This window comes from Rhineura floridana, chromosome 4 (assembly GCF_030035675.1).
Source record: "Rhineura floridana isolate rRhiFlo1 chromosome 4, rRhiFlo1.hap2, whole genome shotgun sequence".
NCBI classification, from domain to species: Eukaryota; Metazoa; Chordata; class Lepidosauria; order Squamata; family Rhineuridae; genus Rhineura; species Rhineura floridana.
In genome coordinates, this window is record NC_084483.1 from 19,534,135 (window position 1) to 19,822,492 (window position 288,358).

Below are 288,358 nucleotides of genomic sequence, written 5' to 3' on the forward strand. Positions count from 1 at the left end.
TTGTAGCGTCCAAAATCATGGAAGCAGCTACCAACTGCAGCCACTAACCATGTGTGTTCATCTCATATGTTACTCCTGGGTATGAATGCATAGGACAACTTGCTTGACCTAGAAATGTTATGGTTGAATTTGGTGACATTATTTTATTTTATTTAAACTATTTATATACTGCCTATTATTCAAAAATAGTTTATAGCCAACTAAAATACAAGTACAATAAAATCAGCACATTAAATAATAATAATAGCAGCAGCATCCACAACTAATTAAAATGCAGCAAGCCATAATAACCAAAAAGCCCGAGTGAAGGAACAGGTTTTCAACAACTGCTGGAAACATATTATCTTCGGCACTCTATTTTCTGATTGTTCACAAGTCATGCTTTGCTGCCTTTGTTCCATTTGAAAACTGTTGTCAGAAGCATTATTTGGGAGGGTTTTTAAAAAATACAAACCAGAGCAATATTTTTCCGCTTGAATATTAGGCAGGCGCCATCTCTCTGCTATCTTTTCAGTGCCTTTTGAAGACTTTCCTCTTTCAACAAGTCTTTTAGGTTGAGACATATCCCAGTCTGCATGTGTTAGAATTGCTTGTTAATATATATTTTAATAATGTTTTTAACCCTTTAAAATGTTTTTAAAGCTTTTAAAAAAATGTTTTTAACGTTGTTTTGCTTTAATGTATTTTAAGGTCTGTTTTTATGATGTTTTAAAGTGTTTTTAGCGTTTCTGTTTGCCGCCCTGGGCTCCTGCTGGGAGGAAGGGAGGGATATAAATCAAATAATAAATAAATAATAATAAATAAATAATATTTTTGAGGGTTGTAGCCAGCTAAGTCATACTCAGAGTAAGCAATTCAAATCAATCAACAAGGTAGCCTTGACTAACAAGAAATTTCTTTTAATGGATCTACTTTTTGACTTAGTTGGAGACAATAAAAAAAATTGTGGGAAATACGTGTTTCCTGTTGTTGAACGTGATGATTGCATTTGAGCATTAAAAGGGCAGATCATGCAGACTGTAGGAGAAATTTTATGACATAGAAGTGGTAAGACATTCATGGTCAGGTGAATTATTTTTAACAGATTTTGCAAGGTTAACTGAAACCACATAAAACTTGGACATAATCCCTCACAAATAGTTAAAGCTATGTTAATCTCTTTCCAAGTAGTTCCTGATCTGCTTTCCCAAAGTTTTACTTTCACTAGGACACTTAAAATCAAACATTTCCTCCGTAACATATAAACCAATTAAACTATCGATGTTTTATTTTATGCATAAAATTATGTATATATTGTCCTCTGTCCAACAATCCCTAATTATTTTAACCCTAACTTTCTCCACAAACCCTTTACTTTGTATTTCACTACCAAGTTCAAACATATCTCAGACTATCATTTACCTCCCCACCATCTCCGTGTTCCCCCCCAAAAAAACTTCAACCTTCTAGTCTTAGGCCAGTATCCAGTTAACTTGCTCTGTCAGCGCAAGGATTTATGCTTGTGCAATGAACTTGCCCCCCTCAGTGAGCCCCACAAACTCCTCAGATCTGCTCCAAAGAATTGGAAAAATCCCCAGAACAGATTTAGGAACTGTGCGTGTGTGAAGGTAGAATTAAATCACCCTTCCTCTGTAATTACTAATTGCATTCCAAGGTAAATATTGATTCAAAATTGAGGGACAAATGAGACATGTTGTTAATTGCTTATTGGCCCAGTCATAGTGATTCTCCAGAGCAGAATCATGGTACAAGGAGAAGGGATTCTAAAAATCTTTGCTCCTACCACAGTTAACCCCTCTTCAGTGGCTATTTGCCCTTAGAGCAGCAGTAGGTAACCTCAACACGATAGGCCTAACTAGGCCCATCAGGCCTATGATTCTGGGCTGTGAGACCATTTGGGGTAAACCATACCCACCTGTCAGTCATCATTTGGGGTAAACCATACCCACCTGTCACGACATCAGGTGTGAAGATCTGTTATCTCTGATCTAAGCACTAATAAGGGATCTCATCTCTGATCTTAGCGCTAAACACCACAATGCTAAGATTTAAGAAAAGTTCCTTCCTGCTCTTTGACAATAGAAGGCAAGAGGCAGAGACTTATCTTTGATCTTAGTGCTGTGGTCTCACAGTACTACAATCAGAGATAAGAGAAATGCTGCCTTTTACTGTTAAAGAGCATGAGACATCTCTCTTAGCTCCATTCTTAGTGCTGTGGGACTGCAGTGCTAAGGCTGGAGGTAAGCTTCTGCTTCTGCCTTTTACTGTCAGAGAGTAGGCGGAGGCTTGTTTCCAGTCTTAGAGCTGTGGTTCCACTGTGCTAAGATTGAAGATAAGAGAAATGCTGTCTGCTCTTTGACATGCAGAATTCCCTCCCCCTCCCTCCAAATCTTCTTTTGCATCCCTGGATTGAATCCAAAATAAGAATTGGGAATGCAAAGAAAGAATCCTTCTTTGCAGCTGTAGCTTGAACTTTGAATCACCTGATGTCATGTTAGGTGATTGACAGATGGGCTGTCCTACCCACCTGTCAAAATGGTCCTGCCTTAGAGGAAAGCACTGTAGCCAGTGGCAGTTTTCCTCCCAGCTGCAGGCTACCCAGTCTGAATTGGTGTTAAAGCCCCCCCCCAGTCATGTAATTAATGTCACATAGAGTTTGCCCCTGAAAGAAACTAAATTGTCCAACTTAGACATTTTCTACCCATTTTAACCCTCTGTTGACTTCCCAACAGAACATATAGGGTATCTAGGTCAAAGCACATTGGCTGTTTCTTCTCGGGCAGGTATGGGGAACCTTTGTCCCTCCAGATGTTGCTAAACTACAACTCCCATCAGCCTCAGGAAGCACAGCTCATGGCCAGGGATGGTAGGAGTTGCAGTCCTGCAGCATCTGGTGGGCCATTGGCTCCCCACCCATGTTCTAGTATCTAATAAGGAAGTCTTCAATAAAAAAGTCTTTGTCCCTTCTATTTTAATGTGCATAGGAAGATGTTCAGTGAAATTATGAAAAAGTTTGGAGCAGGATGTCATTGTGTGTTGCTAAACTCCACTGGGATTTCATCCAACTTGTCTTCTGCATTGTTTTCAGCCCTGCAGTGTTCTTATACAGTTCTGTGCTTTGAACTCTAGATTGCAATGACAATTTAAGTTTGGATCTTGAAACCATCAGGTATATACAATAATAATCTGTAAAATCAATGCAAGTTTGGACAATCCTTAGAGCACATACAAAGGCTATAGAGAGATACATAGATTAAATCACAAAACACCTATCTTTTTAAGCTAGGTATAGCACAGTGGGGAGGAGAGCCTGGTTGGGAGTCCGGAGTCTGTGAGTTCAAATCCCTGCTCGTGTCTCCTAGGTGTCAAGGACCAGCTAAAGATTATCCCCACAGTGAGTGGCTCAGAGGTTACGTGCCCTGCCACCTGTGCAGCCGTGGGCAAGCTGCATAGTCCCAAGGAGCCCAATTGCCCCCCAGCTGGTAGTTGCACACAAGGAAGGGGCCGGCTTGTGCAGCTGTGGCAAGCTGAGGCCCTAGACAGCTGGGGAGGACTAGCCTCAGAGAGAGGCAATGGTAAACCCCCTCTGAATACTGCTTACCATGAAAACATAGGGTCACCATAAGTCGGGATCGACTTGAAGGCAGTCCATTTCATTTTTTTACCCTAAGAAGCTACAGCATTAAAGAGGGAGGGGAATGTGGTGATCACAACCTGACTCACCTGCCTAGTATGAACGTTGTAGTTATCATGAACTAATAGTGCAAGGGAGGAGTCAGTAATTGGAGTACATATTGGTATTAACAACATTGCAGGTTATCGTTATGGAGATCGTGGAAGCCATATTTAGGTTAGTAGGTAAAGGATTGAGTCATGATTTTAGAAATACCATTTGTTCTATGTACAGGGTGAGATAGACAGGCATAGCTGCTGGGTCTCAATGCATGGATGTACTGAAGGTATTGGGAAGGTTGTTAGGCATTGGAAAACATTCTAGGACAATCTAAGCCTAAACAAAAGAAATTACTGATGCTTATATCAAAAAGGTTACTCAAACTACTGGGGGAAGCCTCAAAGTCAAAATGTGGGAATTTAAGTGCCAGGTACTATAAGATAGCAAAAATGTTATTGTGACATATAAAAAATTTGGTAGAAGTCTAAGAATCAGCAGATACTACATCTGTACAAAGAAAAGGGCATAGCATGGGTGGTGTTGAAGTATATGTCAGAGGCAAGGGCTGTGCATAGTTCTCCTGTGATTTCAATTTGTAAATACAGGTAAGGCCTGACATGATCCAAACGTATATAGGGACATGATAGCCCCTATAGAGGGGATTAACCCTGCCAAATTTCAGGTGGATAGCTCCCAGGGATTTCATGATAGCCACTTTTAACGGAATACATTGGGAAAGGATAGAAAACAAAACACAAGCTGAACAAGTGCTACCCAACCCCCACCAAACACTTTCTAAGACACAGAACTTAAAGATTTCTGCATTTTAAGACCACCTCCTCCAAACGCTGTGACTGGAGAGTGCTGGGTGGAGTGATAGCGTTCTAGCCTTCTTCCCCCTTTCCCTATTCTGGCATTCTCCTTATATTAATTTGTAACTAATAAATTGCTACATTTCAGAGTCTGGCTTTATTAGAGGCTGTTTTGAGCTACAGACCGGTACAAATATTTACAAATTGATTTGGGACCAGCTGATCTGCTCTGTAGAGATTTGTGGCTACATCAACCAAATCCAGACAGGATACAAATTGACCCAAACTGGCCTGATTTGGTTTGTGATTTGGCTGAATCAGATGCACAGCCCTGGAGGGCATAGAGTTCAATAAACTATAAAACATAACAGAAACAACTGCCTTCACAGAAAACACTGTGGATAGAAATAAAGGCTCCAAAAGCAATATAGGAATATTGGATGAGAATAGGATGGGGCCATATCTCATCCCCTCATCTACAATTCTGTGATGGCATAAAGAAGCACATTTTGAACAAAATTCCAACTTCACATATACACTTATGGGATCTGTGCCATCTATGACCATCTGGAAAAAAAAACTTGAGGTTGTGATGGATAGCACCATTAGAAGTTTGATATTGCCCACTCGCAACAACAGTAAACAAGAAAGCCTTTTTTCTGAACTGCAGGCCCTAGCTTCCCAGGTTTCATAGACTGCATATGATGAATACTGACATCACCCAAACCATGTTCCCAGGCCCTTTGAATTTTTTGGCTGACAATCTCATACAGATGAAGGGGAAACCTACATTAAAGGAATTGGAACATAATTATGTTTAAAAGCCTACTTTGAGGAAAACCCAGACACAAGGTGAGAATTACAGATGAATACTAATTAGATGCTGTTAGGAGTTAAATGTCCATCCCTTGGTCCTCCTCCAACCACAAGCTGGAGACACCTTTAGCAGCTTAACCAAGTTAATTGCATTTTAATTATTTATATGAAATAAAAAATAAAGATTTTGAATAACAGCACAATCCTAATCATATGCACTCAGAATTCAATGGGGCTTACTGGCAGGAAGAGAGTTATGACTGAAGCCTAACTCAGTAGGATCAGAAGGCCATATTAATTTTGGAATATGTGGTTCAACTCGAACTGGTGGGTTGGGACTGCAAGGGGTTAAAAAGGGTAGCTAGAGACCTCCTGATTGCTAGGCTAATACCTATGCTTTGATCTCCTGCTGACTCTCCCTTCCTGCTAGACTGATATGCTTAGGATGTTGACCACATCTTCTGGTCTCCTTCCTCCTCCTCCTTTCTCTTGAGAGGGACAGCAGACATCTTCTCTTTGTCTCTCCCTCTCCTCTAAGCATGAGGGCAAAAACTAGGCTTAGTGTTTGCATCTCCAAGTTAGTTAGCTAAATGTAGAACTCTTTCCTATCAAGTATGTACTTCCAGAATAAAGTAGTTATTTCTTATTTTAAAGCGTAAAGTCTCTGTCTGACTAATTCACAGGGAAGGTGTAATCTTTAGCAAAGATTCAAATACACAAAGCTCACTCAGACGCTCAAACACCTAATTTTGCTACTCTGCAACAATTAAAACAGTATTCCAAGCACATTCCAATACAAAATAATGAAATGAAAGTGTTTACAAATGAAACAAGTTATGAGGAGATATGAAAAAAATGCAGTAACATAGATCTAGTACAATTCCACAGGCATGCCTTTTTACTGTTGGAATAAAAGCACTGTGAATGCTGCATTTTTCTTCATCTTTGTTAATACATGAGTTAATTAAATGTTTAAAAGCCATTATATTCACTGTTTCAGTAACCACACAGAGTCTAGGTTCATGTACATTTTACCACCAGATCCTCAGCAAATTATAAAATCAGATTTGTTAAACAAGGGTGAAATCTATTCTTATGCCAATAGTCCAACTAAATTTCCATGGTAAAGTGATAAGAAAACCTCAAACTACAGTAGTAAAAACAGCCATGGGGATTACAAAAGATTTAATATATTACATTGTATTTTCTTTGCTGGAACACTTCATTCCCACACCATTGGCCTCTTTATTTTGCCAATAACAGGAGCAGCTGTATGACACTCAAACTTTGCAGTTTCATTGCATTAACAGATACAGTGAAAAGTGTAATGTTATGTAAATAATGTGTGTGTATACACACCTTCCCTCCCTCCCCAAATCTTTTTTTCAGTTAAATTCATTATAGTAAATAACTTACATGCACACATGAAGTTGCCTTATACAGAGTCAGATTATTTACTGGTCCATGTAGCTCAGTATACAATTGTCTATTCTGATTCCCAGTGGCTATCCAAGGCCACAGGCAGAGATCCCTTACCTAGCTCAGCTACCTGACATCGTTTAACTCAAAATGTCAGGAATGCGTCCTGCGCCCATTACTTTCTACATACAAAACATATGTTCAGCCAGCGAACAACGGCTCCTCCTCATATATAGTTTAACTCAATATATTTTTGTCAGCCCAATCCAGCTGGAGGCTATATGAACATGGGAAACAGGCATCCACGTGTGCAACTAGCTGGATGGGTGCCACATGCAGTTCTCCTCCCTGATCCAGGCGCTGCATAGGTGTGGTCCTTTTTTAAAAAGCCAAAATCTCACTAATCAGAGGATTTTGAGCATGTGTGTACATGCATGTAAACCACAGAAGACATAGTTAAAGCTTAGTCCCTAATAATACAGTAATACAAACTTAGTCCCTAATACTACAAATTATGCAGGTCAATTACTGAGAGCTATTTTTAAAAGTTTAGTGAAGCACAGCATTAGATTCAGAAACATCTGGTCTAACACAAGGTGATGACAAAAACAGATGTATTCTTGCATTGCCAGCTCACATTTCCTTTGTGTGCACAGAGAAGTAAAGCTGAGAAAAGGTATGTGTGTGTGTGCACATGCGAGACAATTAATGTGGGGTGAAGTGTGTATATGTTAAGAGGAATGCAAGTTGAGCAGTTAATATACATAATAATTGGCCATTGTGAACATTCCTTAGACCTCATGGACATTGTGCACATAAGTCTTCCATGCAGAGGGAATTGTGCACATTTCTTGGTCAATACATAATCCCCACAGCCAGGGCCGACAAGGGGGAGGGAGCCAGTACAAATTATTGGTGCCTGGCGGTCCAGATGGGGCCCCGGGGCCCAACTATGTTGCATATGTTTTTGTCTTTCTTGGTAGTATCATTATTTGTTGATTGTTTTTGACATCCATTGTAAAATTGGTGAATTTCAAAGAAAACAATAATATGAAAGATTAAAGTATTAGTTGGTCCACCTTTGCTGGGGGGGGATTTTTTTTTCTCACTAGGGCCCGAATCCAATCTCAGCAGCCCTGCCCACAGGCTTTGGAGAATGTGCATATCTTGGCTGAATTTAGTACATTCTCTGGCCAATCTAAGCTATGGCTGTGAGTCTTCCTCTTGCCTCTATTACTTACATTTAATCTTCAGGCTGATAAAATGCTTGGGGAAATTCTTGGAAAAATTTACAATTTAGACTCCCATACGCATAGTGAATGAAGAACTCTTAAGGTCAAAATACATTGTGTGTGTATTTTTTATGGAGTCACTGTTTCTTTGAGGGAGGGAGGGTGCTGGCTTCTTTGCAGTAGGTAATAATTAGGAACATTTACCGAATTTTTCTCTGCCAAATTTCTTCTGGGACTTTGGGATTCTCAATAAGTAGAATGTTGGCGTATGGTACACACATGTTGCCTTTCTCCAGGAGTGAACTAATGCTCCAACACACACTTTTAAATTCACAAACGCATCTAGATTACTGCTTTATTCTGACATTTTTTGTAGCTTCCTCCTAAAGGAAAAGGTTACCCTGGAAACGAACAGAGACAGCCCAATTTCCTTCTGAACAGAGCTCCTATTATTAACATTAAAGCAATTATGGAATAAAAAGTATATGAACATCGTACATACAGAATTCCTGCCTTTTGCAACAATAAAACCAAGATTAACTTCTGAAATATAAACCCTATAGATATTGCGTAATGCTAAAAAATCTTTAACACTCTGTTTTGATGAAATGGAGAATCCTTCTTGTGCTCTAAGACAGAGTGTGCTCCGAATGAGTTTAACAGTACCTTGAAAGTTAGTTACAATCAGTGATTTTGCTTTTTAAAATCTTTATTATGTACAGAATATGTACATGCCTCCATTGTAGGTCACCATTTTTTTTCAGTTTGTACTTCTACAAAATGGATACTGCTGCTTCTATACATGTGCAATTCTAACAAGCCCTGAGTAAATTTTAAAGCATGTTGAAATATTTTAAATTCTCATTTTTGCAACTAAGGATCAGTTAATTAAATAGGGCTATACCTTTATGGAAAAAAATAGTTTAGAAAGTGAGATTCCATGCTGCACTTCTTTAATGCTTAGCCATGAGCACTATATAATACATAATGTACAGTTACAATCCATATAATTAGAAAATGTGAAAAGAAGCTGACTTCACTTTTTTCAATAGCTGTTGCTTCCTTTTCTTTTTAATTAATGGTAAATGATTCACTCTACATCAGTATAATCAGGTGCAGAAGACTTAAAATAACAAGTCCTCTGCAGAATATATTCTGTAAACATTCAAATTTAAGGTAATATGCGGAAGAAAATGACATGATCAAATAGATAAAGTGCAGTTCTGAAGATACACAAGGCATTAATTCAGTCTTTAAAAAATGGAACATAATAGGAAACCTACTTAAGAATAGCTTGTCTGCCTGCTAAAAGTGTAATCAAAGCAACTTGGAAGCTGTAATGGAAGGCTGTATCAAACTGCCATCGAGTGGTTCCAAGCATTGAGTGGTTCCAATGGTGTGCATCATTTCTCAAAGCAACACAAAGTAGCAAACTTCTGTGCCAGAAAATGAATCGGGAACTAGACAGAACAACAGTTAAAAATGTTGTTTTCAACCACCAATGGTTCTGGTGGAAATTTTCCAGGGATGCAAACCACCTTTTTGCTGAGTTCATGGATCAGAAAGGAAGACAAGATAAAGTGTATTCTTTAGATGGGGCTCCCAATGTTTAACCAGTGCCATGACTGCTGTAGTCAAACACACCTTTCTTGAAGAATGATGAGAATTCACAGACAGCATATTTTGACAAGGTCAGGCCCTCTTTATTTACACACAGTGGCGATGATGGAGAGTTGAGCATTGCATCAAAGAAATTTCTGAGGTATTTCTGGGGAAGGAAAGAAATCCAGAAGTATAACAGTTACATTGTGAATAGATTGCTTTGCTTACAGAAGCGTTAAAAATAAGGAATACTTTATAAAACACTTTAAAATTATGAACCTTAGAAACTGAAATACAAAAGCATTTATATCTGTTCATCTAAAGGCATAAACATTGATTGAAAGCTTCAGCAAACAATGTAACACCTGTTTTCCCTCAAAAATGATTCCAGTCTTCTAGTAACATATTAATTATGGGCTATATCCAACTAAAATAGTCAGAGTAGACCCACTGAAATCAATGGACTTAAGATACTCATATATGACTTGGTTGGATTCGGCCTTACATAACTGTCTTCTGCTCACTGTTTTATTTGAAATATAGTAATACAATAAAAGTACTGCACCTGCTTAAAATATATTTCCATCCTAGAGTCCCAACCTCTAGATGCCCAAATCACACACTTAACTAAATTAACAGATAGATAAGACCAAATTAACAAATATATAAACAGAGTAGAATGAAAGAAAGAACAGGGGCAGGGGAAAAGGAGGGATATTTCCTGAGAGTCTTTTAACGACCTCTTTGGGGATTGAGAAGGTGTGTGGAACTTCTGATTACCTAGGGTGAGGAAGCCATGCCAGACCTTTCTAACTTATCAGGATTATAAGCCACTTTCTCATTGGCTGCAAGACTCCAGAGGTCATGAGACCAGTGATCTTTATTTGGTACCATTTGAGCCCTCCATTTTTGAAAGATCAGCGTCTCGGCGTCCTTCACTGGCTTTTGAAACCAGGCTTCTTGATTCTTGCTTAGTCCCCTTATCTCCTCTTCTACTTGGTCAACCAGATAAATCTCTCAACAGAATATTAGTAAATCCCCTCCCCTTAAATATTAGACAGGCACCATCTCGGTTATCTTTTTGGTGCCTACTGAAGACCTTCCTCTTTCAACAAGCCTTCTGAGACCTTATCCCAATCTGCATCTGTGTCGGAATTGCTTTATAGATGTTTTTAAAGCTTTTTTAAAAGATGTTTTAAAGATGTGTTTTAACATATTTTAAAGTATTTTGTTTTAAAGATGTTTCAGAGCGCTTTTAGAATTTTTGTTTGTCGCCCTGGGCTCCTTGTAGGAAGAAGGACAGGATATAAATTTAATAAATAAATTAGTAAATATTTATCCCCCCCCCATATATACATTTATATGACTTTTATTCTTTAGAAAACCTTTGTAATAATCATTGGGCATAATATGGTTTAATATTTGGAATGCCTAACCTGCCTCTTTTCTTAGGTTTGCATGCAACCTTTTGATTTGACTCTGTGGTTTTTTTCTTTTCCCAAAATAAAACACAAAAGAAGTGTCTGCAACTTTGTCAAAACAAAATTCTGAGACATAAAATAGGATATTTTGAAACAGGCAATTAAACTTAGATGAAACAGACATCTTAATGGAATTTATTTTCTCAGATGAAGAGAAGCAGAGATTAGACAATACTTATATTGCTCCCTATTTTTTTTAGAAGCTGATGAATCCAAAACTTTAATTTTGTATCTTTAACATACATTACAAATACTTGTGCACACTTAAGAGGGAATTTATAATGCTAAACAAAAAGCGCTGAATAATAAGCCAATGCATTTGCATGTGTTCACATGCCCACATACAAAAAAATATATCATCAAGCTTGATTAAGTGCAGAGCTTTAAAACTAGTTAATAATTGAAACAACTGTGTTTAAACAATGGCAAAGTTGAGAGAATGCAGCTGTTTTAGTTCTGCACTCTGTATTTACTACATCTTTTTGTTAGGGGTATTTTTGTATAAGTGCTTCAAGTCAGATCCAATTTGATACCTAAACAACATGTGGCTTTACTGTCCCACTCTGATTTAAACAATCAATTCTCAATGGAGATGTTCATTTATTTTTTATACACACCCAAAAGACAACCAACAGTTTAGCTTTATGGATGTACATGGTTGTATCCAGTGCTGCACAAATGGACTTCTTTGCAATGGGACATCACCTTCCTCTCCCCTCCCCTATAGCCCCCCATAATCTGTTCTGGATCCCCCCAACCCTCTAGAGCAGATTTTGAAGGTGACAAGGGGCTACAGGCGAAAGGAGAGGAAGGGGAAGTTGCAGTGCATCCTGTTTGTGCAATGGCAGTGTTGGATACAATCCTCAATTTATATGCAAATAATTGTCAATATGAAATCATCAATGGACTGAGTTTGCTTGCAGAGTATTGAATATTTGTTCAATACAGATAATGTCATCCATATACAAATTTATATTTTTGTTCAAGTACCGACACCCTGAATCTGTACATTTTGTCTGAAGACTATTACAAGTGTCTAAGGCAAACAGTAGAGTGACAGGGGAAAGCTTTGTCTAGTACAGCAAACCAGGACATCAGACATCAACAGACACTTGGCATGGTGACGCCTATTTGTTCCCACTCAGCACTGCTGCCAGCACCACTGCATCCCATCAGATTCCCCAGGAGGTAAACTGATGCCTAGGTGACATGGATGGCCACCTGCATCTTCGATTGCTAGAACGGAATTCCTGACATAAATGCCCAATACTGTATTTTGTGCATTCTAAGATGATAGCTGGCCACTACATATCAAAGCAGAACATCAGCTTGGTTTCTGTTCCAAAGCCCAGTTGCCTCATCCAATCAGGGATACATTTCGGAGGTGAGTGACTGGCAACAGTAGTACAAGCCACAACGGCAGAGCCCTGAGAGCCCAATGGGGACACTAGGTCTGGTAGCAGCAACACCAGGCAGGAATCCTGGTGAGAAAGGAAGAAGTAGTGGATTGGTCCTTCTGAGCCTGACCATGATGACCCCTGATGTTGGCTCTGCAATAAACTTTTAAGAAGGTGTATTGTTGATAATCAAAAAGCACTTGGAAAATAAAACATTCTTAATTTGTTCCTCTCCCAAAAAAATGTTTTTTAAGCACTAGGGGTTGCCGCCCCTGCTCATTTCACTTGCCAACCCCGCCTACTGTTGCCAGAGCTCCCCTCTTACTCCCCGAGTTGCCAGATCTCCACTCTCCCCCCACAGGTTGCCAGAGTCTGCCCAGCCTCCCACCCAGCAACTGAGCTGCTGCCGCTCCTGCTGGCCTCCCAACCCAGTTTGGCTGGTGGGGTCAAACTGCAACTGCTGCTGCCATCACCACCACCACCGGCTTCCCACCTGGGCTGCAGATAATGCCACTGCCCACTCCCACTGCTGCTGCGTAGCCTGCCTGCTTGCCAGGTAACTAGTCTTTGTTGCCCTGTCCTGCCCCACCCCGATGTCATACTGTGTAATGACCAGGGTTTGAATCCCCACATAACCATGAAGCTCACTGGGTGTCCTTGGGCCAGTCACTGCCTCTCAGCCTCATGAAAACCCTGTTAATAGGATCGCCATAAGTCGGAATTGACTTGAAGGCAGTATATTTACATATTTTTAATTATACAGGAAGAAATATCATTCCAGTATGTCAAATACAGTTTGGGCATAAAAAACCCTGAAGATACTGTACCTTACCTTTCTTAATATATTTGGTTATATTTGAAGACTTACATATGCTAGATGTGTATGAAACTGGCTAATCCAGGAATTTTCCTTGTCAAATGTATTTCATTTATTTCATCTGTGAGGTCGAGTGAGCACATCTGTAAACATCTTGGAACATTCAGTGCAAAATCAGTCTATACATGAAGCGGTTTTAAAAAATATTTTAATTATTTGTATAGCTTCATCTATATTAATTTTACTGTGTTTTTATCTTCTGAGGTAAATATGTCTTGAAGTAGAAGAAAATATCTAAAAGTCACCATGCTTGAGTTTTGTGATGTACATATTATTTATTTATTTATTTATTTTTAAAAACTTATATACCGCCCGACTAGCAATAGCTCTCTGGGCGGTGAACATAGATACAATAAAATACAATATAATACAAAAACATCAGTCTAAAATCAAATTTCACAATCTAAAAACAGCAAAGGCTAAAATCAAATTACAAATATTACAATCATTAACAAAAAATTAAAATGCCTCGGAGTAGAGAAAGGTTTTAACCTGGCGCCGAAAGGATGATAGTGTCGGCGCCAGGCGAACCTCCTCGGGGAGACTATTCCATAGTTCGGGGGCCACCACTGAGAAGGCCCTTGATCTTGTCACTGCCCTCCGGGCCTCCCTATGAGTCGGGACCCGGAGGAGGGCCTTCGTAACAGACCGTAGTGTACGAGCCGGTTCATAGCGGGAGAGGCGTTCCGACAGATATTGAGGTCCCGCGCTGTATAAGGCTTTATGGGTTAATACCAACACTTTGAATTTGGCCTGGAAGCGTATTGGAAGCCAGTGCAAGCGGGCCAAAACAGGTGTTATATGGTCAGACCGCTTCGTTCTTGTTAGCAGTCTGGCCGCCGCATTTTGCACCAGCTGTAGCTTCCGAACCAGGAATATTCACAGTATTTAACAATGTGAGGTACATAAAGTTATTTTAAAAACCATCTCGTCAATCTATCAGCTACCTCTGTTCTACCTTTACCATATTTTAGATAGTGTTTGGTGAACAACATACTTCTGTGGATTTTATAGTCTTATAAATTGTCTGCTTTCTTATGGTGTTCCTACAACTGTTGTTTAACCTCCCCACATACAGTTTGGCTCTACAATAATGTCCTCCAGTGCTTCAAACACTGTTTAGTTTACCTGAATTTAGAAAACATCAGTGAGATGACAGGAGACTCCAGGATTGCAGCTGGTACAATATCCAGATCCGTTCTTCTCAATTCTCCTGACTAAATTTATAAGAGCTTCAGGATTTTTTTTAATTCTCTCATTATTATTATGTACCTTATTTTCCCTTGCTATGGGTGACTCTGTGCACTGCATGGAAGCAGAAGCTTTTCATACTTCTGCTTTAACATCTGAAGAGGGAATTTATACATCTGTCCAGCAGAAAGACGCACAAACTCTAGATATGGGGCAGCTTGCACATTTTATCTTAGGGGGATGCATTACTCCCCCCCCTTTAGAAGTTGTACAAGAACTACAGATGAGCTAGTCTCTTGTGTACTCTCTTCCCGACACTTCTTGTAGGGTCTGCAAGTACCACTGTGAATATTCACTATACGCTAATGAAGAAAAATAAAATTCTCAGTTCTAAACAGGTAATCATCTCCAAATATTTGGGAAATTATACTCATTTACAAAAGTCAATTGTGTAAGAAACTGCAAGTGACAAACTGTCATGGCATGAAGACAATTTACACAAAACATGAATCAAACACTTGGTGAAAACAATAACGATATTTGAGTGGAAAATAAAAACACATGAAATGCCCAAATGCACCCAAAAGCAATAAAACATATGCAGGGGATGACATATGATGCAGAATAAATCAAAAGAAGACAGGAAATTAAAGCAGCTGTAACTGAAAGCTTATGTACAGTAAAAGGATCAAGGCTCGCTTAGTTACAGACTGGATATCAACAGCCTAGCGGTATCCCAGTGACATTACACACTGTAATAATCTATTTACTACAATATCTTTTGAAAAATGTACAGTTTAGAGAGCTACATGGAGCATCACATTTATTTTGAGCAGCTTTTCCCAAAAAAGTAACACTTTCATTTTTAGGTGGAATTTTCCACATAAACATTATTGGCATGTCTGGTTACTGGTAAAGTTCTTAGAAGTTAGTTTGTGCAAATACTTCAAAATGCTAAACAAAACACAGCTGTTTTCTTGGTGTTTTTATTGATGACTCCCTCAGGTTGTATTAAAATATAAACAAAACATTGTTTTAAGATGCACAATGAAATTCCTTTAAAATGAATGCCAACAGACAAGGAAGCCATTTAAATCAGGGAACAGTATGAGTAATAATGAGTTCACAAAGCAAGATCCCTCTTTCACACTCATTCATTCTAAAGACAAGCAAAATAAATACTGGGTGCAATAATGAAGCTGTGGGCATAGGGAAGTATTGGTACCCACCATTGCAAAGGGCACTGTAAAGCTACAGCTGGGCACAGTATAACATTCAGAACCTTTGGAGATTTTGTAACAATCACAGCAGGTTAAAATTTTTTACTACAGACTATCTTTGCAATATAATAAAAACCATTCTGGAGAGGAAAAAAGTGAACCCCTGTGAACACTTTTTCCCCAGCAGTAGTACTGGATGGCTTGGCTTCACTTGCAAAAATCTGAGGCACGAATTATCCAAAGTTTTATATCTATCTATCTATCTATCTATCTATCTATCTATCTATCTATCTATCTATCTATCTATCTATCTATCTATCTATCTATCTATCTATCTATATGTGTATATATATATATGTATATAAGTATGTATGTATGTGTGTGTGTGTGTGTGTGTATGCGTGTGTAAAAAATCTTTTATTTCATTGGGAGAGATTTAAGCATATGCTTAATGTTCCCATTTATGGGACTGTTTGCTGCATTTACAGCAGAGCTTAAAGATTGGGCATGCTAGATTCAGATTTAGTGAAAAACAGAATTTGAAATTGTACGTGTCCCCCACCTTCCATCTGTACACAAATGTGCACGTGTTTACAAGCATACATAGGCAAAAAAGGTCTTGGGACAGATTTTCCAAATGCTACTGAATATTAAATACAACCTTTACAAACTGCTTATCATAACAGTTTGTGGAAAATAATATCTTAACTTTTTTTTTTTTTAAAAAAGTGATGTGTTAAATTTTACAGCCACGAGAGTGGTTGTATCCTATGGTCAGTATGGATTTTTTGCATTCTGCAATGTTAAATTGAAAACACCCCACCTGCCATTCTGATCCTTCCCATAAGCTCATTTCAAAACCTTACAGAACTTATAGTCCTGATCTCAGAAACGCTTAACAACCCTCTAAATTTTCATGGCGATACACGAAACAGTCAGAGAGAATCGAGAGTTCAAAGTGTAAAAAGAGAGAAAAACCAGAGCCCTTTTGGACTTTTTTCTGTCAGAGTTCTCATAATCTGTTGAAATTCATTAAAAATTAGCCATGGTCACAGAGTACCTATAACTCTGTTACTGACCTTGCCCCATACTCTGACCTTTAATTGATTTAAGAAATTTTGGCTTGAACTCAATGATAATGTCGGGCATGCTCAATAAGAACCAACTGTCAGTGTTCTAAAAGCCAGACTCTCAGCTGCTGGGTTTACATAATCAGGGGGCCACACCCACACCAGACTTTGATTTTATGCAAGACAGTCATGGCTTCCCCCAAAGAATCCTGGCAAGTATAATTTGTGAAAGGTGCTGAGAGGAGACTCCTATTCCACTAACAGAGCTCCAGTGGCCAGACTGGTTTAACAGTCAGCCATTCTGATTGAAGCTTTGTGAGGGGAACAGGGCATCTCCAAGCAGCTCTCAGTACCCTTCACTAACTACACTTCCCAGGATTCTTTGGGAGAAGCCAGAACTGCCTAAAGTGCAATAACAGTCTGGTGCGGATGTGGCCAGGGACAGCTTTGATTTAAATTTGGGTGGGAGACTACATATGCCTGCTGTAGAATAAAAAGGTGGGGAAAACCCTGAAAAGCAATCATATTGTTCACAATGTTTTCCTTTTGGAAAAGAAAGGGGCTTCCCCTCTGTCCAATGCCCACCCACTCAATTTCATCCCCTCCCCTTCTTGCCCTCTTCCTCCCCCCGCCCCTCCCCCAGGTCACTTTCACCTATCCTAAGCATGATTGCACAGGGGTGCAAAAACTCAAAAAGCATGCAAATGATCAAACCTCACCTGCCCTCCTCCTCCCTCCTACCCCCTCCCTCTTGCTCCTGCCCTCCCCCTTCCTTCACCTCCCCATCCCCTTCCAATCCCCTCCCCTCCCCTCCCTCCCCTCTCGGTAAGGTTTACCTATCCTAGGACTATGACCTGGGAGACCAGGGTTCAAATCCCCACACAGCCATGAAGCTCACTGGGTGATCTTGGGCCAGTCACTGCCTCTCAGCCTCAGAGGAAGGCAATGGTAAACCACCTCGGAATACCGATTACCATGAAAATCCTATTTATAGGGTCGCCATAAGTCGGAATCAACTTGAAGGCAGTCCATTTCATTTTCAAGCATGACTGCATGGGAGTAAATACAAAAACTCAAAAAGCATGCAAATGGTCAAACCTCCCTCCCCTCCTCCTCCCTCCTATCCCCTCCCTTTTGCCCCTCCCCTCCCCTTCCAATCCCCTCCTTCTGCTACCCTCTTCCTCTTCTCCCCTCTCCTCTCCCCTCCCTCTCCTCCATGGTTAGTTTTACCTATTCTAGCCATGATTGCACAGGAGTAAATCCCACTGAACTCAATAAGCATGCAAATGATCAGACCTGCCTTTCCCCTCCCCTCTTCCTTCCTCCTCCCCTGCCCACTCCAGGCTTCCCTCCCCATGGTCAGTTTTATCTATCCATTTCTTACCTCCTGGACTAAAAAGCAGGAAATAGGCAAAAAACCTTGTGGTTTAAGAATGTACCGATAGCCAACAGATATTTGCTATTTCCACCCGCCAATATAGATTGTCAGTCCAAGACAGACAAATCTCCTCTCTTGTTTTCATTACACGTTACCAAATTATTCCAATCTACACAGGAAGTGGATTGGACTGTGAAAGACCAATCCAAATTGTGTTTACATATTTACACATTTGTAGGGCAGTCCAATATCTCAAAGAGGAGGTCAGGTCTCCTGCTCCCCCTGGTGCATTCACTATAGTTGCCCAATTTCCCTGCTTTTTAAAGTTTGATAGAAATATCTGTTGGCTATAGGTCCATTCTTTGGTTTTTTTGCCTATTAGTGAATTATTGTAAAACTGCTAAATAAAATATTTATCTCTACTATAACTTCACTGCATTTCAATGTTGTTAATATAGAATTATCAGCATACATGGCACTTCACAGTATAATGAAAACAAGATAAATACTTCTCTGTCTTGGACTGACAATCTATATTGGAGGGTGGAAACAGCAAAGGGGCGTGGGACAGAGAGGCAAGTGTAGCAAAGGGTGACTATGCTAGCAAATGTACATGTAGTAATGCTTCAATTGGAGAGAAGCACCAGAGAGTTAAGGCAAAGGCTTTATGCATGCAGATTTATTTCTTTTATTTGTATCCTGCCCTTTCTTCCAGAAGGAGTCCAGCCTGACAGCAGCATCTCTACTAAACGATACTTCATTATACCACCTTGGTGTTATCACTAAAATTCATAAAACAAATCCTTGGCACAGGCTTCAGGGTGGGGGCAGTTCCCCACTACCATGAACCATAATTTTCAGATTACTAAATTCCATTAAAAAAAGTTTTCTAGCCTTTGCAGAACCTGAGATGTGAGGCAAAGTGTACAGAGAAAATTCTCATTTTTTTCACGAGAACCTGCCCTGCCCCCCAGATTCACACTGGCTGGGGATGATAGGAGTTTTAGTCTTGTATTTGCAAAAGATGTTGTGCAACCCCTGTATTATAATAATAATAATAATAATAATAATAATAATTCTTCACTGGTCAACACTAATTTTATTGCCAATGATGTTTGATCAATTTTAGGGTAACTTTGTGTCGCTGATTCCGAATATGGCATCGGTTTTTCTAGATTGGCTAGAATTTTTGAGATAATGGATGCCCCCATTGAAAAACATAACAAATTCAAAAAATTTAATGGTCAGGCATAGCCTACCCACAAATGACATGGAAACTGTCTCAAATCATACAAAAGTAAATACATGAAATACCTAATGGCGTTGTATTCAGTACAATAACATTAAAACAAAGTAAGCTGATTCAGATAATCACAATTAATGCATAGAAAAATGCTGTGTGTATGATTTTCTTTTATGTGGGGCATCAGGACAATCACGTTGGAGGCTCCAGCGGTAGTCTGCAATCATGTGTCTGTCCCATCTGCCTTGATACCTTTATATCCTGATGGAACCTCTCCCCGTGTTCCTCACTAAAATCACCAAGATTATCCAGAAATCTGTCTAAGTGGCTATGGAGATAGTGTACCTTTATGCTCATATTAGTACCCAAATGTTTAAAGTCAGCGAGCATGTTTTGCACCAATTCTTCATAATTGTCTGCTTTGTGGTTACCCAAGAAGTTCTTGACAACTGAGACATAACTGCACCAGGCAGAAGCTTCAACATCATTCATAAATTTAGTGAAATTCAAATCATTGATGAGTTTACGAATTTTAGGACCATCAAATATTCCTGCTTTTAGTTTTTCCATAGTCAGTCCAAGGAACGATCTACAAATGTATTTGAAGCAATCACCATCTTTGTCCAAGGCCTTAACAAATTGCTTCATCAGTCCAAGCTTGATATGAGTAGTGGGAGAATGATTTTTTCTTTGTCAACCAATGGCTTGTTAATGATGTTCGCTGCACCTACAGTCATGTGTTCCCTTGAAGGCCATGTCACTTTTTTCCAATGATCTCACTTTGCCCTACTATCCCACAAGCAGATGAAACAAGGGTACTTTGTGTATCCACTTTGCTGTCCAAGCAAGAAGTTCAGAATGCTGAAGTATTTTATAGAAAACTGGTTTTATTGCGAGATTCCCCCCCCCCAAAAAAAGCCCGAACTGGTTTTATTGCAGAATATTTTTCAAAGAAGCCCAACGCATTTCAGCCTGTAATCACAGGCCTTCATCAGGGGATAATGAACTTTTACAATGGTTAATCCTTATTGCAGTGCAATACAGGACCAAAATTGTTCGGTTAACCATTGTAAAAGTTCATTATCCCCTGATGAAGGCCTGTGATTACAGGCTGAAATGCGTTGGGCTTCTTTGAAAAATATTCTGCAATAAAACCAGTTCGGGCTTTTTTGGGGAAAAAAAAAATCTCGCAATAAAACCAGTTTTCTATAAAATACTTCAGCAATCTGGTCTTTGACCCCCTTTTTCTACATATCGAATTGGATGCTCACCACTCTTTATCTGCAAGCAAGAAGTTCACCATCTTTAGATCAACACAAATAGACCACTGGTGCTCATGATAGCAGAGCTTCTGCAAGACCATTTCATTCATTCATTAGATTTATTACGGTCAATTGACCAGCCAGGCAAGACCATTTTGATATTTTCATATTCTTCTTTAAGTTTTGTGGAGTGAGCAATTGGAAGAGATGCATAGCGGTTACCATTGTGCAATAAAACACATTTCAAGCTTCTGGTGGAGCTGTCTATAAAAAGCCGCCAATCTTCTGCTCAATATTCCGGTAGTCCCATTTGAAGAAGTCCAGGAATGTTACTGCAGTATACAAGTTCTTCATCTTGGCTGAAGTAAGGAAGAAGTCCTCCTCTCTTGTCCGATAAGCTGTTACGTTAGCTTCCGGCTGTAGACAGTTCTTTTCCATTAGCCTGGATGCTAAAAGTTCAGATGCTTGCTTTGACAGACTGAGGTCTCGTATCAGATCATTGAGTTCTTTTTGGGAGAACTGCTCAGGTGTTGAAAAGCTTCTTCATATCCACTTCCAGGGCTACCACCTGTGCTACACCACGTCCAGCATTTCTTCAACATCTGACAATGGAAGGTCAGGCACTGAGGTAAACACTGGTATGGGAACGTCTTCGCTGTGTGGCACAGGTCGCCTTGCTGAGTCCAAATCAGGATACTCCCACTTACGTTTCTTGTAGCGATTGAAGCCTTTCACATTCACAACACAAAAATAACAATCATCGTGATGGTTTTGCGGCTCTCTCCACACCATAGGCACACCAAAGTTTAAACGTTTCCTTTCTCCATTTTTCCACTGTCGTAGGCACTCTACACAGGTTTTGCAAACCTTATGGGGAGCCCAAGACTTATCTTAATCTCCAAGCTTCACTCCAAAATAAGCAAGATATGCTTGTTTTACAAAGTCAGTGATGTTTTTTCTTTGTTTTTGCAGAGTGTATTCGCCACAAATGTAGCAGAATGCATTAGGATTGTTTAAGCAGCCTCTTCGTGACGAACTCATATTCCTCTTCAAAAAAATAAATAAAAATAAACAATATGATATTATATGCAATGGATAAACTTGCAAAACAATGTTCAATAGTAAAAAGACAGACCAAACCCTGCTGCATATGTCAGCAGCTACAGGTCGTATTGGGGTACAATAGTCATTTGAGGGGTATCCATTATCTCAAAAACTAGAGCCAATTCGGCAAAACTAATGTCATTTTTGGATTTAGCACCCCTAAAATACTCTAAAGTCATTCAAACATCCTTGGCAACGAAAAAAAAATTTTTTGGGGGGGCTGTGAATTATTATTCAGCAATAGTTAAGCTTATAAATTAGCACTTGCACTACAACAGAAACTCTCAAAACATCCTGTGTGTTGGATCTCACCCACTGTAAACAAATATTAGGAAGTTTCTATACTTTGCATTGGGCTGATTTATAAAACACTTCCCCAGCCTCTAACATGACACCCACTTTTAAGCTTTTAGTGTATATATCCAACTCCTTCTCAGACAGCTAGGCTGAGCAGATAAAAATGAGAGAAATCCTGTACTTTATTAGTTGTACAGAAGGAGGAATTTTGGAAGGGGCAACTTTTAATACAGGAATATAACTATCAAAGGTAAAAATCCCTTCCTCCTTTGAATATGGTCAGCATTTATCTATTTTGTTTCTCCTTTTCTTCTTCTTTTTTAAGTTAGGGTGGCACTACTGCTGTGACCCATCTAAGGTCAGGGAGCAGCCTAATTCTGGGTCCCAACCCATCAATTGAACCAATGTCTTACTTAAGACGATAGGTTTACAACACCAACATTTTAAATTATTACAAACAGACTTTTAAGATTTGTCTTGATATCTTTGGATATATGATACTTTACATATCTTAATTTTTAAAAAAGCCTACGTTTTGTAGTAGTTTTGATGGATACACATCACCTTGCAATGTGCAGGGATTTATCAGGTTTGTGAATAAATAACTGAATTAGATCAGATTGGATTTTCATCAATACGTTGGGCATGCATGTTCATCTTTGCAGGTTCTTCCTCAATGGCGCAGTGCTGCCCTTTTGCTTTGCTGCATCTTTTTTCTTTTTTAAAGCATTCTACCAGCACACAATTACCCAGATTACTGACAGTCTGCAAAGAGGTTTTCGCACTGAACGTGTACTTGCTTCAAACTTTTATTCAAAGTTCAAAGCTACTACCACACAGAACAGCTCTGACCCAAGAACTGAAAAGGTGACAGCAGAACTGCCCTTTTGGTTTGTCCTACATAATTATGCCCTTTAGACAGCCTAACTAGATCTATATCGTGTGAACTATGGTTAGTTCAAAGATTTAACCTTCCATTTGAAACACCCCTGAGAGGAAGAAGAGAAGTGTGAGGAAGCCTACTAAGACTCAGATCTCTTTCTTTATTGACTGGGCTGAGCAAATTTGCTCAAGCTTTAATGAGGGCAACAGTGAAATGGGAGCCATTTAAAATCTTATTGGAAATTATTTTAATAGAATTGTTCTCTTTTAACTCTGGCTTAATGTTCACATGACACGCAACATATCAGCAAAGAGATGTCATTCTAATGTTTTTGGCACCATCTCACATAGTAGGAGCTCAGGTTTTCATGGCATGCAACATAAATCTTAGCTTCATTTAAAGTTATTAAAAATTATAAAAATTTAATGGCTTTTGGAAATTCAAGAGGAGCTGTAATTGCTCATCTGGTTGCGACATATTAACAGGGAACGCAACTCACACTGTTCTCATAATCTATGGTGACAATCTTTGAAGCAAATCAGCAGAGCTTAATTTCAAAGCTTTCTTTTTATCTTGATTACGAATACCTGCACTAAAGCTTATGGCTTGTAAACTACTCTGAAGAAAAGGAGAAGAGGATTTGCAGTCATTCTAGCCTGCAAAAGCAACTTTCTGAGGTCATAATTCTCTCTCTACAGTTTACAGAAAGTTCAATAAACTCCAGTCTTGTCTGAAAGACTATGGTCATCACTCCTTCAGCAGTCTGGCTTTTAGAGAGTTTTCAAAAGCAGTACACATTTTATCAAACACTGGGAAGCTGCCAAAAATAGTTACCCTATGTTGAGTTTCTCCCATTCCACAATTCATTACATTCTCAGCCTTTCCTAGCTGGGGCTTCAGGTTCCCAGGCTAGACTGAGTGGGAATTGTGACAGTTACTAGAAGGGTCAAGTCTGATAGAGCAGTCAAGACAGGCCATCCAGGATCACACAACAGTCAAAGCATAGTCTGTCAGGACCCCATGTCGCTATGGAAAATGCTGGCTTAAATTCACCCAAGAGGAGCTGTTGTCTCAGCAGCATGCCAGGGTCTTCCGAGAGCTGACTAGTCTGGGTTGGCTGTTAACCACCATCCCCGCCAAAACTGTTTGTGTTTCTTAAAGAGACAATGCCCAATTCGGCAGCCACTGGCTCCTATGGTCTGGGGGAGGGGATGACTACACGGTGGGGCTGCCCTCCAAATATGAATCAGGTAAAGGCATGTTCTCTGGCCTGGAAAGTCCTTGAGTGGGGGATAATGTCTTTTTGCTGTCACGCGAGAGTGGTAAAAATATGTCTGAAACTTGTCCTGCTTTAATAAATAAGCCAGTAAAAAGATCAGAGATGCAGGCATGGATTAATCAGACACCCCCTCCAGGAACTATTGTGATTCTCCCTGATACAAATCCTAGATTTGGAATATCTTGAAGATATGTAGCAGGAGCATATCAGACCTCGGGCATGACCTTTAACTGAACCAGACTGTCATCTCCTCCCCCTGCCCGAAGGGTTGATGTGTTAAGAAATATAAAAAACAGCTTCAGAAACTCCAGATCTAACAGGAAATAATGTGGTCCGGCTTGCGGTAGCAACTTTTTAGAAAAGCAGGAAACAGCTGGTGTTTAGTATGAGACTAGCTTTATGCAGGAACCGCAAGATGAACTTTGAATGACAGCAACCACCTGACCACACTCTAAGAAATAGAACTTTTTTAAACTTAGCGGTTTGATGGCTTACTAGGTAGAGAAACCAATGTCTTATTATAGGAATATTATTAGCATTATGTAATGACAAGTTATTATGTTCAGGTGGCTTTTAGACAGAGTAGAAGAGTATATAAGGAGCTTTTTAGATTATAAGAGCGCTCGCTCTCTAACTTGGCTGCAAGATCGAGACCCAGGCTTGGTAAAGTATATTTTTATATTGTAAGACCTGATCAATGCGCTTTTAATCATTCTTAGGGAAAGTATTTTCTATATTAGGGATAGATAAATAAAATAGAGTTGTATTATTCATGGTTGTTCTTGCTGGCTCTTCTTCAAAATAAGTTGGCTTTCCTATAATACTAAGAAAGGTATTGGATGCTCTTTTATAAGGCCTTGCTTACTCACAAAGGGAACCATTGTTCTTGGGAACAGTCAGTGACGTCACTAGCCGGGTGCGGGGAGTGCGGACCGCACCAGGGTGACACCATGAGAGGGGGGGTATCACCCAGAGTAGGGTTGCCATATTGTCCAGTTAGCCGGGTTTTACCCAGATTCTGTGCATGCCACCCGGCGCCCGTTTAGCCCCTTAGCTGGCCCAGATTCTCAGCTTTCATTTAAAAAAAAAAAGTTTCTAGGTGGTCCAGTTCTCGAGATCTGTTAAGGTTCCATTAGACTTGTCTTGATCCCGGTTCTCGAGATATACATAAAAACGCCAGCCCCCCGTTAAATCTTTTTTTAAACTACTGTATAGCACTTTGTAGCTTTAACCCCGTCTGTTCAGGATTGCAGCCAATCAGTGAAGTGTTTGGTTGACCTGTGGCAGTGTCTAGTAAACCTCATTGCAAGGCCAGAAAATGGTGGTTTCCCCCCATTTATCTGAAAATCTCATAAATTGAGTAAGTATACACATTTCAGTTTTTTCCCCTCTTGTGTGTAGGAGTCAGATTCTGGGCAGTGTTTTGAAAACCTTCTCAATACTTGCTTTTGTGGGGGTAAAAGCACTGCTAATCCCATATGTCCAGAGTAAATCCCATTGAATTCAATAGGATTTACTTTTGAGTAGACATGGTTATGAATGTGCTGAAAATCAATGGGACTTTGGCGTGAATGTAAAATAGAATTGTGTTTGTGTTCTCTTTCTGTCCCCCCCCGTTCTATTTTAAAGCAAGTAGGCAGGGTATTACAGTTTTTATTCTGTAGGAAACTAATACTGATTTTTTAAAAAACTAATACTGATTTTTCTACAATGATCAACTGGTTTGACAATAAACTATTATATGGGCTGTATGTATTTATACATCTGCAGAGTGTGTGTGTGTAGTCTTTCCAACAACCCTGTGTGATAGGGTTGGAAACCAAGGCAGCCCACAACAAGAAATAAAGCCATTTAAAATCCAATAACCATAAAAACAAGTATAAACAGTTGCAAAACAGCGTAAAGTGGCATGATTCAGAATTTTGGGTTGTGTGAATGAAGTTGCTTAATCACCTGAGGTTGCAGTTCTGTCCCTGTTTGAGTAAGTTCCACTGAATACACTGGGACTTGCTTCTGAATAAATAAACCTAGGATTGCACTATAAATATCTTTACAGTTTGTGTAAATAATATATTTCATAGTCATGGTTATATAAATATTTCTTCATTTATCATATTTTTGGTTTTTGGTTAGGAATCCTGACTGGTTGTGAGATGCTTAGTTTTCTGCCTTACTCAATCTTGTTGTGGTTGGTATGGTATTACATTTAGGAAAGTGTTACTGCCTTCTGTTTTTTTTTTCCTATTTGCATTTCACTTATCTTTAACCTCACTCCATTACAGCTATAGAAGCAACAGCAGCATACGCAAGGTAATTAACTCCCATTAGTGGTAAGAGCAAGAACTTATAATTAGTATTTTAATTAAAACAAAAGGCTTATGAGTACTTTGAAGAGGACCAGATATTTATTTTCTTTCTGAGCCCAGGACTGGGTCTTCCATGATGCCCGGTGGGGGGGGGAGCAGGAGAGTAGTCGATAAGACAGACATCCTGGGATTGGTAATCTAATTAGCAAGGTATGTGTGGGGTTGTTGCACACTTCTAGGCCCAGTTTCATTTTGCATATGGAGGTGGAAACTGTGTAGATGTGGTTGATCAAAGGGAGAAGAAATTTTGAGTTAAGCAAAGCTCTACTTTTATAAAACCTAAGAAACATACAGATACTTTGAATGTCTGAGTGCCTGCAGCAGTGGAATACTGGAGGAACTTGTAAAACTTGCTGCTACAGTATTTAGAACTGCGCATGTGGTGTGAAAGACTCCTTTTCCTAACATTTTGGCTTGTTTTTCTCCACCCACCACATCTCTGAAATATATCATATATGTAATGGTTAACCGTACTGCTACCCTGACTTACTTTATGTTTGTTGCTATTTTGTGTTTTTATTATGTTTTTATATTGATTGTGAATTTTTATTGTTTTTATTATATTTGTAAGCTGTGCTGAGCTCTGTTTTTAACAGCAGAAGGGCAGGATATAAATTCTCTTAATCAATCAATCAACATTCCATAGTGTTGGAAACTAGAGTCTAGGCATTTAAGGCTGAAAATGTTAAGTTTTTTAAAAAAAAGATTTCTCACATCTTTCCCCAGTTTTTGGTGGTAACTCCTAGGCACAAAAACAAAACAACTGGACAATCCAAATATTAATATGCAATAATTTGCACAATATGCAAATAATTTGCACAATATGCAAATTAGCCTGCCGGATTTGTGGAACTGCAATATGGCAACCCTAACCCAGAGCTGCCCCGCCCCGCCCCTAGGCACCCTAGGTCTGGTACAGGAGGAGGTCCATGGGGGTGACACCATGAGTTACCGCACCGGGTGACACCAACCCTAGTTACTGGGAACAGTAACACAATTTGGGGTACAAGTGCCTGAAGAAGAAGTTACCACGACATTGCCCTCTGAATCTTACTATGAGATGGAGGAGGGATTAAGGACAGAGAATAAGACAGTCCTGATGTCATCATGCTGTGTGTATCCCTGCCTCTGCTCTACACCATTTGTGAAAATAATATAACAGACACGAGGTAAGTTACACTACACATTACAAAAGAGGGTAACTCAATACAGGGCTGCCGTTTTTGGATGTGAAACTGTCAGGCCCAGGATGTGACTCAGGGACCAGACCAACGGCTGTAGTTAATTCGTGTTTTATTAGGGTAATGTCCAAACAAAGACTGCGTTTTCTCATGAAGCAATACAGGGATACAGGTCCTGCGGCACTGGGAGAAAGTTGATAGAGCAAGGGACTTCTTCCCGCCTGTTCTTTAAGAAGGGGCCAAACGGGCGCGCAATCTTTCGCTCCTCCTTAACTGCCCCTCAGGTACTGCCCGCCTTCCCCCCTTCTCTCCTGTCTTTTCAGCTGTCTGCGTGTGCGCGGTGAGGGGGGAAGCATCACCCCCTCCTCTTCTGAAGTTTCCGATTCCAGGATGGGGGATAGGGGAGGGGCTGATGGTAAACTGCCTCCCCGCTTTTCGGCTGTGAGCAGCCCTCCCTCTTTCCCCTCTTGCTCTGAGCCTGAAAGAGGGGGAGGCGTGAGAGGGTCCAGGGAGGGCTCAGGCTCCCCGTTGCTAAGCGACCTTATCACTGGCAGTTCCTCTGTTTCGTCTTCGCTCCAAAGGGGGGAAGTTCCTCCCCCTTCCCTCTGCCATCCATCCGAATACTCTTCTCCCAACTCTCCGGGATCCAGCTCCCCGGGATTGGGACCCCAGCTCTGCCTTCCGACACCATCCCCCCTCCCAGGTTGTGCCCCCCTCCCCTTGTCTGGCTTGGGACGGTGGGGAAAACGTTGATGGAAAAGTTTTACCAATTCTGGAGCATGCACATCAGCTGCATCTTCCCATGATCTGTCAGCCACCCCATAGCCTTTCCAGTGAATCAAGTACTGCAGCTTGTGGCGTCTGATCCTGGAATCTAAGATCTCAACTTCAAACTCAAGCTGCTCATTTACCAGGAGTGGAGCTCTGGGAGGTTCCTCCGGCCGTAACTCACTGGGAGGGGCGGCTTTCGTTAAGAGGGATCGATGGAACACAGGATGTATTTTAAACGTGTCAGGCAGCTTCAGTCGGTACGCCACGGGATTGATTTGAGTTTCTATTTCGAAAGGACCCACCCTCTTGTCTTGTAATTTTCTACATTTGCCCGGCATCTGGAGGAAGCGGGTGGACAGCCATACCTGGTCTCCCGGTTGAAGGTGGGGGGCTCCTTCCTGTGCAGGTCAGCAACTGGCTTGTACTCCGTTTTGGCTTTGTTTAACTGCTGTTTCAGTGTCTGTTGCGCCGCTTGCAATTCCTTAAGGAAGTTCTCAGCTGCCGGTACCAGCATTCCTTCTGAGCTGCTTGGAAAGACTTTAGGATGGAATCCATAATTAGCGAAGAACGGGGTTTGTTGAGTGCTGGAGTGCAGAGAATTGTTGTAGGCGAACTCTGCAAAATGCAAATATGATACCCAGTCAGTCTGTTGATAGGACACATAACTTCGTAAATATCTTTCCAAAACGGCGTTCAAGCGTTCCGTCTGCCCATCTGTCTGGGGGTGATGGGCGGAGGAGAGTTTTAATTCCGTCTGCAACTGTTTCCACATTGCTCTCCAAAATTTGGCTGTGAACTGAGTTCCTCGGTTTGAGACTACGCTGTTTGGCAATCCATGCAGCCGGTAGACTTCTTTTATGAATAACTTGGCCGTTTCTTTAGCCTCTAAGGCCCCTGCACAAGGAAGAAAGTGTGCCATTTTGGTAAGTAGATCCACCACTACTAAGATGGCTGTCATTCCTTGGGACTTGGGTAGATCAGTTATAAAATCCATGGAGACGTCCTTCCAGGGTTCGTGTGGGACAGGCAACGGTTGTAACAGTCCTGCTGGTGTCCCTGTTTGTGTTTTTGTCCGCAGACAGACAGAGCAGGACTTTACATAACTCTCAATATCCCGACGTATTTTAGGTCACCAGAAGTCCTTGGCCACGTTCTGAATGGTCTTGTAAATCCCAAAGTGTCCCGCTGTGATGGAATCATGACACTGGCGTAGGATTCTGAGCCTTAATTCCCCTTCTGGCACATATCTGGCGGTTTTGAACCATAACAGTCCATTTCTCCAGTGAAAGGTTACTTCTGAGTCTTGACCTTGTCCCGTCTCCTGCTGATATTTTAGCATGTCTGCATCTTCTTGTTGTGCCTTTTTGAGTTCCTCTTCCCATGAAGGCTGGCATACTCCCAACGTTAATTTCTCTGGCGGGATTACGTACTGAGGCTGGTCCTCGGATTCGCTTTCTTTGTATTGTGGCTGTCTGGATAAGGCATCCGCTCTCTGGTTTTTGGCTTGGGCATGGTAAGTAATCTGGAAGTTAAACCTAGTGAAGAACTGGGACCATCTTATCTGTCTCTGGTTCAGCTTTCTGGCGGTTTGGAGGCTTTCAAGATTCTTGTGGTCGGAGCGCACTTCAATTCGATGAGAGGTCCCCTCTAGGTATTGTCTCCAGTTTTCAAAAGAGTCCTTGATGGCCAGCAGCTCCTTCTCCCAAACTGTGTAGTTCTTCTCTGCAGGCTTTAACTTCCGAGAGAAGTACGCACAGGGGTGCAGCTCCTTCCCTTCTTGGTCTAATTGTAGCAGGACCCCCCCGATGGCAAAATCTGAAGCATCTGCTTCCACTACGAAAGGGCGGTTCGGATCAGCAAAGCGCAGAATGGGCTCGGTAGCAAACCTTCTCTTCAGCTCCTCAAAGGCCTCGGTGGCGTTCTCTGTCCATTGAAACTTCTTCTTCCCCCTTAAACAGTCAGTCAGAGGAGCTGTTAATTTGGAAAACCCTGGAATGAACTTTCTGTAATAATTGGCAAACCCCAAAAACCGTTGTACATCCTTTTTGGTGACAGGTTGGCCCCAGTCCAATATGCAGCTTACTTTCCCTGGGTCCATCTCCACGCCTTCCGCTGAGATTCGATATCCAAGGAAGTCTAGAGACTTGAGGTCAAATCCACATTTCTCTAATTTAGCATACAGGTGATTTTCTCTCAGTCTCTTCAACACCGTCTTCACATGCTGGTCGTGGTCTTCCTGGTTCTCTGAGAACACCAGGATATCATCTAAGTAACAGATTACATATGTGTCCAACAAGTCTCTAAACACGTCGTTCATGAATTTTTGAAAAATTTCTGGCCTTCCACAAAGCCCGAACGGCATGACCAGGTATTCATACTGTCCGTAAGCGGTCAAGAATCCTGTTTTCCATTCATCTCCCTCCTTCATTCTGATCAGATTGTACGCTCCTCTCAAATCCAACTTTGTGAAGATTTTTGCAGAGCGCAGTCGGTCCAGCAACTCTGAGATCAGGGGCAGCGGGTAGCTGTTGGGGATGGTGATCTGGTTCAATGCGCGATAGTCGTTACAGGGTCTGAGTTCCCCCCCTTCTTTTTCACAAACAATAGTGGTGCTCCAGCAGGGGATTGTGAGGGGCGTATGAATCCTCGCCTCAGGTTTTTATCCAGGAATTCCTTCAGGGCCTCCCTCTCATTCTCTGTGAGAGAGTAGATTCTCCCTGATGGGATGCTGGCTCCTGGCACTAGGTCAATCGCACAGTCGTAAGGGCGGTGGGGGGGTAAAGTCTCTGCCTCTTTTTCATCAAACACATCTTTGAATTCTTCATACTTTGGCGGCAGGGTCACTTGCTCGATCTCTTGCACTGCCCCCGCTAGGGTGTTCTTGATTCCTTCAGGTTGACAGTTCTCCTGGCAATACTGTGAGGTGAACCACACCACCGCCTCCTTCCAACTTATTGTGGGTTCATGCTTTGCTAGCCAGGGCATTCCCAGAATCACCTCAAAGTTCGAGAGATCTGACACGTATAGCGAAATGAACTCTTCGTGCCCAGGGATTTGAAGTTTCACTTCCTCTGTGGCTTGTGTCACCCCTCCTGACTTCAGGGGTCTCCCATCGATAGTCTCCACAGCTAGGGGAGCGTCCAGTTTCCACCGGGAAATTCCATGACGCTTGACTAACTTTGCATCAATAAAATTTGTGGAGGCTCCACTGTCAATTAAGGCAGTGGAATTAAACACCACTCCTCTGGAAGTTGTAATCCGAATAGGCAAGACCAACACCCCCTTTGAGGGAGGTTGGATCATTGGGGGGCCTTTATACAACGCTGCCCCCAGTCCACTGGCCTGCACGTGGACTGGGTGTTCTAGTTTCCCGATGGCTCGGCTTTCCCCCCTTTCAGTCCACAGTCTCTGGCCACATGGCCCGGCTTTGAACAATAAAAGCATAAACGTTCCCGGCGTCGTCTTTCCTTTTCTTCTTCCAACAGTCTTGGCCTAGCCCCTCCCTGTCCCTCAGTTGCATTACCTGCCATCCCTGCAGTGGGAAGGGTCTTGTTGCGGGATGCTGAGGCTGAGTATCTCGGGACCTCCTGCTTCCTTTCCAGGCGCCTTCCTTCCATCCGGTGATCTATCTGTAGGCATAGCCGGATGAGCCCTGGTAGGTCAGCGGGGGGGGAGGTCCTGGCCAACTCATCCAGGATTTCAGCATTTAATCCACTCCGGTACATAAACATCAGGGCGGCGTCATTGTAACCAGTTTCCTGGGACAGAATTTTAAAAGCGTTAGTGTACTCGGAAACAGTCCCTTTAGCTTGCTTCAGAGCGCCTAGTTGCCGCGCTACTGTTTCAGCCCTTTGCGGGTCTTGAAACATCTCGGTCATCTCCTGTATAAATCCTCTGTACCTTCCTAAGACAGTATCCTTTCTCACGAGATACGGAGTCACCCATTTTGCAGCTTCTCCCTCCAGGAGGCTAATCACGAAAGCTACTTTAGCCCCATCGTCTGGAAATTCTGTGTGCCTGACATCCAGATATAACTCACATTGAGCCACGAAGGTTGCCAACTGATCACTTTGTCCCGTGTATTTGGGGGGCAATCCAATGGGAACCTTTACTACAGCAGCTGGAGGGGCTGTTCGCATCTGGTCTATCGTGGCCTTCAAGGTTTGATTATCCGTCTTCAGCGCCTTGACTGCTGCTAGCAGGGCTTGAACATCCGTCTGCAAATCTTAGTCCTCAAGAGTTCCACTTCTTCCGTCTCAGAAGTGGGGTTCGTCCCCCCCGCTGCTCCCTTTGACATCTTGTCCCAGTCAAGTGAAGAGAGCGTTGAGGGTGATTTAGGTGGCTCTGTCAAGCTGTCAGGCCCAGGATGTGACTCAGGAACCAGACCAACGGCTGTAGTTAATTCGTGTTTTATTAGGGTAATGTCCAAACAAAGACTGCGTTTTCTCATGAAGCAATACAGGGATACAGGTCCTGCAGCATTGGGAGAAAGTTGACAGAGCAAGGGACTTCTTCCCGCCTGTTCTTTAAGAAGGGGCCAAACGGGCGCGCAATCTTTCGCTCCTCCTTAACTGCCCCTCAGGTACTGCCCGCCTTCCCCCCCTTCTCTCCTGTCTTTTCAGCTGTCTGCGTGTGCGCGGTGAGGGGGGAAGCATCACCCCCTCCTCTTCTGAAGTTTCCGATTCCAGGATGGGGGACAGGGTAGGGGCTGATGGTAAACTGCCTCCCCGCTTTTCGGCTGTGAGCAGCCCTCCCTCTTTCCCCTCTTGCTCTGAGCCTGAAAGAGGGGGGGGCGTGAGAATGTCCAGGGAGGGCTCAGGCTCCCCATTGCTAAGTGACCTTATCACTGGCAGTTCCTCTGTTTCGTCTTCGCTCCAAAGGGGGGAAGTTCCTCCCCCTTCCCTCTGCCAGCCATCCGAATACTCTTCTCCCAACTCTCCGGGATCCAGCTCCCCGGGATTGGGACCCCAGCTCTGTCTTCCGACAGAAACAGTGTACCTTGTAACATGTAGTTATAACATGTTAGTTGTTCCCCATGTTATAGAGGCCCAACTGGCCTCCACTAGAAGTCAGGCATTTAGTGTCGCTGCTGGTTCTACGCTATGAAACACACTCCTAGCAGAAATATAGTAGGCATCCTCGCTTCTGACTTTCAGACACCTCTTGAAGACCTTTTTATGCTGACATAAAAGAAATAAATCCCATTGAACTCAAAAAGTATGCAAATAATCAAACCCACCCTCCTATCCCCTCCCTCTTGCCCACCCCTCCCCCTTCCTTTGCCCCTCCCTACCCATCCCCATCCCCTTCCAATCCCCTCCTTCCCCTTCCCCCTCCTCCCCCTCCCCTTCCTCCTCCCCATGGTTAGTTTTATTTATCTTAAGCATGATTGCACGGGAATAAATACCATTGAACTCTATAAAGCATGCAAATTATCAAACCTGCCCTCCCCTCCCCCTTCCTTTGCCCCCTCCAATCCACTCCTTCCCCTTCCTGCTCCCCTCCCCTCCCCTCCTCCTCGGTCAGTTTTACCCATCCTAATCATGACTGCATAGGAGTAAATCCCATTGAACTCAATAAGTATGAAATGATCAGACCTGTCTTCCCCTCCTTCCCCTCTCCTCTCCCTTCCTCCTCTCCTCCCCTCTTCCTCCTCCCCTTAGAAATAAATAAATAATAGTTGCCATCTAGGGAAATATGAGAGGTAAGGAGAAAGCAAGACTGAAATCAGCAACTCTTTAATGCGCTTTGTGAAGTGATTTTGGAATTAAGAGATGAAACTAATGATCATTATGCATCTGCTCGTGGGATATACCATTTCAGACTGGATGCAGAGAACTGAATGTCTGAATGCTTCCTCATATAAAATACTCCAATCAGAACTGAACATCTTATCCCATAATCATCAGTTTCTGAGGACAAGGGATTTGTCAGAAATATTTGAAACGTCCATGTGTATAAATGCCTATCTATTGCAGCTTGTGGTAAACTGAACTGAAATTTGCTACCCCATTCATAGGTGGTGAATTGAAGGCGACTGTTTCGATGCCATTCTGGGAGGTGAAGAGGGGGCTTAAATAGCAACAGTGGGAGCTTTTAACCACCTGGTAAAAGTTGCTGGCCCTGCTGGCATTGAAGTGACAGAGCTCTGGTTGCTGCTACTTCCAAGAGTTTGTCTGGGAAGAAAGAGGATAGTGGCCAGAGCTTGGCTGCTACTTCAATGGCAGTTTTTACAAATAAAGAACAAAGCTAAGAACCCTTCCTGTTGCTGTTTAAGTCCCCTCTTCTCCCCTGAAATAGCATGAAGCAATTTGCATTACCCTTCTTCCCCCCATTTTGGGCTTTGTCCAAAGAATCTGCCCTCCTCCCCAGTGAATCCCAAAACTGGGAGAGAAATAACAGTTCTACCTGTAGCTGGATATGAGATGATGGTGAGACGTGTTTGCAACATGAGCTGTATGTTGGAAAGTCCCAGATTAAACTCAAGGCATAAGCAAATCAGAGTCTGTTTAAACATTCTCCTGGTATGCAAGTCCCCCAATAAGAAGAATCAGTATAATAAAAAATATTTCCACAGATCTTTTAACATTTGCATTTTTTTTTAGCCAGGATTATGTAAAAGAAATTGCTCTGAACTGAGGAGAAGCCATTGCCTGTAACTGGATAGGTAAGAGTTTGCTATTTTCTCACTCAAGTAATCAAAACACACCTGTAGTGTCTATTGCACTGGTCTCTGTTATATAGAATTTTCCAATGCACCTCTGTTGGCATGAGCATATTATACTGAATTACACTGAGCTTCATCAATCAACTTAACTGTCCAAGCTGGTCAAGTTCAACCTGCAATAATTATCTGCAATAATGCTTCCTATTGCTCTCTAATAAATGAAATTCATTTAGAATCCACAGGACGTAATATTCCTTATAACATCTACACATTAAAGCTTATGAACAATGGTTAGACTGTTGTGTGTGCAGGAGAGAAATCATAAGTTCTCTCTGAGTTACAGTTTTTGTAGCTTGGTGTATCTGCTTTTTGGATGCATAAGACCATATTTTAAAAAGATCAAAATAGGCCTGGCTAGTGAAGGAAATCAATATTTTCTCTTGAGCACTAGTTAAAACAAGCCTTGTCAAAATATATTCACAGACAACAACAAAGGAATTGAATTTACTACGCATCTCTGGGTCAGCAGTAACAGGATGTCATTTGCTGGAGTGGCCCTGGCAAACAGCTAACCCAAGTGCTTGACATGCATCATCCTCAACTTCCTTTGGTGCAATCAAAAACTGAGGGATGATTGATAAGGTTGCTTTGAAAAGGGACAAAACAGAAGTGCATCTCGCATCCTTGCTTGAGTGGTCCCTTTACTGATACACTCAAGCTCTGAATAGTTGAAAATCACAGTTTGAAAGCTGTAGAGGTACACACCCAGCCCCTGACTAGACAGGCAAGAACAGTTCTGATATGACAGCAAAGGAGAGTGAATTATGTTAAGGAGGAAAACAATGTATTTAAAAAATATACCAATATTAGTTATTTCTTCCATCTTTTCCACTAAAATGAAACCATCTGTGGCCATACTATGCCGCTTGGGGAAAAAAGTTAAAATGCAATAATGTAGCAATTTAGTAATCTCCTACAAAATCAGACTGGATGAGTCAAAAAGCAAAAATAAAACAAAAGAGATATGCTAACACAGGCCTACACTAAAACTTGGAGGACCAAGATAAATAAGAAGTTGCCTTGCAAAGCTTCAGAACTGTAATCACAAACCATTTTCTTAATAATTCTTTTTCCACTGACATCTCACTAGCACTTTTGACAGCTCTTCCTAACTGAGAAAGTTGCATAAAATCCTACCAGAAAAACCTAAATGTTTCACTGGTGACTGTTTTGAGAAGGCTTCCCACTCTCCTCAACTTGACTTGACTTTTTCTCAATTTTTCTATATATAAAGTGAAATAGGGAAAGTCATATGAGCGATTACAATGATTAACATCTTGCCCAGAGATTGTATTTAAGTAAGAACTATGGCAACAGTTTGTTCCTTCAAATTCCGTATGCCCTTAAGTGCTTCAAATAGGGGGCTACTTTGCTTTGATCTGCTGCAGGAAATACTGGGTCCCCTTTGGACGTGGTTTTCTGAAGCTTTGGATGTCTCCCTATTGGATGCCTCAGAAGGTGCAATATGGGAACAACTGTCAAAGGGGGAAAAACAATGCTGTCCCATTGATTTTCATGGGGAAGAAAAATAAAGGCTCTGCAGGTGAATATTTTGGAGCAACTGTCAAAGCCCCAATGCCTGTGCCAACAGAAGGAGCAGCAGGATCTTTGAAGGCACGTATTGGGCCTTTGGCAGCCGGTATGATATCTGAAGCTTCAAGGCCAGCCCATTTTATCTGAAGTAAATGCACACTCCAAGAAGCAACCCTCAAGGTACTACACTGGAGGTAAATGCAGAAGGGCCAAATCAAGAGGCTTAAAGAAATGCAAATGATTCAGATGGGAGCACTGATTATAAATGCTGAACTATATTATTTTCAGAGCTGATTTTTTGTAGACAGAAGTGGACTTAATCCAAAAAAGATGAAGAAATCTGGACAAAAACAGTATTGCCATTTGTTTTTCCCTCCAATAAAATAATTTGATAATACAATTTGGTTTATTCTCATGACATTTCACAGAACTGAATTCTGATAAAATTTCGCTCATTTGTGCAAGCAAACCACATTATATCATCTTCCTCTACCATTATCTACTGCCAGGTATCAATGAGATACTGTTTAGAATAATGTGACTCTTCAGTATGATAAAACTAGTAGCATATGCCCCTTCAATGCCTGCACCCTGATGTACTGTAACATTCCTGGCATTTGTTTATTCCTTTATCTTGATGGGTAGGTAGCAAATAAAAGCCAGTATAGAGATTCAGTAAGTCTAGTGTTTCAAAGGTCAGGATTTTTGCTAGTTTTATTTTTATACCTCAGGGACAATTCCAGGAGCTGCCATTCTTTTTTTAACCTCGTAAGAGTCTGCATGCAAACCCAACAAATCTTGTGTTTGTTAAGCAAGTAATGACCATAAGCTGAATCTATTTTACAGGTGCTAGTCGCACATGCAACTCCACAATAAAATAACTTATCAGAAAAACCTCTTATGACAAGGTAGCAGTTGTATTAATTGGCACTGAATATAACTGGATAAAAGGAAATGGGAAAGTCATTAAGACAAAAAAGTATAGTATAAGACTCATTAACCATTTTTCATGAAGTTTTTGCTAACAACCAACCTAGTGTGAATGGAATAAACCCTCACTCTGCAAACATTTCTCCTGCACCCCTTTCAAAAAATGCAGTAATGCACCACACCACAGCAGTGGAGTTTAACAAATTCTGTTGAAAACAACAGAATGAAATTTAACAGGGATACGTGCAAACTTCTACACCTAGGAAAAAGAAACCAAAGGTACAGTTATAAGCTGGGGGATATCTGGCTCAGCAATGCTATATGAGAGTCAGATCTTGGAATTGTTGTTGATCACAAGCTGAATATGAGCAAAAAGTGTGATGTAACAGAAGTATAGTTTCCAAAGTACTAGTTCCCTTCTCTTTGGCACCGGTTAGTTCTCATCTTGAGTAATGCATCCAGTTCTGTACACCGCACTTTAAGAAGGATGCAGGCAAACTGGAACAGGTTCAGAGGAGGAAAAACAAAGATGATCAGGGGACTGGAAACAAAGCCCTATGAATTGGGAATGTTTAGCTTTGAGACTGAGGGGAGATAGAATAGTATTATTCAAGTACTTGAAAGGCTGTCACACAGAGGCGGGTCAGGATCTCTTCTCGATCATCCCGGAGTGCAGGACACAGAAGAATGGGCTCTAGTTACAGGAAGCCAGATTTCAGCCGAACATCAGGAAAAACTTCCTAACTGTTAGAGCAGTACAACAATGAAATCAATTCCCTCGGGAGGTGGTGGACTCTCTAACACTGGAGGCATTCAAGAGGTAGCTGGACAGCCACTGTCAGGTATGTTTTAATTTGGATTACTGCATTGAGCAGTAGGTTGGACATGATGGCCTTGTAGGTCTCTACTATTCTACGATTCTATGAAATGCCAATAAAGTTTGTGAATTTGAAAATCAACTCAACTCAAATTCCAGAGAATATTAGTTGTATTCAATTCCTGCCAAAATTTTGGATACAACTGTCACAACTAATTAAAGTCCTACTAATTTCTACATATATATAAAGAACATCAGGAACAGAAGAGAAGGGATTTTACATTTTTAGAATGAAATCCAATCGGTGCTCCTAGTGCTGTTGCTCCAGCTGGAGGAGTCCACTAAGGGAGGAGGATGGGAGGTAATTTTTGCCAATACTCTCCCACCCCCAAAAACCTTCAGCGTCTTCTGAAAATAATTTTGGGGATGGTGGAGTGGTGGTGGTATTGCTTCCACTTTACATTTAATATCCCAGGCCAGGGGATAAATGTTTTTTCCTTTCAGAAGAAATAAAGGTGGCCCATTGAGAAAATGTTTTGGGGCGTATAGATTTCCTGTTGCATATACCATACATAGTATATACATAGATGACATTTGATATCTTATGTCTCAGTTCATTTCCTTTGGTATCATCTTATCTTTGGAACTATTTGCCACCAGAGATTCATATAATTCAAACACTTCTCACTTTCAAGACATTTCTTACTTTTCCAGGTCTTCTCTAATTTGCTGAGATTTACTGGCTCCAAAAATGTGGGGACCATATACAAGTCACCCTCAATTGAATATTGTGCTCCCAGATGTCTGACTTCACACTCTGGAGCTAGATAAGCCAGCCAATCTCCCTGGAAGACAGTAATTTTGCTATGTCAATCAATAAACTGACTCACAAGCATCTTAATTAAAACAGATGTATTTTCTGAAAATATAGAAGACCATACTAATGAACAGCTATGCTTATAAGTACTTATATAACATTACTGGGCACAAAGAGTGCTGCACCAATGCAATATCACACCTTCTAGCATTATGGTGGCAATACAAACAGATCCAGGATGAACAGTGGGTATCAGCAGCATAGACAGAAGTCACTATTATTACCAACATGTGCAATGAAACAATAAGCCAGCATCACATGACTAAAAAAAATACTGGAGAGGAGTTATAGCAAGGGCAGATAAAATAATCACATGGTATACCAATGCATTTTTATTGACAAGTTATGCAAAAAAAAGGTGTGAAATACATTTGCAAAACCCTGCACATGTCATACAATATAAGATGTAGTAAGATGTTATGTTAGCAGCCTATGCAGATGGATGTGTTCTGTATGTCTCATATAGGACGCTGTAGCCATTTGCTGCCACCTGTAGAGACAGCAGCTGCATCTTCATAGCCATTTCCCAAATACATAGTTGGTCAATGCTAATTTCGTGATGGCCAAAAAACATCTCTTCTTGATAAAAGTTTAGTGTGAGTGCCCAATGTCTGCTAAATTGCCAGAGGAAAGCAGATTTCACAAAAATGCCATATATGTCACAAAAAATCCAAATGAAAAGATAAAGACATTCCCATACTTAGCAAGTAATTCTTTACTTTTCAAGGGGAGCAATTTTAATATTGAATTTTGGAATCTTTTGTTTTTTTCTTTGAATACATGCACACTGCCAGGATTTTAAAAACAGACAAATAATGACAGCATTTCCCTATTTATAGTTATCAAATGGCATGGATGGATAAACAACATTAACTTCTATTCATTAACTATACTCAACAAATTCTTGGCTGTGTCAGTCAAGACAGATTTAATTAAGCAAGTCTGGCTCTAAAGTTAAATTGCAGTACTTAAACTGCTGAACAATTAATTGAGAGCTTTACTATGCAACAGGCCCTTATAGACCACTAAATTAAAAGTTGATAAAATAAGCCAAAGAGCTTTAGTTCTGAGACCTCAAGCTGGCAAACCCGTGTCTAAGAGCCATTACTTCAAACTGCAGGTGGGGGCACACATGACTGACTGTACTTTTTTACCAAATAAATAAACAAGCAAACAAATAATCCATGCACATAGAAAACTAGGATGTCAAGGAATAGGCTAGGCAAGGACCCTTCTCCCAACATCTACGTACAGGGATTTTTTTGGGAAAGAGGAGCATTCGATACCATGAGTCTGTATCTTCAATCTGGACTGGCGTACCGACTTCCGGGAAGGGTTGCTTTGCCTGTGCTGCCTCTGAGACGAGCTCTTGTCTCAGAAGAAGCTTTTTCAGCTTTAAAATCAGTCACAACGCTCTTTTTGACTGATAAAGATTTTCTCCCGGTCAGGGAGAAACGCAGAGATCAACCACAAAGCCTGTTTTTGTGGGGAGGACTGGGTTTCATTTATTCATGAGAGAAGGTTCAAACTGCAATGCCGGACGGACTTTCATCAAGCTCTTGCTGATTACAGCCACACGTTTATATTTTCTTTAAAGAAAAACGGACTTCAACAGGCAGATAAGCATCCTTCTTTCTATTTTCTTTTTTTACTTGGTTTAAATTGGCGTAGCAAAAAAGAGATTTGTCAATGAATCAGCTGTGAAGAACTTCTAGGTGAGTTTATGGCTTTTCTCTTTCACTAACGAAATTAAGGAGGAAAGAAATCGAAAAAGCTTATCTTTGTTTTTATCGCAAAAAGCTGTCCTGGAGGTGCATTCTAAAGATACCAACGGAAGAGGGATTTCTATTTCGAGGAGGGGGGAACAAAAACTTTTTTTTGGTCTATTTCATTTTGACGAATCTGCTTATTCACGACGCCACTAATTGTTTTGATGTTGGGAACTAAGTTTGTTTTTGTATTCCTGAATACATAGAGATAAGGCAGGCTGTCTTGTCTACACTGATATAAGCAAGCCTGGAACATTAACCCAATTGTGGCTGAAATAATTTTTGTTTCTGTGGTTTTAAGAAAGACAACCAGGAAAGTGATTGAGACCATGGAAGAAATTATGTTTCAGAAAATAATGGCTGAGATTGAGATAACGAAACAAACCCTGAGACAGGGTAGACAGGAGATGAAAATTGAATTTAACAAAATGACGCAGGAGCTTAAAGAAACAATGGATTTTGTGAGAGAGGAGTTTGATGGGATAGGGAAGCTACAAGCCCTGGAGATTGGAACAAATGTGAAATTGGAAAAAGATTTGGAGTTTATGGATGTTAGAAATAAAGTTTACTGTTTGGAATTCAACGTTGTCTCTGAAGAAATTAATGAAGATTTTGGTTGTAAAGTTATCAATGTCTTGGATAATTTTCTGGACTGGAATGATGTGATGGAGCTTGACATAGAAAAAATCTATGGAGTTGGCTACAGATATGTGACAGTGGAGAAACTCTTAAGAAATGAGCCAGTGCATTTTGTAAAAAAGAAGAACAGAGATATGACTTTGCAGCAATATTTCAGCAACATATTCAGAATTCTTGACTGGAATGATGTGATGGGGCTTGACATAGAAAAAAGTTATGGAATTAACTACAAATATGTGACAGAGCAGAGATGCACCCAGAGTAGAGATGTGACTTTACAACAATATTTCAACAACATATTCAGAATTAATGGCAAGGACATATTTGTGATGGGGGAAATTCCCATCAGACTCTTGTTATATGACTATGGCTATGACAGCAAGATCATCATGGGATACTAATGGATGAATGGATACTGAAACCACTGGATTTAACAGGACTATTGAAGATGGAAGATGGAATTAATATTGATAATGGAAGAATGGTTATGGAAATTATTGGACTTAACAGATTTGACGAGATGGATTAATTGATATGTTTACTTGGACTATGGCTATGACAACAAGATTATTATGGGATACTGATAACGGAAGAATGGCTACTGAAATTACTGGACTTAACAGGATTATTGAAGATGGAAGATGGAATTAATATAGATAATGGAAGAATGGCTATTGAAATTATTGGGCCTAACAGATTTGAATTAGATGGATTAAGCGATATGTTTATTTGGAGAAAAATTGAAAGATATCTCTCTCAAGGAATTGAAACCTCTCTTGGACTTTTTGTGGAAAGAATAAAATAATGTTTATGAGATTTGATGATTAATTAAGATAACTACTGGAGGAAAGTGATTTTATAATATAATTTTAGAGATAGGATTGTTATATATTGTAGACGTATAACTGATCTGCGACAAATCGGAAGTCAACATTTTATTTTATTGTTTGGTTGTTTTTGTTTTGTTTTGTTTCTTGTCTTTGAAAATTTGAATAAAAATTAATGATAAAAAAAATCTGGACTGGCGTACCACAGCTACTGACAGAGAATTAGCAAGGACTTTTTATAACTTCCCCTTTAAGATCTTGTCTGACTACTGTGGACAGTAGCAGCCATAGAACTCATTACTTCGTTACTATTTTCTGATAGAAAACGTCTTAATCTTTGGGGAATTATACTGTTTTTATTTTATTTGAATTTCCAACTGGAAAACTTCAGCTCCCATATGGAAAAAATCCTTTCACAGTTCTTCACAGTCTGATGCAAGAGATTTCACAGATTGCTAAAATGATGTAATAGGTAAGGAACCATGAGTGATTTCTGAATCCACAAATCTCAAATAACTATAAAACCACAATTCAGAGAGGTACAACACCCTCCATGTGGTTGTGGAGGAAAGTTATTTGTGCACAGGTATCTGCAAAGACTACCACATGGGAATGGATATAGTTACATATGCATTACATGAGTGGAAGCAGTTTGTTGTTTCATGTGCTGCAGCAGCAGCCCACACATCAGTACAATAGCCCCTACACAGAAACTTGTTTCTACTCATGAATTACATTTGCTAGACTGAGGTGCCTGTTTACAAACAACCAGGAGAGTTCAAACAATACTACTATGCTACTGACTAGGTGAGAAGATTCCTTCATTGAAGCAATAAACATTTAATGACAGGGATGTCATTTTCTGCTTCTCAGCTGCATGTGGATACTGTATCTACAGCTAATTTTCAGAGGTAAGCAAACCTTGCTTCTTGACCATGGAGCAGTGACCAAATTTCACAGCTAGCCACCTGATGCTAATGTCCTTTTGCACTATCCCTCTAGGTGACAAGTAGAAACAGAGTCTCAGCTGCTGCCAGCTGATTTGACAAAGAAAATCTTGTATTGGCCTATTGACCTCAGACTGATGCGGCAGTCAGCTTGTGGAATGAAATGTCCTTATACATGAAATAAAGGGACTGACTGGGCTGCTTGAAATTCAATTCATCTGGTTGGCTTCAAGAAGCACTTGGAACCATCTATCAGTCATGAGGACAGAAATGCTTATTTTACAGGCTTATCTGACCTGCAAAAAGCAACACAGATCTACTATACATTGATAGTGAAATGTTTAATTAACTGACTCACAATGTTGATATACATGTAACATCAAACGACTATCTTTTGGGGAGCTGGGGGCCACTGTGGCCCATATCCAACCCTCCAGGGATCTCATGGCAGAGATGACAAATAGGCACAGGCAGTACCTTTTTAATACCAAATTCACTGTTTTCCCTTCTTGTGATCCCTTTCCTTCTTTTTTGTTTCTTCTTCCATCCTAAGTAGTTTGACTTCATGCTTTTGTTTATCTTTCTCCATATTATGAGTCCTTCATTAGTTCCAGTTATGCTCTTTCTCCCCCTCAAAAATCCCCCAAAGTAAAGTTTTATTTATTTCACTTTTACTTTATTTTCATGCATGCATCTAATAGACTGATTGTGTTTTGCTGACTTCTGTAAGTTGATTCGCTAGAGCTGGGATGCATTCAGAAGGACTCGACAATGCTGACCTAATTATGCTGATTGCTGTGCTATCATCTCTTGCTGTGATGCCTTAAGCAGCAATCAACTATGATAGCTTCCGATCAGTTCTCGGAAGGGGCAAAATGCACTCAGGAAGGACATGCTTTGGGGTGTACTTAGAAGCCCCAGTTCAGAAAAAAAAATGCTGAAAACTACCTGAGGCCACTTGGGGAAGCCCAATGAAGAAAGGAAGCCATTGAAAAAAAGAATTGGGGGATTAAAGATGCTGCTGATTTGCTGGGGGTCCCCATGCCTCCCCAAACTCTTGGTGGGCCATATACAATCTCCCTTCAGACCTCCCTGCTGAATGTGAGAAGGACGGGTGGGGCTGACACATGTGGTCTACTACAGTTAGAAATTTGTAATGTCTTAAGAATAAGAGAATGATGTATTTTCTACTTTATGGGAGACAGTAGTTAACATACAATATTTTGGATAAATATAGTGCCTTTTCAAGCAGGAGTAATATATTAAGACCCATGAATTAAATGTTTATAGTTATATTATTGAATTTTCCTATAGCTTTATATAAACTGTAAGCACAAGAATCATGCAAAGACAGAACAGTTTGCTACAGTACAGAGTATTACATCTGCTGCTATTCAATGTATATTCAAAACCATGCACTAAATTACCATTGGATACATGAAGTATGGAATGTAATTCAGATACTGAGAATGGAATATAAATCCACAACACGAAAAAAATGAATTCTCCATAAGAGCATGAAAAATAATATAATTAGCAGTAGCAGTTTCACCTCTTGTAAGATTCTAGCTAAATGGAGGAAATATTTAAATGGCTGGAGGAAATGTAGCAATTTTATTTTTCAGTTTCTACCGAACTTAACAAAAAAAAGTTCTTTCATGATAAGCTATACAATTGTAGATGGGGTATATGCCACTATTAGGGCTAAACTGAAAGTACTTTTATTATTTATTTATTATTATCCTTTCTTCAACATTTTTTATGTCTGCTTTAAAAGTGGTCACCTATTCAAGAATTATTTTCCTTACTCCTAATTGGCTTTGGTTGCTCCTAGTGACATTGTCATGTAAACCCTCCTGCTTACTCCTCTCCATCAACTGAACCCATCCCAATCTCAGCATGTTGGATTGAAGATGAAAATGAGAATTCAAGATCAGTAATCTCTATGCACACTGCTATATGGACATGAAACCACATTCTCACCTTTGGCGTCTATGCATGGACATCAGGGATGGGGCCAGCTGGTGTGCTCTATACATGGAGCCAAATGTGAGAAGGTGTACAGAGCCACAATTAATTGGTTATATGATGCCTCAATGTCATTCTGTTCAATAGACTATCCCGTCAGCTAGGATTGCCCATGCGACAAATCCAGGTAGAAGGGGAAAAAATGGCACAGGAGCAGCAGTAGAATATAGGTTTTAAAAGACAAGCACTGTATAATTATGTCCTCCCCACTCCCCGGAAATATTTCTGCCTCTTGCTGAAAAGTACTACTTTCAAGCTCAAAATTAAAACATTCGGTGCATCCGACTGCTACGAGTCTCTGAATCTTATCATTTTTAGCTCCTCATATTAACTTAATAATGTGTCATAAAATCTAAGAGTTTCTAGTCACACATTACAAATGAATATTGCTGACAATTGACACTACCTACTATAGGAAAAGAAGAATGTAAGTATATAAAAAAACTCCATGCTCTCAATTTTTGGTCAGATTAACCAGATGGATCTAAAATCAGCTTATTAAAAAGACAGTGCATCACTATAGGGCATAAATAAACCCCAATGAATCTGACTGAAGGAATGGCATAGTAACAGAAAATGGGAGATACATTTTACTAGGGGAGATGTTGAAGTGATCTCCACAAGGTAACAACTGACTTTTGGGGAGAGGACATCTCTCAGCAGATAAGCACATGCTATGGTTGCAGAAGGTCCCAGACTAAATCTCTGGCACCTCCAGCCAAAAGGATTTCAAGAAGCAGGACACTGACCTGAGACTTTTGAGAATCCGCTGCCCATCAAGAGTAGACAATACTAGATGGACTAATGGCTGACTCTGTGTCAAGCAGCTTTGTATGTTTTCAGAAAACAAATGACATGTAAAAATTGACGGTTTCTTCATACTTACATTGCAGCAATGAAACACGAAAAACTAAGGCAAAAATTAGATCAACCAAAATAAAAAAATTGTGTGCAACCTTTTATTCTTGCAGAACTTTTAATCAGGCTAAAAAAATTGTAAACAAAGCTCTGTGTGTATTGGGGGGTGGGGAACACTGATGCTGAAGCCATGGGACCTGCATCTGGTCATAGTCTTAAGAGTTCTGCGGAACTTGAAAGCTTACACACTATTTGTGATATTTTGTTGGGCTAATACAAATTGTGTTTTTTTCCCCTTATGGACCTATATAGCTAACTTTACTTTTTGTGTGACCCAAAATTAGGTAGTTAATAAATGAATTCAGAATAGTAATGTTGTTTATCTTGCATTTCTCTGTTCTAAATACACAACTCATGTATAAGCCCTCTAATGAACATACTCCCTATGCAAAGATGCTTCCTTACAAGACCGTAAGAATATTTCTGATGCATATACCTCATTACTTTATTATCTACTGCTGCCATCTCTTATGTTAAATAAAGCAGTAGTGATTGTGCACTTGCCAATTTCATTTCTACCACATGGAAATGGTTCCTATTGGTCAAGCAGACAGAACCATGTAAATGTATCTATCTACAGAAAGCTATTTAAAAAAAAATGTATTACCTCTAAGTGATTCCGACGTTCTGCAATGACACGGTCATCCTTGTTTCCAAAGAGCTTCTTGGGAGGAAATTCTAACATAGCCAGCTGCAAGAGACAACAGAGAATGAATAAACTGAGAAATGTTCTTAAAAGTTACAGAGGGAAAAGGATGAACATTGATAAGTTATTCATACAGTATTAATAGCAACAGCATTAGAATTCTTCTGCTCATTTTAATATAATCCTGGTTGGCGGGATGCTAAACGTGTTACCCAAACTATCACAGAATCTTGTAAAAGTAGGTATAACTACCTCAATAAAAGTGAAGAAGCAACTCTAATCTGCTTCTGCTTCTCTACTTGTAATCAAGGAGAAGCCTGATCTGTTCAGGCCTTATGTAAAACATATGTAGTGCAATCCCATGCATTTTTACTCAGAAGTCAGTCATACCTTGTTCAGTGGGGCTTACACTTAAGTAAATGAGCATAGCACTATAGTCTTAAAATATAACATACAATCCTTAATTAAGATTAATTTTTAAAATTTATTTATATAAAACATTTATAGACCAGTTTTTCAAAGATGCAAAGCAACTTCCAAGCAAGCAAAACAATATTTAAGATAATAGTAAAAATAATCTTAAAAACAAAAACAGCATTTCCTAATTCAGATTTTGATCCTAACACCCAGCCAGCCACACCAAATCAACTAAAATAGGTGTTCCTTGCAACCTTTTCTGGAGGTAGCTACAAAGCTCAATTTTAGATTTCCATAGGAAGTATTCCACAGCCTTTGACAATCATGATAATGCAAATAGGTTTCGCATTACTTGTACTTTATGAAAGATAAAGCAGGGCCTGATTTGAGGAACAGAATTATAATAGGAGCTAATAGAGGAAGGGGTGGTTTCTTTGATGTGTGGGTTTCAGGCCTTGCTTTTAAACCCAGCACCTTGAACTCTTAACTGAAAGTACCCTGTCAGCCAGTGCAGCGGATGTAACAAATGCTGAATATGTTAATAATTCCTAGTTAGGAGGCAGGTAGCCACATTTTGGAGTAGCTCAAGTTTCCATGTCATCTTGAAGAGCAGCGCCACATAGGAATGCATTACAATAGTTAAGTCTGGAGTTACAAATGCATGGATCAATACAGCAATATCCTCTGTCAAAGAAGGAGCAGATGCTACAAAACAAACAGTAAGAAGCCCTGGTAACCATAACTACCTTTCTTATCACAGAAGGTGCAGGGCAAACTTGAAGGCACATGAAACCACCATTTTGCTAAAGCTAAGCTGGTGTGGATCTGTGGCTGGATGCGTGACCACCTGGGAACCACATGTATATCACCTTAGGTACCACGATGGAAGAGAGGTAGATTATACATGTAATATACATCATTATCATCATCATCAAGCAATGCAAGTTTTTGTTTCATTTTCAATGTAGGGCAAAGTCTAGGTTTTATGCTGATGATACAAATTGGAGAGGGTGGTTTAAAGAAAAGAGAAGCAGAGTATGAGTATGAGTAATTTTGAATATTTTAGATTTTTGTGCATTAGTCTTTCACATCTATAGAGAAAAATATTAAAATAATGTCATTTTAAGCATTCTTGAAGTCACAACATTCCAAGGCATATATTTTCTCAATTTTTCAAGGGATATGTCTGACTTTTGATCCTTTGTCCTGGTTTTCTATGTCTGATACAAGAAAAATCAGAAGTGGTCTCTTTTTGCAGATACAGGGGCTGCCTTGCTTACTTTTGAGCTTATTATGAAAAGAAAGAATATGTTCTAGTTTAAAGTTTTTGAAGTTTAAACAATGTAACTCAAGTCTCATCTTCTAGAGAAGTCCTGAAACTCCTCGAGTAAAAAAAACTGGACAAAAAAACGGTTAAGTTGGACGTAGCAGTATATATTAGGAAATTTGATAATTCTTATCTCTCTTGCCTTGAAAGATTTCTCCAGTAACTTATCTGAGGATAAAACAACCTTTGCCTGCATTTCTACACAGCTTTCAAAAGGCAAGGTAAGGCAAGAAGGCAAAACTTGGTGAATGTTGGAAATGCTACTTGTAGCAAGCAGCTCTAGAAACAGAGGTCAAAAGACAAAATATAATTTGAACAAATATTTAATTAAAAAAGCAAAATAAAGCCTCTTTCAAACTTTATACAAGGGAGAAAAGTATTGTTGTTGTCAAGATTTGTTAGTTGCTTGCTGCCCAAAGATCTCCAAGTGTGTAGCTTATTTGCAGGTCAAGTCATATTTCTGAAACATACAAGTCAATCAAATCATGGATTCCCCTCTCCATTTGCTGTCCTTGCCTCTCTTTGAAGAACACAGAATCTTACAGCTTAAGCCTTTGAACTCCTTTTACTGTATTGGCAGGACATAATGCTGGGCACAGTGCTTCCCAATGGTGCCTCTGCCGTTTAAGGCAGCTTGTTCACAACTGGGCATGATAGGGAATAAAGGTTGTAGGGTGGCCACTTACACAATGCCAAAAAAAGAAGAAAATGCATCACCAAAAAAAAGGACATGGATATGCATAACATTTATAAATGCTGTATGAAAATTTAAAAATAACTGCTATAATTTAAATAGAATTACATATCACTGTAGAGGTGAAGATTGTGACTAGATAGCAGACTTAGCAGGCACACAAGTTAACTTTTGATGGGCAACTTCAAGGCCCCAATATCTCTTCTTATGCCTTTTTATCTTTGACCCAGATCAGGCAGCCCTTCAAATAGAGGGCTGTTTTCTATAAAGTAGGACACACAGACATCCTGGGAGCTTATCTACTCTCCCTTAACATGCTACTTTGGCAGTGCAAATATTAAAGCTAAGTCTACCCACCCCGCACCCCAACAACACCAACTTGTATACCTAAGTTTCCAAAAGTGTACAGCATGCTTTCAACATGCAAAATAAACAACAGAGTACTCAGGACTATAGTCTACCTCTCACTGAGGTGATCAACCTGTGTCTGGGCTGTACCACTTTAGGTGGCAGACTGGTGCTCACATGACTGTATGCTCCTCAATATAAATAAAAACAAAAAAGCCTGAACAGAGAACTTTGCAGTTTTTTTTTAACAGAGGAGCATTCAGTTATATGAACTTTTATCCAGGTGGGCTTTCTAAACTCAGACACAGGTTGGCCACTTCAGTGAAAACTAGACCTGATATGATCTTGGCTGTCCCTCCTCCCCACCGCCCAAACTTCCTTTTCAGCTCTATGTAGAACATTTTATATTTTAAAATGGAAAGTGGACACATGATTGAACAAGTTGGCACCAGCATTATTAAAATGTTGCTGTTTGTGATTTTGTCCTTACTTCCATTAGTGTGCAACAGTGTTGACCAGAACCCCACTCAGGCATCTCACTATCTCTCTTCATTCTCAGCCTGTAGATTTTCACAAGTTAAAGAGGATGATGTGTTTTCAGTTGCCTAAAAGGTTAAATTTGCCTAGCAACTACAACACTCACATTACTCCCTTTCAGTTGACCTGACAGAATGGTTAGACTGAAAATAAAAGCAGGCAGTTCTGCACCCAGATAGAGGTAAAAGCATTCTGCCTCCAGGTGGCTTCTCGGGGCCAGAGCCTGGAAAAGGCTCTTTTTCCTGTTGCCAATCCTAGGAGTAGAACTGCTCTTCTATAGGGAATTGCTCTCTTTAATTCCTTTTTCCCTGATGACATCAGGCTTAATATTTGGTCTATTAATAATGGTGCAACACTTGCCTCACAGGCTATGTGGCCATCTCCTAATTCAGTGATTCTCAAATGGTATGCCCTAAGAGGTGGCTAGGTGTGCCTCAAATATTATGAAAGTATATTTTAAAAATGAGAAGAAACCATTTGTATAGGGTAATAGTTTTCTACAGTTGTTTTTATGCATAGTTTAAAATATATTAATATATTTTTAATTTTGTACACGAAGTACTGTATATGTTTTACAGTACGCCGCAAACCAAAAAAGTTTGAGAACCACTGTCTTAATTAAACAAAAAAGACACCATGGCTAATTACTGCAGCATGAAAAATTGACTGGAATTCCACCCAGTTTCACATAGTCATTTAGGGGAGATCTAGACACTAAGGTTTATTGCATTTATTTTAACATCAGCCTGTCTAATGTTATTAAGGAAACAAATTAAATTCAGCAGAAAAAGTTTATCTTGGTTAGGGGACATCTTTCATTCCCAAAAGCAATTTTTGGACCTAGCTGGATATAGCAGTAAACACATAGTATCAGGCATGATAGGTAACATAATATGATAAATTACTTTGCCATTGTGTTCATTTTAAGTAGTATGTGGTAGCATTCACATGCAGAATGCTAATAAAAAGTGAGTGCAGCGCAATTTAGAAGTTCATGCAAACCTTTTATAGTGCTGTAAACACTATGTAGCCTTAACTGGATTTTAAATTGCTTAAAAAAATATATCAGGACTAGTAAAGCCACAGGCTACTTAAAAATATAAATTTACCTAAGAACTATGTTTATTCCCCTGTGCCATACCAGTTCTATCCATATGTCAACCAAGAAAAAGTGCAGTTATTATATAAACAGTACTTTCAAGAAATGTGTTGATTGTCCCTGCCCTTTTTTTTACTGCACTTCAAGATATGTTCAGCATATCCACTGGATCTCAAGATGTACCATGCCCCACTCCTACTGCACATTAGCTGCATTCCAGTTTATGTGAGAGTCAAACAGGGGTAAAGAATGTCCTTGAGCCCACAGATCCTGACAGGATAAGCCACAAGGAGCCATAAGAACCCTGCAGGATCAGACCCACGGCCCATCTATTCCAGCATCCTCTTCTCAGTGGCCAACCAGATGCCTTAGGGAAGTCCACAGGCAGGACATGAATGCAATAGGCCTCTCGCACTCGTGATCCCCAGCAACTGGTATTCAGGCATACTGCCTCCAATACTGTCTGGAGATAATATAACCACCATGACTTGTTGAAACTGTGTGTTGTTTATTTAAGGAGAATGGTTTGGGACTGACAGAGGGAGAGGCCTAAAGTGATTTTATTTTGTGTAACTCCTATTGAGTATTATGGTAAGTGAAATCAACAGGGATTTCCCTGCTCCTTTTTTCCTTTTATTTACAATTAGTTATAAGCAAAGTTTGACTTCTGTGTTAAAGAAGTCAAGTTTCCAAGAACCATCATTCCTGTTAAGATGACCTTGGCTGCTGCAATATTAGTAGTCACTGATGGCCTTATCCTCCGAGAACCCTTTTAAAAGCTGTCCAAGTTGGTGGCCATCAGTATAATTTATGGCAATGAATTTCATAGTTTAACTATGCACTGCATGGAATAATACTTCCTTTTGTCTATCCTGAATAGTGGATATTTGGTTCCATTATTCTCCAAAACTAAATATAATTTTTCCATACATGACAAATTTTAAAAGTCTTTCCTAGATAATGATAGAAAGAGTATCTAGCATTTGAACAAATGAGACATTTGGTCTTACTGTGAAATGGCCTTCACTGTGCATGTCAAAGAAGGCATCAGGTGGGTAGCTAGCCACATCTAGCTGTTGCAGGCAGAAAGAGTGCTGTTCAATTTTGCAGGGACTCCCTGCTCTCCATAGCTTCTTGCCACAGTTCTTGATGAACAAGCCAATAGTACAAGTAGATGACAGCAACCACATAAAAATGAAGAAAAATGAACAGCACTCAAGCACTCTCTGCTAACGGCCTACGCTGCAACAACAATGGCAGCCCAGCCCTCCTAGGGAGTGGTCCTGAGGTCATCTTTGACATGCTCAGAGAAGACCGTTTCACAGTAAGACCAAATGTCTCTTCTCCTATGCATGGAAAGATGACCTCAGGTGGGACATACCAAAGCTGACCCATGTAAGGTGGGAATAATGCTGGGCTGAAACTTTATTGGTCTGAGAGAACGTGCTATAGCACTCTCCTCCCAAAGGCCACTTCAGGGATGCCGCTCAACAAGATCAGCCTCAGAAGACCTTCTCTCAATCCCACCGGTTAAAACAGCTAGACTGGTGAGGACTAGAGAGAGGGCTTTTTCAATAGTGGCCCCCACCCTGTGGAACTCTCTCCCAAATGATCTCCGCCATGCCCCTTCTATGATGAGCTTCCGCCGGGCCTTGAAGACCTGGCTCTTCAGGCAGGCTTTTGGGGTGGGTTAGGTTTTTACTGTTATGATTTTAAATTTTAAAGTTTTAATGTATTGTTTTTTTATCATGTATGTCGCCCAGAGTGGCTGGACAAACAGCCAGATGGGCGACTAATAAATTTAATATTATTATTATTATTCTGTGGATGCATACACATTTATCTTGTAATGCTCAATAAACGTATTAGAAGTGGCCCATGTAGCTGCTCAACAATTTCCAGGAGAGAAGCATTATGGGAAAATGCTGCTGACATGGCTGCCGCTCTAGTGGAGTGGACTATTATCCTGGTGGGGTGGCCAAGTCTCAGGGAAGCATATGCCAATGTGATACATGCCTTAATCCACCTAGCTAGTGTTGAGGTGGAAACCTTATTACCCAATGACGCTGGGTGAAAGGACACAAACAAGCTATCTGTTTTGCAGAGGGATTTTGTCTTAGAGATATATACTTTAAGGGCTCTCCTCACATCAAGTGAGTACCGTGCCTTTTCTGTGGGATGAAATGGATTAGGACAAAAGGAAAGGAGCACTAGCTCTTGCTGAGAGTTAAAGGTAGACACTACTTTAGGGCAGAATGAAGGGATAGTGCAGAGAATGACTCTATCCTTATGAAACACACAGAAACGCTTATCGACAGACACTTCAGCTCAGACACTCTACAGGCCGCGGAAATGGCCACAAGGAACAAGACTTTAAAGGACAGTAGACAAAGAGGGACTTTATTGAGTGGTTAAAATGGGGATCTTTGGAGTGCCATTAACACTTTGTGCAGGTCCCATGTCAGGTAGCGATGCACTGTAGGTGGCACAGATATGTTGCTCTGCATAAGAAATGCTTCAGATAGGGATGAGATCCCAGTGGGTTGTCTGGGGATTTGGACAGGAGAGATGATAGGGCTGAAGCCTGGTGTCTCAGGGTGTTCGGCCTGAGTCCCAACAATAAGCCATCTTGTAGGAAAGAGGATTTCATTAATGCCTGCTTTCCTAGGGAATATCTTCCTCTCCTGCGCCCAAGCGGAAAAAGCCTTCCATGTACTCTCATATATCCAAATGGTGGATGGATGCCTGGAGGCCATCACTGTTTCCACTACTCAAGGCAGAATGCCCTTCCTCAGGAGATGTTGCCTCTCAATTTCCAGACATGAAGTGCCAGCCACCCCGGGTCTGGGTGGTGAAGTTGCCTTTGTGATAATAGGACTTCCCTGAGGGGAATCTCCCACGGAACGTCAACTGATCAATCAAGCAGCTCCGGGAACCAGGGTCTCCATGGCGAAAATGGAGCTACCAGTAGAACTGTTGCCCTCTTGGCACTAATTTTTTGGATCACCCTGCAAATGATCTGGATTGGTGGGAAGGCATATAGCTGTCCTGGAAACCACTGGGACATCAGAACATCTATTCCTTCCGCCTCTGGCATTGCATACCTGGCGAAGAACCTCTTTACCTGGCGGTTCAAGGGCATGGCAAAGAGGTCCACTCTTCCGAAGTGTGCCACCATTTCCCAAAAGGCCACAGGTGAAGCTTCCATTCTCCTTGTGGACTTTTGCTTGGCTCAACCACTTTGCTTGTCCATTGTCCTCCCCTCTCAGGTATTTGGCCAGGATAGAGTCCAGATGCTCCTCTGCCCACTGGAACAGAAGTGAGGCTTCCCTCTGGAGGTGGGCTGAGTGCGTGCCTCCCTGACGGTTTAAATGAGATTTGGCTGTCATGTTGTCTGTTCTGACAAGAACCACCCCCAACTGCCTTGACTCCCTGAAGTGTCTGAGTGCTAGACGGATTGCACAAAGTTCTAGGAGGTTGATGGGGCGTGATTATTCCTGTGGTGACCATGTGCCTTGTACGATCTGGCCATTGCATACGGCTCCTCAGCCCATGAGGCTGGGGTCCGATGTGATAAGAGTCCATGGGGGATCCCGGAATGGTACACCCCTGAGCAGATTGGGTTCATGTGCCCACCACCACAGGGACTGATAGACCACCAGTGATGGTTTCAATCTGCGGTGTTGTCTGATCGCTATCTCACTCTGGAAGGTTGAGACCATCAACCCCAGAGTCGCTGCTGTTGCATGAGATCTGCTGACGGGGAGGACAGGAGATGTGATACTGCTGTCTGAATCTTGTTTACTTTGTCCTGTGCCAATCTTATAACTCCCTGCTGTGAGTCTATAGTGGCCCCAAGATGTACTATGTAACAGGATGAATATAGCTGGCTCTTGGCTAGGTCGATCAAGAAGCCATGGTCCTTCAGGCAAGCCAAGATGATGTGCAGGTCCTCCCAGGCCTTGTGGAGCGATGGCAACTGAATCAGGAAATCATCCAGATAAGGGAATACATGGACTCCCTGCATCCTGAGGTGTGCCACCAGGGTAACCATGATCTTTGTGAATACAGACGACAGGGGCAGACGACAAACCGAAGGGCATGGCCCTGTATTGGAAGTGGTTTTCTCCCACTGCGAACCTGAGGTAGCACCTGTGAGGTAGAAAGATAGGGACATGTAGGTAAGCCTCCTTCAGGTCGATTGAGGTGAGGAAGTCTCCCCATCTCTGAGCCTCAATTGACATCAACGTGTCCATGCGAAACCTGTGGTATTTTATGTACTTGTTCAAGTTCTTCAGGTCAAGCACCGCCCTGAACGAGCCATCTTTCTTTGCGACCATAAAGAAGAATAATTTCCCAAGAATCTCTCCCCTGACAGGACAGGTTCTATTGCTGCAATTTGCAGTAGGTGGGAAATTGCCGGTTGGATTCTCTCCCTTTTGCCTAGAGATGTTGACACAGGGGATGGCATGAATCTCGTAGGGGAGGAATGTGAAATCCAGCCATAACCTATACCGGAGAATATGCAGCTCCCATTGTTCTCATGAAATCTCTGCCCATCAATAAGCGAACCTTTGGAGGCAGCCTCCCACTGAAGTGGTGCTGGCATCAGAATTGATGTTTAGTTCCCCGTGACTGGGTTCCGAACCCAGATCTGTTGGAGAAATGCTGTTGACCCTTGACCTGGCTGCGCTGTTGTCATGGCCCCGTCAGAGGACTCATCAGACGAGGATGACTCGGGAGTAACAGCAGCAGACCCAGAAGCAGCAGACCCAGAAGGAGAAATGGAGGAAACTCCTGAGAACCCAGATCCTTCTTCCCCTCAGCTGCAGAGCACCCCAGGCACAGCTGAAGCCCTTCAGCCAGACGCAGACAGTGAACAGGATACTCCCCCCTCACCTGCAGAACGTAGACAACAGAAGGTCAGGCAGAAGAGTGGCAGGCCTGTCCACTTAAGGCCAAAACGCTGATGGCTCACACCTGCTGACAAACCTGCTCCTTAAAAGACAAACCTTGGCTTCAGCTTGTTGCTGACTACAATGTCAGGCGTGACCACTGTGTGGCTTTCTATCCCCTGAACCTTGACTTGGACTGATCTCTCGGCAAACTAGACCCAGACCTTCACTGACGTCTCTTCTGGATTTCTGGCTTGGCATGTAAGCTTTGAACGGCCTCTGCCCTTATCTTGCTTCCTCCTTGCTAGCCTGGCAGATTTATAGCCAAGCTGCCGACTGAGGACTTACGGCCTGGCAATTACCAAGGAATCTCCAGCCCTGCCTGCACCCCCACCGACACTGCTGTCTCAGTGAAGAGCTGACAGCTGTCTATTCCAGAAAGGACAGCTGGAACGGCCCTCCTTTGTCCTCCTGCTGGCCTGGAGCCTTGAAAGGACTTGAGGCAAGGTTAGAGCGGGCTGTAGTGTCAGCATCCCAATGGTGCAACCACAGCGTTCTTCAAGTAAAATGCCAGCTGCCAGTGACCTGACTGAAAACTGCATGTTGTCCATAGATGCATCTGCCATGAAGGTCACCGCTCAAGAGATTTTCAGTAGAGTCCTGCGGATTAGGGCCGGGTCCTGCTATGGACTGTCTAGGAGGTCTTCTAAGCAGAGGAGGGAGGCTCTTGCAAACACTGAGGAGGCTGCTGCTGCCCGAATGGAAAGCATGCTAGCCTCGTGGATCCTCCTGAGGCCCTGATCCATTTTGCATTCTGTTGGGTCCTTGAGATGGGCGTCCAAGTCCTTATGGTTCAAGGACGGATTTAGTAAATTCACAATGGGGGAGTCCACCAGTGGAACTTTCAGCTGATGAAATTTGCTGTTCTAGAGTATAATATTTGTTAGCGGTTGGCACTAACTTCTTGGACTGCAACAGAACGTCAAACTCAGATTTGATTACTTTGGATAGTAATGATAGGAGCTTAAGTACCCTTGACTTGGGCTTTGGATCTGGACATGTCGCTGAGACTTTAGAGATGCTGAGGGGGCTGAAGGTTCTTCCAGGGAATTTAGACTCAATGCTTCCATTGCCTTGCATAGGAGGGGAAGAAAGTGAGCTTCCTGAAAGATCCTGTTAGTCAACACCTCTTCAGAATCCTCACTCCACTCTTCTTCATTTAGGAGAATTAACTCATCATCTGGGTCCATCCCTGGATCATCTGGAGGGTGAGGATGCCTGCCTGGGTGGCAGAGTAGGGGTCTGGTGATGCATGGCTAGGTAATGGTCGCATGTTTGAAGATGAATGGGTTATGGAGGAACCCTGTGCTACCTGCGCCCTAGATGGGGCTTGGGCGGATAGTCCTGATGCAGCGGCGTCCCCTGGAGGGCATTGCATGGGGGCAAAAGGTCTCTGGCTAGGTCCATCAAATAGGATTCCCTGAGTTGATCCTTCATTGTTGGAGCATCTGAGAAGACAATTGCAGCTGCATAGGCTGAGCATGAGAACAGGGATGCTGATGAAGGGGGATCTCCCCCTGCAGTTGATGAGTATGGGAGCAAGAAGACTGAAGATAGGTCATTGCCCCTCCCCCTGCCTCTTGCATAGTTTGAAGAGACATGGGTCATCTTGAAAGCCTGAAAAAACCTCTGGAGAGGACATTGTAGAAAAGATGGAATGTAAGGAAGGATGAGGTTGGATGCATTCCTCTGCAGACAGGGATTCTTGGTCCCTTTGTGTTCTGCAGGGGGTGCTGTGGGAGTTCTTTCCTGTGGCTCTGCTCTGGTTAGCTGGGTCTTGCCAGATCATGCACTCCTGCCTGTTCCCTTCCTTTGCTAGGTCTTCTGAAGCAACCATGCCCACAAGTATACATGCCTCAGTCACCTCTTGCCTGTGGATAGAGAGGTGGGCTATTGCTGTCTCCGCCTCTGTATTGCTCAAGGAAGGCCCTGACACTTGTCTTGATAATGGAACTGTGTCCGATCTGGGTGGAGGTGGGAGTGGCTTTGATCTTTTTGCAGGAACTGCAGATTTTCAAGTTGTTTTCCCCATTGGGAACAACCAGTGCAGCGGGACTTACAGGGGTAGGTAAGCAGCCACGGTGGTAGCTAGCTGAAGACACTGTGATGTTACTGGGGGGGGGGGAGATGGCAACAACCACCCCTTGGAGGTCAACCGCCTCCGCAGTAATCCCCTGTAACCAAGACAAGGAGCTGCTGGCAGGGGTGAAGGCATGAGGGAACTTCAAAGCAGTGTGCTAGACTGCGCCGCTGCCTGTTGTGACAGAAGCATTGGAGCTGGTGAGGAGCCACTGCTGAGGTCGCAGAGGGAGATCTGAAGTGGCACGCTAGGCCACACTGCTGCCCATTGTGACAGAAGTGTTGAGGCTGCTGAGGAGCTCATTGTTCGCCACTTGTTGCTGAGGCTCAATGGAGGCTGTTGCATGCTGCAAGGCTGAGGGGGGTTTAACACTATCTTGCAGGCAGCAGGAGCTGAATTGATCTTGAGGCTGGCAGGGAGATCCTTTTATGAGCGGCCTAACACCATGGTTAGGAGACCAGGGGGAAAACTTTTTTTAAAAAACACCAAACGCAAGAGAAATGGGAGGAAGGGAACACAAACGCTGAGATAGGAAGGGTAAAAAACACCTAGAAGTCAAGACAGACACAAACAATACAGGCCTGAACCAATGGAGCAGAGAGAGGAATCAACCATTTGTGGTGAAGGCAGGAAGAGAACTGTGGCAAGGAGCTACGAAGAGCAGGTCCCTGCAAAATTGAACAGTGCTCTTTCTGCCTTCAACCACTAGGTGGAGCTAGCTACTTACCTGAGGTCATCTTTCCATACACAGGAGAATAACTTGATAAATTTGAATGTTGCCATACTTCCATATTAATTATGTTCTAGTGTTTTATTTAAATGTTTATAACTTCTGGCCAGAGCTTGGAAAAGTTACTTTTTTGAACTACAGCTCCCATCAGCCTATTCCAGTGGCCATGTTGCCTATGGCTGATGGGAGTTGTAGTTCAAAAAAGTAACTTTTCCAAGCTCTGCTTCTGGCTGTATACAGGAAACTGAATGACAAATTAAAAAGCATGCATACAACTGGCTTCTTTCTCTTTTGCAAAAGCAGCCACTGGGTCTCCAATCTGGATTGGGACAGCAAGTCAAAGTAGCTTCTTCAGAGGTAACAGCAGCTTGGGAGTTAAACTCCTGCCGTGCCCCAGTTTGGGTCTGCCCTCTCCTACACCTGCAGCAAAAGGATGCTTAACTTTATGTGGATTGCAGATGAGGAAAACAAAGATATATCTATATCTATCTATATTGTCTGAAACCTTACCCAAATTTTACACCCACCCAACCCCCGCTGAACTCCATTTCATTTAAACTGCCCAAATCAAGAGACCTACATATGCAGTTTTCAGGGATGCCAACTAAAGAGGATAGCTGAGAGTTTACATGCAATGACATAGGTTATAATATTTTCCATGGAACATTACTTTGAAATATTTCCTCCTGTGACAGAGCACCTTGATACATTTGTAGCAGTAGTAGCTTGCTTTTTAATGCCTCGTGAAGTGTTTTAAAATAAAATAATTTAACCAGGGGCCAATAATATCACCCGTGATACCTTAAAACACTTGAATATGGTAGCACAAAGGAAATGTGTGTGGCATACTTGAATAGAAATGGATTGCCTTCAAGTCGATCCTGACTAATGGTGACCCTATGAATAGGGTTTTTCATGGTAAAAGGTATTCAGATGTGGTTTACCATTGCCTTCCTCTGAGGCTGAGAGGCCCAAGGTCACCCAGTGAGCTTCATGGCTGTGTGGGGATTTGAACCCTGTAGTCCAACACTCTAACCACTACGCCACACTGGCTCTCTGTGGCATACTTAGGTTGGATCATATAAAGAGTTGTGTGTCTTACAGACATACACTACTTTAGTTTTCACAGTTAAAGAAGAAAGCAAAAAAAACCCACAGCCATTTTCCTTAAAGGAACATCCTTCAAGATACCAAAAGGCTACACTCAAAATCTCTTGCTCTTTCTTCTGCTTACACCCCCCTCAAATTCATAACAATAGCATTTCCATATATAGTATCACTGGTTCTGATTAGTATGGCAATTATGTATTCCAGTAGCAATACTGAAACTGATAGGGTCTCTCACTCTGACAACTTAGTGAGATAAGTATCTCCATAACAACATTAACAGTCCCCTTAAAGATGATTTTCCCACTGCACAGAAGCTCAGCTGAGTAACATCTGGCAGCATTTATGAAACATTCTCATCTTGCGAGACCAAACATTGCTGTAAATTTCAGCCACCATTGCCTCTGAGAAATGCTAATAATGAAAACTCATCAAAGGACAGCAATAATTCGTAGGGTTGATGAGATGGATGTGTTTTTGACTTCCCAGAATTAATAGCAGGTCCCAGGGCCTAAAAGAACAGCTGTCACACAGAAATATACCTGCAGACAAACAAACAAAAACTTTTTAGGTTTAATCTGTTGTGAGTTAATAGCAGCAGCTCTTCAGGACAAGACAGACAGAAAAGGGGGAGGGGAGAGAAACAATTTCTGCTTTACTCAAAAAGATTTTAAAAAATAGTATTTCAGTTGAGAAAATCTGTACCATTTAAATGTTGAATTTATACAGATGTGTACAACTGATTAACCAAAAAATAAACAAGCAAATTTCAGATAAGCCCAAGGTTTTCTGCACTAAAGAACTTTTTGCTCTTTTTTGAGCTCAAATCACCAACATCTCTTATACACTCCCAAACCAGGGAAATCTTGTCAAAAACATTAGGAATTAAGGAATAGATAGATAAGAAGCAAAGTCAAGAAAGAAATCTGTTATCAGCTGGAATTTTCACAAAGCGATCTCATGATTAAAAAAAGCAAGGATAGGTCAATAGCATTTTTCTGGCTCAACATGTATTACATAGTATATTTCCGTGAGAGTGGAAGACTATTTCCATTTTTCCAGATACATATAGAGGGAAGGGGAAATTTGTTCATTTCTTACATTTTTACTCTGAATTCTCAGCCCAGCAGCTTTTAAAACATCCAACCAACACACTGTAACCTGATGCTTCTTAAACTTGTTGAGCTCAAGGTCTTTTCTGAACTTACTCTGAGATTTGAGGGTAACCCACCACCAACCATCCACTGGAAAGTGCGCATGCAGTTTGCTGCTAGTAGAAGGATCTGTGGATTGGGGAATTAGTCTAATACCGGCTTTAGACGAGGAATAGAAAATGCTGTATCTGATTCCTCCTAAAACCACACAGGAAAACATCGGCATTGACTCTTCCAAAATAAAATTTAGATGATGGCACAAGAAGTTGTCACCCTCACAAGTCTAATGTGTATTATTGAGAATCTTCCACTAGAAGTCTTACAACTGTGTACATTTTCATTATTGGCAAAAGGAAGGTTTCATTTGCGTCAGGATCCCAAGCTTTTCCTTAACTTAATATGCCTTTGGTAGTAGCCTCAAATCAAGACTATTGTGTAGTTCTGGCCTTAAACTGGTAAAGTTTATCATCATTTGCATATCATTTGCAGGCTTTGACACCATCAACAACATCATATCCAGAAAGCTGCATATCTGCAGCAGATGACAAATATATAACTGTACTTATATGTGCACACAGAAACTTCATAAACCACATAATTTGAGTTTTCAGATGCCAAATGTTTGCACAAATAAAATATCTGTCTGATTATACACACAAGGAAAAATCCATCTAGGCACACCTGGGAGATACTGTGCCCATAAAGTTATTCTGAAGTACTTGGGGAAAAATTCTACTGGGATCAAATAATTCTTATGATATGCATAACAAACGGATTTTTTTTGCAATAGTTACTGCTGGTGTGTACTATTACCATCAATTAAAAACAGAAGATTTATCTCAGGAATAAAACACAGGAGTCTGGGGAAAAATATGAACATCAACGTTTTCCCCCTCTAAAAATGCTGATTTTAAAATTTACTGACAATGCAGCAAGTGCAGGAATATTTTTGTAGAGGTTATAAAGTATAGGCTTTATTGCTCAATAGATAATATACTTGTCAGCAACCACAGATTTATGCTGCAACAGAAGTATGACAGTTCAATTGCCCAGGACTGAATAGGGACTCCCCATGATTACACAGGAATATATCCCAAGCCACTTAGCTGAACTGAAGTGAGGATGCATGGAGTCAGGCTCTCCATAAACACTTCTGCTTAGTTCTTTTTTCCCCCACACATCCAGCCTAAATCAGATATTTTAGAACCTGGAGATGTATTAATATAAGTGCTGAGTTTGGGTGTCGGCTTCTCAGGTTCCAATCAATGCTCAGTTAATGAAGGCCATTGCCTCATGGGGTTGTTGTGAAGTTATAATTCTTCTTGGCTCCATGGAGAAAAGATGGGATACAGATATTTTAAAAACCCTATACACTGAGTAATATATAAAACAGACACCTCCAGCTCTTGCAGATTCTTGCAATAATACAGATTAGGAAGACAGAGAATGAAATTCACCAGGAAACATTCAGCTAGTCACCATCTGTCAGTTACCTCTCAGCACGGTTGGGAGAATAAAATAGGGGGGGGAACCCTCTACCATGCCTTGAGTTCCTTAGAGGGAGGGCAAGACACAAATGTAATAAAATTTATGTTCAAACATCCTTCCCTCCTCTCCCCTTGCAAAACTAATATCAGTTTATACAAGTGCAGTTGAGGCATTGGCAGGCTGGATGCCATCTAAGGTTCTTAGACAGATTAGCCCTGCATTAAGAAATGGATCTGCAGAAAAACTGTGTTTCAAAGATAGAAGCAGTGTAAGTGAGACCAACTTTTTCTAGCAGTAGCTATAATTTATATAGTGTCATCTGTGCACATGGCAATTTACAAAGAATAAGCATGACAGACCCCTACCACAAGGGGCTTACCCTCTAAAATAAACAACAGGTATTGAAATGGAGGCATGAGTAGGGAGGGGAAGAATAGGAACTCATTTCAATTACACTTACTTTGACTGAGTTACAATAAGATAGAAGGATTAGGGGGATGATCCAAAGAGTTCCCAAGAAAAGGTGGGTTCTAAGGAGGAATGTAAAAAGAAATAAGGAAGGTAATTGCCTGGAGGTGTTTTGTGAGATATGTTGTGTTGCAAAGGAAACTGAGCAGACTGGACAAGGAGTGGTGGCTATAGTTGGCTATAGGGTACATCAAATAAGTCTTATTTTACTCCAAATAAGAGTTTCTGTTAACAGCAATACAAGTGGGAATAATCTACCAACAACTTTATACAGTGCAACCTTTTGTCTCCAGTGTTATGGTGCTCCTTTTGTATACAAGCAGTTAAGTTTTGCTTCAGGTTCCCTGGATGTTGCAAGTGAAATAAATAGAGATTTGTGGGAAAGCCTTTTGGTACTGGTCTCTGCTCATGCAATTGTTTTCCAGAAAAGCTGCACATATCCCCCTTTCTCCATTATCCTTCAGGGGGATTGTGAAAATTCTGGCTGTGAGCACACTAGTCGCCTCCTGCAAAGCATTGTCCATTGTCCATACCTTTTAGCCCATTTGAAGCCCACCTTTATCTCAAGTGTTGATTCTATACAGTTGACATGCCCATAGCTTCTTTAGTACTAAGTCTGTGTTGTGAAGTGCCATTTTTATCTTACAAGGTCATGAAATAATAAGCATTTAAGTGCCAGTAGACATCTAGACATGATTTAATACAAATGCATAATTAATATCCAGTGTTTGTGTCCTTACACCTACAACGTTCCAACTGAAGTCATATTAGTCTTGAAATGTGCACAGCCCACATTTTGATTGGATGCATTCATTTGGACATCAATAACTATCTGATTTATATGCATGACTCAAAAAAAATTTAACTGTAAGATGGCAGCATCTCTCTTTTTTTAAACTGTTAGGATTTTACCTCCTCCAGTAAATCAATATTTCAATATACTTTTTTGTGGAATGTGGTGGCAGAAATATGAAATGCAGCTTCAAATTAAAAGTACTGAGGAACTAGTCCAGAACTGAAAAGTTAATGAGCTATAAAGATCACCTCTACAGGACACGGCATATATTAAGCAAGCATACATCTTGGTGTGTACAATAAATACTGTATATCACATTCTTAGTAACTGCATGAGCACTTTCTTCCGAATTAAAGCCAAAGAAATCTGTAATTTTAACTGATTGTGAGCTTTGACAAAGGACACGACATCATCCGTCACAGGGACCAGCCCCAGTTGTTTGTACCCTCCTCTGGTAAGGACCATCAGGCCCCAGTAAGATAAATTAGTAATAGGGAGGTAATAATATTTGGGTGTATAAAGTATTTAAATAACCCTTCCAAAAGGAGTCTAAACTACAGAGGAACCATACAGATTGATAGACTCATGGAATACCTTAAAACAACCATACATTAAGATAAACTAATCAAAATAATCAAATAAACTAATCAAAAATAGATAAAACAATATAACAGGGAACTAAGAATACAAAATAAAATAAAGATAAAATTAAAATAGTCCTTTTTGTATGATTGTCAACAGTAATTAAATAACTTGAATTGTTTATATAATTCAGTTTGTTGCTCGTTGTACCCTGTGTTACTAAGCAATCTTATTTTATATCTCCCAGCATTATGCTTTACATCTGTGGTCAGTTGACTGTAAATAAAGATTGATGATGATGAAAAAAAAAACTGTATAAATCTGGAGTCAGAAGATTAACTATGAAAAAGAGTCCTACTAAAACAACATTGTGAGTGTGCAGTATTTTGGATATTTCTTTTCTTAAGGTGACAGCAGAATAATCATCAAGTCGACATCTTGAATTTGAAACACATGGCAAGAGTTTAATTGTTTAATTACAGCATGAATCAGAATGCATTTATATCTAAAGAGGTCCCTCTTTATGCTGCGCAGGACAGACCCCAGAAGTCAATGGATACTTTGAAATATACAAATTTATGGAACATTAAACATTCTTCTACTTAAACAGCAAGAGTACTACTTAAAAATCCACCTGGACAGGCTGAAGGTGCGCTTAAATGCAACACAGGAGATATCTGTGATGAAGATATGCATTTTTAAAAAAGCTTTCATAGCAAGCACCAAGGGACAGTAGCACTAAAGGATGTGTGGTGAAGGGGTACATACGATGAAGTAGAATCCTCGACTGGATTCCCATCAATCGGGGTGCATATGACTTATTATTTATTAGATTTATATATGAATGCCCATTAAATTAATGTATTTCCTAGGCAGCTTACAACAAAATATTAAAAACACAATATACAATAATACATAAAAACTAATGAAGATTCATATAAAATAGCTATACAGCCTAGATTTAAAAACACATTTAAACGTATTTGAATGTATTTTTAACTGTGAAGTTTGTTGTTAAATGTTACAGTTATGAAGAAATGTCAAAAGAAAGGCTAGGGAAATCTCCAAACAACTATTCTTGATCTTAATGGATAATACCCCTGTCCAGAGAAGAGGACATCATTATTGCCCTTATTCTTATTTGAGCTCTACGAAGCTCGTCTGGAAGTAGCCATTTTTTCCCCTTTGAAACTCTCACACACTGATGGGGAAAACCTACAATCAGACCTTACAGTATGCATTGATTCCCCTCCCCCCAATCTCCCCTCTCAGCCACATGGACTACCAGGGAACCAACAGTAGCTGTGGACTATAGAGAATGTTTCCAACCCTTTTATTTTATACTGTAAACTATAGTATTTATATATTATATACATATTTCCATAAAAAATACTCAGAAACTTTCAAGTGTTAACCCCCCCCCCAGGAAAACGCAGTTTGTTGGTGTTATGTGCCTTCAAGTCAATTATGACTTATGGTGACCCTATGAATCAGTGACCTCCAAGAGCATCTGTTGTAAACCACCCTGTTCAGATCTTGTAAGGTCAAGTTTGTGGCTTCCTTTATGGAATCAATCCATCTCTTGTTTGGTCTTCATATTTTTCTACTCCCCTGGGTTTTCCCCAGCATTATTGACTTTTCTAGTGAATCATGTCTTCTCATTATGTGTCCAAATTATGATAACCTCAGTTTCATCAGCTTAGTTTCTAATGATAGCTCTGGTTTAATTTGTTCTAACACCCAATTATTTGTCTTTTTCGCGGTCCATGGTATCTGCAAAGCTCTCCTCCAACACCACATTTCAAATGAGTTGATTTTTCTCTTATCCACTGTTTTCACTATCCAACTTTCACATCCATACATAGAGATTGGGAATACCATGGTCTGAATGATCCTGACTTTGGTGTTCAGTGATACTTCTTTGCATTTGAGGACCTTTTCTAGTTCTCTCATAGCTGCCCTCCCCAGTCCTAGCCTTCTTCTAATTTCTTGACTATTGTCTCCATTTTGGTTAATGACTGTGTCAAGGTACTGATAATCCTCAACAAGTTGATAATCCTTCAAAAGAGGAATTGGAGAGATTTTACGCAGAAGTACAGGAAGAAATAGATCACACACCAATACAAGATGTTCTGATAATCATGGGGGATTGGAATGCAAAAGTAGAGGACAGAGAAGAACTAGGAATTGTGAGGAAATGGGGTTGAGGAGATAGAAATGAAGCAGGAGAAAGACTTCTTAAATTCTGTGAAGCCAATAATTTGTTTCTTGCAAACACATTTTTTCAGCAACTGAAAAGACAACTATACACATGGACATCACCAAATGGTCAATACAGGAATCAAATTGGTTATATAATTGGTAGCAGAAGATTGAGAAGTTCCATACTTTTGAGAAAACAAGACCAGAAGCAGACTGCGGTACAGATCATGAACTGGTAATACTAAAAATCAGAGGAAAGCTAAAGAAGAAGAACAAAGCATTCATAATGCCAAAATACAATTTAAAAAACATCCCAGACGAATATAACAATCAAATAAGGAACAGGTTTGAGGCTTTAAACTTAGAGAACCAGAAGAACTATGGAGTGAAGTCAGAGACATTATCAGGGAAGAATGCAAGAAGACAATACATGTAATTAAAAAGAGAGAAAGACCTCAATGGATGACTAATAAACTCTTAAAATGGTTAAAGAAAAAAGGAAAGCAAAAGCAAAAGGAGATAGAAACATAGTCAGAACCCTAAAGGCAATGATACAGCAACTAGTACGTAGGGACAAAGAGAACTATTACAATAGATATTGTATAGATATAGAAGAGGACAATAAAAAAGGTAGAACAAGAGCCGAAAGATTTTATTCCAAAAGATTAGAGAAATTAAAGGGAAATTTAAACCAAGAGTAGGGATGTTGAATAATCAACAGGAGAACACACTGACTGACTGAGATGAAATAAAAAGAAGATGGAAGCAATACACTGAAGAACTATATAAAAGAAATGCAAGGATGACAGATTCATTCACGGAGGAACCATATGAAGAAGAACCAGAAATTTTAGAACGTGAGGTGAAAGCTGCTCTTAAAACACTTGGAAGAAACAAATGACCAGGAACAGATGACATGCCAATAGAGTTGCTACAATTTACTGAGACTGAATCTGTCCAAATTTTGACTAAATTTGTCAAGAAATATGGAAAACTAAACAATGGCCCACAGACTGGAAGTGTTCAATATATGTCCCAATTCCAAAGAAACGGGATCCCAGGGAATGCAGCAATTATTGAACTACTGCCTTAAATATCTGATGCAAGTAAAATAATGCTCAAGATTTTACAAAAAAGGTTCTTACCATATATGGAGCAAGAAATGCCAGATGTCCAAGCTCGAGGAATTTCAGATGAAAATCACCCTGTGCTTTATAGTTTACAGCAAGGCCTTTGATTGTGTAGATCATGAAAAACTATGGAATGCTTTAAAAGTGATGGGGGTGCCACAGCATCTGATTGTTCTGATGCGCAACCTATACTCTGTACAAGAGGCTACTGTAAGGGCAGAATATGGAGAAGCCGATTGGCTCCCAATAGGAAAGTGTGTGATACAGGGGTATATTTTATCAACCTATTTGTTTAATCTATACGCAAAACATATCATATGGAAAGCGGGATTGGACTAAGATGAAGGAGGTGTGAAAATTGGAGGGAGAAATATCACGATATGCAGGCGATACCATACTACTAGCAGAAACGAGTAATGATTTGAAATGGACCATTGGTCTCACCTGAAGGGTGATTTTCCTATGAGTACGGACATCACAGCGGGTATTAGCTCCACCTATCGTGCGAAGGCAAGAATGTCTTTGAAGTCAAGACTAGGGGCGTCAGCCCCCTCCCACTCTCCAGTTCATTCGCAGCGAGTCTAAGAAGAAATATCTAAAAATACAAGAACAAGGCCAACAGGCCTGGCAGCAGGAAAATAACACAATAGTACCATGCATAGTAACATGATTCCAACATAGTGGTATAACAGAACTAGAAGTCTTCACTTCACTCTTAAATTTAAATATAATAGCGTAACAGTAATATATAACACATTAGAAAATATATAGTCATCCTCCAACTGGGAGGGCCGTGATGTCCGTACTCATAGGAAAATCACCCTTCAGGTGAGACCAATGGTCCATTTTCCCTATGAGTCTGGCCATCACAGCGGGATGTACCAGAGCAGCCCATACAGGGTGGGACCACATGCTAGTCCTGATTAAGAACCTGTTGCAACACTCGTCTGCCAAAAGAAGCGTCAGCAGAGGCATAGCAATCAATTTTATAATGCCTTATAAATGAATGTGGGGTAGACCAGACTGCAGCCCTACAAATATCGGCAACAGGAGCATTAGTGGCAAAAGCAGCCGAAGTGGCAGCTGACCTGGTAGAATGAGCCGTTATACTAGCTGGAACTGACAGCTTCAGAGACTCATATGCTAAAGTAATACATGCCCTTAACCAACGGGATAAGGTAGAATTGGATACTTTATGTCCCACAGACCTTGGATGAAAGGATACAAACAGAGACTCCGTTCGTCGAATCTCTTGGGTCCTAGACAGGTAGGTCTTGAGAGCCCTCCGGACATCTAACGAATGCCAAGCCTTTTCGAGAGGATGGGTAGGATTCGGGCAAAAGGAAGGCAAAACAACGTCCTGGTTGCAATGAAAAACCGAATCAACCTTGGGACGGAAGGATCAGTCTTCAGCACAACCGAGTCCTTATGGAAGACGCAGAGGTGTCGAGCAGAAGACAATGCGCCCAACTCCGAAACACGTCTGGCAGATGTGATTGAGATCAGGAACAAGACCTTGAAGGACAGTATACGGAGGGGCACAGTCCTGATGGGTTCAAACGGAGGGCGTTGCAAGGCCTGCAGAACTTTCGGCAAACTCCATGAGGGAAACCGATGGACAACAGCCGGAGAGCGTAGGGCGACTCCCCTCAAAAAACGTTTGATGAACGGATGTGAGGAAATAGGATCTCCAGTAGAGGACACTGAGAGAATGGACAACAGAGTGGACGCATGTCGGCGTAGAGTGTTGGGTCTAAGTCCCATCATGAAGCCGCTATGGAGATATTGCAGCACCTGTTGCATGGTGGCCTGGGAGGGATCGTGGTGGTGGAACTGGCACCACTTGGAGAAAGCCACCCAAGTATGTTGATAAATACGAGTGGTAGATGGTCTTCTCGAGGCCAAAATAATATCAATCACAGCATCAGACAGGCCAGCTAACCTCAAGTGTCCCAGTTCAAACGCCACGCTGTTAGATTGAGCCAAGTAAGGTCCTGGTGCCATACTGGACCCTGGGATAGGAGGTCTGGCCTGACTGGAAGTGTCCAAGGCTCCATCATTGGCATTGCCAGAAGATCTGACAACCACAGTCGGTGTGGCCAAAATGGTGCTATCAGAACCAGCTGTGCCCTCTCGGTTCACGCCTTCCTCAAGGTTTTGGCTAACAATGGTATTGGAGGAAAGACATACAAGAGACCGTCTGGCCACGGTATTGTCAGAGCATCTATTGCTTCCGCTGTTGAATCCAGGTATCGGGCAAAGTACCTGGGAAGTTGGCAATTGCGACTGGAGGCAAACAGGTTGATTGAGCATTCGCCGAACCGACTCTGAAGACGATAGAAAATGGCTGGGTGAAGTTTCCATTCCCCCAGAAAAACCTGTTGTCTGCTGAGCCAGTCTGCTGTCACATTCCAAATCCCTCTGAGATGTTCTCCTTTCAGGGATTGTAGATGATGTTCTGCTCAGACAAAGATGAAGGAGGCTAGGTCCTGCAGAGGACGAGACCTGGTGCCCCCGTCTGTTCAAATGTGATTTTACACAGGTGTTGTCTGTTCGAATGAGGACATGGTCCAAAGGGAACAGAGACTGAAAATGAAGTAGAGCTAAATGTACAGCCTTTAGCTCCAGCCAGTTGATGTTTTGAGTCTGCTCTGTGGTGGACCAACCCCCCTGAACGTACTGGGAGTTGCAGTGGGCTCCCCAGCATCTGTGGTTACAACAGTTCTGTGTGGTTCTCTGAACGGCGTGCCCTTGGAGAGGTGTTGGGACCTCGTCCACCAGCGGAATGATAGGCGCAGCGTGGGGGTCAAGTGAACTTTGAGATGGTTGGAGCTGGCAATGTCCTGTTGAAAGGGCAGTAGAATCCATTGAAGATGCCGAGTGTGGGCTCGAGCCCATGGCACAATATGGATTGTAGAAATGAACATTCCGAGCGCCCTGGCTAGAAGCATGACATCTGCTGATGTTTGTTGCATCAGGGACCTTGCGATGCTTGTGATGGCAGTGATGCGATCTGGAGCCAGGAATACCATTGCCTGCAGGGTGTCCAACATTGCCCCTAGATGTAGTAGGCGTTGAGTTGGTTGGAGATGGCTTTTGTCGAAGTTGACAAGCTAGCAGTAGGTCTCTGCCCTGGAAGCGTCGGTTCCAGGAGCCCCTGAATGAATTGGGGTCATAGGATCTGAAGTTGCGGCCTCGTCCTCCTGGCTGCGTTCCTCAAAAGGGCTGGTTAGTACGGAAGGAAGGAGATCGCCTGAAAGGCCTGTTGTCGATGTTCTGGACAGTGGCCAGAACCGGTTTGTGGGCGTCTTTGGGATCAACCAGCACTGCCTTTAGAGCTTCCTCGCCGAAGAGTAACGATCCGGAGTAAGGAGCCCTGGACAGATTCATTCTGGCCGCCCTGGACAGATTCATTCTGGCCGCTGAATCAGCTTGCCAGTGGTGAAGCCAGAGGGTTCGTCGAGCGACTATCTGAGCCGTCATGGCTCGTGCCCCCAATTGAGTGGTATCCAAGGTGGCATCGGCCACAAAAGCTGCTGTCTTACGCAACTTTACCAGTGACCTTCTGAGGGCGACAGGATCAGGGCTAGTGTCCTCTAGAAGATCATCTAGCCACATCATAGCTGCTCTGGAGAAAATGGAGGCTGAAGCGGAGGCACGCATGGTGAGGGCAGTGGCCTCGTGATTTTTGCGGAGGGTGAAGTCTATTCGTCGCTCAGTAGTGTCCTTTAGTTGGGATTCCCCTTCCCTGGGCAAGAGAGAACGTGAAACGAGGTGAGCGATTGGTTCATCTATGCCAGGGACGTCTAACTTGGTGGGAAAGTCCGGAGCTAGGGCGTAAAACCTGTCAGCCAGGTTCTTGAAGCGGCGAGAATGGAATGGGTGAGCCCATTCTTCAGAGGCCAATTTGGCAATCGGGTCCGGCACCGGAAGGTAATGTTCAGTAGGTGCAGGGGATTTGAGAACCTTGGCCCCTTTGATGGCTGGGGTGGAGGAAGTTGAAGGCGCAGTCTGGAGACCAAGGGTATTAACTACCCTGCGTGCCAGGGGCTGATAGTCTGAAGCATTAAACAAGCGATACGATGTATCCTCCTCATGATCTGAATATTCGCTCCAGTCATCTCCTTCAACGTGGTCAGTGAAGGATGACTCCTCCGCATACGAGGCTTCGTCAAAAACTCTGCCTCTGGCTACATCAAAGGGGTTAGGTGAACAGGAAGGATGAGCTTCATGACACGCATGTTGGTCCACGTATGGCAGGAACTTGTGGTGGTGACTGCATTTGGGTGAAAAATGCCAGCATGGCTTGAAGTTGGAAGAGGAAATCAGGGGACGGCAGCAGCCCAGTTGTGGTAGATGTTTGTGCCTGAGTGGCTACTGGAGGAGATGTTTGGGACGGTAAAACGGAGGGAGGCTGGTTAGGCGAAGGCTGAGTGTGGAAGCCAGCAAAATCTTCCTTGTCAGAGGAAGCAGCAGGGGAATGAAGTATATCGCTTATGTGTGCCTGAGTTGCTGTGGTAGTGGTGGGGGTTGGCACAGAGGTATAGCGTGGCCGCTTTGGTTTGCTATGGCTTGAAAGATGTTTTGTCTTAGCCATTGCTTTAACATGCTTAGGCTTAGTCGCCTTAGAGTGTTGCGGCTGGGCTGTTTGTGACATGCCTGGCTGATCTGGTTTGCTATGGCTTGAAAGATGTTTTGTCTTAGCCATTGCTTTAACATGCTTAGGCTTAGTCGCCTTAGAGTGTTGCGGCTGGGCTGTTTGTGACATGCCTGGCTGATCTGGCATCATATTGGCTGCTTGCGACATGCCTGGCTGTTCTGCCATCTTATATTAACTTGGGTGCAGTACACGGCCACAGAGGGGGCAGGATGTAAAGACCCGAACTGGCACAGTGTACGACCACAGAGGGGGTAGGATACACTGGCAGATGGCTAAGTGCACGGCCACAGAAGGGGCAGGATGCACTGTGGTATCAGCGTTAAAACAATATAGGCTGTGTAATATAGGCTGTATATTAGGCTTGGTACACGGCCACAGAGGGGGCAGGATGTACAAAATATAATTCAGATTAGTGCTGCAGGCTGGATTTCAGGCGTGGTACACGGCCACAGAGGGGGCAGGATGTACTGAATATAATTCAGATTTATTACAAGTCACGCACTGATATTAAAGTCCCAGCCTTGATGATACTGAATATAATTCAAATTTAGTACAAGTCAGCCACTGATATTAAAGCTCCAGCCTTGATGATACTGAATATACTTCAAATTTAGTACAAGTCAGCTCCAGCCTTGATAATACTGAATATAGTTCAGATTTAGTACAAGTCAGCCACTGATATTAAAGCTCCAGCCTTGATAATACTGAATATAATTCAGATTTAGTACAACTCAGCTCCAGCCTTGATAATACTGAATATAGTTCAGATTTAGTACAAGTCAGCCACTGATATTAAAGCTCCAGCCTTGATAATACTGAATATAATTCAGATTTAGTACAACTCAGCCACTGATATTAAAGCTCCAGCCTTGATAATACTGAATATAATTCAGATTTAGTACAAGGCAGCCACTGATATTAAAGCTCCAGCCTTGATGATACTGAATATAATTCAAATTTAGTACAAGTCAGCCACTGATATTAAAGCTCCAGCCTTGATAATACTGAATATAATTCAAATTTATTACAAGTCAGCCACTGATATTAAAGCTCCAGCCTTGATGGTACTGAATATAATTCAAATTTAGTACAAGTCAGCCACTGTAAATTTGTGTGTAAGGAAGCCCTGTAAGTCTGTCTACAACACACATACAACACACATACAGATAACTGCAGGGAAGGTATCCGTTGGTTAATAAAGGGGTAACAAAAAAGGCGGGAAATTTGAATTCAACAAAATTGGCGCCCAGAAAAAAGAGCGGGAAAAAATGATCCGAAAATGGCGGAGGGGGAAGAAGCAATGGTGGCCGACTGGTAACGAACTGGGGGAAGGGCTGCCCAGCACAGTCTCGCAGGGGGAGGCGCGGGGTCTATAGTCGCACTTGCGGCTCTAAAAAACCCCAAAAGGAGACTGCCGAGAGACGCCTGTGTTGGGAAAGGCAGCAGGAGGGAAGCCGCTGTCGCCGCCGAGTAAAGGGCTCTCCGCGGCGAAAATTAAAGTCACGGAGAGAGAGGGAGAAAGAGAGGGCAGGAAGCCGCAGCCGCAAGCTCCCACCTGGGAGAGAACCGCAGCCGCGGTCTCTCCAAAAGCTCCTCAGAGCGCTGCTTGAGACAGCCCAGCAGAAGGAAAAAATAGAGCCGCGAGCTCCCGATGGATGCAACAGAGCCAGGGGGAAAGCTCAAAAGTGGACAAAAACGAAGAGAACCGCAGCCGCGGTCTCTGAGGGAACCCTCAAACAAGCCTCAAACAAGTAAGGGAAATAAGCTTAAATAAAAAGCGGACAGAAATGAAGAGAACCGCAGCTGCGGTCTCTGAGAGGACCCTCAAACAAGCCTCAAACAAGTAAGGAGATAAGCTGAAATAAAGGCTCAAAAAATAAAAGGCTTAAAATTGGCCAAGAAACGTAGAGAACCGCAGCCGCGGTCTCTGAGGGAACCCTCAAACTTAAATGGAAAGTTAAACACAAACAGGGAAAGGAAGGACTTCAAACAAATACGCGAAACTTAGCTAAAAGCTACTCGCTACGCTTAAGATCCAATCTTGTTCGTACGAAGGCAAGAATGAACTGGAGAGTGGGAGGGGCCTGACGCCCCTAGTCTTGACTTCAAAGACATTCTTGCCTTCGCACGATAGGTGGAGCTAATACCCGCTGTGATGGCCGGACTCATAGGGAAAATGAATGCTGTTGAACATGCAGTAAGAACAGTAAAAAGTTAATGAAGTGAAAGATTCAATAAGGTAAGGAATTCCTTCCCACCCAAAAATCTTTGAAGGAACCTACCCACAAAAGCTCCATGTTGGACTTCTGCTATTTATGAACAACATTATGAACAATAACAAATCCTTCTATAACTTTATACACAAACTTTGTCTTGCAAAAGATAGCACAACAACCCCTTTAAAGCTTATGATCTAGGAATGGGGGAGAAATTCAATTCAGTTCACATTTAAAGCCAAATTTATCAAATCTGTAGTTTTCAAAATAACATGAGAACCAAAACACGGCAAACCCTTCAAAATTTGCACTGTTCTGAATTTTGCAATGTACCGTATATTCCGGCGTATAAGACGACTGGGCATATAAGACGACCCCCAAATTTTCCAGTTAAAATATAGAGTTCGGGATATACTCACCGTATAAGACTACCCCTGCTTATGACATGCAGGTACTTAGCAGGAAAACTGTCACTTATAAACTTATAAATATTAATATTTGGATTGTCCAGTTGTTTTGTTTTTGTGCCTAGGAATTACCACCAAAAACTGGGGAAAGATGTGAGAAATCTTTTTTTTAAAAGCAACATTAAATGCCTAGACTCTAGTTTCCAACACTATGGAGTATTTATTGATTGATTAAGAGAATTTATATCCTGCCCTTTTGCTGTTAAAAACAGAGCTCAGCACAGCTTACAAATATAGTAAAAACAATTAAAATACACAGAGAAAAACAAGCCAAAATGTTAGGAAAAGGAGTCTTTCACACCACATGCTCAGTTCTAAATACTGTTGCAGCAAGTTTTACAAGTTCCTCCAGTATTCCACTGGTGCAGGCACTCAGACATTCAAAGTACTGTATGTTTCTTAGGTTTTATAAAAGCAGAGCTTTGCTTAACTCAAAATTTCTTCTCCCTTTGATAACCACATCTACACAGGTTCCACCTCCATATGCAAAATGAAACTGAGCCTGGAAGTGTACAACAACCCCACATACCTTGCTAATTTGATTATCAATGCCAGGATGTCTGTCTTATCGACTACTCTCCTGCTCCCCCCCCCCACACACACACACCGGGCATCATGAAAGACCCAGTCCTGGGCTCAGAAAGAAAATAAATATCTGGTCCTCTTCAAAGTATTGAGAAGCCTCTTGTTTTAATTGAAATAATAATTATAAATTCTTGTTCTTATCACTAATGGGAGTTAATTATCTTGCATATGCTGCTGTTGCTTCTATGGCTGTAACGGAGTGAGGTTAAAGATAAGTGAAATGCAAATAGGAAAAAAAAAATACAGAAGGCAGTAACACTTTCCTAAATGTAATACCATACCAACCACAACAAGATTCCTATAAGGCAAAAAACTAAGCATCTCACAACCAGTCAGGATTCCTAACCAAAAACCAAAAATATGATAAATGAAGAAATATTTATATAAGCATAACTATCAAATATATTTATTATTTACACAAACTGTAAAGATATTTATAGTGCAATCCTAAATTTATTTATTCAGAAGCAAGTCCCAGCGTATTCAATGGGGCTTACTCAAACAGGGACAGAAATGCAAACTCAAATGATAAGCAACTTCATTCACACAACCCAAAATTCCGAATCATGCCACTTTACACTGTTTTGCAACTGTTTATACTTGTTTTTATGGTTATTGGATTTTAAATGGCTTTATTTCTTGTTGTGAGCTGCCTTGCTTTCCAACCCTACCTCACAGGGGTGTTGGAAAGACTCCATACACACACGCACACACTGCAGATGCATAAATACATACAGCCCATATAATAGTTTATTGTCAAACCAATTGGTCATTGCAGAAAAATCAGTATTAGTTTTTAAAAAATCAGTATTAGTTTCCTACAGAATAAAAACTGCAATACCTAAGTAAGCCCTGCCTACTTGCTTTAAAATAGGACTGGGGGGGGGCAGAAAGAGAACACAAACACAATTCTTTTTTACATTCACTCCAAAGTCCCATTGATTTTCAGCACATTCATAATCATGTCTACTCAAAAGTAATTCCTACTGAATTCAATAGGATTTACTCTGGACATATGGGATTAGCACTGTTTTTACCCCCAAAAGCAACTATTGGGAAGGTTTTCAAAACACTGCCCAGGATCTGACTCCTACACACAACAGGGGGAAAAACTGAAATGTATATACCTACCCAATTTATGAGATTTTCAGATAAACAGGAGGGGAAACCACCATTTTCTGGCCTCGCAATGAAGTTTTGCAGACACTGCCACCAAACAAACACTTCACTGATTGGCTGAAATCCTGAACAGGCGGGGTTAAAGCTACGAAGTGCTATACAGTAGTTTAAAAAAAGATTTAACCGGGGGGGGGGGTGTCTGACGTTTTTATATATATCTCGAGAACCGCACCACCTAGAAACTTAATTTTTAAATGAAAGCTGAGAATCTGGGCCACCTAAGGGGCTAGCCGGGCGCCGGGTGGCATGCTTAGAATCCGGGTAAAACCCAGCTATCCGGACAATATGGCAACCCTAATAAGACGACCCCCGACTTTGGAGAAGATTTTCTAGGGTTAAAAAGTCGTCTTATACGCCGGAATATATGGTAGTTCTCCAACTAAGCAATGTTTGCAAAAATTCATATATTTGGGAAAAGTGTGCATAAAATGAAAATAACATACAAAATGCATTAATTAGGAGACATTGCTTGCAAAAATGTGTACATTAGTGAAAACAGCATACAAAAATGTATTTAATATGAGAAATTCTCACTAAAATATTGGAGAATTTTAATGAGGCTTTTAAAAAAAGAAAATGGTAAATTGCTGCAGAAATGTGGAGAACTGAATTTAAGACTGGAAAAATGAGCAACTGAGAGAACCGAAATTGACAGATCCTTCCATCCCTGGTATGTACCTAAAGTAAAGTAAAGTAAAGAGACAGACACAACAAGGACCATTTGTAGTAGAAGTACAATAAATTGTATGGAACCATAAGATTAATATAAACACAGCTAGAAATTAACTAGAAACTTACCTCTGGGTATTTTAACTTTAATGTTTGATGCATTTCCCTAAAGCGACTGTACCGCCTGAATACTGTCCATGTCTCATCTAGAACTGAGATCTGTTATATATAGGTAAAAAAAGCATGATTAAGAAAAATGAAGCATAAATAGGAACACATGCACTATGGCTTCCTACAATGAGTAATTTTTTCCAGTTAAATGATATTGTCAGGATCTCTTTTTAAAAAGCACAATAATTGCATGTTAAACTTGAAAGAAGAATAAACCTGTATTATCAGCTCACTGGGAGAAGTGGATTTAGGCTCCTTCACTTATAGGACTTATCCACACGGAGCATTACTTCGTACTAAAGATGCTGTTTTTACCTCTGTTTTCTATTTGCAGTGTCCACAGTAAGGGCTCAATGCCAGCTGCAAACATGGTGTTTGCTATTCACACTGAGGGGAAGGATCAACCATGCAATTTCCTAGTGACCATGCCCTCTAATTTAACATTTCCACTCCTTCTGGTTGCTTGGCAACTGAGCATGCTCAGCTTGTTTTACCAGCTCCCATGCCACTGTAGCTACCCATGAAGGTGAGGGGGCAAACAAAAGCTACCTTTCTATCTCTCCATGAAAATCAATACATGTGTTTTGCCACCAATTTTAGGCAGAAAGAGATATATAGTTGTAGACCAGTTAACAACTTTCTAGCCCCATATTCTTGGAATGGATAAATCAAACACCATCGTTAGTTCATGTAGTACATGGAAATAATGTACCCACTGAATACAAGATTTGCAAAAAAACAACCACCACCACCCTGTATTTACACAATGCTCAGTGGGATAAAATGACAAAGATATAGAACTAATCTTATATTACCATCCAGTAAGAGCACCAATTGTTTTAATCTAGCTCTTAGATTCTTTTTATATCCCTACAGGCTAATCTCTCTCTTACACACACCCACGCTGCCTCTCACCGCCTACACATCATATCTTCCTAACCACAAGGTCTCTAGGTTGTTTTAGGTAGAGTTGCAACCACATTCCTCTCATTAGGATCACAGCTTTTACTCTAAGAAACCCAGTACATCAACTATTTTGTAAACCTATTAATATAAAGAAATACAGAGGACTGCATCCAATGGTGGCTTTGCCTTAATAGAAAAGGCACCTGATTTTCACTAGTTCACCTTACCTACTCCAGCCCTCCACACCATTTTCTATTCTGTCCCAGAGGCTTTCTCAACCACCAAGGGCAACTTTGGGGTGTGAGCTTCAGTCAGTACAAGAGACTCATCAAAACTGGTGCCCTGACTTGCAAAACTGTGGGAGCACAGGTTTAGGGAACACAGATGAAAAAAATGGAGAGAGAAAGAGCGGAAAAACAAGCAACACCTATAAACAGAAAATTCCACTGTTCTCTTTTCAGGGCAGGTCTTCCTTGCACAAGGGAGGTAACATGCAAGTTAAGACAAATGTAAAACAAATATTTCATTAAAATGAAAGGCGAGGAGGCCATATTCAACCAGACATTTATTCCGCTATTATTGCACTTTAAAGAAGCATGGCTTCATCCAAAGAATGTTCGGAAGTGTATTTTGTGAAGGGGGATGAGAGCTGTTAGGACACCCCTATTCCACTTACAGAGCTACAGTTCCCAGAGTTCTCTGGGAAGAGGGACCGACTTGTTAAACCACTCTGGGAATTGTAGCTCTGTGAGGCGAATACAGGTCTCTTAACAATTCTCAGCACACTTCACAAACTACACTTCCCAGGATTTTTGGGGGGAAGGCATGTCAGTTTAAAGTGGAATAAAAGTGGAATAAATGTCTGGTGTGAATGTAGTTGTAGTTTCAAAAGAACTTGAACTCCTTACCTTTATTTCATATTCATAGTGCTCATCCTTTCCCTGTCCACAAAGGACATAACGTGGAATACAAATTTTAACTGGATTCTTTAGGTCATCTGGGCTTGTTTTAACAGAACGACAGATCATTCGCTATCAAATGAATATCAAACGGGAAGAACAAATTAAAATCCACATCACTCCACAAACAATATTCTATGAGATCAGAATATGACAGAAAAGTAAAATAAAATCAGATGGAGGTTTTATGTGAAGCAAATGATCCTCTTTCTCAGAGACAGAAGGGAAAATGGAAACTATCTCTGCAAAGTGTTGCTTACTCTTTATGCAGCCTTAAGCACAGTGAAAAACAGCTAATAAAACTTTATAATTATAGTTATGGTCACACATCAACATATCTTGAAGTTATATTTATTTATTTATTTCATTAAACTTATAGACCGCCCCATAGCCGAAGCTCTCTGGGCGGTTCACAAGACAAGAAACATCAAAAATACAATAAACGTATAGCAATATAAACACATTAAAAGTTTAAAATGTTAAAAAATTAAAAACAATATCAGCGCATACAAACATGTATTGTGAAAGAGGAGGGAAACAATCTGACTATTTCTTTCCCCTGTAAGTCTCCTTCAGAGGGTTGAAAGACCCTCTAGAACAACAAAAGGGAAGGGAAAGGATGAACTGCTGATGATTACTTCCCTTGCCCTCAAGCGGGAGCCTCCACTGGATTGCAGTCCCTTCTGCAAACAGGAGCCTTTTCATTTGCAGAAGGACAACTCAGTATACAACCCATAGTCATGAATCTTTATATCAGAAATAAAACAATCTGTACTGAGTCAGAGAAAGCATGAAGAAACCTGTTAATTTCAAAAAGATTTGACTTTTTGTTATTCTATAATTTTATTAACATACTTAAAACACTTCAGCATATGGTGAAAGTAGCAACCTGTGCAATATTAACAGAAAATTAGATTGGGGAAAGTCTGTCCTAAAAAATCAGAAAACTAATTTTAAAATGCAGGCATCTTGAAAATGTATCATTTGGTGTTTGCTCCTTCTTATCTATTATGACCAGGATATAACCAATTCCTGAGTGGGAGGAGGAGCAGGGCATCACTGGCATGTGGGTTAAAATGTGCAAAAGTTCTTCTTTAGGATTTTGTGATCCCCTTCCAGGCCAAGAATTCCAGGAGTCTACACTGAGGAAAACATTGGGTTGGATTCAGAGATCAGTGTGCCGAAGAGGACTGGCAGAAGCAGACTTCCCTGTTGTCAGGGTTGGGTTATGGGTATCAGTCTGGAGTGAGTTAGGAGCCAGGAACTGGAGTCAGGATCAAACACCAATCCAAATTAGAAAGCAGGACTGGAGAACAAACCAGGAGTCAGGATGGACCAGCAAGACCAGAAACAAGTGGCACACTAAAGCTCAGGTAGACCTTGTTGCTCAAGCAGAGTTCCAATAAGAGAGGGGACACTGTCTTATACTTCCTGGAGGACCTAAAGGCCAGCCTGTGTGGAGTCAGTCTGAAAGTTTCCTCCCAGCGATGATGTTTTGCCACGGGCAGTGGTGAGGAATTCCTGACAACTGTTGCCTCTTTCTCCCAGTAGCCCCCCAATAAGCCTCAAAGAGAGAGATCCTACTGAGAGAACCCTGAAAATGGAGCTGAAGCAACTTCCACAAGTCAAGCTTCCCCTCACAGGTGCATTGGCCCAATTTTCAAGGATGCCCAATCTTTCCCCTAGTCAAAGCCTACCCCATTCAGCATGGTTCCCAATACTCGAGAGACACTGGGGATGTCGGGGGGAGCTCAGGATGAGGTAGGACACTAATTTGCCAGCACACTAATTTGACTTCTGCCAGCACACTGATTTGCATTTCTATCTTCACTGTCTTGGCTAAGCTTCCATGCTGCAACTAAGTGATTGTTAATACATCCGTTTTCTCAGTTCTCTTGTGTATCTAACAGAATGCACAGAGTCTACTAATCTGAGCAATACAACTTCAGAGGAACCCACAAATCAAGCTCCATGTATGCATACTTTTTAGTTAAGCTTCTGGGAACAGAAGCTCCCTATAGAGTGGATTTCCCTATGATGTTATACTACTCATGCAACTTGTTTGAATTACAAACACAAGCTTTTGGTGCAAATGCAGATACATCTCTAAAATTAACAGAGGGAGTGCATGGTGTGTATAGCTTGCCAAAACTAGCTATCACTGATTTATGTTTATAGTTCTAGAGCATGTCCACCAGCTGTAAAACATGAACGTAGTACAAGGGAAGAATTTGATTGTGAAAGTGAATCATCTAATGACATAAAATCCTGGAAAGACAGCCTTGAAACTGAGTCATCATAGAGACTGTGGTATTCCACTGTTCTGCTATTTGTGACATCTGCTTCAGCCCTGGCAAACATACTGTTACGGTCATCATGACTTGCATTTAATGTGATTCCTCTAGATGGCAGGTCGAACAGGAAAGGAAAGGGTTAACAGCAACAGTTAACAAGACTCCAGTTGCATCAGTTTTACAGCTGCAGCTATTTAGAGCAATTAAGATAAGGACCATAAAAGAAAGAGGGTGGCTGCAGTGGGGTGTGGGGTGATGAAGGAGTCGTGTGAGGAAGGTGCTATTGTGTTTGTTTATGAGCCTATGTATTCTGAGAACGCTATTCGTGCATCGCAAGTAAAGCTTCTCCTTAACAAAGCTGTGGCAGCCTATCTGGTGTCTTATTGTTTCTACAACTGGGTTACTGGGCTACTTATACTTTCTACAACTGGGTTACTGGACTACTAAAGCTTCCAACAACAGGTTATGGGCCCAGATCCTAGCGTGAAAGCCCAGATCCTAAGCGTGAAAGCCCAGAGTCTAAGCGTGAAAGCCCAGCTTCAACGCCTAAAGCGCAGCCAGAACTGGAAAGCTGCAAGATAAGGCAAGCACCGCAACTCCTTCAAAATAAGAGGCGAGGATGGCCACACCAATATCCTATACATCCGGAATGCCGCTTGAGCGTCTCAGTGACTCTAACTATCTCAGTTGGAAAGTAAAAATGCAGATGCTGTTGATCCATGAGGATTTATGGCATGTTATTGAGGATGAAACGCCGGACGACCCCACAGAGGAATGGCATCGCCAAGATCAAAAGGCAAGAGCCACGATAATACTTGGTGTGCAAGATTCTCAGCTAATAAACGTGAGAAATATGGAAACAGCCAAGGAAGTTTGGGATGCACTGCAAAATGTTCATATTCAGACTACTGCAGGAAGCAAAGTGCTACTCTCGAGAAAGTTGTTCCAGACACGTCTAAAAGAAGGTGTGAGTATGAATGCTCACATACAAACCATACGTAGTCTATTTGCGCAGCTACAGGATAGAGACGTTATATTTGCTGAACAATTTCAAGTTTATTTGTTACTTTCTTCATTGGACAATTCTTATGACAGCATGGTTTCAGCATTAGAGACTATGAGAGACGAAGAATTAACCATGCAGTATGTTTCCTGTAAATTGCTCCAAGAGGCGGAGAGACGGACTGATAATAAAATGCAACACGCCGTCGCTGGTCCCTCAAAGACCAAAGACAAAGGGAAAGTCTACGCGTTAAGAAAATGCTACAGATGTGGATCTACTTCTCATCTCCGTAAAGACTGCAAAGCACAAAGCAAAACAGAAAAAGACAAGGACAGTATGTCTATACGGGTTGTAACGAACAGCAACAAGTGTGAAAAGACAGAGAGAAACAACTCCGTTTGGGTGATCGATTCGGGGGCGACAACGTTTCTCTGTAACACAAAAGAACAATTTAAAGTACTTACTTCAACTTGCAAGAACATTTATTTAGCTGACGGATCGAAATTGGAGGTACAAGGAAAAGGCATTGTATTTGTAGAATGTTTGCAAACTACTTTAACCAATGTGCTTTATGCTCCTCAGATGGAAACAAACATTATGTCTGTGTCTGCATTGAACAGAATGAATTATGATGTTATGTTTACTAAAGGAAAATGTACTGTAAGTAGAAATGGAAAGGTGCAAGCACAAGGCTGTTTAAAGAATGCACTCTATGTAATAGAGATAAACTCAAAAGATAAAGTTCAGGCAGTACTGAATAAACCCATTCATGACGGGTGTATACATGATTACCATAATAAATTGGGACATGCAAGCTATTCAACCTTGCAATTAATGCCTAAGCATAGTGCAGATATATGTTTCAAAACTTGTAAACTGTTTCTAGAATGCTCAGTATGCAAGGAAATGAAAGCCGAGGCTGCTCCTAAAAACAGAAGCAGTGACTGTAAGGCGAGTAGACCTTTTGAACTACTCAGTATGGATCTAGCAGGTCCATTTCCAAAATCCAAAGGAGGGGCAAGATTTTATTTCGTTATAGTGGATCATTATACTAGATACAGCTTTGTATATCTTTTAAAAACAAAAGCTGAAGCCGAGAACAACCTACGCCATTTCATTAAGTGGGTGGAAGCTAAGCACCAAGTTAAGGTGGCACAGCTACATTCTGATAGGGGTGGGGAATTTCTATCCAGCTCTTTACAGCGCTTCCTTAAGGAAAGAGGCATTAAGCACTCTCTCACAGCCAGCTGGTCTCCCCATCAGAATGGGATAGCGGAACGCAGAAACAAATGTTTGCAAAACATGTTGCGTTCAATGCTACAAGGTTGCAGTTTAACACAAGGGTTTTGGGGTGAAGCTGCCATGTATTCAAACCACTTAATTAACAGGCTGTTCTCTATAGCTGTAAATATGACTCCATATGAAAGGTCATATGGAAAGAAACCCAAACATGCACACTTGAAAACCTTTGGTGAAGTTTGTTGGGTGCGTGTACCCAACATGAATGAGCATCATAGACCTGGTACGTCATGGGTTAAAGGGATTATCCTGGGTTATGAACGTATGGCATACAGGGTATGGGTAATAAAGTCCTATAGAGTAGTCTCAAGCCGGGTGGTATCCAGTAAGAAACCCCTAGAACAGAAACGTAGGGAATATGTGGCATCCCCAGAAAAGGAGACAGACCTAGTAGTTTTGTGGTCTGGTCGTAATACAGACAGAATGCAACAAGAACATTCGGAAGTAGAATGTACCAGTCAACCTGAAGTGAAAGAAACGGTTCAGGACTGTAACATAGAGATTATAGCAATGCCCAACAACCCTCTTACTCCACAAGTAAAACAAGAGGTAACTGACATAAGTGAAGGGGGTGAGCAGGGCCAGGTGGCAGTCACTGAACTGCGAAGATCACAGAGATCTAATCTGGGAAAACTGCCAGATAGATTCAAAATAGCCACGCTAAAAACCACCCATAACAATAATGAACCCATACAGGAAAATAATGAAGACGATGATGATGAATGGACAGCACATGATTACGAAATGTGGTTTAAAATGTTGGAAGGGGATAGAGACTGGATGGAACAGCAGGATGTTCTGCAATTGGTCTAAGAATGTGCTAGAAAATACAAAATGTAAAATGTATTATGTATGATAATGTATACTCTGTATTTATGTGTATATGTAAACTGTACCCTGCATCATACGGAAATCAATATGAAATACAAGGGTGGGGAATGTTACGGTCATCATGACTTGCATTTAATGTGATTCCTCTAGATGGCAGGTCGAACAGGAAAGGAAAGGGTTAACAGCAACAGTTAACAAGACTCCCGTTGCATCAGTTTTACAGCTGCAGCTATTCAGAGCAATTAAGATAAGGACCATAAAAGAAAGAGGGTGGCTGCAGTGGGGTGTGGGGTGATGAAGGAATCGTGTGAGGAAGGTGCTATTGTGTTTGTTTATGAGCCTATGTATCCTGAGAACGCTATTCGTGCATCGCAAGTAAAGCTTCTCCTTAACAAAGCTGTGGCAGCCTATCTGGTGTCTTATTGTTTCTACAACTGGGTTACTGGGCTACTTATACTTTCTACAACTGGGTTACTGGACTACTAAAGCTTCCAACACATACTGCTGTTCAAGAAAGCAAGGGAGTTTCAAGCTCAGTATGCACTTTAGCACTGCAACTTTATCAACTAATGTAATTTAAGCAATGAAGTCAAACGAAAGGCACGGGCTATGTTCAGTGATGGTGAGAGTTGTAGCCCAGCAACGTCTGGAGGAACACATGTTCCCTACCCCTGTTTTAAGTGCTTCTTTTCATAAACAAGTTCTCAATATCCACAGATAGCACCAGGGTAGCTGAGAACAATCAAATGCATAATAATTTCAGTCTTTGTAATTTTATTTAACACCAACTACACAGCACAGATCTCACTCTTGATGAGTGTTTAAAATCTTACAAATATAGGCTGGACAAAGTCTGACAAAAGAACAAGAAGAATGTGGATATGGGAATGTTAACAAACCAAACTAAAATTGGTGATGGTTCAGAAAAGGCTCTGTAGAAGTAGTGTCTTTAGGATGGGTCTCTAAAAATAAATAAAAACTTCATGAACCAAAACATATGGCAGTCATACAAGATTTTACTGACAGACCTGTTTGTTGTTAAGGAATGATGCTTAACAAGCAGCAGCAGAAAGCCTATACAGAGAAACACCAGGGGGGGGAGCCTCACAGTCTTTTTACTGGTGCTTCCTGGAGGGAAAGGTTAGCGCATAGGCCTATGCAGTGAGAGGTGCAAAGAAACAGTGCTGTCTATGGCCAAGTTTGCACATCCCATTGAATTATACTTTAAGGCAAACTATGGTTTAATGTGGGTTGCAAACCAATCCTATGAATTACCTTGTATGAGGAAGGAATGTACCACAGAAGACCAGACTAACTGTCAGCTAGCCTATAAGGTCATGGATTTAAAAAATAGAAGGTTGGCATGAAATACTTCCATGTGTGTGAGATACAGTGTGAGAGTGAGTTTCTCTTACTTGATGGGATACAAGAATCTGAGCCAAATGAGAAGCAACAGGAGACAGAGGCTGGACAGGAGGTTGCTTCCAGAGTTAAATACACATAAAGGGGCTGGTAAAAGCTGGATTTTCTGCCCCCTCCTTTGTCAACCTAAAAAGCTCCACTAAGGGTCGGGGAACCCTGCTGAATGGAGTGGCTTGGCACGAGGAGCTCAAGAGGATCCCCCAAAAATCAGGTGGTGGCATCTTCCACAAACATGTCTCTTCACATGTCTCATCCAAATTATTTTTCACATGATGCCTAGAAGTTGTTGCCTGCAATATTTTGTAACGTAAAGTGCTAATCTGGATGAAAATAGTATTTAGGGACAAAATATAATATTGTGAACAACCAGCAAGACACTGAACAGTATTTCAGTTCCATTAAAAGCTTGTGTTTTTTTTTAAAATAAGAAACAAGTATATGGGTATCCATGTTTGTAGTAGTTCCCTGTATTTAAGTAACAACAAAAAGTTACAAAATGAAGTTTTCCCTCAACAATTTTGCTGCATTACATAGTTTGCTATTTTAAAAAGTAAAAGCCAACTCAATGCCTTCTTTTTCTCAAGGCCATTATCAATATTATTACTTTGATTAATTTATTACTTTGAAAGATTTAGCTTATGATCTCAGAGGCATCTTTTGAGAACACAGCATGAAGATTAATTTCATAGGTTTTCTCTTTGATTCTTAAATATATGTTGATTTCAAGACAGACATCATCGTTGTTCTTTACAGTACTTTCACATATTTTCCTGGCAAGACAACTAATCTCCAAATAGGCATTGTAATGTTTGAAAAATGGATCAAGTGATTTTTGTTTGCCTGCAGAACAAGGAAGAAAAATACCCTAGCAATCAGAACACGTACCAATGAAAGGGAAGGGAGCACACTTTTTATTCAAGAAATACTAAATGGAGCAAGAGAGAGAAATCATTGCATTATCATTTATACTTACAGTCAAGCTCCTGCTTTCAAATTAAGTCCTTCTTGGATAAAGGCACAGAGGAAAGTATCTACCTGGGCCAGTAACTGACCCATTTGGCTTTTGAGTGCTAGATGAGCATTAAATATTCCCTTCCCTTGCCCACACACAGATTAGTCCCCACATATGCCAATGGATGTAATTATATTCCAAATTTAAGGCCATGCCTTTACAAACATGGAAGTGATAAAACATGAGACATGTTCTGAATAGAAACTACCTAATATATGTGCATGCACATGCAGTGTACCAAAAGTCAGTTCCTGTATTTTTTGCTCTGAAATAGTTGCATGTCTGAAAAGGCTAGTAAACCTTTTGTCAAGCTGGCAACAGAGAGCCTGAGAATATTAGTCTTTTCCATTCCCTGCCAGAAAGAATATTTAAAACTGATGCTTGACACCAATATTCAAGAATTATTTTCAGATACATCTTGGATGTAATAAAGCAGCTATGAGTTAAAATTTTTGCATGAGAACATCATGTGTCTCATCAGAGAAATACTTACATGAAAACACAAATTTGGTTTATTTGCATTATTCTAAAAAAAGTAAAAGTCTAAAGAGCACCTAGATCTACTGTCCTGTCAAATGCAACACTAGCCTAATGGCATCTTCATTTGAACTGAAAGTCAGTTTCCAGATATATGGTTGGGTGCTAGGGTGGACATGACAAAAGGATGAAACAGTTCTCAGTTGGGTAATTGCTTCTCTTTGAAAAATACAAGATAAATTGCTAGCTGATTCACATCTAGCCTTGCTTGCATTAGAAAATACAAGCTCAATTTCTATTAGATTCTCTGTTTCTAGGACAATTATACTGCTGAGCTCACTCAAACAATGCAGCTGAATTCTGTCAAACTGCAATTCATCAGCTAAGGAATGCAAACTAGAAACTGGGCAGAAGACACTATCTTCCTGTATAATACCAATATGAGTATTAGTAAGGACTAGTGATCGGATTTTGCCCTCTATTTTTACTGTAGTATAGAGCAGTATCTGAATTTCTCCTAAAGGGGGCTTGTTGATTTCCATGTTTTCATGGAGCACGTAAATCAGATCAGCTAAATTGGCCTCAAAATTGTATGACAGATGCACTCCATTATCAAAAACCAAATCAGAGACTGCTGAAGCCCAGTCAAGTGAAAGGTGCAACAGATCACCTTTAAAGAGTGGGTGATTTAAGTAAGCATAATCTGACAGTGAAATTACAATACTAAGTATATTATGGCATATTCTTTGTGTGAAGTATCTGTTAAAGGTAAATATTTTCATTGAATTTTCTTCATTAGAACACAATAGTCTGATGCTCTGTCCAGCATAACCAATTTGGATTTCTTTTAATGTAGAGACTGGGAAAGCATGAAAAATTTCCAGAGAGTCCTGACTGCTCTGCAGTTGACTGGTTGATGGAATAAGGGCATACATGACAGAACTGAGTACAAGCAAGCATGCAGGCTCTGGTCCAGGGTTTTTACAGTTTCCCACAGCAATCCAATATATTCCTTTTAGTTCATCAGATCTGGCACAAATTTCTGGCAAGATACAGGTCACATATTGCAATAGTTCATCCTGAGAACACAGCTGCAATTTCCGAAGCCCATCTGAAAAGTACACAAAATTTTGCTTAAGCACAAGGCTAGTTTTCAGTTTTTCATTTCTGTGACAGTAGGAATATCCCTCAGAGTGATCTGTTGTACACATGTCAATTGAAGTGTCGGAGTAGAACAACTTTGTATCATCTTCTTTTTGCACAGGACTTCCTGGGCTGATGTTTGCATCATGGAAGCCTTTCTCTTTCATACCTAAAAGAGGATTTAGCTGCATTTTTTTAATAAATAGAAAGCCTTTTAAAAATGATACCATTTGTGTATACTTTTCATTTTTTTCACAGAGACTGACTAAATCTTTGATGTGTTTAGAAAACCAACTCCTTTTAAAGAGCTGACAGCTGGTATCATTGTAAATACTGGAGAATTTGCTGAATAAATGTCCCAGCCCATAACTCTGTTTTGTTCCCACATGTGACTCTGGGAGAGGTCTTTGGCTGACATTTGTAGTTCTTTTGTCTAACTGCTGATATGGAATCTGCTCACAAACTTGGGGAATTTGGTTATTGTGTTCCCTGAGACAGAGAGAAGTGCAAGCTCCATACTGATGTTTAGCAGAGGCTAAAAGTTCTGAGGCAGGCATACGGCAGTCAAGGAAAAGACGAGATTCTGTTTCCAAACTACTGTGTTCCCAAGTAGTAGTAGATAGGCTTGTATTTTCAAAATGATGGCATGCTGCTTTTTTATCTGGTGCATGAATCATTCCACATCTGTCTTGAGTTTGAAGATGAAAATCTGTAGAATATTTAGAGCAAGTTCCCTTGCTGTTAATGGTTTTGGGATGATTTGAGTCACATTCATTACTGCACAGCCAGTTGATGTATTCCTGTTCTAACTGTCTCTTTTTATTTGTAGCTTTCTGAATCATATGGAACTGCAAGATTCTTCTCCAATGAGGATTAAATGCATCTGTGGTTTTGTTTTGCTTACTGATGCCTGCTATTCTTGTATCTTCATTTGTATAACATTGGCTGTCACCATTAGATACAGCGAGAAAGCCATAAAGAGGCATTTTCTGTTTAAAATGTCAAAAAACAAACAAACACAAGAAGTGTCTTTGTGTACTTAACAGAAAAGCTGTTCTGATGTAAATTTTCAGATGTGGATTTAGCTGTTTTGTGCAGCTCTGGATTAAACATCACTGAAACCAAATTAAATCAACGGGATCAGTTGTGATTCAAAAAGTAAAGCCAAAATTTATCCTTTAGCATAATCTTGCATTTTGAACAGTACCCATTTCACTTAAGTAAGTTCTGAAGGATCAATCGACATCCCCAATGGCAGAACTCCTCCTGATTTTACAAATCAGAATTGAAGCTTATATCCTCAATTTCCAAAAAGAAGCAAACATTTTGATAATAATCACTGAGAAGCTGTTATTTAACATTTTTGCTTGGAACAGACCAATGAAAGCATATGGGCAAAAAGAAATAAACTTACTGAGTTGGATACCTGCAACAGTTTGCATGCAGTATTTCTGCATTTAGTCTGATTATTTGGAAAATTGAGCTTTAACTTTAGCTTTGTATATGGGTTATACATTACCAACTAGAAGAGTCTGATACCAATGACATGGACACGTTTCAGTGTAGCAGAGTTCTTACCAATTACTTACTCCTAAATATATAATTGTTTCAATATTGTAGACTACATCTTTGAAAGAGAAACTGTTGCAGTATCAAAAAATTAATAAACTATGACCTTCATCACAATCAGCCAAAGTTTTACCATAGCAGAAGCTTCCATTTTAAGCCTTATCCCATTGGCTATTAATCTTGCCAGAATAGCGAATTATAATTATGCTGCAAAGATGTTAAAGAAATTTAATTACAGATCATGCCATAATTTAAGATTAGGACTAGTTCAAGCTGACAAGCTATAACTTACCTCATACTTCAACTTGCGTTGAGCAGTACCATTATGAAACTTTTCATTATTCTGGAAAGCAAAGTAGCCGTAGTTCAAATCCTCTGATGGTCAGAAAAACGGCACAAAAGTAATCAAGACAGCAAATGACCCACTTCAGTCATTAAGTACGACTAAGTAAGGCAGGCCCATTTTAGTTCAAATACTGAGAATTGGCAAACAGAAAATAGCCATCCAATAATTATTATTTCTGATAACCAATAGAAAAACAAGATGGTTTGTCACATTCCCACGTCATAGTAAGCCACAGTTAACGGTTTACTGTGATAGAGCCATCTAAGGCACTTGCACACAGAAGAAACAACCATGATCCCTGGCTTAGTGTTACATCCAAACCCAGTTTCAGTCCAAAAATCATGATCAGTAAGTCAAGGACAAACCTCGGCTACATATCATGGCTTGTTGGGAGTAACACAACTACAAAACAGTACAAAACATAACAGTAAGCCATGAACAGACGTTTGCTTCCTCCCAGCACCAGCAGAGAAAGCTGACACAGACCACAAAGGCATGTTCAAAGTAAGCCATGAACTATGGTTTACCATGTCATGCGAAGCAGGTAATTTAAAAAGCCATTCTATTATATTAACTGACAAACTGAAAAGCAGGCAATAACTATCAACTATTCAGACACATGTGCAATTAAGGTATTTTAATGCAACTAAAGGAAACTCCTTCATTGTCTGAACAGGAAGTTATACAAAACTTATAATATTTCTCTTATAGTCACAAGGAGAACATGAACTTCAGTTTACCAGCATCATCATATTAAGAGCAGAACGCAGAAGCCCCATGCACCAAGTGACCCTAAACACAGGATACTGCATGACAGCAGTTGCTCACAGTCAATTCCCAGGGTCAATGCGTATGGCTGCGGTACCACAACCACGTTAGGAAAGAACCAGATTGGGAATCGGCTAATCAAATAATTTCCCCAGAACAAGTCGGCTTTAGGAAAGGTAATAGCCCCGTTGACCATTGCATGACCCTTCACTACTTAGCCAGACAATGCATAGCCGGCCCTACTAAACACCTATTTGTAGCCTTCGTCGATCTTGCCACAGCTTTTGATTCGATAGATAGGAGTTTTATGTGGGCCAAATTAACAAAAACCAACTTAGACAGACGACTCTTGGCCCTGATAAGAGAACTACACACGAACACCAATGCCCGAGTTAGGGTGGGATTATCTGGCTCTCTAACAGACCCTATTGTCACAAATAAGGGGGTGAAGCAGGGATGTCTACTGGCCCCATTCCTCTTTAATCTTTATATAAATGACATAGTTTTAGAACTATCGGATCCAGCCTTCTTTCCTCCTTCAATTGGATCCAGGAAAACAACTATATTACTATATGCGGATGATATGGTATTACTTTCTATTACCCGCAACGGATTAAAGAGGATGTTGTTAAGACTCAATGATTATTGTACTAGGGAAAAGTTGCAGATCAACTATAAGAAGACAAAGGTGATGGTCTTTGGTAAAAGGCATGCTAAATTTAAATGGTCAATAGCAGGCAATACAATTGAACAATGCCGAGTCTTTAAATATTTGGGCATATGCTTCTCTGACTATCTTTCCTGGAAGAAACAAACGGAAATGTCCAAGGCAATAGCATCAAGAACAAGCGGAGCTATAGTCAGATTTTATCGCTCAGCAGGGGGTAACTAATTGCCCTCGCGCTAAAAATTTTCAGATCCAAAGTCCTCCCGCAGATATTATAAGGTGCGGCATTTTGGGGATGGGATGAAGCCCAAGCAGGCAGTCTTGAGGCAATTCAAAATTGCTTTATGAGAAGACTTCTAGTACTTCCCCCTGGCACCCCAGCGGCACTGCTTCATGCAGAGTTGGGCCTCTCTCCACTCAGAGCCCTTATACATTGTACTTTGATTAATTTCTGGAGATCTATAAAAGATGCTCCGTTTAAGTTAATACTTAATCTCTGTTACGAACAGGCCTTGGGGGAAAACTACTGGATCTCAAGAATAAACAGATTGTATCAGACCTATCATATCTCGCCACAGGCCCTTTCCTCTCTAAACAACAGAACGAGACTAAGGGATGCAATTATTCAATCTGGAGCCTACATTGATAGATTGGCTATCATAAACTCAAAATTCTCCAAATGGTACTGGATATATAAACATGATGCTCTTACAGCAACATATTTGGCTCAACCTATATCAGTAAAACTCAGGTAGGCCTTTACGGCATTACGTTTCCAAACCATGCCGAATGCAGTAATGGACGGCCGCTATTCCCAAACACCTTGGCACCAGCGCTTTTGCATATGACGTGGAAGATCTGCCCCATTACTTATTGGCCTGCCCACTGTACTCCCATCCACGAGCCAAGTACCTAAAAGACCTGCTGGCTCATCCACACTTAGTGCAGGACCATCACAAAATATATCACCTTATGTCCGATACGGACTCTTCTATAACATATAGGGTTTCGCTGTTTGCCTTGACTGCTCAAAAGATCCACGCAAAGCTCAAGTTAGAGACTGTAAATAATTAATGGGCGAAGTTAAGGGGTGAACATTTACCATTATAAATTGAGTCCTGAAGGAAAGCATTACTCTCAGGACACTTTATTTTATGGTTTTATGGTTGAATGAATTTTAACACTCTAGTAACGACACGTAATGGGACGTGGGTTTTAATAGAGATAACTTGGTATCAGATTTTAAGTGTCAAAAATTTTACTGTAAAACTTGTTCTGGTTATGCGATGGCCTATGGCTAAGCAATAAAGTCGATACTGATACTGATACTGATGTTAGGAGAGAACCAACGCAGCAAAACATGCTGCTGCAATGACAGTCACCTCTCCCTAAAGAAGAGCTAGGGAATCTCTGACCCTCCAGATCTGCAACTGTAGCAAAGGATGCACCAGTACTGGCATCAACATCCCAAGAACGGTCTGTAAACTACACACGTGGGGTACAATTAGAGTAGGATTGGGGAAAAAACACATATTTTTCCAAGCCCCATGTGGAAGGTTGCTTTGTGGTTCATATATTTAACGATATATTAAGTAGCATTTACTAGCATAATGCCATCTACTTATTTCTAATTAATTTATTTTAATAATTTTAATATTATTTTAATCATACCACAATACCATAGTTTCTAAGTGGTGTACAATATGTTTGCAGGGCAGGGGGATGGTGAGGTTGGAGTTGCACAGGTGTGCCAGCTTGGCTATGCTGATGTGCCTGCAGAGCCTCCGCCTTGCTGCCACTCTGCCCACCCAGGTAAGCTGCAGCGACACTGCTATCATGAGGGCAGCTCCACCACATGGACCTGGGGTGAGTGCTGATCCTTATGTAGCCAAAACGGCAGCATCCAAGCACATGAGGGGAGATATGAGCAGCTTCTGAGGAATTCCAAGGTTGGAGGAAGCAAAATAAAGTATTTAGGCAAAAACCTGAAGGGAGGCCATAAAAATTTCCTTATAGAGGTCTGAGCATATTCAGCAGTCATGGAATACTGGGTCAGTTGGGGAAAAAAAGTGAAGCAGATGGAGAAAAGGAAGTTGACTGGAAGTAGTTGAAGTGAGGTAGCCGTGGCAACTGGGAAACTTCAAAATGCTGCTGGCAGATGGGCAGGAGAGGCTAGCTAAGGGAGACAGGTAGGAGCACAAAGGGAATATGAAAGTATGGGAGGTGGGCAATAATTATTGTTGTCTCTCTTCCTTCAATGGCATTTTGCTCCATTTCTCTCCTCTTTCCTTGTCCAGAAGAAACAAACAAAAGAGAATGCAGAAAAAGATGCCAAGATATATAAACCACCTCATTTTCTAGATATGTCATTTCCTGGTACACAGCAAGAAGCAATTTTGAAAATGTCTCTAGGGATGAAGTGAGTGCTGCCTACATAAATCATTAGAGAAATCCCAGATTTTAATGGACTGAGCACCAGTGTATTCATCCCCAATACACAAACACACACACACAGAAGTAACAGCAAAGAGGAGAGTTTCTGCTCTCTAAAACAGTTAATATTTAGTATGAAACATATAAAAAATAGCTATGATAATACAAACTCCAAAGTAAATACAGTTCATTGTCCCCATATTGCAGACTTGAAGGGGCTGTGGTGGATAGACAGTGGCTTACAACAGCCCTGTGGTGTAGTTCACACAGTACCACAGGTCAGGCTCTGAATGGTTTACAACAACCCGGAAGTGATGTCCAGAAGTATTAGTCCACTATTGCAAATTGACCTGAAACCGAGAGTGTAGCCTAACACAACACAGCTATGTTATCCATTGCCTTTATTTCCATATTGCAGGTTCAGCTGAGGCAGTAGCACACAAAAATCCTGCTGTGTAGTTCACTGTTACACCTCTATTGCAGGTTGCGGAGTCTTACTGAAAGTGGCTTACAGGAGCCCTACAGTGTAGCCCATTGTTAATGTTGCAGGTGAGGTGATGCTCAGGCTGGTCTGGATTCCCCATCAAAATTTTTTGGCTGCAACAAAGGTTGATCTACTTAAATTACACCTCCACCCAGGCATGCAGAAAAGCCTCATGCTCTACTTACAGGCAGGTAGACTAGTCACACTTTTAAAATGTTCAAAAACTAGAGTGGAAAAACTGCACATGAACAAGAACTTGAGTTTGAGCAGGGACTCTGACACTGCTTTTTTTCAGCCCCAGGTTCAAAACACTGCAGTGTTTTGCTGCAGTGCCTCACTTGTCATTTACAACCAGAGCTTGGAAAAGTTACTTTTTTGAACTACAACTCCCATCAGCCCCAGCCAGCATGGCCACTGGATCGGGCTGATGGGAGTTGTAGTTCAAAAAAGTAACTTTTCCAAGCTCTGTTTACAACTTATTTAGCACAAGCTGCATTAATAACATTGTTGGGGATTAATTGAGGGGAATAAGCCACTCTGATAATATGTACAAAGGCAAATGGACTTCTGAATGTACAAAGTCAAGTATCGGTTGGAACTCCTTTTACTAAAGAGGAGTAATTCAAACTCTGCCCATCTACTGGTGCTTGAACCATTGTGGAAGAAAAGGTAAGTAAAGGCTGAAAGTGTATTGAGTGGTTTCTGTCTTTTCTTTTTTGAGTCTGCAGTCATCAATGTAACTTTGCAGAGACATTTCCCCATGTAGATGTGATCACAGACTCGGGCTTAGGAATAGACTACTGACTACATTTTCTCACCTTTGTAAGTTCTGTAGAATGCAGCAGGCTATTATTATTCTCTCCAGATGTACAGTGAATATTTTGAAGACGTCTTTGTACTTCTTCTTCAATAAAGGCATTTATTCTAGATTTTTTTTAAATTGCAAATAAAAAAAAGATTTTTTCAGTTATGTAAAGGACCATTAGGGCTCTGTCACCTGGGTAACCAGCTGCATTTTTTCCTCTCATAAACCATTTTTAAAAAAAACCCACATAATAATCCCCTGTCTTTTGATGGTTAGTAGAGACAGGGCAGGATGATGGAAGTGTTAATAATAAACAGATTTATGGCTTTAATATATTGTTACCTGTCCTGAGACTTTGGAAGGGACAGGCTACACAATAAAGTAATAAATAAGTATAGTCACTTAAAATGCAGAAGGAACTGCTTGCCTTGCTCTAAAGTTTTCTATAGTTACTAACTGCAGTAAACAGAAGAATTAGTGACAGTCAATTCCCCCATTAAGTTAAAATATCCAGTGGCAGCCACAGGCTGCAATCCTCCATTAAAAATCAATATAGGTTTTGCTACTGCATTCAATAGCAACAGGACTACTTCCAGAGCTTGCAGCACATAATTCTAGTTCTCACTGTGAAATTTGCTTACTTATATTAAGAGAAGGCATAAGCATAGAGTTGCTAAAGAGAGCAGGATTTTGGTTAAAAGCAACAGAAGGAAGATATAAATTTTGCGTATGATGATAATGTTGTTTAGAAAACAGCCTCAAGGGTGTTTGCAGGGGTGGGGAGATTTGATTCTGTGTATGCTATTGGGTATTTCATATTCCCTTGATTATATGGCATTAAACAGATTTTTAGATGCTATGGAAATATGATCATAAAATGTCATAAACCCTTGGGCCCTGATTTGAAGAGATCAAACTCATGAGCTACCTCAAGTAAAATCAAACAAGGTTCAGGGTCTTATTTGGGAAACACTTTAAACTCTTCAAAGCAACAGAACTGTGTCATTCTGCTCCGACTGCAATGAAAGCATTTTAAAAAAATGTTATTAAAAGACATCCATCTAAAAATTCTTCAGAGGAAAACCAGATTATAGAAAACATTTTTTGAAGATGTGTAAGTTGGATAAAACAGGAATACATACCTGTCGTCAACCAATGGAATAAAATGTGATTGAGATTTTGTAATGTTAGAAGGCGAACTGCTATGAGACAATCTCTCCTCCACAGCTCCTAAGGATCCTTTTGCAACTCCATCACCTTCATATATCTTCTGCTTTAACTGCTGTATTTGCAAGTCCAAACTGTCAGCAAAATTTCAACACATATTATTTAAGATGCATCAGCACAGTACGGTTTCTTAAGCTTTGCTGTAGTAAGCTTCCCTAAGACAAGCCGCCGCCCCAACAAAACAAATGAAAGGAAATTTCACCTGGCAAGTTATTCTTACCCAGAGGGTAAGAAACTAAAAGCCTGTTAAAAATAGGGGATTGATTTCTACTCTTTGACATGATCAACACAGGTGGTGGTGGGTGGGTGGGTGACCCATACTAAGTTGGATTGTAAGAGGGCCTCCCTAAGGAACTGCTCATATATAGACCAACTATCTACAGTGCTTTCAATTAACTGCCTCAGAGCAGAATTATATCCAAGTGTATTTTGGTAGACACAAAAATGAAGCCAATATGGTTTGAGAAGAAATTAAATCAGGATGGTATCCCATAAGGGACATTTCCTTAGATACACACATATATTAACAAAAAAGAATGTTACAACTATTTAAGTAGCAAAGTACTCACTTGTCAACAAGGAACTTCATTAGGATGTAAATATATTAGTTAAACAAATGAACACTAGTAATTTTCAGAGCAAATACCTTAGTCAGCTCATTAAAGTTAGATTGATTCATAAGTCTTAGGTCATTAGCAACACTTGAGTTAACCTTGCCTCATTTTAGAGCTTTGACAATGATTTCAGCAATTCAGCCTCCAGAGGAACTGGCACAAGTCAAAAATAGCTATTCGATTTAAATTAATGAAGACAAACATGTTTTTAAGTATTTCAAGTATTTCTAGAGGAATACAGACATATTTCAATAGACCTGAAAGTCCATTATTGGTTGGTGCCTCTTTTAAATCTTTAGTATACTAAAATAAAAATCAAGATAGATAATTCATTTTGAAAGATTGTTTTCACATTTCCTGACAGTCCAAAATAAAATAACTTTCCAGAAAGTGCATACACATTAATGATCATCCTTAATTTGCAAGTAAAATTTGCACTGCAAAGTATTAAACAACTTTTAACAAATAAAAATATTTTTCCAAATGTTAGCTTCTTCAGCTCTACCCAGCTGCTTACTACAGCTATAACCATGCAACTGATTCAAACTCAAATTTTCTACTGGACGAAAAGCAGGGCCAGTGCCAGGCATGGCTGGGCCCTTGGGAACCAGCCTGGCCCGGGCCCGCGGTGTTGTAACCCAACACCCTCCCGTTACAGGCACCGTAGGTCTAATAAGCCCGCCCGCATACCCCACCTACCTCTTTTGTCATGTGAATGATGTGAGTGCTGTGCGCTCATGCCTGCCATCAACCAAGATGGCGTCAGAGGCATCAACCCCTTAGGGAAGACCCTGCTGCCATCTTGGGTGATGGCAGGCATGCACACACAGCAAGCATGGCATTTGCACTGACTAGAGAGGTTGTTGGGGCAGGGGGTGGGCTTATTGAAGCTCACACTGATTGTACTGAGGGTTGCCTGGGAGCTCCCTCTCTGTGATAGGGTCAGGTTGCAGGATTGCCACTGCCACAGATCATGGAACTGGAGTGCCACCCTCCCACCCTAAGGAGGGACGCTTCAGGGGCCCTCAGCCACAGCCCAACTTGGCCGCCTTCTGGCACTGGCCCTGAGGAAAAGAGACAATGTCACCCATTCCTTTCTGCAGAAATCCTAAAACACAAATTATTTCTTTGAACATATGGTGTGGTACACTCCCCAAAGAGTTGAAACCAAACCAAAAAAGTTGTATCTTCATTCTACAATGATTCACTAGAGTAGGGATTTAACATCACCCCCACAAACGAAACAAAACAAAACAAACCTCACTATAAGAAGCACTCTACAGCTACCATCAGTTTGGTGACTATCGCTGCTGCTGCACTGAAGCTAGGCTAGCCCATGGGGTAGTTATTTTTCTGAAATTTGTTTAATAGTTAAAATACTAAACATGAAACTGGAACTATACAGAAAAATCTGGGAAACAGAATATTGCCAAATTGGAATGCTTTCACTCCCACCTCTATTTTACAAGTAATTAGCTATTCATGGAAAAAAACATATTATGTTGTTTCAGTGCTCCTTTAAATATTTTCTCGGAGATTGTCCATCTATCTGCTCCCTCTCCAAAATATAATTTTGGTACAGTTTAATGGCCAAACTATTATGGTTGATATAGTTATGGAAATACTCAGTGTAAATTTAATAAAACACATAAAAAATGCAATGAAAAAGAATATAAAAGATATAGTATACAAAAATCAAACATTGACAAACATAATACTATAATCTTCAAAAATGTGTAACAAAGACAATATACATCATGAAGAATGTTTCTGGTATGTACAAATTTTGTTCAGATGGTCCATTTCTTTTATGAAGAAAAGAGAAATATGTTTTTTGTTAGAAAAGTCCAGCCAGACGCGTTTCGACAATGAAGTCTTTTTCAATGGCTACTAATACGACTTTCAGCAAAAATTGAATATATTACGATATCCAAGGAAATTACTGATATGACTTTAACAAAAATTAAATATAATACGATATCCAAGGAAATATGACATTAAGAAATGAATGTCATATTTCCTTGGATATCGTATTATATTTAATTTTTGTTAAAGTCATATCAGTAATTTCCTTGGATATCGTAATATATTCAATTTTTGCTGAAAGTCGTATTAGTAGCCATTGAAAAAGACTTCATTGTCGAAACGCGTCTGGCTGGACTTTTCTAACAAAAAACATATTTCTCTTTTCTTCATAAAAGAAATGGACCATCTGAACAAAATTTGTACATACCAGAAACATTCTTCATGATGTATATTGCCTTTGTTACACATTTTTGAAGATTATAGTATTATGTTTGTCAATGTTTGATTTTTGTATAGTTTTACCTCAAGTATTTGTTAAGGTTCCATTAGACTTGTCTTGATTATAGTCACTAATGGCCAAACTAGACACAATATTTAACTTGTCTTCACATTTAATATGCACATTTTAAAAAATGCAAAAAGCAGCTGCTGGGGTGGTAATTATCAGGATCACAGTATCTGGGGAGGGGGTGATAACTCTTTTCCTTCACTGTTGCTGCCCTGACAAAAATTGTCTGAAAACTGCTATTTACAGTTTGCAGTTGAGGGGTGAAATAAAACACAGAGACGTCAGCTTGGGTTGAACAAGGGCCACTTTATTTACATTATAGAACAAAACCCAATTTAAAGTGACCTGCAGAGGGAAACCTAGGTGCGGGAACTGTCTATAAGCAAGTAGCTTGCCATACAGCTCTCGGGCGACCAGCCCCTGCTGGGGCAAGGGCAAGCCCATCTGCTTACCCTTTACCCCAGCCACACCCTGCAGGTGAGTAGGGGGGCCTTCCCACATCATCCCCACCCAGGGCCGTATAACCCCTGGGTAGATGAGGATAAGTTGGCCCCAGAAGCAGCCCATATCCTGCCCTAGAGCCGTAAAGCCCTGAGAGACAGGCCTCTGGAACCACCAATCACCTCCAAAGGTGCCTAAGGGGGCCACCTAGCTGTCCTTACCTATTTCCCTTCCCACACCTTCCCGCCACAAAAGGGGGACAAATCTCTATTTAGTCCCCCTTTACCCCACTGCCGAGAAACATCTCTCGCAGACACCCCTGCAGGTCACCCAAAATAAGTTGTTACCTGCATGAGACAGGTGAACGCCATTGGCCCTGTACAGTTCACCCTTCCAGTGCTGAATGCGGGGATGCGGAATGGCCAACCCCCCCTGCCCAAGAAGAGCCCACCGAATTTGCCGGTTGACCTTCTTCCATGCATGATCAATTCCAGCTGGATCCCATATGCCGCACCATGTCTGACCACATCAGACGCACCAAAGGCCAACGCTGCCTTATCACTTGCATGTCCTTACATGCCTGTATGCTGAGGGCCTTGCCCTGCTTCACGCCGCGGTCATTACCACCGAAGTGGATGACCATTGCCTGCAGAAATATCTGCACCACACCTTGGTGGAACAGAGTGGGTAGGAGCCACTCCCCATGCATTCCTTGCCGGTCCGGCCACTGCACAACAGCCCCTCTACTGAGGCCCAACTGCGAGCCCATGCTCGAATTCGCTGCCCTCCAGGGTGCCCGGAAGACCATGCTGTGGCCGCATATTATGATGTGCATCTGCTCCATCCCTGTCCAGCAACCTGTCAAAACAATGAAGATTGTGAGGCCGCTACATTCCCTTGCCCTCTAAAAGTGGGGAATATAGCCCTTGTACGCATCAGAGGACCAAAGTCCCACGCCCTGTACCAGTGCCTGTGGGAAACTAAAACCTGCTGCTGTAAAAGCAGCCCCAATTCGAGATGAATAGGTTCCAACTGTAAGGTGTCGTACCCCAGCCCTTACAATGCTCGTTCGTGAGGCTGCCTCATCCCCCTGCCCTCTAAAAGGGGGGAATATAGCCATTATATGCATCAGAGGCCCAAAGTCCCACATCCTGTACCAGTGCCGGGAGGAAACCAAAAACATGCTGCCATAGAAGCAGCTCCCATTTTAATTGCATAGGTTCCAGACTGGAAGGGGTCATACCCCAGCCCCTGCAATGCATTTTTTGTTAACGCCAAAACTGGTATTGTTGACCCAGACAGGCATATATGGCCTATAGCTAAGGGGTCCAGATTAGCCTGGGTGAACAAATATCCTTCGGCAGAGGTACACCTCTGGTCCGTTCTAGACCTTCCACGTTGAGCAAGCATAACCCCCCCTCCCTGGAAACATCAAAACTGGAGGGCATGGCCTATAACTAGGGGGTCCATATTAGCCTGGGTGAATAAATATCCTTCGGCAGAGGTACACCTCTGGTCCGTTCTAGACCTTCCACGTTGAGCAAGCATAACCCCCCCTCCCTGGAAACATCAAAACTGGAGGGCATGTCGAGAGAGGTCTCACGTAGAGCCAGCCGCCACCTCTTTTCTCCTGGAAGCCTCAAAACAGTGTATGAGCCACTGCCTGGAATAGCTTGGGTCTTCACTGAAGGAACAGACCATTTCCCACTGGTCCACTACACCCATAAAATGTCCAGCAAGAAGGGTCGATGGGGATAGGGAAAAAACCGCCAGCCTGGCTAAGAAAGCTTACCTCTAAGTGTTCCCACGGCCATGCCCCTTCTCATGCCGTGCCGTCTATCAGGAATATCAGCAGGTGAGTCACTGGAAAGGCCACTCTGGCATATAGCCCTTGCTGGCCCAGAATTCCTGAATACCTGTTTCTGGAAGCTGGCGAGCATGCTGGGGGCAATGTAACCCATTGAATCCAAGGGAATTCCAGCGCGCAGCTCACAGGATTAGCCCCCCTTCACACTACCCCTGCTGCCCTATTCTGCATTCTGATAGCTGGTGATCATGCTAGGGCAATAGATAGGCTTATGGCCTTCTCTGACTCCCTGCATAAACTTCTCCCAGAACAACGGGACAGGCAAGGGCCATGAATTCTAGTGTTCCTAATTATAAGAGAGTTATGAGACCCGACCCCAGGCCATGAGCTCTTCTGTCCAAAAGTCACCTTCCAACCCCGGAAAAGAGTTAATGAAAGGTAACATTCATAGTTAAAACCCCTTCCTGAATCCAGGCTTGCAACCGCAGGAAAGGGGACCACACGGCCAGGTCGGTGCATAAGGCAGCCATAACCCTGAATTCGAAGTATGGGTGTTCAAGCCCCATCGTAGCATAATAACCCCATTAAAAGACCCCTAACATCAAGAGGGCCGAAAGGAAACACTTCATGGTCCCAATCCAGGATCTCATCTGGGACGGTTCAAGCTTGCCCCTGTGCAGCTTTCAGCCCTGGGCAAGAGTCAATCTTGTTACAGAAATGTGAACACCGGGGCAGGATCCTTCATACTATAAGCTGAAACCTCAGGTGCTAACATGCCTCCCACAAGCTGCCATACCTATGAACATCCACTCAGACAGATAGTGCCCCACTGCTTAGGAGCCCACTTGTCTCCTGACTGCCCCCTCACGGAAGGCTCTGAAGCACTCCATGCGTGCAGCTCACTGATCCTAGACTAACTAGTGTGGACCCCTCACTGCCTGCCCCTTTGAATAAGACTGGTGTGACCAAGTGTACTTCTGTACATTCTGACCACAGCTGTTATTGCCATGACTAAACAGGGTGAAGATTGTAGGCCATGAGGGCCAGCCGTGAGTTGGAGGCCATGAAGGCCAGCCAGGAGTTGGGGTATGAGACTGGGAAACAAAAGGCAAACCATAACATAACAAACCTCCCCTTAAACCGGGTAGCCTGCTAACCTAGTTCATAGTACCCAGAGTCTAACTGGGGAAGGGACACCTGTCCCTAAGCAGCCGGTGGCTTCTTCTTACCCTTTTGAAGGCCTCTTGCCTCCTATCTCCCTGTTGCACATATCCATTGAACATGACCCAGCAGTGTGATGCTGCAGCAAAAAGGGCAAACGCGGTTTTGGGATGCACAAACAGAGCTATAGCTTTCAGGTCGAGGGAAGCAATAGTCCCACTATATTCTGCATTAGTCAGGCCTCATCTGGGACACTGCGTTCAGTTCTGGGCGCCTCATTTTAAGAAAGATATAGACAAGTTAGAGCGGGTTCAGAAGAGGGCAACGAGGATGAAGAGAAGGCTGAGGGGTGACATGATTGCACTCTTTAAGTACCTGAAGGGTTGTCACATAGAGGAGGGTACAGATTTGTTCTCTGCTGCCCCAGAGAGTAGGGCTAGGTCTAATGGTTTTAAGTTGCAGGAGCGTAGATTCAGATTGGACATTAGAAGGAACTTCTTGACAGTAAGGGCAGTTCGGCAATGGAACCGACTGCCTAGGGAGGTGGTGGGATCCCCTTCACTGGATGTCTTCAAGCAGAGGCTGGACAGCCATCTGCGGGAGATGCTCCAGCTGTGTATTTCCTGCTGTGAGCAGGGGGTTGGACTCGATGGCCTATAAGGCCCCTTCCCACTCTATGATTCTATGGTGCTAGCATCAACCCTTTTTTCCCAGGGATTGGCACTGTAAGGCAGCTGCTAAGATCTCACTGCCTCAGGTAAACTCACAGACACTACTTGGGAGCAGCAGCTCCTTGGAGTTACAAGCCCCATTGCGTGGGTGGGTGGTTGTCTGCTATGCCTCCCCCCCACTTTGTGCCATGCACAGCAACACCTCCTTCTCAGAAGTCCGGTGGCACAGGGCAATTGCTGCTCTCGCGCCTCAGAAAGTGAGTAGTGTTGCAAGGAGCAGTAGCCACTGCCTCCAGTGCCACGCCTGCCCTCTTGCTCTAGGCCTGGCTGTGTAACAGCAAGGATGAGGAGCACTGAACTGCCACGGAAGACAATGCAAATGAGGAGGAGGAGGTGGCAACTGATCTTGCCTCAGCCCCCCCCTCTAATTGGCATGGCAAAGAGAACTTGGAACAAAGGGGCATCTAGAGAGAAAGGAGGCAGGGGAAAAGAGTATAACCCCAGACAGCACATGCTGAGGACTAGGCCCTATGCTGCTGCCAGAGATCAGCCTCTGCCTGTTCACTTGTTTTCCCTTGTACGTTTTGTCTCAGGTTCTACAAATGCTAGAAACGTACTATTTTTATTTTTATTTTTAAATGAAAGCTGGGAGCATTATTCCGTTGGGGACGCCCATGGCTCACGACCTGCTTGCGAGCTTCCCATACAGGGCATCTGGTTGGCCATTTTGAGAACAGAGCCCTGGACTAGGTAGGCCTCCGGCCTGATCCAGCAGGGCTCCTGTTATACCCACTCTGTCGCCCTGGATGGTGCCTCTGCCACTCTCTACTTATGGCCGCCCATGGTGGCCCCTCCCCGCTCCTTGCCCCCACCGCCGCTGGGGGTGGGCATCTCCCCCCCGCTTTGGGGGCCTTTCCTTTCCCTTTTGGCCCCCCTTTGTCCTTTCTTGGGTGGCATATCTAGTTGATTTGGGTCTCCCTGGCCCAACCCTGTCTAGAGAGGGAGATTGGGGCCCCGCTTACAAACGACGTGATTTCAAAACGTTGTGAAGGGGCCCGCCTGCTTATTCTATACCCCCTCCCGGCACCCAATTATCCAGGGGGGGAGCCTAATTGACCTGCACGCGGCAAGGGTTGATGGTTGGGGTCATGCACCACCTACCCCCGCGTTAATTAAAATTAAAATTTAAAAATTGCCAGCCAAAGGCCGTCTCGCCTGTGGTCCTCGCCGCTGCTGGCTCCGATCCTGCGCTGCTGCCTCGTAGTGACTGCACAGCCGCTGCCGCCGCAGGGCCTCCCAAGGCCAGAAGCCTTGCCCCGTAGGCCTTGGTGCCAGCCACCAAGCCTCGCTATGCGCCACTTCGCCGCCGCTGCCTCTCTGTCTCCCGATGAGGCTGGGGGGGGGGCTTGCCGCCGCCGCACAGTCAGCCTGGCCTCAGAAAGCCTCCGGAGGCACACGTGCGCTGGCAAAGGAGCCGCACCGCGCCGAAGCCGTCGAGCAGCAGAAGAGGAAGGTGGAAGGGGTGGCTGGACTCAAATAGTCCTATAGACCCCGCCCCTTACACTGCACATCGCGCTGACGTCACAGGCGCGACGTGCAACGTTGCCCCATTAACAGATGGGGACAGCGTCTTCACCCCCACCTGCAATCATGCCCCGCTCGTCAGCTGTGCGGCGAGCGGAGCTTCGTATGTGGAAAGCTCCCATTGGCTCCCCACAGCTAAAAATCACTTCACAACAACAGCTCTACTGCTCTGTGTGTGCAATGGCAAATTCAGATGTTCAGATGATAGCCATGCACGCCCCTTCACAGGCATACCCCCTTCTAAGATTATACAACCTTCTGGGATTATACAAAAAAAGAACTTTCAGTTTGTTACTTTGGAGTATTTTCTCTTACTGATGCATTGCAACAATCAATGCAGATCTCCATGTGTAATCTTTCAGCTAGATCTACTATTTTCTGTGCATGTACATGAGCAAATGTACTAAGATGTTGTAAAGTAAGGAAGTTTTTTTGCTGAGTTTCCCTTCTTGGTTGTCATACTAAGATTCAGAGTAACTGCATTTGGGCAGAACTTATGAGTTTTAGGAGGAAACATATGCATGGCAATTCCTGATCCTAACCTCTGGTGTTGGCTGTACCACATATACTCTCTCTCTCTCTCTCTCTCACACACACACACACACACACTTTAGGCATATTCATTTTCATTTCACCTTATCATGCATGACACATATCTACAGAACACAATTAAAAGCAAAGCACCATTTCTCTCCCACACACACACTAACTTTCTCCCCTTGCCTTGAACATATTTTTCTCTCTTTCCCTCCTCCTCCCCTACTACTACTGGCTTTGGGTTGGAACAAAACCACACATTTTCACCCTCCCCCCCTTTTCTGCTGCTGGGTTGAGAGTAAGATTCTCGTAAACAAACAAACTGGAGGCCATGCAGGAGAGAGAGAGAGAGGGAGGGGAGAGGGAGGAAGGGAGGGAGGGAGGGGGAGAGAGGGAGGGAGGGAGGGAGAGCGCCCAAGTTTTCCTCCCCCTCCTTTTCCACTTTCTGTTGCCATCTCCACACTCCTCAGTCCTTCCTATGCATGATCCCACAACACATGTCCCTAGGACCCAATCAGCAAAGAAAAGGGAATGTGTTTGCTGAGTCTTCTCAGTGGCCAACTTGCCTCCTTTCACTCTGATAGGCTCCAATGAACAGAAAAGGACACTGGAGAGATGGCGACCCTGTTGGAACCCTGCTCCCAATAAAGTAAGGGGTCTAAGCCCCCCTCGCGGGACCTTGGACAACTACATCCCCGCTACAGCTACCATCACTTCGGATGACTAGTACTTCCTGCTGCACTGAAACTGTGTCTTTTCAATGAAACTCCATTGAAAGTGTATATTTATTAATCAAAATTGATGCATCTTACTGTTCTCTGTCTTCTTCCAAGGCTTTTTGTTCTGCCTCTAGAGTAGCTTGCAGGCCAGCCTGTTCACTGCAACTGCTGTTCAAAGTCGCAAGTTTCTGTCTTTGCTCTTCAATTTCTATGGTGGAATGACGCTGCAAAGCAGAGTGTTGTCTTTCTAGCTTAGCTACTGCTTGCTCCAGTGCCTCTCTTTGCTGCTTTTGCCTTGATTCAAGAATTTCTTTTTCCTTTTTCCGAACTTTCTCTTCTTGACGAGCTACATTGGCAGTAAATTCAAATGTTTCTTGAAGCTGCTGTAGCTGGCTAGCACTGGCCCTATACTGTGCTAGATGTTCTTCTTTTTCTTCCATTTCTTTCTCAACTTCATAAAGAATATTGTCCAAGTTTTGCAGGCCTCTATCAACTACTTCAGAGGCTCTCTGCTTTTCTTCCAGTAAAGTTGGCAAATGGTTATTTGTCAGATACAGAAGCTGCCGTTCTTTATGCTGCAGCCTGTATTCACACGATTTTATTTTGTTGCATTCTTCAACAGCTAGGGCAGCATCTGACATGCTTTCATCATTTCTCTCAAGATTTAAGTGCTGGGCATGTGCACACTTCAAAAGATCCAGATTTTCATGCTCATCAGCTACTTCCTTTTCTAGATGATCCCTTTGCTGAACCAAGTCTCTCTCTAAACTAGTCAGGTGTTCTAGCTGTCTCCTCTTGAAATCCATAAAGTTATGTTGAGCCTTTTCTAACACTTCACAGTCTTCATCTCCTTCAGATCTGGCTTCTTTGACTCGCAAGAGGAACTCTCGGATGTCTTCAAGGTTCTTCTTCTCTTCTTCAACCCTTTGCACGTCTCCTCTTTTGAACAGCTGTATCATGATTTCCTTGTCTCTAAGTTGCTCTTCTAAGTTTGCTACCAGCAGCACTTGATCTCTTTCTTGTTCCTCCAACCTCTTTTTTTCTAATTCTAACTTGATATATTGTTCCTCTTTTTCCTTTTTAAGTCTTTCCAGTTCTCGGAAAATCTGCATTTTTTCCGCTTTTTCATTTTGATTGAGCTCTTGTAATCGCTGAAGTTCTTCTTTAACTCTAGCAAAAATTTCTTCTTCTTGTTTCTTTTTCTGAAGCTCTATTTCTTGCTGTTCACGCAATCTCTCTTCTTCAAATTTTTCCTTTTCTGCTAGCAAGTCTTTCATCCTGCTTTCTATATGAAAGCTCCTCCTTTTCAGATTCTCCTCTTGTTTTCGGATTTGCAACTGAACTATTTCTGTTTCCTTACGTTGAGACTCCACCTCTTGCTGCATTCTTTCTAGTTCAGCTTTGTTAGATTTTTGTTTTTCCTCCATTTCTTCTATCAGCTTTCTAAAAAAGTTTTTTTAAAAAAGCCATTTTATTTCTTGAGATATTTTGTATTAATTATTATTTATTCCCCTCTCTTCACCAATAGGTCCCAGAGCAGGTTACAAAATCTAAAATATAATATTAAAAATGATTTAAACACATTTCTATCACAAGAAAACATCATCTCAGGAGCTGAAAATGGAAATGGACTGCCTTCAAATTGATCCCGACTTATGGCAACCCTATGAATAGGGTTTTCGTGGTAAGCGGTATTCAGAGGGGGTTTACCATTGCCTCCCTCTGAGGCTGAGAGGCAGTGGCTGGCCCAAAGTCACCCAGTGAGCTTCATGGCTGTGTGGGATTTGAACCCTAGTCTCCCAGATCGTAGTCCAACACCTTAACCACTACACCACACTGGCTCTCCTCAGGAACTGAAGACCAGGTATGTCTTTGCATTCACTGAAAACTATATGGTGAAGGTGCCAGATGCCCCACTGTAGGGAGAGAATTCCACAACTTAGGGGCTGCCACAGAGAAAGCTCTCCCCTGGCCCACAATCCTCTGAACTTCTGAGGGTAGCAGAACTACCAAGAAGGCCCCATCTGCTATCTTAACACCCGAGAGGGTCTGTAGGGAATGAGACAGTCTGTGAGCTATTTGTGGCCTAAGTCATTTAGGGCTTCAAACACTAATGTGAACACCTTGAATTGGGCCCAGAAACAAATTGGCAACCAAGGCAACTGTTTTCGAACAAGGGCTATATGAGTCCTAAAAGGAACCTGAGCCAGTAATCTGGCCACTGCTTTTTGGACCAGATGATGTTTCCGAGTCATCTTCAACGGCAGCGTCATATAGAGTGCACTGCAATAATCCAATATGGAAGTTACCAGACCATGGGAGTACTGTTGCCAAGTCATCTCTGTCCAAACGTGGCCAGGCTGGAAATGGGCACCTAAGCCTCCAGTGGCAATACTGGATTGAGGAGTACCCCCAAGCTATGAACCTACTCCTTCCACGGGAGTACAACCCCATCCTGAACAGGCCGTCTTCCCATCTCCTGGACTCAAGTACTTGGACACATAATACTTCTGTCTTTTCAGGATTCAGCTTCAGTTTGTTGGTTCACATCCAACACATCACTACCTCCAGACACCTGTCTAGCACATTAACTGTCTCTCCTGATTCAGATGGCACAGAGAAGTAGAGCTGTGTCACCCGCATATTGGTGACACTTCATTCCAAAACTCCCAGCAGGTTCATATCGATGTTAAATAGCAGGGATAAGATGGAACCTTGCTGGATACCCCCACCTCCCTGAGCTGCTCCAGAAGGACAACATGGTCAATGGTATCAAACCTAAAACAATTTTATGTACCTTCTTGTTTGTCCTTCTATGACAGACTTGTCTAAAGGAAAGCTCTGTAAAGCTTGAAAAGCTAATAAATGAAATATCCCTTCCCATTTAAGATGTAATCTGTCTATAAAATATTCCAGCAATGGAAATAATACAATTCCTTTCTACCACTTATCAGTACACATTTTTACAGTCAAACATCTGTATCAGTTACCTTTTACTTTCTAATTTTTCGACTTCCTCTCGTTGCTGCCTCTCAAATTCTAATCTGTTTTTTTAAAGGAAAAGCAACATTAAATTTTAAAATAGAAATTCTAATGAATGATTAGAACTGCCAGTCTATATAATTTGATATACTATATAATTTAATATACTTAGCAACGTAATAAAATAATTTTATATTCAATATAATTTATAACCAAATACAGCCACATTAAGTAAGACAGATGAATGATTAGCACTGCTTCCACAAGTTAGATACATGCAGGTATAGCAATGAATATAAAGAAATTTAGTTTCTCTACCTTAGACAGATTGGTCCTTTTACAGGGAAAAGGCTGCCAGAGGAGGTAGAGAGAAATAAAGTCATCAGTTAAGCAAAGAGTTTATAGGTATAAGATTAAAGAGAAAAGCAGCAAAAAGTGGTCATATGTCAACAACCCAACTAAAGAACATAAAGTAAATATGTAGGGTTGAATCCAAATGGACTCAAGAGCAAGTGGAAGGCACTTCTATTATCGCAAGTATGTCTGCTGACTACCCTCTCCAGCTTCAGCCCTCTTGCATCACAAGCTATGCTTTTTTGTGGGGTGAGGGATGTCTCTTAAGCTTCAGCAGCAGCTTTTCAAGAGAATGCAGGAAATCCATAACTCTACTTATGGATGTTAGGTTGCAATCCATATTTTATAAACAACTACAGTATATATAGAATGGAGTCCCACTTTAACGAGAAGCAGCAATAGGATACGTATACTTCCAGAGCAGTAGGCCAGTATATTTTCCGTCAGACGTTATGCAATTCATTGGGCAAGAGAAGTTTTCCTTGTGCAAGTTACATTTTAAGCATGACAGAAGAATGCATACCGTTGCCACACGGCGCATCACCCACACTTAAACAGCTACAGAATAACTCCAAGATACTTGGGACCTCTTCAGATGTTTAAAATCACTCCCATATAGTAGCCCATCTCTTCAGGGAGCCACAGAAGCATGGTGGAAGTCACTATCTGATTTCACAACGCTGCAGCAATAGCTGCCTTTTAAGAAAAACTGAAGTTGAAGCACAGTGCCTGAAACTAGCCATCAGTAAAGGAAAAATGCCCTCTCTTGTCTCAAGCATGGCTATTTGCTATTCCAATGTAATATATGTTCTCTGCAGGATTAACAGAAGTAGAGAGGTAATGTCTATAGTTAAATTTGCTTGCACTGAGTTTTTACTTCAGGCTTGTGTTACTCTGAAGCGCAATGCACATCAGAATCAGTGCTGGACGCAGATTCACAAACACTCAAGCAGACTAATAGAATGACTGCAGTGACAATCAGAGATGGAACATCTCCTTGCTTCAAATTGCTAAGTTTCAAGAAAGTGCTCGAACAGATTGGCGATTAAACATATTCACGGAGGACAGGTTAATCAACAGCTATCAGCTCTGACAGCTAAATACCACTTGCTGGGGGGACAAATATTGAGGGACAGCTATTGCCTGAACAACCTGCTTTAAGAGCTTCCTAGAATCATTTACTGGTTACTGTTGGAACTAGGACCCTGGACTAGACAGATCCTTACTCTGGCCCAGCTTTTCTTCTTAGTACCAAACATGTAATGTTAAATGCATTATCACATTTAACATGTCTGGTGCTTTATTCTTTTATTAGCTGCCTTCCCTTCCATAAGAAAAAGCAGTTTATTGGCACATGCAGACACACGTCCAACACTGCAAAAATGTTGAGTGAACTTCAACAGTTTCCATTATGAAAATGCACATTTTAAGAAGTCTCCAAGAAGGCAAAAATATAGCGAGCGAGTACAGAGATCTTTAAATGGCAAGGAATAAGAACCTAGGAAGAGGACAGAAAGCAAAACTGTGGACTTTTCATCAGGTGCTTCATTCCCCCACCCCACAAATAATTAAACAAGAACACAAAATGACCCAATATGGGAGAACTTGAATGGGCAGTTATGTCTAGATACAGGTCTACTTCTACACATTGAATGCGAAATACACCAAACAACATTACTTAATAAGTAGTTTGATATATATAAGCATCCACATGCAGCAGGTTAGTTAGGAAAACTGTTCTTTTCAAATGCTGACATTTAACACACACACACACACACACACACACACACACACACACACTCTTGATATCAGTAGGTATAATAATATTTAGAACATACTTACCCTGGATTATACAGCATAACCGCTGAGAGGTTTTCACAAGATTTTGAAAGATCTGACATGGACAAACTGAAGGAAGAAAGCAGCCCACTCTAATAAGATAGCAGAAGATTTAATAATTATTTACTACTAAATTAAAATACATTTTCCTTTAAAATATTCACATTTTCCCCAGCCAAAAAATGTATTAATCTCATAATGCAAATTAGGGCAACATGACTATCTAAGGCAAAAAGGCATAAATCAGGTACAAGTAACACAGGCTCACCAAGTACAAAGCCCACCTCACCTTTCTTTTTTCCCTCAGTCTGGCTGCTTCCTTAGGATGATTGAAACGAAACATATTTGTTCTTCCAAGTAATATAACAGCACCTGGTAAGAAAAATACATAGTTCAATTGACTACATAACACACAAAGGGGTCTTTTTTTGGCGATGAGGTGTGTGTGTGTGTAATTTCTGACCACACATACTAGCCATGTTTGTACTTAATACTAAACCAAATGCTTCACGTGAACGTGCTGGTTCCAGGGGAGGAAATTGCAAGAACAAACCTTGGCTACAGATTGTGTTTAAGGAAGAGCGTGCTTAACCACGATCTGGCATTCAGGCTATACACTAAGCTAAACATTGGCTTAGCTGCTGCACAGCACTAAGCTATATGGACCAGGGAGGAGCAAAGTTGGTACAAGCTCCTCTCTGGGAGCCAGCACATTTGTGCCATCCTTGTAAGCCATAGTTTGGCTTACTGTGACATGCAAACCAGGCCAATTAGTTTGCTCCATTAAGTAAAAAGAAACACACACAAAATAGATGCAGACAGCTGCCACTGTTTCAAACTTCACATACTTCAGTTTAGATTCTCCTTCACTACCATTTTAAAATTATTTTAATAAAGAACAGAAGGATCTTGCCTAGACATTTAAGAGCAAGTGAAAGGAACTTATTGGCAGTGAAAGTTACCTCACAATCCTTTTCTTATATACGCCCTCAAGGCCTTTTAGGGTGATCAAAACAAAATAAAACATCTTTCAATCACCACAGTCATGTATATTTTTATCTTCTTTCTTTCTGAAAGTTTGCCATTATTTCCTACAAATTGAAATGCACACTTTCATACCCATGTGTATTTCAGTCAGCTGTGTCTTCTTCTGTTGGCACTATCAAAAGAAAATGACCATAGAAGCAGACACTAAAATATTCACAAATAGAAAAGATTTTGAAAAGAATTCTTTTTAAAACTCCGAGTATACAACGTCTACAGTCCTTAATTTGACAGATCCACTCTCTGTAAACAATGTTTCAGATTTGGCTCTTTTTGAGAGAACATCTATAAGAAAGACAAACTCAAATATATACTTTGGCTTCTCTACTATTTTGTCATATAAGGGTCTTACAACTTCTCTGGATGGTTTATAAGGATATGCCTTATATATTAGTCCATAACAGAAAATGTTTTTATTTCAACTCTCCCAGAGCTCAAATCTGTTACAAAACAAGTTTAACCCTAACACTACAAAAACACCAATAACACAACTATTTAAATTGAGCTGTATAAAAAGACTACAGAGCAAAATAAACGCCAAACAGCAATAGCACTTTTATTCACCTAAATCTTGCTTTTAAAAGGTGGGTTCACAGAGCCTTCTGGATTTCAACAGGGAAACACAATGATGTGCACCCCAATAAACTCATTCCAGAGCTCTGAGATTACTGCAGGCCCCACTCTTTTCTAACACCACCTAAAGACAGTATTAAAGTGGGATCCTAACCAATAATCTTAACTGACAAGAACTTATTCAGGGAGAGAGGCGCTCTCCAAACCAAACTAAGTCATTGTCTGTTCCATCAGGCTGATCCCTCAGCAATCATCTACAGCAGCCAGTCCACCATAGGACAGAAATGGGAATATAGAGAATCTCCATTCATACTGCTGAAAGACTAGCTCCACCAGGTTCTTCCCTCTGCAAGCAGTCATGTCATCAGGTTATAGGAAAAGGAGAGATGAGACTGCAGAAAGACCAACAACGTTTGGCTCCACTTCTCCTTGAAATCTTTGCATTCCTGCTGACCATTACAAGAATTCTATAACTAGGAAATAGTGCCCAAATTTGCTTTTTTTCTCCTCCCTCCATTTTCCTTTTGTATAATGTCTTTTAAATTATAAGGCTGAGGAAAGGGCCTGTCAGATCACTGATATTTGTAATCTGGCTGGCTGAAGAGTGGGACAAAAATTATTTAAATAATCAAGGAATAAATTGCTCCACCAAGATTGCAGGCAGCGGTGTCTGTTAGTCCTACTATCCACTCTCATTTTAAATACAAATATCATGGAATTAAACACACAAAGCATGTGATCTTACTAACACTGAACTGTAGCACCTCTCCCAGCTCACAAGCATAAATTAATGCAAATATCCAAAGCAAAGAATGCTAAAATGGCTAAACAAGTTTCTTAAGAAAATACTCTTCTCAAATTACCCATTAATCTTTATAGACCAGGACAAAGCTAGCATCCCTTTGTGGGTGGGGGCCAGGAGGGCTTGGCAGAGGGACACTTCCACCCAATCTAATCTCAGCCTGGCACAAAAGGGGTTTGGACTGCAGTGTCAGGCTACAAATCCTAGCCATGTCTACTCAGAAGTAAAACCACTCCCAGGTAAGTGGAATGAGGACTGCAGTCTTATGCACTTAACGTGCCTTTAAGTTACAATGATATAGTGCCACAGCCATCCACTTGGAAAACATATTTCAACTGACTAGATTAGGATACTGACATGAAATATTTCCCTCAGATATTAGCAAACCACCTCAACTACATTAAATTAGGAACATATTTTAAAAAGACATTTCTAGAGTACTTTCATAATTAAAATGCAGAGTGAAATCATATTCTATGATTGGCAAACTCATACTTATTCCAAAGCAACAGCTGGGAGCTCCATCCGCAAGGCACATGGCATTCAGGTGATAAAACAAGACCACCCAGGTTAACAGGACAGGCTTGCCCTGGCTCAGCCCTTCTGCTGGAAACCATAGTAGGTTTGGGGAAAGCCCAAGTACAGATACACATAGTATTTATCCAAGACAGAGGGCGAGTATGAAGAATGAGCTGCAGACCTGTGTCAGCGTCACTCTCTCACAAGATTCAGAAAACAATGTCTAACAAGGCACTTAGGCAAACCTCAGATAGGGCCACACTGCTCTTTGTATCCAGAGAAACAAGCAGCACAGAACTTGCTTTGTCTGAGCTTTTAAAGGCCCAGAAGTGGACTGTAAAAGATAGCATGGGTATATTTAAGAAATGGAGAACTTGTGGCCTTTCAGGTGTTGCTATCATCAGACCCAGCCAGCATAGCCAATGATCAAGGCTGTTGGAAGTTGTAGTCAACAACATTGTTGGAGCTCCTTTTGAATTTCCTGACTGAGAGACTTGCAGTATTTATTTTAAAAATCTACTAATCTTCACAGTCACCCAACTGACAGGCAGGGAGGTCTCCAATGAAGCCCAGATTAGAACACTAGTTGCCAAGACAGTAGGTGAGCAGTGGTCATTCTAGCATGCATTCCTACCAGTTCCAAAATACATATGCAGAGTGTATGTCCTAAATGCAAAAGGATGCAATGTAAGCTTATGTGACACACAGTTTGGTTCAAAGTTCTGAGGTTCTTCTTTTACACAAAACAATGTACTACACTGTCCGTGAACAACTGGCTTCGAGAGCTAATCAAATAAGCACAGCCTGTTTTATCAAGGGCCAAGTGCTTCTTGATTTAAAAATCCATATGAGGATACATAAAAAATGGAGAAAAGAATTAAGACAATTCTGGGGATCATAAGGACAATTTAGGCATTGGGATTTCAGCTTCTTTGATTTCATTGTCTTTGGTGTCAAAAGTGCATTCCCAATCTAAATCTTCAGTATGATTGTTTGCTCCAAACAAAATCAGATGCTATCAAGTGAGTCAACTTTCTATGTTCTTGCTTAATTATTTTTGTAAAAGCGCAAACAGTTTTCTTGATTTCAATAAGATACAACAATGCTCTGGAGGTTCCAATTACAAACTAGATCCCATTCTGTAAATATCATAAAATGTTAGGGGCACTGGAAAGACTGCAATCAAAATAACTCAGTAGGGCAAGAGAGGGTGATAAAGGAGACAGTATTTGTCTTTTTAAGGATGAAGAGGCAAACACTGTTTGAAAGATGGTTGGAAGACTTCCTGCATGATGTCAGAATCCTCACTGCCAATTAAACACATTGAGTGCAGCGTCTTTGGTTAATTGTATTGATCCATTTATATTTCCAGCCATTTCAGTATTTCCAGCAATTTTCCCTAACTGGAACAGAATTGCAATTTTTTTGACAGTGCAGTTTATGGATGAAAGTAAATGACAAAGAACAAACAGAACAATTTTCTTCAAATATCTCCATCTCAGCCCCCTTTATTTGATAGTTTGCTCAACGCGCTATGGAAATTAAAATGTAATAAAGACTGTAAGACAAATATACTTTAGAGACTATGCCAAATCACCCCTTCAAAAGGGAGAAACTAGTGTTTTCTTTCAATTCAAAATTATGCCAACATTGCTTACTGCACTTTATTGCAACCTAATCTTAAAGGAGATTTACTAGTCATAAAACTTTATGCTGCAAAGCTATTTCAATACTATCAGTGTAATTTATGCTGTGTACCAGGTTGGCCTGCCTTTCAATTGGCATATTTTTATGAAACTATAGTAAAGGAGTCCCAGCTGGTTACAATTCTGCCTGCTAGCACTGTAAAACAAATTTTCCTCTTAACTCTTTCATATGTTCATTACATTACAAAGCATTTCTCTTTCTCATCATTTGTGCCACCCTAAAAGCTTAATTTACTATGTTCTTTGAGAAAGCTCAGACAGTGATTTAAGTACATTCACTCAACTGTTTATAAGCAATGGCAAAAAGCAATTCTAAATGCCACATTTCTATTCCAGTCCTGTAAAGATTCACAAATATGCTTCCCCAAGCAGGTAGGGAGTCTTGGACTGCAAAGCGACTTTGTGATTGAAGCCTGTATGTCTTTTCAGGCATAGGACGTGGCTGAAGCATTTACTTCTATATAAAAGAAAGTAGATTCTAAAAAAAAATTAACAGCTTGAGGCAGAGATGGCACCAATGTAGAAATTCCAAGTCTGCTTACTGTTTCAAGCATGCAAACCACTCAGAGGTCATGGTTGACTGAGTGGTATATAAATGCCCCCCCCCAGCAAATAGGTAACTCTACCAGGAGTCAAATCCTCATGCAGCCATGAAGCTCCCTTGGTGACCCTGGGCCAGTCATCACCTCTCAGACTAACTTACCTCATAGGATTTTTGAAGATAAATGGAAATGAACCATGTAAGCCACCCTGAACTCCATGGAGGAAAGGGAGGGATATAACTGAACAAACATAATAAATAACATGAAAAAAGTAACTCCCTCATAGTCAAGGTCAGCTGTGACCTTGTCTGGTCAAAGGGATTTAAAGTTCCCTTAAAGTCAAACTAGATGTTACTTGTGTGAATGCAATTAATGTGGTCCTTTTTCTTATGTGAAAAAGCAGCCAAGGAGAAGGGTCTGAGGGGCAGGACTACCTGCCACAGCCCTGACAAAAACTGCTTCTCCAAAGCTGCTATTTGCATCAGCAGGGAAACCTCCACTGCTGCCAATAGAGGCTTCCCCAGTTTCACTAAGGGGAAGAAGTATGTCCTGTTGAATTCAATGGGGCTTACTCCCATTAAGGGGAGTGCAGCCTAACTCCCCTTTTGCAGCCATTTTATACTCCTTCTATATCTTTACAACAATAATGTGTTGGACTAGTCACTGCCTCTCCGCCTAAGGCAGGAAGTGAATTTAAAATGTGAAACTGCACATGCGCAGAGTACTTTCTCTGTTGATCAAGGCTGACAAACATGTTTTCATCTTGTGTTTTGCTTTAAGATATCAGGAGCAGAATGTAACAATCAAAGCACGGACTATGAAGGAATGCTTGTTTTCCTAGCTTTGTGTGTGTGTTTATTTTTACTGACTCATCAGCTCTTTTTGCCTGTGAATGCTATACAGTAGGGCCCTGCTTTTTGGCGCCCTACTTTTTGGAGCTGGAGCTCCCCACGCTACAGCTGATTGCTGTCAGCTGTGGTGCGGTGGCTGGAATACAGTAGGGCCCCACTTTCCGGCGGTTTTTGCTTTTCGGCGGGGGCCTGGAACGTAACCTGCCATATGAGTGGGGCCCTACTGTATTACATTTATGCAGTTAAAGATGTTTATTTTTAATATTTTTCTTTAAAAATATTCTCAAGTTGCTCAGAACGTTTTGTTTTTGTTTTTCCTCTAACTTGAGTTCTTTGCATGGTTTAGAGTTGGCACTGAGGGGGAGCAATCCTCTTCTGTCTTTAACAGCTGTGGGGCAGGCAGAAATTAAACAAGATAAGCTTTTATTAGCATGGAAATATAATTATGGGGAAAGATTCACCTGTTGACATTCTGCCTGTCTGACATCTTATTACCTGTGTGTGGCCCCTAATTTCTGAGCCCTTCATCCCTACCTGCAAGAAGGTACAAGCTTACATATGACATATTCAATTTTATCCAAATTTATACTTTATGCTAAATGTTATTCAAATTGTACTGGGCCCAGAAAATCTCAGGACAGACATAATGCTTTGGTGCTACATTTATTTATTTATTTATTATTTGATTTATATCCCGCCCTTATTTATTTATTTATTTCATTCCATTTCTATACCGCCCTTAGCCGATGGCTCTCTGGGCGGTTCACAGCAAGGAATAAAATACAATACAGTAAAATAAAAATCAGGTAAAATCACTAAAAACATACAACTTGAGCATATAACAACTTGGTATAAAATTAACTTAACAATAAACAGATTAGCCAAGAGATGCCTGGGAAGGAATGCTGTACACAACTGGGCATTGCCAAGAGATTATTCTTAGCAGCTAGGAGCACCAGTCCCTGTGCCAAAAGTGTTTGATTTACATTCAAAAGTCATTTGATGTAAAGGCAGCCACCTGGCTTCCTCAGTTCTCATTACCAGAAGTCTGTACGAATACCAACAAATGGGTTTGCTCATCCTTGATTGGGTCTTCTGGGGGAGGTTTTTGAAGATCTTCACTATGCTCTTCAAACAATTGTTTCACAAACTTTCCAGGCTCAGGGATTGTAGGAAGAATCAACAGTTAATTCTCTTCAGGTAAATGAGAACAATGATAGGATTGCTACACATAACGGAATGAGAATGTATAGAAGAACTGAAAACATACTATTGTCGTAGAGATTCTCCTCACCCCACTCTACGGCTTTGCTCCAATCACTCCACAGTCCTTTTGTACAGTTGCCAGACAAGGAAAAGGAAATGGCTTTCACCCGGAAAGTGTGACGTAATTTGGGCTGGAGAGGGATTGATGCTTCAGTAACGGTCCTGTAAATTTCTGTTGTGCTAAATTCATTATTACTAATGTTTACTGCATAGCATGTTCTCTTAAATATTGAAGGAGTCCATTGTAGCTTAACTCCGTTGTTGCTCTTTGTGATATTTACAATTGATGGAGGATCAGGTTTTATTAGAAACTCATACAGTTTTGGCTCTTCATTATCTATGCACACAGGCTGAATGTTGCTGGAACTGCCTTGGATGGAGATGCTGAGCGTTCCAGGCCAATCTGCTTTCAAGTCAAAAGCGCATCAAAAGGTATCGTCTTCTTTAGTGTAATTTGTGCACACCACTTCTTCTCCCCGGTACCAGGCAGTCAAGTTGTAGGCTGTGTTCTGATTTGCATTCTTCCCACGCTGCCACATGCACACCATGTTCTGAAGATTATGCCAAATACAGCTGATATTAGTGGCTCCTGTACCTACAATACCATTTTGTGGAAGAGAGATATTAATCCACTCTCCATTGGATGAACATGAATTTCTGGCTCTGAAAATTACTTTTTTACCCAGAGGTACCAGCACTGTCCGGAAAGGTGTCTCATTAGATTCATATTTGATCCACTCAACACCAGTGCTTATATCACTCTCATACTTTGGCACGCAGTTATCCTCTGTTTCTATAGGTTTCCACTTCACATTCAACTCGCAGTGCCTTACATTAAGAGTACAAGTGAAGTTCGATGGGCAAGGCAGATCCAGCAGGGCCGCTGTGGCGGCGCTGCCGCCAAGGAGGGCGACCAGCAAGAGTCCCGGCAGCAGCGCCGCCATGGCGCTCCTTCCCCGTCCCATCCCCAGGGCTCCCAGCAGGAGCCAAGGGCGGCAACCAGAAGCGCTAAAAACACTTTAAAACATCATAAAAACAGACCTTAAAATACATTAAAACAAAACGTTAAAAACATTAAAAAAAAGGTTTAAAAACTTTTAAAAAAGGGTTAAAACATTATTAAAAAAACATATTAACAAGGAATTCTAACACAGACGCAGACTGGGATAGGTCTCAACTTAAAAGCTTGTTAAACGAGGAAAGTCTTCAAAAGGTGCCGAAAAGATAACAGAGATGACGCCTGCCTAATATTCAAGGGGAGAGAATTCCACAGGGTAGGTGCCACCACACTAAAGGTCCTATATTGTGCAGAACGAACCTCCTGATAAGATGGTATCTGCAGGAGGCCCTCACCTGCAGAGCGCAGTGATCGACTGTGTATACAAGGGGTAAGACAGTCTTTCAGGTATCCTGAACCAAGCTGTATAGGGCTTTGTATACCAAAACTAGAACCTTGAACTTGGCCCGGTAGCAAATGGGCAGCCAGTGCAATTCTTTCAGCAGCGGGGTGACATGTTGGTGATACTATGCCCCAGTGAGCAGTCTCGCCACTGCATTTTGCACCAGCTGCAGCTTCCAGACCAACCTCAAGGGCAGCCCCACATACAGCACATTACAGTAATCCAGCCTGGAGGTTACCAGTGCATGGACAACAGTGGTCAGGCTATCCCGATCCAGAAACGGCCGCAGCTGACTTATCAGCCAAAGCTGGTAAAAGGCACTCCTAGCCATGGAGGTCACCTGGGCCTCTAGCAACAGAAATGGATCCAGGAGCACCCCCAGACTACAGACCTGCTCTTTCAGAGGGAGTACAACCCCATCCAAAGCAGGCAACTGACCCATTATCCAAACTCGGGAACCACAACCCACAGTACCTCCGTCTTGCTAGGATTCAGACTTAGTTTACTGGCCCTCATCCAGCCCACCACCAAGTCCAGGCACCGGTTCAGAGCTTGCATGGCCTCTCCTGATTCAGATGTTGAGGAGAAATAGGGCTGGGTATCATCAGCATACTGCTGACACCTCACCCCAAAGCTCCTGATGACCACACCCAAGGGCTTCATATAGATGTTAAATAGCATGGGGGACAAGATGGTACCCTGCGACACCCCACAGCACAACTACCAGGGGGCCGAAAGACAGTCACCCAATGCTATTCTCTGACAACGACCCTGGAGATAGGATCGGAACCACTGTAAAACAGTGCCTCCAATACCCATCTCACCAAGTCGGCCCGGAAGGATACCATGGTCAATGGTATCAAAAGCCGCTGAGAGATCAAGTAAGAATAACAGGGTCGCACTCCCCCTGTCCTTCTCCTGATAAAGGTCATCCATCAGGGCGACCAAGGATGATTCAGTCCCATAACCAGGCCTGAACCCAGACTGGGATGGGTCAAGATAATCTGTTTCATCCAAGAGTACTTGCAAGTGCTGCGCCACAACCCTCTCAATCACCTGCCCTAAAAATGGTCCATTGGCCTCACCTGAAGGGTGATTTTCACAGGTGCCTGGACTCGGTAGTGGGCTGGATGAGGGCCAGTAAACTGAGTCTGAATCCTAGCAAGACGGAGGCACTGTGGGTTGTGGTTCCCGAGTTCGGATTGGTCATTTGCCTGCTTTGGATGGGGTTGTACTCCCTCTGAAAGAGCAGGTCTGTAGTCTGGGGGTGCTCCTGGATCCATTTCTGTTGCTAGAGGCCCAGGTGACCTCCATGGCTAGGAGTGCCTTTTACCAGCTTTGGCTGATAAGACAGCTGCGGCCGTTTCTGGATCGGGATAGCCTGACCACTGTTGTCCATGCACTGGTAACCTCCAGGCTGGATTACTGTAATGTGCTGTATGTGGAGCTGCCCTTGAGGTTGGTCTGGAAGCTGCAGCTGGTGCAAAATGTAGCGGCGAGACTGCTCACTGGGGCAGAGTATCCCCAACATGTCACCCCGCTGCTGAAAGAATTGCACTGGCTGCCCGTTTGCTACTGGGCCAACTCCAAGTGAAGAACGGGGTATTTGCAGCTGGTTGGGAGTTGTCACAAACCGATGGGTCCACAGTGGGCTTTTTCAGGAGTGGTCGGATCACTGCCTCTTTCAGGGCAGCTGGAACCACTCCACAATGACATGTTGACCACACCCTGTCAATCCCCATCGGCAAGCTTTAATAAGCCAAGAAGGGCAAGGGTCAAGAGGACACGTTGCTAGCCGCATCATCGCAAGCACCGTGTCCACGTCATCAGGTTGAATCAACTGAAACCGTTCCCAAGAAGTGGAGCAGATGTGGATGGGGCATCAAGACTGCTACGGAGGCGAGCAACTTTACCCTCAAAGTGCCTTGCAAACAATTCACAGTGGGCCTCCAAAGGGTCTAAAACTCCATTTCCTGGAGTTGATGTCAACAGACCCCTGACAATACAGTAAAGCCCCACTGGATGGCTACTTGACGATGCGATGCAGGCAGAGAAGTGGGCCTTCTTCACTGCCCTCACTACCACACATTGGCATGGTTATGATGCTTTACTCGTGCCCGATCAGCTTCACAGCACATCTTTAGCCACTTGAGCTCTAGCCATCGTCCAGCCTGTTTCATTGCTCTTAGCTCACTGGTGTACCAAGGTGCAAGCGAGGCTCCACAATGCTGGAGAGGGTGCTCGGGGATTCAACTTGTGCTGGACAGGGTTACACTCCCCCTGAAATCTCAAGTTCGCAGTTTGGGAGTACTCCTGGACTTGGAGGCGCAGGTCTCTGCTGTGGCCGGGAGTGCCTTCGCTCAATTAAGATTAGTGCGCCAGCTGCGCCCGTTCCTTGACCTGTCAGACTTGACTACGGTAACACATGCCTTAGTTACATCCCGATTAGACTACTGTAATGCGCTCTACGTAGGGCTGCCCTTGAAGACTGCTCGGAAACTTAAATTGGTACAAAGAGCGGCAGCCAGAATGTTAACTGGAGCTGGGTTCAAACAACATACTACTCCTTTGCTATACCAGCTCCACTGGCTGCCAATCTGTTTCCAGGCACAATTCAAAGTGCTGGTTTTGACCTATAAAGCCTTATACAGCTTAGGTCCAGGCTATCTGTTAGACCGTGTCTCCCTCTATGAACCTGTCCGGATTTTAAGATCATCCGGTGAGGCCCTCCTTACTATTCCATCTTTCTCGCAAGTTCTTCTTGCCAAGACACAGAATAGGGCCTTTTCGATGGCTGCCCCTAGATTGTGGAATTCCCTCCCTAGCGAGGTTCGGCTGGCTTCCTCGCTATCGTCCTTTCGCGCCCAGGTGAAGACTGTTTTATTTAGGCGGCTTTTAACTGAAAATGTTATAGTTTTAATCTATTTTGATTTAATCTATTTTTAATTGTTTTTAACATGCATATTGGTTGTTCTGATTGTTTATTGTTTTAATTGTGAGCCGCCCTGAGTTCCTCGGAAGAAGGGCGGGGTATAAGTATTTTAAATAAATAATAAACCGTGTCAAGAGCCTGATGCACCTTGCTGTTCCACAGTGTGACAAGGGATTCAACAGGGTCACCTGCTCTATCTACTGGGAACTCCCCCAGGGCATTCAGGAATCCTGTGGATTCCATTAGTCTCCAGGGGCGGGCCATCTTAATCTGTCCACCACCCCTGCAGGGAAGCATCGGAGCCATAAGTCTAAACTTCACCAGGAAGTGATGTGACCATGACAATGGGGTGATATCCACCCCCCTCTCTCCAGACCACCCCTTCCTCCATCTGGAGCAAAAACCAAGTCGAGGGTGTGCCCTACCCTATGTGTTGGGCCAGTAACAACTTGAGAGAGCCCCAAGGTCATCATAGAGGCCATGAAGTCCCGAACCGGACTACATGAATACGCCCTATACTCACACACTTTCTCCTCCTCATACATGCCCTGATTTACTCTCACTATCAATTTAGCAAAACCACAGTTTGCCGTTATATCTGAATCAGGGAAACATGGTTTGTGCAAGCCATAGCTTGTGTACTAACCAGGATTACAAATCCCAATTGGTAGCTTGCAATCCTGCTTTCGGGGCAAATCATCATTTGCTCAGTTCAGATGTGATGGTAAACATGTAATAGCAAAGTGAGAATTAAGAGAGGCAATCCAAGGGTCAAAGGAAAAAGAAAGAGGGGGCACTCAAGCTTGTTTAAGTATCGCCATCAATTTTTTTTTTAAAGTTAACTTTGGATGGTGTTAACATTAGTGCAGACATTATGCTGCAGACATCATGCTGCACCATCATTAATGTTAAAAGGGGGGGATTATGCAGAGGGGAAGAGTTAAGAGTAACCAGTACGTGAGCTGGTTAAATGATCCAGAAACACTATGCCTACACTATATCTGGAAATTAAATGTCTGCCACACAAGTTGCATTGTTATACAGCCATGAGAGTAGCTGTATACTATAGCCAGCATGGATTTTTTGCATTCCACAATGTTAAATTGAAAATACCCCCATGCCATTCTGATGCTTCCCATAAGCTCATTTCAAAACAAAACCTTACAAAATGTATAGTCCTGAACTCAGAAACGCTTGCTTAACAACCCCCTTGGTTTTCATGGTGCTACACAAAACAGTCAAAGAGAATCGAGAGATCAAAGTGTAAAGAGAAAAGAAATCCAGACTCCTGTTGGGACTTTTTTCTGTCAGTGGTCTCATAGTTTGTTTGTTGAAATTAATTAAAAATCAGCCATGTTTACAGAGTACCTGTAATCCTATTACTGACTTTGCCCCATACTCTGACCTTCATCTTCTGCTGTTTAAAAGTGAAAAAATGCATGGCTGATTTTTAATTAATTTAAGAAATGTAACATTGAAGTCTAATATAACATCAGGCATACTCAGTAAGAACCAACTGTCACTGTTCTAAAAGCCAGACTCACAGCTGTTTGGCTTGGCTAAAGCTGGTCAGACCCACACCAGACCTTTATTTCACTTTAGACAGTCATGGCTTCCCACAAGAATCCTGGGAAGTGTAGTTTGTGAAGGGTGCTCAGAGTTGCTAGGAGACTCCTATTCCCTTGACAGAACTTCAGTGGCCAAAGTGGTTTAACAGTCAGCCCCTCTTCTGGGGATTGTAGCTCTGTGAGGGGACCTCTCCTAGCATTAAACTGGTGTCTAATATAGAGTGACAAGCATTGCTTTCTTTAAAGTCCTAACTCTAGCATGTAGAAATATTAAAATAAAAGCAAGCACCTGGTATCATAATGAGCAAGTCTTATTATTGCCCTATATCAAAGAACATGGATTCCCATCATAACATTGAATTACTCATGAAACAGATCCCATATCACTGCAGAGTGAAATGATATAATCTAAAGTTGTGAAATTGGAGGGAGAGTATATTAGTTGAAACATCATGTCATATATCATATGTTTGGTTCAACACTATAATCACTTAGTTGATGGTTAGCTAATACACGACCTTGCTCTCTCAGCGCTTTATCATTTTGCATGGTCTCCCATAGTTGAGCTACATGCTTTCAAAATATCATGTGGCATATCCCTCCTAACTCTATCCTTCATGACAGACTGTATGTTGAGGTGAGGTCATGCATCTGAGTGCTCCCTTATATTTCTATTTTTATTTTTAAAAGAAGGGGTAGTGTGTGTAAAAAAAATAGCATGCCCGGGAGAAATCTAGGCAAGAACCATTCTCAATGTTTTATACATTCAGGATTCTTAATATTCATTCTGAAGTATTAGTCTTAAGTGGGCCGCATCATGTGATGTTTCTAAATGTGTCATTTGTGTTTTGGGTTTTTTTAATGCCTACTTTTCTCTGTCAATGAGCCTTGTTCACATCCATCCTTATACATTACTTTCTCTGCAAAATATGTGACTCTAAAAACATACATAATACGAAACACGGACCTTGGCTACTACCAGCCCTTGTGGGGCTTTTTTTTTTTTACTACACATGCCTTGCATATAATACCATGCAAGAATGTCTGCTCCCAAGATGGAGAACAAGTTAACCCAAGATTTATTGAACTCCACAGGTTTAGTTTTACTTTCCAAGGGTAGCACTTGGATATACTCCTATTTCACTCTAGCTTTGGCTACGTTTTCCTGACTAAAAAATAGAACTAAGACTGAAATCTACATTAGATAATGCCAATAAACAGTAATATGGAAATCTTGCATTCAGTACTGCTGAATTTAAAAGACACATTAATACCATCTCAGTTAATTTGGACAAAGAAGTGGTAACTAATTACAAGGTGTACTCCCCACAACTCTCCTGGAAGAGTTTAACACATTTTAAATGAACAGTAATTTAAAGAGGAAAGTGCATTGTTACGTGCAAAAGGAGCTAATCAGAAATATCTGAAGCAGGTATTTAAAGGTGTTGTGATTCCAGAGTGCAAGATTAAATACTACTTAAGAAACAGTGCTAAAACATGCATAATGAAAGCTAGCATTAAGACATTTCAGCTTGTGAACTGTGATTTGGTGTACATATAGCTGCCATCTGTCAACATTTAAGTTTAAGGCCTAGGTTAATCCAGACTAATGTTTTCTTCTAAAACACAGGTTCTCAAAGTTAATGAAGACATGAAGGCGGAGCGGTAGGGAGAAATTGACCTTCCCAATTTTAACATATACAACAGTGAAATGTAGTCAGTTGATTAGCAGCACTTACTATCATCCGATGCCTACAAAAGCTGAACTTATAAGAAATACAAAGAGGATAGTAAGGGCCAGAGTATGCTTTGATAAACTTGAGAGAGAAACATGAGGAGGAAAATGTTAAAAATAAAAGGGTGTCTTGTGAGGTGACAATACTCAAACTCCACAGCCCACTTGGGTATATTCATTTTAAAAATGGCTTAGAGAGGAAACCAATGAAAGATACTGCATTTCCCAGAGCAACTGCCTGTGCATTCTTTGTGAAACTCAGAAATACAGCAGTCTAGCCAGGCTTTTTACTGAGAGAAGAATGGCTGAGGAAAAATGAAGTGTAATCCCTTTCCTTCAAGAGTAGTGGAAAATGAAATTGAACAGCTGAGCACCACTGCAGTGACAGCTTTAGTGCAAACATTCAGTCCAATTAAATTGCCATTCCCAGACTCAATCCAGGCTACTAGTCATTTTTCTCTTCAACAGTCAAGCCCCATTTTTTAAAGACATACAGGAATACTGGCACCCATTCATCATACTCCTTCATGGCTGGTCTTGATCCAAAAACATGGGGCTTGATGTTTTATCTGAGGTTCTGTTCACTTTCTGGAATGGCATAGTGGACATATATTCGAACTGCACAGACTATGTGTATGCATAAGTGCGTGTTTGTGAGTTTAATTATACATATTATTAATGCATATTCAATAAATATATGTGCTTCTAATTATTGTATCATTTGTGTAGTTAAATTAAAACAGAAGTTTGATATTTAACAGAAGTTTATATAGAAAAGAAGAATATAAGGGGAAATAAAATCTAATAATGCAGTGGCTTTTCTTTGCAAAGAATAAAAGAAACATAGATACCTTGGTTGAGTTGTGTGGCCCCTGTGATCTGAATTCCATTTACAGAACACTGTGCTCCACTGAGTGGTATTAAAGTAACTGTTCCATTGAAATGTTCGAATATGCAGTGCTCACTTTCCAAATCAAGGCCATGAAGGACTACAAAATGCAAACAGATTTTTTCTTCTATGAGTAAACAGTAAGGTAAGCCCCTGTATGCATGATATGATCCTTACCTTACACAGTTTAAAATCTACTGACTCTCATCCTATGCACGGGAAAAAAGGACTCCTAGTTTTTTAGTATCTTCTTGCATTGCATGTGTGTCTGCAAACAAGAGGGAAAGAACTACAGACATTTCCCACTAGAAATAGGACTCCTTTTTAGAGACAAGATTCTGATGCAACAGAGACTCTCACTCTGCTAAATGAATGCTCCTTCAGGCAAAAAGTTATTTTTACCAATTCCCTTCCCCATGCAGCATCTGTACCATCTTCCACAACATTTTGGAGGGTCTCCCTACCTTCTGGAACAGATATGTGGGGAGAGAACATGGGGGCTGCAGGAAGAAGGGGAAATAAGATAAACTTGCCTTCTTATCTTCTGCTGCAACACCATCTAGTCAGCAAAGTTGCACGGCTTGGGACCACAATACCTGATGGAACTCCTCTCCCGACACAAACCCACACGTACACTACGCTCAACATCTAAGGCCCTCCTCCGGGTGCCTACTCTGAGGGAAGCTGGGAGTCTGGCAACAAGGGAGAGGGCCTTCTCAGTGGTGGCCCCCAAATTATGGAATGATCTTTTTGATGAGATGCGCCTGGTGCCAACACTGTTATGTTTACGACACCAGGTCAAGACTTTCCTCTTCTCCCAGGCATTTTAGCATGTGTTTTTAAATTGTTTTTTAAAAAATGTGTTTTTAAATTTGTACATTTGTTTTTAATGTTTTTAATTGTTGTAAACCGCCCAGAGAGCTTCGGCTACGGGGCAGTATATAAATGTAATAAAATAAATAAAAGTTCTACCCTGCAGAACTCTGAGCCCAACACATGAAAAATAGTATAAAAAGGGCAAGTATATAGTAGATTCAAGCTGTAGAAATGTTTTATGTAATTTTGGTTACTTAACCATAACAATTCACACATGAAACTGATTAAATATTAGCAGACACTGACGACCACTTCCTTTACTGTTAAGAGAATCACACGGGATCTCAGGAAGCATACTTTTAAAATTTGTCAGATACTTAATGCCCAAGCAATAATATATGCATCAGGTCTACAGGAAAGCTTACACAAATTTCATGGCCTCCCCTGAAATCTTGTCCTTTCCTTAAGTGGCCCCAGGGAGCTTAAAATCTTGGTTTTGAATTCTAATGAGTCCTGGTTAGCATAAATCCCAATGTAGAAATAATGACTGTGAGCATGGTTAAGGACAGCGGGGGGAATTTCATAGGGCAGAGGAGAGGAGTTGGGGGTAAGAACTATTCAGTATCACTGCCCACTCCCAATACCTCAATTGTGCTTAAAAGGACTACAGTGTTACAACTGCATCAATCATATCTTAAGCCCCACAGGTTGTTTGAGACACCTGGAATTATCTGACCTGCAAGCACCTTTTCAGTGGACCTTTTGGCTTCTTGTGGCACAGTGCTTTATGTTGTATTTATATTTCACAGGAGGGGAGGAAATCAGAATAGAAATTCTAATGCCCCTAAAGTTTATATATCTGTAATTCCTAAGAGCATGCCATTAACTTATAAAAGCAGCATGAGGAATATCCCTTAGTTTTTGGAAGATCTCTCAGACAGGTTCCTAAAAGAAAGAGACGCAATTGTTATTTTTCTTTTTTTCTTTACCAATATCCTGTTCTGATGCGGCATCTTCTCTGCCAACATGTGTTTGACCCTCCTACAGGGAAAAGTAACACGTATTTATTATGGGTACAAAATAAAATTGCACCACATGCATCAAACAATAGTTAATGAAATGGGTTTTACAATGGCTAATGATTTAAAGAGCTTTATCAAAGAAATATTATTACTCCTTTTTACTTCTATGCTTACTTGGCAAAAGCATCTTGAAAGTTTCCAAGCAACATTAATTCATGGCTACAGGAAAATGAATGAAAAACCAGTATGTTCAACAAGAACGTCATTCATCTATAATTGACTCCTGGGACAGATATAGGCAGTAGCTGACTTTTATTCTGAACAACTTAGCGTACCTAACAGCTGATGACATGCTATTGCAGAGAAGTAATGGATACTTAGCTTATTTAGACAGCAAATTAACACTACGATTAAAATTGTCCATTCAGGAACTGGAAGGCAGATAAACACTGAGTTACCTTCAAGTGATACAAAATGATACCCGTACTCAGAAGATCATCATCAATGCCTATTAGGTGAGGCAGCTCAGAATCTAGTACAACACCAATTCCTTCTTTCCTCAGAGCTAAAGTTTGCTCCTGGAAAAAATAAACAGGACAGAAGTTGCTTACTGGATTTATTTCTACATGTGATTTCTATTGTTATATTTGTTAAAAGAGAAAAAGAATAAGAGTGAGGTTACCACAACAGAAAAAAAGGAAAGGAAAATAACTGCTATAATGAAACGCTCTGATAGCCTATACAACACAAGGTCTTACTATTCATTGTGACCATTCCTTTATTGGAAAAGAAACAGGTGAATTATTTCTACATAAGCAACCAGTTGCATTAAAAATACATTACAGCTTTTGACTCTTGCCTATTTAAGGACAAAGAGAATAACCTATCCTACCATCCTGAAGTGTAGTGACTGAAGCACCCATCTTCCTCCAACAGTTTAACTTGCTCATCTAATGAAGTGCCCTCCAAGTATATTGGACTACTCTAGCCAGCACTGCCAATGAACAGGGATGATGGGAGCTGTAATCTGGAGGGCATCAAGTTGGGGAAGGCTGTTTTAACTCATAACATTCTATGGCAATGAGTTTGGTGTTGCATAAAAACACAGTATTGCATTTTGATTGTTTAAACCTGCTGCCTGACCATTTCTGTGATAAAAGACAAATACCCCAGCTACCACTCTTAGAGCTGTTAAAAAAAGGGATTTTTTTCTAACAAAAAAAAAATCAATTCTTGATGGATACAGAAGGACATTCTGAACCCTTTGGGTATCCGCTTCCATCCGATAAAGGAGGCAGAACCAGCTCATCATCAGTTCCTCCGTGGGAGGGCTACCCCATCTCCCAAACTGGACTGGGAAAAGTAGCAGACTTTTGCTTAAAACGATTGCAAGCTGATATGGAAATGGGGAGAACTGAAGACTGGAAAAGTGAGAAACTGAGAGAAATTAGAACTGCAAAGCCTTTTAAAACTGCAGCAAGAAATGGTAGAGCAGCAAAATAAAACCAAACCCTTTATATAGAAACCAAATGCTAATTTATAAAGGGAAAATCTTCTTCAGCAGTGATTGCTACTGTTCAACCTCTAACAACTTGGGACTTCTTGGGTCTGGTTACTTTTTACACAACCACACTAATTCCTGTATCAAAAGCTTTATTTAGTGAAGCTACTTATCCACAATGGGCAACAGCATTGATAGCAAAATCTGCAAGTGGTAAGTTCTGCCCAGATAATCCCTGCATATAGTTAAAAGTTTGGAACCTGCCCTGAGAACTGTGGGACATAATTTCCTTGGTTGGGAGATTAATGCAACTGAATGTGCAGTAGTGCTGCATCAGGTTCAGTTTTCAGCACACAAGTTTCCATTCAAGAAAGCAACAAAGCGCCTACCAAAAAGATTGCAAAAACAAAAAATTGCCAGTTCTCCCACCAAACCCTCTCAGAACTAATGCATATTTCTGTTTAATCTGTCATGTCTCTTTATTTCATCTTCATCCACATGACATTTCCTGCCAATTGCTGCCCTGTCTGATTTTCTTCTAACTAAATCCAGAGTTTCCCTATCCAGAACTATTTGAAGTATTGCTGCGTAGGGAAACTCCGGATTTAAATGGAGTTTACAGATTAAAATAGAAGCATGGAAGAGCCCTCACTTTCTTTGCAAATGCTGTTCCAAGAGATATAGAGACTGTATCCTGAACACTAAGACCTAGATTGCCCCCCTTTTAAGTAGAACTTTCTACTCTAAAAGAAGTCAATCTGAACTGCCATTTGCACACCTCCGTTGCAGAGCACTCTGCCAAGAGAGAAGAGATATAGATCCCACTGTGAATCATCTCCTTTAAAGTGAGAATGCTACCTTAAAAAGAGGTTAACAAATGAAACAAAACCAGAATTTTATGCTCCATAACATGGGCCCCAGATACCATATTTCAGCCCCCTGAAGAACATCTTGGTCCAGCCTAGGTATGACCAAGGCACTGATGTAATTTGTGTGATTTATGGCTGCTTAAAAAAAGACTTATAAAATTGTGCAAAGCCCATAACATAGTGCTAGTGCAATATTCATACAGAAGATAGGTCGGCAGATTGATTTTTAAAATTGGAAAAATGGAACTGGAAATGAATGTCTTCTGCAGGCTTCACACATGATTACTTTAGTTGTAATAAGTTAAAACAGGTTAAATTGTTGTGCTAATCTGATTTAGGTGAAAGCAACTGCAAGTCATGCCACAAAGCAGTTTCTTTTATGCCATGAAACATTACGTTACCTATAATTTAGCTTGTTTAGCTTATGGCTACCTTGCAATTTGCAGCTAATACCAATTGATTTACAAGTGATCAGGTTACAAAGAGAAACTAGCTGAGCACATATTAATGTTCTTACCAGAACACTTATTTATGGTTGCTATTATTACCAGTCATTACTCAGTTTTTGATAATTTAATAGAGGATTCTATCATTTTCAAGCCACAACAAATCGAGAAAATCTATAATGTTAAGGCACAAAATAAAAATGTTAGAAGTGTACTTGATCATACTAGAACTAAATTAATCTTATAAATAATCGTAACAAGAGGAAAATGTGTTGACATATTGCGAGATATTGATATCTTCATTATGATAGGCATGTTAAATCAGGCATACAAAATAAATGTTAGGGCTACTGTCAAGCACACAGCTGTACACATTTATTCAGAAAAAAGTCCTACTGAGTTCAGTGGAACTGGAAAGGGTATATAGCCCTGCAGAGAGAGAGAGAGAAAGAGTATGCACGCATGCATTTAAATTCTTTCTTCCTTCCTTTCTTTCTTTCTTTCTTTCTTTCTTTCTTTCTATCCCACCCTTCCTCCCAGCAGGAGCCCAGGGAGGTGTTGTGTGTGTGTGCAATTTACATGCATTGACTACGACAGAGATAGTATCTGGGGACTGGGAAAGAAAAAGGAATAAGAATCACCAACCAGCCTTTAGCACTAAAACTATTTCACTGAATTGTCTTCACAGTTATTTTCATGACAAAATGAACCCTTTAATTCTTGAAATTCTCTTATCTTATCTTCCAGTATACATAAGGCAGCTATAATTCACTCAATGAAAGAAGTTGGAAAACAGTGTGCTTGAACTCTTATTTGTGGACAGTGATAAGAGTTAGTTCCACAAACAATACATGTTTACATTAATATTAGGTAGTATCCAATGATATCTACTTCTGCTCATGCAAGGCAGGGCACCAGATTTTTGCCAATCCACCATACCCAGGTCCCCCGCTCCAAAGTTGCTCCTGAGGGTTGGGGGATTCTCTAGAACAGTATGGGGTGACTGCACTAGGTGGGGAAATGGTAAAAAAACAGGTGCCTCACATAAGCAAAAGTCCTTTCCACTAGCATAAAGCCACCACTGGATACAATCACTGCAGAGATCACAACTAACATCATCACCTAACCATCATCACCTAACATTCTCCTAGAAATAAATGATTCTTCTCACCAATCAGATTGTAATGACCACATATTTAAGTTCTGTGTTAGCAATATAGGAAGCTATCTTATACCAAGTCAAACCATTGGTCTCACTTGCTCAGTATTGTCCACTGACTGGCAGCAGCTCTTCAGAGTTTCAGACAGGGGTCTCTCCCAGCCCTAATTGGAGATGCCAGGGTTTGAACCAAAGACCTTTCTGCATAATGCTCTAATACTGAGCTACAGCACCTACCCTTTGGAAAACTTAATACAAAAATTAGAATGGCCATCAAAAGGTCAGAACACAGGGAAAAAACTGTACTCACGCTGGTTTCAAGTAAAAAGATCAAGTGTTTTCACAAAGACAGATGAAATGGCCTTTAAAAACCTATCAGCTTGATTTTGTGTACCCATACCATAAAATAATTGGTGCTCTTGCTCTCTCAAATGTCATAGGTAATTGGCTGGTCAAATAGCTATGGATTTTGCAGATGTCTTTTGTACTTGTACAAGTATGCAAATACTGCTTTGCATTTCATAACTGTTTATTAAGCAATCAGCTTCTCCAAACTCAGTGTGTTGTTGATGCAATACAAATAAATTTCAAAATAACCTCCAAACTCAGCATTATGGGATTCACTATATTAACAATGGGAAAATGTACATCATAGCACATGATGGAAGAACAAAAATGTCTGGTGTATAAATCTATCCTCCTGTGTTCCAGCAGGGTATAGTCTCATTCTTATCAAAACGTTTACACTATCAAGAGTTAATTACAACCACAACAACGGGAAGTTTAAATGCATTCCGACAGGTAAATAAATATTTAAATTGAAAATCTATCCCCTCCCAGTTAAGTTACGTTTTTTGCTCATGACTGCAGTCCAAGACCCACCAAAATTTACCCTGGTTCCATTTCTACCCCAACCAGATGACTTGCTTTTTAAAATCAAAAGTTGGGAACCCAAAGGCCATAGGTTTTCAAACCATGGGTGGCAACCCTGAGGTGGGTCATGGGGCTATGCCATGTGGGTCACACAAAGCTTTACTTTCATCTCCCCTCCAGAGGGAGGAGTTGTCCTGCTGCCTTCCCCTCCCCAGGGAAGCTTCCCAGCTCATAGCAGCAGCAGCCTGCCTCACTGATGCTGTTGCAGGCTCAGTGGAGGAGGTCAAGAAGGGTAGTGGCAGGTAGCAGGTCGGTTGCTGAGCACTTCCTCAATCTATCCTGAGTTTTCCCCATGACTCACCTAGGCTGCCCACCTCGTCCTTTCTCTCCTACTCCCCTCCTTGTGGCGGGGGAAGGCTTAGCCAGGTCTTGGGGGGGGGACAGAGAAAGCCTTAGCCAGGTCTAAAGGGTGTGAGGAAATGGAGGAATACCTAGGTCTAAAGGAAGTTGGGGGATAAAAGGAGGGAGGCTTAACCAGGTCTAGCCCCAAGTCATTTTTTGCTCCCACCCTGTGAACCAACTTTGACAGGTGGGTGGGACAACCTTCCTGTCAATCATGTGACATCACATCAAAAGTGAAAATGTGAAAGTGGGTCCCATATTGCAGGTTGGAAGTCAGAGGTGGATCTCAAGACTGGACCAGCTGAAGCCCACTGCTATAGGCAACTCAAGCTAAAGAAAGCCATCAAATCAATTTTCCTTTTGACTGTAATTTTAAACATGCTTGGAATGTGATCCTAGTCACCCCTGCATTGATGGCTGGAGAGGATCAGGGTGACTCTCCAGGCAGGCAGTTGCAAATATCCCCTTTTAAGGGAAGGTGATGAGAGGGTTGTGGTGCAACAACTGCAAGTACTCTTGGATGAAACAGATTATCTTGGCCCATTTCAGGCCTTGTTAAGAAACTGAATTGGCCTTGGTCGCTCTGATGGATGGCATTTATCAGGGGAAGGACAAGGGAAGGGCAACCCTTTTAATCTTACTTGATCTCTCAGCGGCTTTTGATATCATTGACCACAGTATCCTTCTGAGCTGACTTTGTGAGACGGGTGTTGCGGGCACTGTTCTACAGGTTCTGACCTTACATCCAGGGTTGGTTTCAGAGAGTAGCACTGGGTGACTGTCTTTCAGCCCCCTGGCAGTTGTGCTGTGGGGTGCCACAGGGTTCCATCTTGTCCCCAATGCTCTTTAACATCTATCTGAAGCCGTTGGAAGTGGTCATTAGATTTGGGACAAGGTGTCAGCAGTATGCTTATGATAATCGCCTTTATTTCTCTGTAACATCTGAAGCAAGAGAGGCTGTGCAAGCCCTGAACTGGTGCTTGGATTCAGTTGTTGTTGACGTGTGTGCGTTGTTGCGTGAAACAGCATACATTACGTTGGAGTTAAGTTGAGCAAGAAACTTCTTCAGAGCATTAGATCATGTTAAGAGTCTTTATTAAGACATTACGGCCAAAGGCTTAAGAGTAAATATATGTAGAGTTTCTTCAGTCACCCCCCCTCTGGTACATCTCTCTTCAAAGGTAGACACAGAAGAGAACCTCTCAGTTCAGAGGCAATACACAGAAGACACAACTTACAGACTCTGTTAGAACTTTCCCAGTTGCTATCTCACATTACCATGACAACCTCTGGCCTTGAATGTCTGCTCACTCTCAGGCCAAGAGATAACAGTTACTTCTCCAAACTTGCAGGCTTTATGGAAAACAACTAGAGACAGTAATGCCCATGGGTCACAGCCCAACATACCCCCCTTTTTTTCCATTAAGACTGCAAATACTTTCCATTGCATCTATAACTTTTCCATTTCAGCAATACAAAGGTAATACATTTCAATACATTGCATCATACAGATCCATATTACATCTCAGTACATTGCAGTACATTTCAGAACATCTCTGTGCATTTAACTAGAACTTTATTCAATCAAACTTTGGCTCATTCCAAGCCTTGTCACCAGTTTGCCAAATTTCTCCTCACACAAAGGCTTGGTCATTATGTCAGCCACCATGTTGTTAGTGTCACAAAATGTTAGGTTAACAAACCCCTGCTGCACACAATCCCTTACGTGAAAGTATCTGACAAATATGTTTTGTTCTTTTGGTATGAGCTTCTGATGTGGCTATCTTGATGCAGGTCTGATTGTCTTCATATACAGTAATCGGAAATTGCATATCAATGCCTACCTCCTGCATGAGCATTGCGAACCATTGTAGCTCATTACAGGCCTGTGATAGAGCCACATACTCTGCTTCTGCACTTGAGGTTGCCACCACATTTTGTTTCTTGCTACTCCAGTCAATGCATGACCCGTGCCACATCACAACTATGCCAGAGGTTGACTTACGACTGCTCAGCTCCCCTGCATGATCTGCATCCACAAAACATTCAAGACCTCCTGTCTTTGCTCCTGACAAAACCAGACTCTTTGTCTTCGTGCCTTTCAGATAACGCACTATCCTTTTAATCCCTTGCCAGTCAGCCTCTGAAGGATGCTCTACCTTCCGGCTTAAAATACTGACTGCATTACATATGTCTGGGCGAGACACCTTCACCAAATATTGCAATTTCCCTATTATGCGCCTGTACTTCTCAGGTTCTGTACAGGGCGTCTCCTGCACATTCTGTTGGAAAGCCACAACCATTGGAGTCTTCACAACATTGCATTCTGTCATGTTGCATTCTTCTATGATCTGATTTATTTTACTTTCCTGACTCAATGTTATGCTTCCGTCTTCTGCACGCACAATATCCGTGCCTAAATAGTGTGTGACAGGCCACAAATTCTTTGTGTCCACCTGCCTGCCCAGTTGCTCATTAAATTCTCGTTCCTCTTGCTGCTCATGATAAAAATACATGATGTCATCAACGTAAACTGCACAGAACGTGGTTTTCATCCCCTGTCTCTTTATATACACACATGGATCTGCCTTGCATCTTTGGAATCCCATTCCATGCAACACTCTGTCCAATTTCTCATTCCAGCAGCGTGCACTTTGCCGCAGTCCATATATTGATTTATGCAGTTTACACACGAACCCTTCCTTTGACACAGAACCTGGAGGCAGTTCCATATATATCTCCTCTCTTAGATCACCATGCAGGAATGCCGTCCCTATATCGTAGTGATTTACACTCATGTTCTGCATCGCTGCCAGCTTCAGCAGCACACGAATGGACTCATGTTTCACAACCGGGACGAAAACAGCATCATAATCTGTCCCATGCTGCTGGGTAAATCCCTTGGCAACCAAACGTGCCCTGTACCTCTGTACCTCCCCGGAACTTGCTTTCTTCTTCTTAAACACCCATCTGCAACCTATGGCCTTTTTCCCCATAGGTAAATTTACTAATGTCCACGTGCCTTTCTGTTCCATGGCTTTCAATTCTTCCTGCATGGCCTGTTGCCACTTATTTTTCTCTGCCTCAGGCATCAGCCTAATTTCATTAAATGAGGTTGGTTCCGCACATTCCACGTGCTTCATTTGAATGGTTAATGCCGACGGTATCACAACAGCAGTCTGTTTACAGCCCTGACTGTCATTCTCTTTCCGCCCCATTAAACTCAAGGCATCAGCACACTTCACACCCACGGTCATTCTAAACTGCCCTTGTGTCATGAATCCCTGACAGACAACTTTGTCTCTTCTCTGCATAAAACATTTTCCTCTATCAAATGTTACACAATACCCAGAATCCACCAGTTTTTGAACTGATAAAATATTATGAGCCAATTCTGGAACAAACAAACATTCTGACATTATCCCAAGTTTATTAAATCTCACCAGTCCTCGAGCTTCCACCCGTTTGTGTGATCCATCTGCAAGTTGCACAAAATCTTGCACTTCTTCTGAAGCATAAAACAAACTTCTGTCTTTGATTAATATATGGCTTGCCCCGCTGTCAACAAGCCAGTCAATAGGTGCTAAAGTTTGTGGCTTCTGTTTACAAACAAAGTTCACACTTCCCTGCTTCAAGCCTCCGTCCCTGGAGTTTCGCTTGATTGCACAGTCTTTTCGGAGATGCCCACGAGCCCCACAGGCATAACAAGCCTTTAACAGCTGCTGCTTGTAATCCTGTTTGCTTTCGGCTGCCTCCTCCGGTTCGGCACTTTTCTGCTCCTTGCTTCTGACAGCTTCCATCGGCTCGGCTCTCTGCGCCTCCTGCCTCCGCTGCCATTCCTGGGACAAATCCTGCAATGCGTCCCACATCTGTTTTGCCGACGGCTCATCTCTCACACACATCAGTTGAGAATCCGATAGAGCCAAGATTATAAACGCCTGCGCCCTCTGGTCTTGACGCTTCCAGGCCGCGGTCAATACCGCTGGGGGTGGTTCATCTATAATGTCCCATAAATCCTCTGTTATCAGCAAAGCCCGCATCCTCGGCTTCCAGCTGCCATAATTCTTTTCATTAAGCCGTTCCATCGGCAAGCCTCCCCCAGACAGATTTACAGCCATGTTGCTCACCTCCGTCTGGTACAATCAATCAAGCTGCCCTCTGGAACTCCATCTGCCGTTCAGACCAGCAACTTTCTCCCGTGTAATGCGCTGTGGATCTGGGCCCATAACCCCTGTTGACGTGTGTGCGTTGTTGCGTGAAACAGCATACATTACGTTGGAGTTAAGTTGAGCAAGAAACTTCTTCAGAGCATTAGATCATGTTAAGAGTCTTTATTAAGACATTACGGCCAAAGGCTTAAGAGTAAATACATGTAGAGTTTCTTCAGTCATCCCCCCTCTGGTACATCTCTCTTCAAAGGTAGACACAGAAGAGAACCTCTCAGTTCAGAGGCAATACACAGAAGACACAACTTACAGACTCTGTTAGAACTTTCCCAGTTGCTATCTCACATTACCATGACAACCGCTGGCCTTGAATGTCTGCTCACTCTCAGGCCAAGAGATAACAGTTACTTCTCCAAACTTGCAGGCTTTATGGAAAACAACTAGAGACAGTAATGCCCATGGGTCACAGCCCAACAGTTGTAACATGAATGAGGATCAATAAACTGACACTAAATCCTAGAACACAGAGGTGCTATGGGTAGGTGGTTCTCGAGTCAGCCTCCAGAGCAGATTTTCAGGGGGTCAGAGAGGAGGAATCAGTAGGCATTGTCTCCCCCCACCCATTCCTCCAGCAGAAGTGTTGCAAGAGCAGAGTTCCACTCAGGGAAATCCAACCCTATACAGATTATTACTGAAAGCTTGAATAAGTGAGAATTGGTTTGATTCTCCAGTGCCTTGAATCAGGCTACCTAAGTCAACATACTGAAATCTGAAGAAAAATTAAATAGCAACTGGGTATGATTGACAAGACAATGCCAACACCTGTTATGAGAAAATTATTCTGACATATTTGATATTTGTACTAGAAGTGATAAGATGCCCATTAATCAGGGAGAAACTTATTCAATAGGTTTTGGCTCCAGTGCCAGTTCATTTTTTATCTGGTTCTGTCAGTTATCTGTGTTGCACTGTTATGCTATATAAACTACTTAACTTATTCTTCTTGTGAACCTCAGTGCAGCATATAGTCTAGTTTCAATCAATGGGTGACATTTAATAATGTCCACCCACTTGCACAACAGAAATCTGCTGGTGCAATAAGATTTCTGTCATCTGCCCCCCCTCCACACCCCCAAACTCTACTCAAAGGGTCTTCCAACCCTCTCAAGCTGATTTGGGAGCAAGGGAGGCTACAGTGGGGAGGAGAGGTAGTATAAACCCTTTTGTGCAAGCAGATGACTGCTCATACTATGTTGCATCTCACCCAATATCCAGAAATCTCTTTAGGACAAGAACTGAGTTGGCTTTGGTTTTTTTACACTTATTATTCTACCCAAATAGTAAAAGGGAGGGGGGGATAATTTCTATAAAAAGGATTTCTAAATTCTAATTTTATTCAGTGTAGTAAAGTGTGCCAGATGTTCCAAGGAAACTCTAGAAACATCTCCTTTTCTCCCAAATAAGTGAAGACTATCTCATTGACTACTGGTTGCTGTTTTCTTTTTTAAAAGATAGAAGACTATTAACAGGAAACATCCTGCTTGAAAGAAACTATGTTTAAACACACATACATAAATAAGATTTGTTTCTCTCAGTATGTTAGGTCATACAATCATCATCAATCTAGAAAAAAAGTTAAACAAGGGTGGAGTAGGGGAGAGTACAATATTACATACACATAGCACTGTTGTGAACAGCTTACGGGGAAGACACAGGTGGTGCCAAGGCAACCCACACAGACCTCTATTGGCCTCCAAAATGAATGTCAATTAAAAAAGGCAGATGTGCATGCAACTCTGTCCAAATGAGCAACTACTGACATAGTAAAGTTATAATGATGTGCAATTAATGATGCCATTCTTTTAGGGTGGTATAGGAGAGGGAATTGCAGGCCCATTATAGATCTTATGAATTCAAGTTTACTCTTTCCCTTATTTATTACTTCTCTCTCCCAAGAATTGTTTACTAACATAGCTATACAAATACTGATACTTGAATTATTATTGCCGCACTTACAAAAGCTAACATAATTAATGTTCTACTAATATTTCCCATTATAAAATCCTTTGATACAAATGATGTTGCAGAAAACATTGCCTTGTTTAGTCCGTATCACTAAAAAACAAGTCTTTTAAAAATAATAATCTATATTTGCACAAGCAAATCTCCCATTAGTTTCAGCAATATTAACCCCTGCATAAATGCAACATAAGTACTATCAACAATCAAAAATCTTTTGCAGGGAAAGAATCAGAACAAGGAATGTTATGGAATAGCAGCTGAGCTAGAAGGTATCCAATCTTCCTAAGGCATGCTCACTTTTTAAGGTTGCTATTTTATTTTTTGCCAAAGTGTAGCCATCTGCACCACAAGAGTGCTAATATACTGGAAAACAGAATGACCTACAATCTAAGAAATCAGAACAGTGGCAAAGGATGAAGAAAAGCATGAACATTTAATTTGTTTGAATGGGGAAAGGTGAGAAAAGGCAGGTTAAATGTAATTTGCTCTGCTCATGAGAACGAGACCTGTAAACATTAAATCATCAAGTGAAACCAAAAAAGTAGGACTGCAAGCTTTCACCGAGGAGGGCAAGCTGCAATTGGTAGGGCTATGCGTAAAGGACATGCTTATTTATTTTGTTTCTCGTATTTTAGTGTAAAAATGACTGGGGGGAAATATTAACAATGCACTTTCCTTTCATTAGCAAGTAGAAGCTTCTCTTTAAAAGATTGTTACATTTTCTTCAATACCCAGTATTCTTTTTAAATATTATCGCCAAAATGCAAACCAATTTGCATAATCCATGCATTGTTTAAAAGGCAGATTATTCAAGAGAACCTTTAAAATCGATTGACAACCATTTAAAGAGGGGTTGATTCCCATGTGTGAACACATGAACTTGATAAACAGCAAGCTTGGCTCAGTCACAGAAGCTGCTTTTTATGTTCGCTTGGGGGGACGACGACAAGAAAATGGTATAAATTAAAAATTCCACTATTTTTGTCTGCCAATCTGACTGGCTACTTGCTTACCTATGGCAGGGCTGCTTACTAGAGATAGCTTCTGAACTAGGTTCAGCTGCCACAGTATGCCAAAAAGGCTTGATTCCACCATCCAAGTTACAGACAGCCGCACAACACAGAGAACAGTGTGGGAGCATCTAGTGTGTTAACATATAAGCACAGTCCCCTTATCTTGTGGGAGCTGTAAGCTGTGAATGCTTTCAAGCTGAGGGCCAAACTAGACATGGCATGATGAGATTTCCCAGTGCCTTTTTTGTTTCCTAAAAGCTGCCACAGGGCCCTTGAATTGTATCGTGTCTACGGTGCTGGGGTTTAAAGCTTTTATCCTGCACTGCTTGCCTAGGGAACTACTAACCCACTCTGCCTAAGCTGCAATTACCACACAGGAGGTGAGGGAGAAAGACCATTAGCTGTACTATACTTGTCTTTTCCCCGCTCTCCTGCAACAGCCTGAAGAAGAGGGATCTCCATTGGGAAAGACGATTAAAACCTACTGCCAAGGTTTCAATCAAATTCCTCAATGGTAGTTTTCAAGCTAAGAAAAGGTGTCTGGAGATGCAACCACACATCTGCGTTACATCTAGCCTGGCTCTAGATTGCGCTGTCATCCACAATATGAAGTAGTTGCAACCTCCAAAATATAAACCTGTGCTTGGAAAACACTGATTCCCCTCCCCCACCCCCAGTACTACAACAGTAAAAGCTGAGGATAAGTGCAAGTTGAAAGATGCATGCCTTCTTGCTTCATTTGTCAAAGTTTGTTCATAAACAAAAAAGACCTATGACAGCAAAGCAACAGATGATGATGCTTTGATGCAATAGTTCCCATGGCAGTAGTCAAACTTTCATTCCACAGTTCAAAAAGGCCATCAACAGCACAGCTGTCAGTAAGGGAGAATACCCTCAAGAAAACTCAAAAATCTAGCTGGATTCACGAATCCCTGGGGACAAGTCACACTGGTCCATCGCACTGACACATGCATTGAAGAATAGGAATCAGTGCGTTCAAAAGGCAACTACTGCATCATCATTCTTTCCACAATGCCAACAAATGGATCACCTGTTTCTAGCCCACTCAGGGGCGATAATATCATCCATGCATGCAAGACAAGCATTGGGCGCTTTATTAATTCTGAAATCAGTTTGTCCTTTTTCACCAAAAAGTCAGGAAGACTTTCTTGCTGTGCGTGCTGCTTCTTTGCTACCTAGGATTCCTAGAGAAGCTGGTAGCAGCTCTGCTACTGGCATTTCTCAAACTGGCCTTCCCTCCTGCCCTTGCAGATAGCTGAATACAGAGATGAAAAGAGTACATAGCAAGGTTACTTCTGATATGAGTAGGAGGTACATAAATGCCCATTTCTGAAATAAAATATAGACTGCCAATATATGTAACAGATGGCTAGGACAATTTTGCTCTTATACAGGTGGCTGAGTGGGTGTGGGGGACAGTTGTGAGATTCTGGCTGTTTTGCTATCTTTGTTCCTCAAAAATCAATGATGAGTCACATGTCCTAGAACAATATAAAAGGTGTCTCCACCCTCCCTCCCACCAGGGCATATAACATTATTTTTAAATTAGCATAACTGAGCATTGATTCTCTGATAACTACAAGGGACGTGGCATCTAAACCACACATATAATCCCAAAGAATGTGCAAACAGAGGACAGCAAATGATATAAGAACCCAAATCCCTTGACTGGTTCATAGCAGCCAAAGGTTTTCATAATTTGTGGCACGCACACAGCTATGTTCACCCAAAGGTACCTGCCTAGGGGGTTATTCTGCAGTTGGTACCTTGCTTCTAAACTACTCACAGAGGTTTCATATACCAGAGCATACAGGCTTGGATCTTGAGTTGCCCTTCTGTTCATGGAAGGCTCCTGATCTACTGAAGGCTCCCACAGCTGGAAGGGGATGCTGTTCCCAACAGCCCATAGCACCATCTCCCATGCTGTTCTGTAGGATCCCCTAACATTCTGGAGAAAAGGGGCACAGCATGAGGCAGATTGATGAAAACTGCCTCTCCCCCTTCAGCCAGTGGCAATATTCCACGAGTAAAGTTCTGCTCATGGGAACTTAGGATCCTAGACATAATGCTTTTTTCTTCCAAAAGAGGATAATGTTTTGTGAAATCATGCAGGTATCCCCAAACGGCATTCCTCATAAATACATAACTGATCTTTGGGGTACAGATGCACCCTGAGAAAGCATGCAGTGAGCTCAACTAGAGGACTGTTAGCTACATAATCCATTTCTCTATGTAACCAGAAGAAGAGTTGAAGCACATTAAAACAGTAAACATGCATTTGCTAAATTACTCTTCAATACAATGATCTAGTACAACCCAACAGGACAGAGCAGAGACTATTAACAAAACAGAAACAAATATTCCCACAGAATTCAGTCAAAACAATAGACCTGTTTTTACAAAGACAATAGAACAATTTGCTTTAGCTAAGTTTTCACTGTTGCTAAGAACAGCTATCTGTAGCTGAAGGCTTATATCGATACGACCATAAATATGTCTTCGTACTTTATGTTAGGAAGGGGACTGTTGATTATTAGGACCATGAAAAGCGGTGAGAGGGAGTTTAACCCTTTCTGTCCCTGTTACAATCCTGATAAAAATTGCTCCTCAGAAACAGCTATTTGTATAGGCAGGAAAGATCCCATTTCCACCAATAAGGAATTTCCTCCCAATGCAAAAGGAGAAATGGGCTTACTGTTATTAGTGTGGCTATTGCAAGATCCACCAATGGAATTTGGAATGAGTCACAATGTTAACTAATATTTTATGTTTGTGCAAATGAGTGCGCATCACAACAAGGCACAATAATTCACATGTTCTTCAGTCAGAATCGCATTATCTTGTTATAGCCTACACCTAGAAGCAATTTTTTGCAATTCTTCAAACTGCTATCTAGATAGAGCATGAAGCCAGATTATTTCAAACCACTCCCTTTGATATATCCAGAGTCCTGCACACACAAAAAAGCAAATTTCTGCATCTGCAGTGACATCTAGTGATAAGAAACATAAAGTGCAGATAAGTTTTAGGACGTCAGAAGCTAGGACATTTTCCTCATAGCTGAATAAAGCAAAATATAACCTTGATGTTTTTTTTAGAGGTTTTGGGCTCTTCAACATAACTTTTAAACACAAAAATAAGATAGCAAGAGAAAATGAACACAAAAACCATGTAACAAAAAAAAAAGTTCTAAACCTAATGAATGGTGTGTCTCTGGTAAATACATAATAGTAAAATAGTCAAGCCTTTAAAGAGAGAGAGGAGTTAAGTTGCAATCCTATATACACCAGGGATAGGGAACCTGTGGCCCTCTGGATGCTGTTGAACTACAACTCTCATCTTTTGCTGACCATTGGCCATGCTGGCTGGGGCTGATGGGAGCCGACAACAACTGAACTCAATGGGGCTTACTTCTGGGTAGACATAAAGAGGATTGCACTGTAACAGATGTAGACAAAAGCTTTTGTGCCAAAGCTAGGTGTGCACTGTACAAGGCAAGTTCTGTAGTCAGGGAATTACTCAAGAGTGAATCTGCATTCCCTCAGGAAAGCCAAGGGATCCTAAGGCTAACTCTGTTTAGTCCTGTCCCCATGCAGTCGTCCAAATTGTCATTCCAGTCTCTGTACATATGAATGTTGCAGGTAGATGGGTAAGAACTTGAGGCTTCCCTCACTGTGTGCGCATGCGTGCGTGTGGGGGACGACAACTGTAAACCACCCATAGTGCAAAGAAAAAGAAAGCACAACCTGCTGTGTTCTGCTTTTCCAGACGTACTCCAAATTGCAATAAACTAGCAAAATATTCATATGTGCATTTTAAAATGATTTTTAAATGTATTGTGTATGTGTAGCCCTTACTATTCTTGGAAAAACAGTCATCAACATAGGCAGGCCTTAAAGTATATGAGGGGCCCTACAAATGGTAGTTTCATTTCAGAAACTCCAGAAGATTGTACAGCATTTTCTTCCATCACCCTCCTTGTGAATTTGAAGGGACAAAAAGTACCAGTAATAATTTTTAAAGAGAGCATACAGAACACTAGCATTGTCACATTGACAATGCCACTCACAGCTATGCTATGTGGTTTATTTATTTATTTATTATTTGATTTATATCCCACCCTTCCTCCCAGCAGGGGCCCAGGGCTCACATCATGGCTACTACTAACAGTCAACTAATCCAATTTGCATTTGTACAGTGATGCCCAAATAGTGGGCCATGTTTATCTACTATATGGGTTTAGAGATGATAGTCAGGCAGTCAGTGGACCAGAATTAGTAGTGCAGGATCCAGTCTCAAGAAAGCACCACAGCAGTAGTTACCACATGTGTAGGCAGAAGTGCTCTCTTTCTTGTTTCCACACCAAAAGATAGTGTCAATGGAGCTTGCAGACAACCACAATTTATTTATTTATCATTTATTTATTAGATTTATATCCCGCCCTTCCTCCCAGGAGGAGCCCAGGGCGGCAAACAAAAGCACTAAAAACACTTTAAAACATAAAAAAAACAGACTTTAAAATATATTAAAACAAAACATCTTTAAAATTTAAAAAACTTTTAAAACTTTTTTTAAAAAAGGTTTAAAAACAGATTAAAAAGCAATTCCAACACAGATGCAGACTGGGATAAGGTTGCTACTTAAAAGGCTTGTTGAAAGAGGAAGGTCTTCAGTAGGCGCCAAAAAGATAACAGAGATGGTGACTGTTCGTTTACAAATTGAGCTGTAGCCTCTTTCTTCTAAATTTCCACGCCTGGGAAATTTAAAGCCCAAGCCTGATTTTCCAGAGTTAACACAAAAGATCATAATAATAATTTTTAAAATCTAGGGCAATTATTTATCATCTGGGAATGTATGGCAGAATTGGAATTTCTCTAAATCCATAATCACATTGTCTACCTCAAACCTAAGAAACAGCATATATTTGGGCTAGACCCAAAAATTCCCTTCCTCCAATGGAAGAACTTTCTCTGACTGAAGAACTGTTAGAAGATACTCTCCATCAGGTGGATCCAACTCAGTATGATGATGATGATGATTCTTTTAAAATAAAAGATATCCTACAGAGCAATATACTAAAATCTCACGCTACAAAGCTCAGTTCTTAGCCAGGAGATTTATAGGCCAAGAGAATTTAATAGATCATAAAGAGGTGGCAACTCTGGGACTCTTTAGTAAACTGGAAAGCTAAAACATTAATATGCAATATATACAGAAGCAATATATTTGCATATGTGTGCACTTGCACATCTCTATATATTTACACACTTTGCTCCTAGATTAAGAATTTATGAATTCTTCAATTATGTAAAATATCAAATGTGTATGGTGATGTATAACTGGAGCAATGCAAGGGAACTACATGCAAATGTGTTTAAAACAAACTGATTGGTTTTACAAAAAACAGAATGTCAGCTTTCAAGACTTATAAGGTGTGTATGTTACATAGATTGTAAAATGTCATGTACAGAAGATACAAAAATTACTACATTTATATCCTGCCTCTCCAAAGAGCTCAAGGTGGCATAAATGATTCTTCTCCACCCCAATTCATCCTCACAACGACCCTGCAAGGTAGGTTAGGTTGAGACACAATGATTGGACCAAAGTCACCCAGTAAACTTATGGCTGAGTGGGGATTTGGAAAAAAATGAAATATCTTGCTTTAATGGACAATCATTAGCTAAACTCAGTACAGTATTAGAATATAAATAACATTTTACCATTCAAGTATTGGCTGTTGTCAACAACTTGGCAGCCTCAAGTCATTTATTATGTAATTCAAAAGAGAAGCCTTCCTTGTTGTCAACAAGCTATATGATCTTCTTTTCCAAGCTAGATACCAGTCTATGTTTTGAATGGCTTTCAGACACACCAGATGAAATCCAATCTTAATAATAAACAATTGGAAAATACCTCATTGAAATCAATGGCTTGAAGTCCGTTGATTTCAATGGGGTCTACGCTGAATATGACTAGCACTAGATATCATGCACTGGTGCACAGCAATTCTGCCAGGAAGTTGTGTCTATACATCACTGTTATCTGTAAAATTTATATGGGTGCTCAGAACAAGCTCTTGCTCCTTTCTTTTAGTATTTTATATTCTCTCAGAATCTGTGAGAGTTACTGTCCCTTTAAGATTCCTGTGTATCCTCACTGCTAAGTATGTAGAGCAAAGGTGAGGGGTAATCGCTGATTTGTTCTAAAGAAATTAGTTGTTTATTTATCTAACATAATGCTGGCTCGTCTGTCTCTTTCCCAAGGACTTCAAAGACCTTAAAGATAAGTGTCATCTTGACAGGAGGATGGATGGAATGTGATATCCTCTTGTGTCCTTGAAAGAAGTACATTATGTGTTTCTTTGCCGTTGTACTACCTATATGCGTGTCTTTGTTGTTTATTATTTACTGTACCTAAAATCCTATAAATTACTAGTGAATTCTTAATAAAGTTGTCCATCTGACCACAGCGGTCTCTCTCGGTTGGACTGAGAGAGGCTTTTTGGTTGGATGGAACCTTTGATCAAAGCTCATGTGTGAGTGTGTTTCCTTCCTAATCAAGATTCAGGGTTCAATCCAGCTCCGTGCCTTACCTGAGGGAAGGAGGCACAGTGAGGTCTCATTTAGATCTCACCCAACAATTTGCGGTTCCCCTCTGCCCCGGCCCTGGCCTCATCTGAACACAGGACAGCACGCAAAAGGGAGTTTACCCTCTGTCTCCATTTGAGGTGGGGTCAGGCAGCGGAGTGGGGTAAGTGTCAGCTGAGGGACCCCTGGTTAGGAAGGATGGGTCAGGGAGAGAGCATCCCTGACGCCAGCCAGTTGGACATAATGAGTTAACTCTGGGACAAGGGGAAACTCCCAGTGCATGCAGGGCATGAAAAAGAGGTGCACGATCGAATTGTGTACCAGGGAATGGCCTGGGTACACGGTGGGTTCGGAGAAGCCCAATGACAAGATAGCCCATGTGACTCTTTCAAGCTGGGACCATAAAAGGAACTCCAGGTTGCTGGGCAAATGGATTTTCTAAGATTAGGGGGAGAACGCAGCAGAAGGCTGCACATGCCCCCATGGTCTCCCCACCGTCTGGGACCGGTGGGACTGAAGCCGGTTGACGCTTTGGGGCACGTAAGTACAGATGGGGCTATCGCTTGCCAAAACTACCCAAGGGGGCCGTTGAACAGTCGCCAAGCCGGCACAGACATCTATTGAGTCTCAAGGTGATGTTTTCTGCAGCTTCGGGGGGGGGGTTGAGTAAATGCTATACAGTGGACTGATTTGTTATTCTACAGTAGTTTAGAATTAAAAACAATTACTTTGTGTTGAATGAATGTAGTGTCTTTGATCTGGTGGTGTTTTCCTTGTTTGTCTTTCTTGTAAAGAATTGCAAACAACGACTTGTGTTTTTGTGTGACTTTATAGTGAATCTGGAAAATCACCAGCTGGTTTAAAAATTAAATAGGACGATCAAACTGGCATAAAAATGGTAAAATGGTTACACTTATGATAAATCCACTACAATTTAGGTTCTATAAATGTCTTATTATGGGAACTGCACCTTAGTACTATAGGGCCCACCCATGTAGCCGGTCATGCTCTTGACCTTGTGTTTGCCTCAGGAGGGGAGGAAAGTGCTCTGAAAATAGGGGCTGTTTTCTCTTACCCTGTGTCATGGTCAGATCACTACCTGGTGAATATAGACCTCTCAATGCCACACACCCTCCGCAGGGGACAAGGACCTATTAGGATGGTCTGCCCCAGACGCCTGATGGATCCTATAGGATTCCTGAATGTGCTGGGAGACCTGGAGCCTGCTGAAGGACGCCCAGTTGAAGCCCTGGTGATGAAATGGAATGGAGAGATCACTAGGGCTATAAACCGAGTGGCTCCGAAACGTCCTCTCCCCCTGAATAGAACTCAGACAGCACCCTGGTATTCACCACGGCTGCGGGGTCTGAGACAGGAGGTGAGACGACTAGAGCGCCGGTGGCGGAAATCTTGCTCTGAAGATGATAGGACACTGGTTAGAGCAGCAATAGCTGCCTACCAGGTGGCAACAAAGGCAACGAAGAGAGAATTCTTTGCTGCCTCTATTGCGTCCGCAGAGTGTTGTCCCAGGAGGTTGTTCCAAGTGGTCCGAAGCCTGGTCAGTCCAGTTGCTCAGGAACCCATGGAATACTCTAAAGCCTCCTGTGACATATTTGCTAAACACTTTGCCGATAAAATAGAGCGCCTGAAAAGCATGATTCCGTGCGCCGTGGATACAGGTAGTGACCTAGAGTTGGCCAGTTGCATTCCGGTCCGTTGGGATCGATTTCAGCCTCTTCTCTCTGAGGAAGTGGACAAGGTGCTCTCTACAGTGAAGCCAACCACTTGTCTTCTAGATCCTTGCCCATCATGGCTCATTATGAACTGTAAAGAGAGGCCGAGCGAAAGGATCAAGGCAGTGGTAAATGCATCCTTGGAAGAGGGTGCAATGCCATCAGCCCTCAAGGAGGCAATAATAAATCCCATCTTGAAAAAGTCCTCCTTGGATCCTCAAGACCCAAACAACTTCCGCCCAGTCTCTAACTTACCATTCTTGGGCAAGGTGATTGAACGAGTGGTGGCCAAACAGTTGCAGACACACTTGGATGAAGCAAATTATTTGGATCCATTCCAATCGGGCTTCAGGACTGGACATGGAACTGAAACAGCCTTGGTCGCCTTGGTGGATGATATGAGGAGGGCGTTGGATAGGGGAGAACATACCCTCCTCGTCCTCCTGGATCTCTCAGCGGCTTTTGATACTGTCGACCACGGTATCCTTTTAGATCGCCTGGAGGGATTAGGAATAGGGGGCACCGTTTTGCGGTGGCTTCGTTCCTATCTCTCTGACAGGCACCAATGGGTGGCATTGGGGGATGAGGTTTCATACCCTCTCAATAGTTGAGTGCCACAGGGTTCTATCCTCTCCCCCATGCTATTCAACATCTATGTAAAGCCGCTGGGGGCCATCATCAGGAGATTTGGGCTGCAGTGTCACCAATATGCGGATGACACTCAGCTCTATCTCTCGTTTAAGTCCTCACCAAGGTTGGCTGTGGATACCATGTCCAAGTGCCTGGAATCCGTTAGTGAATGGATGGGAAGGAATAGGCTGAAGCTTAACCCTGACAAGACCGAGGTGTTGCTCGTGGGAGACAAGAGTAAGTTGGGAGATGTAGACCTGGTGATTAATGGAGTAAAATTGCCCCTGAAAGACCAGGTCCGTAGCCTCGGGGTCATTCTCGACTCCCAACTGTCCATGGAGGCTCAGGTTTTGGCAGTGGGTCAGGCAGCTTGGTATCAACTTCATCTGATACGGAAGCTGCGACCCTACCTTCCTATTCATCTGCTCCCACGAGTAGTACATGCCCTTGTCTCCTCTCGCTTAGACTACCGTAATGCGCTCTACGTGGGGCTGCCCTTGAAAACGATCCGGAAACTACAGCTGATACAAAATGCGGCGGCACGTTTAATTAGTAACTGCCGTCGCCGTGATCACATCACGCCAGTGTTAGTAGATCTACACTGGTTACCAGTTGTTTACCGGGCCCAATTCAAGGTGCTGGTACTGACCTTTAAAGCCCTATACGGTGTTGGCCCAGTTTATCTGAAGGAGCGCCTCCAGCATCACCAATTAGACTGCCTAACAAGATCAGCCACACAAGACCTTCTCTCGATTCCGCCAGTTGAAACAGCTAGGCTGGTGCGAACCAGAGAGAGGGCATTTTTGATTGTGGCCCCCACCCTCTGGAACTCCCTTCCTTTCGATCTTCGCCATGCCCCCTCTTTGATAGGCTTTCGCCGAGCCTTAAAGGCCTGGCTATTCAGGCAGGCCTATGGGAAATCTGGGGTATGTTAGTTTTTAATTACCTGAAAGAGGTGTTTAGTTTTTTAAATATTAGTATGTTGTATTGGTTTTATACTGGATTTTATTGTATATGTAAGTCGCCTAGAGTGGCCGTTAATTCGGCCAGACAGGCGACTCACAAATAGAATTTTATTTATTATTTTTATTTTTATTTTTATTTTTATTATTATTATTATTATTATTATTATTATTATTAATGTGTTTGTCTGTTATGTAGCAAAGATGTTTAATTAGCTCAATCTTTTCAGTTTACCATTTCTTCCAGTGATATTTAAATTTACTAACTGTGCTAATTCTTTTCAGCCAAGTCATGACCAACAGGAAGGATTTGGGGATTTGTAAAAAGGCCTTATTAATGTTTATGTTTAGTAGCTACAAAATGTTCTTCTTATCACAAACGCCGGCTTCTCTCCCTCCCTATATCTGTTAACTTTCTTCTACAGATGGATTTGCATATTGCAAAGAGAAACTTAATTTTTCCTCTCTGGGGCTCTTTGTTTTTTATGCAATGTTAAAAGAGCAGTCTTTTGAATTTGCTCTGTAAAGCACCTCATATTATCTTCCTTGTCCCACTTTGGAATGCAATGTTAAAAGAATTCCACGGCTACTTTCATGTGCAAAGCTCTGTACATGGCCAGAGGCTTGGGAAACTCAAAGGTTTAGAATGTGTTGTATTGTTATGTGTCTGTCTGAATCCTTTTAATTATATTTTTTCACCAATAATGGGAATACTCAGTTCCAAGTGCAAAGCAGCTAAAGTGTTAGTTGCCAAAATGTTTGGTTTTTGTCCACTTCTTTTCAGAAGTCTCACCTATGACCATGAAAATATTTTATTTTTATATTTTCTTTCCTGCAGTAAATATTTTTTAATTTTTCTTATGTTTTTCTAAGGAAGCATTTTTTTAAAAGGAATATTTTATTTTTAGTTTTTTCCTTTTTGTGTGTTTATCACAGAAGATTTTATTAAAGGCATTTTTGACTGGATGAAGAGAGAGAACTGACCACAGAAATCATTAAAAGATATTATATTAGACTCAGGTAACATAAAAGAAGTCATTTTAATTTTTACTCAGCACTTTACTCAATATGTTACTCAGAGAAATTTGCTCTGATTGTCTAAGCAAGTGATTAAAAGGGATTGAGAATGTGAGGGTGAGAGAAGGGAGTGCAGAGGTGATCCTGGAAGTTTTAAGCTTCCCTATAGAAGGCAAAAGCATAGTGACATCACCTTTAATAAAGGGTGGTACGTGGAAGGAACCCCAGTTTCTACAGGGGTAGTTGTGAGATTGAGGCATACAGGATGTAGACAGAAGGTTTAGAGATATGTAGAGAAATAGAGAGAGGGTCAAAGAGTCGGCGACTATTTGTGGTGGGTAATGAATGTCTTGAGCAAATTAACGGATTGATTCATGAAAGGAGGAGGGAAAAGATTATCCCCCTGCCCATCTATTTAGTAGATAAATAAACTCATGCATTCTCATTCAGCTTGAGTAGTTGAAAAACATCATGATACTGAGTAATGTTTCTTATGTCATTTAAAGAGTTAATTGATGGAGCTAGTTTCAAAAAGCAAAAAAAAAAAAAAAAGAGGCTGGCAAAGGAACATTCCTTTTAGCATTTCAACCCCTCCTTCCTTTCCCCAACTTAAAGATAAACAGCCAAAAGGAAAACGCAGACACTAACCCCCCTCACAGCCTGTTCGAAATCAGCCTGACACTACAAATTGGTATGATTCTATTCTATCTTTCGGCTTATTGTATGGTTGCATTTGTTTCTGAGCATATATAAATTATAATTTAATTACAGGAATCAGTTCTCGACTGACCCAAGACTTTCTGCTGGCACCTGCAAGGGGAAAGCTCATGCTTTTATCACATTTAACTTTTCGATCATAGGAAGGCACAGAAGCCATAGCAGGAGTCATAATTCCAAATTTTTCCCTCCAATTATCTGATATGAATCTGTTGGGGTTTTTCATTTGTCCATCTTGTTTGATAAATGTTTATATATTAACAATGCCTTTTTTATTTTTGCACGGGTGTGGAGGGGAACCTTCTCCTTTTTCCTCTTCAGCACTTTGAAGAGGAGGCATAATTTTTGAAATATTTCTGTTTTGTACATTTATTTTTTTTCTCCCTTTTGTCCTCAGGGGAAAGTATCAAGATTGTATGTATTGTATTATGTTCAATGGATTTTATGAATAGCACTGTAATTAGCCTAGGATTAAAAAGGCACAGTCTCTTCCCACTACTATTTCTTGTTATGAGCAAGGGGGGGGGGGAATTGTGCTTCTTGAGTTCAAACTTTTCAAGCACTTGTATTCATCTACAGCAGTTAGGATTGTAAAATTCAAGGAAAGGTTTTACTGTGCATAATTATGCTGCATTACGTGTGTATCTGATGATCTTTGTCTTTTACATTTTTTATCTCCTTTGTAAACTGAGGCCACCATCTGTTGTATTCTTGCATCTATTGGATATTCCAAATTTTTAGGTTCCTAATTTGGCCATGTGTTTCAGATGTGCTCTCTTTCTTATGTCTTCTATTTTTACCACCAGAATAGTTTATTGGGATCCTCAGGCCCTGCTGCACCATGTTATTGTCCCTGTCTTAGATGAATTGATGAAGCTCCTGGTTGCCCTAACTGCAAAGCATGCCTTTTGACAAGATGGAGCCCACAGAAGAGCTTAAAAGGGCACCCGGCCTTGGGGTTGACAGCTAGACCCTGCTGCCAGAAAAGCTGTTGGTCACCTAATGGCACTTACTGCCACTGATTTACCTATTCAAAGATTTAAAGGACTTGGTTATGGGCCATCTCTTGCTTGTTTTGGTTCCTTACGAGGGATCAGCTACCCTAGTTAAAGTGCCGAAGCCCTGCTTTTTCCCACCAGCAACTGGAACTGTTGGCAGCCTCAAACCTGACATTGGAGAGAATGTTTTCACTAAATCCTGCTACCCTGCTCCCAGATGTGGACTCCACTTTAACTGTCAAGCATGCTTCTCTTCAACTTATTCAGCAGACTGAAACCCCTAGGCCAGATCTTAAGGATGTGCCTTTGGAAAACGCAGACTGTGAGTATTTCTACAAATGGATCCTCTTTTAATGCTGGAGAGCCAGAGGTTTACAAGGGCCTCTGTTGTTACCCTATATAAAATTGTGTGGGCTGCTCCACTGCCTTCCTACCAGGGGGCGTAAGCAGCAAAGCTTGTTGCCCTTACAGAATTACACGGACTCTAATATGCTTTTGGGCGTATGCTATGTTACTGAAGCATTGTGAAAGAGGCTTTATTTTGACAGCACCTGGACAGACCATCGTAAATAGCTGTCATGCATTATCCAGCTCATCAGAAGGACACCTCTGCTATCACAATGGTAATGTTTAATGCTGATGTTGCTACCTGCTGGATTGCGCAGCACCTGCTTCCGCTGTCTGTACACACACCTGTTTTTGAAATAACACCTCTTAAGCAGCATGCAGATCTTCTCTCCCCACAGGAAATCGAGGATTGGGAACAAAGACATAAGGCACAGTGGTGTGATGGCCTCTGGAAAGTCCCTATAGCCCCATAAGGCTTCTTCACCTGTTATACATCCAGCTTCATGAATAAGGACACTGTGATACATAAGCTCTGGTAGATGCCAAGTTACACTTCAATGTTTCGTCCATGTTAAAGAGCCACAAAGGGAGGTACTCCTGGGCTACTTTTACCATTTGAAAACTTGCAAATTGACTTTACTTCCTTACTTCCCTCACGGGGTTATAAGTATGTTTTGATCTATAATGATCAACTTACACACTGGATTGAAGCCTGTACAGCAGCACACTCCATGACTGCTGTTGTCATTAAGATCCTAATGATAGACTTTACCCCTAAATTTGGACTACCTCTTGCTATCAACTCTAATCAAGACACGTACTTCACAGCTGATTGTTAACCCATTTATAGTCCTCTTTAGACATGACACGTGATTTGCATGCATCACATCACCCCACAGCTGGGGGAATGGAAAGACTTAGTACTAACAATTAAATTAACCATGAAATTAATTCCCTTTTTGGGTAGGTAATACCAGGAAATGCAACTGTGCTGGCCTCAGGTTTTGTCGTTCTACCCATCTGTATACCAGACCACATGTTGATTGTGGGGTATCAGAGACCCCTCAACCTAGTGGGAGGGAATGTTTCTTTACATGCCTATTTAATTTAACCTTAAGTGCCTGTTGACTCCTGCAGTCCTTGCCACAGCTGGTGCGTGGCTCTGAATGCGTATTATTCCTTTCATATATATATATCCCTGTATATCTCCTCTGGAGTTTGTGCTTGCATATGCTGTTTTGCCATGGAATTTTAGGGTGCTGAATTAATAGTGAAGCAGTCATCCACTAGCTTAGCCGTAAGCACAGAGCTTGGGGTGCCATATCCTTATCCAACTTAGTTTTGCAAAGGTTGAGAGGATGCAGTAACTGGTATTTTGTGCTTGTAGTGAAGCACAAGCTGTTTCACTGAAAATTCTGCCAATTCTATGAGCACAGTAAACAATATGTCAGAACAGTTGTTTGGATTTATCCTGTTTCAGCAGAAAAAAAGATACAACTGTGCTTATTCGTCTTGAGAGACAGCTGCCTTTTTCACAGATCTGACAGTCTGGCAAAGAAGAATGCTAGAAGACTCTGCTTAGCATTAAACCGTTGTCCTAAGGACAATAAAGCCCTATGTAAGCACAGAATGTATTTGTGGGAAGGATGCATTTTGACTGGGGAGCAGCTGGACAGAAGCTTGGAGAAGAAGGCTTTAAAGTTTTAAATCCCTGCTTTATATTCCATCTTGTTGGCACTGTCGTCATAGTTATTGCTACTATAGTTGAGGAACAAAGAGAGGTAGCATATTGGTGGGAGGACAAGCAAGCATGCAGAACTTCTTAAGGTGAAGACAAGGGGGCTGGGAACCATAACACAGATGACTAGGCATACTAAATCAGCAAAGAGCAAAGATAAGAGGAAATTAGATAAACTAGTGGAGGGGGGGAACTGGGGAAGTCAACTGAATGAGGAATGAGATTATGTGAGGGAAACTGAATACTGAAAACAACTATGATCAAATTCAGGAAGTTCAATACAACTAGATTGGGACAGTCAGATGTACTGTTTAAGAGAAAATGTACTATGACAACACAATTCAAATTTGACAAAGAAACAGTGATGATAACAAAGAATTAAAGATAAGAGAATTGAAGACAAAAAGTCTTCCTGGAAACGGAAACATTATTTATTTATTAAAAACATTTACATCCCATTCTTTAGCATGGAAAGTTCCCAGAACAGTTTAGAAATGATCATTTGATCCTAAAGACTGGATTTTCTCTTAAACAATTCCAACCAGTTTTCTGTCATTATGCTCACATTTTGTGTGCATTCACACACACGCACACAAAATTAAGCAGACCTGTGAAATAAATAAGCTACATTTGGTCAACTAATCTCTAAAATCTCTGCTGCCCAATCCTGCTACTTTAGTGTTAATTCAGTTTGAAGTGCTTGAGATAAACTTCCTTCTTCCTGTGAGATCAGATGTTAAGTCATACTTAATTGCTCAAATATTTTATCTGTGTTCAGGCGTTTGCCAGAACAGGCAACAGGTTCAACTGGGGACAGAGCAGGGATGCACACAAAATGCCCCCGGCATGCAGACAGCTCTTCAGGTCATTGAGTGATTAGAAACTATGATTTATTTATTATTTGTTATTTATTTATTATTTGATTTATATCCTGCCCTTCCTCCCAGCAAGAGAATTTAGAGGATCAAATTATTATAGACAAGGGAGCATACTAAGCAACTCAGTGCTCAGTCCAGTCCAACTTAAAATCAAGCTTATCTGTTACAATAAGTTTCACACAGATGTCACACCGTATGACCACATGATAAATGAGGTTTATGAATTGCAACCTACCCTCCTATCTTTAACAAGCAATGTTACTGTAGCAGATAGCCTTCTATCATTTATCACAAGATAGTTACAACCATTATGGGACACGTATGGCCTGCTGAACTCATTCAACTTTAAGGCAAATATTTTATTTATTGATTGTTTAATTTGTATCCCACCCTTCCTCCCAGCAGGAGCCCAGGGCAGCAAACAAAGCGCTAAAAACACTTTACAACATCATAAAGGCAGATCTTAAAATACATTAAAACAAAACAGCATTAACATTTTTTAAAAAAAAAACAACTTTAAAAAAGGGTTAAAAACATTATTAAAAAATATATGAAGCAATTCTAACACAGACGTAGACTGGGATAGCTCTCAACCTGAAAGGCTTGTTGAAAGAGGAAAGTCTTCAAAAGGCGCCGAAAACATAGCAGAGATGGCACCCGCCTAATATTCAAAGGGAGGGAATTCCACAGGGTAGGTGCTGCCACACTAAAGATCCATTTTCTATATTGTGCAGAGCAAACCTCCTGATAAGATGGTATCAGAAATAAGATTCAGAAAAAATTACCCAGATCTCAAACACACGAAAAATAAAGACATCACCCTCTTCACTCCCCAACCAGCAAGTGAACCCTTAAGTGAACCCCAACCCTTAAGTGAAGGGAGAAGGGATATTTTTAATAAGACATCCATAAAGCCATTTCTTCCCAAATGCGTAGTTCACGGTGAGTAGATTTTGCACTGAAAAAGCTGGTGACATTTCAGATGGCAGTACACAGCAGATAGGGTCAAGTTAGTCAGCATCTTATCTGGATTTCAATTTTTCACACAATTCTAAAGACACACAAATTAGGGCAAAAACACATCTCTAAATACGTAGTTCATTTCTAAAAGGCAAATCCAATATTAAGCTATGATGGTCAGACTGTAATAAGGATCTGCAGTTCTGCCAAATAAACAGAGTTGTAGTAGTATCACAGTGATCATTCTCTTATTTTCTCATACTTGCTGTCTCACCCATTGTCATGGTCAGACCACTTCCTGGTGAAGTTTAGACATATGGCTCCGATCCTTCCCTGCAGGGGTGGTGGACAGATTAACATGGTCTGCCCCTGGAGACTAAGGGAATCCACAGGATTCCTGAATGCCCTGTGAGAGTGCCCAGTAGATACAGCAGGTGACTCTGTTGAACCCCTTCTCACGCTGTGGAACAGCAAGGCACATCGGGATCTTGACACGGTTGCCCCCGAACACCCTCTCCAGCATTGTGGAGCCTGGTTTGCACCTTGGTACACCAGTGAGCTAAGGGCAATGGAACAGGCTGGACAACAGTTAGAATGCAAGTAGTGAAAGACGTGCTGTGAGGCTGATCGGGCACGAGTAAAATATCATAATCGTGCCTACTGTGTGGTGGCGAGGGCAGCCAAGAAGGCCCAGTTCTCTGCTTCCATTGCATCCTCAAGTAGCCATCCAGTGGAGCTTTTCCATATTGTCACGGGTCTGTTGACATCAGCTCCAGGAAATGGAGTTTTAGACCCTTCGGCGACCCACTGTGAATTGTTCGCAAGGTACTTTCAGGGTAAAGTTGCTTCCCTCTGTAGCAGTCTTGATGCCCCATCCACATATACTGTAGTTCCCAATGAGGTGTCCAGTGCAATGTCTGCTGCAACTTCTTGGGAAAGGTTTCAGTTGATGCTGCCAGATGACGTAGACAAGGTGGCCTCATTGACCCTTGCCCTTCTTGGCTTATTAAAGCTTGCCAAGGGGGTTTGACAGAGTGGATCCAGGGTGTGGTCAATGCATCGTTGTGGGAGGAAGTGGTTCCAGCCGCCCTGAAAAAGGTGGTGATCCAACCGCTCCTGAAAAAGCCCACCTTGGACCCATTGGTCTACAACAATTACTGACCGGTTACAAATACCCCCTTCTTAGGGAAGGTGATTGAGAGGGTTGTGGCGCAGCACTTGCAGCACTCCTGGATGAAACAGATTATCTTGACCCATTCCAATCTGAGTTGAGGAGTGGTTATGGGACTGAATCTGCCTTGGTTGCCCTGATAGATGACCATTATTGGAAGAAGGACAGGGGGAGTGAGACCCTGTTACTCTTGATCTCTCAGTGGCTTTTCATACCATTAACCATGGTATCCTTCTGGGCCAACTAGGTGCAATAGGTATTGGAGGCACTATTTTACAGTAGTTCTGATCCTATCTCCAAGGCTGTTTTCAGAGAACAGCATTGGGTGATTGTATTTTGGCCCCTTGGCAGTTGTGCTGTGGGGTGCTGCAGAGTACCATCTTGTTCCCCTCCCCATGCTGTTTTAACATCTAGATGAAGCCCTTGGGAGTGGTCATCAGGAGATTTGGGATGAGGTGTCAGCAGTATGCTGACGATACCCAGCTCTATTTCTCCATAACATCTGAATCAGGAGAGGATGTGCAAGCCCAAGAGCGCTGCGTGGACTCAGTGATGGGCTGGATGAGGTCTAATAAACTAAGTCTGAATCCTAGCAAGACAGAGGCACTGCGGGTTGGTGGTTCCTGAGTTTGGATAATTGGGTGCTCCTGGATCCATCTTTGTCGCTAGAGGCCCAGGTGACCTCAGCGGCTAGGAGTGCCTTTTATGAGCTTTGTCTGGTAAGACAGCTGCGGCCGTTTCTGGAATAGCCTGACCACTGTTGTCCATGCAGGTTGGATCACTGTAATTCACTCTATGTGGGGCTGCCCTTGAGGTTGGTCCAGAAGCTGCAGCTAGTGCAAAATGCAGCGGCAAGACTGCTCACTGGGGCAGGGTGTCACCAACATGTCACCCTGCTGCTGAAAGAATTGCACTGGTTGCCCATTTGCTACTGGGCCAAGTTCAAGGTTCTAGTTTTGATGTATGAAGCCCTATATAGCTTGGGACAAGGATATCTGAAAAATCGTCTTATCCCTTATATACCCAGTCAATCACTGTGCTCTGCAGGTGAGGGCCTCCTGCAGATACCATCTTATCAGGAGGTCCATTCTACACAACATAGGAAATGGACCTTTAGTGTGGTGGCACCTACCCTTTGGCATTCCTCCCCTTAAATATTAGACAGGCGCCATCTCTGTTATCTTTTCTGTGCCTACTGAAGACCTTCCTCTTTCAACAAGCCTTTTAAGTTGAGACTTTATCCCAGTCTGTAGCTGTGTTGGAATTGCTTTTTAATATGTTTTTAAACCTTTTTTAAAAAAGATGTCTTGAAATCTTTAAAAAAATGTTTTTAAAGATGTTTTGTTTTAATGTATTTTCTACAGGTGAGGACATATAAGCAAGCCAGCTGTCAGAGAATGAGTGAACAGGGAGAGCAAACAGGAGTTTGACAAAGGAGTTCAACAGGGGAGGTCAAGGGGGAGGTCCCTAAAAAAACACACCACAAATTACTAATTCTTCTTGTACAGCGCACCACATACCAGTGGCACTCTCAAGTTTACCCTGAAGTAGGGCAGGACAAAGCACAGACCACTCCAAAACAAGTAGTCAGAAAGAAACAAAAGGTAGAAGAGAGTATGAATGGGAAGGATTCTCCAGTGGTTGTGACCTGCAAGGGGTGTGTCATGTTTGTTTTCTTGCCTGAGAACAACATGGCGTACACGTTCAACAAGTGCAAGCTCGTGGCACTGTTGGAAGAAAAAGTGAGAGGCCTGGAACGGCGGGTGGCCACACTGAGGACTATAAGAGAAGATGAAGAGTTCTTAGACAGAATGCTGGAACAACAGCAGCAAAGAGAAGTGGTGGAAGAACAACAGCATGTGGTAGCAGAAGAGGAGACTGCTTTGGAGAGGAACAACGAAGTGGAGGAAACTCCGTGGGAAAGGGTGACAGGAGCAGAAGAGCTAGAAAACACCCTTCACCAGTGGAGCTATGGAACTGCTTTCAACCACTCGAGACTGGAGGATATCCTGTGGTGGAAGAATTACAGGAGACCCCATGCAACAACGAGCAAGAGGCTGAAGCTCAATCAAGGAGCGACAATGAAACCATGCCCCACAACAAGAAGAGAGTACTAGTAGTGGGAGACCCCCTACTGTGTGGGATCGAAACTCAAGTATGCCGAGAAGATCCATGGACTCACCAGGTATACTGTCTACCAGGAGGACCAATTTAGAGATGTGACGGAAGGGTCATCAAGCCCACCAACAGGTATCCCTTTCTCCTCATCCATGTGACACTGCCAAACGGAGTTATGAAGAAATCACATCAGACTTTGAAGCTCTGAGAAGGAAACTCCAGGACTTTGGGGCCCAGATAGTTTTTTCATCCATCCTTCCAGTACTTAGAAGAGGAGTAGAAAGGGAAAGGAAAATACTCCATGTGAATGAATGGCTACAAAGGTGGTGCCGATGTGAGAGATTTGGATTCTGGGACCACAGGCTATGGTTCCTGGAAGATGGACTGCTGGCAAGTGATGGGTTGCCTCTCATAAGGACTGGGAAGAATGTGTCTGGCCACAGCATGGAAAAGTTCATCAAGAGGGCTTTAAACTGAATACTAAGGGGGAGGGAGATGTAAACTTGGTGGTAATGACTGATGAAGGCTTGTGCACAGTAACAGGACCAGAGAGATCGGCTCTAATAGGGCCCAGTAACAATCCTCAGAAAAATGTAGTAAGGAGCCATAAATCACATGGTCTTCCATGTCTGTATACTAATGCACAGAGCATGGGAAACAAGCAGGACGACCTTGAACTATTCTATTTCTTCTAACTTCTTTCTATTTTTAATATGTATCCTTCTTAATTTGTGTTGTATTTGTTTTTGTTGTGCTTTCTGTTGTTTGTTTGTACATGTTTTTGTGATTTTTTACCATGATATATTGTATTTTACCTTGTTTGTTCACCACCCTGAGAGCTATTCTGCTAAGGGTGGTATATAAATTGAAATAATAAATAAATAAATAAACTCTTAATGCAGGAGGTCAAATAAGATTTGATAGGTATAACTGAAACTTGGTGAGATGACTCCCATGACTGGAATAAAGCAATTAAAGGATATAACTTGTTCAAAAAGAACAGAAGGAATAAAAAGGGAGGTGGAGTTGCGCTATATGTTAAAAATATATATCCCTGCACAGAAATACAGGAAGATCAGCTTGGTAGCTCCACCGAGAGTATCTGGATTAAAATTAATGGGGCAAGTAATAAAAGGAATATGGTGCTTGGAGTCTACTACCGACCACCCAATCAAGGAGAAGACAAGATTGGAACTTTTGAAAACCAAATTGCCAATGTTTCGAGGAAGCACGATGTAGTAGTATTGGGGGATTTCAATTATCCCAATATCTGTTGGGAGACAAATTCTGCCAAACACGCCCCCTCCAAGAAATTTCTGACTTGTGTTGGAGATAACTTTTTCCTACAGAAAGTGGAGGAAGCAACCAGAGGATCTGCTATCCTGGACTTGATTCTAACCAATGGAGATGATTTGGTGGATGAAGTGGCAGTTACGGGAACTCTGGGGGAAAGTGACCACACCATACTTGAATTCTTGATTTTAACAGAAGCAAAAGCTGAGAGTAGCCATACCCTGGACTTCAGGAAAGGGGATTTTTAATAAACTCAGAACAATTGTAAGTACGGTTCCATAGCAAGCGACCCTAATGAGAAAAGGAGTCCAAGGTAGGTGGGAGTTTCTAAAAAAGGAAATTCTAAAAGCGCATCGGCAAGCAATTCCAACAAGGAAAAAGGGGGAGAAACAACAGAAGAAGCCAATGTGGTTTCACAAAAAGCTCAGAAATGACCTGAAAACAAAAAAGGACACATACAAGAAGTGGAAAGAAGGCCAGGCCACATAGAAAGAGTACAGGCAGGTATCACGGAATTGCCGGGATGGTGTCAGGAATGCTAAAGCTGAGAATGAGCTGAGGCTAGTGAGGGATGCTAAAAGCAACAAAAAAGCTGTGGGGGGGAAGGGGGAGTACCATTGCACAAATGGAAATCTTTCCATGTTACTTGGATACTGCCATAAGGTTCCTTCCATAATGTGAAATTACTCATCCTGACCTGGCAATATTTGCATATCACGGAAAGCCATAAACCATGGCCTACCATACATGAGCCAATTATACCTGCTTCCCTCCTCCCAGCTAGTGCTGGCAAGAAAAAAACCCACAGTTCCTGGCCTAGTGTTATGACCAAACCAGGGACCATAGTTTGTGGGTTTGGGGGAGTGAAACAATCTGCAGTCAGAGATTGCTATTTGTTTCCTACACATCCTAGTGGGGAGGACCAAAACAGCCCAGACAGAAGTCTTTCCAGTAAACCAATAACTATGCTTTAACATGGCATGCAAGCTATGGACAGTATTCAAGTAACGCATCCCACAAGCACAACGAATTATGCCTGTGTGCAATGGAACTTCACCCCCTCTCCTCCACCCACACACCTTAAATCTGTTCTAGGAGCTCCTCCAAACCTCTAGAGCAGATCTGAGGAGGAGAGGAGGGAAATTTTCATTGCACAAGCATAAATCCTGGCAGGATGCATTGGCTGGATACTGCTCTGTCACTCTCTCTAACTAAAAAGTATGTTGATATTTTGTGTGCAAAGCAGCACTTTTAGATAGATTTATCAAAAGACAATTCATTTAAACCATATATACTATTACAGTTTCTATAAGCATTTTCATTGCAAACTGCAAGAGCAATTCTAACAATGTTTTGCTGCTGCAATGGATCTCTAATTACACACTGAGAGGTAATTGTTCTCAACTTGTATTCCAGCTAACCCATAATTGCTTACCAGGGTCAACTGGAAGCAACACCTGCAACTAAAAGAAGATGGATTCCTGGAACAGTGGCATGTAGATATTATCATGGTCTCATGCTCCAGTTATTCCTAAAAGTTAAATATGCTGCCTTGCAAATCAAGGTGGAGAAAGAGAGAATCTAAACTTTGGGCTGTTTAAATGTCATGATAGTCCGTGGTTTACTGCTATGGAAACAAGCTGCAGTGAGCTTTGTGTTCACATGCTCCTCCTCCCTTCCTCTCCTTTGGCACATCCATAAAGCGCTTGGAAGCTTCCATTTCCAATTTTTTATTTAAACAGACTTAGAAATCTAAACCCTAAACTGTGGAAAACCATGTGTTTAAAGTAAGCCAACTTCAAACCATGGGTTATGAAGTTGCTTGTTTAAAAAATAACCACCCATTGTGATGTCTCCAGATCAAGAATCCTTGGAGGCAGAATCCTACAACAGCAGCCAAAGGAGGAGATGGTCCCACTTCCTGGCCATCTCATGTGGAGTGGAACAGAAAGAAGACAAGCTCTGATGTTTCTTGTGTTTATTAGGTAGGTGTTCATACAGACTAGAAAAGATGACTCTACAAGACTTAAAAGAAATGGGGGATATAAAGATTTTTCATGACTAAGTTCTGTGTTTCCGTAGCGTAGCAGTGTACATGTTTCTTCTTGATTAATTTCTGAACATGTGTATTTTTAAATTTTATATGGTTTTGTGCTTTTAAGAATTAATAACAATGTTGTCCTTTAGTATTATCATTATTTTATTGTTTTTGTTTATAGCTCCTGACAAAGGAGGCTTATCTCTGAGATACGTAGAGCGAAATAAACAGCTTATCACAAGAAGCAGCAGCACTAGTCTCTGTTTCAGTGACTTCGGTGCTTTTTCCCTCTTCTTGCCCATCCCATGTGGAATAGTGTCACTGCAGCCCGCATCTCCTTTCCTGAACCCCAAGGAGACAGCTCTGCCACCAGACTCCAATGACTGGCCCACAGACTCCTCAGAGGATCAGGAAAGCCTAGAAGCAGCCAACAACTGCACAGAAAAGCACTGATCCTTTAACTGACCAGATGCATCATTCAGGTGTGAGGGCACTAGTTGATGCATACCTAGCACATGCTATAAAAATCTGCCAAACAGCTCCAGGACACTGTTGAGGTAACTTGCATGTTTTGCCTCAGCCGCAGGATTGCTACCCATGGTCCTGAACCCCACATCTGGGTCCCTCATAAAGGCACCCATTTTATCTTCATGCACTTTCCTGTCTGCCAGGAACCCTTGAGACTACAAAACTCACCTGCTTGGAACATCACCTATTCACAGTGGTGGGTAACCCACAGAACAGGGCACATAGTTAAAATTTCACCATAATGTAAGATTTGAACACGACATTAAACTGCAGCAGTCAATTAGAAGCAAAAGCTTCCAGTCACCTTCCAGCCATGGTGGAGGAGAAGGGAAGATCATATAAGCTAGGTGTGGGGAGCCTTTGGCCTGTCTGTCACAATAAATCATGGTTCATTGTGATATCCAAGCTATGCCAATGACTATTAACTGATACTAGAAAGCAATGAAAGACAACACATTCCCTCTGTTAATTCTGGAATGCTACACCAGTGAGAGTAGACAGAATTGAGCTAGATGCAATAGTCTGGCTAAGTAATGCAGATTTTATGTGCTTACTCCTGAAGTTTTAAATATATAGTCTTTTTGCTTGCCATCCCATTTTTAGATCTGAAATAAGCTCACTGGGCCTTAGAAAATCCCATTTCCACATATTAAAAAAGCAATTACTTTTATGGATGTAAGATTTATTCAGTCCAGCACTCCCAATATATTTCGAACACAAAAAGGAAAGCCTACATGTGTTCCTGTGATGCACAAGGAAGGTTTTGTAGCATGTTACTTCTGTTTTCTCAGATTGGAATTTTGGAATGAACAAACCTGTAAAAGACTTGGCTATTTTTTACGTTCAGACAATTGCTCTCCTGATGTTGGACATCTCCCATTTTATGTCAGCTGGGAGATCACCACAGAAACAAACAAGGTAAGGGTGTGTAATGTCATGTCAGGAGAAGATACATTTGTCTATTTCTCTCAATGTTTAAGGTATGAAGCAGGCCTCAGGTCAAGCATATTGTGCTTCTTAAGATAGGCATACAAAGGAGAGCAAATGGATAGCAAGAGAATGCTGAGTTGCAATTGCAAGTAAGGGGGAGCTAATGTAAGCTCTGAAAGCCAACATTTCCAGCTATCTGATGTTGCGCAGGCAGTATATTTTACAGCATATACCTAAAGTTTGTTTCCTCCCAAGACACAGAGTTTTAGCATGCAGTTATAAAGCAGAGCAGATAAATTAGTTGATGTTTTCATTTCCCCTAAAGCGAGCATGTTGTATAAATCCAAGCTAAAATGTGAAACATAAGCTAGTTCCATATGATTGGCACATCAAGGTCAGGGGTGGGAGGAAGAAATCAAGCAAGAAAAGCAAGGCATTGTTATTATTAATTAAATTTACATCCCACCTTCCTCCCAGAAGGAGCCCAGGGCAGTAAACAACAAAATACTAAAAACTTCTATAAAACATATTAAGAACAAAGCATCTTTTTTAAAATTATGAAAACAAACATTTCAGAAACAAAACTTTAAAAAAAATCTTTAAAAATGTATTTTTAAAAACACTGAGGAGAAATTAGTTTTAGTTTAGACCATGCCACTGTTTTAAGTCCTTATAAAGTAAAAAGAAATACAAGATTCTGGAGTATATTAATATTCTAATTCAATATCTGGGCAGAAATTAAACAAATCAGTTCATTCTGCACACCATCTGCCAGACAGTTTTCAATTTAACATTGAATTCCAGACTGTGTACTTTATTTTGAAGTCTGATGTCATTATGTTATTGACAAATCAGGTAACACCACACATACTAACGCTATGCTGCTTAGTATTTTTAAAATGCCTCTATGGCGGAGCAGCTTTGTGCGAGCAAGTGAGGCAGCACAATGAATAGGTCCCAAATACAAATAGGGACAACAATTCATTGAGCCCCTGTAAGTAGGCACCACAAACTGTAGTCTCAGGAGCTATCTCAGCCAACGTTCCCCAACATGTCTTCGGGGCTATGCAGATTTAAATATATGTTTTTCAGAGCTACAAAGGGTGTAAAGGGAGAGTGCTAGGGCTCTTCGATCATCTCCCTCTGTGCTTCGTTCTCTTCACTAAAGACACAGTATATGCAGCGAGGTATTACAGGTGTGATTGACAGGTAGTTTATTTTAAAGGAAAGGAAGATGGGCATTTATTAGACTTTTGCTAATTTTACAAGCTTATAGGATAATGCAGCCATTGCTGTTAACATTAATGTGTAGCCTATTATTAAAAAGGACTAACTAAAGTATTTCTTCCAGTACAAATACAGACTAATAATAATATAAATGTTTTTGTTTCTATAAACAAAACACATAACATGTTTGGCTAGTGAAGGGCATGTTTTTCTTTATTTCTGCTCTCTATATTACAATAGACACAATTGCTCCAGTTATCATTAGAGCAAGTACAGATCCAAATAACTGCTGACTTTTGTATTTTCAAAGAGAGAGGCAGCCATGTTTCTGGGTAGCCTTTTGTGCAGCCTCCTCCACTCCTTAAAAATATCACAGCCTTGGACTTTCATCAAGCCCAGTAATATCTGTTTTCCGTCTCATCCCCAACCCCTGTCCATTTTTATTTTTATTTTGTGCCTAACCAATAACCTGATGAAGAATGTTGTTGAACTCAAAAACTTACTTCTTTGTGGCTTTAAAGTTGATTGTAATAAAAAGTGTTCTGCTACTTCTGCTTTTAGAACCAACATGCCTGTCTCTGATTTTTGTAAACTGATGATAAAATGCGTAAGATGGATGGGGATCAATAAGAGTTTGGTAGAACTGTCAAATAATTTTTTTAAAAGGAGGAACCAATTGAAGTTTACTCTCTTCCTAATGATATTAAACAATTATTGAAAAATATTGGTTTGCCTTTTATAAGCCCTTCCCTTTCCTACTTAGGTCTATGTAAGTAGGGCAAACATAGTGAACAAATATATTCTCCCCCCCCCCTGTGTTATCAATGCCTAGAGGAGGAAGGCCACTACATGTTAAAAATGTGTCCCTAATTGTCTTTTTCTCTGCCTCTTTGGAATGTCACGGTGGCAGAGAAAGATAATGAAAAAATGCACCATTTCCCAAGTCCTGAACAAGCTTCATGAAGCCCTTAAATCTGTCTATTCAAACCTTTTATCAGTTTTGAAAAGTAAGGACTCCTTAAGTGAAACACACAGAATATATTAAATTCCATAAATAGCCATTACTGGAATATTTAAGTGCTATTTGAAGAGAAAATATGTACAACACAGATTGCACAAAAATCTTAATCACTTTTAACTATTTTTTTAATTTGCTATCATGAAAACTAGCAAGTTACTTAAAGTTCTCTCAAAAGGTCTTTCAGAAAGGAGAATTTAAACAAGACTTCAGTTTTTACTTCTGAAGCTGAATTAAACAAAAGGATGTTGCAATATGCCCTGAATAAGACAAGGTATAAGTAAATTCTATAAACACAAAACACAGGAGCCCATTCTTAAAGACACTCAGATTTATAAACAAATGAAGCATTTAATTGACCCTTACTTTTAGAATATTTTGGGTTTCATTCCACTTGTTGGTCCACTCTTTAGTAAGCTCTTGCACCTACAAAACAAACCAAAGTATTATTCATAAATAAAATCCTACGTTAAATTGTCATGTTTGTTTCCTGATTATTCTCCAAGGAAACTGGTATAGCCTACTAGGGTAGTGGTGGGGAGCATTTTTTGGTCAGAGAACTTCATTTCCCCAACCCCTGGTTGGGCAATGTTGACAGGTGGGTGGGGCCGGCCACCTGTCAATCATCTGATGTCACGGTGTCATTAGGTGATGTTTCTGTTTGAAGCCCCAATTTTCAGGACTTCAAAGCAAACCAGAAGGTATGCTCTTATCTGCTCAGGATGGGCCTGAAGGTATGCTCCTATCAGTCCATCAGCTGATGAGCACATGGGAGCATGGCTTCAAATGCCCACACTCACCAGTAACACCAGCTGGTGGGCAGGTGGGTGTGGTTTGTGGAAAATGGCCTTGGGGGCCAAACTGGATCTCTTGGGGGACCATGATGGGCCTGGAGCTTGGAGGTTTCCCACCCCTGTTCTAGAGGCTCACATTTATTCATTTACACCTGCATCCCAGTTCTCCTGCATTAAAAACAAGACAAAATCCACATGTGATTCTGATTCTATTGTATTTTTAGAGTACGGTATTCAAGAAAAAGTATATTCACTTAAAAGTATGCTTCCACTTTTTCTATTTAAACATGGGAATAGAAGATTGAATCTGTACAACCAATTAATTATTGCATTAAATTAGAAACTATGATAAAGTACAGAGAAAATTTCCAGTCATTATGCTCGCAGTAATTACTGTGAATCAGCCATGCAACATACTAATGAGGTTAACAAAAGATAATAAAAAATAATACTCCATATACTTCTGGCATAGAAATACATTTCAGAACAGGGCAAGGAATGATTACTGTAAGGTAATGAACAATATATTCCAGTTTGCACCCATTTTGTGAAGTTTTTATTCTGAACAATGTTCACAACAGTTATTAGCCAATATCTTACCTAGGAAGGAAAGCAGAACCATTTTTTATTTTTAAAAAAATACAAGTTAATGAAATGATACTTATTCATTAGTCTAACTTTTGATGTCTGTCAATAGGTACATCTGAGTTTGGAGAGGTTAAGGTTCCAGAGGAAATGATCACAGGTAGTTAGGAGAAGGGAAATCACATATTGGCCTATTTACTCAGTTGATATACTTCCCCCGTTTCACTTAGGAATTTTCTTGGCCTGATATATGCCATTTCACACCTTATGGAGAGACAAACCCTGCCTAGCAACTGAATATACAATCAGCAGAGAATTAAAGCCAATCACAGCTTTGAAATGGTATGTGTATGTGAAGCTAGCAACATAACAGTGAAAGTTATGCTAAACTACGCTTTAGTGCAGGAGTAGCTTTGAAGAACATCTTCAAAGTTGACCAACTCTCCAAGGGCTGCATACCCTAACCCAGACACACACAGTGCCCACACACGCAGACCACACACACTCATACCCATCATACCCATCAACCTGTTTAGCTGTGAGAATGAGTTTGCAGCTCAGTGCTGTGATGGCGATTCAAATCAACCTCTCCTCTAAGCTCAGTGCTGCAACAGGTTGAGGCTGGCAGACCACCTGGAGTGACATGGCAGACTGAATCCAGCTTGTGGGCTTACCAACCCTGGTAGTGAGACATGGGCGGCTTTCAGACATGGGTCCTATTGCTTTAGTTTAACAGATTAAAATGGTAGCGCTTCTGCCCCAATTTCTAAAACTCCTTTCACACTGCAGGCCCTGTTACGTTAAAGAACAGTAGCTTTTTCAGCTGATATATCAGCATTTTGCGCAAATGTCTTTCACACTGCTGCAATGAACAACATCTTGTTTTAGTCCCTTAACTGTTATACACATGTGCACTGCAATTCCCCACTGTGTAGAAGATCTAAGATCTCGTCCTGTCACCATGCAACCCTTCCCCTTGTAGCATCTGACACACACACACACACACACACACACACACACACACACACACACACACACACACACACACACACACACACACACACACACACACACACACACACACACACACACACACACACACACACACACACACACACACACACACACACACACACACTATATATATATATATATATAGTTGTACAGACACATAGGAGTGTGTGGGAAATGCTGCCGCTACCTGCACTTATGCCAGAATACTGGTACAATTTTTGTAAGGCAAAAAAAAAAGATGCACCTAAAGGGCAGGAGCACACTGAATGATGGGATGCCTGTCCCATGACCGGCTGCTGCTAGTGAAAAGCTCCCATGATTTTCCAGGCTCCCAAGCTTGCAAATGGATTATTTCTGGTATCATTGATTATGAAAATTTGCGCCAAACTTGCACTATATTCCACTAGAATTCCAGAACTAGCGTGTACATCGTGTGAAAGATCAAATATAATGTGCAAATTGCCAGGTAAGAAATTGTCAGAATAATGGAATAAAGTGCATTCTGGAATAATGGAATAAAGTGCATTAACTTCTCAGGGTTGTGGTCAGGAGGAGGAGTTTGGAAGCTTTTGTTTCCCCTTTTGGTTAACCACAGCTTATTGTGTGAGTTGAACATGGAACTGTGGTTCATGTGAACTATGATTAGTTTAAACAAATCAGTTTCAGACATTACAGCTTGAAGTTAGCTTGCTTTACACGAACCATAGTTAACATTAGCCACAGTTTGTCTGTTCAGATGACATATCAAAGAGTTACACAAAAGCAGAAGCAAAAGCTACTCAACTCCTGGCCAGTATCCATGCAGCTTACAATAGCTAAAAATCCCATTTGCAAATATGCTGAATTCTTTATTTTCTGTCCAACCTGATGAGACAAGCAGCAATCATGGAGCCTTAAGAGCATAAAGAGCAGGGCTGTATGTACCCCCATGGTTTCACAAGAACTCAGAAAACTCACAGAATGTGGTATTGACTGCAGAATTCATTTCCTGTTAATCTGAGTGTTCATTTAAAAAAAATGAGGGGTGAGAGCTATGCCTCATAAAGTCTCAGAAGCCAGAAAATTTCCAGTGGCTCTAGTGCCCTTGCCGCTCCTCACAAACAGTAGAAGCAAACAATTATGCAACGTTTTTCCATCATTTATACTGGTGTCTGACTTTAATTCAGGATTTAGATTACCATCATTCCAAGTTTTTATGTACTACAGAGTACATAAGCATCCCGGGTTAAGGGTTTTGGAAGCCAATTTGAATCAGGATCTGCTAACTCTATTGCTGGATGGTAATCCTGTGAGTGATTTGAGAGCAAGCCATGTGCTAAGTCGATAGCAATTGCTGGTGCTAAACTTCAAAGTAGTATTTTAGGCAAGGGGGGGAGAGGGAGAAAAACCTGTCTTAAGTTCTCTTGGTTCACACCTCTTCCCATGAAAGACTATGCATTTAACAAAAACTTAGTATACATTAAAAACTAGCGTGCATTAAGAATTAAAGGCAAGCTAAATTACTTGAAAACTTGAGTGACTTAAGCTCAACAACTTTTTTTGTGTTTCATATTTTGGAAGACACTTCTGGATGGGACAACTATGAGCAGAGAAGGGGGAAGGTTTTACCATTTTTTGAATTCAAAATATTTTGCTCTGCTTTTTTTATTGTTGTATTTTATGGATTTTAATTAATTGCTTTAAATATTTTTCAAGCCACCCTAGCCATTTTTACTGAAGTACAGGATATCAAATGTCTTAAAGAGAAAACATGTACATTAAAACCAGCAAATTTACCAAGAATAACAAAAAATGAGGAGTTAAAACATGAAGAGTTCAAATTAAAACTTACTCTTGCTTCATTCTGCTGAAGTTTTTCTTCCATACTTAGAGCTGTTGGAGAATCCAGAAGTGCAATCTAGGTTAAACAGATAAAATTACAGTATTATTCAGCAAAATAAAAGATATCTTACAGTGCAATCCTATACTTAACTACTCAGAAATAAGTCTCACTGAGTGCATTGCTGCTTCCTCTCAGGAATGTGTGCAAGACTGCAGCCTTATGATGTATTGTTAGACCACAGTCCTTACACTATATATATAATAGTATGTCTTAGCGTGCCTTAAGTGAAAGTTACTAACTTGAATGATCTAAAAGTAACAATTCTTCAGAGAGAGAAAAATTCCAGAGGAGTCGCAAATGAATGGAGGACAATTAGTTTTTACTTGAAAAACAGGGTCATTGGTTACTGGCTGCAGACTGTTCCACAGCTCTCAAACTGCATTTCACAGAAGACAGACGTTTCTATACAAGTGGACAAATTTCTGGTTCTTCCTTTCTTTCAGGAAAATTGCATGCAAGTGAAGAAGTTTCATAACACACACAAATAACACACTTCATTAAAAGTACATATAAATTCTATAGCATCAGCCTACGTACTCCCTGGCTCCTGTTCAAATATAAAGCAGGAAGTGCAGGTCTGCTGGGTGCCCATTTTCTCTGTGCTGTTTCTCCCACACTACGTAGTTCCTCCTCATGCTTCCTTGTTCCAAACACTGCTTTGTCCTGTTTTATTCTCTCCAACCTGGCTACCCAACTTCTCTTTTTCCTTATCAGTTCTCTTGTTTTTTCACACCCCCTTCCCTGCCTCCCCCATGCTAGTTACACATCCTTTGACATCTGTCACAAACCCACTCTCTTAATATCTGCCTCTTCCTGTTTAAACTTCCTTGGTTGCCAGCACCGGCTGAAGTGCTCATTTATGTTGTACTCTCACTTCCCCTCAATTAAAGTGAGGGGAGGCATGGCTCAAGCTAGGTCTGAGTATTCTGCGGTGAAGGAAGGCAACCCTGTACATGTTCAAAGGCACTCCTTACTTTTACAGCATTTCATGCCTTCAAGGCAACATGACTCATTTTGGATTCAGGTTTCTCCCCAGAATGAAAATGAGTGACACAAGAGAAGATTTTATGTGCTTCCACATTTATAAAAGGTGATATCTACCTCAATGTTTTATACCTTGGAAACAAGTTAGTTTATTTGTAAGCCACTCTGAGTAATTTCTTTGTGAGGGGGAAAAAGCACTGTAAGTTTTTAAATAAATATTTTGATTGACTAAATTTTGTATTTCAAAGACTGTTAGATCATGCTTCAGAAAAACAGAGATAGGTCATTACTAATCTGAATTAAAAGCATAAGAACATAAGAAGAGCCTGCTGGATCAGGCAAGTGGCCCATGTAGTCGAGCATCCTGTTTCCACAGTGGCCAACCAGATGCCAATGGGAAGTCTGTAAGCAGGACCTGAGCCCAAGAGCACTCTCCCCTGCCCCCATGGTTTCAAGCAACTGGTAATCAGAAGCATACTGCCTTCAACTGTGGCAGCAGAGCATACAGCCATCATGGCTAGTAGTCTTTGATACTTTGCTTTAGGTGCATGCTAGTCCATATTATAGTGAGATTTACTTCTACTCTTGGATGCTTAGAACACCAAAATAAAGTTTAATTTTGTATCAATAACAACCATAGTCTTGCAAGTAAACGCAGAACATACTTCTAGCCCACAAGCGTCAGGATGCACTGAGGCTCTGGATGTGGCACGGTGGATGCATGCACACAAAAGCATTGCACAACAGAGAACTGAGACTGATGGATTAACACAGGTGGGGACAACCTAGTAAAGCACCACCTTTAAAAGAGGCTTCAGCTGTCACGTGGAGCAAAACCAGTTCCCAGGATTGGACCACAGAAACAATAGTCTCCTTGTGCCAACACTGTGGCACCTGCTGCAGAACAACCAAACCAGTTTAGTTTACTAAACTCTAAAATGTCTATTTGAAGCATGTTGCGTTAATAATCTTCAACAACCAATAAAAGATGTAATAACGTGAAGGTTTAACCAACATGTGATGTCACTATAGGTTATTCATTAGCAAAGCAGGGAAATATCTGATCTAGATTGATTTAGGCAAGTCAGTATATATATATTTTTAATAGCAGACTCCTTAAGATACAGAAACAGATGGTGTCACTCACAGAAACTACTCATGTCTTAAGTGTAAGCTAACCTGATTCCCCTGAGCAAGCAGAGTTTTCAGTCGGGCTATTTCAGCTCGAAGCTCACGTATTAGCTTGACGTTTGGATCCTCATTAACAGTAGGCTTGTTGATTATGTTTTTAGCTCGGTTTGCATAGCGAAGGGTGCTTAAAGTTTCTCCATAATTGACATCGGCAGGTGAAACAGCTGAGGAAAGTGAATTCAGAATTAGATTATATAAGCACCAGATTTCATTTAGAAATCTTAGAAACCCTGTGTGGGCAGATGGTATATTTTACTGCTAAGATTAGGATAGTATTTTGGGGAAATATTCTATTAATTTGGTTGCCATTTTCGATAAATAGCATTATATGTTTCACCATGAAGCATTTCAAATTTCTATGAAAAGGGGTGTATCCTGCAAAGTATAAGGCATATTGGATATTATCTAGAGCAGAAATAGGGAACCTCTGGGCCAAACATGGCCCCTTGGGGGTCCAATTTGGCCCAGTGGGCCATTTTCCTCAAACCATACCCACCCGCCCATCAGCTGACATCACTAGTGAGATCAGCGGATGGGCAGGAGGACAGGGTTTAATCCTGCACTGGTTGTGTGATCCTGTTTCCAGGATGGAGCATGATTGTATAGCCAAGGCAGCAGAATTTAATCCCTACTCACCAGCTGAAAGGACAGCGCTTACCCTCTTTATAATGAGTAATGCTTTTCAGCTTAGGATATCTCCTGTTCTTGGGGAGAGGGTTGCCTTGTGCTCGGAAGGGAAAGAAGTGCAGCTAAATGAGCAGTGGCCAGTCATTTAACCTCATCTTCATTTGTCCTTCCCAAAGGCAGGCACTGTATCAAGTTGTTGGCCCAGACCACCTTTCTGCCTCTTGTCTATGTATTCAGAGGAAGGCCTCATGGCCAATGTAAGTGCTAATACCTCTTGAGATGCACACCCACCAGTCAGGGCTGGATTAAGCTGAGGAGGGCCCCTAGGCTGATTGGTGTTTGGGGGGCCCTTCTCCTCTTAGGCAGATCCGCGGAAACAGCCGCAGGAGGGATCGCAGGACAGGAGCTTCTGAGCTGCCCGCTGTCCCGTCCCATCCCATCCCCCCCACTTCACCTAACTTTCTGCTTTTTTTGCAGCTGCGCGTGCAGGTTTGCCATCAATCAAGATGGCGGCCGAGGTTTCCCTAAGGGGCTGAAGCCTGTGCCGCCATCTTGGTTGATGGCAGCAATGTACGCATATAGCATGCATGCGTGCCATCAACCAAGATGGCGGCAGAGGCTTCAACCCCTTAGGGAAACCTCGGCCGCCATCTTGATTGATGGCAAACCACAAAAAACAGAGGAGAAAAAGGTAAGTGAAACAGGGGGATGGCGGGCGGTTCGGAAGCTCTTGCACGGGCCCCCAAGAGCTCCGGGCTCCTAGGCTTCAGCCTACTAAGCCTAATGGATAATCCAGCCCTTCCTCCAGTGGCACGTTTGTAAAAAGCAGGGACCCTGGTGTAAAGGCTGAGTGTAGAGCACTCATAATAACCCTTTTCGGAACCTTTGAAGCTTTGGAAACCCAAAGTAGCCCAGCTAGTGGGATGACCTTCAATTACACCTCCAGCGAGATAGCTTGGGGGAGTAAGATCCCACTATTTACCTTCCTACACAGCAGAAGAGGCAAGTGTTATATCCCTTGAGGCCATACCCTCAGATGCCTAACTGACAGACGTAGCATATTCAATAAGTCTGCTGGCTGCTTCTTCACCCAATACTGTATATTGGCTCTGCTTTCATTTCTTGGCTTTCCCAGCAGGCTCTTATTAAAACTTTGTTATGAAGATGTGTTTGCTGCCCTGGGCTCCTTTGGCAGGAAGAGCAGGATAATAATAAAATTATTATTATTATAGTACCATTAAAATAGTAAATAGCAATATTAATGAATCATTTGTAATGCCAATCAATTGGATGTGTCGAACACCTTTTTAAAAAAGCAACACACTGGGAATGAAGGTAATTTAACACACACTCACTTGCAATCATTATGGTTTTAGAGTTTCCTCCTAGACTATCTTTCAAAAGCCATGTCAAAACAGAATCCCTATAAGGCACAAATACTTGCTTCTTCTTTGTAAGAGAGTTTAAGGCATCCTGAGATAAATCAGCTGTGAAAGAAGAAAACAAGGAGGCGGCATTAACATTGGAGAGGGCCAGATAACAAGTGTAGTACTCACTTATGTATGTAGCAAATTAAAATTAACAGAGAGACTTACCTAAGGCAGAAATTACATTTCCCAAGGTAACTAGGGATTTGTTAATATTTCCTCCTTCTTTTAACCTAACACCTGTAGCACCAGTGGCATCTGCTCTCTCACTTCCAGCAAGGTCTACCAAATGTATTTTGCTAACAGTCTCGCATGGCATTTCAGCATCAAACTTAGCCTACAGAAAAACAAGATACTGGGTAATGAAGTGGAAGCATAAGAACAAAGAAAGGTGGCTGTCAGGGTTGATAAAAATAAAGGATTTTTAATTTAAATCACTTTTTAAAATTTAAATCAGATTTCAACATTTTCTTAAAACCATTAGTGAAAAAACAGCACAAGTCAAAGATTATACTAATTATATTCTACGTTAACAGCAGTTTATGGAGATGGGAGATCACCTGCAGAATAGGACTGATCAGGTAGTGTACATAAAGTGCATGCTCTCTTTCTCTCAAGGCCTTCTCTCTCTCTAAGTGCAAAGACAGAGAAGGTCAATGAACAGAGAACTGGGAGACAGAGTAGATTTGAACAAGGAGGAGACCGCTGAAGTGGTAATCCGGCTCATAACAGCAGTAGCCTCTTCTGCAGGTGTTTTATTTTTTTTCTTCCTTTGGACTAATTCATTCTTAATTGAGAACTTAATTGAGAATAGTTGGGAACTGAAAAAGCAGGAAAGCTTGTATTTCTTTTCCAGATAATAAACTAGGAAGCAAAAGTGAAGAAGACTGAGTTAACTCTATCATCCAAAATTTTAGGTTTTTCATGTTGACTTGGTTGAAATTTTATTTTTTAAAGAACTTAATATTTATCTAAAAACTGAAATAATTGATAGTTCAAAAACCCATGTGCATGTTTTGTTAATGTTGTTTGTTGAAGAAAATGAAATTTATTAGTACAATTTAAAATTCTGTTTGGCACATCATGACAAAAATGTCTGGCACATTGCAGATTAATTGAACAGCTGGAGCTGGTTCATCTCCTGAATGACTTCACAAGTTCAGTCTGCTTTAGTACAAAAATGACCAAATTATCATCCCATTTTTGATTAAAGTTAATCTGAAAACAATTCAGAATAATTGCTTGAAGTGTGCCTACCTTCTAACGAAACCCACATCTCTGAATATGCATTAAGGTTATATTAAACAATAAAGTACTTCTGCTAAAAATGATTAAATAGAATCTTCCTCACTAGTGATTAAATTGTGATTTAAATCATAAAACTGAGTCCTTTGGAGAAGATGATTTAAATCTAATCAGCCCTAGTGGGTGTATGTGCAAAACATTATCTATTTCTCTGTTACAACAGAAATGCAGATATACCAGGGGTACAACTGTACTACCGATTTTGAATAGCAGTTATATTCTAAACATTCAAGTAATTTATTCACAAGATCAAATAAAATGTCTTTCTTTTCCAAAACACATTTATGCCAGAGAAACGGGAGTGAAATAACTTGAAATTCACTACTTTCAACATAAATATTTCCATTTACAGCCATTAGGGGGAAAAAGTATTGTAGTTCACATTTAGAATTCCCATGTGTACAGTTGCATTCTGAGTTTGCCAAGATGACAAAGTGCCCCACAACTGCATTCTACTTACTTTTCAAAATAGGAGTTGAAAAAATTAGCTTTGGGACTAACAGCAGCTGAGGCATGTGTGTGGAATTATACTGGGTAAAAGAGAGGGAGTGTTAAATTCTTCTGCCCCAGTGTCACTCAAATCAAATGTAAAGCTCTCTAAGCTGGATTTAAAGCAAAAATAAAAACACTGTGAGATCCCCTCCCAAATCTCCTGTATCATATGTTGTCAGAGCTTACATCACAGCTGAGCTTTAGTAATTCTTTCTCCTGTCACAACTTTGTCCTGGATTAGGTGAATGAACGTGTGTCCCCAGAACACACACACATCTTTGATTAGAAGTAAAATCTAGAGATTAAGGGGTTACAACCAAAAAAGGCTTCAGCCAAAGCACCCCTCATTTTATAAACATTTCATTAAACATGTGTCTCCTTCCCATGTGTATGTTTGTGGGGGCGGGAGGGATTGTCATTATTTAATCCATTAGGGAGTGAAAAGCCATATTTCAAGTCCCTTCTCAGATTCAGTGGAAGCTGATTTTGAACTGCAACTAAATTTGAGTTGCAATAAAAGAAATTTTACAGTTCGTTGCGAACTACACTTTTTTGTACCTGAGTGAAGTTGACTGTGAAAATGGCATGGGATCTACTACTGACATCATTCATTCCAGTTGCAGCAGTGGTCCGATTTATATTTCCTGCTTCCATAAGTTCTTCTACATCACTATAATTTTGTACCAAGTGTTTAGACAAGTCTGATAAAGACACAAACACAAGCAAATATGATTACTAGGATTGCAACCTTTCACTAATTAATTATGTATAATAGACTGAAGAGGCATCCCCAATTCATCGGGCAATTTTTTTAAAAGGTAAATAACTTTAATAACTATTTATAAAATACTGCTGATTGTAGACACAATCTTAGAAGAGACAGCCTCACACAGTTGGTAATGCCCCTTCTAAATTGGCACCTAGTGCAACATATACAGGGACTGTTAAAAAACAAAGGGTTGAATCCAGACATGGCCATCCGCAAACAAAAAGACCCTCCTTCTAGTCCAAGAAGATATTCTGAGCCAGTGAAGGCTCCTGCTGGGATAAAAGAGCGGGAGACAATTTTTGCTTATTCCCCAGCAGCAGACAGTGTGGTGGTGCAGCACCACTCACCTGACCTCTGGTTGGTCGCTGTTCCTTACCAGGAGGTAGAATGGGCGACAAAGTCGCACAGTGCAAATGCACCAGCGAGAGCACTTAATTCACTCCACCAGTGCATTTGCACTGCACTGACCTCATCACCATCTTAGCCCGCTACCTCTCAGTAAACAGCAGTAATGCAACCAACTGGAGGTCAGGGGAATGGCACTGCCCCACCCACTACTGCTGTTCCCCCTTCCCCCTCCAATAAGATTTTCAAGGGAAAAGAGAAATCTGAGAAAATCACCTCTCCCCTTCTTCAACTCAGGGAATATGATGTCATGTCAGCAGAATTCCATTCTCTACTAGTGTGAATCCAACCCAAAGGACAGCCCTAATGATTTTTAAGTTTAATAAAACTTAGGAATGTTCTTGAGACAAAGAGATCAGGTTCTTTTTACTGTTGCACAATTGTGGAGGAGCTAGATGATAAACCTGAATTGACTATATTTATTTTAACAGAAGACAGACTGCTAGGCATGTTAAACATAAAGAATGTCAACCTGAAGCGAAATTTGCAGTCTTCCTAAACATTTTGTACTCTCAGGACACTAAGGCATAAATTGGAAGGGGATGGATTAAGATAATTAAATTCTAATAAGTACTCTTCCATCACAAGTGCCTTTGATTTATAAGTCAGGCCCATCATTAGTCTCAAATCAATTAGTAGGACATCACACACTAGAAGAAATCTTTAAAATTTTCATTGTGACTGGGGACAAACTGCACACAATTTAGCAGACCCAGAGACTTTTATAATTTCATTTACACAGGCTTTCAATTTACAATGAAGACAAATTTATTCAATTAAACATACAACTGGATATCCAATAAATATAATCATCAGATTCTGTAAATCTTACCTTCAACATAAGGACCTTCTTTTGGATGCTCACGAATTCTTAAATTGTTTGTTTTTGAAGACTTGCGCCTCAATAAATCTCTAACACGCTCATTGTATATTTCCAGGTAACTGAAAAAAAAACTTTAATCAGAAGATTGTCCCAAGTTTAAAAGCCAACATATTAAAATTAATCTTATGTAAATACCATCTTCTTATATGCTAATAAGAACATAGAAAGAGCCTACCTGGATGAGACCAAATACCCATCTAGGCCAGCATCCTGTTCTCACAGTGGCCAATCAGACTCCCATGGGAAGCCTGCAAGCAGGATTTGAGTGCAGCAGCACGCTACCTACTTGTGATTCCCAGCAACTAGTATTTATAGCCTTATCGTTCAATAATTTGTCTAATGATCTTTTAAAGCCATCCAAGTTCGTGGCCATCACTATCTCTTGTGGGAGCAAATTCCATAGTTTAACCACGTGTTGTGTAAAGGAGTACTTTCTTTTGTCTGTCCTGAATCTTCCAACATTCAGTTTCATTTTGATGGCTTAAGTTCTAGTATTATGAGGGGGGGATTATTTCTCCACTTTCTCCACACCACACATAATTTTATGTACCTCTATGTCACTTCTTACTCGTTTTTTCTCTAAAAAATCCCAAACTTTGTAACTGTTCTTCACAGGAGAGTTCCTGAATCTGTTAGATCATCTTGGTTGTGCTTTTCTGAATCTTTTCCAGCTCTACAGTATCTTTTTTGAGGTGTGGCAATGAGAACTGGGCACAGTATTCCAAGAGCAGTCACCCCATAAGTATGCGTAATAGCATTATGATATTGGCAATTTTATTTTCAATCCCATTCCTAATGATTTCTATCATGGAATAATCCTTTTTCACAGCTGCCACACACTGGGCTGACATCTTCATTGAGCTGTCAAATTGGCTGTAGTCATGGATTAATAACTTTCAGTTGAACAGGTGGTCTTAAGGACTTCACACTAAATATTTGAGAGCCGGGTTGATCCAATTGACAGAGAGTTGAACGTAGTGAGTTCAAGTCTCACTTCAGTTATCAGATGACCTGACGAAGTCATTTTCCCTCTGCCTTAGCTTCTGTCGGGAGGATGAGCTGGGCTCCTGGGGGGTTGTCAGAAGAGGATTCAGATGGCTGGCAGAGGGAGGAGGGAGGAACTTACCCTCTGTGGAGCGAAGCCGAAACAGAGGACATGCCAGAGATAGGGTCGCCTAGCAACGGGGAGCCTGAGAGCCTTGAAGTTTTAGAATCCCCCCCAGACATTCCCAGGCCCTCCCTTCTCCGCAGCTCAGAGCAAGAGGGAGGGCTGATCACAGCAGAAAGGCGGAGAGATGGTTTACCCTCAGCCCCTCCTTTATCACCCATAGGGGAATCGGACACTTCAGAAGAGGAGGAGGTGATGCCTCCCCCCTCACCACGCACACGCAGACGGTTGAAAAGACAGGAGAGAAGGGGGGGAAGGCGGGCAGTACCTGAGGGGGAGTTAAGGAGGAGCGAAAGGTTGCGCGCCCGTTTAGCCCCTTCTTAAAGAACAGGCGGGAAGCAGCCCCTTGCTCTGTCAACTTTCTCCCAATGTCGCAGGACCTGTATCCCTGTATTGCTTCATGAGAAAGCGCAGTCTTTGTTGGACATTACTCTAATAAAACACGAATTAACTACAACCTCTGGTCTGGTTCCTGAGTCGCATCCTGGGCCTGACAGCTTCTCATCAGTAAAATGGGAATTTTAAGTACAAACACCACAAACATAAATTGTCTTGTAATCTAATAGTCTATAAATATTGGCTTGGACCCAGCGGTATCCTGCACAAGTGAACAGGCACTTCTGCTTGCTCAGGACAGTCCTGCTGAATTTTCCAGTTTCATTCATCCCACTGCAGTGCCCCCCCATGCTCCATCCCATGTTGTTTCCAAGGGCCCCTCAAACTTCTCCATCTTTTGGAGAGCAGTTCTATAACTATGGCCAAAACTAATCATAATTCACAGTGGCATATTATTTTAAAGAATATCACAGTGCAATGTAAAAATATGTTTTCTTTTTTGTTTGTTTAAACAGCTGAAAGCTATTTTTTTCCTTACTAAATAACATTTCTTTCACCACTGAGCTGCAAATAAAATACATCCCTGAAAAGGTCTAAGACTGCTAATACTTGGCACTTATATTGCATTTTCTCAGTACTCCAAGTACATTACATGCATTACATCATCCTTACAATCCTGTAGGGTAATCAATAATATTCCTCTGATTCTGCAGTTGGGGGGTGAGAAAGGGGCTTGCTTAAGGCAATCCAGTTAGGCTGTTTCGAGTCCAAAATATCTGGGCATTGCTCACATGACATTTCCCTCAACCAGTACCCATCCCCCCTTTTTTGTAGAGTGAATTTGGATTTTCCCGATCCTGGGAAAATCTGAAAAGAAAACTCCACCCTTCAGTTAAGGTGGCATCAGAAAGATCTATGCAATCTGAGGGAGGGGGGCTCAATTGAGAGGTTGTGTTTGTTTGCTTGTTTGTAGAATGGAAGGAAAAGGAGAAGTTTCTTTCTGCTTTCCCATCCTGAGGTGTGCCACCAGGGCAACCACAATCTTCGAGAATACCCTGGGGTAGACGACAGGCCAAAGGGCGTAGCCCTGTACTGGAAGTGGTCTTCCCCCACCGCGAACCTGAGGTAGCACCTGTGGGACGGAAAGATAGGTACATGGAGGTAGGCCTCCTTCAGGTCAATTGAAGTGAGGAAATCTCCCCTTCTCAAGGCTTCCTTGATTGAAAGTAAGGTGTCCATACGAAACTTGCCGTTCAGGTTTTTTAGGTCGAGTACCGTCCTGTACGAGCCATATTTTTTTGTGACAGTGAAGAAGAGTGAGTAATTTCCCAAAAATTTCTCCCCAGTCGGAACAGGTTCTATACCTGCAATTTGAAGTAGATGGGAAATGCTTGTAAGACTCTGTCCCTTTTGACTGGGGACACTGAAAGGGGAGATGGGATGAATCTCAATGGAGGGAGGGAAGTGAATTCCAACCTTAGGTTGTACCAGAGGGTGTGCAGTACCCATTGGTCTGATGACGTGTCCCTCCACCGGTGAGCAAAGCATTGAAGGTGGCCTCCCACCGGAGGGCTGCTGGCATCAGAATTGATGCTTATTTCCTCGCAACTGGAATCCAAATCCCGATCAGTTGAAGAAGTGTTGTTGGTGTCCTTTAGACTGGTTGTGTTGTCTGTTCCAGAAGGGGTGACTAGCCCTGGCATCATTTGCCCTTCCTGACATCCTGGAGCCTCGAAAGGACTGTGATGTCAGAGATGGGTGGAATGATCTCCAAAAGGATCTTCTGTCATCCTTTTTCCTTGAGGAAGGCATTGACTTTTTCTTATCCTTGGATTCCAAGATGCTGGCTAAGGAATCATCACCAAATAACTTGCCTCCTACATAGGGCTCTGAGGCGAGATTTGAGCAGGCTGTGGTGTCAGCTTCCCAGTGGCACAGCCATAGGGTTCATCAAGTGAAGACACCTGCCACCTTGCTGCAAACTGCATGGCATCCATGGATGAATCCGCCACGAGATCTTCAGCAGAGACTTGCAGGTTCGAGCCAGGTCCTGCTGCAGCAGGCCATCCAGCAGGTCTTCCAACCAAAGAAGGGAAGCTGTAGCAAACATCAAGGATGCTGCCATTGCCTGGATAGAAAACACACTAGCCTCATGGATCCTCCTGAGGCCCTGATCCAATTTGCGCTCTGTTGCATCTTTGAGGTGAGCATCCGAGTCCTTTGGGTTCAAGGATGGATTCAACAGATTTAATATGGAACCGTCTACGAGTGGGACTTTCACCCGCTGCCTGCATAGATACTTAAATGGAATAGAGATAACAAGCAAATCTCTGAAGTAGTCATATGGTTGAAAGATAATGTAATCCAGATTGCAGTCCTATATTTAATCTTTGTTCTGGTAGTTCTCTCTTCCTCCTCAATAAATATGCCCTAGGAATGTCTAGACTGAAATGACCATCCAATGAGCTGAGACAAGGACAAAAACAAGGCAAAGACAGACAAGACAAGACAACTTTTACTGAATATAGCCATACAACTGCTATGTACAAACTTACCTGACCTCTGTTCGAAAAGAGGCTTCATTCCATCTGGTTTTTTCATTTATTCGGTTGAATAAACCTTCACAAATCCGAGGTATTAAACCAGCATCTCCCTACAACAATTGAGAGTCATTGTAATACAGCAGTCACAGTCTCAAAAATCACTGAGAAAGAAAATATTCCAAGTCAAAGAAATGGAGTTCCACTCATGAAAATGGCACTCTCTGCTCCCCTTAATCTATCTCTGCACTCACCTGAGCCCCCTGAAAATCTGCTCCAGAGGGTTGGGGGACCTTCTGGAACAGTGTGGGAGGCAATGCAGAGTGCAGGAGGGAAACACTGGCAAAAAGCATGTTTCCCCTTCAGTTTATGGAAGGGCTCCTTTAATTTATGGAAAACTAGTGTGAAGTTGGTTTTCACAAAAGAACAGTTTATTCTTGTATCATAACAACACCAATTCAAAAAAATAGGTTTAGAAACAGAATAAGAGCATGTTACAATGAAACCACAGTCAACCATTTAGGGAGAGGGGTGGTGAGAAAAATATGCCTAACTTTTTCGTTGGAGTCATTGAGAATGAGTCCTTAACATTGTAAAATATTTACTGGACAAAAGATTTCACCCCAAAAACAAACATGTCCACACTACAAGTGTGGGGAAGGACAGAAAGAAAATAAATACTTTAGGGTGTTAACTCCTCCTTGAGAGTCCCTTCTTATAGTCTTCCTCCTGACTTTTAGATTTTCCTTCCTGTGGCAATCAAGGGAAAACTTTTCAACTGGTTGCTATATAAAGGGGTAAATAAGCGATTGGAACTAAATGTGGAAAGCAATTGGATTTTATTTACTGGTTACTGGACTGATTTTCCTGCCCAGAAACCCTAAAAAAGGCCTCATGCTGAGCTGCACACATTGGAAAAATTAGAAATTAGGGCTGAGTTACAGCCTAGGGAGCCAGCCAGCCAACTTACTACAGCAATGTTTCTATTCCTCTATGACTGTTTTTGTCCTTTGCCATAAAGTACTCAAGAAAAAGAAGAAAAAATAGCCATAAGATTGTGGGTATAGTGAGTGCTTTAAAAGAGTAAGGGGTAACTTAGGGTAGTTTTTTTTAGATCACTTTAAAGTTATCTCTTTATTTCATCCTTTAGCAGTAAGTACACAGTCCTGCTCTACTCATCATAATAACAGCAGAATAAACAAATTCTTACTTCTTACTGGAGGCAAACAAACATGCTTCTTTATTGCTGGCTGGGTAGAGAACACAACTGAAACTGAAATGCAGAGCAAAGGAAAGTCCAAGGGGTGGAGTCTAATTGTAGCCCATAATACAAAATTATAATATTTAACTCTTCAAGGGTCATGTACTATACAGGCGGGTTTTTTCAAATTCACTTAAGTAATTATAGGGAGATTGTGATCATGAAAAATCCACCCTTGGTGAGGGAAAGACCTGAGTGAGCAGACTTTTGGGGGCTCTTTCAGATAAGGCTTTTGTTGGGCACTTGTCCTGCCTTATACACTGAATTTTTTAGAGAATCTCATCCTTAAATTGCTCCGGTTCTTAAAACAAGCTGTCACACTTTAAACGGAGGCTGTCATCTGTCATGTTAAATTAAAAAGATAATTTCCTCAAAAAATCCAGGGGAGGAGAGAAGTCCAGCTCTAGAGAAGGCAGTGCACCCATCTGCCCCACACTGACTATAAGGCTGCTTCAGATCCAATCCTGAGACTGTAAGGCAGAATTTTTTTTAAAAAAATTAAGTGATCTGGCAAATAAGAATTCCATTCATCTCTTGGGAGTGTTTCATGTTGCTGTTTTCAATTTAGATTTTGAGATTAAGCTTTATGCCAGAAAGCCAGCATCTTTGGCTTCCCAGGTATATAATCTGGGGAAGCCACCATGTGATTGGAGCATGCCTTCAACCCCCTGTTCTACTCCTTCAGATGGCAGAGGTCTGACGTAGACACGCAGAGAGGGGATATTCGACAGCATACTCCCATTTGCCCATCAGCTGATGGGTCAATCGGAGCACACCTTCAATCCCCTCCACCCTTCTCCTTCAGACCATCTGAAGGAAAAGTCTGAGGGAGGGCATTTGAAGGATCACTTTCAACCAGCCATCAGCTGATGGGCCAATCAGAATGCACCTTCAATCCCTTCCGTGCTTCTCTTCACAGAGGAAGGTGCATTTGAAGGCATGCTCCTATCCAGGGCAGATCAGAGTGTGCCTTCAATACCTTCCATGTTTCAAAGCCCCACAGTTCACTTTGATGTCCTGAAAATCAAGGCTTCAAAAGGAAGCATCACCTAACATCACTAGGATGCCAGGTGGGCAACCTCACCCATCTGTCAACTTTGGCCTGCCAGCGGTTGGGGGAATGAAGGTCTGGCCCTCCAGCCAAAAAAGGTTCCCCATCTCTGACAAAGAAGAAAAACAAAGTAAAGTAAAATTCTGAAAAGCATGACATACAGCATTTCCCATCATAGTATAAGACTTTCCCGATCCAGTCTGTCCATATGCAAAAATACAAGCATTATAACCTTCAAAAGCAGATTTGAGGACATCATTGCCAAGGTTCTTAAATACCTGGAGAAACAGGAACAAGAGAGAGAAAGGAAGGCTAGCAATGTTTCAAAATATAACTGAAAACAGAACTTTTATTTTGTTATCTTCAGTAAAGTATCACAACATACTACAGGAACTGCTCACTTACTGAAGTGCTTACTAAAGATGATCAGTTCAAGTATTTATAAAAAAATAATTCTACACAGGTCCACACTAAGACATTTATAGTACCGCATAACATCTGTTTGGGAGGTATTTCCAAGTACTAAGTCCTTCTCCTACTCTTTTTATTTCCTGGAAAACCACCCTGAAGCTGTAAACACAAAAATATTGTAAACCAGCTATGCCTAAACCCAGCCTTCAAAGTTTATCACTCAGCAATCTGAATGCAACCCAGCAACCATACTCAATCTCTCATGAGTGAGTCTCAATTAACCTTGCACATGCCCCATGGATTTTTTCTTTTGAACAATGGACCCTGTTCCATACAGACCCTCTCAGGTGTTGGATGGAGCCCTCTTAGCAGTTCAATTGCCCTTAGATGTTCAGGGGTGGGGTGGCCCAAGAGAGTGCATTCTCTGTGGCAGTTCCTAAGTTGTGGAATTCCCTCCCCACAGAAGTGTGTCTGGCGTCATCATTATATAGTTTCAATCATATGCTGAAGACCCACCTATTTACCCAATAACTGAGGTATTTCCCTTTGATACCTGAGATATATATTTTCAGGACCCATGCTATTTCTTTAACTATAATTGGTTTTAAACTGTTTTTAATATTGAGTTCTAAATTGCTGCAACCTATCCTGGGATCTTAAACAGTGGATAATTAACAACAATAACATCACAAACTGTGTTTGCAACTCCTCTCAGTTTCAAAAAAGGCCTATCGTGATTTGGAGGGCTGCTGTTTGAAAAACAAAAGCCCAAAACTCCCTTGGGTGTGCAAAATGAATTGTGGAGTTCTTTGGATCCCTGTTTTTGCCTTCCCCCCTTGGACTACAAAAACAGGTGGGTTGATGTGCACATTGCAGACCATAGTGCATGGCTGTGGGTGGCTTTCGGCTTGGTGGATCACCGCAAGTCTGGCCTAAATCACCGTGGTCCAATCAACAATTTATTTGTGAAGAATATCAAACAAGAAAAGTATCCCATTACATGACTGCAATACGATGCAAAAGCATGCTTTCATCTTAAAAATAACAATAGGTAATAACTTTCAACAAAAAAAAGAAGACAGTACAAAGGGATACATAATAGCTTGTAGCAAGCACACTATCTGGTATCTCCTATGGGACTGAAAATACTTTCCTAGTTACTACACAATTCTACGTTCAGGAGGCTTATTATTTTCAAATATTTTTAAAGCAAAGACAAATAATTCTGAAGACAAACAAGAAGCAGAGAAAAAAGAATGGCTAAGAAGTCTAAAACAAAAGTAAAAATATTTCAAATGTCCAGGATTAAACAACTTTGCCAAGTTAGAAGATGTTGGTGCTCAGGTATACAGAGAAAGATACGTTATATGCCTCCTTTTGTATTCCTGCGTATCTTGTGGTTAAAAGGCCTATCTGGACACAATCAACCCAATCTATGCATGCTTACATGGAAATAACATTTATTCAGCGGGGTTCCCTTCCAAGTTAACTGTGGCCAGGACTGAAAAATCAGATCCAAAAGAACATAAACGTAGGTCATTTCTTCTTGGTCTGTCTGATGGGTTCTATATTAGAAATGTAAGACATCTATAATTGTTTTTCAGTTGAGCCCTGAGTTCTTGGAAGACTTTTTACTGAAGGTTGAGTAGTCTAAATATGAAGTTCAGGCCTTTTTGAATTGATAAAGTTGGCTACTCAGCTGGATCACAGGATGATGAAATGATCCAGGTATGTGTGATACCAACCTGCATGTTGTTCCGGAAGGCTTTGGTCAAACATGGGTTTATCTGAATTGCCTCCAAGTGTGCATGGTTAACATGCACTAAACACAGCTAATCTACAAAATATATTTCATAATAAAACTTCTGTATAAGCATTTTTATCAGCTTAATTGTTTAAAATCCCCTTCCAAGCACCTACAGCACTCCCAATGTGCACTTCTGTGTTACTGATCTACTTATAAGTAATTCTGGGAGCTTTTTTTGCAGGGTAAAATGCATTTTTATTTATATTTAAAGTACTTTGTCATTATGCTTTCATTCTCAAAGAGAATTATAGGTTTCTAGCTGCCTACCATTTCCTGAGATGCATAGTTTGGACTTTTAGCATCAGCTGAGAAGTAAGAGAAGTCATACGTAAATGTTTTAGTCCGTTCTCTTCCCATGTCTCCAGTTCCTCCCTCTGGTATCTAAAAAGAAGAAGAAAGTCTATTTCCGTATTACATACTGAGATAATAACTAAGTGCTCTTCAAACACCTCTTCTGAGAGCACAAGCGTATTACTGACAATATTTAAAACTCCTTTATTAGTCCAGCAAAAGTTATTTTAAGCATAAAATATAAAGACTTCCTGAGCATGGAAATGTTGGGAATTGAATATTTCTATTTATGTCATAGTTTAGAATACTATCTTAGCAGGGCTTAACGCTTACACCATTTTGTTGATAAAGCATTTTCTAACATGCTTAACATTACTGTTGTCACATAGTATATTCTGTTTAAGGTAAGTGCAAATCAGAGAGTGATGTTTAATGCTAGTCCTACTCTGAACAGATGCACTATTCAGTTGGATTCAGTTGACTATAACCCCAAAAGCGTATATAAGACACTGTCTGCATATCACAATCTAAAGATATCATCTTCAAAATTGACATGGGCTAAAAATGTATTGCTTCATAAAATTAACATCATAATGAATGGAGATAACACCAGTCAAGCTGGGTAGTTTTGACATTGTAATTAACTGTTTTACAGGTGCCAATCCCTAGGAAGCATGTACGCATTTATAAAAAGTACAAATGCACAACTTGCTTTCAATGCCTTTGTTTTCTTCTTGAAAATGTTAGGAGTTACTATATCTTAACAATATTTACAAGTATTTCAATAAGAATAATTTTCATGTAAACCTTTTAATGTGCTTGAATATAATATCTGAACCACATTAGGTACACTCTATTGAATTTTCTTCCAAGATATTTCAGTTAAAATGTTTTTGACTACTGGGGGGGAAATATGACATTAAAGCTCCAATCCTAACCCCTGGGCGGCAGCAGTGGAGCTTGATGGAGTGGCACAGCCCTGCTGCTCTCACCAAGCCAGGGCAGAGGATGGGGGGGGGCTGGAAAAAGGCTCCTTCACTTGCCAGCTCACAGGCTGGGCCTGCTGCTGTGACATGATGGCAGGAAGGGCAGCTCATGATCCAGCAGATCCTGTATTTGTCCAGCTCCACCCCTCCCCCCAAACACCCCATTTCAGGGGTTTCTGCTGGTTAGCGGCGGTAGCTTTCACCCACCCATTTCGGCAGGCACATTAAAGTGCTCCTTGCTGGCAAAGCTTCCAGGCGGGTGGAAGTTCACAAAGTTAGACAGGAGTGAGCCAAGGGAAACCACCACCCCATCCAGGCCCCTTCCAGCAGCACAATGGATCAGGAGTTTGGATTGCTCTGTTATACAGCATGTACAATTAACATGGCATACTTCTTTAGCTGTTTACTAAATAATTTAAAACATGATAAATCAGGCCTCAATCAATTTAGAGCACCAACAACATCTTTTGTACAGTTTTCTAATTCAATAATTTCCAGAAAACCTACATCACTATTTTGGGGTAAGGAGGCTTACCCATTCAGAGCCACTAATCATAAATTCTGACACTGTCATGTCATACCACAGTTTGCCAGGAAGGAATCAAAACAACAAAGTAAAACAAGAAAAAATATTTCCATGATGGCTGTAAACACTCACCTTCATATTTGTAATTGTTGTTTTATTTTTCTCCATTGAAATAATAAATTTAGCATCCGAATCCTTCTCCCTATAAAATAAACGTATCGTAGCACGTCAAGATTATTATGGAAAAAGACCTGATAATTGTTGTCAACAAATCAGTATTTTTCTTAATGTGTAAATATTGCCATAAATTCTAGATTCATTTTTCATTGTGGCCCTCTGCAATGTCCTCAGGTCTCCTGGGTGTCATTAACACTTTTCTTGCCATGGCTTCTAAGGAAAGATGGGTGTATACTTACTCAAGCTTTGGTTCTAACCTTAATGTTTTCCCTAATTGTTAAACTAGGCAGATAAGTCATATCTTCCAAAGGAAGACTTACATGGTACCGAAAGCCCCACAACACTAGGCAGTACGTCTGAAAGGGGAAAAAACTGTCTGTGTCTTTCCACTGGAAAATACAAAAAATAGCTTATCTTTTGTCAATTACAGCTAAAAACCTGTAAGGTAAGACTTGGTTGAGTTGAACTTGCCTATTAAATTGATGCAATGGTGATATGCTTTACAATATAGCGCAGGAGTGAAGCAAAGGCCAACCAATGGCTGCAACATTTTCTCTCCTCAGCAAAGAAGGCAGGTTAGAGATCTGGCTAAAACAGATGCAGACTTGGATCCAGAAACAGAAAGAAATTCATAGAAAAAAGGTTTCCCATACCCTCCTCCACACTGGAGCTGATTGCTGAACAATACTCCTTCAGAGCACTTTCCTAAACAAAGTGGGATGTGGTATTAAGGGCTGCTTATCCAGGAATTTGGCAGACACATCATTACAAAACATGCCTCTGCCTGATTTTGGGGGATTCCCCACTCTCCTATCAGCCCCCCATGTACCATTCCACATTTATTTATTTTATTACATTTATAGGCCAACTTTTTTCCATCATGGAACCCAAGGTGGCATATGATGTTCCGGTGCAGTCATCTATCCAATCACAGACTATACCTGCTTACCTTCAGCAAGGTGGTGGTCTCATGTGCATTCAGACCACTCTAGGACTCCATTGGCAAGGACAACTCCCCAATCCTTCAGAGAGGCATTCAGAGGACTGTAAGTACCTACTGCAGGGGTGGGGAGAGAAATATTTCTTTTGCGAATTTCCTTCCATTCACAGATCTTAGGATCCAAGCCAAAGAATGATGTCCAATTGCATTTATTGCATCCATAACTCTCTACATTTTGTCATTTTCAGTAAATTTATGTACAATTTCCATATATGTAGCTTGCCACCAACTTATTATACAGTCTCTATAAAGTCCTTCAGCAATTCTGAAGGAACTTTTCTAGGCAAGTATCTTTGCCTCAGTTGTGCTTCTATTCACTGAGTGAAAGAAGCTGAAGAAGAGCTGTCAAGTAAAACCTAGCAACTTCCTTTGCCATAAGTCTTTTTACTACAGTTTCACATGTATAGCACAGTGGGGAGGAGAGCCTGGTTGGGAGTTCAGAGTCTGTGAGTTCAAACCCCCACTTTTGTCTCCTGGGTGTCAAGGGCCAACTAAAGATCACCTCCACAGTGAGTAGCTCAGGGGTTATGTGCCCTGCCACCTGTGCAGCCGTGGGCAAGCTGCACAGTCCCAAGGAGCCCAGTTGCCCCCCAGCTGGCAGTTATGGACAAGGAAGGGGTGGCTTTGTGCAGCTGTGGCAAGCTGAGCAGGCCCTAGCCAGCTGGGGAGACCTAGCCTCAGAGGAAGGCAATGGTAAACCCCCTCTGAATACCGCTTACCATGAAAACTCTATTCATAGGGTAGCCATAAGTCGGGATCGACTTGAAGGCAGTCCATTTCCATTTTTTTCACATGTTGCACTGCGCTCCATAATCACAGGAAAACAACTTCTTGGCTTATAACCAACAATGACATGCAAATCCCTCAGGGATATTTCCTGGCAGCTCATATAATAAGGCAATGTCTTACAGCACAATCCCAACTACGTCTCCTCAAAAGTAAGTCCTACCGAACCAGAGGCAATAAAGCTAAAGCCAAACCATTCTAACTTATCTAGTAAAGAGAAAATAACTTCCCCTGCTAACACTGCATTACTAATAATGCTGTGAAGGCTAGCCATATGAGTGTTACTATATAAATCAGGAATAGATAAAAGATGATGGTTTTCCCACTCCCATCACTGAAAAATCAAGGGGCAGGATGGGGGTTGATAGTGACAAAGAATTTTGTAGTTCGTTGGACTGGGGGTCCTTGAGTAAAATTGAAGAAGCAGGCTTGCAGCAAAAAGGTGGGCCTTTATTGGATGACAAGTGTAGCTTGGTCAGTCTCTCCCTTAGTGAGGTGGAGAACTGCCCCCTTGGCACTGGTTGCCTGGGGTTTTTATACATTTCAGGACAAAAGGCTTTAGCATCTACCAATCAGGAGGTTACACATCAGTATGACACAGTATGACATAGACATTACAGTACAGCACAGGTATTGCACAGGTATTTGCATAGGCACTGTACTTTCTGCATCATGTTCTAGTGAACTTGCCAATGTTCAGTACTACACATAAAAGTTCATTTTCACACTGAGCTAAGCATCCCAGCTAATGCAATCTTTCCTACGTCTTCGAGATACTGAGATATTCAGCACAGCGTTCTATGTTATCTTTTTTAGAGTACATGTTGTTCCAAACAAACCAGCACAGTGAGAAAAAGACATCTCTAAAGAGAGAAAAAGGGTTCTGGCTAGTTACTAAACTTATTAAATGTTAAACTAAACTATTAAAATGTTATAAACCTTTGTAGCTTTATAAAAGAATATATTTTGCTTATTGTTTGTATATTTAAATTTCCCCAACAAAAGCAAACAGCCCATGGACTAGTAGGCAAGAGTCCACTCCACAATATATAAAATACACACTAATGAAAAGCAGTGAGATATAATAATGTAACATGTACAAAAAATATACAGTACACACAGGTGAAGGCAAAAAAAGGAGGAATGAGCAAGCAATCTGGTTGTCGCAGCTCATAGTTCACTGAGATGTTGAAGGGAACGTTAGAGAGTGCTCTGGTGGTTAAGAGATTTAATGGGGAGTGAAGATAACAGATAATGCCCCATACAACCCATATGCCCCAGTTTAAGAATTATTATAAAAAGGCAACAAATTATACTGCAGTGGGGAAGTATAATAAAGCCAGCTGCTTCACTGTGAACTTTGAACAAAAGTTTTATTTCTTACACACAAAAGTCAGACCATTTGTCTATTTAGCAGTTACCCTAAAATCAGGGCCGGTGCTATCATTAGGCCAACTAGGCAGCCGCCTAGGGCGCAAACCTCAGAGGGGCACAGTACTGACCTTTGAGCGGCACAGTTTTGTACAGATTAGTTTTTTTAACCCTTGTAAAAATGCAACTGACAATTTATATTTTTTATTTTAAGATAAATATCACAACAGTGCTATGGAATATAATTAATTATAAAGTCTTATAAAAAATTTCTATAGTTTTTTATTTATCCTTTTTACACTCGAGTGAGTAAGAACGTGTTTGTGCAATTTTAGGAATACTGACCATTTAGAAAACTATCAGACCTGGAGAGAACTTGAATTGCGCTTATTTACCAGCAGAAAATTAGGCAAGAAGAACAATATTGGCTACAAATCTTGGAACGCTTGATTGCTTTGGTCACAGTTCTTGGCATACAAACCTTGGCATTCCGTGGTACAACTGAAAAGTTGTACAGTGCTAGCAATGGAAATTTTTTGAAGTTTGTAGAATATCTAGCCCTTTTTGATCCTATCATGAATGAACATTTGTGCAGAGCTAAAGATCAAGAAACAATGGTTCACTACCTAGGAAAAGATATCCAAAATGAATTTATACAGCTTCTAGCAGGTGCTATAAAGCAGAAAATTTTAGCACATGCAAACTCAGGCAAATACTACTCAATTATTCTGGACTGCACACCTGATGTTAGTCATATTGAACAGATGACAATGATTGTATGTTATGCAGAAACTCTCTTGGACAGCTTGAGCAAATGGGATTACCAATTGAGAATCTGCATGGTCAAGGTTATGATAATGGGAGTAACATGAAAGGCAAAGAAAATGGCGTACAAAAGAGAGTCCTGGACATAAACCCATGTACCTTTTTCGTGCCCTGCAATGCACACTCTTTAAACTTGGTAGTCAATGATGCCGCTAAGTGTTGTCTGGAAGTAACTAGTTTCTTCAGTTTGGTTCAACAGATCTATAATTATTTATCTGCATTGACTCAGCATTGGCAAATTCTAACTAGCCATGTATCAGACTAAGGCATAACTGTTAAGCCATTGAGAGAAACAAGATGGGAGAGTCGGACTGATGCTTTGAAACCACTGAGATATCATCTTGGTAGTATATATGATGCTTTAATAGAGATCTTGGATGACACAAGCCTAAAAGGTTTATCTGGAAATACTTCCCAAATTGAAGCTAAGGCCCTTGCTGATGCAATTTGTAAGTTCAAGTTTGTGGTATCCCTTGTTACATGGTACAACAGCCTTTTTGAAGTCAATCTTACAAGCAAGCTACTACAAAATAAGGAAGCTGATTTAAATTCAGCTACAAGCCAATTGCAAGTGACCAAGAATTACCTTGTAGGCTGCAGGTGTGATGAGGGTTTTCAACAAGTTTTGACAGATGCTACTGAGATTGCAAAGGAGTTAGAAATACTACCAAACTTTGAGACAGAACAGGTTAGAACAAGAAGAAAGAAACAGCAGTTTGAGTATGAGGCCCAAGAGGCGCTGCAAGATCCAAAGCAGAAACTCAAAGTAGGTTTCTACTATGCTGTCTTAGACATGGCCATACCATCTGTTGAAGAGAGATTCCAACAGTTACAACAATATAATTCCCTATTTGGCTTCCTGTATGATATATACAGTATCAACAAAAAATCTACTGAAGTTGTGCAAGAATTTGGAAAAATCATTGATGCACAATGGAAACAAAGATATTGATGCTGAATATCTGTGCTGTGGACTTGTAGCAATAGCTTGAAGTCTTCCAAAGTCTATGCCACCACAAGGAGTACTTCTCTTCATACTACAACAAAAACTCCTGGATAATGTGCCTAATGTTTCTGTTGCTCTAAGGATCCTTCTCACACTTCCAGTGTCAGTGGCAAGTGGTGAATGCAGTTTCTCAAAGCTCAAACTTATAAAAACTTACATACGCTCAACAATGCTGCAAAAGAGACTAGTTGGCTTGAACATTGAACATGCCCAAGCATCAGCACTTGATCTGAAGGAATTGGTGACAAAATTTGCAAAGGAAAAGGCACGCAAAGTGATATTTTGATGTGCCTGAAATTGAAACTTTTAAGAGACTTAAATTTTAACATCACAATTCACAAGATTATTCAAAATGATTTGTGTGCTAAAACATTTTCTTTTGTATTTGAGAAAGATAATCAAAGATAGTTGTATTACTTATTATTGCAATTTAAAATAAATTTAGCAGTTTCAAGTTTTGTGCTTTTCATTTTTTCTACAAGACATCTGTTTTTGAAAATTGAAGTTAGCAATTTTTTTGGGGGGGGGTACAGGTAGTTAGCCTTGCCTAGGGCACAAAATAGCCTGGCACCGGCACTGCCTAAAATAAATGAAGCTTCAGCTCTGAATAAGCAGCTTTACCTGGCAACTGTTAGTAAATGTGTTCCATATCACTGAGAAAGGAGGAGCGACAGAAACAGAGCCTGACACTGTACCTGTCTAGCAAGTTCAGCCAGTTGCCCTAATTTCCAATTCTCAGTGTGTTATTTTACAATAGTTCATTAATTACTGAAGCTGCCTTGTAATTCACCCTCTTTGGACAATCTTTTGTTGAAGCAGTAAAATGAATTTGATGGGTTCAACAGTCACTTAAACCAGAATGTCTCTTGGAGGAACTACCATGGAATGCAGCGATTATATAAAGGAATGCAGTCTGTCTATTGCAGGAGAGCAAATATTTAATCCTACCAGCTTTAGAAAGTGTAAAGGGGTATAATCTTACTATCTCCACTTACCATAGAAAGGGGATACTATCTCCACTTACCATAGAAATAAATGCCAGGTGTCTTTAGGTAGGAAACCCTAGGTTTCCACTCCAGTTTATGCAAAGATGTAGTATTCGTCACCAAACCTTTCTGTAGCCTCCCTTGTTAAGCATATTGCCTAAGATGCAAGGAAAGCTTCAGTGCTTCCCAATACAGCTTCCAGATTAGAGCATGCAGAAACATGAAACCATGAGACCTGCAAATTTGCTAACTTCAGAGAAGTATTACCAAAATTAGAACTCCACGCCAAATCAGAAATACTTCTCCTTGAATAGTGGAATAGAACTTTTTTTAAAAATCCAAATTGGCAGCACCTCTTTTTTCAATGATATGCAGAAAAAATACATCAACCTAATTTTGTTTTTATTAATTTATCTTAAATCAGTATCAATGAAAAATATTTCTGAAGTTGTCACGGTTATTGCGTCTCAAGCAACGTTAAAAATTCAAGAAAGGCCAGTGCTTTCACACTTCAGAAAATAAAAGCCAAATTTATCTGCTCAGTAAACACAAGACCTGCTGTATCAGTTCTGTGGCACAAGAGAACCTGTAAATTGCAGGACAGTTCCTCTTGGGAAAACTAGAAGCAAATGCCCAAGTCTGTTTGAGTTCAGTGCTTACTAATGATCATATACTTTTAGATGTAACATGTTCAATTTCAAATCAGCTTTATGTTCAGAGAGAGAGAATGCAACTTCACTAACTTACATCCAAGGATAAGAATTTAAATGTTATTAGCTGTTCCAGGGAAGAATGGGATACAAGAAATAAAGTATCATCTGAAAGTATCATCATCTGAAAGCCTAATGAGAGTTTCCTGTATGGGGTCATACTTTGACAAATGTGTCAACAACAGCTAGTATTTTGTTCTGTAATGCGACAAAACTACAAACAGTAGCTGCAGAAAATCTTTTATTTATTTTCAAAAACTTTTTAAAAAGACATTTTAAATAAATCTAATGCTGCTTTCTTTATTTACTTTGTTTTAAAGCAGCAAATGTATATCCCACATTTATAGATTTTATTTTTAAAATTGCAGTCTGTCACAAAGCCTTAGACATATGTAGACAGCTCTGCACACATTAGGCATGTTTGTTTACTATAACCACAAGATCTCAACTTGTTGGATACAGTCATCCAGTTCTAACAGATTAAATATGTATAACTATTAAAGACAGCATGTTTTCTAGCACTGAGAAGTATTACCTCTCTGATACCTTCACTGCTTCATTCTGAAGATTGGGCTTCAATCTTAGCAACTCAATCTGAAGTCTCATTATACAGCTTATTTTAAAAAAAATTAAATTCCACCACACTATTTTTGGAATCATACCCCTCAAGTTATCTTCCCTAAACCTTGTCAGATTGAGTGAACAATATAGTCCTACAGGCAGGCCCCGCTTTACGGCGCTTCACCTTTCGGCGTTCTGCTAATGTGGCGACTTTCAATTAGGGAAGTCCCCGCTTTAAGGCACTTGTTCTGCTTTTACGGCGGTTTTTGCTCATCGCACACCATTTTCGCGTCATTTTCACGCAATGCGCACCATTATCATCAATGGGTTCCACTTTTCGGCAGTTTCCGCTTTTCGGCAGCAGTCCGGAACGGAACCTGTCGTATAAGCGGGGCCCGCCTATATTTACACAATACTCAAGTATGAGGCATGAACGTATAGAATGAGGAACAGGGCAACACCTTTTGCTCTATCCCCAATATCATATCTTTTTCTTTCAGTAACCACATTATGTGAGATTGTGCAAGAAGAAAGCCCTATGTGTGAGCTCCTGCTCACAAGCAGGGGCTCCACATTATAGGGAGACCTGATTATTTGTTGTTCCAATTGTGCAGAGCTCACATACTGGGGCTTTCTTCTCATACAACCACAAACACCACATGGTTACTGAAAGAAAAAGATGTGCTGTCAGAGGTCAGGCTAAAAGCACAGCCCGGCTAGACATTTATGCCCTACTAGGGATGGAAAGATCTGTCAATTTCAGTTCTCTAAATTCCTAATTTTTCCCATCTTTATTCTTCTAATAAACCCATTTTTGTAGATAGTTTTGACTAATGTACACATTTTTGCAAGCAAATTCTCATTATATAATGCATTTTTCTATGTTACTTTCACTCATATATTTTATACACAGTTTCCCCTAATATATGCATTTTGGTACACATTGTTTGGTTTGCGAACTGCTTTCCTGATCACCTATGGCAAGTGTGGGGAACCTTTGGCCCTCCAGATGTTGCTGAACTACAACTCCCATCATCGCTGGCCACTGACCATTCTGCTGGGGCTGATGGAAGATGTAGTTCAGCAACATCTGGAGGGCCACAAGTTCCCCACCCCAACCTATGGTCATCAGGCAAGTAATTAAAAATGAGAGTAGTTTAACAAACTGAGCAACATAACTCTGAATTAGGCGAATGAATGTGACTTACTCTGAACACTTTAAAGTGCTATATATTATTATTATGAAGAACAAATTATGCAGAATGATACATTGCATAACAAATGCCACCCAGTGGCAGCACATCAGTGAATTGCACTTCCCATGAAAGTTCACCTAGTCCTCACTTTGTGATCTTTTTGGAAAGGAAAGGAAAGGAAAGGAAAACCTTGTTCATTTTCCCAGGCTTTTAAAACTCTCAAGTTTTCATCTATTTCCTGGCACGGTTGAAAATTTGTTATGCTGATTTTGTCACTGTTTGTGAATTTAATTGTATTGTTTTATTATTTATTGTAAGCCACCCACAGAATAGCAGCATATAAATATTGATAATAAATAATAAACAGTGTGTTGAAAACATGACAAAATTCTACTGTAAGCATGCATTCTGTAGATCATTTCAGTGTTTCAAGCAATCTCAGCTTCAGGTAGCTCCCGGAGACTCCTTTTCCTCCCATTTTCCAGTGACTTTTGCAGACACTGCAGTGGGAGAGCAGGGGTATAGTCTTCCAGGGTTGCAGGGGACAGATGAGACACCCTACGTTTTTGGAAGCCAGGTCCCGTAGGGTCCCTATATCCACAGCATCCAATGAGTCAATCAGCACAAACTGAAGAGTCTTCTAACATGCCTCCTTGTCCTTTCCTGCTGATTGGAGCCAATCGGAGTAAAAGGAGCTGAGCCAGCCACTGAGAAGACTCTTCTCAGTGGATAACACACTCCCTTTTCAAGGCGATTGGCTCCTGGGAATATGTTGTTGTGGCAGAAGGCATTAACAAGGATCTCATTCTCAACCCAGCAGCAAAAAAGCGGGGAGGAGGTAGGAGATGTGTGGTTCAGTTCCAGCCCAAACCTAGGAGTAGGGGAGGAGGAAAAGAGAAAAAAATGTGTTTGGGGGGATTGTGTGTGAGAGAGATGATGTTTCAGCTTCAAATGTTGTGTATGCATATATTGTGCATGGTGGGGTGAAATGAAAATAAACATGCCTAAGAATGTTTGTGTGGTGCAGCCAACACCAGGGGTTAGGATCAGGAATTTCCATGCTTACGCAGTTACCCTTAGTATGGCGGCCAAGAAGGGAAACTCAGCAAAAAAAGGTTCCTTACCTTACAGCTTGATGATGAAAAACTGCCTGAATGGGCTAAAAGCTCTCTTTTTTTCTAACATTCTAGGTATGCGTGGAAGGAGGAGGGGGTGACACAGGGAAATTGGGGAAGGAAAGGATTTTCCCATTACCTACCTTCTAGAAGGTGGCAAAGTTCAAAAGGTTACAAATTCCTACGCACATGAGTGCCTGGCCAGCCGAGAGTGTAAATTCCTTCATTTAGGAAAACAGCCTCTGTCTTAACCAGCAGCAAAAAAGCCCCCAGAGAAAGGGGGGGGAAGTCCATGCACAAAGCAGTTTTTTTAAAGTGTGTGTTTTTCTTTATTGCTATAGGGCTTTCTGAGTCAATTATGCAGGCCCCAATAACTGTCAACTGCAAGCAAGCCTTTATTAGTTCCTACTTCAAAATACCAAGACAAGTTGTGGAGAGTGAGAATTCTGTAATTACAGAAGAAAAGACAGTGAATCCTGATGATAGCATCCCCTCTACCTCATCAAGCAGTTTGGTAGCAGCAGGAAACAAATGTATAGGCACCAATTCAGTAATTCCAGCAATTGTCAAACTGACAGTGACAAAAGACACTAAAATGGTGACTATGATAGAGAAAGTTTTATATTGTTTTAAATTGTTTTTTTAAAAGATGTATTTTAAATTGTATTTGTTTTTAGTTACTGTAAACCACCCAGAGAGCTTCGGCTATGGGGTGGTATACAAGTATAATAAATAAATAAATAATAAAATAAATAAACAGAAACCAGTATTCAAGTCTAGTATTCTATAACCTTAGAAAGTTGTATCATCTTAGAACAGTGTGTGGCTGTGACTATCATGAAGAGATCCTGCAGTTCTGAATTTGCCACTATACTACTGGGGACGAGCATGTGTTGTACCACATTAACCAATGGATGTATTGTAGGACTGATGCCTCCACATTCTCCTAAACAATCTTTATCAATTTACTTCACTTATATCCAAGTGGCTCAGGTTGACTCATGTGGTTCCCAGCAGTCTATTATACAAGATCCACAACTTACTGGAGCTAAGCCGGTTTGGTCCTATAACATAACTGCATCACATGCCTTCAGTTTGCAAAAAGTTTGGCAACACAGGATGAATCAAGCTTTGGATCCTTCAGCCAATCCAGTTCTAAATGGGGGGGGGGGACCTGTCTAAATCCACAACCGCAATCCAGTTCAGCAAGGGACTATTACTCCACTATTTTAAAATAGCCATATTTAATGTCAGGGATCAAATACAAAGATAAATATCAGGGATGAAAACCTAGTTCCTTTTCTCCTCATTTGTTCTCCTATTCCCAAGTTGAACCCAACCAGACATATGTAAACTTCTTAATTAGCATAAATATTAGCCAATCATATAATTTACATTTAACATTGGAGAAAAATTTAAAAAACAGAGCAAAAGACACACAAAGGAAGAAGCAACACCCCCTTTTTTAAAAAATCCAACTATGGAAGAGTAATTCAGTCTTGAAAATAATCAGAGGTGAGTTGGTCAATCCCTTCCAACCACATCTGTCTTTCTCCCAACATTCTCTCTCAGCTGTGTCCATTTTCTAACCAGAACACTGGGAGGCCTCCTAGAAGCCATAGGAAGCCAAGAGGGCAGCTGCCATTAAGTCTGAACTGGTTCTCCAGCACAGCACTGATAGCGACTGCTCCCTTTCTTCCTCCCAGACTTACAGCTAATGTATTTAAGTCTAGGAGAGAAAAAGAGAAACTGGACAGGCAGAAGGCCTCCCTAACACCATTGTGGAGATTAAGCACACACTTCCATTCTTGGGGTAGGGGTCCAGAGAGAGAATCAGAGGAAGCAAAAATAACCAACCAGTGCTGCCAATGTCTGATTTCTGTCCTCACCAGAAAAGAAAAAAAGAAACAAAAAACCAAGTGCCACGGCATTGTCTGGCTGGGTAAACATGGCGGCGCTGGCAGGGCTTGCATCCTCTTCTGCTCCTTTTTTAAGCACAGAAACAGAAAGCAAGTCTAACCAGCAGGCACATTGTGTTTAAGGAACCCTATTTAAGGCAGAGTTGCCTTCTGGGGATAGCATATAGGATTGTTTCTGCCATCCTCCAGAATAGAAGAATGCTGTTCTAGAAGGACCATGCATACCCTTCTCTCAGCATGTAAGAAGAGAGGAGGAAGTTCCACACACCTTCAAGCAGACTTTCACCTTAAGCAGAACTCTGATAGGAAGACTGCCTGCCAGGCTATTTGTCTTGCCCTTTTCTGCAAGGGGGAAAGTGAGAGCCTTCAACAGGAAGACACACAAAAAGCTGTGTTTTTGTATCCCTGGGGGCATTTTTTGCTCACCACACAGGCAAGTAGTTATGTGCTAACAAACTACAACACATGGGTTTAGGTGGTCACTTGTAAACTCACCAAAGGCTGATGTCACCTCTGTGGATAGATGCTGAGCTGCAGCATCTGCCCACACTAAAATGAATTTTCATGATACCTCTGAGGCCAATAGATAATATACAGTTAAGGAGATGTGATTTATTTATTTATTACATTTATACACCGCCCCATAGCCGAAGCTCTCTGGGAGGTTTACAGCAATTAAAAACAATAAAAACAAATTTACAAATTTTAAAACACAAAAGACAATTTAAAAACACAATTAAAAACATTAAAAACAATTTAAAAACACATGCTAAAATGCCTGGGAGAAGAGGAAAGTCTTGAGCTGGCGCCAAAAAGATAACAGTGTTGGCGCCAGGCGCACCTCATCACACAAATCATTCCATAATTTGGGGGACACCACTGAGAAGGCCCTCTCCCTTGTTGACAGACTCCCAGCTTCCCTCCAAGGAGGCACCCGGAGGAGGACCTTAGATGTTGAGCGTAGTGAATGGGTGGGTTCATGTCAGGAGAGGCGGTTCATCAGGCATTGTGGTCCCAAGCCATGTAAGGCTTTATAGGTTAAAACCAGCACTTTGAATCGAGCTTGGAAACATACAGGCAGCCAATGCAAGTAGGCCAGAATCGGTTTTATGTGTTCGAACTGTCTGGTCCCTGTTACCAATCTGGACGCTGCATTTTGCACAAGCTGCAATTTCCGAACTGTCTTCAAAGGCAGCCCCATGTAGAGCACATTGCAGTAATCTAGCTTGGAGGTTATCAGAACATGGACAACTGAAGCCAGGTTATCCCTGTCCAGATAGGGGCATAGCTGGGCCACTAACAAAAGCTGGTAGAAGGCACTCCGTGCCACCGAGGCTACCTGAGCCTCAAGTGACAGAGATGGTTCTAGGAGAACCCCCAAGCTACAAACCTGCTCCTTTCTGGGGGAGTGCAACCCCATCCAGGACAGGTTGGACATCCACCATCCAGTCAGAAGAACCACCCACTAGCAGCATCTCAGTCATGTCTGGATTGAGCCTCAGTTTATTAGCCCTTGTCCAGTCCATTGGCACAGCCAGACACTGGTTCAGCACATTGACAGCCTCACCTGAAGAAGATGAAAAGGAGAAATAGAGCTGCATGTCATCAGCAACACACTCAAAGCTCCGGATGACAGCACCCAACAGTTTCATGTAGGTGTTGAACAGCATGGGGGACAGAACTGACCCCTGTGGAACCCCATACTGAAGAGTCCAGGGTGCCGAGCAATGTTCCCCAAGCACTACCTTCTGGAGCTGACCCGCCAAGTAGGAGCAGAACCACCACCATGCAGTCCCTCCCACTCCCAACTCAGCCAGTCTTCCCAGAAGGATACCATGGCTGATGGTACTGAAAGCCGCTGAGAGATCAAGGAGAATCAGCAGAGTCACACTCCCCGTCTCTCTCCCGACAAAGGTCATCATACAGGGTGACCAAGGCTGTTTCCGTGCCAAAACCAGGCCTGAAACCAGACTGAACCAGAGAGATAAAACTCACCTCCCTACATGTATGAATCCTGCTGACAACTGCCTCTCCACAGCTGGCATCAGCCTTTGGTGAGTTTACAAGCTGCCACTAGGAAGCAAACGATCTATCACCAGTATCCAGTTTATATGGAAGTGCAAGCTGAGCACAAAGTATCATAAAGTTACTTTGGTCGAATTTTACAACTGGCATACTCAAGGGCTTTGGAGGGGGGGATGTATGCACACTTAAGCCTGTAATTTTTATAGTTCCACAATGGGTAAAAAAAGCATCTTTATATTTGAATGCTAGAAATATGTTTGGCAGTGTCTTTTATAAATATTAGAACTCTCAAAATACATCAGTGTTTTCCAGATCTAGTACGTTAAGAGCAAGCCAATAAATCTGCTGTGTCTTTGTTAGTTTTATAGCGGGGGGGGGGAACTTTGGCAAGTGCACTACACGATACATGATTATGGCAAAAAAAAAAGAACATCTGATTAAAATGTCTTTGTCTACACAAGTACTAATGAGTCACAGGAGCCTCCTTTGCACCTGCAGGCTTAACAGCAGCAGTCGAGGTTTGGCTACCCAATGTCAAGCGGAGAGTCTGCCAGTCAAAGCAGCAGAGTGGACGGGGGTGCTCCGAGAAGTAGCCACACACACCCAGGAGCTGGATAAAACATGTTCTGCACCTGTGTATGAGTGAAGCAGGCGGCGGGAGGAGCATGTTCATCGGGGAGGGAAGACCACTCCCAGACCTATGGGGGGGGGGCGGAGGAAGGAAAGAAAGGGTAGCTAGATACATAGCAGGCGGGGAGAGAACATAAGCGCCCCTACTTCAGTTTTGCGCTCCCACTCGCTCGCTGTCTTGCTCACCTGCGGTTTATGGGCCTGACCCTGACAGCCACCTTCACCGACGCCATGGTGCATCCCGCCCGCAAACGAAGAGCCTCTTCCCCTTCGCCTGCCTCTCTCAGGAGCACCCTCCTTCTCCTGGAGAGGGACGCTTCTACTTAGGTGGGCGGGTCACATCGCCGACCCACTGCCGCCCGCCTTCTGGGCGCTTCTCCATTCTCGGGACTAGCACTTGGACCGGCCTCCCGGAGCCAATAGCACTACGGAAGGTACCCCGCCCCGCCCCTCTGGCTCCGGCTCCGGCTCCGGCTCCGGCTCCTACGACGCCAACGCCTCAACCCCAGCCGCGCAGGGCTCTCGTAAGGGTGCTGCCGAGGGACAAATGGGTGCCGAACGCGTTGACCACTCTTTCCCCAATTATAACTCTTCCCCCTCCCTTCTAGACTGGATTTGAATGACTGAGCGTTTTTTACACGTCCCAAACCGGGTGACTGCTTGCAACGCTCAATCCGTCAGAGGCTGATGATGACGGCCGCTGCGTGGGAAGCCAGTAACTTGCAGCCATACAAATACTGTACAGTAGGTGTTTTGCCACGCCTGTATGTTTCCAATTATTTCCGGCGGGGGGGGGGGTTATAAAATTTGTTTCACGGCGATGTCACATGTTGCGACTGAAAGCCTTTCTTCCTCCTTATACCAGATTGAGTGTTCTCGGTTGGTGGCACGCTAAAACGCAACTCGTCTAGTAGTGGCTTGCAAGAGGGGCAAGCGCACTCGTCCCTAAGGATTGCTCCGACGCAGAGAGACGCGGTAGGGTAGGCGGAGTTCAATCGGCGGCTGCACTTGGCCTCAGAAGAAAAACGCCCTTTCCCCTCAATCTCATCCTCTGCCTTTAGCGCTTAAAAAAAATCAGAGCTTGGAAAAGTTACTTTTTTTGAACTACAACTCCCATCAGCCCCAGCCAGCATGGCCACTGGCTTGGGCTGATGGGAGTTGTAGTTCAAAAAAGTAACTTTTCCAAGCTCTGAATAAAATAAAATATGTTTCATTCTTTTAAACTTCAGGTAGTTCAGAATAAGAAACGCTGCTTCCTTGTGCTGTTCCACTCGGGTCCTGACTGCGGGCTTCCCAGAGGCATCCGGTTTTATTTATTTATTATTAGATTTATATCCCCCTTTCCTCCCAAAAGGAGCCCACAAGAAGTGGTAAAACACAAAAACACCTTAAACACCAAACATATTAAACACAATTCCGGTGCAGACTGGGATAAAGGCATCTAAAGGATGCTGGACGAGATGGGCCACTGGTCCGATCCAGTAGGCTATTCTTAAATTCTTATGAATGGGGCTGGCAGGGCTCAGTCCTCTGAGGAAGATCCTCGCTTGTGCATGTTTACTCAAAAGTCCCACAGAGTTCAATGGGGCTGATGCGGAAGTATGTACAGGACTCCAACAACAAAAAGGTGCCTTTATGCATGTGCAAAGTGTGTGTCCCTCTGTTAAATCACCACAGCAACCCCAAACACACTTAGATTATAATTTTGTTGTTGTTCCATGAAGCCTGTGCATGTTGAAGGTTTTACCTAAATCATAATTTAGGATTGAAGAATAGAACTTTCAAATAAATTATATTAGAATAGAGCACAGTGGTGAGCCTATCCTGAGAACACTGTTATATATTGGAGAATTGCATCTTTAATTGGCACATATACACCAAAGTACCTCGCCATTGAATCAGAAGAATGCATGCTTTAATTTGCATATGGCTGGCAAGTCCATACCAAGCAAAGAGATAACAGTACCTTGTGCCTCAGCAACTCAAGGGATTAAGTGGTTATGAGCTACGCAACTGAGGATGACATTCACAAAACAGTTGTTTGTACTTGGATTTTCATTAAATCTCACTCCATAGAATGGCCAAGTTTGACATATTATTAACGGAAATTTCCTTATGCAAACGGTGCTTCCGCTCTCTCACACACACAAATATGTCAAAGATAGCAGTTTTTATTGCACCAATTTGTTTGCAAAGCTAACAATGAGTTTTATACAAAAGGACATTGCTTGGGTTGTATTAAAGTGATCCTACAGTCAATACATTAGTTGAACTAGTGAAGTAAAAAAAGACTTTTCCATATCACATCTATTTTGGTTATTAAAGAAGTGGAAAATGTGATAATATTTGTGAAGAAGATAATTTGGAATTAGGAAAATCTCCTGCATTTATTTTGGCTCAACTGCTGAAGAGGAAAAAATAATAATGAAACACTGGGCTAGTCTGAAATCTCTAGAGCAGCTGTCCCCAGCCTGGTGCCCTCTAAATAACTCCAATCAGCTTCAGCCAGCATGGTTAATAGGGATGATGGAACTGGAATCCAAAACATTTGGAGGGCACTGGGTTGCAGATGACTGATACAGAGGCTTATATTTCACATGATGAAATATGACTAATGGTTTGGTCAGAAATGTCTAGCTAGTTGTTGACCTTAAAGGTATTCCTCAGACTGGACAAAATTCCACAGAGCAACAGACCATCTGTTCAGAGGAAGGCCCACAAACGTATTGGCCCTGATCTCTTTATCAATGCACTTCAATAAAAGTGAATTTTAGAATATAAGAAATGCCTTGCTAGAACGTGAGTCCAAGGTTCAGCTTTGTGCTTTGTCCCCAGCATCTGGCATTTAGACATATATGGCTTCTGAGCATGCAGGTTATTTGTTTCAGCTGTCATCTCTTAATAACCTTGGACAGACTTACCATCCTTATTTTGTCTAATTATTGTATATTTCTGATCTTCAGGGGAGAGATGCCTGTGCGTATGTAGCCAAAATAGTGGCAGCAACACATGAGAGAGGTATTAGCAGAATCAGGAAATCTGTGGTTTGAGAACCACAAAAAAATGGGGCAAATCTGAGGGGATTCCCCCCCCCAGAAAAGCTCAGAAAGGACTGAGTATGTTCAGTGGGCACAGAATGCCAACTAATGGTTGTGGGGGATGGGTGTGTGTAGAAAACCTGGGAATGGAAAATGGAATGGAGTGACTTGAAAAGGAGGAGTGAAGAACAGACACAAAGGGCCCTCATTGTGTGGATAGGTCATTTCGTGGTTCACACTGAGAAGCTATTTTTATTAAATGTCACCAGGGAAAGAAGTGAAAGCTGCCAATGGAAATCAATGGAGAAATACAAGATTTTAATGTACCTGGGATTGGCCACCACTATGTCTACCCTATCCCTCCCCTCAAAAAATGGCCACTAAGGGCTGAGCATGCTTACTGAGCAGAGAATGCTGATTGGTGGATAGGGGAAACAAAACCAGAGGAAGGGAATGGAGTGGGTTTAACCCTTCACATATAACAGGAGTACTCCATGTGCCAGCTATTTGTTGGAATTCCCAACTGTCCTTTTTAAAATCCATCTAAGCTAGCGGCTTCCATGATATCTCAAGTTCCGTAAGTTAATTAGTTGTACTTTCTTTTGCCAGACCTGAACCTACTGCCAATCAACATCACTGGATATGCCAAGTTATATTGTTCTAGTATTATGAGAGTAGGAGAAAAATTATATATCTATGCTGCATAACTATTTACATCTCAGTTAGCACCTCCTCAGCCCAATCCTATGCATGTTTACTTAGATGTAACAGAGCAATCCTAAATGGGACTGGCGCACACACACAACCAGCACTGTTTCTCTCTGCCAACAGAGGCTAGGAGAGATACAACTATGCACAATCCTATGCACAACCCTCTCCACACACCAACATCAGCAGGGTTAGGATTGTGCCCTCTGTTCTTCTGTATTCAGCAGGGCTTGCTCACACAGGTGTGTGCATAGGAATGCCGGCTTGGGTGGTTGTCTTTTTTCCTAAAATCTCAATGCTGTTGAGTTTCCTCTTAGGAAATTAGTCCAGGCATTTGACCATTTCTGGCTAGAATCCTATGCACACTTACTTGGAAGCCATTCCCATTGAACAAAGTGTGCTATACTTGTGGGTGAATATGCTGAGGATCCATCTGCAAGTCACTTTTTTGTTTCTGTTTGAGCTCTAAGATATTCTTTTTGAGATGGAGCAGTCAGGACTGCACTCAGTATTCTAAACCTGGGTGCACGTGCACCACAGATCACGTCTGAAAAACTCAGGCTGCTATAGAAAAAAAAATCTGGAATGCAACTGGTTGTCAACAACATTGCCTGGAAGCTTCATAGAAAGTGAGGGAACGAAGAATAACAATTGCAGACAAAAGGAACAGTGAAGAAGCATCTTGGTCAAAGTATGCCTCAATCACAATTTAGCTTTTGTGTGATACACTAATCAGAGCTGTTAACTTATTAAGACATTTTACTTAATTATCCATCATGTAATTGAAAAATCAATTATATTTAAATACACTTGCATATTACCCAAACCTTCAAAGCAGATGCTACGGAAATATTGGATGATTTTATATTTTTTTTTGCACAAGCTGAAAAACGAACGACACATTTATAGTTCATTAAAAGCTGTAACTCCACAACAGGTAAGGGCTATTGCCTTTTGTCACCATGATAGATGACCTCTATTGGGAGAGGGACCAGGGGAGTATGACCCAGTTGCTTCTCCTTTTTTTTTTTTTTTTCAATTAATTTTTATTCCAATTTTCAAAACCAAAACAATACAAAAAGAAAACAACACAAATCAATAACTAGTACAATACAAAAAGAAAGAAAAAAATATATATATATAAAAAAGAAAGAATATTGACTTCCGATTTGTCATAGTTCAGCTATAAATCTATAATATATAACAAACCTATCTCTTAATAGATTATAAAATCACCTTCCTCCAACGGTTATCTTAGTTGGTTTCAAATCTCATTAACATCATATCATTTTAATCTTCCACAAAAAGTCAAAGAGAAGTTTCCAATCCTTGAGATATATGTCAATCAATTTTTTTTCTAAATAAACATGCCAATTAATCCAACTCATCAAATCTACTAAGTCCAGTAATTTTAAATCGCTCTTCTGTCATTATCCATATTGGGTCCATCTTCCATCTTTACGCACCCAAAAATCTTGCTGTCATAGTCATATAATAAAAGTCTGATAGGAATTTCCTCCATCACAGATGTTTTCTTACCATCAAATCCAAACGTATCACTGAAGTGTTGTTGCAAAGCCGCATCTCTGTTCCTCTTTTCCACATGATACACTAGTACATCTCTTGAAGGTTTTTCCATTGACACAAAACAGGGATTAATTCTGTTAACTTTCTCCATTTCAAGTTCCATCAAATCCTTCCAGTCCAAGAATTTTCTTGAACCGATAATATCTTTATCTCCAATCTCTTCAATTCCTTCAAGGACAGCGCTGAATTCCAAACTATAATATTTGTCTCCAGGATCCATCACAGCCAGAAAATCCAAATCTTTTTTCATGTCCATAATTAAGCCAATCTCCATAGTTTGAACCTTGCCTTTAATTTCTCTTCCATCCTTTTTTTGTTTTCCAGATCTATCTTTATTCTCCTTTCTCATAGAATCCTGAGTTTCTTTCAGCTCCTGTCTCATTTCGTGAAATTCAATTCTCCACGCTTGTCTATTATTTCTCAGTTCTTGTTTTATTGAGTTAATCCCATTCATTATTTTCTGAAACATGTCTAGAGATAAAGTCCCTTCTTGTACATCCATGATCTTCTTAATTGTCATTCTTAAAACCAAAGGAACAAAACTCCTTCAATTTTCAATGTCCCAAACAGAGAGCAGCTTATTTCTTTAACCAGTTACAAAGGAGTTAATCTTTCCAGCAAACTAACGTCACACGCTAGACAGCCCTTATCTCTTATCTGCCCAGAAGTGTAAGAACGGCTTTAGTTCACAGCGTCGAAATAGCTAGTAGCAGAGAGAATGAGCAGATTCGTCAAAAAGAAAAAAAAAAGTAGATCAAGAAAAATAGTCCCAGCCAATAAATCAAAAAGATTTCTTATCTCTTTCAATCAGAAATCTCTCATCCGTTTAATCTTTAGAATGCTATTTTCCATGTCAGCTTTTTGCAATAAAAAAAAGATACGCTATTTATATTTTCTTCCCCCTTATTTCCGTGAATAAAAAAAGGAAAGTCTTACCTCACCTAGGTTATCTCAATTGCTGTTACTTTGACAAATCTCTTTAGCTGTATAGATAAGAAAATGATGAATGTGGACAGGAGGATGTTTGCCTGTTAATCCGTATAAAAAAAACGGGTCACTTATCCAGCTGAGCTAGCATAAAAATCCTTGCTCTGTCTGAGCTGCTGGAAGACAGACAATTCTGACGAATTCCAGACTCCAACAATCAAAACAAAGCTATGTAGGAAATCTCACGTTTCTTCTTTAACCGGAAGAAATTATTCCCAGTCAGAAAAGAGCCTTCTGACTGAATTTAAACTGGAAAAGTTTCATCCAAGACGAGAGCTCGTCTCAGAGGCTGCACAGGCGTAGGGATCCTCCTGGGAAGTTTTTACCCAGTTGCTTCTCCTTGATCTCTCAGCAGCTTTTGATGATGGTGCCAATATCTACTTCTGTGCAGGACCTGGACCAATGCTTGGGCTGGATAAGAACCAATATGCTGAGATGTAATCCTGATAAGATGTGGAGTGGGTAGTTCCCAGGTCTGCGAATTAAGTCCTGTTCTAGATGAGGCCATACTTCCCTTGAAAGACTAGGTCTGTACTGGGCAGTCCCTGCCATTAGGCAAAGTGAGGCAGCTGATTCAGGCAGCATATGCTGGGGGTGGGGGGCAGGCAATGGGGATCAAGTGTTAGAGCTGTGTGTGCCATGGGGCCTGCCTTCTCTGCACCTCTTAGCCTGGCCTGAGGTAAGGGGGAAGAAACTGTCCTGTACCCCATGATGAAATCAGATTCAGCTACAAGTCTGGTCAGCTTTGATACAGTGGGACACTATTTTGTCCTCAGCCTCAGGCAGCAAAATATCTTGGGTCAGCCTTGGGTGTGTAGTCTGGGGATGCCCCTAGATCCATCATTGTCACTGGAGATGCAGATAACCAGGAGCACCTTTTCCCAGCTTTGCCTCATTCACCAACAGCAGCCATTTATGGAAGAGAGAGCATCTTGTACGATACTATACAATACTGTACAGTAATGCACTCTATTTGGGGCTACCTTTAAAGATAGTCCTGAAGCTGATGCTGGTACAAAATGCAGCTGCTCAGCTTATCAGAGCCATCTATCACCAGTCCTTACTCCTGAAGGAGTTGCCCTGGCTGCCAGTATGCTACCTAATATGGCTAGGCATGGACTCCCTGATCCAAATTGTGGTTCCAGTTTGAAAATGCAGATCAGATCCAGCCCAGCCTGGACAGGTTCACACCTGATCTAGATCCAAATCACAATCTGGATATTACAAATCTCTGGAAATCACATTAACTTGCATTGCAAAACCAAACTGCCCATAACTTTCTTGTGTTTTTTTGACATATGGACACTATAGCTTCTATAGAGAGGATTAATCCTGCCAACTTTCAGGTGAGTAGCTCCAGGAAATTTCATACTAGCCAATTTTAAAGTTCGCTTTTTCCAAAAACCATTTTTTAAAAAAAGTTGAGTGCTTAGTTATGCCAGTTCTCATGCTCCTGTGTTTGCCCTGCTCCTTCCTTCGAGATTTTTTTTCACACAGGGACTTGGAAGTTGGAGCCATGGTAGCCCCTATAGATAGGATTATCCCTGCCAAATTTCAGATGGGGAGCTCCAGGGGATTTCATGCTAGCCACCTTTAATGTTGTTTTTTCCAAGAAAGATTTTTTTTAAAAGACCATCATATAGGGGGCAGATTGCCAACAGCAGCAGTGAGTGAAAAGAACAATAAAAATATTATTTAATATTAATCATATTCACTATGGTTAGCAACAACAAATTATTGTTGTTATTGTTGCTGTTATTCTGAACCCAGAATGCTGGCTAATATGCCCACAATGTTTGGCTGACTGGCTAATAATAATAATAATAAATTGTGTAACCACACAAGCCTCTTGTCTCTTATTGTTTCTGGTTAGCAACTAGATGATGATGATGATGATTTCCAAAAGCTGTAGCAAAATGTGCGCACAAGGTTTAATAATAACTCTTAACAACAAGAAGAATACATAAAAAAATAAATAAATGATGTAGTCTCCTGGCAAGCAAATCCGAATGAATGCTCAGTTAAATGCGAGATGTAACTTTGCCAGAAACGTTGTGCAAGCAGACAAGGATAAAGGCTCAATAAACAGGTCTGGAAGCAACCGGTCACAGTGTAGGTGATATTGATAACACAAACATCCTAGCATCGGTAAGTTAATTAACTCACAGTACTGTGATAAGAAATCACTGTTCCGATTCAAACCACAACTGATAGCATTCATTCCCTCCATAAATTGCAATTCACCGGTTTCATGTTGTAGCCTTCCACTGAAGTCTTGTTGTTTAAGAATGGCTACCTTAAGGTTAGTGGCAAAGAGTCCTGGGAGGTTGAAGAGTGAAGGCTGGTACATTTGAGTGAATGGGGCACTGCCCCACCATCCTCAGTCTGTCCTCAGCCAGTCCCCAGCTGCCTGTCCTCTTACTTACTAAACTAGCCCAATGGGTGGACCTGCCTGTCAGCTTCCTCCTCAATCTCATTTTTGCCCTTGTTGAACTAAGCAGGAAAGGCAATAGGGACAAAACTCGAATGAGTTGGCTCTGCCTGTCATTGGCTCTAGCTCCACCCATCATTGACTCTGGTTTCCCCATCTTTCCTCCTTCCATACACACAGCTCAGACTCTGCGCTGTTAGCTACTCTGCCAATGTCTATTCTAGGGTAAATTACAGGGCTGTACTTGAAGTAATCTTTGTGCATCTACTCTTGTTGCCATTATTATTATTATTGTTGTTGTTGTTGCGATTAGGATTTCATATCCAGGGTTACAATAATATATACAACAGTATAAAAACACAGTATTAAAAACGTACGTACCACTGCATCTCCTCTTTTCTTATTTCATTTTTTGTTTACGTTGTGATAATTTCATTTTAATTTTGTAGATCTATCTATAATTTATTATTATTATTTTAGATATTTATAATGAATGCAAGTCAAGATCAAGATAAAAACAGAAAATACAAAAGTGGTGCTCATAAGAGAAAAAAGACTGAGAAGAAAAAAGAAATAGAGAGAGAGAGAGAGAATGTGGGGGGGGGCAACTATGCTTTTGCCCCAGGCCCCGCACATGCTAAGGGTGGGCCCGCCTGTTGGTGTCTTCCCTCTGCTGGGGAAGGGGCAGCCTCTTGGTCACTTCCTGACTCTGACAGGCGGGCTCCCTCAGGGGCTTGTCCCTGGTCTGGCAAAAGATCCTAGGCTGTCTCCCTGCTTGTCCCCTCTCCTGGGTCTGCGGTCTCCCATTCCTCTTCCTCCTTGGATGAGTCCTCTGAGGGGAGCATGACAGGGGGGCAGGGAGACAGGGAGAGAAAAAGCAATAACTGTACTGTTGCACGCCTCCCCAATCTCTGAGCAGTGAGATTTCAGGGGTCCCTGCACTCATCCAGGGTTTGGTTTCCTTTGGGAAGAAGGTCAGCAGAAACTGTGGTGTCTTTATGAAATATGGTTTATTTATTTATATGCATTCCAACCTGAGCTTAGGATGGAGGGGTTCAAGGCATCAGCAGTCCAATATCCAGTGTTCCCATCAGTGTTACAGGAGGCATCCTAAAGCCATGGTGCAGATGGATAGCCTCTCTGCCTACCTCCAGCCCCGGCCATTCTCTAGACCATTCTAAAAACACCCAAAGCACAAACTTCTGCTAGACACCAGGAAGGGGGAAAGGCTCTCCTGAAGAGTTTCAATGACAAAAGAGTCTTCCTGGCCCATTCACCAGTTGCTGGGCATTATCTTACCTGGCCACTCTATTAGCTTAACAAAAAGACTCATCTGACCGGCACAGCAAATTCCTCATTCCAAGGCAAAGGATTCCAAATCAGAGGTTGGAAAGGGGACCCACAGGGATCATCCATTGCAACCCCCATACTCATAACAGTACTCTCTCTAATTTTGTGTTATGCCATGCTTCCATGGTAGCCATTTTGTGACATGCAACATCAGCACTCACTCTCAAAATTTGAAATGTGCCCCCGGTCCAAAAGGTTGGCGAGCCCTAGTGTGACTAGAGCCTGAACATTGCCAATTTAGATGGAACTCTAGTACTCCTACAGCTAGAAAGTACTTGTAACATGTAGCTTAGCAGCCCCTATGATTCCTTCCTCCCACACTTGTCCTGTTGCAGTCTGTCTAACCCCATCATCTCTGATGGCATTCTATATTGCAGAGAACCATAGAGATCCATGTGTTGTATCACTGAAGTAAAGGAAAAGTTACTGTGACAAAATGAAACTGGGGGTGGAGGGAGAGTACCTGAGTTCTCATGTTCAGCACTGAGCAGGAAGGCTCTCCAGGAAGAACTCAGAAGAATCATGAACAGAGCAATCCTAGTTATAGGAAGCCAGTGGAAGTTTACCGGCCTAAGTTAAGTCAGTGTAAAGTCATAGAATCATAGAATAGTAGAGCTCAGTGCAGGAATCTAACTTAAAGAGTACCCGATGGGTGGCTGTCCAGCTGCCTCTTAAATGCCTCCAGTGTTGGAGAGCCCTAGGGAATTGGTTCCATTGTTGTACTGCTCTAACAGGAAGTTTTTCCTGATGTTAAATTGAAATCTGGCTTCCTGTAATTTGAGCCCAATATTCCATGTCCTGAATTCTGGGATGATTGAGAAGAGATCCTGACCCTCCTCTGAGTGACAACCTTTCAAGTACTTGAAGGGTGCTTTCATATCTCCTCTCAGTCTTCTCTTCTCAAGGCTAAGCATACCCAGTTCTTTCAGTCCCTCCTCACAGGGCTTTTTTTCCAGTCCCCTGATCATCCTTGTTGCCCTCCTTTGAACCTGTTCCAGTTTGTCTGCATCCTTCTTAAAGCGTGGTGTCCAGCTCCCTCTTGAATGCCTCCAGTGTTGGAGACTGTGACGTCCTTCCCTGGTTCCACCTGTCAGGTTCCCACCTGCTTGTGGCTACTGCCTTTCACTAGGCACCACCAGGGACACCACCAGTCAGGACCGTCCTTTATATGGTTTCTCACTCCACTCTAGCACAGATCTCACTAGATCCCACTGCTAGGCAACACCACCAGTCACTTCCTGTAACCAATACTCCCAGAGACCTTGCCTCAGTCTCTCTATAGCTGGTTACTTTGTGACTGTGTGCCTATGCTGTTCCCAACCCCCTTGTATCTTTATATATAAAGCATACAACTCTGGGTTGCTCTGGATACTTGACTTGTTACAATATCTCCCTTCACGGCTGCCACCATTAGATAAGAACATAAGAACATAACAAGAGCCTGCTGGATCGGGCCAGTGGCCCATCTAGTCCAGCATCCTGTTGTCACACTGGCCAACCAGGTGCCTGGGGGAAGCCCGCAAGCAGGACCCGAGTGCAAGAACACTCTCCCCTCCTGAGGCTTCCGGCAACTGGTTTTCAGAAGCATGCTGCCTCTGACTAGGGTGGCACAGCACAGCCATCATGGCTAGTAGCCATTGATAGCCCTGTCCTCCATGAATTTGTCTAATCTTCTTTTAAAGCCATCCAAGCTGGTGGCCATTACTGCATCTTGTGGGAGCAAATTCCATAGTTTAAAATTCCATAGATACAGTTTCTGTTCAGCCTTGCCCTCCCTTCTGGTCTGTATATTCCCCCAGCCAAGGATCAGGCCTTTGGTAAACCAAATAAGTATTTATTTACTAACAACAGGAAATCACAAGATTACTTTAGGAATGTTTCACAAGCGTATGGTTTCATATATGGCCACTCTTTGTTTCTGTTCATATATATACTCTTTAAATATCAGCCAAATACAATCCAAACTTCCCTCAGAACTCTGTCAACCAACCCTCACCAAACGACCTCACTCCAACCAACTCAACAACTTCTCTCCCCCTTAACCGACTCCTCCCTCTCATCACTCACAAACCTCCATTTATACCTTCAGCCAGCCAGCCACTCAGCCAATCATCATCCAGCATACTTCAGCTTCTCACCCATGTACTCCCCCTTTCTCCTTCAGTCAATTACCATACATCAACTAATAGACCTGCACTTACCATATTTACAGATGCTAACTTACAGGAACATCACAGAGACCCCACTACCTTCCTAGATAATTTGTTCCATTGTCATACTGCTCTAACTGTTAGGACGTTTCTGTGTCCTGCACTCTTATCCTTATTTCAAATTCTGTTCGGGAGAGGGGCTACTGTACCACCCCTATTGCTCGTGTAATTTTTGCTGGGCTGCTAAGTCACATGAATGAGCTGGACAGAGTTTGGAACAAGAAATTTGGAATCCCCCTGCCTTGTCCTGCCCCCACCATGTTCTTGCCACTTCCCTGGAACTCCCCTTTTTGGAGACTTACTCCAACATCAGCTGAGCCCTAGCACAGCTGGGCTGCAGGACTTACACCAGTGTATCTCTGGCGGAGCTGGGATGAGCGAGCTATGCCAGCTGAGCCCCAGCTCATTTGGGACAGCCCAACATCTGCCTATTCCAAACTTGCTCATCCTGGCAGATCTTGGGTTTGTGCTGGGCAATCAGAGTATTTTCGCACATGAGGAGCTCCTTCTTCAGTTCCTTGTAATGTGACTGAAAAATATAGCATTGGCCAGAATACTTATTTGCATTACAAATACCTCTTCTTTGCATTCTCTGTTAACCATTATTAGAAATTAAGATGCAAGGATGACAGATTCATGCATGGAGGAACCATATAATGAAGAACCAGAAATTTTAGAATGTGAGGTGAAAGCTGCTCTTAAAATACTTGGAAGAAACAAATAATCAGAAACAGATGGCATACCAATAGAGTTGCTACAAGTTACTGAAACTGAATCTGTCCAAATTTTGACAAAAATTTGTCAACAAATATGGAAAACTAAACAATGGCCCACAGACTGAAAGCATTCACTATACATCCCAATTCCAAAGAAAGGTGATTCCAGGGAATGCAGTAATTATCAAACTATTGCCTTAATATCCCATGCAAGTAAAGTAATGCTCAAGATTCTACCATATATGGAGCGAGACATGTCAGATTTAGAAAAAGAAGAGATACCAGAGATCATATCGCAAACATACGTTGGATAATGGAACGGAGCAAGGAATTTCAGAAGAAAATCACTCTGTGCTTTATAGATTACAGCAAAGCATTTGACTGTGTAGGTCATGAAAAACTATGGAATGCTTTAAAAGAAATGGGGGTGCCACAGCTTCTGATTGTCGTGATGTGCAACCTATACACTGGACAAGAGGCTATGGAAAGCGGGATTGGAACAAGTTCAACATGTAGGGGGTGTGAAAATTGGAGGGTGAAATATCAATAATTTAAGATATGCAGACAATACCATACTACTAGCAGAAATCAGTAATGATTTGAAATGAATGCTGATGAAAGTTAAAGAGGAAAGCACAAAAGCAGGACTACAGCTGAACATCAAGAAGACTAAAGTAATGACAACAGAAGATTTATGTAACTTTAAAGTTGACAATGAGGACACTGAACTTGTCAAGGATTATCAATACCTTGGCACAGTCATTAACCAAAATGGAGACAATAGTTAAGAAATTAAAAGGCTAGGACTGGGGAGGGCAGTGAGAGAACTAGAAAAGGTTCTCAAATGCAAAGAAGTATCACTGAACACAAGTCAGGGTCATTCAGACCATGGTATTCCCAATCTCTATGTATCAACTCATTTGAAATGTGGTGTTGGAGGAGAGCTTTGTGGATACCATGGACCACGAAAAAGACAAATAATTGGGTGTTAGAACAAATTAAATCAGAACTATCATTAGCAGCTAAAATGATGAAACTGAGATTATCATACTTTGGACACATAATGAGCAGACATGATTCACTAGAAAAGACAGTAATGCTGGGAAAAACAGAAGGGAGCAGAAAAAGAGGAAGACCAAACAAGAGATGGATTGATTCCATAAAGGAAGCCACAGAACTTACAAGATCTGAACAGGATGGTTTACAACAGATGCTCTTGGAGTTCACTGATTCATAGTGTCGCCATAAGTGGAAATCGACTTGAAGGCACATTACAACAACAAGAAATTAACATAACCCAAGAGCACAAACTTTTTTTAAGTGGAAAAATCAATGTTTCCGTTCTGTCAAGGATCTTGATAGTCAGCTGTGCATTTCAAAACAAAACAAGCAGTTTTTCTCCCTCTAGTGGCCTACTTGGTGCATTGGCAAATCTGAAACCTTCTAGCAACATCAAGGAAATTTAACAGCACACTAGCAGAGCATTATTTTGCAATATAAAAACATAAAATACACGAGGTGATGAGTAAAAAATGCACAGCTGTTTTTATTACCCACATGGTAAGGGAGAGCCTAGTGTATGGAAGCTGATGCAGAAATATATGAAGATAATGAAAATCTTTAGTCGCAATCACTGAAAACAATGGATATTTTTCTACACTCCCCTTTGGGGTTTAGATCCAGGCAAGAATTATTTTTTGCTTAAAGTCCACAAGCGAAACCTGCGGCTTTTCAGATACAAACATAGGCTGTGGCTGTAATTCTGAACCTCTTAATGATTCCTTTTCAGACATTTTTAAAGTAGATCGATCCATGAAACTTTCAATTCTGAATATGCCACTAAAGCTTATAATGTGTGCAAATTTTTGCACCTTGAGGCAGCTCTTTAGAAATGAGGGTATTATTCTGATTTAACTAACAGAATGAGAATGACTCAGAGTGAGTTAATTGGATGAATTAATTGTGTAGAGTGGAAGACTGAAGGCATCTAATTTTGAAACAAGTGTGCAACTGTAACATCTTTAATCTTCCTCCTTTATTAATTTTCCCTTGCACAACCACAGCACCCTGAAGATATATAGAATCAAACACTCCAGTCGGCAACCCTACATTGCTTTCCAAAGGAGATGCTGTACCTGAATCATTATAAAAATTCAGACATGGATCACCATCCTTCATTGAAATAAATAAGGCAAGCCAGTGGTGACTGGAAAGTTTTGTGTTCTTACCCCATCTCCTATATTTAGAACTAATTACTGGATTGGGTTGTTTGTCTTTAACATGGTTGGGGAAATGGCCGTCCCCAGTCTAGTCTCATATGGGTGGAGGAAATCTAGAAGAAGGGCAGGAAAAGAGAGCTGAAGTGGATGGAATGATGGAAAGAGGAGAGGGGAAAGCCCCCTGCAAGCAATCAGTTCAGTTCTCTGGCAAGAGCGATTTCTCCTTCCCTGAGAAGAAAAAGGAAGTGACAAGGGCAGAGAGAGGGTGATCTCAGCTACTTGTGCTTCGCCCTGCCCACTGCTGGCATTTGGCCCCTGACAGATTGATCCTGGGGGAATGCAGCTCTCCATTGAAAAAATATGCTCCACCCCTGGCTGTGCTTTTCCCCCCCAATAACGTTTATTAATTTTAAAGACAAAATATAAAACATAATTATTATTCTCCACTTGGGGAGAGAGAGTGAGAGAGAGGCTTGCTCAAGATCACAGGGTGGCAAGATTCAAACTGATTATTTCCTGCTGTTTCTTCCCACTCAGCTCACAGTTCTCTAGAGCAGTCCCTTACAGTTCAACCAATGCAGTTCAGATCACAGCGCTCCATAAGCAAATGTTTGTAGTTTTACCTTTCAAAGAGTTGTATCACTGAGATTTTAGAAGCAACTCTTGGTTTCCAATATGGCTGATAGTTCAATATTTTGAAAATAAGGGATACATTGATATTTGATTATTGTGAGGTAAACAGACATTGTATATGCAGTGTAATTTTTTTTATAACACTCATATCCCACCTTTCTTCCAAGGAGCCCAAGGTGGTGTGCAAGCATGGTTCTCTCCCTCCTGATTTTATCCTCACAACAATCCTGTAAGGTAGGTTAGGCTGAGAGATATTTGAACCCTGGTCTCTCAGGTCCCAGTCCAACACTCTAACCACTACACTACACTTCTGTTTTTTGTATGTGACTATGATGCTCCTGAAGGATGGAATACAGATAAGGGACATATTGTAACATATAAGAGGAAGGCAATGGTAAACCACCTCTGAATACAGCTTACCATGAAAACCCTATTCATAGGGTCGCCATAAGTCGGGATCGACTTGAAGCAGTCCATTTCCATTTTGTAACTTATAAGGACATCTGTAAACCTAGTTTTGAATCTCAATTGCTCACACATAGGATGGCAACTCATGCATCACCCAAAAAAGAGGATACAGATTTGCATTAAATATGCCTATGCTAATATATAGATGTAGATATATATGTAGATTTAGAAATAATTACTAAAAATAGAAATACAATACAGCTCCCCATAGCAGGAATGACTGTGACCAGGTGACCTGCGCACCTCTGTCTGTTGTCCAGATGCTAACAGTTGATGGGCAGCTTCAAGGCCCCTCCTACTCTTATCTTATCTGGTTCTTTATCTTTAAACCAGACTTGGACCGGGCAGCCCTGCAAATGAGGACACCTTCAAACAGAAGACTTTACGCCAACAGCCCTTCAAACAGGGGACAGTCCTCTTTAAAGGAGAGCATATGACCATCCTAAGCCTATCTAATAACTCATGTGAGTAAGTTTTTACCATTTGCAGAAATCATTATTTCATGAAGTCATTTTTTTCAGGCTATGTGGTGTGTTAAAAAAATCCCACCTTTTGTAAATAATTACATATTGTCATATAAACTATCCTGCTTCCAAAATTCTGTCACTGTTTTGCATGTGGAGAATGGAAGGAAGTAGATATAGACTATTGGCTATTGGTAGAGGCAAGGGTACATAGGAACATTGGAAGCTGTCTTATACCAAGTCAGAGCAATGGTCCATCTAGCTTGGTATTGTCTACAAACACTACACTGTCACCACTGTTGACACTCCTGAGGTGGAGCTCTCGGGTGCGTGGCTCCCAACAGTGACACTCAGTTCACACAAGTAGGGTGCCCGCCCAACCTAACTTAAGCTGGGTGAGGGGGTAAATCTAGTTGCTGCAACCATGTCTTAGTACAGTGTAGTTGTGTCTAATCTAGCCTAGTAATAGGGATGGAAAAATCTGTCTGTTTTGGTTCTCTCAGTTTCTCATTTTTCCAGTGTTAAATTCAGATCTCTACATTTCTACAGCGATCTGCAAATTTGTAAAGAAAAAATTCTCATGAAAATTCTCCACCATTTTAGTGTGAATTTCTCCAAATAAACACATTTTTGTAGGCAGTTTTGACAAACGTATGCATTTTTGCAAGCCCTTTCTCATCATTTCATGCCTTTTTGCATGTTATTTTCACTAATGTATTCATTTTTATGCACTTTCCTCTAATATATGCATTTTTGTAAATGTTGTTTAGTTGGCTAACTGCACCCCAAAATTCTAATAAATGTGAATTTCAAAGGATGGCTGTGTTTCAGTTCTCATATTGTTTTGGAAATCACAAATTTGATACATTCTGCTTGAAATGCAAACTGAATCAAAATTCTCACCCATCCCTGCCTAGTAATGATACTGAATCCTGTGTAACCTGTAAGTTGATTCATGAAACGCTCTGAACCAAAATCTTTTAATAAACCTATTAAAGAAAAGCACAGCTCCTCATACGTGACTGACTTCAGGGTGTTCGGGCAGGTCAGAAGGTCCCATGTTCAATCTCTAGCATCTCCAGGTAGGTCTGAGACTCTTGCCTGAAACTCTAGAGAGCTGCTGCTAGTCAATACTGGCAGACAATACTGAGCTAGGTAGACCAGACTCCTGCCTGGAAGTGTCCTTAAGGGACAAACACACTAACAAATACAATGACACTTCAGTGCTGATTCCTGCCTACTAACTCCTGCTGCCCGAGGTGATTGTCGCACTCTGCCTAATGGTAGGGCCAGCCCTCCAGGAAGGTACTTAGCAAACAAAAGTTGCTTGGTTGGGTGGCGTGATCATATGGTTCACAGCCATCAGCAAGTGTTTCATTCAGAATAAGCACTAACAGTAAAGAAAGCAGGTGGCTTTGTAGCTGACATAGTTTCACAGTGATCAAGCATGTTTCATTGAAAGGAAGGGGCTCCTTCACATGGACTTACAAAGCAGTTTTGTGATCAGAACTTACATGAAGAATTTATGTGAAGTGATGCTCAATTTGAATTATATCTGAGCATTACAACCTCATAAGATTTGCAGTTCAAACAGATTATCATCCCCAGAAACTTCCCTAGTAATAACTTCCTTTGAAAATGTGTGGCCTGATATTAACATTAGTTAGTCACACCACGAGAGTGGCTGTATACCATAGCCAGCGGGCATTTTTCACATTCCGCAATGTTAAATTGAAAATATCCCCATGCCATTCTGATGCTTCCCATAAGCTCATTTCAAAACAAAACCTTACATAATTTATAATCCTGAACTCAGAAACGCTTGCTTAACAACCCTGTCAATTTTCATGGCGATACACAAAACAGTCAGAGAGAATAGACAGTTCAAAGTGTAAAAAGAGAGAGAGAGAAACCTCAGAGCCCTTTTGGACTTTTTTCTCTGTTCTCATAATCTGTTGAAATTCATTAAAAATCAGCCATGTTCACAGAGTACCTGTAATCCTAATACTGACGTTGCCCCATACTCTGACCTTCATCTGCTGCAGTTTAAAAGTTTAAAAAATGCCTGGCTGATTTTTAATTAATTTAATAAATTTTGGCTGGGACCCAATGATAACGCGGAGCATGCTCAGTAAGAACCAACTGTCAGAGTTCTAAAAGCCTCACAGCTGCTGGGCTAGGCTAATCAGGGAGCCACACCCACACCAGACTTTGATTTCATGTGAGACAGTCATGGCTTCCCTCAAAGAATCCTGGGAAGTGTAGTTTATGAAGGGTGCTAAGAGACTCCTATTCCCCTGAGAGAATGGTTTAACAGTCAGCCACTGTAATTGAAGGTCTGTGAGGGGAACAGGGCGTCTCCTAGCAACTCTCAGCACCCTTCACTAACTACACTTCCCAGGATTCTTTGAGAGAAGCCATGACTGTCCAAAGTGAAATAAAGGCCTGGTGTGGATGTGGCCAGGGAAACTTTGGTTTAAATTTGGGTGGGAGGCTACATGTGTCTGCGGTAGAATAAAAAGTTGGGGGAAAGCCTGAAAAAGAATGATTCTGTTTACAATGTTTTCCTTTTGGAAAGGAATGGGGCTTCCCTTCTGCCCAGTGCCCGCCTACCCACCCAATCTCCTCCCCTCCCACTCCCTGCCCCTTCCCTGGGTCAGTGTTGGACTATGACCTGGGAGACCAGGGTTCGAATCCCCACACAGCCATGAAGCTGACTGGGTGACCTTGGGCCAGTCACTGCCTCTTAGCCTCAGAGGAAGGCAATGGTGAAATCACCTCTGAATACCATTTACCATGAAAACCCTATTCAAAGGGTCTCAATAGGTGGGGATTGACTTGAAGGCAGTCCATTTTCATTTTCAAAAATGATTGCATAGAAATAAATCCCACTGAACTAAATAATATGCAAATGATCAAACCCATCCTCCCTTCTCTTTCCTATCCCCTCCTCTTGCCCATCCCCTCCCCCTTCCTTTGCCCCTCACTTCCCATCCCCTTCCAATCTCCTCTTTCCCCTTCCCCCTCCTCCCCTTCCTCCTCCCCATGGTCAGTTTTACCTATCTTAAATATGATTGCACGGAAGTAAATACCATTGAACTCTATAAGCATGCAAATGATCAAACCTGCCCTCCCCTCCACCTTCCTTTGCCCCCCTCCAATACGCTCCTTCCCACTCCCCCTCCTCCCCCCCCATGGTCAGTGTTTCCTATCCTAACCAAGATTGCATAGGAGTAAATCCCATTGAAAATAAGCATGCAAATGATCAGACCTGCTTTTCCCCTCTCCTCTCCCTTCCTCCTCCCCTGCCCACTCCAGCCCTCCCTCCCCCAGTCAGTTTTACCTATCCTAAGCATGATTGCACGGGAGTAAATCGCACTGAATTTAATAAACATGCAAATGATCAAACCTGTCCTTCTCCTCCGCTCTCCATCCTGCCTCCTCCCCTCTGCATTTCCTCCCCTTCCTCCTCCTCCTCCTCCCCTCCCCATCCTCTGTGGTCAGTTTCACCTATCCTAAGCATGATTGCAGGGGAGTAAATCCCATTGAACTCAATAAGCATGCAAATGATCCATCCATTCTCAGCAAACTTGGACAGGATCCCATTTCTTACCTCCCGGATTAAAAAGCAGGGAAATTCACTAATAGGCAAAAAACCTTGTGGTTTAAGAACATACCTATAGCCCACAGCTATTCTATCAAACTTTAAAAAGCAGGGAAATTGGGCAGCTATAGTGAATGCACCAGGGGAACACGAGACCTGAACTCCTCTTTAAGATATTGGACTGCCCTACAAATTGGTCAAAATGCAAACACCATTTGGGTTGGTCTTTCACAGTCCAATCCACTTCCTGTGTAGCTTGGAAGAATTTGGTAACATGTGCCTCTGAGCATATGGTGAGTGGTGGCAACACCTGCAATCAGCTCAAATAATAGAAAGAAGACATGTGCTGTGCTGATCTTGTTTTAGCAGGGAGGAAGCAACATTATTAAAACAGTTGATATAGTTCAGATGGTCACTTTGAATATGTCTGATTTCCTTTGCAATTTTAGTGATGTTTCCTATAGGAAATCATTTTCTTTTGTTTCTATTTCTGTGAATATGTGAAGTACAGCAACTCTTTGCAAAATTTATACTAAAAAAACTCCAAACATAATTGTGGAATAATGGCACTGACATCTGCAGAATAGTCTCCAGTGGACCTCAGGAGTGTCTCAATTTGCACAAGATAAAACAGTGGGAGGTGAAATATATTCTAGCAAAATGCTAGGTGTGCTCTATGTTTTTAATCGACTGTGCCCACCTTGCCTTAAATGAAGTGGTTTAAACATAGCAGGCTGAAAATATGCATCCTCTTTTTTCCAACAGCTAGAGTCATTGCTGAAGTAGCAACATATTGGAATCAGTCTGATTTTTCATCAAACTGCAGGTCCAAATTCCACTGTTAATTCACCCAAAATAGAAATAGAACATAACCAATTTGAAACACAAAAGGCTGTTTTCACCATCATATGACACTGACCAATAAAAAGGCTTTGAAATTAATAAAAATAAATTTGACACAGATTTCTAGGATGAATAATGAGGGAAATAAAATTTTCTAGTGTAGATTCTCTGTAGAAACATTAATAACAAAGGAAAGGAGCAAAGTAAGAACACCAGCAAACATACAAAAATATAATTCTCTATCTTTGGAGATGGCAAGGTTTGCCACCACTCACCATATGTTCAGAGGCACATGTTACCAAATTCTTCCAAGCTACACAGGAAGTGGATTGGACTGTGAAAGACCAACCCAAATGGTGTTTATATTTTGACCAATTTGTAGGGCAGTCCAATATCTCAAAGAGGAGTTCAGGTCTCCCGCTCCCCTGGTGCATTCACTATAGCTGCCCAATTTCCCTGCTTTTTAAAGTTTGATAGAATAGCTGTGGGCTATAGGTACATTCTTAAACCGCAAGGTTTTTTGCCTATTAGTGAATAATAATTATAAGGCTCACCTATTTTAAAATCAGGCTGCATCTTCAACAAAGCTACTTTGTGGTTCAGTTGGGTGTAAATTTTGAAAAAAGATGTTCTGTTCTTTGAGAGATTCATTAGTGAAGTGACCTTCCCAAGTTTCCATTAGACAGTAGACACTGCCATGATTCCAAGTGAAATAGACCCCATATCTGTGGCATTCAGGATTAATGCAGCAGCCTCACATCAGTGCTGGCAAAGAGTAGACATCATGGTTCCCTGGCAACACAGAATGAAGGTGCTCTAAGGAATTCTAACAATTCTTATCCATTGTAATAATCCTCTCGGGCTTCTCGGTTGCCTGCTTTCACACCTGTTTCTCAAGGGTACAAATCACAATTCTCTGTGTGACTAGGAAATAAATTATAATGTTCTTCCTATCTTTACTCATATTGTGTGGAGCAACTCTTGTTTTTTAACCTACAGGTGAATATTTAATTATTTTAATATACAGGTAGAGATAGGTCAATACTGTATTAGAAATATGCAGTTAATGAATTGGTGAGTCACCCCTATTCATTGTAGATATTTCCTCAGATTTTAACTATGGTTATTCCCTGGTTGGTATGCATGGGTGAACTACAATTAAGTCGTACTCAGAGAAGACCCACTGAAATTAGCGGACAAGTTAGTTGTATATCTCTTGATATGTTAATTTTTCAAACAATGAATGGTTTGTCTTCATTATTGAGTTAACAAAAACTTACTTTCATGAAATATCACTGAAATATTAAGTGCAGTGAGATACTCCAAGGAATTCTATCAGTGAGATCTGTAATCCAAAACAGGCCCCACAGAATTGTGCTGGTACTAGTGAGCCTCAAAGGTTAATAGAGTGTCATTTTGCAAAGCCTTCAGCGTGTCAGGGACCAGGATGTGGATTCCTCTTCATCAGATGATGGAGGTGAGGACTCCAAACCCGAAGAGAAAGGGCATGCAGGGCCAGCCCCAGAGATGCTGCAACCAGATGAACCTAATCAGTTCAGTTTATTACACAACCTGGCTTTTTGCATATACATCAAAAAGAAAGAAAGAAAGAAAGAAAGAAAGAAAGAAAGAAAGAAAGAAAGATAAACCAGCCAAACATACTAAAATAGAACAAAGATTAATTATTTAAATTAGTAGATTAATTATAACGTCTCTGGGAACATATGTTATCACCAGAGGGGAACACCAATTTTCCTCTTCTGTTAGGCTAGTATAACATATTTAGCAACCCAATAAGTCACATAGAAATCTGTTCCTGCTAATAAAAATACAAGTTTATTTAAAAAGGTATTATCTCTAAAACCAGCAATGAAGGGGACAAGATATTGAATTCTTAGGTCTGAATATAAAGACATTCTATGGAAAAGGGAGCCATGTCCTTTTATCTTCCGACATGCAGCTGGGGCAATATCTGCTTATCCCTCATTGACCATTATACATACATGCAGCAGCTGGGGCAAGAGCTTAGTCTTGTAAAACTCAAGGAAGAGCATCACTAGCCTACCACCTGGTCCAGCTGCATCGCAGAAAATGGCACTGACCATTATGTTAGGGCAGCAGCTTTCAAGTGGGTGACCACGATCCAGAGGTTTTTAACATCACACCCAGATCTTTTAAGGGTTGACTTGCTCAAGTCGCAGATTGTCCAGCTCCAACAATATTTTTGCCTTCTTACCAAACACCAATATTTTAGTTTTAGAATAGTTAACATGTAAGAAGTTTCTTCACACAATATAGACCATATATTCCAACCTGTGTATGTTAAAGAAGAATAGCCTCATCAGTATACAATAAGATAGAAACACCCTTGTCTCTCACCTAGGGGAGGGGCAGAAACTTCAGTCCTGATAGAGAACTATATCATTAAAATACAAGTTAAATAGGAGAAGTGCTAATCCACCCCGACATACGGTTTTGTTAGCAGGAATATATTCCAAGAGATGCCCCCTGCCGTTAGTTTATAATGTCTACTAGAGTTATATAGCCCCTGGATTCTTCCAAGCAGCCTATGGTCTATATTTAGTAGGACCAATTTATGTCCGAGGCAGGGAAGCAAAATGAAATGAAAGGCTGTCCAAAGGTCCACAGAAGCAGCACAAAGAGAGTGGAGAGTGGTATGGTGGCTGAATATATTTCTTTACTTGATGTTTCAGAAGAAACAATGGTCAACTATTGACCTGCCATGGTGAAAGCTCACTTGCTCCTCAGCCAAAAGATTTTCTGATTCCACCCAGCTTTCCGACTTGTCCAAAAGGTTACTCATGTAAAGCTTGCTAAACACATCCAGTAGGCGTATAAGTAAGTAGTTCTTGGGATCCGTTCTTGAACCTTTCTTATAAATAGGAATCACAATTGCCATTGACCAATCATCAGGGAAATTCCCAGTTCTGTCAATAAGTGTAACTCAGCAGCCACTGCCAGGATCCACAATCACCTTGATCCAATAAAAGATCAGAGGGGGATCCCATTCATCTCAGTTGCCTTTCCCCTTCTTAACTTTTTTTTAAAAAAACTAAACACAACTAAATACAAAAATAACAACAGATCAACAAAACTGTCATGGCTGACAAAGGTTTTACAAAAAAGAAAAAAATAATTGTGTGTGTGTGTGTGTGTGCGCGTGTGCGTGCATAATTTCTAACTTTTTTAACAATAGTGCAAACTCATCACAAGTGACTGGGAGCCAGTCTTGTGAGGCCAAGCCATCTGCCAATGTTGACACAAATCCAGATGCTTCATTATAGAAGATGGAGCAGATGTGTCTTTTCCATTCATGTGTGGAAATAGCATTGTCACTACAAGGATTGCCAGTACGCCTTGTAGATGAGATGAAATGCCAACATTTGGTCCTATCATTATGTGTAAGGTATAGTTCCAACTCAGACAATTGTGTTAGGGAGCACTCAAGCTTCTTCCTTTGGATCAGCTTTTTATAAAATTTGCGCAATTCTAGGTAATGGTGAGCCAGAGGCACTACATTATAATTCCTAAGAGTTTGATGCAGCCTTTGTATTTCCTTTTTGAATCTGTGGGGCTAGTGGCCCCGCAACCCGAGGATATGTCATTGCCATCCTCTGAGGATTCCACTGTACAAGACCCAGGAAGACCTGAGTCTTCCCTGCTCTGGCAGAGCAGGAAAATACTGGAGAAGTCTGGGTCCCTTTATGTCAAGCAGCATCTTACAGTACAGGTGGTACTAACAGTCAGGCTGCACCTTCAGCTATTAATATATAAGGGCTCAGTTTCAGCTTGCTCCTTGCTGGAGCAACTTCAGAATGCTGTGTTTTCAAGAGTAACTCTCCAGGTCTCTTACAGACATCTTTCCCAGCAATGCTCCCCGTGTTCTTTTTAACTCAGATTCCAGAGATCAAAACACATAAAACAGGTGCTCTACCACTGACCTCTGGAAGACCCATATCCACGGCAACATTACCAGGATGCTTGCTCTCAAACTTTACACTGGTTTTTGAGGATTGTGATGGGATTATTAGTTAACATCAATCTCTGATAGATGTCCCACTCTTTAAAGAAAAAATAAAGATACAAATGTTGCTACTTGGATCCAGTAGAAGTAGTTATATTAAGGAATAATCAAATATGAAAATTATCTTGACACATTTTTAAAAAATCTGATGCAACTGAACTCACTGCAATGGATGGTCAAAAAAGTTCCAAACTTTGGTGCCCTTTCCAAAATGCTACCTACAATGTCATGGGTGCTGTTCATTCATAAGAAGATATTGACTAGATAACAACAACAAATATGTAGAAAACCAATGAGCATAATACTAGATACATTCAAGGAATATAGCATTTTGCTCATATTTCCAACAAAAATGTTATAATGGAGCAGGATGGCCCTGTGCCTAATTAATAATGGCCCTCTGAGGAAACTTAAAACATCTAGAATGAATCTTTACCGTCTGAATGAAATTAAAATCATCCACAGATTTCTTCTTCAATATGTTAGCACGTGGAAATGATGAAATAAGCAAATATGCAAAATGCAAACATTCATCACTGGGTGTGCTTATATGAATAGGACTGATAAGGTAGTTATTTTTTTCTGTAAAAGCCATAGGTCCCAGATGATTGGAATTAGAGCAAGAAATGTATGCTTAAGATAAGGCAGGGGATGGAGGGCAGGGAGATGGTTATAGGGAAATCAGAGAATGAACAGAGCTTCAAGTAGACCTTTTTGTTAACTCAATAACCAAATGTTGCCCAGGTCTACATGATGTTTTTCACCCATCCATGAACTGTTGGAAGGATTCATGTGTTGCACTTATCCTGTATAAAACCAATAGAAGTGTGGTGATGATTTGCAAACAACTCCTGACACATGTGTGGAGGCACACAGAGTTTGGGTTATCAAGGATACTGTTATGATCAAATCCTTAGGGGGCCTGATTATGGTCTGAAGTGTCATAATATAGCAACCTTGCCTGATTGCCTGAATAGGAGACCAGCCAAGAGCCCTATATATACAATACTTTGAGCTCTACATGTAAAAATTTTTTTTAAAATGTTTCTTTTTTTAAAAATGTCTTTATTATAACAATATAAAAGATAAGCAACTATATAACAATTATATTATAGAAAGATGGTGTAGTGGTTAGAGACACAGGTTCAAATCCCCACACAGCCAAGAAGCTCACTGGGCGATCTTGGACCACTCAGCATACCGCAGTCTAAACTACCTCATAGGGTTGTTGTGGGGATAAAATAAGTAGAGACCTTATCCCAGTCTACATCTGTTTTGGAATTGCTTTTCAATATGTGTTTAAAGATTTCTAACTATATAATATTTTTCTAAGCTGTCACGTGGGGGCACAATGAGGCAGCAAGGCAGCAAGTGAAACAAGGGCATGAGGAAAGCAAGGATAGCTAGCAGGGGAGGGGGGCGACTGAGCAGAACTGCTTGGTGTAGGGTGAGTGAGGTGGGTGAGCAGCTGTGGAAAGAGCAGGCAAGTGGCTGGGGGGAGGGCAAGTGGCCGGGGGGAGGGCAAGCAGCTGGGAGGCAAGTGGTGGTGGCAGCTGCAGTAGAAGCCTAGGCAGGACACAGGCAAATGCCCTAGGAGGGGAGGTGGCCTAGGCACACTGCATGGAGCTGCACAGCGGTGGCGTTTGTTCAGGGGGAAGAGACGGTGCAGCAACATAGCACAGGAATAGGCGAGGAGCATTACAGGGCCCATGGGAGCTGGTGCAAACCAATGTCTGGAGGCACTGGGGGGAATTGTGAGGGGTTCGTGAGGGGAGTGGGGTGCTGGGGGGGGTTTGCAAGGGCCTGGGAGGGCACATTTCTGAGTGGGTGTTTTGGAGTCCCTCTGTGTATGTGTTTGGAAGTGCCTGGTGTGTGTGTGTGAAGGTTGGTGAGTGAAGCAAGCAGGGGGGCAGAGTCCCCCTAGTTTTTTAAAGAGATGTTTTATTTTAAAGATGTTTTTGAGATGTTTTAATAATAACGAGGAACAGGAGGAACCATATATATATACATTGTGTATAGCTTAGCTCTGAGAATCAAACTTATTTGCAACACTGAAGATAAATACCAGAGAAGGATCAGTGAACTTAAAGAACACCTCCTTCGAAGAGGATATTCTCCACATATTATGAATTGCAACACCCACCAAGCCTCCATTCTGTCCAGAGAAAACCTCCTCCATCATACTGAGGTGTCAAAGAGCAGAGAGCAACGGATTCCATTTGTGGTAGATTTCCATCCAGCATCTCCTAACTATAACCGAGCAATCAAGGAGAGCTACCCATTGCTCGTAAACTCTGAACATCTTACCAGAGCCATCAGCAGCCCTCCTGTTATCGCATTTCACCAACCTCCTAATTTGCGCAGACTGTTGGTGAGAGCTGTGCTTAAGCCACCTATCCCCAATCCAGGGTCTCATCCTTGTCACTCCAAACGCTGTATCACCTGTGTGTACCTCAGGGAGACAGCCACTTTTACAAGCACTAGGACAGGCAGGACATATTACATCAAACAGAACATCACCTGCAGGTCCTGCAACATAATTTACATCATCGAGTGCAAAAGACCAGGATGTCATATCCAATACGTAGGAAACACCACAACTGACCTACGTACGTGCTTCAGGAACCACAAGTCGGCAATTTTGACAAAAAAAGTGGAGCAACCGGTTGCAAAGCATTTTAACATTGAGGGTCACAGCCTGTTGGACTTTTCCATTACAGCGATAGAGATGCCAGGAGATCCAGCAGCATTAACCAAAAGGGAGAACTTTTGGATTTACTCTCTGGACACATTGGCACCACATGGCCTGAACCTGGAGGACAGTACCACCACTACTTAGCTCCTGCAAATGAAGCCCCTCTGAGCATTCCATCCTCAAAGCTCTATAACTGCCACCTGGTAACATTATTTGTATGTTAGCAGCTGATGAAGGCGGAAGCTGAAACGTTTTGTTAATACAATAAAAACCTCTGTTTTGTTAATCACAATTACGTTTATATATATATATATAGTTATATATATATATATAGTTATATATATATATGTATGTATGTATATATATATATATATATATATATATATATATATATAGTTATATATATATATATATATATATAGTTATATATATATATATATATATATAGTTATATATATATATATATATATATAGTTATATATATATAGTGATATATATAGTTATAGCTATATAGTTATATATAATATATAATATATTATACAGACAGACAGACAGACAGACTGTCAGCTCTACACTGAGACAGCAGTGCCGGTGGGGGCTGGAAATTCCTGGGTAGTTATCAGGGTGGGAAAGTCCTTAGCTGGCAGTCTGGTTGTAAATCTGCCAGGCTAACGAGGATGAAGCATGAGAAGGGCAAGGCCTGTCCTAAGCTTACGTGCCAAGCCAGAAGTCCAGAAGCGAGGTCAGTAGAGGTCCGGGTTCAATTGCCAAGGGGTCAGTCCAAGATAAGATTCAGGGAAACTAGAAACACACGAAGCCACACCTGACATTGTAGTCAGCAACAAGCTGAACCCAAGGTTTGACTTTTAAGGAGCAGGTTTGTCAGCAGGTGTGAGTCCTCAGCGTTTTGGCCTTAAGTGGACAGGCCTGCCCCTCTTCTGCCTGACCTTCTGCTGTCTATATTCTGCAGGTGAGGGGGGAGTATCCTGTTCACTGGCTGTGTCTGGCTGAAGGGCTTCAGCTGTGTCTGGGGTGCTCTGCAGCTGAGGGGGAGAAGGAGCTGGGTTCTCAGGAGTTTCCTCCGTTTCTCCTTCTGGGTCTGCTGCTTCTGGGTCTGCTGCTCTTACTCCTGAGTCATCCTCGTCTGATGAGTCCTCTGATGGGGCCATGACACAGACAGACAGACAGATAGAATGATAGAACTTGGAAGAATTTGGTAATGTGTCCACTGGAGTCTATTCTGCAGAATAGTCAGTGCCATTATTCCACAATTATTTTTGGCGTTTTTTTAGTGTAAATTTTGCAAAGTGTTGCTGTAAGAACATAAGAAGAGCCTGCTGGATCAGGCCAGTGGCCCATCTAGTCCAGCATCCTGTTCTCACACTGGCCAACCAGGTGCCTGGGGGAAGCCCGCAAGCAGGACCCGAGTGCAAGAACACTCTCCCCTCCTGAGGCTTCCGGCAACTGGTTTTCAGAAGCATGCTGCCTCTGACTAGGGTGGCAGAGCACAGCCATCACGGCTAGTAGCCATTGATAGCCCTGTCCTCCATGAATTTGTCTAATCTTCTTTTAAAGCCATCCAAGCTGGTGGCCATTACTGCATCTTGTGGGAGCAAATTCCATAGTTTAACTATGCGCTGAGTAAAGAAGTACTTCCTTTTCTCTGTCCTGAATCTTCCAACATTCAGCTTCTTTGAATGTCCACGAGTTCTAGTATTATGAGAGAGGGAGAAGAACTTTTCTCTATCCACTTTCTCAATGCCATGCATAATTGTATACACTTCTATCATGTCTCCTCTGACCCGCCTTTTCTCTAAACTAAAAAGCCCCAAATGCTGCAACCTTTCCTCGTAAGGGAGTCGCTCCATCCCCTTGATCATTCTGGTTGCCCTCTTCTGAACGTTTTCTAACTCTATAATATCCTTTTTGAGATGAGGTGACAAGAACTGTACACAGTATTCCAAATGCGGCCGCACCATAGATTTATACAACGGCATTATGATATCGGCTGTTTTATTTTCAATACCTTTCCTAATTATCGCTAGCATGGACTTTGCCTTTTGCCTGTACTTCACATATTCACAGAAACAGAAGCAAAAGAAATTATTTCCTATAGGAAATTACACTAAAATTGCAAAGTAAATCAGACATATTCAAAGTGACCATCTGAACTATATCAACTGTCTTAATAATGTTGCTTCCTCCCTGCTAAAACAAGATCAGCACAGCACATGTCTTGTTTCTATCATTTGGGGGAATTGCAGGTGTTGCCACCACTCACCATATGCTCAGAGGCACGTTACCAAATTCTTCCAAGCTACACAGGAAGTAGATTGGACTATGAAAGACCAACCCAAATGGTGTTTGCATTTTGACCAATTTGTAGGGCAGTACAGTATCTCAGAGAGGAGGTCAGGTCTCCCACTCTCCTGGTGCGTTCACTATAGCTGCCCAATTTCCCTGCTTTTTAAAATTTGATAGAAATATCTGTGGGCTATAGGTACATTCTTACACCACAAGCTTTTTGCTATTAGTGAATTTCCCTGCTTTTTAATCCGGGAGGTAAGAAATGGGATCCTGTGCAAGCTTGCTGAGAATGGATTATTTGCATGCTTATTGAGTTTAGTGGGATTTATTCCCCTGCAATCATGCTTAGGATAGGTGAAACTGACCACAGGGGATGGGGATAGAGAGGAGGAGGAGGAAGGGGAGAGGGGAGGAGGGGGATGGGAGCAGGCAGAAGAGGAAGGGGAGGAGGACAGGTTTGATCATTTGCATGTTTATTGAGTTCAGTGGGATTTACTCCTGTGCAATCAAGCTTAGGATAGCTAAAACTGACTGGGGGGGAGGGAGAGACAGCTGGAGTGGGCAGGGAAGGAGGAAGAAGGGAGGGTAGGAGGAAGGGAGAGGGGAAGGAGGGGGAAGGCAGGTCTGATCATTTGCATGCTTATTGAGTTCAATGGGATTTACTTCTATGTAATCATGGTTAGGATAGGTAAAACTGACCATGGGGAGGAGCAGGGGGAGGGGACAGGGATGGAGAAAGGGCAGGGAGAGTGGAGTGGAAGGAGGGGGAGGGAGAAGAAGGGGGCAGGTTTGATCATTTGCATGCTTTTTGAGTTCAATGGTATTTACTCCCATGGAATCATGCTTATAGGTAAAACTGACCATGGGGAGGGGGAGGGGATGGGAAAGAGGGGAGGGGATAGGAGGGAGCAGAAGGGAGAGTGGGTTTGATCAGTTGCAGACTTGCATGCAGTGACTGGCCCAAGGTCACCCAGTGAGCTTCATGGCTGTGTGGCAATTCAAACCCTGGTCTCCCAGGTCGTAGTCCAACACTGACCCGGGGCTGGGGCAGGGAGGGGAGGGGTGAGATTGGGTGGGTGGTGGGCACTGGGCAGAGGGGAAGCCTCTTTCCTTTCCAAAAGGAAAGCATTGTGAACAGTATCGTTGTTTTTCAGGCTTTCCCCCACCTTTTTATTCTACAGCAGACACATGTAGCCTCCCACCCAAATTTAAACCAAAGCTTTCCCTGGCCACATCCACACCAGGCCTTTATTTCACTTTGGACAGTCATGGCTTCTCCCAAAGAATCCTGGGAAGTGTAGTTAGTGAAAGGTGCTGAGAGTTGCTAGGAGATGCCCTGTTCCCCTCACAGAGCTTCAATCAGAGCAGCTGACTTTTAAACCACTCTGGCCACTGGACCTCTGTCAGGAGAATAGCAGTCTCCTCTCAGCACCCTTCACAAACTACACTTCTCAGGATTCTCAGAGGGAAGACATGACTGTCTCACGTGAAATCAAAGTCTGGTGTGGGTGTGGTCCCCTGATTAAGCAAGGCAAGCAGCTATGAGTCTGGCTTTTAAACACTGACAGTTGGTTCTTACTGAGCATGCCCGACATTATCATTGAGTTCAATGCAAAATTTCTTAAATTAATTAAAAATCAGCCAGGCATTTTTTTTAACTTTTAAACTGCAGAAGATGAAGGTCAGCGTATGCGGCAAGGCCAGTAACAGGATTACAGGTACTCCGTGAACATGGCTGATTTTTAATGAATTTCAACAGATTATGAGAACTCTCTGAGAAAAAAGTCCACTAGGGGTCTGGGTTTTCTTCCTCTCTTTTTAGACTTTGAACTCTCAATTCTCTCTGAGAGTTTTGTATATTGCCATGGAAAACTAAAGGGTTGTTAAGCAAGTGTTTCTGAATTCAGGAAGTTTGTAAGGTTTTGTTTTGAAATGAGCTTATGGGAAGGATCAGAATGGCATGGGGGTATTTTCAATTTAACGTTGCAGAATGTGAAAAATCCACGCTGGCTATAGTATGCAGCCACTCTCATAGCTGTATAATAACCACTGATGTTTAGGAGTTTTGTTGTTTTTAAGGAAGCCAAGCCATTGATGTAGTTGATGCCATATTTTGTTTCAAGAGCACAGGAAGCTGCCTTATGCAGAGTCTGACCATTGGTCCATCTAGCTCAGTATTGTCTACATTGACTGGTAGCAGCTCTCCAGGGTGTCAAACAGGAGATATACCCAGCATTACCTGGAGATGCCAGGGAGTGAGCCTGGGACTTTTTGCATGCAAAGCACGTGCTCCAACACTGAGCTACAGTCCTTCACTGAGACGGTGATACACTTTGTTTAAAAGCATAAAGTGACAAGCATATTGGATTCATGCATCCCCAACTAATGGTGGAATGAGAAAGCCCTGAGGGCACATGGACAACTTTCATATTACACAGCTGGTTATCAAAAAGACCTTGTTCTTTGGTTATGCTTTAGTGAGAAGCACTCATTGCTTGCATCTTTTCATTCTTCCTCGAAATTATATTTTCTTTCTGCATAGTTGATGAGATACAAAGATAGGAGCACACACTCACAGTTTGTGCGAGATGCAATTAGCTACAAATGTCAAGAAGATACAACTTCATTCATCCTGGTTCATTTAATGAAAGTAATTAGAAGTTTTAAGGACTTGCAAGTATCTGTGTCAAAAGTGGCATGAAATGCCATAATACAAGTGGAGAGAGGGAAATGAGAGGTGGCAGTGAAATAAATCTAGCTATCTGGAGGGAACTATTTAACTCTGTAATAATTAATGGAAATATGCATGTGCATCCTCTGTTTTGAGGCACTAATCACACACAAAACCTTGTTACACATGGCAATCTCTGGATCAGGGCCTATGGATGACATCCATCCTCTTCCTTTCCTTCCCCCTGCACCCCCAAATTCTGTTTTGAGTTGGGAAACCTTCCAGAACAGATTTGGAGGCTATAGGGAGGAGGAGAGAAAGATGAAGTCCATTGCTTAATCAGGCGGGTGTCAATGGATGCTACCCCATGTATTTTCTTCTTGATTTATAATCAAAAGGCAGGATATAATCTAAGAATAAATAAATATGTCAGACGTTGATGCAATTCACTTCCTGGCCTCCAAGCTGAATATGAATATACCCTTATATCTAGAAAAGATTTATTTAAATCAATTTTGTTTTCAGTTTTGCTAAGGAAAATACTAGGGAGGCAGGAATTCTGAACTACAGGATGTCCTCTCTCCACATGTGAAAGGAAACAGTCACACTACAAGTGATCCCTGCAACAAAATGTTGCAATGTGTCCCTGCTTATGTTACTTGAGCCTGTGGCTGAAGAAAGATAGAAGTCCCTGCTCTAACTTGGGTTTTATTTCGTGTGCTAAATTAGTTCTTCAATATTAAAAAGTGCAATCTGACCTCATGCAACTCAATGAAGCATGATGCTTCTGCATGCAATGGAGTGCTTGACTTGGCTTGGAAGGAAGGGGCAAGTAGCTTGACTTTTGCTGCAACCTGAGAGGTATGGGAGATTTTTGACTGGGAATCCAAATAAGTCTCAAACCCACCTCTGACCTGCAATATTCAGTGGACTAAATTGTGGGGCTGTTACAGGCAACTCCCTCTCAGCACAACTCTCCAATCTGCAACAGGAGAATAACAAACAACACTGCAGGGTTGTTGTATACTACTCCCTCAGCCCAACCTGCATTGTAGATATAAAAGCAATGGATAACACTGCAACTTTGTCATAAACTACAGTCTCAGTTTCAGCTCAACCTGCTAAAGGGTGACTATTATCTCTGGACAACACTGCAGGGTTATTGTAAACTACTCAGAGCCTGACCTGTAGTAGTTAATGTGAATAATATTGTTGGACTGTCATAAGCTGCTCTCTCCCAACCAAAGCTGCATTCAGCTTGCTGCATGGGGAGAGCTTGGAAAAGTTACTTTTTTGAACTACAACTCCCATCAGCCCAGTCCAGTGACCATGTTGGCTGGGGCTGATGGGAGTTGTAGTTCAAAAAAGTAACTTTTCCAAGCTCTGACTGGGGACAATGAACTACATTTGCTTGGGAGTTTGTATTAGTAGGGGCATTTTGAAATGTTTTACCCTAAATAAGGACTTAGAAAGAGAAGAGTCTCTTCTCTTTGTAGCTACATTTCATGTAGGGTGTGTTCGTGCATGGCCATACTGATGCCCATTTCGGGCTCTAATCTTGATTTTCTCCATTGATTTCTATGGGCAGCTCTCATTTCTGTTCCCAAGAATATTTAAAAGTAATTTCTCAATGTGGACTGGGAACTGACTTGTCCAGACAATGAGATGGTTATCTTAGTCCTTTTTTCATCTATGTGCCTCTTTGGCTTATTTCTCTCAGAGGAAAGAGAAGAAACAAAAACAGAGATATAACCACCCACCTTCTACTCTCCTCTGAGCCCCTTGCCTTCTTTTTCAGCTAACCCTGCCATCTTCCTGCAAACCAGTGGCATTTTGAAGCCACTCAAAGGACTGCTGTAGCCATGCCTTCTATTACACCTCCCACTTCCAGCCAGATGATTCCATTTCTCTTTCTGGTCTACCCTGTTTTCCAAACTGCCACTCAATGCTCAGTAGCTACTAAGAATGCTCATTCTTCATTGGTCTGTTTTGCTTCCCCCCACCCCACACACTGAGGCTTTTTAGAATAATATGTTTTGGACTTGTACACACTTTGGGTTTCTCCAAAGTCTGCCAATACCTCCCTTGTGTGTGTATTTTTATTTATTTAATTATAGCCTGCATCCATATAGCCATGTCCTAACAAGAATTCTCTGGGCAGCTCACTAAGCATCATAAAAAAAAAAAAAGGTTCAGCACTCATCCCTGAACTTTGTAAAGAGATTTACATAACTCTTTGTGGAAACATGTTTCAGTGTGAACTAAACACAATTAGCAATCTAAACACCAGATGCCTTATGATTTCCTCCTAAATATGTATGTCCCTTGGGAACAAGCTGCATCACTGGGGGACTGGAGAAGACCTGCCCTGGGAGTATCTAAGCATCTGGGTGCTTGTTTGCTTGCTTGCTCCTCTGGGTTGCTGTCTCTTGAGAAAGCTGAAGTCTCCGGTAAGTGCTACAATGACCCCCTGCCTGACCCTGACTCCAGAGAGAGGGTGCAGTCAATCTTGCTGCCCCCTTGAGTCAGCTCCTGGCTGGGTCAGGGGGCATAAAAACCTGGCTGCCCTTGGGCGGTGGGTCTGCCGCTAGCGGGGTCACCACAGAAGGGGTCATCCCTTAGGGAGTCCCGAGGGCAAGGGCGCTACCCCCTTCTATTTTTTAAAAAAACCAATCTGGAGGAGATTGGTAGTGGTGAGAGTGTATGGTGCATATGTAGTTCCTGCGCAACAGCCTGTGCAGTGAACGGTAGGAGAAAGTCGCCAGATGCCTTGAGTCTGCAACTGGCAGAAGGCTGGGTCTCCCTGGGTGTGAGACAGGTGGGGAAAGGAGATGTGCCCTGTGTGAAATATATTGAGTGGGTCTGACTGTTCCCAATTCTCGCAGAGACCTGCTGGGATAATTGGTTCAAGTAGGTTTTGTTGGTGGGCTCTTGTTGGGTTCATATCAGGTATTTAGGAGGAGTCTTAGTAAGGAGGGACATGGGTGATGCTACCCCAATTTCAGTGATCATGGGTAGAGGGAAGTATAGACATGGGGAGGTGGTGAACTACCATGGAAGACAAGGGCAAGGCTCTCTACGCATTGTTCCTCGCTTCCACTGCTCTCATGGATGGGTTCCTTGATGCTTATCTGCTGTGCCCACTAGCCTGTGTGTGCTGTTGTTTAATGCCAGATCGGTACACAATAACCACACTCATCCATGATTTGATCATGGAAGAAGGTGCCAGTTTGGTATGCGTTACCAAGACCTGGGTGGGTGAGCTGGGAGGAGTCGATCTGACCCAGCTTTGCCCACCTGGATACTCGGTGCAACACCAGCACAGGCTGCAGGGACGGGGGGGAGGGGAGGGAGTTGCTGTGGTCTCTAGAACTTCCATCTCTGTCACCAAGAGACCACTCTTGTCTTGGAGCTGGCCGTGAGGGCCTGTACCTGGTGTTGAGCCAAGGAGACAGAAAACTAGGATTGCTGCTGGTGTACCATCCACCCTGCTGCCCAGCAGCTTCTCTGACCGAGCTGGCGGAGGCTGACTTGGCTGTGGTACTGGAGGAGCCCAGAATGATAGTTCTGGGTGATTTCAATGTCTATGCTGAGGCTGCCTCTAGTGTGGCAGCTCAGGACTTCATGGCCTCCATGAGGACCATGGGGCTGTCTCAAATTGTCACCGGCCCGACACATAGGGCAGGGCACACCCTTGACTTCGTTTTTGCTCCAGATGGAGGAAGAGGTGGTCTGGAAATGGGGTGTGTGTGAATGTCATCCCATTGTCATGGTCAGACCAATTCCTGGTGAAGTTTAGACTTATGGCTCTGATCCTCCCCTGCATGAGTGATGGACAAATTAACATGGTTCGCCCCTGGAGACTAATGGAATCCACAGGATTCCTGAATGCCCTGGGGGAGTTCCCAGTATATAGAGCAAGTAAACCCGCTGAAGCCCTTGCCATGCTGTGGAACAGCGAGGCACATCGGACTCTTGACACGGTTGCCCCTGAGTGCCCTCTCCAGCATTGTGGAGCCCGGTTTGCACCCTGGTACACCAGTGAGCTAAGGGCAATGAAACAGGCTGGCTGATGGCTAGAGCGCAAGTGGCAAAAGACCGAAAGACGTGCTGTGTGGCTGATCAGGCACGAGTAAAACATAACCATGCCTACTGTGCAGCAGCAAGGGCGGCAAAGAAGACCCACTTCTCTGCCACCATCGCACCTCAAGTAGCCGTCCAGTGGAACTTTCCCATATTTTCTGGGGTCTGTTGACATCAACTCTGGGAAATGGAGTTTTAGACTCTTTGGAGGCCCACTGTGAATTGTATGCAAGGCACTTTGAGGGTAACGTTGCTCACCTCCATGGCAATCTTGATGCCTCATCCACGTCTACTGTAGTCCCCAATGAGATGTCTGGTGCAACATCTGCTGCAACTTCTTGGGAACAGTTTCAGTTGATGTGGCACAATGACGTGGACAAGGTGCTTGCGACGATACGGCCAGCTTATTAAATTGGCTTATTAAAGTTTGCCGAGGGGGTCTGACTGAGTGGATCCAGGGTGTGGTCAATGCATCATTGTGGGAGGGAGTGGTTCCAGCCACCCTGAAAGAGGCAGTGATTCGACCACTCCTGAAAAAGCCCACCCTGGACCCATTGGTTTGCAACAACTACTGCCTGGTCGCAAATACCCCCTTCTTAGGGAAGGTGACTGATAGGGTTGTGGCGCAGCAATTGCAAGTACTCTTGGATGAAACAGATTATCTTGACCCATTCCAGTCTGGGTTCAGGCCTGGTTATGGAACTGAATCGGCCTTGGTCGCCCTGATGGATCACCTTTTTTGGGAGAAGGACAGAGGGAGTGTGATTCTGTTATTCTTACTTGATCTCTCAGTGGCTTTTGATACCATTGACCATGGTATCCTTCTGGGCCGACTTGGTGAGATGGGTTTTGGAGGCACTGTTTTACAGTAGTTCCAATCCTATTTCCAGGGTCGTTTTCAGGGAATAGCATTCGGCAACTGTATTTCGGCCCCCTGGCAGTTGCACTGTGAGGTGCTGCAGGGTACCATATTGTCCCCATGCTGTTTAATATCTGTATGAAGCCCTTGGGAGCAGACATCAGGAGATTTGAGGCAAGGTGGCAACAGTACACTGATGAAACCCAGTTCTATTTCTCTGTAACATCTGAATCAGGACAGGCCATGCAAGCCCTGGACCGGTACCTGGACTCTGTGGTGGCTTGTTGAGGGTCAATAAACTGTGGGTTTGTGGTTCCCGATTTTGGATTACTGGTCAGTTGACTGCTTTTGATGGGGTTGTACTCCCTCTGCAAGAGCAGGTCCGTAATCTGGGGATGCTCCTGGATCTATCTTTGTTGCTAGAGGCCCAGGTGACCTCCTTGGCTTGGAGTGCCTTTCACCAGCTTCGGCTGGTAAGACAGGTGCAGCCGTTCCTGGACAGAGATAGGAAACAGACCTTTGGTGTAGTGGCACCAAACCTTTGGAATTCCCTCCCCTTAAATATTAGACAGGCACCATCTCTGTTATCTTTTCGGCACCTACCAAAGACCTTCCTCTTTCAACAAGCCTTTTAAGTAGAGATCTTTTCCCAGTCTACATCTGTGTTGGAATTGCTTTTTAATATATTTCTTAAACCTTCTTTTAAAAATGTTTTTAAAGCTTTTAAAAAAATGTTTTGTTTTAATATGTTTTAATGGTTGTTGTGTTTTAATATATTTTAAAATCTGTTTTATGATGTTTTAAAGTGTTTTCAGTGCTTTTGTTTCCTGCCCTGGGCTCCTACTGAGAGGAAGGGCAGAATATAAATAAAATAAATAAATAATACTTATGTTGAAACATTACCAGCTTAAAAGCACAATCCTATACATGACTACTCTGAAGCATGCCCTATTGAGTTCAATGGGACCTGGGAGACCAGGGTTCGAATCCCCACATAGCCATGAAGCGCACTGGGTGACCTTGGGCCAGTCACTGCCTCTCTCGGCCTCATGAAAACCCTATTCATAGGGTCACCATAAGTTGGAATTGACTTGAAGGCAGTACATTTACATTACAAGCAATCATTGCATTTTAGTCTTAGCCCTCCTGCCTCAACACAAACTCCTTTTAAAGAGTATGTTATAACTTTTCATTCATAGAAACTAAGGCGTTTTGCCAGCAAAGTAATTTCAAGCATTCAACTGCTATACTTTTAGCAACTCAGAGAAATTAAATAGTTTGATAAACTTTATTTTTCAATAATTCAAAACAAATTTTATTGAACAAACATTTTTGTCTATAGGCATTTCTAAACTGGTGCTGTCACTGCTTCTTCTAATTTGCTGAGTCACATATTAATCCTGTAGGGGAAAACAGTAATTAAAAACTAATAATGTACTCACATAACAGCGATTCCATTCTTCATATAAGGCTTCAACCCTAGCATACACTAGGGGCTAAGCCTCACTGAACACCGTAGGGTACTGGAAAGTGCACAATAACAATTGCTTGATGCAAGCAAATCCCTCACAAACTTTGTGCAAACAAATCAGAATGAATGCCCAATAAAGAGGTTCTCTGGAAGCAACCAATGTTAATATTTTAGTTTGGATACCAGCTATTATTACTATTATGTGTTGTATTTATAATCCACCCTTTAACACAAAGGTCCCTAGGGCATTTGCAACAGGTTTCAAAAATCAAGTTTGCTAAAAAGAGCTGGCAACTCACTATCCTGACTTCATTGCATCACTGAGAGAGTAAGACATGTTTAATTATTAAATTGTAACCACATAAACTAGTTAAAATAAATATTCTTAAGTGGCTTATAAAATCAGTGCCATTCAGAATGACCTAACATATTTTCCTACCTACCTAGCACAATCAATCTTACCTTTGTTTTTCAAGTAGTTATTTTTTATTAATTAAATTTATATGCCACCCTTCCTCCCAGAAGGCACCTAGGTGGCAATTACTTGAAAGGTTGTCACACAGAGGAGGGCCAGGATCTGTTCTAGGTTATCCTGCAGTGCAGGCCACGGAACAATGGGCTCAAGCTGCAGGAAGTCAGATTTCAACTGAACATCAGGAAAAACTTCCTAACTATTAGAGCAGTACGACAATGGAAACAATTACCTAAGGAGGTGGTGGACTGTCCAACACTGGGGGTCTTCAAGAGGCAGCTGGACAACCATCTGTCAGGTATGCTTTAATTTGGATTCCTGCATTGAGCAGGGGGTTGGACTCGATGGCCTTATAGGGCCCTCCTAACTCTATTGTTATACAATTCTATGTATTGGTAACCTTCTGTTTGGACTATGATATGCTCCATGTTGGGCTGCCCTTGGAAAAGAGTTCAGAAGTTTCAACTGCTGCAGAGTGCTACAGCTTGACTGTTGACAGGAGTATAGAGAACCATTAGCACAGCTGCCCTGGTTCCCTGTTAGTAAAGGCCAGGTCAAGGTGCTGATTCTCAGCTTTAACAACTTGGTGGATTTATTTTTAAAAATAATCTGCCTTTCAGTTTAAAATCTCTAAGGCTGCTGCCTTTTCCTTATATATATCTTCTCACTAAGGTCATCTGAAGAAGTCTTGCTTTGTTTCACTCATGTTGGTTAGTAGAAATTGCGAGACTACAATTTATATCATCCCTAACCAATGGCTATGCTGGCTGGAACTGATGGGACTTAAGTGTAAACATCTGGTCCAGGGATTCTCCGGACCTGGACTAGAGCAGGGGCTTCTTTGTTGTGATACCTGCTCTATGGAACCTCCTCACACAACACCACTCTTTATATTTATATTATATTGTTACTGCCATTGGTTGCAAAGCAGTTCGATAGGATTTACTGGCTTTATGCTTCTGTTAATTCATGTTTGGTATAATCTTAGTGCAATGCTTTGGATTTTATTGTATGTTGCTATGATAGCTTTGGTGGAAAGGCAACAGCAAAATTTTATGAATAACTTAACCACACAATTTTTAGACCAAAAAGGGAAATGAGTTGTCTTTGTTAATAATAATAATAATAATAATAATAATAATAATAATAATAATAATAAAAACCGCGATGGGCTTATTGAAAGGGCTGACAAATCCTTTGCACGTTCCGCGCATGGCATTTTAGAACAGGAATTAAAGCCCGATCCTTTACATTGTCTACTCAAATTTTGTTGAACGGGCCTTTGTTCTAAAGATTGTTGCACTCAAGCATTCATGGAACGAATAATTTATAAAAAGAAGTGCTTGTCTCTTCAAACTCACAGCCTGTGTGGTATGAAGACGGCTGGTACCGGTTCAGAAAATTCTCTACACGTACTCAGAGGCATCTTTTCTTACAAAATTCATGACGTAGGGCGATGTCCTGGCGTTCAGAACACCCCATTCCTGCCCTAAACCGAACGATCCTCCCCTCAGGAACCACGAGCGACTTTATCTTTGGTGGTGGCGGAGCTTCCCTGCCAGCAACAAATGAAGCGCCCGCAGCTGGGCTCACAAAGCGAGGACGAAGAAATTAACTAATCAATGACTGAGAGGTCGTCGTGCGGCAGCCGCGCCCATCGACCCGTATAGGGATCGATTCTGCTGCTTCGTACGACGGGACAAAGCAATGATATAGAAAAAGGTTAAGAGTGTCACACCATCCCACTTTCTTTTCAACATTTCCGGTCTGAGACTGAACACATACTCTCCTCTAACTTATAATACAAAGTATACACGATTGTCATAATAGAATGACGAGCTCCGAAGTAGACAGCTCTCTTAGCCAATAAAGATGCATAGCTAATTTTACCGGAAGTTCAAGCTCTGCGTGTTACATTTAAGGCATTCCCTGTCGTCTCTATGGAAAGGTCCCTCTCACTCGCAAAAAAAGTCCTGTAGACGTCTCTATGTGCATACTTTGTTTTAGAAATCAGAGCTCCATGAAATAACGGAAGTGCCGGAGCGGACTACAGCGGTCTCTCTGTTGGTCGGAAACGGAAGGAAGGAGGTGTAGCGAGTGGCACGTTGGGGAGGACGATTTGAGGCACTCCAGCGTTGCATTAATACGGTACAGGGAGAGAGAAAGTGGGGTTCGTTTTACGGTTCTTTCTGTGGAGTTACTACGCTTTCCGGGAGGAGGGTACTTTGGGGGTTGAAGCTCCTCTCCTCTCTTAAGTCGTCCTAGGGTTCTTCATATGAGAAACAGAAAACGGGTTTGGGGGTGTTGCCTACTTATATACACACCTCCACGCCCGCCTTTGTAATATTTTCTGGAGCTATGGAAAAAGTGCCTTTGGGAGACTCACTTCATTGCTGGGGAAAAGGTGGTGTGGTGTGTTTTTTTTAGAGAAGACTTACGGGGCTGGTGTGAGAAACACAGCATTTACAACCCCCCCTCGCCGAGTCATGTTGACTTAGCCAAAGTCTTCCGACCCCGTAGCCTCCTAAAGCAGTATCTTAGGGGGGCATCGCAAAAGGTAAAGGTGCTGGGGGCCACTTCCCCTCTCCCCTGTTTGCAGTCTTTGCTGCAGAAGTTGTTTAGTCATGAGGTGTTTGATATCCAAGATAAAAAGTCTTACGCACTCCACACAAGAGAATTCTGTACTAACTTCTGAAGAGCAGCTCCAGCCAATGAATGCATGTTTGTTTTGTTAAATTTGTACCCTGCCTTTTCACTAAATGGCGCTCAAGTTGGCCACCAGAAATAATGCAAATCAGTACAATAAAATGTAAATAATGCTTTTATGTTACTGTTGACTGTTCTGTGAGCTTCATGTACTTTTTTTGGTATTTCTTAAACCAACCCTGTCAAGTTGGTTACTGTTATTATACTCATATTGTGGAGTAAGTTATTTTCCTAGGGCCACCTAGTGAGCTTATCTTTCTTTTATGGCTTCCTAGTGCCTAGTAGTTGTGGGTCTAATCCTGCAGTCCTAACTTGATTTACCTAGTAATAAGATCCATTGAATTCAATAAGATTTCCTTCTGAGTAGACATTGTTAGGATTGGCCTATATTTTTTAATTAAAATTTGTGTGACTGATAAATCAAAAGCGATTTTTAATTTAAAAACAAGTTATATTTTGTTGTAGAGCTGCCATCATTTAGTGGCTATAGAGTTGGGACTAGTACTGTGGGGACCTGACTTCCAATCCCTGCTCAGATACAAAGCTTACTGGCTGGGCTTGGGCCAGTTGCTAGCTATCTCTCAACTTCACTTATCCCACAGTGTGATTGTAATGATAAAAAGAAATAACTCTTAATGTGAGCTGCTTTGAGTTTCTTGGAGAAAGAGTGGAATATACATGTGCTAAATAAATTCTCTTGTTTTTCAGGTTAGCCTGGCAGAAATTAGAAGATGGATATCCGACCAAACCACACACTTTATATCAATAATGTTAATGATAAAATTAAAAAGGAAGGTATGGTTATAAAACATTCCTTATTCCAAGGACTTGGTCAAGAAACAGCAGTTTTGTGTAGAAGTGCTACGCTTCTGTGCCCTCCTTTCTCCACAATGAGAGAGAATTGACCTTTAGTGGATTTGTTAGTGGCCTTTTCTGAGGAATGTTTATAATACAAATATTCTAATAATTAGCAGGTGCCATTTAGTTGCTTGCAAGCATTTATTCCCAAGTTAATATTTAAAACAACTTCTGTGGGTGAGAATGGAAAGTATTCCAGATAAAATATCAGCAAGATTGTGATGAATTTGTCTAACCTGTATTTTAAACTGATGTGCTAGTTTTCTGAGAGAAATGTATGATGGGTTGGATCCAGACTTGGTCATACTTAAAACAAATGTGACTCATTAGCCATTTTTTCCAGGGTGGTGAGTAACTCTTGTGCCTTAAAATATGTAGTGATGGTGCAAATATAGGCAGTGAGGCTGGGATCAATTAACATTTAAACAAACCATGGGTAAGAGAGGAGATGATAGAAAACACTCTATTTCTGACATGTTGTATTATCAGACTTCCCTGCACTTGGAGTAAGAAAGTTGGTTGGGTTTGCTGCCCAAATGTCCTACTACCCTACTGTCTCTTGGTCTGATTCCCCTGACCTTAAAGACAGAATGGCTTCTTAGAAGCAGATAGATACAAGTACAATTCTCCTTTTTCCCCTTCTCTTAACAGAATTGAAAAGATCTCTATATGCACTGTTTTCCCAGTTTGGCCATGTAGTGGACATTGTGGCTCTAAAGACGATGAAGATGAGAGGACAGGCCTTTGTTATATTTAAAGAGCTTGGCTCATCTACCAATGCCCTCAGACAGTTGCAAGGTTTTCCATTTTATGGTAAACCAATGGTGAGTTTGATATCTTACAGTAAAACAGAAGAACACAGTATGGTGGGAAATCTTGTAGTTTCTCTGCCTAGAACAAGATGTACTATCTTGAAAGCTAGCTTTTCATGATGTTCTTTATTCTGTATGTAGAAACTCTATCTTGAAATAAAACAAGACCCTTCATTACTAAGCCACCATATTTACTGTAGACAAACAGAAATAATTTTAAGCTTCCTCCTGGCAGAAAGCTTCAGTTAAAAATGTTCTAGAAATCTGTTTCCAGACTGGCTAAAGCTACAATCCTAAAGACACTAGGAAGTAAAATTATTGGTCAATAAGACTTCTGAGTAAACTTGCTCAGGTTTGTCCTGTAAAGGAATTTCAGTTCCTTTGTTGCAAGACTGCTAATTTAACATAACTGTCAAACACTTTCTTTTGAGTAAAATATTTGTATAGTCAGTGAAGTGAGTTACGAATACCATGAACTCATTCTGAATATCCAAATATATAAGTGGCTTCTAAACAACTTTGGAAATGTCCAAGACTTAAATATAAGTAAGTGTCCTAAGGTGACTATTCTAAAGAGTTGAATAGAACTTGAATCTTCTATGAAAATCCTATTTTAGTGTGTATTTTGAAGTCTTTACATTTTGGTCTGTATCCATGCTGATACAAACGCATGGGGATGTCTTGTGAAAAGCAAGTATTTTGTGGCTGTTGTTTCTAGTCCTGGCCATTACACTGTTTTGTTTGGAAATGCATCTTGTTGCTGGCTATAGGAAGATTATGTCTACTGTAGGGGTAGGGCTGCCACTTCTGTTAGACTTGCAACACCACTTAACCCAAACGCTTTGGGTTTGACCCTAGGTGCCAATACACAACATTGCTTTAGTTTTTAACATTAACTAGATGTAATTGTGATCTCCAATCTGCTATTCTTGGTCTGTTCCTAAATATCTGGCTCAAACATGCAGCTTTGATGCTTGATGCAATCTTCTGATTTAAACAGCGCATTCAGTATGCGAAAACAGACTCTGATGTAATTTCTAAAATGCGTGGTACGTTTGCTGATAAAGAAAAGAGAAAAGAGAAAAAGAAGACCAAGTCCTTAGAACAGTCTGCTAATGCTGCAAATAAAAAGTCAAATCAGGTAAGGTACATGAGTTTCTCTATCCAGATCTAGTTGTCGTTGGCCAAGGAATAAATCTCTCATGTTTGTCTCATGTTATTACATTAACTAATAACCAGCTAATTATGTTGGGATGCATATAGAAAACAATTGTGTTTGTTTAAGATGTGCAAAGCCTCAGGTTCAAAACAATACATGGATCAACTAACAGCCACCTAACCTGGAAGTAAGACCTGCTGAACTCAACTGGACTCATTTCTGAGAGGCATGCATTATGATTGTGCTGCAAGTTGTGAAGTTGAGTCTGACAACTGCAATATTCCTTACTTCTTACTAGCTTCATGCAGTTTGGAGTTAACAAAAAATATACTTTTTCATAGTAAAATTACTGACCTCTTTGAACTAAGAACATGCTACATGCTTGGGAAAATTGCTGCCACAGGTGGAAGAGAAGAATCCCGAGATCTGTCTGGTTTGGGTATCACAGACATCGTTTTGGCATTGCCAAAAGAAAAGTATTTGAAGAATTCAAGCCTTTAGTTTACTTTGCAGAGCTCTATGTATTTGTTTTTCTCCAAGCATTTTATGTTTCCTTCCAACTATCCTGTCCTCCTGAAAAGTATTCACTCTCCTTTGCATATAAGAAGACTGTGGATATGTTGGGAGTAAATAGAATTAGGATACAGCTGTGTGTGGCAACTGATGTGTTTGTTTTCTGTCAGCAGCTGCTTGAAAACCCGCAAGTGGTTTGTGGCTCATGAAGAATTCAAATGATTTATGAATGATTGGCTGATGATTCTTTAACATGTAATTTTATGTATGTTTAAAAAAAAAATTTTTTGTTTAAAAAAATCTGAACCTGTTGCAATACAGTTGCTTTAAAGTAAACCAATATATTGAAAACCTTTTAATACTGTCTTTTAAATCTGAAAGCATAGTAGTTTTATTTTTATTTTTTATTAATAGGGAGCAAACCAGAATTCAGCAAATGCCCAAGCAAACTCACAGAATCAACAGGTAATTTTTACCATCTTTCTCAGTGCAAACACACAGATTTCAGATCAGTGCATTTGGCTTGTAGAGCAACATATTTTGTTTACCAATAAATGCATTTTGGAAGCAACATGCTTTCTTCATATGTGACCTACTTATGTAAATGATAAACTAGTACCTGATCAGTTTTATCTGCTAGTATTTGCTTGGAAGAAGTATAAATATAGAACTGTACTGGATTTGTTTACTAGATGTATAAAAACATATCTGGTCCAAAATATGCAATAAAATCTTACCATTTTAATTGTGTCCAAACCCTTATGATAACATAGAGATGATAACACAGCATAAACTGAATGCTTGGTGTGTGAGGGTTGTGTTTTTAAAGGTACTGATGAGATGACAGCTACTGAATGCCTGAAGTGCCAACTATTTGGGCATTCTGCAAGAGGGAGAATGTGGAGCGACAGTGTACTTTCTAGGTGGTGTTAACTGAAAAATCTTAGAATGCCCTCTAGATTATATTAGGCCCCTTGGCTAACCCAGAAACCTGTGGGGTGCAGAAACGGCTATAAGCTGTTTATGTCTGTCCTGTTCTTCCAAATGGAGAATTAGCAGCATCTTGGGATAATGGTGTCAATGAATAACAATAAAGCCATTGTAAAAAATTATAAATATTAAAGCAAAATTGGTTTTGATGTAGCATATCACATTGCTGCTTTTTGTTGTTGTAGGTGCCTGATAATCCACCAAACTATATACTTTTCCTCAACAACTTGCCAGAAGAGACAAATGAAATGATGTTGTCAATGTTGTTTAATCAGTAAGTTAATCTAAAAGTATATAATTTCCCCTTCCCCAAGTATACTCTTCTGCTGCAATCCAAGTGTATTTACTTGGGAGTGTCTCTCAACTGAAATTGATGGAACTTTTTTCTTAGTAAACTGCATAGGATGGGGCTGTTTAAAAGTCTTATATTGTGCTCAGCGTGATTTCTGATTCTATAAAACTGTTTACGGTGTGGATGGGCAGAGACAGAGCAGGCCAAAGTTGATGGATGCTAGATATCCAAGACTCATTAGAAATCCACCTACTACTTTCAAACTACCATTTATATGCACTTGTTATTTTTTTTAAAAAATGGTCTGAAATTGTAAATCCTGCATGCCAGCTGCTCCATTTTTCATTATGTTGGAAAGATGTTCCTGGCATCTTTGGTGCGTTTTACTTGACAAAATCTGCCTGTAGCATTCAACTTTATTTTCAACTGTTAATTTCAATTTAAAGCACTTTTTGTTTTAGAAGAGCAGCCTTGTAACTTGTAAATGTTAAAGTATGTCATCTTGTATATTTGTCTCTCAAGGTTCCCGGGTTTCAAAGAAGTGCGTCTGGTACCTGGCAGACATGACATCGCATTTGTGGAGTTTGAAAATGAAGGACAGGCAGGAGCTGCTCGGGATGCCCTCCAAGGATTTAAAATTACCCCTTCACATGCAATGAAAATAACTTATGCCAAGAAGTGAGGGAACTAAACTAGGATCCTCGAAGGACTTGCTTAGTTAGGTTTTTTTTTAAAAAAAACAAACATGCTATGAGTATTTTTGATAGATTGAAGTGTGATTTATTAAAATTAAGGAAACTTCTTGTATGACATTAGTAGAGGTTAGTCAATAGACACATGTAAGAACTCTAAGCGCATTCAAGGAATGCTAACTGCACTGAAAGCTGTTAAATTTTGTTGATGTACATAAGTCAGTTTTATATACTGTGAACATGGGGTCTTCACATTGACATTCTCTTTAAGAAAAGTTACCTGTTGAGGAATAAAGCTGTATTTTCTTTCGAAACAGAAATCTAAGGTGTTTCATTAAAAGTAGTAATTTTTGCGAACTTACTTGGGATAGGGTGTACTTGGAAGTGCAAATGATTTGAAACATGCTCCTTGCACCATGAGAGGTTCTTCTTTCAGATGGGTTCTGGTAAAGATAGATGTCTCCAGATCCAAGCTCTAGAACAGGGCCCCCCAAACCCAGGAGCACATTTGGAAGTCTGAGAAATTCTTGGGCGTCACAACAAAATTGCTCTATTTAAATTGGTATTTTTTCTTGCTGATTTAAATTGCTTTGATTTAATTCAAACTACCCTTCCAGCCACTGCCAAAAGGGGAAAAAACTTAGTGTAATTTTCTTAAAACTGGGAGGGGCATGGAGATACCTTGGTGGGGCTACCATGCTGGGGAACCCCAGCTCTTGAACATGAATCTGACAAGTTTTACTAGTTATAACCTGACATTTGGAGCTGTTGATCCTGCATGTAGACAACTGTCTGAGAACTGAACACACTTCTAGTAGAACTGTTCACCATATGGCAGCTTTTAACTGCGTGAAGTTCTGTGGGACACATCAACAGAAGCCTTTTGAAAGGACAACTTCTAGTGTTTATCACAGGTTATAAATTGTCCCATTTACACAAGGATTTTTGTTTCTGTAATGGGAGTTTTCCATCCCTCTCTTCTTTCCCTGCATACACACCCACACACAAAATCTGCTTTGGTGGGCTGGGGGAACCCTCAGAACAGATTTGGGGGTAGAGAGGAAGTACCATTGCGCAAGTGGAAATCCTTGCATGAAAGGGACATCTACATAGGATACAACTCCAGATGTCTTTGTGAAGACACAGTTGGCTGAATACCTGTACTATATTTTGAAGATGTCATCAGTGTCAGATGTGATGTGTTTGAAAATAGTGCCATCAATGATAGGATCTGCCTTCAATAGACAACTCAGCAAAGATTCTTAGGAAAGATGTACTTGATAAATACCCCAAATCTGCAGTCTTCTACCAGCAAGATTTAATTACGCAAACACATTCATCAGTAATCCTATTAACTTCAGTTGTCTTACCTTCAGCTGAGACGTGCGAGAGAGTCTCTCCTAGGTGATCTTCAAGCTTCTATATGCACCTAACATAGTGCTTTTCAAGCTTCTGTATGTATCTAAAATACGCAGCTGGTAGCCAGCAGAGCACTATTTTGCACTAAGCTCCTGCAATAATGAGAGCTGTCTGGAGACATTTCCAAAATCTGAACAAGCCATGTGTGTGAATTCAATGTGTACAGTGACTTCATTTTAAATAAATGCCAAATGTAAGAAGTCTACATAGCAGGGATGTCAAATTGCATTGAATACTAAGTTCCCTACCTAGCAATTAATACTGATTTTGTCTGAATGCAGCACCATTGATGCTCTGATACATTGTGCTTTTATGCCACTCTTCTGTACTTGCTGATGTGTCCCTTACACCCAGCTAAATGTTAAACACATCTGGTTCTTAGCCCTGAAGATAATTAAGGAAGTTGTGCTCCCAATGTGCCCCCCTAAAATCAGCAGAGGGGCTGGTTTTGGATTGCCACTTATTGCTAGCCATCTTCTGAGTTCACCTGTGGTCACATTTTTCCCTTTGGAAGATCCTTGGACTGGGACTATAGCATCAACTGCCAAAAACCTGAAGAGTACCATAAACCCATTATCACATCTTGTAATAACAATAACTTATTTGTATCCTACTGCTCTATAATTGTAATCAGAGCAGATGACAAAATAAACATATAATACACTTAAACCACTCAAATAGAATCGGTGGCAGCAATTCAAAAGACCTAATATCAATGCAGAGGCAATAGCAGAATTAAACTTTAAACATCTTTAAAAAAAGATGTTTTCAGATTCTGTTGAAAGGAGATTGGAGAGAAGGCCTGGTTCAACCCAACTGGAAGGGGATTCCAGAACCTCTCAATATGTTACACATTTTTGTAGATTAATGGTAAACTGCTTTGAGAGCCAATCTTGGCAGAAAAGTTGGATATATATATAATGGCTTAGTTCCAGAGTTATGTATATTTGAATAGAAGGGCTTTTGGTTTATTTTAACAATTTAAATACCACATAATACCCCAGTTTCTAAGCAGGAGATGCCAGCTGGGGGCAAAGGGGGAGGTGATTCTCCGTTCAACCCTTTTATGCTACCTCCCATGCTGTTCTGGAGAGCCTCTCAGCCCTCTGGAGCAGAATTTAAGGGGCTGCAGAGGAAAGAAGAAATCAATGAAAAATGTCTTCTCTTTCTGTCTGTGGGATCATCCATCCACTCATGAGATCTCTGGATCCAGCCCGATAAATAAAATATGTGATAATGCATGCAGGTCTTACGTTTCATATGCATCTACTGTATAGTAGCTCAATCCTCAGTATTTTTAAGATGCTTTGAGAGGCCTATCATGTTTACACACCTCTAATGTAAGCCTTTGAGATACCAGTTGGCTCAGAGAGCAGCTCTAAAAACAAGTGTGTTTGAATAAGCCCTTCCATCCCACTCCTATGAGCTGCATTACTGATGACAGTGGCTCATAAGTTCCTGATGAGGAGGACAGCTTGCTCCTTTATCCTGGTATCAGTCCCTAATGCTAGTTAGGTATCAGTCCTTGGCAATGTTCCTCCGGAACTGCTTCCCCAGACCAGTCCATGACCAACATAGCACTTTTTGTGTCACCGCTGCTCTTTACACCAACCTGTAGGATCGGAAACTTGTTTAATTAAGGGATTCATCATTCTTCCTCCTTGTATAAAATTTGCTGAATGTACTGTTAAGAGCATGACCTAACTGTCTGTGTAGCGTGGAGAGAGGCACTAAAAGGGTTCCTCTGAAGTTGTGCAGCTCTTTAAAAATGATGGGATGTTGCCCTCACAACTTCCCATTGGTCAGAGAATTCTCCCTCTCCACCCCACTGGATGAACCTTAATGCTTCTAACCTGCCTTTCTTTTACGGGAGAGAGAGAGAGTGGGGTGCTTGGGAGAGAAGACGGCTGAAGAAAATGTCACACACTATTAGTATGCTGATATTTCTGCTGTGTCTTGGATTCACTTTTCCAGTCGTGAAGGGGATGTTTATGGACACGCTTGCCAGCAAGAAGCAATGTGCTGACGAGGAGTGTTTATGTAAGTCTGTGAACCTGTGGGCTCAAAATGTATAAATTAATGCCTTGGACCTTTGTGGCTTGCCACATCCCAGAGTTAACTTAAAATATATGCAGTTGTTGCAAAATGTATGCATGTATTTTTCACAAATAGAGAGAGTCAGTGTGGTATAATGGTTAGGGTGTCGGACTGGGACCTGGAAGACCAGGCTTGTGCTCAGGCATTCTATGTCTTAGCAGGAGAGGAACTGTGGTTGCTGAAAATGGGCTTGTTTATATGAAGCATGTTTGCATTTACAAGGATTTCCTTTTCTCCCCCACCCCTTTAATTCTGTATAAAATCAGTCTATCTTACTTACATTTTCCTCCCTAGATGCCATTTCCTTGGCAAGAGCAGAAGATGATTACAATGCGCCAGATTGTCGATTCGTTAATATTAAAAAGGAGCAATTGATCTACGTTTACTCAAAGCTAGTGCAAGAAAGAGGAGCTGGAGAATTCTGGGCTGGAAGTGTAAGAATCTTCATTATATAATATTAAACAGTATCTTACCTCTGCATGGCTATTTACTTTTCTGTACTGAGAGAGGGGATCTACCAGACCCCCAGAAAGCCAAAGCAATATTGTGGGTCCTCCTTAGGGAAATCCACAATATGCCCACAGGCATCCCTTTCCTTCTCTTGCTCAGCAGTTTATGAAGGAAGTAGCAGGGTTGGGAAGGTAAAAGGAGTTTGGGGGATGTGCATATCTTGGCTAAATTCTATACATTCTCTGGCCAATATGCAGAATCCCCAGCAGAGATGTCAGAGAATGTGAATTCATCTTCCAATCAATATGAGAACATTTCTAGTGTTGCACAAGCTTCCATTTCAAAGCATGGAATTAAAATGGGCAAAACATTATCGATTTATTGTTTAGATCCAATTATGAAAAACTGTAAGAGGCACAATAGTATGGGGTTCCCCCTTGCTGAAATGTTAGTGGAACTGAGAACAGTTCTTGCTGACCAGGGTGGAAGGCAGGGGGGCAAATAATTTGCCAGCAGGCAGTGAGTGGGATCAGAGCTACTTCATGCTCTTTCTCTCCCAATCCTCTTTTCCCTCCAGGTAAGCCATGCTGCTATTTTTGCTTAGCTTAATAATGGAGTGGGAGGAGCAATTTCCATCAGAATCATGGGAGGGGGAGGGAAAATTTAAAACTTTCCTCTCCTTGCAACCCCCCCCACTTGTGCTGGTCAGCTGACTAGGGAACAGGTGAGAACGGTGAAAAGGGGACTGAGTGCAAAAAAAGTTAATATTTATCTGGAGTTCCCCCCTCCTTCTTGCTGCTCTGCTTAGGGAGAGAGTATGTTGTGGGCCATTTATGATTAGGCAGTGGGTCAGAAGCAGTCAGGGGGCCACAGATGGTATGCTTCTGAAAAGAGATAGGGAAAACAGGCACATTTCTGTAAGACTTTGCATACTATGGTTGCCAGGTCAGAAGCATTCCAAACCCTGAGATTTCAGGGGCAGGCCATAGTGATATCATGGGAGTGGGCCCTACTGATGTCATAGTGGGTGGCCCCTAGTGATGTCATTAAGCATGATACATTAAGCATCAACAACAGTTTTTTGGAGTATACCATTCACACAAAGTTTTTTATCTGAATGGAAATTAAGATAGAAATCTTTGCTAAATTAGGGTGTTTCTAGGTCCAGCTGAAGTGACGGGACCATTCCTTCTCACCTGCTTAGAGAGCCTGGATGAGGAACATTTGATCTAGCCTACTTGCTTCTGGCGAGAAGGTTTAAGGGCCCTCAGGCCAGCCCAGTCACCAGAAGGCTGTTGTAGGAAGAAAGGAGACTAATGTTGTGGAGATGGTAGATGGGAGCACTCAGGAGTAAAGATGGATACCCCTGAAGGCTGCAGTTCTAAACACACTTATTAAGGGACTGACCCCATAGAACTCAACAGGACTTACTTTTGAGTAGATATTGTTAGGACTGTGTTGTTGGTAAGGCTTGACTAGGGATCCTCCGCAACAATATCCATATCAAAGCAGGGTTGGCAACCCCCTGCCTGGAATTCCCTGCCTGCCTTTTAACATGGCTGCTCCAAACAGCTTTACAGACTTGACCCTTCACTGCAGAGAGAGGTTTGAGAAATGACTAAGGGTTAAGAAGATTCTGCACTCTTTCCTGCCTACTCTGGGGGCTGCAATAAGCTCACTTTGACAGCCAACCCAATTCCAGTGAGTAATATTTGACAGAGAGAAAAAACACATGGTTTGGTCTACCATCACAGGCAATAGTTTAGGAACAACAGCAACTGAAGCTACACTTCCCAGTATGTGAATTCTTTTAACACTATTGGGCAAGAAACAAACCATCATGCAAATAACAAGGTGCAATATCAGTGGTTTTAAGGGTGTTGAGCTGAGCGCATGGAACCACTGTTGTTGCTTCTATGAATGTAAGGGAGTAAGGTCAGAGGTAATTGAAATGCAAATAGAAAAAGAAAAAGACAGTGATGATTTCATAAATGCAATACCATACCAACCACAACAAGATTCCTATGAGTAAGGCAGAAAACTCAGCATCCCACAACTAGGCAGGGCTCCTAACCAAAACTAAAAAAATCCTGACAGCCAGTTAGCCAAGGTCACAGAAATCCCCATGCAGCACAACCTGACTTGGGGGCTGCAGTTAGTGCAGAATGCTGAGGCATGATTGCTGACGTGAGTGAGGCCCTATCACCACATAATACCTCTGCACTGGTTGCTGATTTGCTACCAGGCCAAGTACAAGATGTGCCTTCCATGTTAAGGGTGCCACATAGTACTTGTTCTGCTCTTGTAAGAAATTGATCCTTTAGCATGGCAGTATCAATGCTTTGGAGCTCCCTGCCTATTTATGTTAGGCAGGCACCTTCATTGTACTTTTTCTTTAGGCAAGCCTACCCAGACATGTAGAAGCTATTATGTTTTTAATATCTGTTTTAACTCATTGTTAGTTTTATTATTTTGAATATTTTTAAATACCTGTCTTTAACTGTTTTTGCCAATAATTGTATTGTTTTAACTCCTTCTATAAACCGTTTTGAGGGGTTTTTTTACAATTTTTTTTTTATAAATGTTGTAAATAAAATAAATAAATACATTTCGGAGTCACTGTGGCCCTTGAGTCTCTTTCCTCTTTTGTACCGAGTGGTACCATCTAGCTCAGTACTGTTCACCTGGACTAGCTTTGGCTCTCCAGGATTCCAGGTAATAGTCTCTTCTACAGATTGAATATAGGACCTTTGTGTGCAAAGCATGTGACCTACTACTGAGCTACAGCCATGTTTAAAAAAGTATCTTTTAAAATTGTTCTTTTTAATTCACTAATGAAAAGGCTATGCATTTAAAGCACATTTGACATACATTTGAAGCACATGAATTCTACTACAGAATCCTGGGAACTGTAGTTTGTTAAGGGTGGGGGAACTATAACTGTGTGTGTGGGAAACAACACTTCCCAGGATTCTTTAGGGGAAGTCATGTGCTTTAAATGCGAGTTGGATGTGCTTTAAATGTATTATGTGGATCTGCATTACTTCATAAATTTTGCCTACGTATAGCTCACTGGGTGACCTTGGGCCAGTCACTGCCTCTCAGCCTCAGAAGATGGCAATGGTAAACCCCCTCTGAATACTGCTTACCATGAAAACCCTATTCATAGGGTCGCCATAAGCTGGAATCAACTTGAAGGCAGTACATTTCCATTTTCCATAAATCATTTTAATTAAATTTTAAAATGGAAATAAGCTACAATGTGTACCGGGCTATGCACCATCTCACAGCCTAATCTGCCCCTCAAGGTGACAACAGAGGGGGACCATGACCACCCCAAGGAAGAAGGGCACACTTAAAACGTATAAATCATTTGTAAATAATAATTTACAACCAGAGCTTGGAAAAGTTACTTTTTTGAACTACAACCCCCATCAGCCCAATCCAGTGGCCATAATGGCTGGGGCTGATGGGAGTTGTAGTTCAAAAAAGTAACTTTTCCAAGTTCTGTTTACAACCATAGCGGGAAATCAGATATGTATCAAGACATAGTATAAAGAAATATTTATATAAGCATGAATGTCGAAGATGTTTATTATTTACACAACCTGCAAATATATTTATAGTGCAATCCTATGCATGTTTACTCAGAATCAAGTCCCAATGTATACAGTGGGGCTTACTCAGACAGGGAAGCAAGCAAAGACTGCAATTCAATGATAAGGAACTTCACTCACCTAATCCAAAATTCAGAATCATGCCACTAAGCTGTTTTGCAACTGTTTTATGTTTGTTTTTTGGTTATTCTATTTTAAATGGCTTTATTTCTTGCTATGAGCTGCCTTGGTTTCTAGCCCTACACAGGGTTGTTGGAAATATTCCATATACACACACACTGGAGATGTAAAACTACATACATCCCATATAATAGTTTATTGTCAAAACCAGTTGGCCATTGCAGAACTTTTTTAAAAAAAGTATTAGTTACCTGACAAATAAGAAGCAGTGACACCTAAGTAAACCCTGCCTAACTGCTTTAAAAAGAAAAAAGGATCAGAGGGGGAAAGAAAGATTTACAACACAATCCTTTTCTATGTTCACTCAAAAGTCCCATTGATCTTCAGCACAATCCTAACCATGTCAAAAGTAAGTCCTACTGAATTCAGTGGGGTTAACTCCCAGGTATGTGGAATTAGGATTGCAGCTTTACTCTCAGAAAATTTCATATTGGGAAGGTTTTCAAAACAGGTTATGAATAAGACAAATAAGCTGCCCTCTTCAATAGTCCAGTAAAATTTAAACTTGTTTGACTTCTTAATTAGAAAAGTATAATACTGCAGCATATACCCTTTTTAAAACTTCTGTTCAAAAAGTATTTGAAAGATAAAAGGTATAATATACCATTTTGCAAGTAATTAAAAAAAACCCTGCATGTACACTTTTATGCCTACCAAGTTCCTGCTGTGATCTTCTGTTATGCAATCCTATGCATGTTTACTCAGAAGCAAGTTTGACGCCTGTACAGAGCAAGTATTCTTTATGCTGCTGAAAGCTATATATTTACTGAATTCCTGATGTGAGACAAGCAGGAAAAGGAAACTGTTCTCAGAACCTGAAACAAAGTTTAGCTATTGCTATTGTTAATCACAACCCTGATTTCACTTATTGGCTAAAAACCTGAAAAGGTAGGGATTAGAGCTGACATTTTGGTTTATATCTTTTGAATCAAACCACCTAGAATTTTTTTTGAAAAAATGAAAGCTAAGAGTCTGGAGATTAAGGTGAGTCACCCAGAGAGGACCCCCAAAAACTGAAGTCTCTGGGTGAAAACTGGACACCTGGCAACCTTATTGCATACTAACCAGAGAAAGTTAATAATGGACAGAGATGTTGGACCACTCAGGAATATGTGATTTGTAAGTTTCCATAAAGACTGTGAAGAACCGACTATTATGGGGTTAATCCAGCAGAAGAGAAGTGCCAAGGCCAAGATAGCAAATGTTTCTGGCAAGGGCATGATTTGTGTATAAATAATGCTGGGGAAACCGAAAGCGTTGTGGGGGTTGTGATAGGAACAGAAGAAGCTGGAAATCCGTGTGGAGCTTAAACTTATGTCAATAAAGACTCTTAAACCTTTTGACTGTCTTGGCCTGTCTTGTCTCTGGCAACCTGGGCTATTACCTTTAGGCTGGCACTGGGCAATGCTACATTCCGCAGCATGACAGGAGTTATGGGCCCAGCCTGCCCAGCATAAACAGCCTGCGGCCCAGACTAAGGAGCGTTTCTAGCCAGAGACAAGCGAGACAGAAGCTTGGAGTCGTGTGTTGGAGAGGAGAGCAGGAGTGCTGCCGAGAATGGCTGTTTCGTTATCAGCCGGTATGCCTCTGGAAAGGCTCACGGAGAAGAATTATGCCAGCTGGAGACTTCATATGCAAGTGTTCTTGATGAAGGAAGACCTCTGGGAGGTGATTGATGCAGCCCCACCGGCGGCTCCTCAGCTTGCATGGACGAGAAGGGATGAGAAAGCAAAAGCATATATCATTTTGGCGTTGTCTGACTCTCAGTTGTATGTTCAAAATGAGCCAACAGCAAGACGCATGTGGACAGTTTTGAATGGGATTCATGTATGTCAAACAGCGGGAAGTAAAATATTTCTGGTGAGAAAACTGTATCAGATGAGACTGGCTGAGGGAAGCACGATGTCTGAGCATCTGATGGAATTTAGACGGCTGTTTGCAGAGTTACAGCAAAGACAAGTTGAACACTCTCAACTACAGAGGGTTTATATCATCCTGTCATCCCTGGATGAAATGTGGGATTCTCTTGTGACGTCTATCGAAGCGATGCCTGATGCAGGATTAACTGAGGAATATATCAGTGAAAAACTTCTTCAAGAATTTCAGAGGAGAGAAGAAGCCGAAAAAAGGGAGCCGAGGGGAAGTAAGAAGGCTTACTTCAAAGAAACAGCGAATAGACTGAAAGCATGTTATTCCTGTGGTGAAACAACACATTTGCAGAGAGACTGTGTAGCCAAGCGGAGAGGACGAGGCTGGCAGCAATCAAGCGTGAAACTAGTAAGTGCAGAGACTTGTAAATCTCAATGTTTGGAATGGGTGCTGGATAGCGGAGCGACCCATTGTTTAGTCAAAGACCGGAACTTATTTAACACTTTGAAATCTGTGACAGAGACTGTTGTTTTGGCGGATGGATCAACACGAGACGTTCTGGGACGTGGAACTATACAATTATGTAAGCTGAAAACAATAATTACTGATGTATTATACGTGCCACAGTTAGAATGTAATATATTGTCAGTTAAGAAGTTGAATGACATGGGTTACACTGTTGTATTTGAAAAGGGGAAGTGTAACGTGCAAAAGGGTAAAGAGGTCTGTATGCAGGGGTGCCTGAAAGACGCTCTATTTGTCATTCAAAGCAAACACGCAGGGTGTGCTACACTGAGTGCAAACAGACAGACACATGAAAGCTGCGTGCATAATGGCACAGGAGTCTAGGACATGCTAACTATGAGACCATTATGAAAACTCCAAAACACAGTGAGGATGTGAAGCTAAAGGAGAGTGGGCAGTTTGTTGATTGTGATGCATGCAACAAAGCGAAAGCCACAGTAGCGCCAATAAACAAAGAAGCAAAATGCACTACAGACGCACCATATGGGTTAATACACATTGACTTATCAGGTCCATTACAGAGTTCGAAAGGAGGTGAAAAGTACTTTATGGTTGTGGTTGATGATTACACACGGTTTTGCAATGTTTATTTGCTTAAGGGAAAAGACGAGGCATAGAGGAAACTGCGAGAGTTTATAAAGAGAATAGAAGTACAGCATGGTGTCACAGTGAAACGCATACGTTCAGATCAGGGAGGTGAATTCACAAGCAAAGCAATGAGAGACTACTTAGAGAGTAAAGGCATAGAGCAAAACTTTACTGCTCCGTTTTCTCCCTTCCAGAACGGGACCGCGGAGAGAAAAAATAGAACACTGCAAGAGGCGACTCGGAACTGACAAATGTTTTTTGGGGAAAATGCATCCTGTACGCAGCATATATACAGAACAGGCTGTTGCATAGAGCCCTCGGTATGTCTCCTTATGAGAAGCTGACAGGAAAGAAGCCAAGGTTGGCTCACATTGTGAGGTTTGGGACGAAGTGCTGGGTGCAAGGGAAACTGGCCCCAAGGGCACAAAAGGGACATGTGCTTGATATGAAAACACGTACTACAGAGTGTGGGTTCCTGAGCAAAGGCAAGTGGTGCTTAGCAGAAGCATAAAGGTTGCAGGACAGGAATGGGAACAAAACACAAGTGTTGAACTGAATGGATCACTAAATGCACACACACCACAGGAGGTGACAGAAGAAGACGAAATGCCTGGTACTAGTTCAGATGGTGGTGGCACAGGGAAGGCTGAGCCTCTGAATGAGCTCATTTGGGGGCAACACAAAGACAGAAAACGAAAGGCTGAAGACCTGGGATAGTGTTGCTATTATGTACATCAAATGTATGAAACCTCATGTGTGCAAATAAAGGAAAACTGGAAATGTAACTGATGTAAAAGCAGAAATGTAGAATGCACTGAAAGAAATGTGCTAAGATGTATGTTAAATGAAAATGGAAATATGACTGTCTTTATGGAAGGTGGGAGCTGTTGGACCACTCAGGAATATGTGATTTGTAAGTTTCCATAAAGACTGTGAAGAACCGGCTATTATGGGGTTAATCCAGCAGAAGAGAAGTGCCAAGGCCAAGATAGCAAATGTTTCTGGCAAGGGCATGATTTGTGTATAAATAATGCTGGGGAAACCGAAAGCGTTGTGGGGGTTGTGATAGGAACAGAAGAAGCTGGAAATCCGTGTGGAGCTTAAACTTATGTCAATAAAGACTCTTAAACCTTTTGACTGTCTTGGCCTGTCTTGTCTCTGGCAACCTGGGCTATTACCTTTAGGCTGGCACTGGGCAATGCTACATTCCGCAGCACGACATGATTATACAAGATTATGTATATTGATCAGGAAATTTACACAGTTCCTTCTCTGTGGAAGGTTAATATGCACATTCTCCATGAATGAATGCGCACAATGGCCACTTATTGTGCACATTGTTATATTTCCCTTTACAAACACACACACACCTTTCTAAGAAGGTAATAATGATGACTGAACAAAAAAAACACTGTTTTGCTTAGCTGTTAATATCAGGACTACCCCACCCCCATCACCAGTTAAGTCACCACACCCCATTGACGATGGGATGGGACCCACCTGAGGACATCCCTCAAACATGGGGCAGGGCCTTGTCCAGGACAAACGTTTTTCAGCAATCCTAATTCAAGACAATAAAGATTTTAAGAATTACAACTATTCGAGGCCATGGATGAAGAACAATAATCTGTTTGTGTTCCCCTTTGTTTCTTGGTTATCACTTCTTGGAAATGTATTTGTTTGCTTGTACCTTGTAAATAATGCTTTTCAAGCAACCATTGACCAAAATAACAACCATCTCCTTTGTTAGCACCCTGTGTTGACCAAAACCATCTCAAACAATATAGAAAAAGACTGTAGTAGCCTGTGCTTCCAGCAAAGAAGCAAACTAGTTTACTCTTTGGATAATGGCTGTGCTTAATTCTGGATTTGTTTGTTATAACCTAAGGTTTATGGTGACCAGTATGTGGAAAATGATTTTCCATTTTGTTATAAGTTGTAGGCACCCACATCACCCTGACAGAAATTCCTTGAAGCAGCTTGTGTGGAGAATTCTGTAGTCTCAGGGAAAATGTGTGACAAGGTCATGTAGTAAGATCAGTGCTTAATTTGCTGAGGCATTGCATTCCTATGTTAGAGTAGGCACCTATTCCCCCATCAACACCACACCATATAAGGAAAATGGAAACTAGACAAGGGTCTTCCATGAGAAGAGAACGAAACTACACATATGGATTTCTTGTAAATGGGCTGATTTCGGGGAAATGGGAGCGTGCATCAGTTTAACTTTCGATACGTAAGAATGCAAACTGATAAAGAGGCTGGCTGCGTCCAGCATAGGCAGAACCAGTTAGGCTGTTTCTCCTCTTGCAAGAGCAATAAACCTGGCTTTGTTTTAAGACTTGTTTCGTCGCTTTCATGTTTATTGGAATCTTGTGATGTGGGAGCGAGCCTCAGCCATCAATAAAATTTATTGGGGCGTAATTGGTAACAAGTATGAGGGCCAGATGGGCACTATCGGTTATTTCCCCACGAGTTTAGTCACAGAGCAGCACATATATCAGGAAGCAAACAAGACAATTTCCACAAGGGTAAGAAATGAACAAGCTGTGCAAATGTTGACACACAAATGTTTTGATCTAGCCAGTGCTGGTTTATGGCCAGTCTCTTGGCCTGAAACCACAGAAGCGATGAATATTGGTGTCCTCATATTCAGATGACTATTTCTGCTAAGGTAACTGAGTGATAATCTTGCTTCCTTGAAATTATTGAGTACACCTCTGTGGGATGTTCCTTATTGACCTGGCTCTGGCTCACCTGAGGCATACACTCCTCTGGGCACAAGGTATTCTCTGTGCTTGTTGGCAATACTGTTTCCTGTTGTTTTTTTCCTGACTGGGCTGCATGCCACATACTCTGCTTCTGCCTCATTGGTTTCCTTCACAGAGGTTGCATGTTTGTTTTTCTCCTGACTAGAGTTCTGAAAGCACCACCAGTTTCCTAAAAATAACATGGGCCTAGTTCTCACTGTAGTGGCAAACCTGCATCTCTGGGCTCTATGCAGGCATTCAAAATTCCACAGGCCTCTCCTTGTGCGTGTGTGTTTGTTTATTTGCCTAAGGCAGTGTGTACATGTGGTTCCCAGGTGGTCCACTATCCAGGCACTGTTCAGAACCAGACATATTAGCTTCAGCAAAGTGGTGGCCTCATGTGCTTTCAGACCATATCCTGGGCTGTTACCTATACCTACCCAAGTGAAGCAAGCCCCCTCAAATCTCCATGTTTGCTTGATGTGGGGTCTAGCCCGAATGGCAGGAAGCTTTGAAGAAGGTCAGAGATCGGGAGAAATGTCTGTTCTTTCTTTTCATTGCCAACACTTCTTGCAAATGAGAGGAGAGCCCACCTCTATCTCCAGTCCTCTAAACAAGTAGGGACAGCATGGAAGAGACGTGGGGATTTTTTTCACTGGAGCTGAGGTTTGTGTAAGAAAAGAACCTGCAGGCATTTCTCCCACTGTTCCTTCCTTTCCATTCCTTTGGGCAAGTCAGGCCAGATTTCTTCTCCTCTCCCAGGCATTCTGTGCAGAGTTTTGCCACTGGCGTAGCAGTTTTGAGAGAAACTTATTCTGGAAGCTCTTTGTACATGCTCACAGCGTGTGGGGGTGGAATTGGTAGTGAGGAGAGATAGAGGCTTGGCAAACAAACCAATCAGATATTTTGGACCCCCCCCCCCCGCCGTATCACTTGAGGCTGCAGGAGAGACTAGGGGACAAATGATATATTATGTAGAGAATCCATGATCTGATTTCCCCACACATTAATTTTTAACTTAAGAGCAGGACATCCACACACATTGGATTGGGGCAGTGGGGGTGGATGGGCTTCTCTCCCCACCCATGCACCTTCAAGGTGCTACTAGCTCTATAGAAGAGCAAATACAGGCACCACAGGGAATCTTCTGATTTTCTCCCTGACATCTAAGGTACGTTGGTGTGTGTGTGTATGAGACAAATCTTTCTACATGGTAGAGCATCCAGTCAGGTGAGCTCCCAGCCTGTAGTAGTACCGGTCACAGGTTTACTTCCACAGTGAAAACTGGGTCTCGGACACTCAGATGAGACTCTAAGCTGAGTGGACACTTTCTCTTTCTTGTACTTGGAGGAAGTAATGTGGTTAGATCTTCTTTCATCTGTCGCCATTTCGAGACTGGCTTCCCCAGCCTTGTAACTTTAAATAATATACCCCCCACCCTGTTTTTTGGAAGTTGTGGGCTCACCCAGTACACATTTTCCAAACTGGGTAGGGGGTGTGAGAAAATCCCTCATAGTGCTGTCTTGCACAGATCTACTCAAAAGGGAATTCCACTGAATTCTTGGAAACTTACTTCAAAGTAAGACATCATAGGCTTGCAGCTTTAGTCCATTCAGATTCTTCTCGCCCACTTTCCCTTCAGGTTTTAAGAGGGAGTTCAACTCCTGCCATTAATGCTCCAGGAAAAACAGTACAAGAGGCTTGTTTTGGGAGTGCAGAGGCAGAATGTGTAAAAGTCCTAAAAGCTGTCAGATCAGCCCTTGTGCTAATCAAAAACAGCAGCAAGGCTGGTCTTTAGCATTTCTTGAAACATGATCCTATTCTTGCATCTTACTTTTGCATGGGTACATGCGACATTTGCTTTCCAAAAAGGCAAGTTAGAGATAGTCCTAAAAGACATTGTTTTCAAAGCAACTGATTTTCCAGGACTTACCTAGTTACTTATTTACTTTATTTATTGAGAATTGGCTCTAATTGCTTACTGTGTTTAGAAACTATAAAAACAAACCCTAACCAAAAACAAATGCTTTCTTTCTCAGGATATTAATTTCTTCTGTGAATAGAAATATATAATGTGATCAACCAGAACATTTAGAGAAAAGAAGTCCAGAAGTGCTGAGCAAAAGACAAAAGACGTTTCTTTTTTTCTGTTATAGATTCTTGGGAAATATAAAAAGTTTATTTTTCCTACTCCCCTTTTTTTAATCAAAGGGAAGAACAATATCTAAATAAGAATAATATAAAATTTTATTTACTTTGCATTTGATATTAACCATTGTCCCAAACTGCTACAGGAATAATATACAATTTTATTTACTTTGCATTTTATATTAGCCATTGTCTAAAACTGCTATTGCCCTTTAAACTACAGTATTATCTTTTGTTACTTGCAAAGCAATAAATGTTCTACATTATAGGTAAGACCTTACAATCTGTGCTTTGGCCATTTGTCTGAGTCTCCTCTAATGTGGTCTGTGTTGCTTAATAAAAGTGGAAAGGGAAAAATTTTATTGTGATATGTTTGTCAGCTGCCTATTTGAATCATGTTCATGTAAAAAAACAGTGCAGGTTATCAAACATGGTTTGTAAGTGAGGCTTTCTTTGTTTCAAAGACATCAGGATATTCATGGTATCTCTTCATTTTTCGTTAGTTAGGGGATTTGTGACATTCTTGGAGACAATTTTATCTTGTGCTGAAGATGCCCATGGGCAGGGTTGGATGATATGCTTACCTGTTTGTGTGATGGGGAAGTGAGCCCATGCCTGCCTTCTCCACCCACTCCACCCACTCCACATACCTGTCCTGATACTTAACACCATAGGTGTCTATGCATGAATGTAACATTTCAATAAGGCATACTGTACATGCGTGAACTGCAGTGTGTAAGCCCAGTCTGTGCAGTGTGATCCCCAGATTTTTTTAGATGGTTGGTGGTGTGGTTCAATTCTATTCATGCTGTATTTTACATGCACATGATGAACTCCCCAGACATGGATGTCTGGAGGACTGGCGGCAGGGCAGCTGCACAGAATTGGGTGAAGAGGGAAGGTATATTCTTGCATCCCTGTTACACTCTTGGGCAAGCATTTGATGGTATCTCATATTTGTACCCTTGCAGGGCTTGGATAGTTCCTGCAGAAAGTTTATTGGAAGATGTTTTAGAGTTACTCTAATTGAATGATCCAGAGCTTGTTCACATGTTATACTGACCAAAGTTACAAGCTGCTTCAACACATTTCCCACTGTTTGTGTGAAAGAGTGTACACTTGTTGATTTATACCGCTCAGCTATTTGTGTACATAGGTACGCAAGACTGTGCATTCACCCTTTCTGCGAACACCCTTTCTGTGTTATATTGCAATTCCTGGGCAAGTGGAACCCACCATCAGACTGTGCCCGAGAACATTGGTTTCTGCAACAGCAAGGGGTGCTGAACATGTGTTGAGACTATAGACTGGGTTCTTCATAAATTGTGTATTAACCATTAACAACTTCAGAGCACTTTCCTGCATACCAGTTTTAGCTCGTGTGAGACTTACCCAGGTTGTAAGCAATAGAAAAACCGTTTTTTCTGGGTTGATCAGAGCACACTGTTGTTCTGGCCATCCAAGAACATACTGGAGTCAGTAGCTTTCAGTGGAAGTGAGTGTGTGAGTGACTCCTAGGCTCTTTTGTTTATCAGGCAGCTGTATGTTTGAAATGCTGATCGATAGTGTTCTATCGACAGGAGAATAGACATATGTAATGTTTCTGTATCTAGTAGAGTTTTTCCTCTGGTACCTGTCATGCCCCTGGGCCCCTCAAGGCACCAGAAGTCATGCTTCAGACCCAATTCCCACCCTTAGGGCAATTGATCTGGAAACCCAATATCCAATTCCTCCTTGCCAAGGCTGTGTAAACTAACACCAACCCTGCAAGGTAGAAAGTAGGCTGCCACCACCCCTGTTACTGGTTCCACTCAGAGCTAGGGGACCTCTGAGCCCAGACAATAGGTAAACCAAGGTCCTAAAAGACAAGAGCCAAATTTACACTCCTTGTCAGGAAACCTCTGGTAAAACCCCACAAATTAGAATTAAGCTGTTAACTTCTTTTCCCTCTTTGGTAGTTGTAGCTGAATGGTCAAGGTGCTGGATTCAGAACCACCCTTCCCCTCAATGAACACACCAGGTTAAATAGAAGTAGCTTTATTCAAAATATAAGTGCACAATAAAATATAGCAGCAAATAATCCTTTAAGACCATACACCCAAACGGGTTTAGGTACACGTAAGAGAATTCATTCACACAACAAGAAAATAACAACCTAGCTAACCTTCTCTACTTACACATGAGGTAGTTGGTTGCAGTGGCGTCTCTCCTAAGAGAGATTGGCATCAGTCACAAAGCAATGGAACCCTGCTTAGGTTGCCTCCCATAGGCACCAGTCAGAAGGAACCTTTCAGAACCCTTCCTAAGGGAACAAAGGTTATGGGTCTCAAGCCCTATACTTAAGGAAAAGAACCCCAACGGTCCAAAATTAATTAACCAATCAGGGGCTGTCTGATGTAATCCCCTTCTAGATGTTTCTCCCAGTTTTTGAGCCTTCTAGGCCCCCCCTCCCAACGGTGTTTCAACTTCATAGGCTAGGATGACCTTGAATGCCAGGCTGTTGCTAATCAGCACAGATAGCCAGGTGCTTCTGTTTAGGCTTCCCTTAACCGTCTTCAGCTGGAAACTGAAACTTAACTTTTTTACCCTTTCAGAGGCCTGTTTCTCGAACAAGAGACCTCCCAGAGTTCCTTGCTCAAAGCCATGATGTTACCTATAATTTTAATAACTCATGAACATATCCAGGTTCATGACATGCCCCTTTTTGGGAAGATGACATCAGAACTTGAACAGTTCTGCTTCATCGCCAACAGCAACCAGGGATAAAGAAAAAAACAGCAGAGCTATTATATCAATACATCAAATGAAACACATTGCATTAAAAGAGAATTATTTCATTATTAATCAAGCAAGTGTGCTACTTCCAATCTTATGCCTTCTAATGGTTACAATAGTTACAAAGAAATTTTGCGAACAAGAATACTTAAAGAGAAAAAATAAGGGACCCTTAAAATACCCACAAAAAGGTAAGACAATAAAAAGAAAGACTTTATTTAGAGGAATAAAGAGATGAGATAAAAACGGGCAGTCCAAAAGCCGGTCCAAAATCCAAAAAAGGTCATAAGCCATAAAAATCTGATAAAAGTCCAAAAATCATGTTAAAATCGAAAAACTGTAAAAGCAGCATCCAAAAACAAGCCATAGGTCATCAGAGCCGAAAAATCAATGATCTGGATCAGGTGCACGAGATAATGCATCAGCTACCACATTATCACGCCCTTTTATGAAATGGATTGAAAAATCAAAATCCTGAAGGGCCAGACTCCAGCGCAAAAGTTTTTGGTTGGAATTTTTCATCCTATTCAGCCAACACAAAGGTGAATGGTCTGTCTGCAATTGAAAATGGCGTCCCCACAAGTAAGGGCGTAACTTGTCAAGAGCCCAAACCAAAGCAAGACACTCTTTTTCAATCATGGCCAAATTGCGCTCTCTCTGAATCAGTTTCTTACTGAGATATGCAATGGCATGCAAATCTCCAGCAGCATCTCTTTGAAGCAAAGGGGCTCCGAGCCCAAAATTCGATGCATCAGTCTGAACTACAAAAGGGCTTGAAAAATCAGGAGCTCTTAAAACAGGGTAATTTACCAATAAAGTTTTTAATGCATCAAAAGCACTTTGACACTTGTCAGTCCAATTGACACGCATAGGCAAAGATTTTTTGCACAAATCAGTTAAGGGGGTGGCAACACTGCTAAAGTGAGGGGCAAATTTCCGATAATATCCTGCCAACCCCAAAAAGGACTGGACCTGTTTCTTAGTACAAGGGACAGGCCAACTCTGTATGGCTTCGATCTTAGCCTCTAGGGGTTTCACACAATTCTGCCCCACCCTATGACCAAGATAGACAACCTCCCCCAGCCCAAATTGACATTTTTGAGCCTTGATGGTCAATCCAGTATTCTGCAGTCTCTGTAAAACAATACTCAAGTGTTTAATATGCGAATCCCAATCTGAACTGAATATAGCTATATTGTCCAGATAAGCACAAGAAAATTCACCTAGTCCATTAATCACTGAATTAATAAGTCTCATAAACGAGGCAGGAGCATTTCGAAGACCAAATGGGAGAACTTTAAACTGAAACAGTCCCATATGCGTAATGAAAGCTGATTTCAAAGCGGCATCCTCGTCCAAAGGTACTTGCCAATATCCTTTGGTTAAGTCCAAAGTAGTGATGTACTTTGCCGCTCCCAGTCTCTCTATTAAGTAATCCATTCTAGGCAAAGGATACGGATCCACTTGGGAAATCTGGTTCAATTTCCTGTAATCCACACAAAAACGCACTTCGTTAGCTTCCCGTTTAGCCACTAACACAATAGGGGAGGACCAAGGGCTAGTGGATGGCTCAATGACTCCCATTTCTACCATAGCCTGGATTTCTCTTTCCACCACCTCAGCATTCAGTCCAGTAACACGCAGAGCTTGGAAGATTACTTTTAAAAAGTAATAAATTACAGTTACAATTACTTGGCCCAAAAAAGTAGTAATTACCGTTACAATTACAATTGCTCTGAAAGTAACTGATTACTTTACTTTTTCTCAAAAGTAATCACTACAATTACATTTCAGTTACTTTTTAAAAAAACTCCTACAAGGTGCTGGCCTTGGCTGCTGCACATCTAAGAAGCCTAAAACAATATTAAAAATAAACACACACAAACAGGGGGTAGTAGAATAAAAAAAATTATCCATAAGATTAACATAATGGCATAACAGAATCTCACATCCCCCCAAGCAATGAAGATACCCCAACTCTTGAAATCAAATTTTACACTTGAAATGCTTTTATAATATGTTTCTGTTATGTCTCAAAAGAACAAGATGCTCAAAGAGCATGTCAGACAAGGAATGTCTTTTTACAGTCATTACGTTGCCACCAGTACTGAACAGGCGTTCTACTGCGGCGCTTGAAGGCATGCCTGTGTTGTGCTGCAAAAAACACCGCAGCACACGTGGAAAGCCATGGAGTGATGACACTTCCCTGTTGGGAGACCTCAGGTACCTCACCAGTTCCTCCTCAGCAGTGTCCACTGCTGACTTCTTGCCCTGGGGCAGAAAGTTAAAGAAGTCATCTTCTAAGTCATCTCCTTCCTGGTCTTTATCTGAAGATTGATCACTGTCCTCATTAAGTACACCCATCTTTATTTCAGCTTTCAACAAGGCTTCCATTGTGTATCTAAGAAAGAGAGAGGATATGTTAACACATATATGTTAGGAAACCATCATCTGCTCTTCATTTCCTGATGCTTGTCATGTCCCCTGGTTCAGGGTCCAGCCTGAGCCTGTGGATGATGACATGGAAGGTAGGAAGGTGACCAAGTCACCACACTCATGGGGCAGCACAGCAGACCCTTAAGGATTACCTGCAGCAACCCAAGGTTGTGATGAGGAGCCCCAGGAAGAAAAGGCCCAGCCCCTGCCTACCACCTTAAGCCCTCTGATGCCTCCCTTGAGACAACATTTCCCTTGGAGTAATCCACCCAAAGGGCTTCCCTAATGTTCTTACTTGTTGGTATGGGTGGTGGCCTGACACGATTCCAGCCGATCTAGTTTGAAGCGAGGGTGTACGCAGGCTGCCAGAAGAAGCAGATCCCTGCCAGATCCCCACCTCTCAAGGGTTGTCTGCTGCTGCTTCAGCATTTTGGGAGGAGGGGTGTCATGCATTGGTTCAGGAAGGCCACGTCTCCTTGCCTTTATTGCTTCTTCAATTGCTCTCAGCTTCTCAGGGTGTGCCCTCTGAGGAAGAAGAACAAAGCATGAATCCAAGAAAAAATGGAAGAGGAACTTCACAATTTAAACATAAATAGACAATGGACACTCTTTGAGGACCAGCATGACAAAGGCTTACCTCAAATTGTTTCTTCACATTGGATGAGGGGGAAACAGCTGATCTCAGATTTTTGATCCTTGGAAGGCAGTAATTGCATCGTACAACATTTTCCCCACTCTGGCTCACAAATGTACAAGCTTTCTCAAAGCCAAACCATGGTACTTGCTGTTCTGCAGATGTGGCTGTGGGCAACTGGCACTGCTTCATGCCCTCCTCCTCCTCGTGCACAGGGCCTCCTTTCTGAACCTCACTTTCTAGTTTTGCCTCCTCAGGATCAACAAGCTGTGACTCAAGTGGCCGCACTAACTGACTGCTGCTCTCAGCAGGAAAACCTGCCACAGGCGTCTCTGTAATAAATAAGAGATAATGCTCCTATATGGGTGAACTTCAGCTGTGATGTGCCCCCATCTGTTCCCCATGCTGCAAGATGCCCCAGTCAGAGTGGAAGTAAGCAGGTCGATAGCACAATTAAAAGAAATCCTATTTGCTCACTGAATAACCCTGCCTGGGCCAGTCTAACCTACTATCTCACAGGGTTGTTGTGAGAACAAAATGAAACTAGGGTTCAAATCCCCACATAGCCATGAAGCTCACTGAGTGACCTTGGGCCAGTCACTGCCTCTCAGCCTCATGAAAACCCTATTCATAGGGTCACCATAAGTTGGAATCAACTTGAAGGCAGTACATATATTTTTTATTTTGAATATGATGATTATGATAATAAATATGCAGCATTTCAGATTAATTCTGTATGAGAAGCATTCCATGCCAAGCTTGGAAAACCAAGGATGAGGTATAAAATGTAGACAAAAATACTTTTGACAAAATGCCGTTTATATTTTATATATATGAGCCTGGGTAGGGAACATTTAATCTAGCCTACTTGCTTTCAGCAAGAAGGGTTAAGTGCCTTCAGACTAGGGCAGTCACCAGAAGGCCACAGCAGAGACAAAGGAGCCTAGTGTTGTGGAGATGTTAGATGGGAGCTTTGGGGAGTAAAGATGGAGGCTCCTGAAGGCTGCAATTCTAAACACACTTACTAAGGGATTAAGCCCCATAGAACTCAACAGGACTGACTTCTAAGTAGATATAGTTTGGACTATGCTGTTGGTAAACCTTGACTAGGGTTCTTCTGCAAAGACATCCATATCCAAGCAGGGTTGGCAACCTCCTGCCTGGAATACCCTGCCCTTATCTTTTAATGTGGCTGCTCCAAATGTTTTTACAGATTTGACCCTTTACTTCAGAAAGAGGTCTGAAAAATGAGTAAGAGTAAGAAGTATCTTTTAAAATTGTTCTTTTCAATTCACTCTTGAATGAACATCATACCTAGGGCAGATCCACACCATTCCTTTAAAGCACATTCAACACCCATTTGAAGCACATGAATCCCACCACAGAATCATGGGAACTGCAGTTTGTTAAGAGTGGTGAGAACTATAACTGTGAGGGGGAAATGACACTTCCCAGAATTCTTTAGGGGAAGTCATGCGCTTTAAATGCGAGTTGGATGTGCTTTACACATATTGTGTGAATCCGCTTAATAAATTTTGCCTGCATGTAAATTGTTTTAATTAATTTTTCAAAATGAAAATAAGCTATAAAGTGTAGTGGGTGACCATGGGCTACTCACCATTTCTCAGCCTATCTGCCCCTCAGGATGAAAAAATGGAGAACCATGACTACCCCAAGGCATACTTAAAATGTAAAGGAAGTATTGTACAACCATAGTATGCAATTGGATACTTATAGGGACACAGCATGACAAAACTGGGTTGAAGTAAAAGTTCTACACTTAGGAAAAAGAAACCAAATGCACAGTTATAAGATGGGGGATACTTGGCTCAGCAGTACGACATGCAAGAAGGATCTTGGAATTGTTGTTGATCACAAGCTGAATATGAGCCAACAGTGTGATGTGGCTGCAAAAAAGGCAAATGCTATATCAGGCTGCATTAACAGAAGTATTGTTTCCAAATCATGTGAAGTATTAGTTCCCCTCTATTCAGCACTGGTTAGGCCTCATCTTGAGTGCTGTGTCCAGTTCTGGTCTCTGCACTTCAAGAAGGATGCAGACAAACTGGAACAGGTTCAAAAGAGGGCAACAAGGATGATCAGGGGACTGGAAACAACGCCCTATGAGGAGAAACTGAAGGAACTGGGCATATTTAACCTGGAGAAGAGAAGACTGAGGGGAGATATGATAGCACTCTTCAAGTATTTGAAAGGTTGCCACACAGAGGAGGGCCGGGATCTCTTCTCAATGATCCCAGAGTGCAGGACACAGAATAATGGGCTCAAGTTGCAAGAAGCCAGATTTCGACTGGACGTCAGGAAAAGCTTTCTAACTGTTAGAGCCATACAACAATGGAACTAATTACTAGAGAGCTAGTGGGATCTCCGACACTGGAGGCATTCAAGAGGCAGCTGGACAGCCATCTGTCGGGAATGCTTTGATTTGGATTCCTGCATTGAGCAGGGGGTTGGACTTGATGGCCTTATAGGCCCCTTCCTCTACTATTCTATGATTCTATGAAAATATTTATATAAGCATGACTATCAAATATGTTTATTTATATAACCTGCAAAGATATTTATAGTGCAATCCTATGTTTGTTTACTCAGAAGCAAGTCCCAATGTATTCAATGGGGCTTACTCCACCAGGGAAAACTGCAGCCTCAAGTGATAAGGAACTTGTTCTTTTAACAAGTCCTTTAAGTTGAGAGCTTATCCCAGTCTGCGTCTGTGTTGAAATTGCTTTTTAATATGTTTTTAAACTTTTTCTTAAAAAAAATGTTTTTAAAGCTTTTAAAAATGTTTTTAAAGATGTTTTGTTTTAATATATTTTAAAGTCTGTTTTTATGATTTTTAAAGTGTTTTTAGTGCTTTTGTTTGCTGCCCTGGGCTCCTACTGGGAGGAAGGGTGGGATATAAATAAAATAATAAAAATAAATAAACTTCATTCATTTTTTAAAAAAATGAGTATTAGTTTCCTACATAATAAAAACTGTGATAAACCCTGCCTAATTCCTTTAAAAATAGGGTTGGAGGGAGAGAGATTTACAACACAAACACAAGTCTGCACTTTACTCACAATCATGAAAGGGCGGGGTTGCAGCCAGAGCTTTGAAAAGTTACTTTAAACTACAACTCCCATCAGCCCCAGCCAGCATGGCCACTGGATTGGGCTGATGGGAGTTGTAGCTAGAGCATGATCTGTTTAAAAAAAAGTTGTGCAGGGGGGGTTTACGTTTTGGTGTATATCTCGGGAATTAGACCACCTAGAAACTTATTTTTTTTTAAATTGAAGCGGAGAGTCCAGAGAGTAAGGGGTGGTAGCCAGAGAGCCGGAGCCCCCCCCAAAACCAGAGACTCCAGCCAAAACACACACACACCGGGGCACACACACACACAAATCATCGTCACTCACCTCCACAGCTCTTCGCCATTCTGCTGCAGCCTTCTCCTCCGTTGTTGTCCTTGCCCTGGCTTTTTCCTCCGGCATCCATTTTTTCCTCTCAGAGTCAGACACTAGCAGGCTCCCCCTGCCTATTCATCTCTTCCCTCGTGCCTCCTAACACAGATCACGAGGGAAGAGACAGTCTGCACAGAGGTCCAATCAGTGTGAGGCACATGTCTTGTGTTAACCAATCACAGCCAGGAGCTGACTTCCCCTTGTTCCCGCCCCCAAGTAACGTCCAACCTAACGTGGAAACGTTTAAAGTTGAAGCTGAAAAGTAGGGAAATTACTATTCGTTCCGTTACTTGCCAAATGTAATGGAATTACCCACTCATTATTTAAAATTGTAACGAATTAAAAGTAACTCGTTAAAAATAACGAGTTACTTCCAAGCTCTGGTAACATGGTATGGTGGAGATTGTATAGGTGGATGATCCCCAGTGTTAATAGAATGCGTAGCTAACTTAGTTTTCCCGGGCTTACTAGAAAACATGGTTTTAAATTCAGACAGGACTTGGAACAATTGAGCTCGCTGCTCATGGGTCAAATTCTCAGCCAGGGTAGCTTCGGCTATTCCCCCCTCCTGTTGACTTTCAGCAACCAAGTCCAAAGCATCTTCTGTGATCTCACGCACATTGGTGCAAGCCAAAACCATGCGTTTCCTAGAAAAATATTGCTTCATTATATTGACATGGAAAACTTTAGGTTTTCTATTGGAGTCAGGGTAAGCAAGCAAATAGTTAGTGTCACTCAACTGGGCTTTAACAATAAGTGGGCCTTGCCAGGCAACAGATAGCTTATTCTCCACTTGGGTCTTCAGCACCAAGACTTCTGAACCCACAGCAAATTGTCTTGCTTTTGCATGTACATCATAATGGGCCTTCTGCTGTTGTTGAGCCGCACCCAGATTCTCATGGGCAACTGCCAGAACATCCCTCAATATATTCTGCAGGTTTTGCAAATAAGTCACTACTGGAACAGACACAGAATCCAGCTTTCCTTCCCATTCAGTCCTGAGCAAAGACAAGGGTCCTACTAAATCTCTTCCAAAGACTAGTTGGTTAGGACTGTAGCCCAGACTAGCAGAAGGTGTAGCTCTATATGCAAACATCAAAAAAGGCAAAGCCACATCCCAATCCCTAGGATGCTCAAACACATAAGCTTTTAGCATTCTGTTTATGCTCAAGTTCATTCTCTCACAAAGGCCGTTCGAAGCATGGTGCCCAGCAGTTGTAGCGTGTTGCTCAATGCCAGCAAGCTCCCAAAGCTTTTGGGTAAGCTTGGCAACAAATCCCGGCCCTTGATCAGACACAATGGTTTTAGGGCAACCCCAGCGTGATAATAACTCCAACAGAGCTCTTGCTATAGCTGGAGCGGTGATGGAACTTAACGGAATGGCTTCAGCGAACTGGGTAGCAAAGTCAATTACTGTCAGAATAAATCTTTTTCCAGTCTTAGAAGGGTTGAAAGGGCCTATCACATCCACGGCCACTTTAGAAAATGGTTCAGCTACAATCTGAGACACTTGCAGGGGTGCTTTGGGGTGATATCGAGCATGCCCCACATTTTGACACACATGACAGGATTTTACGTATTCTTTGACAATTTTTGCAATTAAAGACCAATAAAATTGTTGGATGACCTTAAACAGTGTCCGCTTAACCCCCAAGTGACCTGCAGTCACAACATCGTGAGCCAGCCGAATCACATCCATTCGAAACTGTTTAGGGACTACTAACTGAGTAACAGGTTGTCAGTCAATAGAGTTCCCTTGGGGTACATGTTCTCTGTAAAGCAAGTCATTGTTCCAATAAAATCTCACTTTCACAGTCTTTGACAAAGCAGGTGGGCTTTTTTCGGCCTCTTCTCTGCATGTTTGGAGGCTTTCATCCTCCCATAAAGCTGTCTTAAATTCGTGAGAGCCAGCAGACTGCAGTTTGCATTCCATTGGCCCCCCTTCTGTGGGCTTTAAAACAGCACATTTTTCCTGCAGCTCTGGCAAGCTCACGGCTTGATCTTCTGAAACTTGCTCTACATCAACATTTAGGGGCAGCTTCTCCACATTGCACTCCAATGTTTCTGAAGAGGTTTGAGACCTAGTAAGGGCATTTATCTCAGCCTTTCGTATAGTCTCTTTATGGTTTAAAAATAAAATGTCCATGCCCAAAAGGACGCCCCATAAGCTTTTAGATTCATGGACTATGACTCTGTGACGCCCGGTCCAATTCTTATATGTCATAAAGACATCAGCCACGGGGACTTGCATTGTTCTCTGCCCATATGCTGTCACAGCAACTTTCAGTCCAGAAACAAATTGATCTTCCCTCACCAAGTGCCTTGCTACGCTGGTCACTTCACTGCCAGAATCTTGTCCTCCCATTACTTTAATACAGTTAACATACACAGGTTCTGAAAACTGAGTTTGGACCCAGTCATTGCACTCTTGGGAAATAAAGCTCTGGGAATCTTTCTCAGGAGGCTGACTGTTCTCTCCTTCTCCCTTCATTTCCCCCCCGGCATTGTGGATCACACTCACCGAAACAGTTTTTATGACAGCCCCACGAGGAACTTCGGAGCAATCCTGCGAGTTAGGAGTTGAAAATACAAAATCAGACTCGTTTTCCTCTTCTCCTGCGGAAGACCAAGACGAAATTTCTGGAGGCTCTGTTCCAGACTCTTCCAGATCTCTCACACGCACAACAGGAGAAACTTTAGGGTTTTTTCTTGCAGCTGGGGTGGGTTTGGCCAAAGTTTTAGCACAGGAATTTGCCTTATGGCCCGTTTCCCCACATCTGAAACATTTTATTTCTCTGGGAAGTTTCTTTTGTAATCCTGGCACCGACGGAGCGGAGACTACCTTGAGGTGGCTCAGCCCCTCCTTCGTCTCCCTTGGCGGTTGCCATGGTTTCTGCATTCCAGTCATTTCTCATCCAAACTGCTTGGTAGGAAAGTTCTCTGGCTTTTTAACAAAGACAGGTTTCTCCCCTCCTGCTCTGTTTTTTGACATACGGTCTGCTAAAGTCCCAGCTTCAACAAGCATCTGGGGCTGTTGATCTTTAACAAGGGCTGCTAGTTCTTTCGGGAGACATTTATAAAACATTTCCCGGGCATACAAGTCTACCACTTGTTCTCTAGTTGCAGCCTCTGCTGTATTTACCCAGTGCTCCACATTTCTCCCCATTCTGGCTGAAAATGCGGCAAAACTCTCCTTCGGTTCTTTATCATCAACTTCCAGGCGCCGGAAGCAATCATCAGCAGACATAGCAAAGTGAGAGTGCGCTAAGGTGTAAAAATGGTCAAAATCATCAGAAAATTCATCAGGTACTGAGTACAAAAGTTCACGAAGCTCACCTTGAGCGTTGATTCTTAATGCACTCATCCAATGCTCCTTTGCCACATGCTGATCTCTACAAGCACGGGTAAAAATTTGAAAATAAGTATAAATGTCCTCAGTCTCATGAAAGGTGGGAAAAGCTTTCTTGTGAAGATTTGATCCCCCATCTCGCACTTGCCTCTGCTCATGAGATAGCTTTTCTCTGGCCTCGCAAGCACAGTCATACATCTCTCGACTCAGCCGGTCTTCTCTCATAGCCTCAAATTGTAGAGTCAGCATCTGCATCTGTTTTGCCAGGTAACGCTAGGCAGTTCTTCTTCTTCCTCCTCCTCCTCCTCCTCCTCCTCCTCTTCTTCTTCTTCATCTTTCTCGGCTTGTTTAATTACTGCATCCTCCTCATACGCAGGAGGCTGTACTGGAACCCTCGGGGCAGACGCACCTCTCTCCAACTGCTCAAGCTGTAGAGGTAACGCGCTTCCCTCCATTTCTTCTACTTCTGTGGCTCCGTTAGCCCCAGCAGTTTGGGATCTAGTCTTTGGCTTCTGCAACATCCTGCTCTAGCCTCAACTACCCAAAACAATAAACAGTTGTGTCAGAAATCTCTCTTAAATTAACATTTGCTGCAATGCACTTATTTTACACAGTGTGTTCACCAAGAGCAAGAATGATCTCGATCCCATCACTGCCACCATGTCATGCCCCTGGGCCCCTCAAGGCACCAGAAGTCATGCTTCAGACCCAATTCCCACCCTTAGGGCAATTGATCTGGAAACCCAATATCCAATTCCTCCTTGCCAAGGCTGTGTAAACTAACACCAACCCTGCAAGGTAGAAAGTAGGCTGCCACCACCCCTGTTACTGGTTCCACTCAGAGCTAGGGGACCTCTGAGCCCAGACAATAGGTAAACCAAGGTCCTAAAAGACAAGAGCCAAATTTACACTCCTTGTCAGGAAACCTCTGGTAAAACCCCACAAATTAGAATTAAGCTGTTAACTTCTTTTCCCTCTTTGGTAGTTGTAGCTGAATGGTCAAGGTGCTGGATTCAGAACCACCCTTCCCCTCAATGAACACACCAGGTTAAATAGAAGTAGCTTTATTCAAAATATAAGTGCACAATAAAATATAGCAGCAAATAATCCTTTAAGACCATACACCCAAACGGGTTTAGGTACACGTAAGAGAATTCATTCACACAACAAGAAAATAACAACCTAGCTAACCTTCTCTACTTACACACGAGGTAGTTGGTTGCAGTGGCGTCTCTTCTAAGAGAGATTGGCATCAGTCACAAAGCAATGGAACCCTGCTTAGGTTGCCTCCCATAGGCACCAGTCAGAAGGAACCTTTCAGAACCTTCCTAAGGGAACAAAGGCTATGGGTCTCAAGCCCTATACTTAAGGAAAAGAATCCCAACGGTCCAAAATTAATTAACCAGTCAGGGGCTGTCTGATGTAATCCCCTTCTAGATGTTTCTCCCAGTTTTTGAGCCTTCTAGGCCCCCCCTCCCAACAGTGTTTCAACTTCACAGGCTAGGATGACCTTGAATGCCAGGCTGTTGCTAATCAGCACAGATAGCCAGGTGCTTCTGTTTAGGCTTCCCTTAACCGTCTTCAGCTGGAAACCGAAACTTAACTTTTTTACCCTTTCAGAGGCCTGTTTCTCAAACAAGAGACCTCCCAGAGTTTATTTATTTATTTATTTATTTTATTTAATTTATATACCGCCCTAAGCCCGAAGGCTCTCTGGGCGGTGTACATAAAAGGTAAAAGCAAGCACAATATATAAATACAATAAATACAATAACTCAAGAAACAAAAACACACAAACAATACGAAAACCAAACAACATCCAGAATACAACATAGTAATAAAATACTGTAAAAATACACTTTAAAATGCCTGGGAGTATAAAAAGGTTTTCACCTGGCGCCGAAAAGATAGCAGCGTCGGCGCCAGGCGCACCTCATTGGGAAGACCATTCCACAGTTCGGGAGCCACAACCGAAAAGGCCCTATTTCTAGTCACCATCCTCCGAGCTTCTTGATAGGATGGTACTCGGAGGAGGGCCTTAGATGTTGAGCGCAGTGTACGGGTAGTTTCATATTGGGAGAGGCGCTCCACCAGGTATTGCGGTCCCATGCCGTGTAAGGCTTTATAGGTCAAAACCAGCACTTTGAATTTAGCCCGGAAACAAATAGGAAGCCAGTGCAGATGGGCCAAAACAGGTGTTATATGAGCGGACCTTCTGGTCCGCGTCAACAATCTGGCCACTGCATTCTGGACTAACTGTAGTTTCCGAACTATCTTCAAGGGCAGCCCAACGTAGAGCGCATTGCAGTAGTCCAATCTAGAAGTTACCAGAGCATGAACGACTGAGGCAAGGTCGTCACTGTCCAGATAGGGACGTAGCTGGGCTACCAATCGGAGATGGTAGAAAGCATTCCGTGCCACTGAGGCTACCTGAGCCTCAAGAGACAGGGAAGGGTCGAAAAGAACTCCCAAGCTACGAACCTGTTCTTTCAAGGGGAGTGTAACCCCATCCAGAACAGGGTGAACATCCACCATCTGGGCAGAGAAGGCACTCACTAACAGCGTCTCGGTCTTGTCTGGATTAAGCTTCAGTCTGTTAGCTCCCATCCAATCCATTATCACGGCCAGGCAACGGTTTAGTACGTTAACAGCCTCACCTGAGGAAGATGCAAAGGAGAAATAGAGTTGCGTGTCATCAGCGTACTGGTGACAACGCACTCCAAAACTCCTGATGACCGCACCCAGCGGCTTCATATAGATGTTGTAAAGCATGGGGGACAGTACCGATCCCTGTGGGACTCCACAATGGAGAGTCCAGGGTGTCGAGCAATGTTCCCCAAGCACTACCTTCTGTTGACGACCCACCAAGTAGGAGCGGAGCCACTGCCAAGCAATACCCCCAACTCCCAACTCCGTGAGCCTTCCCAGAAGGATACCATGGTCGATGGTATCAAAAGCAGCTGAAAGATCAAGGAGAATCAACAGGGTCACACTCCCCCTGTCCCTCTCCCGACAAAGGTCATCATACAGGGCGACCAAGGCTGTTTCGGTACCAAACCCAGGCCTAAAACCGGATTGAAACGGATCAAGATAATCAGTGTCATCCAAGAGTCCCTGGAGCTGGCCGGCCACCACCCGTTCCAGAACCTTGCCCAGGAACGGAACATTCGCCACAGGTCTATAGTTGTTCAAGTTATCTGGGTCCAAGGAGGGTTTCTTCAGGAGCGGTCTCACTACCTCCACTTTTAGGCAGTCAGGGACCACACCCTCTCGCAAAGAGGCATTGATTACCTCCTTGGCCCAGCCGGCGGTTCCGGTCCTGCCAGCTTTCACCAGCCAAGAGGGGCAAGGATCCAGCACAGACGTGGTCGCCCGCACCAGTCCAAGGATCTTGTCAACATCCTCAAGCTGCACCAACTGAAACTCATCCAATAAATGAGGACAAGACCGTGGTCTGGATGCTTCATTGAATCCAACTGCTATAATATTGGAGTCTAAGTCCCGACAAATGCAAGCGATCTTAGTTTGGAAGTGTCCAGCGAACTCATCACAACGGGCTACAGATGAATCTATAGTATCCCGAGGGCCAAGATGTAAAAGCCCTCGTACAGTTTTAAAAAGCTCCGCTGGCCGGGAGAGTGATACCTTAATACTGACAGCAAAATAACTCTTTTTTGCTGCCCTCACCGCTGCTATATATCGCTTAGAGCAGGCACTTAACAAGGCATAATTGCATTCGTCAGGAGTCCGCCTCCATCTGCACTCAAGCCTCCTCCTCTCTTGCTTCATCGCTCTCAGCTCCAGGGTATACCATGGGGCTGTATGAGCTCTACATAGGAGGGGGCGCATGGGAGCGATCGTGTCAACCGCCCGGGTCATCTCCGTATTCCACAGTTCAACCAGGGCTTCAACAGGAGCGCCAGTCTTCTCAGTCGGAAAATCCCCTAGAGCCCTTTGGAAACCCTCAGGATCCATTAGTCTCCGGGGGCGGACCAATTTAATAGGTCCCCCACCCTTGCAGAGGGAAAGGGTCGCCGTAAGCCTAAACCTCAGCAAGCGGTGATCTGTCCATGACAATGGGGTAGATGAAAAATCCCCAACCTCCAGATCACCATCTCCCTGCCCAGTGGCGAAGATCAAATCAAGGGTATGTCCCGACACATGCGTCGGGCCAGTAACAAACTGAGACAGCCCCATGGTTGTCATGGACGCCATGAAGTCCTGAGCCGCCCCAGATAAAGCAGTCTCGGCATGAACGTTGAAGTCCCCCAGTACCAACAGTCTAGGGGACTGCAACAATATCTCCGAGACTACCTCTGTCAGCTCAGTTAGGGAATTTGTTGAGCAGCAGGGCGGGCGGTACACCAACAAAATTCCCAACCTGTCTCTCTGGCCCAGTGCAAGGTGGAGACACTCCAGACCAGTCATCACCTGTACAGGGTGCTTGGAGAGTGAGAAAGAACTCCTATAGACCACGGCAACCCCACCTCCCCGACCTTCGGCTCTACCATAATGCTGAACCATGTACCCAGGTGGGCAAAGCTGGGAAAGAGCAACTCCTCCCATATCACCCACCCAGGTCTCGGTTATACACGCCAGGTCAGTTCCTTGCTCAAAGCCATGATGTTACCTATAATTTTAATAACTCATGAACATATCCAGGTTCATGACAGTACCTTCTAAAGAAAGGGTGGCAAACCTTCCCATGGGCCACATGGGTGGGGCCAAAGGCAAATGAGGATGGAGCAATGAATGAAAATGCTACCTTGGTGTAGGCTACTTTCTACACACCACCCTCTTGGTCCTCCATCCAGGGAAACAAGAGGCATGATCAGAGTTCAAAGACACATTCCAGCCAGGCAAAAACACTTGGGGTGCCTAGCAGGATCAGTGAAGGGGATGGCCCGGGCAGAGTACTAAGGGCCAGAAAGACAGCCCTGTAGGCTGCATTTGGGCCCAAGGCCTTTGGTTCCCCACCCCTGTTTTAAAGTATTCCATTAGTTCTAGTTTCCCGTGAGTTGTCCACCATCCTGGGTTCTGTACCTATACCTATAGTCAGCCAACTTACCCTTGCTTTTAAAAATAATAACCATTATTATTAATGACAATAATGATATGATGATCTGTTTACATTATTTATTTCCTTACATTTACATCCCACTT

The 288,358-nt window shown here is 41.7% G+C and overlaps 4 protein-coding genes across 12 annotated transcripts; 2 read left to right on the top strand and 2 right to left on the bottom strand.

The window, feature by feature from the left end:
* Nucleotides 1–8,888: 8,888 nt before the first annotated feature.
* KIF16B (kinesin family member 16B) lies at nt 8,889–207,697 on the bottom strand. 7 transcript variants are annotated; one of them, XM_061622599.1, is made up of 28 exons: nt 207,201–207,695; nt 193,834–193,941; nt 192,840–192,909; nt 191,172–191,285; nt 188,848–188,964; nt 186,390–186,487; nt 182,280–182,389; nt 180,832–180,974; nt 178,645–178,813; nt 178,405–178,536; nt 176,411–176,586; nt 174,197–174,262; nt 170,339–170,398; nt 131,065–131,184; nt 130,574–130,625; nt 128,731–128,868; nt 113,231–113,313; nt 112,945–113,033; nt 111,067–111,099; nt 110,757–110,810; nt 107,860–109,209; nt 97,834–97,992; nt 96,705–96,810; nt 91,481–91,531; nt 80,088–80,210; nt 78,232–78,321; nt 47,174–47,257; nt 8,889–9,720 (listed from the first exon to the last, which is right to left on the bottom strand). In XM_061622599.1, the coding sequence occupies exons 3-28, from the start codon at nt 192,873–192,875 to the stop codon at nt 9,562–9,564; spliced, it is 3,912 nt and encodes a 1,303-aa protein (XP_061478583.1). In that variant the 5' UTR covers nt 192,876–192,909; nt 193,834–193,941; nt 207,201–207,695; the 3' UTR covers nt 8,889–9,561. The 7 variants fall into 7 exon arrangements, with proteins under 7 accessions (XP_061478583.1, XP_061478584.1, XP_061478580.1 ...); XM_061622600.1 differs by having other exon boundaries at nt 191,172–191,304; XM_061622596.1 differs by lacking the exon at nt 193,834–193,941.
* Nucleotides 119,817–121,196, bottom strand: LOC133384268 (interleukin-13 receptor subunit alpha-1-like). The gene is given in 3 exon segments (XM_061626180.1): nt 119,817–120,166; nt 120,169–120,201; nt 120,204–121,196. Coding segments are annotated over 3 exon segments (1,179 nt in total). The 5' UTR covers nt 121,189–121,196; the 3' UTR covers nt 119,817–120,005.
* Nucleotides 207,698–248,797: 41,100 nt separating the features above from the next.
* Nucleotides 248,798–255,217, top strand: SNRPB2 (small nuclear ribonucleoprotein polypeptide B2). 3 transcript variants are annotated; one of them, XM_061622605.1, is made up of 7 exons: nt 248,798–249,045; nt 250,290–250,376; nt 251,091–251,263; nt 252,252–252,392; nt 253,338–253,388; nt 254,099–254,187; nt 254,728–255,217. In XM_061622605.1, the coding sequence occupies exons 2-7, from the start codon at nt 250,313–250,315 to the stop codon at nt 254,885–254,887; spliced, it is 678 nt and encodes a 225-aa protein (XP_061478589.1). In that variant the 5' UTR covers nt 248,798–249,045; nt 250,290–250,312; the 3' UTR covers nt 254,888–255,217. The 3 variants fall into 3 exon arrangements, with proteins under 3 accessions (XP_061478589.1, XP_061478588.1, XP_061478590.1); XM_061622604.1 differs by having other exon boundaries at nt 248,799–249,023; XM_061622606.1 differs by lacking the exon at nt 248,798–249,045 and adding an exon at nt 249,083–249,432.
* Nucleotides 255,218–258,206: 2,989 nt separating this feature from the next.
* OTOR (otoraplin) lies at nt 258,207–265,910 on the top strand. The gene is made up of 3 exons (XM_061626181.1): nt 258,207–258,356; nt 258,708–258,847; nt 265,837–265,910. Exons 1-3 carry the CDS (start codon nt 258,233–258,235, stop codon nt 265,888–265,890), a joined length of 318 nt encoding a protein of 105 aa, XP_061482165.1. The 5' UTR covers nt 258,207–258,232; the 3' UTR covers nt 265,891–265,910.
* Nucleotides 265,911–288,358: the final 22,448 nt, after the last annotated feature.

Bases quoted from the DNA above. Each gene is read 5' to 3' on its own strand.
- KIF16B (XM_061622596.1), bottom strand. From the start codon at position 207,247: ATGGCGTCGGTGAAGGTGGCTGTCAGGGTCAGGCCCATAAACCGCAG. The intron at 180,975-182,279 runs GTAAGATTTACA...TGTCTTTATCAG, and splicing joins AGAAGGTCCTTATGTTGAAG to ACTTGTCTAAACACTTGGTA. The intron at 131,185-170,338 runs GTAAGGGTCAAT...TATTTTTTCCAG, and splicing joins AAACCCAAAATATTCTAAAA to GAGCAAACTTTAGCTCTGAG.
- SNRPB2 (XM_061622605.1), top strand. From the start codon at position 250,313: ATGGATATCCGACCAAACCACACACTTTATATCAATAATGTTAATGAT. The intron at 253,389-254,098 runs GTAATTTTTACC...TTGTTGTTGTAG, and splicing joins CAAACTCACAGAATCAACAG to GTGCCTGATAATCCACCAAA. The intron at 254,188-254,727 runs GTAAGTTAATCT...TTGTCTCTCAAG, and splicing joins TTGTCAATGTTGTTTAATCA to GTTCCCGGGTTTCAAAGAAG.
- OTOR (XM_061626181.1), top strand. From the start codon at position 258,233: ATGTCACACACTATTAGTATGCTGATATTTCTGCTGTGTCTTGGATTC. The intron at 258,357-258,707 runs GTAAGTCTGTGA...TTTCCTCCCTAG, and splicing joins TGCTGACGAGGAGTGTTTAT to ATGCCATTTCCTTGGCAAGA. The intron at 258,848-265,836 runs GTAAGAATCTTC...TCTCCCTTCCAG, and splicing joins GAGAATTCTGGGCTGGAAGT to AACGGGACCGCGGAGAGAAA.